Here is a 210,118-nt window from a genome sequence, read left to right as displayed (position 1 = left end):
ATGGATCGACTGAAATATATCCTTCTGTGCAAGGATGGTTGTGCACGGTTTTGATAGAGGTAACTTTCAGCCCACTATTTACTGCCCGGACCCAAAATCCAGATTGACAATGGCAATATTTCGACCTGAAGGATAAATTCATTTGAAGCAAGGCATACGTAGATGACCGACGTCGTCTCCTTTGCCTAGGTTGTGTTGGCGAGTAAGAAGTTGTACGCTCTTCAGAAGAATGATGATTACTATCATCATCTATATCCTGAACGCAAGCATCTGACTCTGACGAACTGCGTTTACGTCCATATGTACAGACATATCTTACGAAAAAGTACTTTAGAGTTGGATCATCACTGTTCTTTTTGCATACTGAGATAACATACTTGGTATGCGTATACTAAAAAAATAATTATTAACCACAGAAGTCATATAACCTTATGTACTTCTTTCAAATTTGAAAGAGACCTTTTAACAGGTCTCAAAATTGTGTCAACTTGTAAATCTTCGAGATAACATAACATCCTTGAAGATTCGTCCTACATCATACATCATCACGATGGCATCGACTTTGTTAGTTGAAGAATGAACGTTATCAGACATGGTGTGGCTGAACTGAATTCAAACCTAATAGTGTCTTGATTTGACCGCTTCTGAAACTTTTCACGAATTGTCGATGTGACGCACCAATTATCCTGAGATAGTTTGACCTTCAAGTGCTCGTAACCTACATCAGTGGACGATACCCCAGGAGCGTTGCTCTTATGAGCGAGTCCAAATGCTACTGTTCTTTAAGGTAGCTTGCTTATTCGAGATTCACTGGGGTTTCGGTCGCGCTAAAATCCAGCTTTTGATCCCCTTTCAGAAGACTCCCTTAAGAAAAATGACTGACCCCTCGGTGATATTCGTTTCAACGAGCCATGAGGTTTTGTTTCATAAACCCTTCTAATTCCCGTAGTCCGATTTCACGTCACAAGTAAATGGCTCACATTGTTTACCTAACTTTCTAGATGCTACCATAAGCCAGTCATTGAGCCCATTTCGTTTCTTGCTCAATTAATTCAAACCCCTTAGACTTTGCTTCTCCATGGCCTGTTTTGCTTTGATACGTTTGTTCAAAACTTAAAACACCGAATCACATATCTCACAGCTTCCTATAATTTGCTTATTTTCAGCGTGCTTTTTCTTCCTTTCTGTAACCATGCGAGTCTACCTTGATGGCTTCATTCAAACCTAAAGCAGGACTAATGAGAAGGCTTGCCACTTCTTCGAAAGCTAAAAGGTGCTGATCAGTTGCTGTCTGTTTGCCTGAGGGCATCTTTGTAGCTATGTTCGCCTCAAGAATCTGCAGAGACTTTGTAGAGAAGCATGATTTTCACAGCCAATCTGGTAGTGGCTTGCTTAACTTTTTATGTGAAGCCGGTGTGAACCCGGTACGCACGTTGTGATACCATGTGCGTTCATACAGAGATGTTTTTTAACTTCATTAAAATTGTCAAGTGGGCTTGCAGAGAGAACAACACAAACGATTTCTCCAGGCATGAGGAAAAATAAGCAAAAGACAGTTTTCTGGAAAAATTATTTATAAGCCACTTAAAGCGACAGATAATAAACGCAAAAGGCCGAGGCTTTTATGTTACTGTAACTGAAAATCTAACCTAAATAAATTTAAAAAAGCTTTTACATTTTATGACACAATCTAAAGCAAAAGATTTACTCGGTGAAGAATAGTACCACTGCCCCCTCAATATGCAATATGTAATGTCTTTCTCATGAGCTTGTATGAAGCAGTTAATTTATTTGCACTCCTACAGTCCGGGGTATTGAAATCAACTGCATCGTGAAGCGTGGGCAACCCAGCCTTTCGGTTGCATTAAGCCTAGTGGAAGTAGTAGTTTTTCCACATGCGCTGTTAAGAGGACAGTGGTATTTTGGATCTAACAGTAAATATTTTCACGAGTTTCTGGTAATCAGACCACTTTTGCAACCTTTCATTTCTACTTCACTTGAAAACGTCATATTAATGACTGTATGTTGTGAAAAAGTGATTACTAATGTCCAGACTGCCGATACCTCAGGAAAAGTGGCCCGAATGAGAATGAGTGCTAAAGATATTAACGTTCTCACCAGTATTACACTTGAGGACCTCAAGCGTTCCACCAGAAAAAGATGCGAGTGGTTATAGCAGCGGGGTCTCAAGCCACTTGCTATTCGAAGCCGTTGCCATAGTAAACGCTATTATAAGGTGTATAAGCAAGCGTAATCGAGATTGATCAAACGCTCTGTCGATTAACAAGTCGGTGTGAAATTATCTCAAATAAGCTCGGAATTGATTGGTTTACACAGACTGAAGGATGAAGGACCGACAATTAGCCCACAATATAAAAGGACATGTGAGTCTGCACCTTAAACTTTGTCTTTCCTCCCACTGGTTGTTAATACAGAAAATCAGTAACTCAACCACAGTTGATTAGCACTCATAAAATACACATTGATTTCTCGACTTTTTACTCTCACCTTCTAATGTGCTCATCTTTTCAGCAAGCACTACTTGCAATCCTACAAAACTGGAACTGTAAGCTCTATCACTGCATTTCCAATGCTGACATCCAGACACCTATCAAAAATTGATTTTATACCCTCCAACATCAAGCAGGCCATAGCTGCCCTGAAAAAGTCTTATGATGGTGGACCTGACGAGATCCGTTCATCATTTGTGAAATATGGTAGTAGAAAATTTTCACTATTTTGTTTGAAACTTCTCAACCTATCTATGGAATATGGGATCTATCCATCTGTATGGAAAACATCTCTTCTTACCCTAGACTTTTAACGATAGGCCAATTAATTTGACATCGTGCTATCAAGAACCATGGAAAAAATCATCCACAAAGAGCTATTAACATTTTTACTTTCGGCTAATCAGATTCGCCCATCCCAACACAGGTTTATGACTAAACGCTCATACATGACATCGCACCTGGAATTTTTTGACCAAATTACCCAGGGGAGAGATGTTGGTCAGTCAGTGATAATTCTTTACTTCGATTTTAGTAAGGCTTTCGACAGTGTCTCACACAGACGTCTTCTTCTGAAACTCTCTTCATTCAGAATACAGAATCCCCTTTTATCTTGGCTCAAATATTTTTCGGAAGAACGTAGCCAAATCGTTCCCTTTGGATCTTGCTACTCTAAACCTGTGAATGTAACCTGTGGAGTTATACAAGGAAGTGTGGTTGGTCCATTACTCTTTCTTTTTTCTATCAATGACGTGTGTTTCCTCTTTCAGCATGGTAAACCTTTCCTTTTTGCCAATGACCTGAAATTAGTTTATTCATTCTCTTCTCCCACCAAAGAAAGCTATATTTCAGCGTTAATACAAGAATAAATAAACAGATTATACGAATAGACTGTTTCATGGATTTTACCACTTAATGTTGACAAAAGTGGTTTATTCACATTGCCCGCTGCATTAACTTAAGTCTGACTATACACAAACATACACTGAAACCTCTCAACACTGTTCGTGACTTCGGTTCAAGATATAGCAACAGTCTGAACTTTTCTGAGCACATCGCACCTCAAGCAACCGAAGCTAGAAAGCTCATCGGATTCATAATGATGAACTTCAATAATATCGAATCGAGAATATTATTACACAGAAAATGTATCTCATCCATTCTTCAATATGGTATTTTAATTTACAGTAATTGCAGGCATAATGAACTGGTTGAAATTGAAGGTGTTCAAAGAAGGATCACCAAAGCTGTTTTGAGGTATTCCGACAACAAAGACTATCACCAAAGATGTCAATAACTCAAATTAGAACCTCTCTGGATCAGACGTATCAAATTAAATCTTGTCTTTATCTACCGGCTTATTAACGGTATTTTCTACTCTTCAGTATCCACCCCTTCATACTCTATGATATCATCCCACAATCTACGCAATAAGGAAAATATTCTAGTGATTCCAAGAACCCAAACAAACTTACGCCGTAATTTTTTCGTTATTCGCTACTCAACCATGTGGAACAGACTGCCAGTGAACCTCCGTCGCAGTGAAACTGCAACCCGGTTCAGAAGTCTTCTTGATGATTTTCCTTCCGAAAGTGGATTGTGTCACCTACTGAATATCAATGTATTTAATAATGATTTATACAAACAAGGTCCATCATCCATCTAATTGACTGAAAAGAAAAATGTAACCTTTGATACTTTATTTTCTTTCTGTTCATCTTAATATATGAAGTCTGCTTATGTTCGTATCTATAATTATTGCTGTTATTATTATCATTATTGGTCCCTCGACACACAAGATATACTTCTCATTTCTTCTTATCCTTCTAAACATATATTATTCCTAAATATCCAAAGTCTATAACTAAAAACAAATAATCTCACGGTACACTCAAATAGATTAACTCAGATTCATTTTATCTTCACCATATATACATGTATATAACACATAGAAATTTGTATTTGATTATCCTTTGCAATTATTTGTGACTTTCATAGCATCATTCTTAATTATTATTGCATAAATGTTTATATTAATATCCAATTTCACTCTGTATACTATTACATGAATCTACATGTATTCATCCGAGTGCACTAAAGGATTTTTATCTTATTTTCTTAAATTGTTGGTTTACTTTGGAGGTCGATATTCATTACACAATTATTATTATTATTATTATTATCATGGTTTAACCCTTTCACTAGGTGTTCAGTTCTTTTCTCTCTCTTTTTCCTATCTAAATAAACATTATTCTCAAGATTACGAAGTTTGTAATTAAGACAATAACTTGTATTACACGTAAATTGACTTCTCAGACTCGTTTTTATCTTCACAAACACTCAATATACCAACAATCTCGTAATCTCTAGGACTTACATCAGTACGCCTAAGGATCCGAGTAGATACCTACCATCTACAGCTTCAAGAAGACATAGTTTTCGAATATCTCTCACTAGGATCCCCTTTCTTGTCCTCAGTTCTACCTGTCTCACTAATCTATCGTTAATTGGTATCACTCTCTGTACTAGACCTAAGGGCAACTTGTTTCTCTCGGAGAAGTCAGAACATATCATTACTAAGTCACTCTTCCGTATGTTCCTCTCTAGTTGGGTCCACTTGTATCTACGCTGCAACAGCGAAACATGTTCCTTAGACCAACATTTCCAAAATACTTGTGCCAAGTAATTTGCTTGCTTCCATCTCTTAGAATACCTGTCATAAGATAGAGTATTAGTGAATTCTGCAACGTTCTCTCTCAATAGTAACAGTTTTGCTGGTGTTATTGCATTGAGATCATTCAAGTCGTCTGTAACGGGAATCAAAGGTCGATTGTTAATTATACACTCAGCCTCTATCATGAAAGTTTCAAGGCATTCATCTGTTAAAGATTGTTCATTTACAAGAGCACCCAATACCCTACGTACAGAGCGAATCATGCGCTCCCATACTCCTCCCCAATGACCAGCATCCGGAGGATTGAAATGCCAGCCAATCCCTTTTCTTAATAATAATATTCTCTTATCCATACTGTCGAATACCTTCTCATAATCAGGGAAGTTGATGTTTAGTGACGAATTCCATTCAACTAATTGTTCAACGATGAATAATAAAGTTAAGAAAATATACAAATCATCTAATGCCTGTCAGGTTATCTACATGTCCGGCTAATCAACCAATCAATCATTATTTCCTTTGCCTACATATAAAAAATAATCTATTACTTATGACTAACAAACTATTCCAAATCAAAATGAGACGGTTAGTTATCAAGTAGTTACATTGATTTCAGTAAGCTCCTTGAATTGATTTTCAAACTGAACATAATTTTACAAATTAAATAACCGAATACTATGAAAGGTTAACTAACTGTATACAAACAGATATAAATATTCCATGATATTTTACCTACTGACACAATGAAATAAGTAGTTTAGTCTTTAACCATTATAAACTGGAAAAAGGATGAATATCATTTTATTTACTTAGTTCTAATGCCATATAAAGTGATGAAGTTCATTCTATGATTATAGAGCCTGTCAAAGTGTTTTTAAAAAAACCACAATTATAAATCAAATCCTTATCAAATAAACATCTTTGCCTATCCACCAACAACTGAAGTTATATGATGGTCATTAGGGAGGTTTAAAGTATTCCAGGGAACATTCTAAAGGGACACTGTAAAGGCTGGGAAACATTTTATCCAGTCAGTGTTGAATAGAAGTTCCTCAGAAACATCTAGAAAGTGAAGAGTCGTGGGTTGTGTTTCTGATTGGATAATTGTCTACGCTGGTACTATGTTTCCAGAATCTTCCAGTAGCATAAGGCCGTCTGGAATACTATAAATGCCAATCAACCCTAGAGTAAAGCTTGTAATAGTACTAAAAATGTTTACGTGTAATGTTATCAATGTGAATCCGTTTTTTTATTGCAGGGCAAAAAAAGATAAATGTACTGAAAGCAGAAGAAAAAACCTTGAGTAAACTGGATATGCAAAATGATATGAGACTATTTTGTAAGCAAACTTTCTCTTTTTGGTAGCATAACTGCGTTGTTCGATTTTTGAAATGCATATATTGTTGCTGACCATTCGTGTTCTTCCTCCTCAAACACTCACTGACTCTGGATTGTATGCTGTTGTTTTTAGATCTCTCCTACCTTCAAATAAACTCCGATAGCACGTTTTACGGGAGTTCTTTTCACACTTCGCAACTTTTCTCTTGTGCTCAAATTGCCTCATAGATTTAACCCAGGGTCATTAGAAGCGTCTGGAAATCCGATTCTATCGTTCAGTTAGAAGACTTATCAGCGGTGACGAACAAGACTACAATGAACATTTCTTTTGAATAATTAGAAGCCGACACGTAACGTCAAGATAAACAGTTTGAGGAGTCTCAAATACGTATCTTGGATGCCCTTATTTAGATGTGTCTGTCCCCCAAAAAACCTCACTTCTGCTGAACTACAAGTAACATATACCGATTCAGTTATTGGTGTCATCCATGAACTTCACTTTGATTGTCTAACTGGGGTTATTTTTGACTCATGGTTTAATAAATAGGATCTGTTTCATATTGATTTCTGCGGTTTGGATGACGCTTCAAAAGTCAGAATACTTTTAAGAAAACGTAGAACCACAGACCATGAATGCTATATTACCTTTATTCTTCCAAAGAACCCAAGGGACTTTGTTTTCGATGAAACAATTAAAACCCTCTCTCAAATTTTTGGAGAACAGTCGCCCCTTTTTAATATACGTTACCAATGCTTAAAGATAAGGAAAGAACCAAGAAATGGCTGCGTGAAACGTGCAGAAATTGTGAATCGAGAATGTGAGAGTTTCAAGTTGTCTTCCGTGACAGAAGACCAGCATAAATGCCTTGCATTTGTCTGTACCCTGGATTCATCTGATATCCGAATAAAAATCCGTAGCAAATTTGACCATTGCCTTAGCGTCACTTTATAGAAAGTAACTAACGAATGCTGAAGTTTGGCGAGTTTGGAACATGATACCTCGATGGCAGAGAACAGTAGCTGGTTTCAACACGTCAATAAAATCGAGTGAAAGGACTCACTAGATTTCACCACACAGAACTAACTCAATAACAGGGAAACCATCATCCCCATGCTAATTGTGGCAGTTAGCATTTCAAAAGGTTTTGTCCGTTTGAACATTATCGTTGTGCTACATATTCCAGAAAAAGACGTGCAAAATATCATTGTCAAACCAAAGAACGCTGTTAACAACTGAAAGTATATTCCAAAAGATTAAAACCATAATTTAGCTTGGCGTTATTAAAAGCGTCTAGGAATCCGATTCGAGAGTTCATTTAGACTTATCAGTGATATAATCATACAGTAGTTTGTTTAAACATAATTTCGTTTGATACTACATGATTGAATATAACCATGAAGTTATCTTAGCTGATGTAAAATTTTCGATTATAAACACTTCTCAGTAAGTGTTATAATTCTCTCTTATTAAAACTCAGCTATTTCTATCGCTTAGTATTCTTGGACACTAAATCACTCGACAAAATACCCAAATCAGAACACGACTCAACAGGAAAGAGATTCTATTCCAAATAACAAGGTTAGATGGAAGTAGGAAACACAATAGGAAAAATGTTAGTATATTTATAGTTTTTACATGAGAAGATTTTAGAATATTCTTCAAGTACCGACTAGCGCTGATTGGATAAGAATTAGCCAATCTTTGGAGCTAGATGGTTTAGTCGTGGAGTTTTTCTTCTTCTTCTTCTACATGAAGTCTATGCTGATGATGTTTTTTCAGAAAAATGAAACCTCTACGACTAAACCATCTAGCTCATAGAAAAAAAACACTCCACCTAAATCACTCATTTTTGTTGTATTGGCAAACTGACAACTCTCATAAATTGTCTTTATCAGTAGTAAACTAACCTGATTACCGTAATTTATGGCCCTGAAATTATAAGTCACGTGAGTTTGTTTTTATTTTACAAAATCAATTATTGGTTTATATTACATACTCATGTGAACAAAAATGCCTAGAATTATTGATTGTATTCAAACGTCAATTAATAAGGAATAACTAATGATAAATCAATGAAAAAATTTGTTTATGTTTTTTTTGTTATTACTGACCATGTCGATAGTTTCCCGATTCCCAAGATTTGAATCCAGCATTCCCATTGTAAGTGTATGCGTAATGGTGACTAGTGTTGGAGATGGTTGGAAGAATGTTAGAGGTGGTCAAACCAAAACGTGGCATCAGTGCTTGAAGTCACTAATTTCTAGTCTTAGCCATGTTGGTAGATGCAGACTACTTGGTTGGGGTCCATGTGACTATCGTAACCAATAGTTGGAGACTGTGTGACATGACTCAGAATCGATCACAATGGCGTCGGTGCATACACTCCCTGTCTTCCCTTAAACTAAGAGATTAAAATCACTTCATATCTTTCTTTCTACGAACTAATTCTTTCTTCCTATACTATATCCTTACATATGTGTAGGTGTATACACTTTGTCTTCCTTTAAACTATGAGATTAAAATCGCTTCATATCTTACTTTCTACGAATTAATTTTTAATTTATGACAAACTCTTACCTAACTGATTATTGTTTTCATCAAAGGTTATTATTAAATAAAAAGATGACAGAGGCAATTTTAACAGGAATCATTATTGATTTATGCAAATATTATACACAAATAAAGTTAAACCAGTTCAATGAACACTAGATAGAGTACATATTACAGTTAGAGTAAGTGATGTAATGAGTGAACGTATACAACTGAATAGTTCATAACTTAAAATACTCAATAATCATTACATTAAAGATTATTTATTTAATGATAAATGTTGATGTATATAGCATATAAAATATGAATTTTGAAATGAAGTCAGCTGACAATCATCAGAGCAACAATTAATGAGTGTAACTACTCAAGATTCTAATCTAATAACTCTGATGAATATTAAAAAAAACTGTCTAATTTCCAAAGTAATCACGTAGGGTTATCGAAACTCTTATCAGATTAGAAATGATCTATTAATACCAGAAATAAGTTGAGACACTTTTCTCTCTCTGTATAGTATGTAATCAAACAAGTTTGGGTTTTACGGATATTCTTTTACATAATTTACTTGTGTTCTTTCATAACTAACAGCTAGATGACAGAAATGATTTGAAACTTATCCTAACACACTGGTAATCGTTTGAAGATCCCCGTCATATTAGTCTTTTAATTTGAAGACAGTTATAATCACAGACTGATATCAACTGAAGGACCATTGTAAACCAGTGAACACTTAACAGTTGATTCATTTAATTTGAGAGTTTTTAGTAAGCTGCACACATTATCTGACATATGATTGAATCCAAACGTACTCAATATTACTGACGAATACTTAATAATGAAGTAGATGTTTAGGAACCCAATAGGTAAAATTTTTAAATCCAATCAATTTACGATATATGGTTCTAAATCACAGCTTTTGACTAAATACACAATGCAAATGAATCTCAAATAATAACAAAACAACTGTTTAGTTGACTATGGTTTATGATAGTTATTCAGCAAGTCACAACAGTTCTTGATGTAAACAAACATCTCTATGTGACTAACACAGTAATACTGAATTTCTCATAAGCGATGAGAGTCCGAACGTATTAATTTTATTTGTATGACACCATGATCTGAAGGGTAGTTCACTTCATTAAAGGTGCATTAGCTTATTAGTGATATTACATCAAAATCGTGTTATATGACTAAAAGATTGAGTTCAAAACTTAGATTATTAGATGACTTGGCTAACCAACGATGTATCTTGTTTGTAAAAGATCAGTTAATCTTGAGTTTTATCTTACAGGATGTCGCAGATATGAAATATTGAGGTGGTCTGGTCTAGAACTTTGCGTTCAGTCATTTTTAATAGATTTCCAAATGACTTCAGTCTATAATGAACATGATGTTCAAAATAACTTAATCTCTGATGATAATTAGTTTAAATATTTAGTTTGTTCTAACTACTTTGCGGTACTCTTGACGATAAAAATGATGAGTCCACTTTATGTTCATTTCTTTTTATTTCCGCTAAACTCTGCCTTTCTATATTGATATATATATATATATATAAACAAAAACCATTTAATGAAGAAAATGTTTCTTCGATGGTATCATGTGCTGAAGTTGAGTAGTTGTATTTATGGCAAATTACAAGATGCTGAAAAATAATAATGAATTACATCATAAAATACCTGGAAAAATCAAGTATTAAAAAGTATTGCACAAGAAACAACAAATCAATCATCACTTGTGGTCTTCTCAAATACCTTAGACCATCTGGATCTGTTACACCAAAACCAAACAATCTCTCAAGATAAAATAAGAAGGATATCCTTTTGTATCCCATGAATAATTCCACCATAACGGCTGAAATGCTCAATAAACATAACACCTGTAATTTAGTTGAGTTTGCTATTTTGCAATTATTCGTCAGTATAACCTCAAAAGGAATGATGTCATTAGATGCCGTTCCACTCTTTAAGGTGAAATTTCGCTACATAATTTGATTTACAACGATGTAAGCAACTAAGCAGCCTTTTTTCTAAAAGTAATACCATCATGTTTCTCATGGCTTAGATATGTAGACGATACATTTGTTGTTATAAAAAAGACTCATCTAAGATCTTTTTCAAAACGAATAAATACACTTTCATCGCACATCAAATTCACGAATGAAAATGTACATGGTGAGCTACCATTCTTGGATTGCTTAGTAAAAAGAAATCCAAATGAAAGTCTAAACCTATCCATTTATCGAAAACCGACACATTCAAATCGTTATATTGACTTCCATTCAGCACATCCTTTCAGTGCAAAGATCTCGCTAGCCTTAAATCTATTTAGAAGAGCTAACAAGATCATCACATCAGAGGAAGACAAACAAAAAGAACAAATGAATATAGTCAGCATCTTACAATTTAATAATTTTCCTATGAAGATTATTAGAAGCATATTAAAACAAAACAGTTTATTACATTATAATAATGATTCGAATGAAATGCCATGGACTGGTACTGTAGTTCTGCCATACCGTCATGGCACAACAGAAGAAATCCAAAGAATCTTAAAACATCACAGAATCAAAGTGTATTACAAAACAACGGACACACTACGTAATACTTTAGTTCGCCTGAAAGACAAAATCCCTTTCATGTCCACACAGAACTGCGTCTACAAATTAGGTTGTATTGATTGTGATGCCTATTATATTGGAGAGTCATCCCGCGAAATCGTGACTAGAGCCAAAGAACATATTAGGTACACAAAGAAACCTCCTAACAATCCTGTAGAATTGAACCAACTTCAAATTAAATCGGCAATAGCAGTTCATGCCATTTTCAACAACCACCAAATCGATTTTAAAAATATCAAAATATTGCAAAAAAGCTTTTCCAACTACAAAGAAAGGAGGGTAGCTGAGGCGTTCCATATAATGCTTAATCCTACGTCTCTCAATAGAAAGGAAGGTCTTACTATACATCCTACTTGGACCATCTATCCTAGCCATTCAGTCTGATCGTATTTACAATTTCACACTATCATATTATAAATTTAAACTCTATCCTTTCTTACCATAAAGGTCACACAAGTTCTCATTCTTAAACAATGCACACATAAATACACACACAAATTTACATACATATCACTTATGAATCACCTTGACAGAAATGACATGACATCAACTTGTTCATACCTGTTTTTTGATTGATCAAATATTATTCTTGCATTGTTCCGTTGTACTATTTAAACTTGGATTAATTTTAATTTGGTTATTTATTCTCTGAAGAAGTGACTTACACCAAGTCACGAAACGTCAGAAAATCCAATTTTTCTATTCATTGGGATATTACAAATATATTATTTATTTATTTATAACAATCAACCCAATGCTCAATTTATTCGAAATTATCAAGTCAAACCTTGGTAATTAAATTATAAGTTGAAAAAATGAGATTATCTTTTATTCACATGTAATTGTTATAAATAAACTAATTATACATAGAAACTATACCGTTAGTTGTCGAGTTTGACTTTAATTCGGAAATAATCCTTTTTTCCAAGAAGTTTTTTTTATTAATTTGATAGATTTATTTTTATTGATTGATTATTGTTAATTTCACAAGTCTTATTAATATATCACTACTATTTTTAGATTGTAACTTGACTGGTTAAAAGAATATATGTGAATCAATACTTACATAACTTATAGGTTGATCACATAACTAATCAGACCATAGTGATTAGTAGATTTACCTTTAAAATAATAATAATACTGGTCAATTATTATTAATTTAGTGTAATCAGTTTTTTTATAGTTTATTTGCGCTATGTGGAGATTATCATATGGTCACTAATGACTAATTTTAAAAGGTAATTTGCGAATTCATAGTGAGAAACTGTTAATCAGTGGAGTCTGTCAGATATAAGGCAGTTACTGAAGATAATGGAAGTTTGGTTGGATATCAGCCCAGTGGTCTAAAGGTTAAGCACTCGCTGTGAAATCTAAAGGTCCAACGTCCGACTCCTGGTGAAATTGTGGATGTGCAGTACGTTTGAAGAGTTTAGATAGTGGTTGGAGATAGTCGACAGGAAACCCTGGATCCGGGTTTCGTGCTACTCGGCACTCGTCATCAAGGTGTACCTGTAATCTTGAGCGAACTGATGCTCCCTCCAACCACCATCTAATCTCAACATAGTGCACGCAGTGTCGAGTCACCTAGACTGCTGATCACATTGCAACCTGGTCGATAGCACTCGATCTGCATTAATAAGGACTTGACACATGACATTGATCACCACCCAGTGATATGCTGTAACAGGAAACGTTCATTTACAATATATACAAAAAGACTGTTTTACCTATATGTGAATAACCGATGGACAATATTCAGAATCACGCTCCGCAGAACTCCATGAATAAAATTAATATGCCCAAGTAATTTTAAAATCCTCAGAGTACAAAATAATTAATAATTGTAAAGAGGAAGAATGTACTTGAATGAACTTGAAGTAAATCCAATATTTCACTTGGCAATCTGGTTCACGTTTTTTCAATGAAATAACTGATATACCTCTCCAGTATAATTAGACCATATGATTGATTAACACTTCATTTATTAGGCAATGTTAACCTGAATTGACCAAACTCATTAGCTTATATGTATATGAAGAGAAAACAATGAATTACAAAGAGTTAAAAGTATCCAGCTAATATTTTCCTTCTTGCTTTGTTTCAATAAAACAGTAGCTTGTCGAATATACTCAGTTGCTCATCAGTTAAGTAAATTTATTATTCCAGAAAAGAGGAACCAAAACTCATGAATGCAATACTATGTAACTCTCGTTATATGCTGAGGACAATATGTAAAAGAATTTTAGTATACAAGGGCAAAAACAAACAACTTGAATATAATTAGCCGTAACACCTACTATTACTACTACTACTCAAAGGGAATCACAGGAAGGAGATCATGTTGCTAACTAGTATTTAGTAGTAATTGTCAGTCTTAGTTTATACGTTAAGATCTGCATTCGTGATGTGGCTATTCTCTTAGCAATAACAAATGTCTGAGAAGTCAAGGGCTATGCCATTGATTAGAAAGTACTAATGTTAATCAACACTGTCACGAGGTACCACACTAGTTCCCAATTTTAAGGGTTGGTCTTTATAACATTTCCAACGTGCGTATAAGTAGGAGTTATGTTTCCCAATAATTCAGAAGGGATCATATGATCGACCAACTATTCGACCCTTTAAATGTTATATAAAGGAACGTAGACTGATCATTGTGTTGTACCGGAGAACAGTGCACTTGACATATTTGAAACCCAACAAACAGTAGAATGGAATGTAACTGAAGTTCACGTGTCACGACAAATCTATTAAAGACATAATTTACACATTCATTGTTAAACTGGATTTTGTCCATTTAATGGAAATAAAGAACAAATATAGTAACATTAAAGCTGATTGGTGAGGAAACAATACTGGTTAGTGGATTTCGCTAATACAATAATGAGGACTGAAAGTCAAACTTGAAAGGGTGCAGGAATATTTCTACCAACCTTAATTATCGACATGTCCAGTCAGATTGATTTATTTTGGGACAGTGTAATCAGATAAATGTTAAACTCCTTTACGGATTGTTTAGAGAAGCGAGGAATCGAAATAAACCTTAGATAAAGTAAAAAAGATATTGAAATTGTCAACAAAACATATAATAAGCTAATTAGTTTTATATATACTCAAGTTTTCTTCATATGACATAGGTACTGAACTGAAATTTCAATAATACTTATCTGTATATCTATACGGAATAGTAAGTAACTGATAGTGATAAAATAATGAAGCGAGAATTCGAATAACGGACGGAATAAACAATTAGACTGAACCAAAGGGAATATCGTTTCGCCATTTTGTTTTTATTGATTGATAATTAATTGACAATTGCTACAATACAAGTAGAGAAGTATGAAAAACCCTCTTCTGAGTATTCACTTTATTTCTGCAAAAAGGTGGAGTGGGATGAGAAAGCAAGTAGTAGTCTTATCACGAAGCTAGTGAATACAAGAACAATAATAATAGTGATAAACAAAGTAAGATGGACGCATTTAATAGTCAGTGTGAAATTAATTGGGTAAGATAATGTAACAATCTTGGTAAAAAAAAATCTTGATAGAAAAGTTGGATTTCAGAAGAAACAGGGAAAAATTGTCAAACACAAATTAACACAGGGCTGGTTGGGTTCATCATACATACACAAGGAAAAAATATGCTACACAATGGGAAGAGACAGAAAAAAAAGAGAAAATGATGAAACTATACAGCATCTCGCTGACACACTTCGATAACTATATATATTAGCTGGATTGTTTTTGAAGTGTTTGTGTGAAAATAGACAAATTTAATGAATATAATTTGCGGTTTTATATTTTTTTTTAGAAAAATCGAAAGAATAATGAAGACTAGGAATTGGAAGAGCTTGAACCATTACTATTTCCTGTTAAGTTTGGAGGTGGATCTTCGTATCGTGAAGTATCACGTCCGGATAAATCCTTTCGACAAACTGGACAAGTTCCATGCTAAAAAGTCAGAAATTGAAAAGTACGAATTTTTTGTTATTGTTTTGCAACAAAAGCAATGTGATGAATAGGGGGAAAAATATTTTCTTTCCATTAGTCTCTAATATATATATGACATAATAAGTTTCACTCATGATTATAAAAATATCGAATGACTAAGAAGTTGGAAGGAACAGGGAAAAACAACCATAATGATCAAAGTATTTACTTGTAGAAATTTGAAACATGAAGTTCAATGGTCAACGGGTTACATAACACCTGATAAGAAAATTAGCAAAAATATCTTGATAACAAATTAGTTTAGTAATGGTTATGTAAGAATTAAAGAGACGAATGTCAAGATTACGTCTTAATAAAAAGTGGAATTTAGAACAACTGAGAAAAGTGAAGGGAATCCAAGTTTCTTTTCAACCTGCTTTGTTATGACTTTTGTCGATCGCCAAATTAGGGAGGATTGTGCAAACATTTTTTGAACACAAAAGTTAGCGAATAAAATCAGTATGCAAAGTAAGAACCGTAAATCATGCGGTAAATATGATGGAATATGGTGAATAACACGAAGAGTTGTATTTGAATAAGCATGCTGCTGTCAACCAAGTGAGCGAAAATTGGATCTTGTTTTTCTTTTAACCCATGTCAGATAATGTTCAGCGATACAATGATGAATTTGCTGAATTTTGTTTTCTGTATAACTGGCTTCACAACCAGAAATGATACACACACATGGACGCAGCAAATTTAGACATTTCTTATTAGTGATTGTTTGATTATTGTTAACAGTCTTCCTCAACTTTCGTGTTAATATATTACAGGCAACGTTTTGAACTGTGATTTTAACAAAGTAACATCTCGCACATCATTGTTACCTAGTTTAGGTGTGGACGAATTTGAGATAATATCCAAACTTACTAAGAATGGCTACAGATGTTACTTAAATAATCTTTGACGGTATCAATAGGAACAAGTTACTACAGCACATTGAGTGAGGATACCCTTGTACTTAAATAATAAAAAATATCGAACAGAATGTATTGTTCAATCGATGATTCTATACGCAAACAACCATTCTTAAAATTTCATCTAATCTTGTTAGTAATGCATACAAAAATGAGATGCTATTAACTCAGTTCTTTTTCTACAACAAATGTAATTGAATGTTTTTAAAAATGTTAAGCAAATTGTCTTTTTTCAGCACCATGAAAGTACTTTGGCGACCTGTTTGAATATCTGGGCTACCTGTTTCTGACATCAACATATCTGAACAAGTTACCTATATTTTGTTTGTCTTAACACATCATTATGGCTCTTAATCGCATAACCTATTTAGACGCGTTTATGGGAAGTTTACAATCTTTCACCGTACAACTTACAAAAAAGTACAATCAGAGACATTGTGTTGGATGTCAGTACGCATTGAAAAGAATGACCATTGTTCAGATTTCGATTCCTGAACTGCTAACATCATCTAACTGGTGATAACTCAATATTTATCGTTAGGATAGATGAAGAAATAAGGAAAGGAAACTTGTCGAAATACTTTGTGCTGAGAATTCTATATTGTATCAAAAATATAATATCGAATAAAGTGATTAATAATAGTTATGGTTATTTATATGGGGAACAGGAAAATTCTAGTTGATTGCTTAAGTTTTTGAGCGGTCTATTCTCCAGCTTTACAATAATAAAGGACGGAAAGAAGATCTATTATTGATCACACGACTGCATGATCTAACTGTCATTAGTACGTACTCATTGTTGGATTAGAAGTTGGCATTTATCATGAACCTGAGTATCAACTGTTTTATTACAAAAACAAAAATTACAATATCTATACATCTCCTTATAAGTTCACTGAAAATAAAATCGAGTGTTTGTAGTGGAGTATTAATCAATACAGATGATATATCCAATGATGTCATGAGGCTACTCTTGACTATCAAATTTATCTTGTTATAACGAGAAAATATTGAAGAGGTTGGAACTATCGGGTTATGATTATTATCTACAATTTGCTGTATAATCGGCAGATAAATTTATTGCTGAATTTCTATATTCCCCTCATTCTATGCCTTTAGTGGACCTATTAACTGTTGCTAAACGTCCTACTATACCTTAGTTATTGCTGATTAACTTTACACTATCCGGTTCACCCGCTGCCATTTATGGTATGATTGTGTCTTAAGTATACTTTCTTATTTGGTGTGCTGTGACGTCAGTCATTTCAAGTATATATTGTAGTATGAATTTTGAGTTATCAACTGAACGAAGTACAACAGAGGATTAATCTGCATACATTGATTGGCTACCGGAATATGAAGGGTTTCGGGACCAGTAAGCGTTAAGGCCTTGATTGTAGTTCATTGGTCCGTGAGTATATTTGTGAAATAAACAATCACCCGTAACATGTATTCCTTTTCTTCTATCCACAACCGAATCCCGTAGTTTAAAAAGTTATTAGCAACAAACTTCTATAAATACAGTCTCAACATTACAAGAGAACAAAAACAATTTTGTTAGATAAATGTATTCCATGAATTCATCATTTTATTGAGAAATAATGGTATGATTTGAGATGATTGGTTGTCTTTCCGTCATATTTTTACCTATAAGTAGTCATTATTTTTGGTAATTACTCGAATGCGCAACCTTGGTTGCATATTTCGTAACCGAACAGTTCTAATTCCTTCATAATCGATTGAGTTATTTCCCCAGTCATGATCGATTATAATTCTAGGGTAGATTGAGCGGGTAAGTTATCAGTTCAAACATATTGGTCATTTCACTGATCTCACCAGACCGCTGATTAAGGTTCAGGATATTAACTGAGGTGCAGTAGGAATTTTTCAACTTAAATGGTTGAGGTATCTGCAAGCAAGTACAATGGACATAAAGAATTGCTTTCGTTATTGTCACAGAATTTAGGACATTAGATCCAAGTTGTCACATTTCGAATTAATACAGTAAGTTGAGAAAAGTGAAAGTGAAGTGACAATCAACTATCGTTATTTCTCAATAGACAAGTCAGTATTTTGTATTCACGTATTTTTATAAATACAATTCGGAGAAAAAATATATAAAAAGTGATAATTTAGATGTAGATACGATTCAATGTCAAAATGAATAATGAACGTAAATGCCAAGATAGATAAGGCTGCCCCATTAAAACTGTATATGTAACCAACACAGAAAACGAAATTCAGATTGACTTTATTCGACACTAATCCTATAGAATAAATCTTGGCAGCATATTCATGTAGTTGAACATATTATGTGAAGGAAAACGAGGCTTTCACTGAACTATTCTGATAACAGAGAACAAATTTGAACCAATAATCTAAAGACTCTAAATTCAATAATAAATAGCCAGGTAGGTGTTCAATCGCTTTAGTTTCAGTGAAGATTCATGAGTAGCGTTACACAAGAACGTACTTGGAAGGTCAACTTAGTGAAAGTAAAAAGCAGTATGATTTACATGGGATCAATTAAAGTCACAATAAAGGCTATAATTAAATTGACTAGATTACAAATTATATGTTTAGCTTGAAATGAAAGTGAGAATTAGCAAACACATGTATATTTACACACCAGACCATAGACTATACGAGTAAGACGTCAAAGGTCTCACTCTGTTGCTCACTATTTGTTAGGTAGAAAACAAAGTTCAAACCTGTGACCAGAGTCGATTCAACCGAGTTCAGCATATTCAAAATAGATCAAAAATTAGGTTTTTCTTTTACTGTTACAAAAAAATAAAGTATATACAGAATACTAACCTGTTTTAACCATGTTGTAACACAAGTTTGATGGTAGGTGTGAGCACATGGTAATCTGATTACTGATTCGGATTCTTTGAAATCATCAAAGCATATTGAACAAATACCCAACTTTAATGCTTGTTCTTCAGTCAAAACATTTGTAGGTAAGTCTGCAATGGCTGATTCTGGGGCAGGTGGTGGACCCACTTGTAACTCATTCATTATCACAGTGATAAACTGATCAAGCATAGCTTAAAAAACGAAAATGGCCAATTATGCATATGGAGACATGTTTTTATTAGTTATACAGTAACTTCGTTACTTCAAGCTGTGTTAAATTAGATAACAATGAGATGTTTAATAACATTCTGTTTTGTCTCAGTCACTTCAGCCGATAGTTACAACTACATCAACTATTTTCGTATAAGTACCTAATACCCGACACTTAGTATCACCTCCGCTCACTCGGCAGTCCGCCGAGATGCGAATGATGATTCAAAGTCAGATACTGCCAAGCAAACCCCCCGGTCAAAGTATCCAAATGTCACCTTCATTTCCTGAAATGCGATTAGGGATGGCAATGGGTACGTGTTGCATAACTTAACCAATGGTAATGTCTGATTGACACATCCACATTCATACGAACCCAACCTGGTTTTTGGAGTATGCTCTTCTTGAGTTCCAAATAAGTGACGGATGACTATTGAGGCTAATATTTTAGACAGCATATTAGCCATAGCCATTCTTGTGTTTTTTACGGGGGGATTTTAAACCCTCCCTATAAACTGGGACGATTATCAATAAAGATCAGGCAGATGGTAGTACATCTGACTCCCAAACTTTCCCAGTCAACTTAACTATCAAAGATAGACCACCATCCTAGTAGACCTCTGAAGTGAACCCAACAGGTACTGCTGCATTTCCTTCCTAAGAGTTGATGGAAATCCCTAGATAGGTTTCAGAGCAGCTACCAATTTAGTAGGTTTACGAAACCCATTGACCTTTTTTAACTTTTCGACTAAAACTACTAACATAACATGGTTTTTTAAACAGATCTATCGGTAACACTCCAAGCTTTTTCGGGATGATTTTCATGATCGGGTGAGTTCCTAGCTAATTTTCTCATGAACGCATTCTTAACTTTTCACTATTCGAAGTATGAACAGGTGGTAGGCGAGTCAAATGAATAGGGAAGATAGCAAAAAGAGCATCTAAAAGATGATTACCTATCAATACCTCAAAAAGAGGACGTGATAACCACACTATTATGGTTAACAGCTGTCAAGAAGACAGCCTGAGCAGTTAAAACTTCTTAAGTAGGTAATCTATTCTCCAACTACTGGCCTTTTAATACACTAAAGGAAAAAGCTGAATTTGTACGAATCAGTAACAAATGATTTCACAGAGTAATCTTTTGGTTTAGTTTGGCAACCACTGAGTTTTTCCCTACTGCACTTATACTTTAAAAAACACCGTAGCCACGACAAAAAAAACAGTAAATGACTAGAAAGTATTCTCATAACTTAGAATTTCAATTAACTATAGAAGTTTGAACGGGAGAGAGTCGGTTTAGTAGCTGGGGTACATTACTTTAGCCTGAAAGTCACAGGTTCGGAACATATATTCAGGCAGTCATGTAGTAACGCCACAAAAAAGTAGCTTAGGATTAAACACATTAGCCGATAACTAATTTAATACCTAATTGACAATCACAAAGAACAGTGGTTTGCATCACAGACCGACCTTGGACAATAATCTTTTGTCTGAGGTCAGTCTACGGTGTAAACTGCAAAGTTTGACAGCTTCCGTAAACACTCTATACTAATATAGTCCAGTCCAGGTACAGAGTATAAAATCAGTTCTATTGATAGCCAGATGTCTAAAAGTTGAGATGAGTGGATCAACTTCTATCGAAACACTTAGCATAAACTAGCACTTTTAGTGACTTTCTTAGTAAAGTCAGCCGTTATATTGAACCAAAAGTAGTGCACCCACTACCAAAAATAGTTGCCAGATAAATATCTCAATCTTTATACATTAGTTGCCCTAAGAAAATCTTAGACGAATATGATGACAGTATAGTAAGCAGTGAAACTAATTTATTTAATATACATTCGAGAAACATACTCACCTCTATTAAAAACAAAATTTTGCACATCTCCATCAGATGAGGCAAAGTTTGATAAGAATGGCAATCTGAATGGATGATCCACACTTGATAACTGGATGCGAGTAGAAAAAGCATGACGACCATCCGGAACACGAGTATACACACGTTCTCGTGTCGACCTATTGTTTGAACTTCTTGTCGATCGTCGCGACCTTCTAGCTAAATTTTCCCTTTCTAATGACTCATCATCTGTTGAACTAAGGTCATCCCTAGGTGCTGCAAAATAGCGAACAATATTGTCGCTAAGAGAACCTCCAAATAGCTGACCTATCATCTGCATTGCATCTAACTGTCATAAATAAAGGTTAGAATGACAGATATATACTTCTGTTTGATTCGATGATAAACCACTTCTGAAAACAATAGGAAAGGAGCAGAAAGTAAATTACCCTGGGCTGATTGCTTCAATGAAACCTGAGTGGCACGCCGAGCATGTAAAGTCCTGAACAATAATTAACGAATGTTATTTTAAAATAACCTGCAAGTTTGGGACGACCTCAGCCTCGCAAGAGTGGCAATAGTAGCTATCACCCGAACTGCCAGTTGCCATTACTTTGGCGCAACTTAAATACTGCGCGGTCGGACTTTTTCAGTCTTCTCAAACTCACTGCAACAATCAAGAATAACGATAACTTACTAGTATCTACTACACATATTAGGAGTTTCATGCATGATCTGGCTTTAACTTCACCAAAATCCAGTCAAGAACGAAATCAATCTCGGTATTTAGTAGCTTAGGTTATTATAACTCGTCGATAGTATTTCATACCAATATGCTGATGTTTATGTAACGGCAAATAAATCCCCAAAATCGATAGCTCTGAAAGTCCTCGACCATATTAGTTTTAATGGACTCACCTAACTGAAGGCGATCAGACATGCGTCCGCTCCAGATCACGAGTGGGGACGCCGTGCTCAACTTCTCCTGCAACAGTCTAGACCAGTTGTTTCTCTATATATTGATAGTCTACCAGAAATATCTTTGAACTTCATCGCTTCTGGCTTTTGATCTCACTGAGTGGGGACGATTCATTTATGGGTGTTACTGGATGAAGTGTTGTCAAACTAAAAATACCTATGGCGCCCTCATTTGCTTCTGCTTTTTTGTTTAACCATATCCAAACTTAGAGGACTCGGTGATCCACTGCTTCTAGACACAGAAGGTCGTTATTAGAGGGCGTCTTCTATTCCATCTGGAACTATTCGAACCAATAGATCTCTCTGAGCATTAAGCCATTTCCACCGATCATAAATTCGTACTGTAGTAAAGTTCCCAACAATGTTCATGTTACCTATTTCTGTTAATCATTCTTAAAAACAAACATATATGTAGTCACTCAACATTTACAGCGACCTTGTTAGTTTTAAATGGTACTGCTAGATGAAGATACCTGTCGCTGTATGTCTCTATTTTCTCACAGTGACGATGTCCACTTCCTCCCTCTCTTCAATTTAAATGTGCAAAATCAATGAACTGTTTGTCCCACGCTATTCTGGGCTGGAACGTAGGAGAGGGGTTATAAATATTGAGAAACATAATTCTTGTTATTTTCCTTTCTAGCACGAAGAGTTAAATCGTCGGTTGATATACAGAAAAGGTGTTGAGGTAGGACCACCTATCGTAGTCCATTTCAGTATATAAAGAATTAAAGTAATCTTTAAGCCTTCTTTAAGGAGATTCACTAGAACTGTCATTATTGTCCTTTCTCGTAAGTTGTTTCGGCACGTAGCAGTTATAACCGTGAAAACGCTTGCATAAATTTTTATTTAAGCTCTCCGTATTAGCATAAATGGATATCCTTATAGGTGCAGTTAACTGCTGAAACGCGTAAGTGATATACTGGGGTAAAGTTTAAGGCCAATGTGATTCACCATTATGAGATCCTACCCTCCAACTAATCTTTTGTGCTCATGTTGCACAATTAAAGCCTTCATTCATGCTTTTTTCAGAGCACGTTTCAAGGGGATGAGATGTTTCTTCATGTAAGGGTCCATAATATTGGGGTTTATTAACTAAATCTTAAGTAAACACTAGAAACGACTTTAAATAGTTCTGGAAGAAATTTTAAGACAAAGTAGCTTTTTCGGCAGCAGAATAACTATGAGCGGATGTTCCTCAAGCATCACGTAAGCTACCGCTCTGATTTTCTGAAGTTAAGGTGTACAATACTAGAGACACTTAGAAAGTACGAGGTTGGTATGATACTAATGTTTATCATAGGGAGAGCAAAGGATCCCAAGTTTAGGTCCACATATGGATTAAGACAAGAGGCGGCATGGGCTTGAAGACGTACACTCATTTTATGTGTAATTAGGTTGCAAAGACTACATTCTATCCATAACTGATTTAAGTTACTAATCATATAAACGTTTTTCAGCACGATTAGTACAACATAAATAAAAATATTACGAGAAAGTGACATTACGACTCTTTTGCTTCAGTCGCTAGAGATGTCATTTTCTTTAACCCAACTGATCATACCAACAAATTCGGGTGACTATAGAATAATAAAAACTTTAAGATAGTGGAGAGGATTTTTAGCTCCACCTAAATAACAACTTCATTTGCGATTTTTCCACTATCTCAGCTGGAATATTTCAAAAATAATATGTAGTACGTACGATTTTCTTATGGATTCGTCAAAGGCTGAAATTCCTGCTGTACTGTGTACTGTACCCACTCCGTGTTTCGAGGGCATTTTTCAGGAAGGCACGTTAGGTTTGCAAAGTGGTCGAAGTACTTCATGCAGGAAAACGATCCCAAATGGTTGGAGAAGCCATTGAAACTCAGGCGATCTGATATATAAGCTTTGCTCTCCACAATCGAGATCAGTCGGGTTCTCTAGTCGTCCTTATCTTCAAAGATCACACACAACGGTGTATCTCGGTCCAAAACTACTGTTACTGCTGTATGGGAGAGTCGGAAAGCTCTCAAATAAAGTTGGTAATATTTGATAACACAAATTTTCCATGACAAAATGATAACAGTTGTTATGAACTGAATGTTACTTGATATACGATTTATATTGTAACTATAATTTGTTACATTTTGCTTTACTCATAGAAAGGCATTTAGGTTTGTAGTGTTAGCTCTTTTTTGGTATATTATTGGTAGTTTGCACATTGTTAAATCGTGAATAAGCTCTTTTGCTGGGATCCACCACAAATCTGGTGAGCCTGCACATTCATTTTTCGAAATTGTAATTTTGAGTTCACTCACAAACAGTACAGCGTTAATTTTCCTCTTGGTAGTGATTATTTTTTGTATATTTGTAATGTATTTATCTGAATTTGAAGGCATTAACCAGGATACCGTTTCAACAGAGTTCTACGCTCTAAACTTGATAAATGTACCTCCAATCAGTAGAAAAAGCACACATATTTGGTTTGCACAGTTGGAAGTACAGTTTCGGCATCGTAACATACATTCACAGGCATCAAAATACTCTTTTGTGCTTCGAATCATGCCGAGTGAAGTAGCATTTGAGGTATCGGATCTTACAGTTAGTGGCCCTGCATTTAATGCCTATAATCAATTGAAACAGGCTATTATTCAACATACCTTCGTAAATGATGAAAAGAAGTAGCAACAGTTGCTGCACGAGTGCAAGTTAGGTGAAAAATCACCCTTCCAACTATTACGTCAGACGAAGCAGTTTGTTAAGCTTTATAAGGTTGCTGATGGTTTTCTGAAAGAAATTTGACTGCAACGTTTACCAACGGTAGTCAGGCAAATTCTCTGTAATTCTAGCAAACCTTTAGATTTAGAGATTCTAGCCGGCATGGCTGACAATATTTTAGAAGTAACGCCTGGCACAACACCTTACGTGTAGACGATATCAGAAACTTCGAGTGACACGCAAACCCCGACCATAGTATCGTTAACAGCTGAATAAAAAGACCTACGTACACACCACGCAGGTACTGTTTCTAGTTTTGAAAACAAACTAAATGAATCACGATCATTAAGTCCCAACCTCATGTCTCGAAGGTCTCGCTCCTGTTCCCGAGGGAGTGAGAACCCGGTCACCACAAGAACAAACAAATATGGCGACCACATTTGCTGGTACCATAGATAGTATGGCGACATAGCTAAGAAGTATGTTACGTTCTGAAAATTTTGGGAGTAATCTTCTTTGCCAAAACGTATCACCAGACAGTAGTAACGACAAATGTTACTGGAAATGCCCCTAGTCTCATCTTTCACGTCCTCGACAAGAGTTTCGGCTACAAATTCTTAGTAGACACTGGAGCCGAAGTCAGTGTTATTCCAGTTACCTTAATCAAAAGACCTATTGTTAAAAGTGGGAAATACTACTCACGAGCGACCAATAAAACTGAGATAATGACATTTGGGGAACAAATCATGACACTAGACTTAAGAATTAGACGTCGTCTAACCTGGTTGTTATCGCCGATGTCCGTTACCCACATCAGGTGCAGACTTCCTAAGCTCCTATAACTTATTAGTTGATGTTAAAAAAAGAAAACTTATCGACTCTTGCACAGAACTTCAAGTTCTGGAAATTCAGGCGAACTGTCACATATGTGGTACTAAAATCAACACCCCATTAAACGACATATTCGCTAATATTTTATCTAAATTTTCCAAGATAACGAAATCAGACTACATGGAAAACATGATCCAACATTCCGTAGTACGTTGAATCACCACAATAAGCCAACCAGTTTCGGCACGTCCACACCGATCACCTCTGGACAAGCTTAATGTTGTTAAAGCCGAATTTTAGCACATGATGCAACTTGGAATAATACGTCCGTCAAGTAGCCCCTGGGCATCCTCACTTCACATGCTACCTAAGCCAGACCGGGATTGGTAACCTTGCTGCGATTATCGGTCATCGAATAACCTGCCGTTACCTGATCGTTACTCCATTTGAACGATTTTCCGCTTACGTTACGTGAACAACGTTTTGCTAAACTCGATCTTTTGTGAGCGTATCGTCAGACTCCAATAGCATCCGAGGATATAGCATAACTGCCATCATTACTCCTTTTGATTTATTTGAATTTCTGAGAATACAATTTGGGTTAAAGAACGCTGCACAGACATTTCAACGATTTACGGATGAGGTTACTAAAGTCCTAGATTTTGTTTTTGTAAATATTGACGATGTATTAATAGCTAGAAGTTCGTTCCACGAACATACTAATCATCTACATCATCTATTCGAGAGAGTTCAGAGATTTGGTATAGTTTTTAATCCATCTAAATGCATTTTTGGAATCGACAGCTTGGAGTTTTTAGGTCAATCGATTGACAAACGTGGTATCACACCGCTAGACACAAAAATTGCAGTCATCAAAAATTTTCCAGAACCAGATTCATTGAATAAACTCCAACGTCCCTTGGAGATGATTAATTTTTACCGTCGGCTTATTCCACACTGCTTAGGCATTTTATAACCTTTAACGGAGGCGTTTAAAGGCAAAGTCAAAAAATTCATATTATCCTCCGAAGCGAAAGATGCTTTTTCTTCAGCTAAAACAGCAGTTGCTTCTACTATCATGCTAACCTACCTAAGTTCTGACCCGAAAGCAACACTAATTTTGTGTACAGAAGCGTCTCAGGCAGCAGTAGGTACGGTACTACAACAGAGAGTAAATAATGAAATCAAACCACTTGCTTTATTTCCAAAAGACCTAGAACCAGCTCAGACGGAATACAGAACTTTTGGTAGAGAATTATTGGCTATTAACATAGCAGTTAAACATTTTAAACACTTACTTCATGGTAGAGATTCCGTGATATTCACTGATCCCAAACCTTTGGCTTACGCCTTTAGTGCCAAAAGCGATCGTTATTCTGCTAGAGAATTTCGACAACTAGTTACATTTCTGAAATCTCGAACAACATACAGTTTATAAAAGACGAGTCAAGTGTTGTGGCAGATACTTTATCACGTTTCGACGTCCATCCTATTTGCTTCACCAAAGGGACTGATTTATTAGACATTGCACGTTTACAGGCGGATGATTCTGATCTTGCTGCTTGTAAGCGAAATTCGAGTCTAGTGTTAAAACGTGTTCCAATATAACATTCTGACTACTATAATTTGTGATACTTTGACTGCAGCACACAGACCATTTGTGCCAACAGCATAAAAAAACGTCTTTTTGTTGTCTTCACGCATAATCTCATCCAGGAACCCGTGTCAGTGTAAGACTGGTCGTGGAAAGATTTGTTTGGCCAAAAATGAAATGAAATATAAGCAATGAACCACAAAATGTTCACAATACCAGGACCGCAAAGTTCACATACACTTACAACACCGTTGACATTCAGTCTACCCGACCATAGTTTTCGACATATTTATGTTCATTTAGTTGGTCCTTTGGCCCCATCTCACGGATTTACTTACATCTTTACTGCAGTAAACCGTTTTACCAGATGGCTGATTGGATGCCCAATAAAAGACATCTCAGCAGAAAATGTTGATGCCGCGTTCCTTGACAGATGTATATCCAATTTTATCAGAATGGGTTTTGTGGAGATTTTAGAAATTTTACTGGTTGAAATCATAAGCCAATTGAAGCTAGACCATCATGGAAAACCTGGGAGCACTGGACGGCCGTTTCGTCCTGCTATGGGACTCCTTAGCAGTGCTCATCTACGATTCCGCCCCCCGCGAGCTTCAAACCCAGGACCTATCAGTCTCGCGTCAGGCGCTTAACAAACTAGACCACTGAGCCGGTATCCAACGTTGTTAATGTTTACCTTCAACCAATCTACGAAGTTGCGCTACCGTACACCATTGTCTTCACTGAGTTCCTATCTCACAACAGACCTGGTTGAACTCCACTGGTGTACTTTATAGTTACTCCCGACAGAGTTTCGAAGTTTTAAACTAACCTCTTCGATAAATTTACACACTTTTTGGGAACCCATCTCATCAGTAAAACAGCATACCATCCAGCAGCAAATAGACTAGTGGAACGACTTCACAGACAACTGAAAAACTCACTGATAGTACAATCTGGTGTAACCAGATGGAGTGAATTCCTACCTCTGATCTTATTGAGAATACGCTCTACAAATAAGGAAGACATCCAATGCACACCTGAACAGCTCGTTTACGAAACTAATTTGATCTTACCGGGTCAACTAGTAATGCATACGGGCAGATCTCTATGTACGAATCCCTCTTCCTTTTGCGAAAGACTAATGAGTCACATGAATAACGTTAAGACTGTCGCGCCTTGACCAGTTTTCTTAAAAGAAACAATTAGCAAACATCTAGATACATGTATTTTGTATTTGTTCATGTTGACTCCGTAAGACATTCTTTACAACACTCTATAAGTAGTGGAGAGATAAGAAAAATATTTCACAATCAAGAAGAATGGAAAAAAGAGAGAGCTCCAGTTGTCATGATAAAACCTGCATTCTCAGAATCTGAAACTCATGACAGCCGAAAGATGTCTAAGGACAATGAAGATGTGACACAGGTATTCAGTGTTTGACAACGCTTCTACCAGTAACACCTTCTAATATATTTCGTTCCCACCCAGAGAAATCAAAAGACAGAGTCGAGGAGATCGGAAGAGTATATTTGGCGATGACCAATATATCGGAATTCTCTGATCTAATCTGGCTAGCGATTGCGGTAGGTGTTGAGCACAGCGTTACCACACGTGATCTGGTGCGGATGCATGACCGAGCGCCTTCAGCTAGATGAGTCCACTAAAACATATGGTCAGCATCCAATGTCGAAAACTTACAGAGCTATTTATTTTGGGGATTTATTTACCGCTACAGATCACCCCCCCCTAGTGGGGTAGTGACCACCCTAAGACGTGGCCAGCCAGAAGTTTAAACCCAACGAGCTTGTCGTTGGTAAACACTCTTCTGATAGCTTGCTAGGTTTAGCAGCATCTGGTCGTCTTTCCTTACCATATGGGACCGTGGTACAACATAGTAAAAACGAAAATTTCGACTCCTCGTAAACTGCATCGTTCTTTTCCAGCCGTCCTGGAAAAGAAAAAAGAAAATGTAAGTGCATGTCGAAATACGCTCGTATGTGCGTAAAAAACACAATGTCGGCGAAAAAAGGAAGACAAACTCAAGCACACGTAATGGCGTTAAAAAAAAATAATTTTTTTGTTTTTTTTAAATGAAAATATAAATATATAGGCATATTAAAATTGTTTTTTTTTAAATATTATATATCGTAAAAAGAAAGATCGAGATAATATAAAATGTCGAGTAGTGCCTTACGTGCAGTAGTCGTTTAAATGTTCTGGAAATCTTACTCTTCTTCCAGAACGCGTCGTTTTAGGTATATTTTCAGATACATTCGGAGTATCATCGCTGGTGTTGGTTGTCGGTTCAGGAATTATGAGTGGAGTCGTGTCGTTCGATTGTACCGAAGGAAAATCCACGTAGATAGGATTTCCTTTAAGCGATCGATGCTGATGCTATCGTTTGTTCCGTTCTTATCGACTATATAGTACTTAGATTTACGTTGAAGAACTTTGAAAGGTCCTTCATACGTTGATTCGAATGGTCGTCGATGCGAGTCTCGACGAATGAAAACGTGTGTACTATATCGTAAGTCAGGTTGAACGAAAACATCGGTTGATTGAGGTCGAGTGGAAGCAGGTTTAACTGAACGCATTGCGTTTGTAAGCCTGTTCGTGTAGGAGGTTAGATCCATGTTCATTGAAGGGGACGAAGGATCCACGAATTCTCCTGGAAGTCAAAGTGTCGTTCCATAAACGAGTTGAGCCGCAGTGTATCCAATGTCAGCTTTCACTGCATTGAGGATACCTAGTAAGACGAGTGGAAGAGCATCGGTCCACTGTGAAACGTTTGCAGCTGATAGTGAAGCTTTTAGTTGTCGGTGAAAGCGTTCTACCAACCCGTTTGCTTGTGGGTGGTAGGCAGTCGTTCGGAAGCGAGTGGTTCCTAAAAGTGTGGTCAGACAACGGAAAAGTTCAGATTCGAACTGACGTCCGCGGTCTGTAGTGATGGTTAAAGGGCAGCCGAAGTTTGCTACCCATCGTTCGACGAAGGCGCGAGCCACTGTTTCAGCAGTGATGTCCTTGATAGGTACTGCTTCTGGCCATTGAGTGAAACGGTCTACGCAGGTTAAGAGGTAAGAGTATCCATTTGAATCTGGTAAAGGTCCTACCAAATCCAGATGAACATGGTCGAAACGAGCATCGGGAGTTTTAAATGAGCCTAAGGGACATTTATTGTGTCTGATAACCTTAGATTTTTGGCAGCTTACACAGGAGCGTGCCCACTCCCTCACATCTTTATTCATGTCAGGCCAGCAAAACCGTTCTGCTATAAGCTTGATGGTTGCACGAACACCTGGATGAGAAAGTTTGTGCAGTGTATTGAAGACATTGCGTCGATAAATTTTCGGCACGACTGGGCGATCCCTACCTGTAGATTTGTCACATAGTAAGGTTTCCTTACCTGTTCCCATCTGTTTGATTCGTAGTTTAAGGGTTGTAGACGATAACTCGTGCTGAAGATCAGTGTCTTCTTTTTGAAACTGGGCGAGTTTCAGAAGGCCGATTCCTTGGAAACTGTTCAAGGAAGTTATGCGAAATAAGGCGTCTGCAACTACATTGTTTGCTCCAGAAATATGTTGAATATCTGAAGTAAACTGCGAAATGTAGTCCAGTTGTCTAGACTCACGTGGAGAGTACTTGTCTGAAGGAGAGCTTAGAGAGGTGAGTGGTTTATGGTCAGTGAAAAGAGTGAATTCACGACCTTCGATATAGTGTTGGAAATGTCGTACAGCACAATAAGTAGCTAGGAGTTCCCTACCGAATGTGCTGTACCTCGATTCGGTGTCTAGCAACCTTCTAGAGAAAAATGCTAAGGGTTGCTTGGAGTTGTTAACCCATTGTTGTAAGACTCCTCCGATTGCTGAGTCGGATGCGTCTACTGCGATGCTAATGGGTGCTCGGGTGTCCTGGTGTGCAAGCATTGTTGCTTTAGCGATCAGTTCCTTAACTGTGGAGAATGCTTTTCGTGCGGTGTCGTCTAAATTAATGGATTTCGCATTTCCACGAAGTTGGTCGGTCAGAGGTTTCATAAGTAATGCGCATTTCGGTATGAAACGTCTATAGAAACTTACCAGGCCGTTAAACGTGCGTAATTGCTTGACGGTGGTCGGTTCTGGGTAATCCAGAATGGCCGCCACTTTGGTCCTAAGGGGTCGGATACCTTGAGCATCTATAGTGTGTCCCAGAAAGTCTAACGAGTCGGTTCCGAATTGGCATTTCTGAACGTTTACAGTAATGCCATGTTTTTGTAATCGTTCGAAAACAAGATCCAGATGCTTGAGATGTGTTTCTCTGTCCGGACTTGCGATTAGACAGTCATCAACATACGCGTGTACGAAGTTGAGACCTCGAATAACGTCGTCTATGAATCTTTGGAATGTTTGAGCAGCATTTCTTAGACCGAAAGGCATTCGCAAAAATTCATAGAGTCCGAAGGGAGTTATGATAACTGTTTTCGGTATGTCGTCAGTAGCCATAGGGATTTGGTTATACGCTTTAACCAAGTCGATTTTCGAAAAGACAGTTGTACCTTTCAAGGTAGCTGTCAAATCGTGAATGTGAGGCAACGGGTAATGATCGGGAATGGTTTTCGCATTCAATCGCCGATAGTCACCAGTTGGACGCCAATCGTTGCTGTCCTTTTTAGGGACCATGTGCAACGGAGATGCATATGGGCTACTTGACGGTCGTATGATTCCTAAGTCCATCATGTGATCGAACTCGTTTTTCGCTAACCTTAGCTTTTCGGGAGCTAGTCGTCGTGCTTTAGAAAATACAGGTGGTCCTGTAGTCGTGATGTGATGTGTAACATTGCTGGTTACACACGGTAGTTTCGGTTGAGTTTGTTGTATCCCAGGGTACTTATCGAGTAGTGGTTGATAGAGTGGGTCTATCATATGTTTAACTGTGACTGGGGATACTCTACAACCAGTAAAAGAAGTTACGCAAACGGACAAATTAGTGTTTCCGTCTACTAGCCTCCGTTTGCGCGTGTCGATGATCAGATTATGGTGTTGTAGAAGATCCATACCAATGATTGGCATAGAAACATCAGCAACAACGAAGATCCAGTGAATGGGTTTGCGTAAACCCACGTTAAGGTAAACGTACCTTTTGCCATACGTAGCGATCGGTTTTCCGTTTGCCGCCTGTAAGTTTAGAGTCAATTCGTGAAGTCGGTCGTTGGAATTCGCTGGGAGGACGCTAAGTTCTGCGCCAGTGTCGACGAGGTAGCGAACTCTCGTTGTCACATCTGTGACGTATAACAGACGGCTATGTTCGCCGGCTACGGTTGCCGTTAACGCGTGCCGGCTTGGAAGTTTCCCGACTTGTTTTTCGAGTCACTCGGTTTCGTGTTGGGAAAATTGCAGGGTTTTCTGCAATTTCTGGAAGACTTTCAATACTGGTTATGATACCAGCAACAGTCGGGGTTATCCGTCTTACGTGGTCTAGAGACAGATCGCCTACGTGAAATGCCTCTACGGGGGGTGCGCGATCTCTTACGGTCGGTACGAAGATTGAGATAACGCGTGAGTTTATGACATAACTCGGTTATGTCATTTTGAGTCGCTTGAGACTTTTTTTGACTGAAAAACCTCTGTAGTAGAAGATTTCGTAATTTCTAAAATGTGGTCGGCAGATGCAGCTAGCTCGTCTAATGCGTTGTTCTGAAACGAGACAAGCACAGTTTGCACCTGTTGAGGAAGTCTAGACAAGAAAAGTTGTTTGAATAGACCTTCGTCGAAAGTTCTTGGACCTATTACCTCTCTCATCCGTTGCAACATGTCCGTCGCAGAACCGTGTTGCAGGTCGATGTTATTGAAGAGTTGATCTAACCTTTGTCGACCGGTTAGGTCTCCTCGTTTAAGAATCGAACGTTTCAAGATTTCGTAAGGTTCGGAAACATCACTAGTAAACATACTAGGTGTTACGTACCTGCTGAATTCGCGCGGTAGTGCCTTGGCTACTGCGAGGAATTATGCACGTGTATCGATCACGCCGTGCTCCTGGAAGTCGGCTTCTGCGTAGCAAAACCAGGCTTCGATGTTGTCGGGCCAGAAAGGCATCAGTTAAAACGAAGGTGGGGACAAAGTTTTAGGATTGAGTACTTTGGGTGTCTGTTCAGTCATGATGAAATATGAAGTACGATAATGAACGAGGGGAAAATATATATATATCCAAGAAAAAACACGAAAAAAATCACAATGTTTAAAAAATAAGGCAATGATATATAAAAATCCCAAAAAGGAACAGACTCACAGTTGCAATTAGGTGTACTAGATCACGTCGGTCTCACCAATGGTGATGTCACAGGTATTCAGTGTTTGACAACGCTTCTACCAGTAACACCTTCTAATATATTTCGTTCCCACCCAGAGAAATCAAAAGACAGAGTCGAGGAGATCGGAAGAGTATATTTGGCGATGACCAATATATCGGAATTCTCTGATCTAATCTGGCTAGCGATTGCGGTAGGTGTTGAGCACAGCGTTACCACACGTGATCTGGTGCGGATGCATGACCGAGCGCCTTCAGCTAGATGAGTCCACTAAAACATATGGTCAGCATCCAATGTCGAAAACTTACAGAGCTATTTATTTTGGGGATTTATTTACCGCTACAACAACAACCATTGCACAACACAGCTTCTGTGTTTCCAGCTAATTCTTCACCTACTGCTGCGACATCAACACCTCTTACAATGGAAGATACTAAAGTTATAGCTCCCACAAAATTTAGTTCCTAATTCCACCACTTCACCTACTTTGAAGAAAACTCGTGCAGGAAGACAGGTATATATTCCCAAACGTTGTCTTGAATTCACCATTTAATCTTCTCTCATATTCTGTGATGAGAGTAAATACCATGTTGGCAGCCCGCTTGAATATCTGGGCTACCTGTTCCTGCCATCTAATTATTTCAACAGGTTATATGCTTCTTCGTTTTGTCCTAACGTCTCGTTATGTTCATTAATCGCATAACCTATGCAGGCGGGTTTATGAAAAGCCTACAACCTTTCGCTGCACAAGTTACAAAAAAGTACTATAAAAGAAACCGCGGTGGTTGGCAATATGCATTAAAGAGAATAAACTTTAATCATATGTCGATTCCCGAGCTTCTAAATTCTAACTGCCGATCACTAATCAACAAGTGGACGATCTGCGATTCCTACTAAGTGAAAATATGTATCGTAATTGTGGTGTCACCACAATTCAAGAATCCTGGTTAAATGATCTACAGGACGACTGCCTAGTTTCACTACGTGATTTCAAAATTTATCGTCAGGATCAATCAAGCAATAAAAATGGTGTGGCGGCGGTGTAGCTACGTTTGTAAACGTGAACTGGTGTCGATCTTCGTTTGCGTGTTTCAAGTTTCAAAATGACTTTATCGACTGTCTAACTCTAAGATGTCGTCCAAAACATCTGAATGAATACAAACATGTTTATGTTACCAATGTCTACGTGACTCCAGACTGCACATCATCTGCGCTATCTGTTTTCGCCGATCAATTCACTGAGTTCGCTGTTACTGCTTTCAGTGATTCACTTTCAGTTGTATGTGGTGATTTCAATTCATATGAATGTAGCTTCCTTACGTCACTAGGTCACCAGAATGTAGTAGATTTTCCTACTCGTTTGGATGCTCATTTAGACTTTGTTTTCATTAATGATGTGGGTATATATGTGCTCAATTGTCTAGCTCGGATCACTGTAAAATTCGTGTTCTACCTAAAGTATATGGAAAGCATGGAAAGAGTACACTCTTGCATCAAACCAGGAAAGTCGAATATAGGAATTAACCAGAAGAAAATATCCGGAATCGGAAAAATATGTTTCATACGACTAACTGGGAATTATTTACAGATGACTCACTGAAAATCACTACCGATGTTGTCACTTGTTACCTTAAATTCTGTTTTGATACTTTTCGCCCCACTGAAACCATTTTTGTAAGTTTTGATCGACTTACATCTTGACAACTAAAACGACTACGGAGGATGAAAGAAAAAATGTACAAGGGGAAAAACTCTAATGAAGTTCGTAAGCTAAATGGTCTGATAAACCTAGAGATTAGACGTCTCAACTGTATGTTTATTCAAAAACTCTTGTCTTGCAAAAGCTCTCCAAGTATGTGAAAACTCTTTAAAGAACTTACAAGTGACAGACAGATTAGGAGCAATAACCAGCTGAATGTTTGTGACTTAAATAAGTCTTTTTTTTACGTCAGTCATCTGATGTGATGCCCCCTTCATCCACAGGTTTAAAGAATAGCTGGGTTTCTAATTTCACTGAAACTGATGTCCGAAGATATCTCCAATCGCTTAATTCATCCCAATGTTTAGGACCTGATGGTATCCCAAACCTTTTTAAAAAATGTGCTGACGTCCTATGTTATCCCTTCACGACTATGTTTAACAGATCCTTCTCATCTAATCTCACAGCAAAAATGTGAAGAAAGATGAAGATAATCCCTGTACCCAAGAAAGTATCTGGCGATAAGAATGTGAAATTTAGACCTATTGCAATAACTTCACCCTTCCTCAAAACAATGGAAAAATTATTAATACTTACAATTCAGCCTGCGATAAAAGAGCATATTGATCCATATCAGTTTGTTTACAGATGCAAAAGAATCACCTTAGATGATGTTGCTATTCTGCATCACAATATAGTGTTCAACTTAGAAAAGGATAAGAAGTATGTTCGATGTGCTTTTCTGGACTATACTTCAGCTTTTGATTTTATACCAAGACAACGTTTAATTAACAAGTTAATCAGCATCAACACTGACAGCTGGATAACCAACTGGCTATGTTCCTACCTCTCTGGAAGAGAACAGTACACTGTATTTAGAGGAATGTGTTCAGAGTCTCTACTGTCTCATGAAGGTGTACCACAAGGAGCTGTTCTTTCACCCTTTCTTTTCTCTTTTTTTCTGCATGATCTGTCATCTTCCACAGAAAACACTTGTAAAATATGCGGATGATCTCACTGTATGTATGTCTATCTCTTCCTCTTTACATCCCATAGAAATGAATGAGTCTTTGTCTCGTATTGATTGTTGGTCTGTTGGTAATGGTCTCATACTTAATCCGTCTAAATGTCAAGCTGTTAACTTTAGCATGAGACATGAACGGCATCTAAACAGCATTTTGAGATCCCATAATGCTTGTGCCATCGGAGACTCTTTGACAAACACAATGTCGAAGGCCAATTATCTTGGTGTTACCTTTCCCTCTGATTTCTCTTGGTCTTCTCACGTTTTATTGTTATCGAAGAAGGTTTTCCGTCTGACTCACTACATAAAGAGATTGCATGCTCTTGGGATTACTCGTCATTTACTCTTACAATTTGTCAATTCTTACATATTACCTATTATTCTTTACTGTTCTCCATTATTCTTTCCCGGGCTTTTGAGAAAAGACTTTGCTGTATTGCGAAGAGTGCTGAAGGCAGTTAGCAAGATGTGTGGTGAATCTTTCGAGGTCATAATTAATATGGTTGTGGATAGACATCTAAAGTCATGCAAACTCCTGGCAGGTGTTATTTTATCAGATACTAACCTTCCACTTCACTCTTGTCTTTCTCCTTGTATATCTTCTGGTAGAACGAGACGTAATTACATTAAAATCCATGCACTCAAGCAAAAGTATAAAAGTTCTATAATACCTTACCTAGCAAATATACTCTGTGACGAACAGGTTGTTAGAGTTAACCTAGTCAATAACCTGCATTCTTAACATGACTTTAATTTGAAAAGTTTTACAGTTTTTTCAGATTTTTTTAAACCTTTTCCCTTTCTTTTTTTTTTGTTGTTGAAATACTTTGTACCAAAATATAATATTGAGTAGAGCCATTATTATTATTATTATTATTATTATTATTATTATTATTATTATTATTATTATTATTATTATTATTATTATTATTATTATTATTATTATGGAATTGAATATTAAGTTCAGTGAAAGTTGATTCAAACTTTATAAGGAAAAGAATATCAATGGAAGTGTTAAGCTTATGAGTTCATCATAATCATGTATAGTTTTGTAAAGTACTTAAAATATTGATAGAATTAACAAAATTAATTTCATAGATCAAAAGACAACATAATGCTACATAATTCAAATTAATAATAATCATCAAAGATCATGAATCAATTGAAACTAGACCACCATGACAAACCTGAAAACACTGGACTCATGAACTCAAGTATTAAATTACTATAATATCCACAAAAATCCCTTCTGATATTAATCAATATATGCTCACTAGTGACTGACTTCAAGAGGTATTTCATGGAGTTCTAGTGAGAAACAGTGACCAATGGATTTCAACTGGGTCTGTTATGGCATAGTAACTCACTGAAGACAGTAGTGGATGTGTCGCTGAATTTCTTTGATTACTTGAAGTTAGACATTAACACCGTCGGATATTGGCTCATTGGTCTAGAGCTTAAGCGCTTGTGCACGAGACTAATGGGTTCCGGGTTCGAATCCTGCGGAGCGCAATTATGGCTTCGGACATCAGTGTATTATCCACGATCCGATGGCGATCATGCTTCAATTGTCTCATGATTTCAACTATTGAGATTAACATAATATCCACCATAATATCAATGTACAGAATACTAATAAAACGCAATAACACCTTAAGATCTCATATCTTAGCCACAAAATCTCACCACTAACTCATGAAAATAAATTGATACAAACGAGTTATCCATCAAATAACTTGGTGATTATGAAAACATGAAATAAACTATTGAATTAGCATATCACGCAATGTGTTCGCCAATCAAAGTACGACTTATTCACTCTTATACTGTACTAAACCAATGACGTTCGACCGGTCTGATCAGCCTAGCGTCCTATTGGCTCGTTGCTCGCCTAGCCCATCCAACTGAGTCCAGAAGGCCAATAACATCTTCCGCTATTACTTACTTATGCCTGTTACTCCCAGTGGAGCATAGGCCGCCAACCAGCATTCTACAACCCACTCTGTCCTGGGCCTTCTTTTCTAGTTCCATCCAATTCTTCTTCATTTTTCTCATGTCTATCTCCATTTCCCGGTGTAATGTGTTCTTTAGTTTTTCTCTTCTTCTTTGGCCTTGAGGATTCCATGTGAGGACTTGTCTTATGATGCAGTTGGATGCTTTCCGCAATGTGTGTCCTGTCCACTTCCATCACTTCTTCCTGACTTCTTCCTCCATTGGGATCTGATTTGTTCTCTCCCACAATAGGTGGTTGCTGGTCGTGTCTGACCAACGGATTCGAAATACTTTGCGTAGACAACTGTTAATAAGCACCTGTATCTTCTGGGTGATGGTTTTCACAGTCCTCCGAGTTTCCACCCCATACAGCAGAACTGTCTTGACATTTGTATTGAAAATCCTGACCTTGGTGTTGGTTGACAGTTGCTTTGAGTTCCAGATATTCTTTAGTTTAAGATGTGCTGTTCTTGCTTTGCCTATCCGCGCTTTCACATCTGCATCAGACCCACCGTATTCATCAATGATGCTACCCATATATGTAAAGGATTTTACATCTTCCAAATCTTCTCCGTCAATTTTGATTGGATTGTTGCATGCTGTGTTGTATCGGAGAATCTTGCTTTTCGCTTTGTGTATATTGAGACTTACTGCTGCTGAGGCTGCTGCCACACTGTTCGTCTTCTCCTGCATCTGTTGTTGCGTTTGGGATAGAAGGGCCAGATCATCTGAGAAGTCTAGATCATCCAACTGCATCTTAGATGTCCATTGTATCCCGCGCTTCCCTTCAGACGTTGACGTCTTTATGATCCAGTCGATCACCAGGAGAAAGAGAAAGGGTGAGAGTAAGCAACCTTGCCTAACACCGGTCTTCACTTCGAACGACTTTGTCAACTGTCCTCCATGCACGATTTTGCAGTGTAATCCATCATATGAGTTCTGTATGATATTGACTATCTTCTGAGGCACGCCGTAGTATCGAAGAAGCTACCATAGTGTTGTTCTGTTCACACTATCAAATGCCTTTTCGTAGTCAATGAAGTTGATGTAGAGTGATGAATTCCATTCAATTGATTGTTCCACAATGATCCGTAGAGTTGCGATTTGGCCTGTACACGATCTATCCTTACGGAATCCTGCCTGTTGGTCTCGAAGTCGGGCGTCTACGGAGTCCTTCATCCTGTTTAACAATACCCTGTTGAAGACTTTTCCCGGTATTGAGGGAAGAGTGATGCCCCTGTAGTTATCACAGTTGCTGAGATCACCTTTCTTCGTTATTTTGATCAGAAGTCCTTATTTCCAGTCTGTTGGTACTTGTTCCTCATCCCAAATCTTATTGAAGAGAATGTGGAGTATCCTTGCAGTTGCCGTTACGTCTGCTTTCAGTACCTCTGCTGGGATGTTGTCCGGTCCTGCTGCTTTGCCACTCTTGATTTGTCTGATGGCCATGTTGATTTCCTCAATTGTTGGTGGGCCAACATTGATTGGGAGGTCCGTGGTTGCTTCTTCGATGTTGGGTGGGTTCAGTGGAGCCGGTCGATTCAAGAGTTCTTTGAAGTGTTCTAACCACCTGTTTCGTTGTTCTTCAATATTGGTGATTACCTTGCCGTCCTTGCTTTTTACTGGTCGCTCCGGTTTACGGTGATTTCCAGAGAGTTTCTTTGTCGTGTCATACAGTTGTCTCATGTTTCCTTCTCTTGCAGCCTTTTCCGCCGTCGTTGCTAAATCTTCCACATATTTACGTTTGTCGGTTCTGATGCTCCTCTTCACTTGTTTGTTTATTTCCGTGTATTCAGCTTGTGCCTTGACTTTTTCTGCTCTTGTTCGGCTGGTATTGATTGCTGCTTTCTTGTTCCTCCTTTCTTGAATCTTATCCAGTGTATCAACAGTGATCCATTCCTTGTGATGGTGCTTCTTGTGGCCCAGGACCTCATGACATGTTGAAGTGATTGCTTCTTTGATCCCCTTCCAGTTGCTCTCCATAGTAGTTCCTTCTCCATTGAGTAGATCATGAAAGGCTTGTGACTTATTGCTGAGGACTATCTAGAGTTTGTTGAGTTTGTCAGTATCCTGAAGAAAGGCCGTATTGAACTTTTGTGATGTTGTCCGCCTCGTTGTGCAGTGCTTCTTGAGTTTCAATTTCATCTTGGCGACCAGCAAGTGATGATCTGATGCTATATCAGCTCCTCTCTTGGTTCTCACGTCTTCCATCGTCCTCCTGAACTTTTTGTTGATGCAGATATGGTCGATTTGGTTTTGTGTAGTGTGATCCGGAATAAACAGATGTTGCTCTTTACTTATCACCAACTACTTGGAAGACACCATTCTCATTGTATAGCCCTGAAGTTTTAAGTTAACTCTCCGAAAAGGGTTTAAACATGGAGACTGACAAAAAATCTGAAAATAAAATAACCACTTTTTCACATCTTAATTTTTAAAAATTGTTGCCAGAACAATTTCCAAATAAATCAAACTTTACTATCAATTAAACACTGATGTCAATAGATTGAGTACTTGCCTTTTATATCTTTAATCCTAAAGCTTTTGTAGTAAATTAGATGTGATTATTAGTGTGTCAAAAGAAATTGTCATTATAATACTTTTACGGATTAGATTCATCTTTCCCACAGACTTGGAACTAGATTATCATCTTTTATTTAGTTACTACACCATATTTATCCTCACACATAAAGACAAACACTACTTTCAAAAGTGATGTTGATTATAATATTCTTTTTGTATTGTCTAGATAAGCAAAATGTACATTTCTTTTACTTTTTAAATTTGTTGTAATAATGAAATAGAAAGAAAAAATGAAAAAAAGGCAATTTGTTTGAACTTGATAACTAGGCATGCATTTATCATTTGTGGACAATGAAAAAAATGGATGGAATATATTGATCATTTGTTCTCTGAAGAAGTGGCTTACACTGGGTCGTAAAACGTCAAAAAATCTGATTTTCTCATTAGGATATTACAAATATACGCTTGTTTTTATTAATTTTGACCATATTCACTTGTTCGTAAAAGTCAACAGCGCTATGCATTAATGAATTTTCGTCCTCCCTATTTCATGTCTAAATCAAAGTGTTTCTACTGTGCTTTGTCCTTAAAAAAATACTTTGTTCACATGAAGTGAACCACCAACTGTCACAAATATATCTTATTGGTGTTGGATTATATTTTTAGCCTGGTGTTTAACAGAAGATACTTGTTTCAATCTTAGGGTTCCTATTTTAAAATACTCTTGACCGATAGATCTGTTGTTTTCACCGTCCTGAATTCGCTTAAGTTTATTTCTGAAATTGTTTACTGTTAAACGAACATTTTCACAGGTAAGTGCTCGTACTCGGTACTCGGTGTTAATTGTCCAATTCCGACCATTCTTTAATAAAACTAAATCTAGCTTTTATGCATAGATTTTTTTATTCTAGGAGGTCATTATGTATTGATGACTATGTTTCGATCATCATTTCGCACATCTTCATATGTAGTCATATCTACGATGTAATAAAATCATCTTAAGTTTGTTTATTATTTATCTATTCCTATTAAATCAATAAAAATAATAAGACAACCACTTTTCAAAGGTGTTCTTTTCTAATCTTTCTCGTTTCTATTCACTCATCATTAAAAAAGTAATCAAACTTTAACGGTAGTGATTTATACATGTTCATTCAATCAGGGTAATATTGAAAATTTAATCCAGTGCAGCTTATAAAGCCAAGTTTCTAATGTTCGATCACATCAATAAGAATAATAATTGGAAAAAGGTATAATAGGAATCACACTGGAAGAAAGTAGGGAATGACCAATTCGAAATTCTCACAGACATCGATGCTATTACTCCTGGAAATCTGTGTAATTAATGAAGAGGAACTTCAATGAAGGTGTGCTGAGCAACATTAATATATAAAACAATTTTAGGTCAACTAGACTAGAAATGGAGAATAAGAGGAGACAAGGATAATAATAATAAGAGTAATAAAAATAATGTGCAAACAAGTTGAAACCTTGTCACTCTGGATAATAAGTTAATATTACCAGGGTAGGTTTAAGTTGAGAACAAACTGTTTTTGAATACACAAATGGGGTTTGAATTTTTGTATATCTAAGGCTTCAGTAAACCTTAGTATATTCCCTTTTGCACTTTTGTACAACACTACAAAAGCCGAGTTAAAATTGATCTTATGGCCTATATTTACCAGTTTAAATGTGTGTGGTCACACATACAAAGGGAGGAGTAATCGTGATCTCAAAATTAGGGTGTGTGAACATGTACCTAGATGGCTGCAGAAACAAATACAATCAAATGACCTGATAAGATTAAGGGATAAACATCTATCATCCTCTATTGCCAAACACAATTGAAACAGGTGATAAGACCTTAACTATAATAACTAAGGTATTGACCTGTCCATGTTAGTTTTGTAAAACTGGATCGTTTGATTGAGCCATCTACTCGTCTACTCAGAAGCATATCTGGAAAGGGAAGCTAATCGTTCTTCTCCTGTGGTAATATTAGCTTATTATCCAGAGTGATGAGGTTTCAAATTGTTTGCACATTATTATTATTATTCCTATTATTATCATTGTTTCCTCTTATCCTCCATTTCTAGTCTACTTGACCTTTCATTGTTTTATATATTAATGTTCTTAACCAGTATATTGTATGTGATCAGATTGTTCAAAATGTATTGGGCTATGATATATCATCACATAATTCTGATCATCTTCATCTTCTATATGACACTATCGAAATTTATCAAATGGGATTAATTACTTTAAATTTCTTAAAATAAGACCCCATGCAAATACTATTAAAAGGTCAGATGAATATGTCAACCATAAATGTAAATTTGATTTGATATGACAAACAACAATCGTTGATTCATATGTTACTGATGATGACACAGGTATTCAGTGTTTGACAACTCTTCTACCAGTAACACCTTCTAATATAATTCGTTCCCACCCAGAGAAATCAAAAGACAGAGTCGAGGAGATCGGAAGAGTATATTTGGCGATGACCAATATATCGGAATTCTCTGATCTAATCTGGCTAGCGATTGCGGTAGGTGTTGAGCACAGCGTTACCACACATGATCTGGTGCGGATGCATGACCGAGCGCCTTCAGCTAGATGAGTCCACTAAAACATATGATCAGCATCCAATGTCGAAAACTTAGAGCTATTTATTTTGGGGATTTATTTACCGCTACATTACAATTATAAGTGATGTAGTCTGCCTTAAACTTGACCAGATTTTATGGATGATTCATTTGAATATGAGATAATTGTAGAGTACCTGATGAGAAATTCATTGTAAAGAATATTTTTCGTACATATTAATTGTGTTTTTAAGATGATAAATAAATTTCAAACTGAACAATCTACACATGTTCATTATCAAATAAGACAATGTTAAGTAGTTTATCTTTTTACAATGACATTGAATCATTTTCAAATGGTTTAATTTAGACATGTGGGCAGGTTACTATCTGTACAGATGAGCAATGATGATCAGAAAGTAGAAGTTGAATAGGATGTAACAAAGAACTATTATCAAATAACTACCAGTTACCTTATCAATTACTCTCAGTCAAAGATCTGAAAGTAATAATATGTTTATAAAAATAGACGTGTTATGATGACTGAAAACATGCGGGAAACATATGATAAACTAGATCATACTGATAGAAATTGTGTTTTAATGAATATCATGTTCAGTACACTAGATTCCTGAGATACTTACTTCATTTGAGATCTATAGACTACCACAATCTCCAACACTTGAACATGGGTGAAATCAGTAAGAAAAATTGGTCTGTTTACAAAAAATCAAGGGATTTTTATATTGTTATCAGTAACTTGAATTTTGTTAGCTTTCTGAAAAGGTACTATTATTAATAAGATTTCAGGTAGTTGACCAGTCAGATTAAGGTTGAGTATGAATGAGATGACCTCTAAATTATTCGTGAGTTTCCTCAAGTTCCTGATTGAATAAAAGTAATTTAGATGTTCTCCAGCATTTGTTTGTATTTTCGACGAGACTATAATTTATGGACGAACCAATCGGATATAAGATAACAGGTCTTGAATTCTGGCACGAAATTCGTTCACCCATTTGGCTACATAGCTTTTTGGCATTTTAGTTGATGTCAGTTCGTGATGAAAACCCTAAATCTAATTCCTAACACTAACCATCAACCATGAATCATATTACAATTCTTCACACTGCTTTATAACCCTCATTTAATCCTAGTCAGTAGGTAAACATTTTCATGGTCACTTAAGCGTCGTTCCATAAATTATAGTCTCACCGCTAAATTAATCTCATTCTTATATTAAGTTGATGTCTTAACATTCATGAAACTTTAGAAAATGGATTTATAAAACTTTGTATTCCATACTACTGATAAGTAGCTACTATTTTGCCACACATTTTCCACTATCCATTTCTGATTAGTTATTTTAAAACCCACTCTAAATACATTCGTCAATGTAATTAATCTTCGTTTGGTCAATGTCCTCGAACAACTGGTTGGGTATACGATTCAGGTATACTCCGTTTGGCCCTATAGTCATTACTTTAGTCATAATTTGTTCATCGAAACAAACTACACATGTGAGAGTGATTATCATCAACAATTAGTCAAAACAAGGAGTACTAGACGGTTATTTAGCTGTAATTAAGATCTCCTATTCGGTATACGCTTCTGATACCAGAAACGATGGGACACTACATCTCCGATTTCCAGAAAGAGTACTAAACAACTGAATTTATTTCCAATCCGATGGCTTTACATTTTCGACCATTCATCAATTATCAAACCCAGAACAGTACATGTATTTGTTGTGAGAAACCAATGAAAACTGTCTGAATTCGTCTGACCTCAAGTATATTTTTGGTCCAAGTGAAACTCATAAGCACATCAGTATCCAGATTATGGTACAACGAAATCTCTGAAAAACGAATAACATTTTCTAATTGGATATTCCTAGAAAAGTAATGGAATTTATTAAACTGATTTCCTATTCTATTATTTAAGTCAACAAATTCACATTCACATTAATCAATTGACGGACACTTCGTGAGTTCTATTTCTCAATCAAACTAATGTCAGAACAAGACAGGGTAGTTCAGTGAAGAGCTCTCTTTTTATCGAATTCATTCCTAAAGCTGTACAATGACAAATAATATACTGAATTTCCCACAAATGCAATCAATGATGCATCTGTTTATATGATGATAATGATTTACTGAACATTATAACACAGTAGTAAAGTGTAAACGAGATCATAAGATAGGATCAGCATTAAAAATATGAAAATGTAATGGTTAAGGGATTTAACTGATGGTAAATACTTAATACGTGAATGTTACTCTTTCCGTGTACTGATAGTTCAAACATAGTGTATTGTTCCACGTTAGAGAATAACGGAATGAAATATGTCAAACACGAGGATGAATTTTGAGTGTGTATGTTTCATACACTCATTGGTCCTGAGAGACAATCAGAGAAACGAAGTGGAATGGAGAAGGCGAGTGAGCCAACTCGTTTTGATCAAATGTGACTTTATTTATAGTCAAACCAAAAATAAGTTACAGAGGTATAATAAATAGGGTGAGCAACCAGCGCACATACGATCCATGTAAAAAGAGTCAGGGCTAATAAGCGAACAATTGACAAGGTCGCATTGTAAATACATTTAGGAATATGTATTAGTATCTATACCGCAAGTGAATGCAGTCTATAGTCTATAAAATTTCTACAAAGAAAAAAACAAATAGGGAAATGTTCACCAATAAATTCATTTCGGTTTCAGTGATTTAAAATTATATTACAATCAGATGGGTTTCTGATGGTATCCAATCGGAACCTATTTCCATTCCCCAAAGAATGGATGAAAATGTGCTCTGCCATTGAATAAACGTCTTTGTTTTCATTTACGCAACTCCGCCTGTAGCTCTTCTAGGAATACCGACTGTCACAAGCCCGGGTAAAGTAGGGGGGTTGAGCATGAGGTCGGCAACAACAAACCGCAGAAAGCAACCTTCCCAAACAACGCTAACCAGAATAAACAAATTAAACTCTACTCTCACAGTCGAACGAACAATTATGACACTTCATGATAAAAGCTGAAATTCTTTGAAAGTCATGAGGCTGATGGCACTTCTAACAATTGGAGCAACAATTTTTATAGGTATATGGAATGTCCGGACAATGTGGGAGACCAGGAGGACCAGTCAAATAACTACGGAAATGATGAAATACAACTGGGTTGTACTCGCGATCAGCGAAACTCATTAGACCCAAACTGGACAGCAAAGATTGGATACGGGCGAGATGCTGCTGTACTCCAGTCACGAAAAGGAAAATGTTACACACACTTAGGCAGTTGCTCTGACACTTTACAATGAAGCGCGAAATTCACTTGTAAGGTGGTAAATACTTAATACGTGAGTGCTACTCTTTCCGTGTACTGATAGTTCAAATATAATGTTCCATTGATTTGACGTGATACAAGTGGAGCATTTTTAACGTATGTGACATATGATGAATGTGATTAACCCTTTGAAATCTGTACAAAACAGAATATTTAAGGAGTTTTTATTTGAACACCTAATACTATTTATAATAAATAGGGTACTAACGAAAAGTCGTACAATTCATCTGTTCTAAGTAATCCGATTATGAGTAAATATCCGTTAACCGTTGACCAACATTCTTTCTGAATATTCTCTACAACACTTGGTCTCTAACAAAATTCACAAACTCATACTTCTGATTCAATGAAGATTATTACTTAAACTATACGGAAACAGTTTGATCTTCAATGAAGAAATTACTTTTGCTCAATCAGTCTATTCTCGGAACCATGAAGTCATCTGATATTATACACTGTCTCTACAACTAAGTTCGTTGATATGCTCGGCAGTGACCAGTACAACTTATTCAGTGTGGTAGTAACAGGATTAAATAAACAAACTAAAATTAGATCTTTGATTGTTATTTAGATTCTGACTGTTCAAAGGCTGAATAAACATCAAGATTGTCATACGAACTAAGTCAAGATTGATGGGTATGAAGTAAAGACTACATGAGCTGACAAAATGAATTTGAAAGTGAAATGTAATTGAAGAGAAGTAAGTTGCAATGGGAATAATTCGAAAGAAGTCTATTGGTTTGTTAAAAAGAATGAAGACGCTTCAAAAAGAGAAGTTTATTCTCGACGATTTCAATGGCTTTCCGCCCATGTTCATTGATAACGATCTAGAACGGAAACACCAAGCTGAAAGTACTGCCACAGTTTTGAAGAAAGTTTTATTATTCCAGAATATTGAATTCAAAGGAGATATGGTAGCTGAGATATTGAAGAGTAGACTATCTAGACCCCTGATAATGACCTTTTATTCAACAGAGCTTCGAATTGTTTTCTCCACCAAGAAACTCATTTAGGAAGAGCCAAGAATAAACTGCCACTTTGGACCACCTCAATGTGAATTCATCTGCTTACTTGATCTCATGGAGCAGGTTACATTAACTACACAATGCGTGTCCTTGGAAAACGAATACCTGAGCACTAACCTGTATGGCTATCCGAAGGGAAACTCAAATAGACCGATATCTCTATCTTTGAACACGGTCCACTCGCCTCTCACTATTTAGTGGCCCGGCATCTGACTCCAATTAGATCATGTGGTCATCATTCTCGATATATACATGCTACTAACCCTCGTATATTTTTATCAACTTAATTCACGTTACAGGATAACGGAATGAAATACGTCAAACACGAGGATGAATTTTGAGTGTGTATGTTTCATACACTCATTGGTCCTGAGAGACAATCAGAGAAACGAAGTGGAATGGAGAAGGCGAGTGAGCCAACTCGTTTTGATCAAATGTGACTTTATTTATAGTCAAACCAAAAATAAGTTACAGAGGTATAATAAATAGGGTGAGCAACCAGCGCACATACGATCCATGTAAAAAGAGTCAGGGCTAATAAGCGAACAATTGACAAGGTCGCATTGTAAATACATTTAGGAATATGTATTAGTATCTATACCGCAAGTGAATGCAGTCTATAGTCTATAAAATTTCTACAAAGAAAAAAACAAATAGGGAAATGTTCACCAATAAATTCATTTCGGTTTCAGTGATTTAAAATTATATTACAATCAGATGGGTTTCTGATGGTATCCAATCGGAACCTATTTCCATTCCCCAAAGAATGGATGAAAATGTGCTCTGCCATTGAATAAACGTCTTTGTTTTCATTTACGCAACTCCGCCTGTAGCTCTTCTAGGAATACCGACTGTCACAAGCCCGGGTAAAGTAGGGGGTTGAGCATGAGGTCGGCAACAACAAACCGCAGAAAGCAACCTTCCCAAACAACGCTAACCAGAATAAACAAATTAAACTCTACTCTCACAGTCGAACGAACAATTATGACACTTCATGATAAAAGCTGAAATTCTTTGAAAGTCATGAGGCTGATGGCACTTCTAACAATTGGAGCAACAATTTTTATAGGTATATGGAATGTCCGGACAATGTGGGAGACCAGGAGGACCAGTCAAATAACTACGGAAATGATGAAATACAACTGGGTTGTACTCGCGATCAGCGAAACTCATTAGACCCAAACTGGACAGCAAAGATTGGATACGGGCGAGATGCTGCTGTACTCCAGTCACGAAAAGGAAAATGTTACACACACTTAGGCAGTTGCTCTGACACTTTACAATGAAGCGCGAAATTCACTTGTAAGGTGGTAAATACTTAATACGTGAGTGCTACTCTTTCCGTGTACTGATAGTTCAAATATAATGTTCCATTGATTTGACGTGATACAAGTGGAGCATTTTTAACGTATGTGACATATGATGAATGTGATTAACCCTTTGAAATCTGTACAAAACAGAATATTTAAGGAGTTTTTATTTGAACACCTAATACTATTTATAATAAATAGGGTACTAACGAAAAGTCGTACAATTCATCTGTTCTAAGTAATCCGATTATGAGTAAATATCCGTTAACCGTTGACCAACATTCTTTCTGAATATTCTCTACAACACTTGGTCTCTAACAAAATTCACAAACTCATACTTCTGATTCAATGAAGATTATTACTTAAACTATACGGAAACAGTTTGATCTTCAATGAAGAAATTACTTTTGCTCAATCAGTCTATTCTCGGAACCATGAAGTCATCTGATATTATACACTGTCTCTACAACTAAGTTCGTTGATATGCTCGGCAGTGACCAGTACAACTTATTCAGTGTGGTAGTAACAGGATTAAATAAACAAACTAAAATTAGATCTTTGATTGTTATTTAGATTCTGACTGTTCAAAGGCTGAATAAACATCAAGATTGTCATACGAACTAAGTCAAGATTGATGGGTATGAAGTAAAGACTACATGAGCTGACAAAATGAATTTGAAAGTGAAATGTAATTGAAGAGAAGTAAGTTGCAATGGGAATAATTCGAAAGAAGTCTATTGGTTTGTTAAAAAGAATGAAGACGCTTCAAAAAAGAGAAGTTTATTCTCGACGATTTCAATGGCTTTCCGCCCATGTTCATTGATAACGATCTAGAACGGAAACACCAAGCTGAAAGTACTGCCACAGTTTTGAAGAAAGTTTTATTATTCCAGAATATTGAATTCAAAGGAGATATGGTAGCTGAGATATTGAAGAGTAGACTATCTAGACCCCTGATAATGACCTTTTATTCAACAGAGCTTCGAATTGTTTTCTCCACCAAGAAACTCATTTAGGAAGAGCCAAGAATAAACTGCCACTTTGGACCACCTCAATGTGAATTCATCTGCTTACTTGATCTCATGGAGCAGGTTACATTAACTACACAATGCGTGTCCTTGGAAAACGAATACCTGAGCACTAACCTGTATGGCTATCCGAAGGGAAACTCAAATAGACCGATATCTCTATCTTTGAACACGGTCCACTCGCCTCTCACTATTTAGTGGCCCGGCATCTGACTCCAATTAGATCATGTGGTCATCATTCTCGATATATACATGCTACTAACCCTCGTATATTTTTATCAACTTAATTCACGTTACAGGATAACGGAATGAAATACGTCAAACACGAGGATGAATTTTGAGTGTGTATGTTTCATACACTCATTGGTCCTGAGAGACAATCAGAGAAACGAAGTGGAATGGAGAAGGCGAGTGAGCCAACTCGTTTTGATCAAATGTGACTTTATTTATAGTCAAACCAAAAATAAGTTACAGAGGTATAATAAATAGGGTGAGCAACCAGCGCACATACGATCCATGTAAAAAGAGTCAGGGCTAATAAGCGAACAATTGACAAGGTCGCATTGTAAATACATTTAGGAATATGTATTAGTATCTATACCGCAAGTGAATGCAGTCTATAGTCTATAAAATTTCTACAAAGAAAAAAACAAATAGGGAAATGTTCACCAATAAATTCATTTCGGTTTCAGTGATTTAAAATTATATTACAATCAGATGGGTTTCTGATGGTATCCAATCGGAACCTATTTCCATTCCCCAAAGAATGGATGAAAATGTGCTCTGCCATTGAATAAACGTCTTTGTTTTCATTTACGCAACTCCGCCTGTAGCTCTTCTAGGAATACCGACTGTCACAAGCCCGGGTAAAGTAGGGGGGGTTGAGCATGAGGTCGGCAACAACAAACCGCAGAAAGCAACCTTCCCAAACAACGCTAACCAGAATAAACAAATTAAACTCTACTCTCACAGTCGAACGAACAATTATGACACTTCATGATAAAAGCTGAAATTCTTTGAAAGTCATGAGGCTGATGGCACTTCTAACAATTGGAGCAACAATTTTTATAGGTATATGGAATGTCCGGACAATGTGGGAGACCAGGAGGACCAGTCAAATAACTACGGAAATGATGAAATACAACTGGGTTGTACTCGCGATCAGCGAAACTCATTAGACCCAAACTGGACAGCAAAGATTGGATACGGGCGAGATGCTGCTGTACTCCAGTCACGAAAAGGAAAATGTTACACACACTTAGGCAGTTGCTCTGACACTTTACAATGAAGCGCGAAATTCACTTGTAAGGTGGTAAATACTTAATACGTGAGTGCTACTCTTTCCGTGTACTGATAGTTCAAATATAATGTTCCATTGATTTGACGTGATACAAGTGGAGCATTTTTAACGTATGTGACATATGATGAATGTGATTAACCCTTTGAAATCTGTACAAAACAGAATATTTAAGGAGTTTTTATTTGAACACCTAATACTATTTATAATAAATAGGGTACTAACGAAAAGTCGTACAATTCATCTGTTCTAAGTAATCCGATTATGAGTAAATATCCGTTAACCGTTGACCAACATTCTTTCTGAATATTCTCTACAACACTTGGTCTCTAACAAAATTCACAAACTCATACTTCTGATTCAATGAAGATTATTACTTAAACTATACGGAAACAGTTTGATCTTCAATGAAGAAATTACTTTTGCTCAATCAGTCTATTCTCGGAACCATGAAGTCATCTGATATTATACACTGTCTCTACAACTAAGTTCGTTGATATGCTCGGCAGTGACCAGTACAACTTATTCAGTGTGGTAGTAACAGGATTAAATAAACAAACTAAAATTAGATCTTTGATTGTTATTTAGATTCTGACTGTTCAAAGGCTGAATAAACATCAAGATTGTCATACGAACTAAGTCAAGATTGATGGGTATGAAGTAAAGACTACATGAGCTGACAAAATGAATTTGAAAGTGAAATGTAATTGAAGAGAAGTAAGTTGCAATGGGAATAATTCGAAAGAAGTCTATTGGTTTGTTAAAAAGAATGAAGACGCTTCAAAAAGAGAAGTTTATTCTCGACGATTTCAATGGCTTTCCGCCCATGTTCATTGATAACGATCTAGAACGGAAACACCAAGCTGAAAGTACTGCCACAGTTTTGAAGAAAGTTTTATTATTCCAGAATATTGAATTCAAAGGAGATATGGTAGCTGAGATATTGAAGAGTAGACTATCTAGACCCCTGATAATGACCTTTTATTCAACAGAGCTTCGAATTGTTTTCTCCACCAAGAAACTCATTTAGGAAGAGCCAAGAATAAACTGCCACTTTGGACCACCTCAATGTGAATTCATCTGCTTACTTGATCTCATGGAGCAGGTTACATTAACTACACAATGCGTGTCCTTGGAAAACGAATACCTGAGCACTAACCTGTATGGCTATCCGAAGGAAACTCAAATAGACCGATATCTCTATCTTTGAACACGGTCCACTCGCCTCTCACTATTTAGTGGCCCGGCATCTGACTCCAATTAGATCATGTGGTCATCATTCTCGATATATACATGCTACTAACCCTCGTATATTTTTATCAACTTAATTCACGTTACAGGATAACGGAATGAAATACGTCAAACACGAGGATGAATTTTGAGTGTGTATGTTTCATACACTCATTGGTCCTGAGAGACAATCAGAGAAACGAAGTGGAATGGAGAAGGCGAGTGAGCCAACTCGTTTTGATCAAATGTGACTTTATTTATAGTCAAACCAAAAATAAGTTACAGAGGTATAATAAATAGGGTGAGCAACCAGCGCACATACGATCCATGTAAAAAGAGTCAGGGCTAATAAGCGAACAATTGACAAGGTCGCATTGTAAATACATTTAGGAATATGTATTAGTATCTATACCGCAAGTGAATGCAGTCTATAGTCTATAAAATTTCTACAAAGAAAAAAACAAATAGGGAAATGTTCACCAATAAATTCATTTCGGTTTCAGTGATTTAAAATTATATTACAATCAGATGGGTTTCTGATGGTATCCAATCGGAACCTATTTCCATTCCCCAAAGAATGGATGAAAATGTGCTCTGCCATTGAATAAACGTCTTTGTTTTCATTTACGCAACTCCGCCTGTAGCTCTTCTAGGAATACCGACTGTCACAAGCCCGGGTAAAGTAGGGGGGTTGAGCATGAGGTCGGCAACAACAAACCGCAGAAAGCAACCTTCCCAAACAACGCTAACCAGAATAAACAAATTAAACTCTACTCTCACAGTCGAACGAACAATTATGACACTTCATGATAAAAGCTGAAATTCTTTGAAAGTCATGAGGCTGATGGCACTTCTAACAATTGGAGCAACAATTTTTATAGGTATATGGAATGTCCGGACAATGTGGGAGACCAGGAGGACCAGTCAAATAACTACGGAAATGATGAAATACAACTGGGTTGTACTCGCGATCAGCGAAACTCATTAGACCCAAACTGGACAGCAAAGATTGGATACGGGCGAGATGCTGCTGTACTCCAGTCACGAAAAGGAAAATGTTACACACACTTAGGCAGTTGCTCTGACACTTTACAATGAAGCGCGAAATTCACTTGTAAGATAGGAATCTCATGGATCCAGGATCATCAAAACATCCTTTATACAAAGAAGTAGGGAACCACAATAAATACTATCCTGTTTTACACACCCACTAATGATAGCAACGACGACGACAGAGATTAGTTCTACGAGAGACTGCAATCGATAATAGCGAAGTGCCTAGGAAAGCACCTGACAATCCTGATGCGAGATCTAAACGCCGAAGTCGGAATGGACAACAACGGTTATGAAGAAAGTACTGTGGAGGACAATTGGAAGGGGATCAAAGAAACACTAACTTCATAAGAAGGACTACACAGCAAAGTGGTGCATGGAGGACAGCTGACATGTGCATTCCAAGTGAGGACCGGAGTCAGGCGACACTTCATACTATCCCCCATCACCTTTTTTCTGGTGGCCGGCTGAATTATGAAGACCTCGACTTCTGAGAAGAAACATGGAATACAATGGACAGTTCGGAACCAGTTAGAATACTCGGACTTCGCAGATTATCTGGCATTCCCATCCCATACACATCAACACATACAGGTGAAGACAAACAGTGAAGCAGCAACCTCTGCATCAGTAGACCTCAACATACACAAGAGCACAAGCAAGATCGTCAAATGCAACACGGAGAACACCAACCAAATCTCATTTGATGGCGAATCTCTGGAAGATGTGGAATCTTTCACGTATCTGAGTTGTATCATCGATGAACAAGGAGGATCTGATGCATACCTAAAGGCGAGAATCGGCAACGCAAGGACAGCATTCCTACAATTGAATAACATATAGAACTCAAAACAATTGTCAACCAATATCAAAGTCAGACTATTCAATATGATCGTCAAGACAGTTCTGTTGAAATATGAAGAACTACCACAATAATCATCAAGAAGTACAAGTGTCTCTAAACGATTATCTACGCAGTATACTCAATATCCGTTGGTCGAATATCATCAGCATCATCCTACTGTGGGAGAAAACAAACCAGCTTCCAGATGAATAGGAAATCAGGAAAAGAAATTGGAGGTGGATAGGACACACATTACGAATATCATCAAGCTGCATCACTAGACAAGCGCCAACTTGGAATGTTGAGGGAAAAAGAAAAAGCGGAGGACTAAAGAACACACTACATCGGGAATTGGAAGCAGACATGAAGAGGATAAATAGGAACTGGAAAGGATTGTCCAGGACAGAGTTGAATGGAGAATGCTAGTGTGTGGCATATGCTCCTTCATGAGGATTACTAGGCTTAAGCAACTAAATAAACATTGATCTACGCACTTATGAAACAATAAACGAAATATTCATCTAAATCAAAGCATCTGAACACAAGAAGATGAGTAAATTGAAGCATATGTGGTAAGAAGATAAATAGATCGTGAATAATATTATCACCAATGTCAATATACTACTTAAATAAATAAGGGTGTAAATAAATGCGAAACGCTCAAGTTACTGTAGGAAAAGAACAAACGGCATGCACAAGTAAATGAGAATTTAGGATGTCGACGATTGATCGAAATCGAGATGGGAATAAGAATAAGTTGTGTGATGATGTGCAAATGAAGCCCTTCTAACGATTATCAACCAGTATATTTTAGGTAAGTAAATGCAACAGTGCTCAACTGTCGCGGACCGGTGGTTATTTCGGAGTTTGTTTAAGAGTGCGTGTATAACAAACAGTCACTCACTGACTCTGGGAGAACTCCCCGGGCACTAGACAGAGAGTGTTGTCCGCCAAGTGCGGGTTTCCCACCCAGTCTCCACGTCGTAACTGCGGAGAAGTACTGCACATAGCCCTATGGCTGTATGTGGTGCTGAGCAGATGGCTTGGTTGGATGGGCGCTAGCCTCAGGTGTACGGTTATTGACCACATCTCACAATGGGGGTCACGGGACGCGACGCCACACATTTTACCAACACAACACCTCAATATCCACACACATACCTACGTCTCTCTCTATCTGTTTACATCAACTACACTCTCTACCACAGGTACCACATTCTCACTCCACATACACAACACTGACCATTCGACAGACTATCAACAGACGCTCATGATGCAGATTCACTCAGTTCTATTCTTTATGTAATTAGGTCGTCACTTCTCAAACCGAATTACAAATCATTCAATAAGACACATTAGCTAATGCCAATCACTTCGGTTATTCTCCACACGCTATCGATTCACATCAATATCAGTTCGATTGAGTCGAATCCACTGTGTTGATTAATAAACACCACAACCCTGAGCATCAGGAAGAAGCGCTGGAAGTGGATAGGATACACATTGAGGGAAGCACCCAACTACGTCACAAGACAGGCCCTCACATGGAATCCTCAAGGCCAAAGGAAAAGAGGAAGACCAAAGAACACATTACGCCGGGAAATGGAGATAGACATGAGAAAAATGAACAAGAATTGGATGGGATTAGAAAAGAAGGCCCAGAACAGAGTGGGTTGTAGAATGCTGGTCGAAGTAACAGGCGTAAGTAAGTAAGTACAACACTGTATTTAACATACCACTGCACAAGAGGACATCAAGTTCATTCACCTCTCTCATATATTAACCTCAAGTTAATTTCCTCACAGTTTGAATATTACAGCCCTTAATGATTGCAATGAATTAGTCGTGTAGATCACCAACGTAGATGATCTATGTCGAAATGATTGGAGGCCTACTCGAGTTAGACGTGAATAGTGTGACGAACCAACTAACGTCGAAGTCACACCTCGTGGTCAGCAACTTACGTGGACTACCCCCATTGACGTAACAAGGTACTATAGATGCTTTGAAGACTGTACAACACAAAGGACGTTATTACAGAAATATATTAGTTAAAGTAGATACAAGCCAAAGTAAGACCACTGCCGCATGGGCCAGTCCATGACATACAATTAACTAATGCGCGTCGGTTGTACATGACCTTGGCAGGGAGCGACGATCTGTTCGACATTCAGTGATCCAACTGCCGGATGATTTGGCTAGGGCTCAGTGACATTTCACTGGCCCTACAGTCGCATTTTACTATATGTGTAATGAACAAATACTTAGAGTAAACTAATTTCTTCCATTTAGCAACATCACACATTGCAATTGTAAAATATGAAACTAATACATTGAATTCATTACTTGTGTATCTTCCTTGAATAGTCTCTTACAAGCTTCATCCTTCTTTCATTCCTGTTGCAACTTATCTTCTCTTTATGTTCCTCTACCGTCAGCAATAATCATGCTTCACAATCTGGATATATATTACTTATATCTGTCTGAATAAGTAGCACACCATACATGTGCATTCTGACACTATCCTCTCCATATTTCAAACAAGCCATAAGATTTTGAGTAACATTAAAAAAGTGGCTAGCAGTGAACGCGAGGATGTGAGTTTCATCCTATTTGTAGCCCACCAGTTGTATGTGCCTGGATCCCAATGTTTGTGTTCATAATTGGACTTGGATTCAGTATCTTCAACTTAGAATGCCTAGTACATTATCCCCTGAAATAATGGATGTTTTCATCTAGCTGATGAATCCTGAACGGAATGAAACGTGCATCTTGCATTCCACAGATTGTCATCATCCAACTCTAATTCTCATTTTCAAGGTTTAACTTTATATTTTTAAATAAATTAAGCGTAAGGTAGATTGTTAATAATAAAATACTAATTGTAAACAAAGGTAGATGGATTCAATGAAATAATACGAGCTGAACGAAAATACTATTTTATTTGTGATAACCCAAAGAATGGAAAAACTGTATTACTGACTTTTCTTGTCATGAGTCTGTACTACTGAGAATCTATAAAGCAGGATGAACCACGTCTAGGAGTCGTTCAATTTCAGTAATTTTCTATCTGTAATAATTCCATGATGTAAGTGAATTTCAACACAATTTTCTGGTCAACTTCGGGGCATGCTAGTTACTAATCAATTTTATAATATGGTGACGTAATTTGATTATTGTTCGTTTTTAAATGTTAAACTTATCCACACATATTATTATTATTACACTTGCTAACCGTTTTGAAAAATTTATTCAGCATTCAGCCCTATCTACTATATCTGACCTAATTCATATTCTTCTACATATTGTGTAATTTCTGATTTGTAATCACACTATTCTCCCTCTCACTCACCCCATGTTGACCATATTTATTCTGATCATTCATCGTACAATTTCATTTTACTTATAAACTGATTCAAGTTAACACTTTATATTAGTCAGCCCCAACATTAACGATTTGAAGTTAGACATTAACACAGTTGAATGCCGGCTTGGTGTTCTGGTGGCTAAGCGATCGCGCGCGAGACTGATAGGCCCTGTGTTCGAGTCCCGCAAGCGGGGTCGTCCAGTGCTTCCAGGCTTTCCAAGGTAGTCTAGCTTCAATTGACTCATGATCTCAACTATTGAAATTAACGATTTGATTTGGTTTGATTTTATATTTCGATAGTATAATTAGAAAACTCCGCCTGGAGTACCTCCGGCGGCTTTTTGCCGGTCCCAACCCCGGATAAAGGAGGAGGGTTGGTCATGGGGTTAGCGACCCCATCCCATAGAAAACTAACTCGCTAAAAAACGCTAACCAGAAAAAAATTATTCAAACCTTTTAAACTCTGCCCTGGGAGTCAGAAGGTCTTCATTTAGAAGAACTGTGATGCGTCATGATGAAAGCCGAGTTCGTTCGTAAGTCACGAGGCCGATACCCCTTCTGACAACCAGAGCAACCATTTATTCAGGTACATGGAATACTCGTACGATGTGGAAGACCGGGATAGTCTTCCAAATTGCCGCAGAAATGAGGAGATACAACCTAGAGGTGCGTGGGATCAATGAAACACATTGGACGCACTTTGGACAACAACGACTAACTACAGGAGAGCTCCTGTTATACTCCGGCCATGAAGAAGAAAATGCACCACATACACAAGGAGTTGCATTGATCCTGTCCAAACAAGCACAAAATGCACTTATAGGATAGGAATCTCATGGACCAAGGATCATCAAAGCCTCCTTCAAAACAAAGAAAGAGGGCACTACAATGAACGTCATCCAATGCTATGCACCTACCAACGACTACGATGAAGACGCTAAAGATCAATTCTACGATAGGCTGCAGTTAATCGTCGAGAAGTGCCCAACAAAGGACCTGACTATTCTGATGGGAGCTTTCAATGCCAAGGTTGGAATGGACAACATTGGATATGAAGACCTCATGGGACGACACGGACTGGGAGAAAGGAACGAAAATAGTGAGATATTTGCAAACCTATGTGCCTTCAATAAACTGGTCATAGGCGGAACTATATTCTCACATAAACGCATTCACAAAATCACATGGACTTCACCGGATCACACTACACAGAACCAAGTCGACCATATCTGCTTCAACAAAAAGTTCAGGAGGACGATGGAAGAATTGAGAACCAAGAGAAGAGCTGATATAGCATCGAACTATCACTTGCTGGTCGCCAAGATGAAATTGAAACTCAAGATGTACTGGACAGGATGGTGACAAACTCAACAAATTCAGGATAGTCCTCAGCAATAAGTTCCAGGCCTTTCATGATCTACTCAATGGAGAAGGAACTACTATGGAGAGCAACTGGAAGAGGATCAAAGAAGCAATCACTTCAACATGCCATGACGTTCTGGGCGACAAGAAGCACCAAGAGTGTTAACAGTAAAAACCCTAGGTGTCTGTCTGCGAGTAAAACCAAGGGTAACAAAATACAGTTAGGATACAAATGGTATATTCAACAAACAGATAATAACAGTTATTATGGAATGAATGTTACTTGTAAGCTGCCTCGTGAGATAACAACCACAAATTGAGTTCACTTGATTGACGAAGACTTTTTTGCAAGTGATTGCACCAACGGCGTAATGAGGAAGACAAAGTTCAATAGTATTATATAATAATAATCCGTGCCAAAAGTCCAACGTAGTGTCGGAAGGCCATGCAACAAATCACAAGAGTAAAACCGTGACGGTTTTTATTTTGTCTTCACAAAAATCGCTGAATATACGTCACCATAAGATTTATGATTATGTTATTGCTTTCATATTCATTATTGATAAGTCATTTTTCATATGGAATGTAATCAATCTAGAATAGAAGTACTTGTCATACGGAATGTTAATTTGAATAACTTTATAGTACAATCAGTGATGAATTGACTACAAAATAATGTAGAACATTGTAAATGGTAATATAAATATAAAAGTGTCTAATAATATAATACTTAAATTTAAAACAAATTAGATAAATGGATAAAATAGATCGATTATTTGTTTAACGGATACTTACAGTTAGTATCTCTTACTTGAGGTATGCAAATGGATCATAATCTATGGTTGAAAATCTTTTATACTATTTAATGCAAAGTTCTTTAAAGCTATAAATCTTTAAACAATTTCAGAGTTGGTGAAATAACGTAAAACCCTACACAACTTAGTTTTACATCGTGAACGTATTCCAAAATCATAAAACTAATTACTGGATGTTGAATTACTTATTGTGTTTCATTAGCTTTAATGATGGCTGATAATAAGTTGTCATTTTTGTGGAGTAGATTTCCTATTTGTAACAAATTGGTTTCCACTCGTATTGTGGTGTATACTACTTATACTGACATAAGTAGTATATGACGTTACTCGTGAACAGAATGTCTGGAAGCAGAGAGACAAGAGGATCGAACAGTAAATAATGGGAACAGAATGCAATTTGTGTGAAAAGGCAAGAACAATGAAGTCTGAGTCATTATGAGACAATTGATGGACATTTTGCAAATTACGTATTTACTATTTGACTGTTAGATTTTACTAACAAGTCCTGTTATTGTCGAGTAAAATGTGTTCGATTGTCCACACTGGTATTCTTGTTCACTACAGTATATGTGATCATGTTATTCCGATAAGATTGCATCTCTTTTTTAAGTGTACTTGGAAAGCATGGTAACCTGAAAACCAGATTAGGATAGACCACTATAGAAAGTGATCGAATGATGCGACTTAAATGTAAAACTACATAAGTTATATAGTTATACCATTTTAGTTAACTGATGAACTGAAGCTATTTATCGAATAATATCATTAGGCAAATCATATTGAATATATTCTTAATCTACACATTCTCTGAGTGGCTTCACATTTTTAAACATATTGATTTTCTTCAATGTTAGCACCACTAGTGTTACTCTTTTGTATTTTAACATCATGACAACACACTATGTAGTGATACTGTGGTGTGAGCTACTTATATCCACATAAGTAGTATATAACAATACTCAGTAATCGAATGTATTTCAGTAGAAGATCGAGAAGAAAAGAACGGAAACGGAAGGTAATTGGTATGAAAATGCAGGAATAATGAAATCTGAAATGATGGACTGATATTTACAAAAGAAACAGTCAAGTTTAAGACAATTAATTGATATTTTGCATGTTAACTATTTACGGTATAGTTCTCAGATTTTGGTAAGATGTTCTGTAATTTTGTGCATAAATACATTCAGTTGTTCACATTCGTATTCTTATTCACTACAATACTACTTACAAAAGTCTCTGGATTGAAATACTCCTATATAATCAATTGTTTTCTTTATGTTTTCGTAGGTAGTAATGAAGTGCTTATCTCAGATTCATATTACTTATACACTTAAATTTTGTCTAAAATTTGACATCGAACGTAGGTAAACTAATTTTTTTGTTTGAAAGAAAACTGTAAAGGGATATCAGATCGGAGAACCTTAACACATGATAAACAATTTTATCATGATAGGGAATATGGACTATATTCAATCTGAAATATTTTATGATCTATGTAAATAGACAATAAAATGTAATGTCACTTGGTATTGTTTTACTTGAATCTCCGCATTGATGTTTATGACTGCATAATTGATCAGTCACTTATTGGCATATGTGCATCCTGTGAGGATTGCCTCGATATTGCCGTAGTTCACAAGCATTCTAAACAAAGATGGATGGTGACTAGTAGTGGAATGAAGGATGAGCGTTTTGTTCCATTTGGGTGTCATTAGCTGGATGTACCTGTATCCTACAGTTGATATTCACTCCACCACTCGAACACAATACCGTTCGCTTCAAACGCCATTGTGTTATCTAATCAGATACTGAGTCTTGTTTTAATTTTGAAAAGAAATACGAGATCCATCCTAATTCATTGGCATGATCAGGTTGATACAGAAAGGAATGTGACATGTTACGAACAGAAATGTTTGTGATATAAGACAATATCTAGGCAATCCTCACAGGATGCACATATGCCAATAAGTGACTGATCAATTGTGCATTCCTAAACATTAATGCGGAAATTCGAACAAACAATACAAAGATGAATTAGAAACGGAAGGATAAATTGTTTAAAAAGATGTGATACACAAATTGTTTTGAAAGGAAATTTGTCACTAGAACTATAATCACACGGAGCATCAGTCAGAAACTAATGAATTAAAGTAGAAGGGCTAGGAAATCCTATTGAAGAATGAATAATGTAGAGAAGCGAGATTACAATGACATGATAGGATGATTTATTGACTTTCATCAGTAGCATTTCTGGATAACCAATACTCTATAGTTATATTCTATTGGACGCTGAATGTATCCGATAACATTCACAGTTGAGATTTTATTTGTAGAATTATGCATAAACAAGACAATTCACTTCATCACTTAGATGGAAGAAATGTTTCAAATGATGAAACCAGTATAGGTCATTGAAATACCGAAGGTGATATCAACAGTCTTATAGTCTACACATGTTTTCCTATGTAATTAGGTTCATCAATAACCTACAAATCAAGAGATGGCCATCATATTTATTGGATCGAATTAAAATATAAACCTCCAGTTAGATTGAAAATAGAAATAATCATTTTAGTTTCATAAAAAATGGTTCGCTATTGACTGATAAATTATGAAGTAGTCAGTAAAAAAATCTTAGAAACTAAATAAATTAGTCAGGGTTAATTGAGTTATTTCGTCCAATCATCGTTTACTTGTGAAGGTCACTTTTAGAAACTTCAACGAACAATATAGACAGTAAATTGAATAAGGAATAAATTAAAACTGATAATAAATACTTCTACTACTACTACTACTACTACTACTACGACGACGACGACGACGACGACGACCACTACATCTCTTTCAAGTAAGTTTTATATTCGAATAACAATAGATGTGTACAAGCAACTAGCCAATCATTTATTACAGGTTAGGTGTATAGATATCAACAAGACTTGTTTATATTTATATATACATACATAAAGTTTAACAATGGATTCGTTGAATTACATTAATTCAACTCTATATTATCATTGTAATGCTGCATATATTTGAATGGTCATCTATTATTAAAACAAAGTTGAAAATGCTTATGAAAATCAAAAATGTATGTAAGTAGACTTTAACATTATTGTCACTATGATTGTTCGCTTTCATTGAGATTAAAAAGAAAAATTGGATTTTATAATTGATATTTAATTTAATAGTTGAATTCGTGAGTTGATTAAAGCTGGACTACTATGGAAAACCTGGAAGTACTGGACGACCGATTCGTCTTAGTATGAGATTCGTCAGCAGTGCGTATCCATGATCCCGCACTTAGGATACGAACCTAGGACCTTCGGTTTCGTGTGCGATCGCTTGACCTCTAGACTACTGAGCCGGTGCGCGGAATCGTGGATGTGTACTACTGACGAGTCCCATACTAAGACGAAACGGCCGTGCAGTGCTTCCAGGTTTTCCATAGTAGTCTAGGTTTAATCGACTCATGAATTCAACTATAAAATTACTACAATCTCCACAAAACTCCCAGTTGATGATACTTAATTATTAAGAATATTAATAATCGACCTAAAATGAACCGATTTATCAAAACAAATGAAGCAGTTAGGTGTCTTACGATTATTCGGAATACTTGCTTTACTGGAAAAGTTAAAGAAACATAGTCTTCAACATCCGTACGTTATATTTAAGCTAACGAATTAAGATCAGTAAATAATGTAATTACCAGTTCATGTATATTACAAAATCGTTTCATGAGAACAACTGTATTTGAGATAAATCTAGTCATGTTCGATAAGTTAATTTGAATAACAAGACTGTGAATCACTCAATGGACTCTAACTAGGTTATCTATAGATTCCACCCCCATTATGATGCCTAAATTTACTTGATTCGCATTTCATGTAGAGTTGTGCTTATAAACTGATAGTGAATCATGCACAGGGAAAAAGCAACTATTCACCGACCTCTGACTTTCAAAATGATCATTCGAATTACACCAGTCCGTTATGAACATGTTTCTACTAATTACTTATGTAAGATGTTATAACGTTTAAAGTTGATGTAGACTAGCGATTTATTTTACATGGATTTATTTTCGATAGTTCTAATAAACATCATGATCAATGAGAACCAGTCAATAGTATAAACGTGTGTTTGCTAATTATCAAGAGATTTATTTACATACTCACGCCTGTTACTCCTCGTAGAGGAGCATAGGTCGCCCACCTCACTTTCCATCTAACCCTGTCCTGGGCAATCATTTCCAGATCTTTCCATTTGTTATTTATCCTTTTCATATCTGCTTCTATTTCCAGACGTAATGTGTTCTTTGGGCTTCCTCTTTTCTACTTCCCTTCACAATTCAATGTTAGAGTTTGCCTCGTAATACAGTTTGATGATTTCCAAAATGTATGTCCTATCCACTTCCAATATCTTTTCTTAATTTCCTCTTCATCTGGAAGCTGGTTTGTTCTCTCCTACATACGGCTGTTGGTGATGATAACCAGTTAACGAATATTGAGTATCTTGCGTAGTCAACTATTAATAAATATTTCTAACTTTTTAATGATGGCCGTAGTAGTTCTCCAAGGTTCAGCTTCGTATAGTAGAACTGTCTTGACGTTCGTATTGATGATTCTGACTTTGATATTGGTTGAGAGTTGTTTTAAGTTCCATATGTTCTTCATCATCAAAAAATACTGTCACTAAATCTAACTGGTCCACAAAACTAGAAGAAATCTCAACTGTTGATGTGAAATTCAAAGTGTATCAGTAGTAAATTGCCAGTTGACTCGAATGTTCAAACTTGAAAATAAATATTGAGATAGAATAATGTTTAAAGTTTCAGTTAAAGGTTTTCGTAGCGGAAATGTTTGTTCATCGCTGACTTTTAACTAACATATTTATAAACCAGTCATATACAATTATATAATTATATTCGTATTCTTGATACAACTATAATATATATAAGAAAGAAAGATTAGTTCAGCGAAGAGTTCTCTTTTCGGCGAATTCATTTTCAAAGCTGTACAATCGCAAATATATATACTTATTTTTTACAGGGTGATAATAATACTGATAATAAACTTCTGTTATACATGGTGACAGTGAGGGTAAATAAACAACGGTATTAGAAAAAAATTTTTTTAATAACAAGGAAAGTTTGATAGTTAATGGCTTAAGTATTCATCGGGTAAGGATGGCTCAGCATGATAAAATAACAGAGATGAAATGTAATCGGAATGATCGTGGAAATAAAAACAAACCGGTTGGGGGTAGAAGATTTGAAGGGAAGATGGAAGGTGAAGCAGGTTAGTTATTAACACCGTTGGATGCCGACTCAATGATTTAGAGGTTAAGATGTCAGCCGCAAAACCGAAAGTTTTGGGTTCGAATCCCGCACTCAAGATCGTGGATACTCACTACTGAGGAATCAATATACTGGGACGAAATGGCCTTCCAATGCTTCCAGGTTTTCCATGATAGTCTAGCTTCAATTGAATCATAAATTCATCTACTGAATTACTATAATATCCACAAAACCCTTTTCTGAAATTTATTGACTTAAAAAAACTACTTTCATCATGTAAAACTTCATTCAACTTTTGTTAATAAATTAAAATGTTTATAAATTTATGCATGGAAACATTATAATGGTATTACTGAATTCTATACATTAAATGGGATTTTATTATCATTTAAGTTTCCAGTAAATTTTATAAATTCTGTAATGGTAATATGATATAATCATAAGTTATGTCATGAAGTTTCAGCTTCAGTTTGGATACGACAGGAGGCTTGATGACCTGTGTTAGTCTTGAAGGGATACTGAATCCTATGTAAATAGTTATCCGTAATAATACTATTGAACTGTAAAAGTAGTTGGACATTGTGCTCTTTAATCGATTAGATTTTTCTAATTATTTCATAATGATATAAATCTTGAACTATCACATTTATAACTAGTAGATTTATAGTAGCCCCATCTTATATATCCTTGGAAGTTTTATTGAACTATTAACTGGCGAGAAGTCATGTTTTATACCAAGCATCGTTACATTTAGCTTTGAACACTTGATTGAGTAGTTGAATATTGTACTGTGTTTCTTTATGTCATTCTGAATAAATATGTACACATATTCTGTCGGTTTCGAATAGTCTGATGTTGTGTTCTCTTTGCTGTTATCTTTTCAGCTTCTATTGTTTTCTGAAATAAACGTTTCTATAATCTCCTACAAGTGAAACACGATTTTACAATGTTTAATTCAGAGTAAAAGGAGTATTTGGGTAGTTAAACATCGCGAGATGACATAGAACGACAGCTTTGAATTAGACAAAAATTTAAATGTTCATTTCAACACGTATAATTAGGAAAATATTACTCGGTAAATTTCAGCTAGCGGAAATCATTTGTCTTCTATCCAAATTGTAACTAAATATACTGATGAAATAGGTTTGTGGCCGAAAGCTTGTTGGTATCGTAGTCGTACGACAAAAATTCAACCAAACTTTATAAGAGATTCGGTCTTAGCAGCAAAGTTAACATTACTGGCCGAATTTTTAAATCATATTTTGTTAATGTGGAATTACACCTCAATAAATACATGCACAAGTGTCCTGAAAAAAGCAGTATACGAGATTTATAGAGATTGTTATGCTTCATAATTTGCATCACTAACTCTCCTAAGTTAGACGACTACATAATGTCACGAATGGATTGAAGTTGTACACTGCAGAGCGCTGGATGTCAATTTAGTGGTTCAAGGGTTAACAACCTGCCGCCAAACCTGAATATCATAGATTTGGTCTCTAGTGGGATCGTTAGTACTCAATGGTGAGGGGTCTTATAGTGACTAAAAACTATCCATAGCTTCCTGGTTTTTGATAGTTGCATTGTTACGGCTCTGTCATATATCACGTGACAAAACACCTTGTCCCTGGTCTAAACCAGTGAAGCATTAGCTAGCACGAGCAGTCTTGAGTCAACTGTGAGTCCTTATTGGAATCCATTATAGTTACTTCCCGTCTAATCCAGCCCCTTCAGTCCAGTACATAAATATGAGCCTCAACTGTGTGAATCGTATATTTCAGACATACGTGGTTTATATACATGCAGACCAAACCGCATCACACAATAAAATGAAAAACAATAATTATACAAGATCAGGCCAAAAGTGGCTATGGGTGCAGGAGATTGTAACAAATGGACTGGGAATAAATTAAGAATAGTAAATCATACAACAATAGTCAATAGGTCAAATGAAAGCTTATGATGGCAGGAATATAAATACATATATATACATATAATCTAGTTACGGAGTGAGAATATACGTAATAATAGTCCACAAAAAATCCTTAGCAGTTATCATTCATTTGTCATTCGACCTGATATAACATGGATAGCTAATGACAGTTTGTCATTTAAACTATAAAAGTTAGTATGGTGGCAGATATAATTTTTTAACTTCATATACTGCTCGTCCTGAAAACCGTTACTAGATAAAATCAATGGGACGATTCAAATAAGCAATACAAAACGAATTTAAGCTTCACCATATTACACAATCTAGTGGTTATAAGAATTCACTAACTGAGTGGATAACACGATAGCGTTTGAAGCGCATAATATTGGGTTTGAGTCCCAGAGTGAACATAAACTCTGAAATGTAGATACATCCAGCTGATGAATTCCAAATAGAACAAAACACGCATCCTTCATTCCACTACTAACCATTATCCTTCCCTACTTATAAAATTGAAAAATGTTTATGATTTCATAATCATTTTTTTCTTTATTTTTAACTATACTATTCATACTAAATAAAATGACATTTGAAATTTTGATTTAATTTACATGGAATACAACTTGATTAACATTCTAAACATAAATGAGAGATTTTTCACAGTGAAGCATTTGATTACTTTAATTCATTTAGACTGATAGGTCCTGGGTTCGAATCTCACTGGAGGGGCAGGATCGTGGTTGCGCACTGATGAGGAATCCCGTAGTAGGACGAAACAGCCGTCCAGTTCTTCCAGGTTTTCCACGATGGTTTAGCTTCAATTGACTCATGATTTCAACTACTGAAATTACTAAAATCTCCACAAAACCCCTTCTGACAAAAATTATAAATTCAATATCTAGAAATTAGATTAAATTCACTCCATGTTTCATTCATTCTATACAATTTACTAATTTAAGAACGTATAAAATATAATTCAGTTGTATACATTTAATCATAATGTAAACAATTTCATATAAATCACTATCACATTTTAATTGTTTATAAATTAGAATAATTTTTAGATTCTCTTAATAGATAAACCCTTTTCACCTTAATAATTATCTTTGTTGTGTATGATGATAATCAGTGTAATCTGTCCCGACGTGCGATGTTTTATGGTGTAGGAGTAGGTTAGAAGAAAGCTAGGAGTAGTCAGACCAAAACATAGGACAAATCCATAAAGTCACTGACAAGTAGACTGTGCAATGTTGGTAGGTGTAGACTACCTGGTTGGGATCCGCAAGATGATAGCAACCGATGGTTAGAGGCCTTGAATGACATGACTCAAAATCGTTTGCAATGGCTCAGGTGCATCCACTCTTTGTGTTCTCCCAAATTCTAATCTTCTGAATTCTTCATGTCCCTTTCTTTTTTCTCTTTCCAAATTTATTTCCCTATATTATACTCCTTGAATAACATCTTCAAACCCTAATCATTCCGATTACTGCTTATAGTTTTACTAACTCTGCCACTATGGGATTTGAATCGACAATTGTATCGGTGTGCTAATGTGGTGTGGAAACTAGTATGTACGAAGTTCTACGTTGTTACTGACTGACTGACTGACTGATTGAGTGTAATTTGTCAATAAATTGCATAATAAATTTATATGTAATATATTACAAAGTGATTGAATAATATGACACATGATATTATTAAAACTAATGACTAACCCTTAAAATTGGGAACTAATGTGGTACCTCATGACAGTGTTGATCAACATTAGTACTTCCTAATCAATAGCATAGTCCTTGACTTCTTAGACACTTGTTATTGCTAAGAGAATAGCCACATCACGAATGCAGATCTTAACCTATAAACTAAGACTGACAATTACTACTAAATACTAGTTAGCAACATGATCTCCTTCCTGTGATTCCCTTTGAGTAGTAGTAGTAATAGTAGGTGTTACGGCTAATTATATTCAAGTTGTTTGATTTTACCCTTGTATACTAAAATTTTTCTATATATTGTCTTTAGCATATAACGAGAGTTATGTAGCATTGCATTCATGAATTTTGGTTCCTCTTTTCAGGAATAATTTCACGTGTTACTTAGGTGATGGTTTTTTAAATTATACAGCGGGAATAATAAGTTTACTTAACTGATGAGCAACTGAGTATATTCGACAAGTTACTGTTTTATTGAAACAAAGTCAGAAGGAAAATATTAGCTGAATACTTTTAATTCGTTGTAATTCATTGTTTTCTCTTCATATACATATAAGCTAATGAGTTTGGTCAATTCAGGTTAACATTGCCTAATAAATGAAGTGTTAATCAATCATATGGTCTAACTATACTGGAGAGGTATACCAGTTATTTCATTGAAAACGCTTGGACCAGATTGCCAGGTGAAATATTGGATTCACTCCGAATTCATTCGCTGAAACTTTACAAATATATTCTTCCCCTTTAATGTCTAACGATTATAACTTTAAGATGGTGGTTAGAGGTAGCCAGAGGTAGTCACCCTGGACCCGGGTTTCGTGCTACTTGGAACTCGTCAGCAAGGTGTACCTGTAATCTTGAGGGAACTGGTGCTCCCTGACGGGTTCGATTCTGTGTCACCTAGCTTCAGAATCAGAGACGTTACCACTGGGCCATCCGGTCCGCGACCGACCTCCTGTAGGACTGAAATGTAGTCACAATTGATTGATCACTGGGTGATGATCAATGCCATGTGTGTCAAGTCCTTCTTAGTACAGATCGACTACCTCCAACCACCATCTTATCTCAACATAATGCACGCGAATTCGAGTCACCTAGACTAGTTGCCACATTGCAGCTTGGTCGATAGCATTCGATCTACACTGAGAAGGACTTGACACACATGATATTGATCACCACCCAGTGATCAATCAATTGTGATTGTTAACTTTGAATAAATACTAACCATTAAACCATCACACATTATTAATTCTAATTTCATCATCAGTATAAATTGATATAAAGCTAGATACATCAAAATGATTGGAATACAAGTGAGCATATTAAGGTAATTCACAATTGATGTTTGTTTATGCATAATTAATCTTGTATTTCATGAATTATTTGAACTATTTATGAATTATACAATCGTGGATCGCGGATATGCACTGCCACTAAGGAGTCCCACAATAGGACGAAACATCCGTCTAGTGCTTCTAAGTTTTCCATGATGGTCTAGCGTCAATTGACTAATGATTTCAACTATTAAAATATATAATCCTTGTCAATAATTGGTAAAGTTGAATGTTTGTTCATAACTTCAACTGGTATGTTAACAAGATATATGCGAAAAGAAATCAGTTAAAATTGGTTATAGTGATCTCTAATATAAAAGTATCATAAATTTTCAAATACTTTGACTAAAGAAAACTAAGTCTGTCAACTAGAATATGTGATATCAAGCTAATTACATCGTTCAGTGGCACACGTGACTGGTTAATAATACTTTCATATTTAGAGATTACGAATGCGGATGCTGACTGTATACTTTCAAGTGAAAAAGTGGTTGCTTTCATGGTTAGATGTATAACATATTTACTCAAATATAAGAAATAGAATCAAGTTATGTATGATCTATGAATGGATTAAAGTCAGTTCACTATGAGAAATCTTTACAATTCACCGAGCTAAACAAAACTGTTCTTTGACTAATATGTAAATTAAGAAAAGATCTCTGAATGATAAATAAGAACTTTCATCTAAATTTGATCGAATAGTTTCACAGTATTTGGGTGCCGAGTTAATGTGAGACATTAAAGAAGAAAAGCTTGGATCAAATTGTCAGGTGAAACGTTGGATTTACTTCAAATTCTTTCGCTGAGAATTTACAAATACATTCTTCTTCTTTAAGATCTCTGGATGTTTTAATGGGAATCTGCAAACTATATAATGCAGTAAGTTTGGAATGAGATAGTTTTCATTGACAATGATTGCGCTGTATTGGATATACGATGTAAATCATCTAATGGTTAGAAGTAATCGATGAGAAATCTTACTTGACCTTGGTTCGTTACAAAGGTACACCTCAAATTTCAAGAGAAACGATAACTCCTGGAGGGGGGTTCGGACCCCAGACACACAGCTTTACACTCTGAGATGTTATTAGTGAGTTATTTGGGCTGCAACTGACCTCTTGTTGGACTACGATATCTATAGTTTTTTTTGGTTGATGAAACTGAAAGTGAGTTTTACTGTCAGGTGCTAAATGGCATGAGACGTAGATTCAGGGTTTTATATCGACTACCTCCAACCATTTAACATCTAAACACGGCACATATGGTATCAAGTCACTTAGACGAATGACCTCATTACAGCTTGATTGCTAGAATTCAACCAACACTAGAAGGCTAAAGTAACTCTGACTTTGGATAGAATTCAGTAATCACCCAACTGTGCATGCTGTGCAAATTGTCTCAATACTGCCACTAAGTCACAATCATTATAAGCAGAGATGGATGGTGGCTAGCAGTGGAATCCATGACGCCAGTTTCGTCCTATTCGGGATTCTTCAGCTGGATATACCCGTACCCCAGAGTTGATATTGACTCTGGGACTCGAACCCAGCAAATAAACAAAGCTTTCACAAAAAATCTTTTTTATTACAACTCACTTTAACTCAACCACTTTCGTTCTAGATCCATAGATATTTTGCTGATATTTATACTATGTAATATAATAAAATTCTTCCAGAGTGGTCTACCTTTAATCAATTCATGAACCCAACTATTAAGAATTACTGCGATATCCACAAAAACCCTCTTCTGATAATTAACATCATGTGCTCATTATTGCTGGCTTCATGGAGTATTTCCTAAAGTTCTAGTGAAAAGCCGTACACAGTGGAGTTCAACTGTGTCTGCTGTGGAGGCAATTACTCATTGAAAACATTAGTAGACGGTCACGCAATATCGTAGATTGGTTGTAGTTAGACAATAACACCATTTGATGCCGACCGGCTCAGTGATCTAGAAGCCAAGTGTTCGCCCACATGACCGAAGGTTCTTGGTTTGAGTCCCGTGTGTGGGATCGTGTATGCACACTACTAAAGAGTCACACACTGGGACGAAACGGCCGTCCAGTATTTCCAGGTTTTTCATGATGATCTAGCCTTAATCGATTCATGAATTCAACTACCAAAAATTATTACAATCTCCACAATCACCCCCCTTTCTGATAATCATATAATTTTATTAAATACACTAATTTAAATCCATTTTTTTATTTTTATTTTTCAGTTCAATCAGTGATTTTTTTTTCATTCATGTCATTTCATAAAATTATTATCATTTTTGGTATCATAAATACATTTATGTTACTATGGCTACTATATAAACATGATGTATATAATAATTGGACGGTAACAACACAAGTGAATAATGATGATATATTAAACAATACAAAATTGTTAACATTTAATCAAGTAACCAATTTACATGTTTATATAGTGGAAGAACATCATGAAGGTAAGATTTATATTGTTGTTACCGAATAATACTTTAAATAGATTATTACATTTGATTTCATGTACAAGAATTATGTCATCATGAATGGTTGTCATAAGAAATGATTCATTTTTTTGAAATTAGTCAAATAGTTGCTATTATCAGCTTACTTATATTGTATCGGTAAATTAGTAACTAAATTAACGTATTACGTAAAGTATAGTTAAGATATCTATAGTATAGCTATTATGGTTAGCAGTGGAAATGGGGATATATATATATATATATATCTTACGCCTGTTACTCGCAGTGGAGCATAAGCTGCCAACCAGCATCCTTCAACCCACTCTGTGCTAGGCCTTCCTTTCTAGTTCTATCCAATTGTTGCTCATTCTTCTCATGTCTGTCTCAATTTCTCGGTGTAATGTGTTCTTTGGTCTTCCTCTTCTCCTTTATTTGACCTTGAGGATTTCAAGTGAGGACTTGCCTTATGATTCAGTTGGATGCTTTCCTCAATATATGTCCTATCCACTTTCATCACTTCTTCCTGATTCGTTCTCTCCCACAATAGGTGGTTGCTGGTTGTGTCTGACCAACGGATTCGAAATACTTTGCGTAGACAACTGTTAATAAACACTTGTATCTTCTGGATGATGGGTTTCGTAGTTATCAGAGTTTCCACCCCATACAGTACAACTGTCTTGACATTTGTATCAAAAATTCTGACTTTGCTGTTGGTTGACAGTTATTTTGAGTTCCAGATATTCTTTAGTTGTAAATATGTTGTTCTTGCTTTGCTGATCCTCGCTTTCACATCTGCATCAGATCCACCGTATTCATCAATGATGCTACCCATATATGTAAAGGTTTTTACATCTTCCAAATTTTTTCCGTCAATTGTGATTGGATTGTTGCATGCTGTGTTGTATCGGAGAATCTTGCTTTTGACTTTGTGTATATTGAGACCTATTGCTGCCACACTGGTCATCTTCTCTTGCATTTGTTGCTGCGTGTGCGACAGAATAGGTAGATAATCTGCAAAGTCTAGATCGTCCAGCTTCAGCCTAGCTGTCCAATATATATATAAATGAACATCTGAATAATGTATATTCTTTTCGCTGCATATTGCCAGCGACCACAATGTCTCTTATTGGGCTTTTTGTAACTTTGACAACGAAAAGTTGTACACTTTTCAGAAACGCACTTGTTGAAATATCTAGATGGAAGGAACAGGTAGCCCAGATGCTCAAGCAAGCCACTGTCTGTTTTTCTGCTTTTAGTAACAGAGGTTGATTAATTGTACTTCTTAATATCCTTCATAACAAATTAACTATCATCAAAAGTAGAATTGTTAATAGTTGACCTTTCTTAAAGTAATTTGTTTTTCAGCACTCATTTTTTCTTTGTTTTTCCCGACCTAATTGGTACTTATTTGAATTATGTTTATTTGATATATTTATAGTCATTCCTTACTGGTTTGATGCTGCCAAATCATTTAATAATAAGAAAGCTGTTTTGGTAAGTGTGTGTATTAATTTCTGAGAGAATATTGTGATAATTATCTGTATAGAATCCAAGTGAGTGGATTATTATTATTATTATTATTATTATTAGTAGTAGTAGTAGTAGTAGTAGTAGTAGTGTTAGTAGCTTTATTCCATATGGTATTTTTGGTACAATATAGAATTCTCAGCACAAAGTATTTCAACAAGTTTCCGTTTCTTATTTCTTGATCGATCCTGACAATAAATATTGAGTGATCGCCAGTTAGATGTTAGCAGTTTCAGGAATCAACATCTGAATAATGTACATTCTTTTCGATGTATATTGCCAGCAACCACAATGTCTCTCATTGTGCTCTTTCCTAACTTGTATAGCGAAAGGTTATGAACTTTTCACAAACTCACATGAATATGTTGTACAATTAATTTACATAATGATCTGCTGAAACAAACAAGAAAACAGATAACTTGTTGAAGTATCTAGATGGCAGGAACAGCTAGCCCAGATTTTCAAGTAGACCATCTTCACTTTTTAATTATACAAGGACGATATTTCACATTAGGACATTTCATGGAATGAATAAATAGGAAATTGAGACATCTCTTTGATGAATTGTTCTTATGATTATACGAATAAGATTTGTTTATCATGAAAATTTGAATAGTGTAATAACAAAATGAAGATTATGAGAACTATATGCTATTATTAGAGCAATACATTTCGGACAATCTGATCACATATACACGAGTAACATTTTTTAATTGGAGATAATTTTTTAAGGGTATGAGATTTATTTAGAAACTCCCCATCTCTCATTAATCAGCTGTACCGTTTTCCCACTAATCAAAATCGTCATTTTAGCCGGCCAATGAAATGACGATTACCGGACCCATGAAAGTTGTGAATTTGGTTCGGCAATATCAGTCTTAGTTAACTTTGTTGTCAGCCATGTCTATTTCAAGTGGTGAGATTGATTTGATTTTCAGAGAAATGTTCGTTGGTATAGGATTTCTAACGGAAGCTGAACTCATGAGAGACTATTAGAATGTGACTTTCTGACATTTCATAACGCGATACACTTATGGAAATACAAATGATTTTCACATAAAATTTGTATGCAGAAGGAAGTGTCACGCTCAGTGATCAATAATGAGGGTTTGTTTGGAAGTAAATTCTTTATCCATATGTCCAGAAAAACTGTTGGTAGTGGTCGTAAATCTTATGTATGTGTTCGGCTGACAGAAGGCTTTTGCGCAGTCTCAAGATGGTCAGTGAGTCATAATTACAAGTTGCTGAGTGTCAGTTGTGAGAAAGACCCTAGCTTTCATCGTTTGACAGTCGAGTAGAAGAATACGACTCGTTCTTTATTGATATCGGGAGCCGCAGTTTTTGTTGTCACCAATTTTGTGTGTGAAAATTACAGAAAGAAAATAATCTCCCAAGATATTTATGACTTGCTGTTTTGACGAATCATATTAATGACTTACGAAAAAAATAAGGAGGTTAGAAATTTATGGATGTCATTTCTCACTACTTCACTCCGTACGAAACATGTCAGCCGGTTGGATGTTATAGTCTAAAAGATTTATATCTAGTTTCAGAACTAGTTTACAATCGTTGGAGGTAGTGAGGTCAAAATTAAGGTCTCTGACAGTGAGTGACGGAATTTAAAGTCATACAAAATGCATCAGTTTCCTTAAAATTTTAAATACGCTCCCTGTCTTCCCTTAAACTATAATATTAAAATTGCTTCATATCTTTCTTTCTACGAACTAATTCTTTCTTCATGTACTATATCCTTATATGCAATCTTTCTTTTATATATTACCACCGTTGAATTAACTACTTCTATGAATTCGGCGTTCATCTTGCTGTGTTAATGAGGTATGGCAAATTGGACCGATGCACATATGTGCCTGGTCCTACGTTGTAGCTGACTGACTGACTAACTGATTATTAAGTGTCAGGGTTTCAGAGTTTCATACTGATTTGGTTCAACCACCACTTACCATTAAATATAGTGGATCATAATATAGGGTCATTCATACTAGTGACTGAACGCCAGTTTTATTGGTGAGGTTTAGTCAACCTAAAGAAAATCTATACAAGGGTTTATTGACCACTATTCAGTGTACCTTAAAACGATAAAAACATACCAATCCATTAATGAGTATGAAAAAGATAAGTTGACTAATATGACACTGTGTAATACTGTAAAGCTAATGAAATTAGAGAAGACTAATAATAGAACATTCAGAATAGTATTAGACGAAAACTAGTCCAGATAAGAACTACAATTAGTAAAAAGTGAACAATTTGGGAAAAAAACAGAGTAATGACTAGAATAAATTGTGTTGAACAGCTAATGCAAGTAACCTGCACTTCAAATGTAAATAATAAAAAAATTACACAACAATGACAATTTCCTCTTAGATGATATCACTCATTAAAGATGTAAGATCATATGTATACTCAGTCCGTTAGAAAAGCAAGTGAGTGGGGATCAGAAAGTATTGGTTAAAGTTAGACATTAAGACCGTTGGATGCCGGCCAGCTCAATAGCCTAGTGGTTAAGCGTTCACAAGCAAATTTGATAGATCCTGGGTTGGAATCTCACGAGGTGGTATCGTGGATGTGCACTGGTGAGTAGTCCAACAATAGGACGAATCGGCCGTCCAGTGTTTCCAGGTTTTCCATGGTGGTCTAGCTTCAAATGACTCATGATCATAATTATCGAAATTACATTTATAATGTTTGTTAAATACGTTTACTTACTTACAAGTAATATAAAATTCTATTCAAATATTTTGACAAGAGAGAGCATTTTGGTTATTGAAACTCGAAAGAATTGAAGTCCTATTTAACAATTATAGACTAGTTTTCATATCAAATTGAGTTCAGTCAATTCCAGGTTGCCCGCGTTTCTTAGAGTTATCATATAGACTTTTAGAAGTCAAATAAGGATCCGATAATTTATTTTTCTCAAGCTCTTTAGATTGGCAATAAAACTTGAAATTCAATCAGTGTTAACAGTGAACATCTAATACAGTACTAGTTTGACTAACTGTGTGGGTAAAGGCTTTCAACTAGTAAGTGATTATGTCTCTCTGGGAGAGAGTTGATCATTAATACACAGTAATTTGTTAATAAATCAAACAATTTTTCAAAGCTAAATTTACGATATTTCAATTTTAGTCGTATTACCATATTAAGTGTATGTATGAAGCTGGGATTGGTCATTTTACACATGGAAACTTGACCTTCTGTGTATTCACCAACAGAAGAAAGTCTTCATGATTAAAAATCTTTTGATTATGAATATTGCACCACTTATCCATTAAAGATCTCTTTCAGATTGTTCGATAATGGAAAAAAGTGATAATCAGAACAGTGTTCAGAATGAACAATAGTTAGTACCAAAAAATACCCTTTCGATTTATTTGACCATCAGCATTGGTGTGAAGGGTTTGTGTAGATAGTCGCATTACAATAATATTAATAATCAGATGTCAGTTAGCGACTAATCTCTAGAGAAAGTTCAAACAGTTCTAGTGAGAAATCATGATTAGTGAACTTACTACTTACTTACTTTCGCCTGTTACTCCCAGTGGAGCATAGGCCGCCAACCAGCATTCTACAACCCACTCTGTCCTGCGCCTTCTTTTCTAATTCCATCCAATTCTTCTTCATTTTTCTCATGTCTATCTCCATTTCCCGGTGTAATGTGTTCTATGGTCTTCCTCTTTTCCTTTGGCCTTGAGGATTCCATATGAGGGCTTGTCTTATGATGCAGTTGGATGCTTTCCTCAATGTGTGTCCTGTCCACTTCCATCACTTCTTCCTGACTTCTTCCTCCATTGGGATCTGATTCGTTCTCTCCCACAATAGGTGGTTGCTGGTTGTGTCTGACCAACGGATTCGAAATACTTTGCGTAGACAACTGTTAATAAACACTTGTATCTTCTGGATGATGGGTTTCGTAGTTATCAGAGTTTCCACCCCATACAGTACAACTGTCTTGACATTTGTATCAAAAATTCTGACTTTGCTGTTGGTTGACAGTTATTTTGAGTTCCAGATATTCTTTAGTTGTAAATATGTTGTTCTTGCTTTGCTGATCCTCGCTTTCACATCTGCATCAGATCCACCGTATTCATCAATGATGCTACCCATATATGTAAAGGTTTTTACATCTTCCAAATCTTCTCCGTCAATTGTGATTGGATTGGTGCATGCTGTGTTGTATCGGAGAATCTTGCTTTTCGCTTTGTGTATATTGAGACTTACTGCTGCTGAGGCTGCTGCCACACTGTTCGTCTTCTCCTGCATCTGTTGTTGCGTTTGGGATAGAAGGGCCAGATCATCTGAGAAGTCTAGATCATCCAACTGCATCTTAGATGTCCATTGTATCCCGCGCTTCCCTTCAGACGTTGACGTCTTTATGATCCAGTCGATCACCAGGAGAAAGAGAAAGGGTGAGAGTAAGCAACCTTGCCTAACACCGGTCTTCACTTCGAACGACTTTGTCAACTGTCCTCCATGCACGATTTTGCAGTGTAATCCATCATATGAGTTCTGTATGATATTGACTATCTTCTGAGGCACGCCGTAGTATCGAAGAAGCTACCATAGTGTTGTTCTGTTCACACTATCAAATGCCTTTTCGTAGTCAATGAAGTTGATGTAGAGTGATGAATTCCATTCAATTGATTGTTCCACAATGATCCGTAGAGTTGCGATTTGGCCTGTACACGATCTATCCTTACGGAATCCTGCCTGTTGGTCTCGAAGTCGGGCGTCTACGGAGTCCTTCATCCTGTTTAACAATACCCTGTTGAAGACTTTTCCCGGTATTGAGGGAAGAGTGATGCCCCTGTAGTTATCACAGTTGCTGAGATCACCTTTCTTCGTTATTTTGATCAGAAGTCCTTATTTCCAGTCTGTTGGTACTTGTTCCTCATCCCAAATCTTATTGCAGAGAATGTGGAGTATCCTTGCAGTTGCCGCTACGTCTGCTGTCAGTACCTCTGCTGGAATGTTGTCCGGTCCTGCTGCTTTGCCACTCTTGATTTGTCTGATGGCCATGTTGATTTCTTCAATTGTTGGTGGGCCAACATTGATTGGGAGGTCCGTGGTTGCTTCTTCGATGTTGGGTGGGTTCAGTGGGGCTGGTCGATTCAAGAGTTCTTTGAAGTGTTCTAACCACCTGTTTCGTTGTTCTTCAATGTTGGTGATTACTGAAGTTCAACAATATTGCATGTTAGCCAATTATTCTCTAATCCCAATGAAAAATGCTTGCAAAATATCGTGAACTGATTGAAATCGTAAATGTAAACCACTTGACAGTGAATCCGTAGTTCATGGGTTGAACATTCTCTTTCAGATGTGAAAATCCCACTTTCAATACCTGAAAAGTCGCATACTACAACGAAAAAGTTGTTCTGTATTTCCCGTTTTTCAATGGTTGTTTAATTAAGATCAAGTCATGATGTAAACTAGATAAAAAAGAATGTACTCGGTTGCTATGATTTCCTACTTTATGGAACTAAAGAACACAAGAGTAGCATTAAAACTTAATTAAACATATCACTGTGGTCAATATTATATTCATTCTCTGACTAACTTGAATAACAAAATCTGAAAATTTTCTTGTTCAATATCTTTAAACAACATTCATTTCTGATAGATGGACAAAGCTGGTTACTTCAAATGACTGTATATAGTTTTATCTCTCGTTCAGATACAGTCTTCTTCATTTATTAAGCTTTGATGCAATATTGAACAAAACCTATCTAAATCATTAGCTAAGGTTAGTCTATAATGTAAACTATACATTCACACTGTTAAGAAATTTGAACTTGTCTCCATTTTTGAAATAATACGATCTTATGAATTTAACTAAACTATTTGACGTTCTAAAACAAAAGCATCATTTATGGCTAATTAATGGAAATTTCAATAAATTTTGTTATAAGATGACATATTTATTTAATATCAGAAGGGGTTTTGTGGGGATTGTAGTAATTTCAATAGTTGATATCATGAGTCAATTAAAGCTAGACCACCATGGAAAACCTGAAAACACTGGACGGCCGTTTCGTCCTATCGCTGGACTCTTCAGCAGTGTATATCCACGACCCCGCCCCGCGGGGTTTAAGACTATTTAATATTTACATGTATTCTGTCGAATGAAACGTTAGATTTCGTTTGTGCGTAGAATAAAAAGCTGATAAATGTAACGTTTGATCAATTATGTAACTATGAATTACTTAAAATAATACTAAATAACATAATAAGCAAAGATGGATAGTAGCTAGTAGTGTGGAAGCCAGGATGCGCGTTTTTTTCCTATTTGGGACTCGTCAGCTGAATGTACCTGCATTTTAGAGTTATTGTTCGGCACATAAAAAATAATAGATTGATTATAAATCTTTTGGTATATTTACAAGATTTTAAATATATACTTTTATAGTTGAGTTCATGAGTCAATTAAAGCTAGATCACCATGGAAAACCTGGAAGCACTGGACGGACGTTTCGTTCTAGTATGTGACTTCTCAGCAGTGCGCATCCACGACCCCGCCTGTGGGATTTGAACCCAGAACCCTCGCTCTTGCGTGCGAGCACTCAATCTCCGGACCACTAAGCTGGCCGGCATCCAACGTAACTAATGTCTAACTTCAACCAATTGACGAAATTGCGTGGCCATCCACCATTGTCTTCAGTGAATTACTATCTCACAACAGACCCGGTTTTTAAAAAATATAATACCATCAATTTATAATACCGTAAATGGATAAATAACTAATTTACTAAAGATGTCTGTCAGTTACTGTATTACTGTAGCCTAATGATCGTTACATATATCGTGATGTACAGAATTAGTTAGAATATATTCAGTTCTTGTTATTAATTACTCTGGAAATTCGCTTGATTTGTTCATATTCATAACAATTCGCTTATGATTACATCAGTGAAATGAAAGCTTTGAACTTATTAAAACATTTTTGTAAACATTTACCATACATAATGGTAAAGATAATGGCATGCAATAGGGTCATTTCCTCATATACGAATGAAAGATAATGAAGAATGACTATGATATAATGAACTCAGCAATGATTCTCAGAATACAGTTTAGGATATACACCTTTTATTTCCTGACATTTGTTGAGAAGAAGAAAACTTACTTACTAACGCCTGTTACTCGCAGTGGAGCATAAGCTGCCAACCAGCATTCTACAATCCAATCTGTCTTGAGCCCTCCTTTCTAGTTCTATCCAGTTCTTGTTCATTCTTCTCATATCTTTCTCCATTTCCCGGTGTAATGTGTTCTTTGGTCTTCCTCTTTTCCTTTGGCCTTGAGGATTTCAAGTGAGGACTTGCCTTATGATGCAGTTGGATGCTTTCCTCAATGTGTGTCCTATCTACTTCCATCACTTCTTCCTGATTTCTTCCTCCGTTGTGATCTAGTTTGTTCTCTCCCAGCGTACGAAGATTTTGAGGAAAATGGCGTTTAATCTTTGATGCTTATTTTCTTTGATTTGTGTAAATGTTTTGTGTTATGTTTTTTCCATTATTTATTTAAACGTTCAAAACTAAATATTTTATAGCATTTTACCATCAAACTCCAATATCACTGTCTCTAATAATCAACAATATGGTTGATAGTTTTTTCCCCGCTTATACATTTCTAATTTTATTGTATAGCTAATAAAGCCTAAATTCCAACGTATAACTCCCTTGATAGAACCTCAGCAGATATCCCAGTTACATTTGTATAGTGACATGTCCAAAATGAACAAGAATCTTTCCTCAGTTTCCTCGATTTAAACATTCGTCACATGAAAAAAAATTGTGTTTCAGAGCTTATCTAAAAAAATCTGTAGTAGATTATTGAATTACTGAACATTGTCCAATTAAGGTAATTTTAGAAGATGAACTACATAAAACTTTAACATGATTAATATTAAATATTTGTTCAAAATTACTATGATGTATGCTACTGATATCGATAGCTATAAGTAGTATGTATCATCAATCGAAAATGAAATGCCTAACAGTAGAAAGTTAATAAGATTCAATAAAAGAGAATGAGAACAAATAATGATTGGTATGAAAACAAAAGAACAATGAAGTCTGAGACAATTGACTGACATTTCGTAAATGAAGTATTTATTGTATGGTTTCTTTAGATTCTACTAAGATGTTCTGTAGTTTATGTTTAAATATATTCGATTGTCCCCACTTGTGTTCTCATTCACTGTAGTAGGTGTATGATTTCTGGTCAGAAATGTATATGCTCATTTTATTAACTATTATAAATGAAAATAAACAATCTTAATGATTTTGTTATTATTTGTTATTGTTTTAGCTTCATATTGATGCTCATAGTGATATGGATTATCCAGAATTAGTAGATGAATTTCCAGTTGGTCATTTTCCTCACTCAACTAATGAAATGAAAACATTAATGCAAGCCAATGATGAATTTATTCAGGTATGTAAAAGAAAGTTATTTTGTTATATTAAACTAGAAAAATACAAAAATTATGATAGTTTCTTTAAGATGTATATGACAGTAATATATTATATTTGAAAGATTTCAATTATGATATACTTTGACGCATTCATGAACAAGAACATGAACTCTATTGTACATCTACTGATTCTACATATATGATATATTTTTAAAGATGAATTTCAACATGAAAGGATCAGATCATCTAAGAAGTAGACATAATACATACAAATTGTTGAATGTGTTTTGAATGTTACATTGTTAATTGACACTTTTAAAGTTTATTATTGTCTAGTTTTTTTTTCAATAACATCATGAATTAAACAGTGAAATTGTAAGAAAAATCAATTTTTACAATGAGATCTTGTTCTATTGATCAGATTCTAATAGCTTTATCAGTTTAGTGGTTGTGGAGATTGTTAAGTTTTTGATTGAGATCATGAACCGATTGATGTTGAGACTAGACGTTAACACCATTAGATGCAGGCTCAGTGGTTCAGTAAGTTAAGCGTCTGAGCGCGAGACTGAAGGCCCTGGGTTCGAATCCCGCGAGCGGGACCGTGGATGCGCACTACTGAGGGGTCCCACAATAGGACAAAACGGCCGTCCAATGCTTCCGGGTTTCCAATGGTGACCTAACATCAATCGGTTCATGATCTCAATCTAATAATTTATTTTAGTTAGTTCAATGTTCATTATTTTAAAACTTTTGTAAATTGTCATTATTTGAATATACATTTAATATACATGGTAATGAAAGGCAAAGAAGATTTGCAAATGATGTATTTAGTGTATAAATTTTACCATAATTTTGATTTCCCCACCTGAGTTGTCATTCACTATACATACTTCTGATGAATGTCAGTAGCCATCAGAGCGTTGACATTTGATGTAAAATCGATATTCAACAGAGTTAGAGAAAGTACAAAAGAGAACTCTTTTTATGAATAACGAATTTAAAGGAGTTATGGTTGTTGAATAAAACTTTCTACTCAGCTGAGCTCCGAATTGTTTTCTTAAACCGGCCTACCATCTATGGATGTGTTAAGGATAAACTTCCACTTTGGGCCATATCAATGTGCATCTATAAGTTTACTTGCTCATGTGGAGCAGGTTAAATTGACCACATAAGGTGATCACTTTCCAAGTGCATCTCAGAACACTACCCGGAATGGCTTTTAAAAGGAGAATGCAAAAAAATTACTAGTTCATTACAGCAGCATCTAATCAACTCTGAACACATAGCTCCAAAGGAGTCTTCTTTTAAAAGGAACTGGATTGAAGGGATGTCGAATCAAAAACTTATGAACTACTGAGGCATCGGCGATTCATCAATTCAGACTCGAACTCTGCGTGCGAAAACGATAAGTCCAACTTCTTATTCTTCCTTGATCCTAATTCCCCTCTGTAGTGTGTTTCTTTTTTAAATGAATGTTTTGTAGTTTTAAACCGTGATCAGTTATTATTATTCTTTAATAGTTTTTCATGATTATTATTCCGTTGTTATTATTGTGACCTTTACGTTTCTCGTTTTTCCTCAGTTCTGTCAATTGGACAATTATCTTTCATAATTCAGACCCGTAAATTATTTTTATCCTTAGATTCTTTTCTTACCCCTTGATTATTGCGTAACCTCGTTTGATAATAAGATTCTCAAATCAATTTATGATGCAATCTTCTCTATCCTTCTATAGACATATTTTCCGTATAAGTATAAATACGAATGTACAGCTTAAGTAAATGATTTCGTCGAAAAGGAAATTTTCTTCTCGGAATTCACTTTATTTTTATTCAAATATATTAGTATTTTTACATTACAACAACGATAGTTAAGCAATTAAACCTTTTGGCTGAGAACTCAATAACATTGGAAGCATTTCCCCCAAAAGCATGTCTTTCGGATTTCGACATGCCTCAATGATAAATAAATATCATATAAGAACCAGAAGTAACATAGATTGTTCGTGGATGAAATAAATACACTAACGGTATAACGTTTATCCTCGTTAGCGTTTAAATAAATGTTATAAAATCAGTGTATTTACTTCATCCACGAACAATCTGTTACTTCTGGTTCCTATGTGATATGAGATAAACAAACTGGATTCTGTAAAGATCGGTCGTGCACAGATCAAATCTCGGCGCTACGGATCATCGTTGAACAATTAATTAAATGGAACTCGTCACTATATATCAACTTCCTTGATTAAGAGGAAGAATTTGACAGCGTGAATAGGAGAACATTTAGGAACCTTCTTCGACATTATGGTGTACCTGGGAAAATCCTCAAAATCACCCAGAATTCATACGACGGACTACACTACAAAATGATGCATGGAGGACAGCTGACAGACGCACTGCAAGTGAGGACTGGGGTCAGATAACGATGCTTACTCTCAACCTTTCTTTTTCATCTGGTGGTTGACTGGATTATGGTGACCTTCACATATGAGGGGAAGCATGAAAATCAATGGACAGTTTGCACGGAACTAAACGATTCGGACTTCTCAGATGATCTGAGTCTTCTATCTAATAAATACCAACAAATGCAGGTAAAGACAACCAGTGTAGCAGAAGCTTCTGCATCAATAGGTCTCAACATACACGATGGAAGAAGAAAGATCTGCAAATACAACACGGAGAACACCAACCCAATCATACTTGATGGATAAATTCTAGAAGAGGTGGAATCTTTCACGTATTTGGGAAACATCAATGAACAAGGAGGATCTGATACACACGTAAAGGCAAGGATTGGCAAATCAAAAACATCATTCATACAATCCAAGAACATATCGAACTCAAAATAACTGTCAAATAATATCAAAGTCACAATCTCCAATACCAACATCAAGACAGTGAGTTCTGTTATATGGAGTTGAAATTTCCAGAACTACCACAATCATCATCAAAAAGCCACAGGTATTTATAAATAGTTGTCCACGCAAAATACTCAATATCTGTTTACCGGATACCATCAACAACAACCTGCTGTGGCAGATAACAAACCAGTTTGCAGATGAGGGGGAAATTAGTTAAAGATGTTGGAAGTGAATAGGACACACACTGAGGAAATCATCAAACTGAATCATGAGGCAAGCCTCAACATGGAGTGGAAACGAGTAAGGCTTAATAACACACTGTATCGAGAATTGGAAGTAGACATGAGAAGGATGAATAGGAAGTGGAAAGAATTGGAAAGGATTGCCTAGGAGAGTATGGAATGGATAATGCTGGTGTGTGGCCTATGCTCCTTGACGAAGAGTTTCAGGCGTAAGTTATAACGTTTGTCAATTTTACTTATGTTACTTTGAAAATATCTTCCTTAACAAATTAATTCACATCAGAATTTGATGTCTGATATAGAAACGACACTTAAGTAAGATTTTAGTCTGGACAGTAATTCATCGTAGAAAAAAATACATTTCATTTTGAAATATGATCTGATTACTGAAAGATTTCTCTTCTCTATGATAGAACTAAGTGAGAAGTATTTTGATCTAATCGAGTTGGATCAACTATATACACATTGAGAATACCTTACACTAGATTATAGACCAGAATTAATGATCGCGTAAGACAGTATTGTATTATTTGGCAAAGTCCTATATATCCGTTTTCTCTTATTGGCCAATCACGACCTAATATCAGGTGACATATCGTTTTATTTCAAGATGCATGAAATCAATTCTAGGCACATAGATACTGAAAAATATAAAAAAAATTTATCAGTATTGACATTTTTCGAAGCAATAAATGTTTAAATGTCACCGAGTTCCGACTACATGTATTAAAAAAAGAACGATAATCGACCAAAATAAGGTAAAGAAAACAAGAAATCAACTTTATTGGTGAAATCCACTTAAGAAGTGAATGTCTGTATGTGTTTGTTTATGTATTGAATTGTAATATAGAGAGGTTGAGCTAGCATTTTCCTACACTTTAGACAAGTTATGAAACAACAGAAACTTAACACATTTTCTTTTTACTTAAGAAAAAACAAACAAACGAGAAATCATATTCCGAACATTCTTTTCTAGTCTCTTTACAAACTGTAGAAGGTGTATAGAATTGTTGTTGTAGATTTCACAAAAAATGGTATATATCACTTCACCTCTAGTATATATATATATATATATATATATATATATATATATATATATATATATATATATATATATATATATTCAACTATGTAATAAATCAAATTTCCCCCTTTTGCTTATTTAGATTTTTTGGGATAAATGAAGTAAGGATATTAATGGCTAAAAGATAAGTCAGTTTCTAGAAATCAATTCTAATTTAAAACTATTCTTACCGTGGATTATTTTTGTTGAATTTCATTTTGTATTGACTGAATGGTTGATATAAAGTCAATAATACACAGATTCCTTGTGAGAATCTATTACAGTTGTCTTAAAGTAAAATCTTAATGTATTAGTTAGTTGTAGGAGATCTGTATGAAATATCAAGTTTCGAGTTACTCAGATACCTAGGTGAATCGTAATGTGATCAATAGAATTCGAGCGAATTCATGCAGGACTATATATCATGAAATTAGTTGGGAATTAATAATCGATGAATGTGATATTTCATTCATTTTAAAACTGACTAGTTTGATGTAAACATTTCAACTAATGTTGGTGCCCAACCCCACGACATGACTCCATAAAGAATGATAATGGAGCCATGAACATAAATTCTCCGATTGATTTGGTATATTCCACTTAGAATAACGCCGTTTGAGCTACCACAGTAATAAGAAGTTAAATACCAATTAGGTTAAATGAATTTATTTCAGGCATACTTTTTTTCAGACAGACGTTATGATTTAATTAAAACGTAAGTCAACATCTATAGGAACCATAAAACACATATGTACGATTATACACACATGCTTAAAGTCACATCTAAATGACTAAATGAATGGGAAGATTAGATTAATTCATCCGTCCAAAAGTAAGGATAAATCATGTCAACGTATAAGAACGCTAGTTGCTGCAAATGTTTTATTTGAAGTACCCCTGTAAAGCTGGGACACCCAAATCATCAACTGTGAGACCTCTATACAATAAAATGATTATAGTGAATAACCAGTCTCTTGTCCATCATTATGTTGGATTTCAATTTCAGTATCGATCCATTCATAGTTGATAGAAAGTTTTTTCACTGGTAGTTATAGTTAAAGTACTTTTCTTAATATGATATACTATTCTATACTGTATTATTTCAGTTGCAAAAGTAAACGAAGTTAAGACTTCAATGATAGGAAATGAGATAGGATACATTTCTGTACATGTGCAACTCATCTTTTTCTCAATCCGTTCAATAAGTATATAGCATCAAGTATTTTCAGGGAATTTCCTGTTAATTTACTGATTGAGTACTGCATTTGTGAGCAAAATGCCAACCAAGGATTCCATTTCAAGTTCTACCTTTCACTTTACCTGCTTTTTCATCCCTCAAACTGGGATACGCTAGAGCGGAATGTTCATAAACAACAAGCAGATAGCATTAGATTATTGGAATGAAATCTCCAGTGAAAATTAACCTCCCACGTACAAAACTTACTCATTAAATACATGAAAAAATCCTTGAAAATTCTTGATACTGTACACTTGTTGAACACTCAAGAAAGGATGGTTATTGTCACACTGAAAAGGTACTGACCTCAAACATTCACAGAGTCTTTATCCTCATTCATTTAACAGTATTTTTATTTAACGATAACGGAAATGACTTGTTTGCATTACTCTAAAGTGCTTTAATTGATTTATAATGTTACCTTATTAATAAGTTGTTTATCTAGTGATTAATAACGAGTGATAGATTTTCAAATTCATGCAGAAACCTCAAAGCTCTATCGTGAATAGTTCAACTTGTGATATTGTTGAATTCTACTGTCTAGTTCTTCTATATCATATAGTTACTGTGGTATATCAAGCCCATTATGTAAATAAAAAGACTAAAGTGAATGTGAAGATTTAATTTGCAAACCCAGTTACCATGCTCATCTATCATAGGTATACATGTGATTGAACTTCCAACCCAAACAAATGACATATACTGTGACCCTGAATTAATGTATGATCGACTTCCTCGAATAACCTGTCTTTTTTCAAATATCTCATCTACCGTTTGATATTGAAATGGTGCATAAGTACAGGCATGTGCTTGCCCAATCTATTACAGAGATGGACGATCATGGTTAGACTAATGAATAAAATATTTTTTCTGTATTTAAGAGGTTTAGATGCCTCATAATGAAGCTTTTGATTACTGGTCGCTAGGTTCGTCTCAACAAGACAAAGCTTTTTATAACTCATCATGCTTCAAATATTTTTCGTGGCGTATCTGTAATTACTAATATCTAATATATCTAAGAGTTTTCGTGACTTAACTCTTCGTCATGGTTAGTCATCTTTACAGAAGTATGTTATCTGCGTAGTAACGTCATATAAGAAGGTAAAAGCTGTTGAAAACAGAAATACTTAACCTGAAACTGGATATACGATGGATTCGCTCTTTTCCGATTGCAAAGTCCTTAGGTTAGAATGATGTTTGGTTTAATGTTGTCTTTGAGTTTTTCTTTAAAATGTATTCCTTGTAACAGAGGGATTTATAACTCTCTTGTGAGTGACAGTTTCTTAGCTAGTCAAATGCATTTTTTTATTGACTTTTCAAAATTTGGTTGTATTGCAATGGATTATGTAAAACGTTTTCAATCCATGTAATAGAACTGTTGCTGTTTATCTTCTGTCCTAGATTTCTTTAAATACTTGTTTCTATATTTTTCTTAATGTGTTATTCTAATAAGGAATTTCATTTTCTCTTACCCGTTCAACACTGTTGAACAATTAATTGATAAATTTCTCAAATAATTCCAGTTTTGCAATGTATATATATATATTACTGTGTTTTTTGATGTCAAAATACATTTTATGATGAAGTTATTGATGTTTTTGATTGTCATAACTGAATATCCATAGATCCTGGGACATATTTGCAACGGTCACTACAATGAGATGGAATTATCAAGACAAATTTCAAAGTATTTGGAGTATTAACAATATCGGTGAAAGTGTGATAAATTAATAGCATAGACGATATGATTTGAAAAGAAATAATGAACTCCTGAAACATAAAAAATATAATATTATACTCAAACTCATAATCTAAGGAAAGACAAGGACTAGATTAATCAACGTCACAAACGAATGATTATGATATCACGTTGACTTCAATCAGGTACTCTGTATCTATTTTAGTGGTTCAATCTAACAGTATTCGACTTAATGGAGTGATGAAACATCTTGATTTGCCTTTTAGCTTATTACCGACTTATGTATGAAATTTTGATGACAGTTAGTATTGCCTGAAGTTAAGGTTATAAAAAGTATGACTATTTATCACGTTTATCCAGATAAAAAGATTCCGTTTACGAATATTCTAGTGTTTACTTACTTAATTACGCCTGTAACCCCTCTTCTAAGAGCATAGACCACACACCAGCATTATCCTTCCGACCCTCTCCTGGGCAATCCTTCCCAATTCTTTCCACTTCCTATTCATCCTTCTCATGTCTACTTCCAATTCTCGATACAGTGTGTTATTAAGCCTTACTCGTTTCCACTCCATGTTGAGGCTTGCCTCATGATTCAGTTTGATGATTTCCTCAGTGTGTGTCCTATTCACTTCCAACATCTTTAACTAATTTCCCCCTCATCTGCAAACTGGTTTGTTATCTGCCACAGCAGGTTGTTGTTGATGGTATCCGGTAAACAGATATTGAGTATTTTGCGTGGACAACTATTTATAAATACCTGTGGCTTTTTGATGATGATTGTGGTAGTTCTGGAAATTTCAACTCCATATAACAGAACTCACTGTCTTGATGTTGGTATTGGAGATTGTGACTTTGATATTATTTGACAGTTATTTTGAGTTCGATATGTTCTTGGATTGTATGAATGATGTTTTTGATTTGCCAATCCTGCATCTATATCCTCCTTATTCATTGATGACGCTACCTAGGTACTTGAAGTTTTCCACATATTCTAGATTTTCTTCACCAAGTGTGACTATGTTAATGATTCTACTGTTTAACCATATAATATTACTAATAAATATAATTTAATTTGAATATAAATTTTTAATCACATTTTTTTAAGAATCACTTTTTAGTTTACATTCTTTTTTGTTGTTGTTCAATTTCAGAGTGCAATTATTACGAATCTTATTCAAACTGTATATATTATATATCCATATTGGACATTTAATACAAGTTATGCATATACATCTAGTTTAGGTATAACAACAATTAATAATACAAAACAAATTTGTATGTGTCTTAATATTAATACTACTGTTAATAATACTGATAATGATGTTGATAATCTTGATGATGAAGAAGAAGATCATTGTAAAACTCGTAATCAAGTTAATCCTTTAAATGATTTTATATTATCATCAAATCAATGTCCTAAAACATGGTTATATCATTATATTGAATTAAATTCATTAACAGCATCAAATATTTTACGTTATTCAAATTATTGGTCATTAAATAAACTATTAAATTTAAATTTAATAAATCATTCTAAATCAATGACATTTGATCACCAAGGAAATCAACCAAATCCTCCTCATCATCATCATCATCATCATCATCGTCATGATGAGTATTTACCATTAATACTTGATATTGATGAAGATTTTTTTGGTGTACATCTAGTTACACATAATTTATTAAAATCTGGTTTAAATATAAATTTTATTCATACAATGAATTCAATTATTTCATTAATATTTTGTCCAATTCATTATATTAATGAAATACATATTGATCAAATTTATCGTTGGTTACTTGAATACATTTATATCAATAAACATTTAAGAAATAATTATAAATCAATAATCGATCATAATCAATTAATGATGATCTTAAAGAAAATCAATAAAACTCTTCAAATCACTGATATATTCTGTTATAATTATACATTATATTTAATGAAATTAAATGAATTATTTATAAATACTACAATTACATATCATCAAATTGATGTATTAAAATATGTTGGTGTTTGTTTTACTAATTCATTAATAACTTATCAATATATACCAGAAATACATTTATGTTTAGGACATAATTTACCTAATCAATCATTAGTAGATGAATTTTTACCAATATCAAATGATTTATTAAAATTAGCTATACATTTTACACAAATTTTATTAACAATCCCATATCAACCAAATATAATTACTATAGCTCGGTCATCACGTGATGGTTATACACCTAGATGGTTACAATATGATATTGAATTGATGATATTAAATATATTAAAAAAAGTATTTCATTTAACTGAAAAGAATATAATTTATACAAATCATTTAGCTGGTGATAAATATTATGGTTGGTATCATCGATTTACATAGAAACATGAAAATCAATAAAATACATATGCTAATAACAGACTGATCAATTTCAGTCTTAAACCTCAATGGGAAGATACAACTCAAACAATACCAAGTGAATACATATTATGTAATTTTTAAGAAAAAAAAGAAAGGAAAAGAAAAAAAATATAACAATAGACGATTTATAAACATGTAAATACATCGTAATTGAATAATGATTTCGTCAGAAATTTCCAATGGTTTAGAAATCTTTTAAAAAATAGTATTAGATGGGTTTTATGGAGATTTTAGTAGTTTCAATGGTTAAGAGCATAAGACAGTTGAAGGTAGACCACCATGGTAAACCTGGAAACACTGGACGGCCGTTGAGTCCTATTGTGGGACATAGTAGAAGGGGTTTTGTGGAGATTTCGGTAATTTTTATAAGTTGAATTTATAAATCAACTGAAGCTAGATCAATATGGATAACCTGGAAGCACTGGACGGCCGTTTTGTTGTAGTATGCAATTCCTCAACAGTGCATATCCACGATCTCACCCCGCGAGATTCTAATCCAGAATCTATCAGTCTAGTGTGTGAACGCTTAACCTCTAGACCCCTGAGTCGGCCGGAATCCAATGGTGTTGAGGTGTTCCATACTAGGACGAAACGGTCATCCAGTGCTTCCAGGTGTTCCATAGTAGTCTAGCTTCAATTAACTCATGAATTCAACTTTGTGACTTTCCGGTATAAAACATTGATAAATATTCGTACAATCGAATAGGAGAACTATAGGTAAACATTATACCATTTGGTCAAAAAATTTGAGTTTACTGACTTAAATTTTGAGTCATATTACTTTCATAATCTATAGTAATCGTCACTTAATGTTATCAGTGAATTCTCTCACTCCAGACATGGTTATAACTTAGAAGTTTATGAATAATTGTATTGAAACAAGTCAATAAATGATAATTATAAGGATGATTTGTATAATGACTATTGTATAATTTGATGTTGATTTGTAATATTAACTGATATCAGCCGTTTTCAATGACTGTTAATTTGAGCTCAGGTGACTGACTAAGATTACCATCAAGTTATTTTTGTTATTAGAAAATAAAGGTTTAAGTTTTGTAGTAATTTTTAGTCGTTTAAACGTTTTGTTTTGTACCGTCTATAATTCTTTGAATGAAATTAAAACAACTGTGGTTTAAATTTATTATTTACACCAGCCCATACAATAATGACCAATTTTTTACACCATCCGCCGCTGTACTCCTCAAACCTGTCACCCGACATTATTCATAATTTTAAAAAATGGATATAAAAGCCAATAATTTGTTCAGTAGTTATCTTTTAATCAACAATAAGCTCTGGTAATCATGTTGTCACTAATTTAGATTCAAGTTCGAACTTTTTTTCAAAATCTAACTTTAGGGATAAAGAAAAATCCAATCGTTTTAATGTCAGTCTGATTCTTCAATAAATATCGTCTTTAAAATTAAGGAAACTAAATTTCCTTTGTCCGTCAGAACCACAATTAATGTAATACAATGGAAATCAAGAAATATATTTCACATGTTTGAACACTTAGTGCATTTGTATCTGCATTGATCTTCTTAAAGAAATATGCATTCAGCACAATTAAACAGCGATATTAATAAGACGACTGAAAATGTTCCAGGTTTTGTACTACCAAGATTCTACTAGAATAAATTATACAAAGGTGTATAAAACTTCCATGTGAATTGAACTTAAACATAAACGCTATGTTTACAATTATATCGCATTCCTCAGTCATCCGATTCATAGAGAATTATGTATGGTTCATAGAAGTTTGACTAACTTATTACACGAATGAGAAGACTTAGAATGACTAGGAAGTTTTGGCCGACAAACCGAGAAAAATGTACACAAATCGTGGGTATACATATATTCGCCATTTTGACTAAGCGTATGATCGGCCTCAGCCAGCCACTTGATTTTAAGATGGTAAGTGGCCACAGTTTGGACTCGTTCAGTCTATGTAGAAAACAAACAGTATCCCTATTACTGAATGTTGAAAAAAATGAAATAGTTGATAATATGTGAATCTACCTATTCACTAAAAAGTGAGCTTTATTCAGTCGCCAGTTTTTTTGGTTCTTAAATTCTAATCTACCTAAATAGCTACTACCAAATTCTATTTATCGCTGAGCCTGTATCCAATGGTGTTAATATCTAGCTTCAAAAGTGTTTATAAGTTATCAGTGGTGTTTTAACTTAGATACGTTTTTGATTTCAATGAAATTCAACAATATCAACAACCCAAATATTGATAAACATCATGTGCTCACTAGTGACTGGATTCAGAGTTCTAGTCAAAAGCCGTAACCAGTAGAGAATCAAACCGTGTCAATTATGAGGCAGTTATCCACTGAAGACAATCAATGATTGTCAAGAAGCGTCATGGATTGATTAAAATTAGACATCAACACTGACTTAGTGGTTTATAGGTTAAAAATTCACGTGCAATACTACAAGTCCTGTATTCGATTCCAATGTACGGAATCGTGAATATACACTACTGAGTAATCCCATACTCGAATAAAACGACCGTTTACTTCCTCCAGGTTTTTAATATTGGTCTAACTTAGATCGGTTTATGATTTCAATTGAATTTATTCTTTGTCTTAATGGTTGTTATTGAAAGCTTGATTCATTGTTAAATATGTTCTTTCTTTAATTTAAACAGACATTAGTATTTGCTACCGATTTCTTTTTTGGAATAAATTTAATCCTTTAAATAAACAAAAAAGTAGTATTTTACCCAAGTAAATAAATATTTCACTTACTTTATCCTGTATAAATAATTCATCAAGAAATCAGTTAATATCATAAGTATATACTAATAATTACTGTTTTTTATTACTTATTTTATTTAAACACATAAACATTGGTACAAGGAGGCACCAAATAGATATGCGCCACATAAATCATTCGATTTGTGTGAGAGCTGGGATACTGCCCGGGTGCCCAGACCGAAGCAGGTGGTTATCTTAGGAAGCCACACCCCGAGCCTTGGGCCTAAAGGTCTGACCCACAAGGCAGTGGAACATTGTAAGGAGATGCAGTCCCATGGTAGCCGGTGACCAACGATTGGTTCATACGCCATTTGTTCCCGCAGGATACTGGAGCCCATGTGCACCATTGGTTTGGAATCTGGTTAAAGCGCCGGACATTCGCTTTTCGTCTCCTCAATTTCATAAACAACACCCCCGCCACGAGAAGGCAGTGAGTAGAACTTCCCTGGCAGAGGCTGTATACGCGTGGCTATGTGAGAGCATTTCGAGAGGGAGGGCTGGCCCATCCCACTCTCGGCCATACCAGGGCATTTGGGGGCAATTACTATGTAAGAAGGCATTAATTTAAAATTAGGACTTTTCAAAAACGAATTCACTTTCAGTGGTTTTATTGACATTCATAGCATAATCTGAACAGAAAAGGAAGTAAATGCAGACGCACACACACACAAACACAAACAAATATACATACATATGAAACTTGTATTATTGAAATCCAGTTGAAAATGTAAAAATTTGATAAAACTTTGAGAACTGAAAGAAAACAACAAAAAAAGAGACACCAATAAATAGTTAATTGACAATAAGAATCAAAGAGATAGCAACATCATTGTTAAGAGATATGATTAGGTCAGGTAAACAATTAGTAATAATAACAATAATAATAATAGTCATGTTAAATATCACAATAAAATATGCAGAGGAGTTTCACAGTTGACAATTGTAAATTAGAGTTTATTCAATTGAATGAATAACATCAAGATGACTTGTAAATATAAAAAAAACATAATTCTATATAAAATAATAATAATGTACAACATAAGCCTTCAAGTGTATTTTTCTAAGGAATGAAATATTTAAGACACTACTCTCTCTCTCTCTCTCTATTTATTGCACAATTATAATGAAATGATTAAAAGATGAAAGTAGTTTAAATATACAGATAAACAATCATTAATCCATTTAAATAAATGCAATAATCATAGTGATTAAACGTTGTCAATAATGAATGAATGAAACAATAATAATAATAAACAATAATTGTTTATTTATTTTTTAGAACCATAATTGAACTAACCTCATTTTCTGATCAAATCCCACCAATATTAATCTGTTATACATGCATATATATATATATATATATATATATATATATATATATTCATATTTCCTCATAATTTTATTATTACTATGATACACATATTTTATTAATATTTGAATGAAAACGTAATGTATTTCAATGGACAGATAACATTCCATTAAGATATAAATAGAGTTAAAGAGAAGTAATTCTTCAATTGAAACTATAATTTGTTAAGTTCATGATCATGATATGCAGTTGTAGACATTTCAGAATTATAAATCATACTTTTGTTAGATTAAGTTTGTTCGTTTGTTTTTCATTCCAAATGACCACTGAATTCTAATGGTTAATGAATTCAAAAAGTAAAAATATAAGTGGATTGTAAAGAAAAAAAGAACTAATTACATGGAAATAATAAATAAAATGAAAAGATTTATAGGCCAACGAATACTTATAATCATTCTAGAAGATATGTGGAAGTGTTTCGATTTTATAATGAACAGGTGTTTTCCACAGTGTGGGACTACTTAGCGGTGACCATCGACAATCTTAGCATTAAGAGTAGAACTTAAGATCTTTGCTTTCACGCCTGAACGCTTAACCTTTCGATCACTGAGCTGGCATCCTATGGTTTATATATTTAACTTCCATCAATTTATAATGTTGCGCAACTGTCTGCCAATGTACTTGGACACAGTTGAACTCCATTTTTCATTAGAACTTTGGAATTACTTCTCGAAATTAGTCAGCAGTGAGCATATGATTAATTACTATACGGGGCATTTTCTGAATGTTTACTGTTCAAGAATTTTATAACAGAACGAAACATTTGTTCAATACATTCAGAGTTACAATGGTAACAATGGTATTAACTATGAAATAAATAACTATCAGCTACTACATACAATGAATTTCGTATAGAGAAATAAGTTTAAACTTGGAGATTAAACAAACTATTGAACCTTATCAACAACAACAAATAAGTCAATAAATATTCCCAAAATTTAAGCTTGATCTAAATCTGTAATTTCATGTTGAGTAAATTCTATAGATTAGTCCAAAAACAAAAGAATTGAAATTAAAACAACCGATATATACAATGACATAGAATGAAATTTTATTTCTTAAAGATTAAATTTAGATTATTTACAAATATTCATAATATTTTTTTCTCTAAAGACATTCTTTAAATCAGTTTATGTCAACCATGAATTAATTACTTTCATCAATGGAAGCATGAATTAATTTAAACCTGGGAAGCATCATTGATAAACAAGGAGGATCTGATGCAGACGTGAAGGCTAGGATTGGCAAAGCAAGGACCGCATTCCTACAATTGAAGAACATATGGAACTCGAAACAGCTATCAACCAATATCAAAGTCTGAATCTTCAATATGAACGTCAAGACAGTTCTACTGTACGGAGCTGAAACTTGGAGAACTACTACAACCATCATCAAGAAGGTACAAGTATTTATAAATAGTTGTCTACTCAAGATACTCAGTGTCTCTCGGTCTACTGTGGGAGAGGACAAACCAGCTTCCAGCTTAACAGGAAATTAGGGAATAACGGTGAAAATGGATAAGACACACTGAGGAAATCATCAAACTGTATCACGAGGCAAGCCCTGACTTTGAATCCTGAAGGGAAACGGAAAAGAGGAAGGCCAAATCCTATAAAATAAAATTATTACAAAAATCACTCTCAATTAATTGAATCTTAGAATTCAAATATATAAGAATTATGTTTTACAAATCATATTTCAATTCCAGTAGATCAATAAAACTATAACTAGTTCCATGCTTTATCGAACTTCTGCTCAACAAATAGTTATCGGGTAAAAGTAATCAACTGAAGAACTTTTGAAGATTACATTGAATTATAGATAGAATTTCTCCCAAATTGGCTCGGTTACTTAAGAGTATACAATTGCTTTTTGCCTAGTATAAGATTCCCAAGTATTGATTTCTCATGGCCATACCAGAGACTAAATACAGTATCATCAATTTTTGAGGCTAATACCTTACCTTTTGGTTATACAGTTAGAGTTTAGTTCTCTCTTAATTTAAGAATACAGCACGACAATCATCCATCTAATAGCTGGGAGGCGAAATAACACACTGCATCGAGAATTGGAAGCAGATATGAAAAGGATGAATAACAACTAGAAAGATCTGGAAATGATTGCCCGGGACAGAGTTGGATGAAGAGTGCTGATGGGCAATCTATGCTCCTCCACGAGGAGTAACAGGTCTAAGTAGGTAAGTAAGTGAATCTTATTTAATTATTGTGGTAAACAATAAAAACTCTTATATGACATGAAACATTATATATTCATTTGATCTAATTGTTAACATTGAACTTCCTCTAATTACTCTATACTATTCGGATTACAAACGTATTATTTCAAGTGAAAATGAATTAGTATCAGAAGGAGATTTTTGTGGACATTACAGTAATTTCAATAGCTGAGATCATGAGCCAATTAAAGCTAAACCAACATGGAAAACCTGGAAGCACTGTTCGAATCTCACGAGGGAAGATCGTGGATGAGCACTAATGAGGAGCCCCACAATAGGACGAAACGGCCGTCCACTGCTTCCAGGTTTTCCATGGTGGTCTAGTTCCAATCGACTCATGATCTCAACTGTTGAAATGAAAATGAATTAATTGACCAAATTAATCGGTCAAAGTATTTTAATAAAATTCATATTATTAATAGTAAGGATTTGAATTATCCCATCGTTCATAATGAAGATCAAATTTTGATCAGTTTTTGTTTGGATATCTGCATTCTTTTCGGATTGACCCGATATAATCATTTGATTACACTTTTTAAATTGAAAGGTACTGAGTTCAAGTCTCGATATGGACACTAGAATGCCGGCACGTCAGACTGATACGTCCCATATAGAATAAAGCATACATCTTAGATCCACTCTTAGTAATAAACCATCAATTTTATTATAAAGACATAATATCAGTAAAAATAAATGGAGCTTACTTTTTCTTCCACGTACAGTATATATTTATAACATTAAGCAATTGTTTGATGATTACTCCTTATTTTAATTCGTTTATCTTCATCGTTATTTCCAGTATCAGAATCCCAAAAATAATCATCATCAGCATTTAAGTCATGTTCATTTGATAATTTTTGTACATTGACCACCATAGCATCAACTTCAGCATCTATTGAATCTTGAATTAAACTGGAATTTGAATAACCACCGGTCACTTGATTATTTATGTTGGCTTTTGTTAAATAATGATTATTATTGTTATCATTGCCATGATTATCCGTAGTAGCAGCAGTAGTAGTAGTATTAGCGGTATGTTTATCCTTCATATGATTAATTTTTTGATTACATAAACGTATATAAGGTATCGGTCCACGAGTATGCAAATTATATGATGAATTGGATGATGTTGATGATATGGTTATAGATGCAGGATTAATTACTTTCATCATTTCAACTTGATCTCCATCTACATCTATGTCTAGTAGACGTGAACGACCGAATGAAGCTACAGTCTCCGTTGTATCATTACTTAGCCCATAACGAATTCTTTGTCGACGACAATAACGGAAAAATGCAAATACTATGACTAAACTTAATAATTCAAGTGAAACACCAAGTAAAGGCCACCAAACAGATGACCAAACTGTTAAAAATAAAATAATTTTGAATAATACTGATTATCATCAACTAAAGGAAATAATAACTTATGTTGATTATTATCGAATAACAAAAATTTGCTAGAAAGAAATTCTCAGTCACTAAGCACTGCTGGAGAATCCCGTAGTAAGACGAAACCGTCTTTCAGTGCTTCCAAGTTCCCATCGGTGATTTGACTTATCGGTTCATGATTCCAACGAAATTCAATAATCCCCACAACTCCTTACTTACTGTTTTAGAAGACGGTTACACTTCACCACTGATGGTGACAGAAGTTGAATAAAAGCTAGGGACAATCAAAACAAGATATGACATGTTAGTGGGTGTGAACTATATGGTTAGGGTCCGCGTGATAACTGCGATTAGTGGTTGAACAGTTTCGGTGATAAGTGGCTAATAATTGGTTATAGTGATGCAGACGAACTTACTCTTTACCTTCCCTTTTGATCTATAGAACCAGTATCCATTCTGAATTACCCGTTCACTTTATTTATTTGAATGATATTCTTAAAGTTTAGTCTTCCTAATTTTCACTGCTTATATATATATATATATATATATATATACGAGAATGGAAGGAGGTAGGTTTAAGTCCCAGTGTGAATATCACCAAGGGTCCAGACACATTTAGTTGACGAATTTCAAATAGGACGAAACACATGTTCTGAATTCTACTGCTCATCACCGTCCAGTTTTATTAAAATTTATATTAAGCGGCATTATCGATACCATCAGCTCATAATGCTTATGCGCCAATAGAGACTGATCAAATGCTATCCTTAATATTGACTGTCAGGAAACTCAAAATCATCATGTATATATATTGATATTCACACTGGGACTTGGACCTCTTATTTTTTATTTCAATCACTATTTATATCACCCACTAAACGGTTGAAAGATAGCAAAGTTTTATTTATATTTAAGAACATAAACGTCGGTAAATAGGTAACAAAATATATATTTGCCACACAAAGTTGTTAACATTAAAGTTGTACGTGGGCTCGGATACCATCCGGGTTCCCAAATTGAAAGAGGTGGTTTTCTTAGGGGGCCACTTCCCTGACCTTCGGTTAACAGATCTGATCCACAAAGCAGTTGAGCAACGCTAGGAAGTATGGTCCGATGATAACCTGCGAACAAGAACAAGTTCATGCACCGTTTGTTCCATCAGGATCCTGGAGCTCATGTGGACTGTTGGTTGAGTTCCCCAAATCCTTCAAGTAGATTTCCGGTACCCACTAAGCCTGTTTAAGCGCCGGACATTCGCTTTATATCCTCTCGATTTCGTAAATAACACTTCACGAGAGGGAAATGAGTAGAAATCCCTGACAGCAACTATATACGCGTGGCCACATGAGATTATTTCGAGAGGAAAAGCGGACTATCCTTACCTTCGACAGTACCAGGGCATTTGGGGAAGATGAACAACTTTACTCAATATCATCTGCTGTATTATGATTATACAATTATGGAAAAAGTCATATTTTCGGATTAAGGGCAGCCAATAATAATCTTCCTGTTTGTTTGCTTCTACTGAATTCCATTATTGTCAGTATTAAGATTCAGATCGCTTAGTTAAGTAGTCTAAACCACTTAGGTTTTGAATTGAACGTAATCCCATATAACTGAAACTAAAAGTGCCTGATCACTACTCACTCTTATCCCCATGTAAATGCTTATTTAGTTCATATGAATACAGTCACTCGTTTGATTAGGCGTATATACGTAAATACCAATCTAATATATTCACAATCAATTTCTTTACTACCAATTAGTGCTTACTAGTGATAAGTAATACTATCTACGGCTTTTGCAAAAATGAGTTTTCTAACCAAACTAAGATAGCCGCCTTGATTGGTAAGCCAATTCTTTTTATACAAAGATGATTATTTAATTTGGGAAATTGGTAGAAATATAAGCTTTGAAACAGCACTGTCAATGTAACTGCTGTGTCCTACGTTCTGATTCAGTTACGATAAACAATTCCTATGATATACCTAGCCCATTGTAGAAACGAGACGACCGAAAAGAGTAGGAGAAGCTAATTTCCAAGCAGAATTCAAGTATAAACAAATCATAGATGTATCTACATTTGTCCTTCTGATCAACTCCCTCCAGTAGTGTGTTTCAAAAATCGGTTCATTCTAATGTTATCTGAACTAGAAAACTTATCGCTCACCAGGCTTCAGTTTTACTTAGTATCAAATGTTGTAACTGACTACTGTATCGATAAATGATATACAACTGTCAATACTCCAGCATAGTAGCTACACAACTAGGTCTAGAGATACCAAGGTAATAATTCTATGGTTGACCGATGTAGTATAAATTTATTGTGATATACAACGCAGCAGTTTTCTATTTTGACAAACTACTTAGGAATTACACATTAAACTTAGTGCAGAAAATTTTAAACTCAATCTAGTCTAAAGGAAAAATAACTTTTCTTATTTTCGTAATGAGTAATTTATGAAATTACATCGTAATTTGTGAATATAACGCTTAAAAAATGCTCTGAAACCATCTTGAACGAAACGTTAAACATAGTGAAAATTTATAAACTAGCATTGAAAAAGCCCAGATGAGGAAGTCAATTACATATACATAACCATTATTTATTGGATACAGATTGAATTCTCATCTATAAATACCCTTACTTATAAATTTTTATTAGCAAATAAGGTTTAGTACATGTTAGCTATTGCATTCCTTCACACCGATTTGATTAAAATGCTGCTTATTGAGAGAACTTAAGATAAATGTTAGAATTCTTAGGATGAACAATGTTGGATAGTTGTCTAAATCTACATGAGAACAGCTTTCTCTCCTCACAGTTATGATGTAAACAGGATTATTATGCTGTGAGGCAGAAACAGTTTCTTTTCTAATCATGCTTTAATTTTAGAGAGATACATAGAAGTGACTAACATTATCTTTGTTAAGTATCAAATCCAGCGTACTATGAATATATGTATATTAGGAATGTATTGCTGGAAACGTTTAATTATTAAACTGCTATTAGTTTTTATTAGATCTATGAGAATAGTTAGTTTAAATGATAATTATAGTAATTTCAAAGGTTAAGATCTTAAGTCAGTTGAAGCTAGACCACCATGGGAAACCTGGAAGCACTGGACGGCCGTTTAGTCCTATTGTGGCACTCCTCAGCGGTGCGCATCCACGACCTCACCCCCTGCGAGATTCGAACACAGGACCTACTGATTTCGCGCGCGAGCACTTAACCACTAGACCACTGAGTCGGCATCCAACGGTGTTAATGTCTAACTTCAACTAATCCACGAAGTTGAGTGACACATCCACCATTGTCTTCAGTGAGTTACTATCTCACAACTGACTCATGATCTTAACCATTGAAATCACTATAATATCCACAAAACCCATCTGATATTAATCAATATATGCTCACTAGTGACTGGTTTCAAGAGGTATATCCTGGAGTTCTAGTGAGAAGTAGTGACCAATGAAGTTCAACCAGGTCTGTTGTCAGATAGTAACTCACTGAAGACAATAGTGGATGTGTCACTCAATTTCGTGGATTAGTTGAAGTTAGACATTAACACCGTTGGATGCCGACTCAGTGGTCTAGTGGTTAAGTGCTCGCGCGCGAAATCAGTAGGTCCTGTGTTCGAATCTCGCAGGGGGTGAGGTCGTGGATGCGCACCGCTGAGGAGTGCCACAATAGGACTAAACGGCCGTCCAGTGCTTCCAGGTTTCCCATGGTGGTCTAGCTTCAACTGACTCAAGATCTTAACCATTGAAATTACCATAATATCCACAAAACCCATCAGATAATTATTAATTAAAACAAATTACGTATTACATAGAATATAATTTACGTCATTCTTCTGAATACCTACTTGAATATCCATAATTTTCAACAGGACCAGGCCACCATGTTGTTGTCTCTCCAATGTCATTTTTAGCCCAACACCAAAACAGAATGGGGCCAGATTTAGCTAGATCAGAATTCTTCACTTCATTATTAATAGTAGTTAATCTACGCCTACGCTCTAATACTTGCCATGGTCCATATCCATCTGTTTCACCATCGTTTAATAACACTGAAAACTCAGAAAGTACATTTGCTTTGCCCACTTCTTGCACCCGTCTTATAATGTAACCTGCCCATTGTGGTTGTGTCCATGCCCAAGCAAAATTTTTAGGTTTTACTGGTGGATAAGCTACAACAATTTCACAAGCATTTGTCCAATTTGAATTATTTTCATTAACTGATAATTGACATGGACTACTCACACACGTATAACGACCAGATGAATTAGACGGAGGTAACGGTGGGGGGTCATAAATCAGACGTAAAATAGGAGGTACTAAGATTGAAAAAAAGTTAAAAAACAACAATTAGTAGTATAGAATATAGTGAAAATACATGGAAGAGTTGTTTATCGTAAGAGGAGAAAAGAGTGAAACCATTTGGCTACTGCCAAATTATTATTTATGAATTATGGTTCTTCTAATAAAAATATCATCAATAAGCGTATCTCATATTGAATAAACAAGAGGTCTTGGCATTAACTGACTTTTGCACCTATTAATAAACTTTAGTGGGTAACCATTTGCTGTTAATGTGTCACAGTAACTTTTCATCTTTTCCAACCGTTTCAGCAGTGCGAATTCTCAGAGTCTTCTTAAAGAGACAACTGATCAAGCCTCATTGTATTACAGTGGACAGAAATTATGGAAATTTAAGTATTGTGTCGTCCAAGTTGGTTTCCTATACACCGACCGTCTAATAGTACCATCATCCCTTCGACTTAAAATTATGTTTAAAAAGGCCAACTGGCCGTTATTTTCTGCTTCTTAAGTCAACACGATATCGTTTTGAACCCCATTGAGTTTATCTAGTAACCGAGAGACTTCATAAGCTTTTTCACATATAATTAGTATATCATCCATATATCTTCTATATAAAGTTGCCTCGCTAATAAGCTCACTCGTCATATTTTCCACATATGACATAAATACATCGGCTAAGAGAGACCCCAAAGAGCTACCCATAGGTACACCATCAACTTGTCGAAAATATCCCCCATCAAACGTGAACTGAACATTGGCAGTGCATAATAAAAGTCAGTTAATGAATACAGTGTAACTGTGGCACACCAATACTATGAACTCAAGTTCATAATCCTTTAATTTTCATTAGCAATTTATATTTTAAACTTAAAAGTTATCGTTCTACCACTTAGAGGTAATCACTAATTCCCTTTAAGTAACTTAGACATAAAACTGTTGTAAATACCAATATTCAGTGGCAATATTTTTAAATGTTTCGATAGTGTAATAAGAAAATGAAGATTATCAAAATTATGTGATGATGTATATTAGCGCAATACATTACGAACAATCTGATCACACATATACATGTTAAGAACATTTATATATAAAAATAAACGGTCAACTAGACTAGAAATGGAGGATAAGAGGAGACAAAGATAATAAAGAAGTAATGTGAGAACAATTTGAAACCTCATCACTCTGGATAATAAGTTAATATTACCGGGGTAGGTTTAAGGTGAGAATTAACTGTTTTTGAATACACAAGGGGGATAATATTGACTTATTATCCAGAGTGATTAGGTTTCAAATTATGTTCACATTATTATTATTACTCTTATTATTATCTTTGTCTCCTCCTCCCCTCCATTTCTATTCTAGTTGACCGTTTATTTTTTTATATATAAGTGTTCTTAACAAGTATATATGTGATCAGATTGTTCGTAATATATAGCGCTAATATGTCATCACATAGTTCTGATAATTTTCGTTTTCTTATTACACCATCGAAATTTATCATAGGGACTAATTGCTTTAAATTTTTAAATGTGGTTATGAAGAGTCCCAGATAGATTCAATTTAACAGCTTCACTCCTACTTAGTTCCAATAAATTTACTATCACTGTTCACAATCAGAATATTATTCAACATTATCCACAGACTATATTTAGTGCTGATAACTAGAGCACAAGGCCAATACGTCTATTTTGGTCTAATAATGTTATCGAATAGTAGACCGATCGCTAGTAAAAAATTTCAATAATTGAGAATAATGGGTATCCCCATTTTTGTTTTCATTTCAATGATACTAGAGATAGACTGTTTAACGGAGATTCAGCAATATTCTTTGATGTATTATGAAAAATACCGAGACTGGACTATGTGTTATTTCAAGTAATAATGCATTGGAAGTTCAACTATGTTATTTCAAATCATTCAGGGTGAGACGAAAATCATTTTTACCAAAGGGAATTCGAGGAGATTGTTTTATCAGAGACTGATCTTAGTTGAATAATCATTGACAACCATCCTGGTGTAGGAATTCTTCAGAAATTCTCACTCATGACTCTGCTGGAGATCGAATCTATGACATTCAGATCTCACTGTGAGAGCTTAGTCTTTAAACCGCTAAATCCTAAGGAAATTATATACACTTAAATCTTCAACTAATTTCCAATATTAATTAATCATCTCCTAATATTATTGGAGGGTAACTCCCTAATATCAGATACATTTGAATAGCATTCATTACATTCACTTGGTGTTGTTTTATTTGTATCTTTCCATTGTTATCAATTGCAATCCTAAATAACAATCGGAAGATACGAGTAAAATAACATCAAGTGAATTTAAACTTCACCCCATTGCACAAGCAGGTGGCTATCAGGACTCACTAGCTAAGTGGAGGACGCGATGGAGTTTAAAGCGAACGGTCCTGGGTTCGAGTCCCAGAGTGGAAATCACCTCTTGGATGCAGGTACATCCAGCTGACGTGTCCCAAATAGGACGAAACGCGCATCCTGAATTCTACTGTTAGTCACTATTTATTTTTGCTTAACAAGCACTCGTTATAGTCTTTTTAATAAAACTTTCAGAATTATCTCCAAAAATTATTGTTAGTATGAGGGATTTGTAAAAACATTCAGTTAAGCTGTTGTGTTTTCCTTTTTTACATATAATGAAACTGAATATTCAGTTAATCATATAAAAATAAATGATTTAAACAACTATTCGCAGATATTGTATGAAAATTTCACACATATTTACTTAATAAATGTAATAAATGTAATTATATCTGAAGAAAAAGAACATATTTACATGGTGATCAACTTAATGCAATGATGATTACCATTTAAATGAACTGTTGCTACAGCATATTCTGACTTTGAAAAACTAAATAAACACTGATACTGACCAAATATTCGTTGATCAAGGACTGAAATGTTGATAAATAAAAACATTTAAAAAATATTGTTAATCTTCAAAGAAGTGCACTTTTGAAATATTATTACTATCAATTTCCAAAGATAAACTAGTTATTATTATCATTTTAACCAGTACTAAGTAAGGATTTAAACTTTCATCAATCAAAAAATTAATTTTTCTCAGTTTAACTAAATTGAGAAACAATATGCATTTCACCAAAGTGATGGTACTCTAAAGCTCCTTGAATGTAAAGCTGATTTAGCTTAAGGTTACTGAAGGTATATAAATATATATGCAACTGCAGGTAGTTTGATAAACACCTGAGTAAACAACTTTATAAATACCTCACTCGCACAAGTTAGCTGTAGTCTGAATTGCTCATTGGTTACTTTTTGAACTGTGAAGTTGAGTGATCCGGGTTAGAAACCTCCAGAAAGCATCAATTACTACAAGATAGCAAATATGCCTTGGTGACTAATGCCGATCAGAGCAAAAACTAAGTTCACAGTTCCCCACCAACTAACTTAAATCAAAGTAAACTTTCATAGATGATCTATGAGAGGTAATATTTAGTTGACTGATGATTTATCTAGTGTAAAGTATCATCCAATGAGATCATAATGGTTCGTTTTCGAATTAATACAGCCTGTATAAATACATAATGAATAAGTTTATGTGTCCTGTCAAAGTGAGCTGTCGTTGAATCCACTTAGGTCTTCTCTGCACTATTTGTGAGGAAATTCAGATAATTTTCGATAACTGGTATTTATGTAAAGTTTTTCAGTTAAATCCGTGAATCATGATTTAAGGTGTATGATTGAAAGGCCGCAAAAGCATCAACTCTTTAATGTTTATATTATACTAAAGTTGATAAGTGAACTTTTTCTACCACTCTAATAATTATAAAACCCGATCGTGAAGCAATAATACATTCTTAGTTTGTAACTAATGCTGCATAAATCCTCAAAACTGCCTACCAATTAACTTACAGTAAGTTTCATATGTCGACCGACCCCTGTTGAATCGATGTGTAAAGTATAATCAGACAAAGTATTGGTGTGGACAAATTGTGTGCCCAAATACAACTATGTAACGAAAATATGTCGTTTATGACTCGAAGTGGGTCAAAGATTGTTTCCAAAGCAATACAGTCTACTCTCTTATCTTCTAACGATTCGCAAAATACTGCTCCCTATTGTCATGTTTTAAAAGACGTAAGGTTAAATAGAAAACCTAACTACCTGTGTTCCCTGTTGTAGTAGTAAATTATCTGTTTACCGAAAATAAAGTCCAAACAACAAACGCATTTGAACTGTATTTGATTATTATTACTAAAATCAACACAAATGGAGTTTATTTGCTGACTAGACGTTCTAAAACATAAAATAATGACTACTCTATATCTACTAATAAGTTGCCATATGACAAAGCATTTTTTAGGCTTTTATGCTGACCTTTCTGTAAATGAATTTGAACTTACGCGGCAAATTAAGTCGAAGACGGGCACTAATGGCTCTAATTGATGGGTCTCTTGTTGTTATCCGGGAATAAACTTGGTTTATTTGGCTATGGTTAACTGACCAATCACCAAAAAGGCCTCCTTTCCAAGTGACAGTGACAATATCTAATAACTTTACACTCCCAACAACACATGTACATGACATCCAATTGCGATCCATATCTAGAAATGTATTATCATCCAGCTGTCTTCTTGTGAAGTTAAAGTTTCCTATTTTATCTAGATATTCTATTGTTGGCACAGTGACATCATTTGTCCCAATAACTAAAATTGAAGAAAGGAGACATTATTTGACAAGTGTAATAATCTTGTTCAGGTGTGTGTATACTTTTACAACCGATGGATTCATCTAGAAATCGGAAGGCAAGAGAATTATGATTGCACTGACAAATAAATAAAAAAACATGACTTTATCTCCCAATATTCAAATACTTGGCGTGCGGACAGTTCGGTGTTTGGTTATTATAAAACAGACGATCTAGAAAGTGTGGGGTAATTTCAAAACCACATTTGGAAATGTTGTGAACCCCTTTAAACTATAACTAATCGCAAGTAGGCCATAGAATCACACTTCATGGATGTATAGACGATTCCAACGACTTGTCAAGCGTAGAAAACACTTTCAGAACCTTTTGTTAAAAAGTAATCATAAAGCTTTCAACGGAATGTGGCGGTAAGTCAGAAATAGATATGAAACCGCCACTGTACGGTCTAGCGTTACCTACAACAGGCAGTCAGTACAAATTTAGATTTGAATCCACAGCATCACTACACGTAGATCTTCCAAAGTTAAGCCATGGATGACAGAAAAGCTTCCCACACGTTAAATAAAACCTGAAACTCATTCATCTCCATTTGCTCTAAAAAGCTTTGATTCAGTTTTAGCAAGACTGGGAGCTCATACAAAGCATTGATAGTAAATCCTAGATTATTTTCTGAAGATATACTAGACCAGGATTTCTAAAACAGCCTCGGAAGGTTGTTTTCCTACTTAAATAGAATAAATCAAAGGACTCATAAAATTTCACCACTTCTTCAGGAAGACTCGCTGGTGATAGTAAGTGAAGATTGAAAAATCGTAATTTCTGTCAAAGTGTTTCCGTAAAGTGTTTCCTATTGGTGGTAGTAAAACACCAACCATTAGAAAACTGTTGTTGAATGTTTCGCTTACTAAGAAAAAATATGAAAAGAGACTACTTTAACATCTCAAACCAAACAAGTCTAGTGAGCCTGATAATATCTACCCCCAAATTATGGGAGCTCTGATAGATATAGTTAAGAAAACACCGGTTATGTTATTTGATACGCCACTGAGTCCGTTGAAGCTACCGAGAGATTCAAATGATTAAACAATTAATATAGTTTATAAAGTTATAAATAAACACTTGATAATGACTAACTCCCTGTCAGTTCTACTAGTATTGCAGCAAAGTTAATCAAAAAGATTAGTCAAATTGTTACCATACTCTGTGGCAAGAGAAAAAACTTTTTGGTGCAGATTATTCATGTTTAACCAATCGTATTTTAAGAGAATTTCGTACTGCAGCAATAGATTACGATATTTTATTAGACCCATGATAAAGTTCCTCGAATGGATCCTACAGAGACGTTTTGGTATGAGTTGCACACTCAAAGATTGAATTAATGACTTTTTCAGTGACAGTAGGTAACGCGTGAGAGTAAACGGCACATTATTCTCATAAGATGCCTTGAAGATTAGGGTTTCTCGAGAGTTAATCCTGAGCATATTTCTCCTTACACTTTGAGTAAATGACCTTATGAAAATAAAGAGGTCATACGTCATATTGTTATAAACCACAGTAAAGTATTAGGTTACATGCTTACAACAGTTAATAAAACCCTACTACAGGAAGACTTGTGAGCTCATTTGAGTGAACAAACAGAGTCCTAACGAAATCATAGGATCTTAAAAGTCAAGCTAAACGACCATAAGGCAATTGTCGTTACGGGCTTCTGAATTCTTCAGGTAATTTGTAAGGCATTTTGCCACACATGAAAATATGTTCAAGATAGTATATCTAACGTATACGAGGTCTCAGATAAAATATAGGATTCGATTGCATAGTTTCTTGTTTATATATGAGGGAGATACGCAAGAACTGGGTTCACTGGCAATGGGATAAAACAAAGAAGAGTTTTTCTGATTGGCTTTGAGAGAACAAACTGAGACTCATCAACTAATTCCCACCATCTTACCATAGGTTAAGGGGTGATTTGTTAGTATTTTACCGTTAAACAACAGAAGATATTTGTGTTGATATGCTGTGTCTTCTTTTTGGGATAGATTGTGTTAGAGAACACCCTTAAAGGGTTGAAAGTTTAAGATCAGATTGTTTACACACAAAGTTTCATTTCTCGCACGAAGTCATGAAACACTGAGATTCCCCAGTATGTCAACTATTATGAGCATATTTTACCGGCGCGCTCACAAAAAGACTGGATCCTCACAGCATTAAAAATCACCTGATATCCTATCTTGACCTTCGAGGACTGAAAACTACTTCGATGAATGCTACTTCGTTGACTATTGTTAATAAATCGCTGCAACCAAAGACTTGAAATCCAACGTCAGTTTATAGATCACCACAATAAATCATCTGCACTTGGTCCTTCAAATTTTGGAAAGCTAATATATATATATATATATATATATATATATATATATATATAACGTCTGTTCTTAAGTAACTAAGAAAGACGAATGCGTCAAAAATTTGGATTGTGCTTTCCAATAAATCTATTTTGATATACCAAGACCAAAACAAAAATAAATTGGGCGTACTTGAATATATATACACTGTGAGTATATTTGAGATCCCTCTAGAGATACATTCATAAACACCAGATTCAGAGAACCCAGTTTCACCGATTTCCCACTGAACTTCGCTCCCGAATTTTGTTACCAGTTGTGTCGTTACATTTCTGTCATACTCCTTGCGGCTGATAGTTATATTATCCGGACTGGTAGCTGAACATCGCAGCTTTAAAGGTCGTCCAAGATAAATAGTTTTTGAACTTGTAAAAATCCATGAGTCGCCATCCAAGATTGATAACGAAGTACTGAAGTCTGATTAAAAAATTGGTTCGATACCTATATTCCAACTTACCTAAAGACGATGAGGATAAAAATCTAACGAAAACTAATAAAGCCAGTAAAAACATCACACACAAACTGCGCGCTTAAAAGTGCACATAAATATAAATTTCAGTAGTTGGTGCAAACAGCTACGTTTTTTCCCAATACACACTATCAAAGTAAAATCCGTGTTTACATTTCACCACAGCTTTTTATAACTGGTTTAAAGGTTCAAATATTTAACAGTGAAAACATACCTCAGCTGAAGTAACTATATATAACTTTCAACTCTGATAATGGAATTAGAAAATCAACTATTCCTTAGGATCTGCATCTGGGTTTTCAAATGAATCTGCTGGTTAGGAAGAGTTATGATTCTGTGTATATTGGTTTTATAAGCGGGAGCGGGAACAATTTAGCTAATAATGGAAATGATTGAGTAGTAACAGAGTAATCCTTCTCATAAATTACTAGACTACTGTGATTTTCAGGCGATCTTTTGATAGGTTTAGTCGAGCGCAAAATCGCTTTGACTCGTGATATTGAGTATCATAACTTACTGATTCAAAAAGTGGCAATTCCGAAACGGAATTTTTATGAACTCTTTCGTGTTGTCTTAAGTGCATATTATTTTTTTGTGTGATTTGTCAAAAAATGTATCAGTCTTCTCTAAGGTTTGGAAGAACTATGCGCGAGATGACTCATTGTGATCGTATCCCTCACAGTCCTTTTTACCACACAGGTTACATGCTTAAAGATTCCAAGTCAACCGGATAAGATATATTTTTTGGTCATAGAACCTTTTTAATTTCCCTTCTTTGGATATGTTCCAACAGAAGTTTCAAGATGTTCATCACGTCAGGTTTATTGTCTAGGTTAGTGCCAATCGCATTTATCTTGCTACTAATATAGTAGATTTAATCCCAAATGTATAGATTTGCCAGGATATGGCTAATCTATAAGATTCTATGTTCAAGTCAGATCAATCTATTCTGACTTGTCCCGTCATAATAGTCAGGAATATGCTGTTTCTGACTTCTGAGGATCACATTACGGCTGAAGACAGAATTATATATTTGTTATGAAAAGATAGAAGCTACATAGTGACCACACCTTCATGATCGAGGAATCTAGGGTCCCCGCGTTATCCGCCTCTGATTATCTCTGAGTGTTGAGTGCTGAATGCAACTCTTTTCAATTCTCGTATTTAGATCTAGGGATCGTGTGACTGAGAACCAATACCACCACAGAAACTGAATCAACGAGTGACTTCTCAAATGAGGTCTAAAGCAAACACTGAAAACCGTTCGGAGAGTATTGCAAAAGTCAATGTATAGGCCTTTCTCAGTGATAGAAGTGTAAGAAGCGATTTCCTACGGACGTAATTCTAAACTAATCAACCGACTATCAAACTACGATAGTTAGAAACATTCGAATCTATGAACTAAGAATTTCCGAAATAGTGCAATTTAAGGCAGGTAGAACTAAATAAGCACAAATTAACGTATCATATCTTGTATTCGTAACAAGCGGACAATCAAGCACAAAGAAATCATCAGTTATTACAAATACCACAACCGCTACAGCTTCAATGGGAATCAAGATTTCTGTAATCTGTCTTACGTCTTCTTTATAGCCCGTGTGTGTAATGGGTATAATCATTGTATGATTTAGAATATACTCATTAGTATTAGAATGTAAAATGGGAATTGGATCGGACTCACCTAAGTCCTTGTATTATATACGATTTTTGTGACTGGCTTAGACATGGGCCTTGGATTTACGGACTATCTCTGGTAGACCTTTCGTAGATGGTAGGAAATCAGTTCATTGACAAAGATTTTTGTGGTTTAACAATTTTCATCATTCTTATTTTTGCGTGCGGTCCGTTAACTTTGCACTGAAAGATATTATCTACTCTCCTCAACGGGTCATTTAATTTTGAAGCAGTAATTGCTGTTTATTTTCAAGTTCATGAAATTTCTTGCTTGCACATTAGAATGAGAGAGCTTTAAAATGGTGTGTAACTCTTCGCACTTTGATCCCGTAGTTAGCGTGTTACCAAGCAGTTCAATAGAACCGTCTCCAGTGATCAAGAAGGAGAGCCGGCCTTGAGGCATTCCTAAATTTTCTAGACTCAGGATAGATTGTATGCAATCAGTGATAAGGAATTCTCAATAAAGGACTGAAGGTTTATTGCCTCTAATCAGCAAATTATAGCACCTAAGCGTAGGAAGTTTGTGACCAGTAATACCTGAAGTAAAAACTTTGTTGGGTTTAGTCACAGCACTGCGATGTAGTGACTTCGGCTTTCCGACTGAAATGATAAACTTGATATTGTCAGTGTAAACAATAAATTCGCGAAGAGCAACACTGGACATACATTACCATTTTGGGTAGGAAGTGAATTACTCAAAGTTGTAAATAAGTATAGCACATGACTATTAATCAATGAAATCAATAGGATCCAAAATACAAAGTCTAGTATTGCTTGCGGCAAAATGAACAGTAGTTTCACAAACCGACTGGATGCCTGCCACTTTGCTACACCTGGAGGATTTAACATGACCAAAGACACATGAATTGCGTAAGTGAAATTTCTTACAAATAAGCATTCACCAAACCTGTGCTCACCTCTGTAAGCTGTTTTTCTACTCAACCAATTTGTATCCATGTTTTTGCAAGAATGAAAGTTACCGTTAGTTAAACGCCTGCTTGCATGACTTTGTGCAGTAATCGGATTAAATTAACTAGGCAACGCAATAGAAATCTTGATGTCCTGGAGGTCAATTTCATGCACTGTTTCATAGTAAATACACACAGTTATAGCATGTTGGATAAAAACTTTGACATTTGTATTATCTGTCTTTCCAGATTTGGTATGTCAATCCCTGCAATCAACCGCTCTCACAGCTACATATGGAAATCGAAATTAGTACATGTTACATGATTTGGTAGTAGTTCTTCGAAAGTTGCGTCGTGAATTGAAATAGGCTTACTTAGGAATGCCAAAGTTTTTAGTAGGCTATAAGCATCCTTTCATACGAATGTAGGAAAATGAACCTCGATTTTATTATCTTGAACAACTTCTCTGGTCACACACCATATTTCAAACCTTTCTATATAATCCTCGCAAGCTTTAGGATTTCATTGTACATCCAACAGTTCAATCACAGGCTCCAACGCGACGCCATTGTGACGATTAGGAATATTCGAATTATTGTACTAACTAAGGAATTCCCCATTTAGTGCAATTTACATCAAATAGAACAAGGTGAGCACAAATGAATTAATTATATTTGGAATTCACAATCACCACACAAATAAGTGAATAGGAATCATTAGATCGTACAAATACGAACATTAAGTCTTAGGTTAGTCAAAGTCCGGACAATTGACATAAATTTACAACATCAGTATGCAAAAAACAACCAATACAGTTTACTTGACATAGTAAAAGAATGAATTACTTAATATGCCGAGCAATAACTAGAGTATAGTAAAAATTTGTCAACAAAGCTCAATACAATTAATGTCAAGCACGAGACATTATAATTAACCAATAGGTCACCAGCTTACCAAACACATTATGGAAGCTGTCTACATATAGTGATTAATACAGACCTTTTAAATTCATACAACTGCATAACAATTTTGGAATACGATATCTGACTATGTGATGTATGCTACTTATTTTTGTCAACATCAGTAGTATATAACACCAATCAGAAGTGGAATATCTGGTAGCGTAAGGTTGGGAAGTTCGAATCGAGGAGAACGATGACAGAAAAATTGTGTTAGCAGTGAAAGAAAGGTGACGCTCGAGACATTTGATAGAGGATTTGCAAATGAAGTATTGAATGCATGGTTTTCACATTCCAAGAAAGAACTCGGTAATTTTGTACTAAACATAAAATTTATTGTCCCCACCTTAGTTCTCGTTCACTGCAAGTATATGACCGTCTAGTGCATAAAATGAACTTTACTGGTTAATTTGTGTAGAGCTCTCTGAATAATTCAAGTGCCTTTTGTTCGAATCTTCCTAACACTACATTTTTCGACTGCCTGTCTTTGTACTTATCTGTTAATCATATTTCATCATCACGCTGAAGTATAAATACCTAGAATGTGCTGACTGATTAACGCTGAACAGTTTGGATTTATTTCAATACTACGCATATTAGATCAGTTTCATGTAATCCTTGATACGTTTGTTGGCGATCCTAGGGCCAGTGGTGATAAAAATCTAATCTAATTACGAAAGGGCCTAATTTCGGTGTTAATCCAATTCTGTTATAATTTTATCCCTGCTGTGTTTATTTAATTCCATTACAAGTGATTGTTCATTACTACTGTATATGCTATTAGATCTAATCATCTAACTATAAAAATTAAAGAACATTTATACTTCAGTTCTTACTGAACTTACTAGTCAGCATTTTTGAAGTTAAAGATGACAAGATGACTAAGGATAATTAATGGGTCCGAATCCCAGGTATTCAAAGTAGAGTATGCCTCCTATTCCATGAAGTTGTATAGAAACTTATGTTTACTTTTCGCGGACCTTACTAGATAAAATCTATAAGTTATGTGATCACTTTTTCCTTTCTGGGTAAATATATTGAGTAATGTTTCGTAGTATGTCAATCACCTGCATCATTTAAGTGACACCAAATGTTACAGACAATGTGCTTAATCCAGATTAGTTTTCAAGTAGCAGACCTTTTTCAGGAGTGATCGAAGGAGTTTGGTGCACAATTGGTAGATAACGATGTGACGAACATTGTATTGGAAGAGATTGCATTTTAAATCTCAGGAATTCAAAGCACTTGTGGTGGTCCCCAACAGAAGGAGCTTATAAACGGTATATCGATATACTAGTATAATAATAATATACCAAAAAACGTTAATAGTAAAAAAAAACCAAGGTGTCTGTCTGTGAGTAAAAACCAAGGGTAACAAAATATAGTTACAATACAAATGGTATATTATACAAACAGACAATAACAGTTACTATAGAATAAATTTTACTTGTGTGCTGCTTCGCGAGAACAACAACCACAAATAAGTTCACTCGATTAACGAAGGTTCCTCTGCAAGTAATTGCACCAACGGCGTATTGAGAGAGATTGCGTCCAATAGTATTATAATATAATAATCCGTGCCAGAATTCCAACGTGGTGTTCGGAAAGGCTAAAGGAATGTTATAACACCATTATAGTCTTCAATCAAAAACCGTGGTCAATAAAGCAGAAGAAAAACGGTGTAGATAGCGGTTTTTATTTTCAAACCTCGCGGTAGTAAAAACGTATATTATTCATCGAAACAATTATCATCGTTATTAACAAGTAATACAGAAAAACAACAGATATTGGATAAAAATGTGGTTACATATAAAGTGTGACAAACTAGAGAGAAATTACGGTTTTTATTTTGTCTTTACAAAAATCATTGAATATACGTCACCATACACTTCAATAAACCGATTTAGAAGGATTAATGTATTGTTTAAGAAGCGCCTACCGATATTACTTGACGTCTATTATATTCAGTTTAACCACTTACACAGCCATAGTGAATTTATTCAGGAGCTTTATTTGTGATCAAAAGAGGAATTTGAAAATGATGTTATTGAGATATTAGTTGCTCAAACAGTACACATTCATTTCACAATATTCGCTGAGATATTTCGTGAAATATAGTCACTAAAATCACTAAATACCTGTTGATCAAGAGCCGGCTTATAGCTTCTGCTTAGTTGATGTGGCAGCTAGTCAGAAACTGGACATAAATTTCAAAATATAAGTTAACTTTCTCTCTTTTTTTCGAAAAATACCTATAACACAATCAACTGGCAAAACATTTCAGAGCACAGTTACCTGGCTTAAATATGCAAGCACACTTAAATATTTGTAATATGTTACGTAGTTGTGATAATTATTAGCATTTGAATTGTTACTGTCCAATTCGTACTTCAGTAGTCTCGAATGGACCAATACTCAAGTCAGAGAGAAAGTACTGAATACACTCGAAGGTGTTGTGTTTACGATCCGAATCAGGCTCAGGATAATCCAGAAATCATCATTACATACAAACACTCACCACTTTATATTTACACAACGAAGTGAAACCACGCTTGAATCTCGAAAATAACAAATTTCAGCTCAAGTGAGTAGGTCAGAATTCCACTAATTCAGTTTTTAGTTATTTATTTACCAATTATCACAAAGTTTACCCGTTTTCAGATAACCTCAAGGTAACTAGGCTCCCAACGAACGTATTTAGTGCCTCATTATAATTTTCCCGATATTCATACCAGTATGTTGCTACGAATTTACTGTTGAGTGTGAAATGATCACAACAATCATTCATCTCATTATCACTTTGAGGCTAAAGTGATGCCAGAAGAATTCATCAGAAGTTACTGTGATGTATTCTCCACCTTTACAGCTGTACTTTTGTATCAGAATTCTTTATCGTTTCACACCTTAATAAACAGAAATCTAACATTCATTTAAATACGTCTTTAAAACTCAAACGTGTAGCTTCACCATCTTAAAACTCAACCTGCATATAAATATGTTGAGTAGGATGTTACATCTAACTCATTTACCGAAAACGTTTGTTTCAATCTTCTAATAGCCTTATTCGTTATGAAAGATTCACTAAACGTAGGCCATGGTGCATTGCTGCGAAGTCACATCAGTGGCAGCAATTCCATAAAATAATCTACTGCGACGTAGTCAAAATGCAAAAACATATGATAGAACTTTGAAACACTTTCTGGGATGAATTCATAAATTTCCGGATTTGTTTAAAACACACTCTGAGTGCTAAGAGTGGTTCTGCTTTAGATGACAGTAGATGGAGGTGCACTTTTTGAAAATTACTGTACATTTAGGTTCGAATAAAGTATGTAGTAATATACAAAGCAATTATCACTTCATAAAAATATCACACTATCACTTTATATATTTGAATGAATAGAATGTGCTTATGACATCACCAGTCTATTGAAGTGTTCATTTAAATCAAGATAAATACTCTTCAATAAGAAAGCAAATCTGAGATGAATTTCTCAATCTGATTCAGTTACCCATCAGGTTTGAAAGTTATAGATAGTTTGTGAGGATCGCCACCTAGATAAACCATTAACTTTCACTTAAATCATGGACTGATTAATCTTAGACCATCATTGAAAACCTGCAAGCACTGGATGGTCGTTTCATTTCAGTATGCCACTACATAGTGGTGCGCACGCACGATTACGCACGCAGGAATGAAATGCAGAACATTCAATATGATGTGCAGAGGCTTGACCTCTAGCCCACTCATATTTCAAGTGCATGGAATAATGTTGTTTTGTTATAACAGACTAAAATGCATCATAAAATACTTGATTTTACAATAGATGTGATAGTTATGCACTATAGTTGCTTAGATGAGATTTGATTTACATGAATTTAACGCATTAATTAGACTGAGCCAGAGACATGTCATATGAAATTTTAAGCCTACTTGAAACTATAGTACTACTATTCATAATGTCTTCAGACTGATTCCCACTGCTCTGACAGTGAAGCTCTTGTTTCCCTAATACAGTCTATAAGCAAAAACTTAACAAGTAAATGCCACATATACTTGAACAAAAGAAATACAGAGCAATTCGGATACATCTCCTTTTGCTCGTTGTCAATCAACCGTCTGCTCATCGTGCACTTTGATCAAGACAATGTACCTAAGGTTCTTAGCACCTTAGACATGGAAAAGTCAACAGGATCGGATGAACTAAACCCTGAAAACCTGAGACGAATTGCTCAATATATTGTAGCCTCTCTGTGATATTTAATTATGTCACTTGACTAAAGTGTGTTACCTACAGATTGGAGGGATGCGATCGCCACTCCAATATATAAAACAGGACCAAGACAACTTCCATCGAACTACAGACTTGTCAACATCACCAGTGTCGTAGTTAAAATGCTGGAAAGAATAATCAAAAAGACCATAATGACATTTGTAGAAACCAACAACTTGTTAAACAGCGAACCCGCTTATAGCAAGTGAGAAATTGATCAAGGCTCTAGATAATGGAAAATCAGTGGATTTTGTTTTCACAGACTTCAGCAAAGCATTTGACAAGGTGCCAACAAATAGGCTGCTATTGAAGCTGGAAAATCTTGGCACTGCCGGATCTCTCCTAAAATGGCTTAAGGATTTCCTATTAGGTTGTAGAAAGAAAGTAAGAGTAAATTTGAAGTGCTCTACATCGAGACCAGTACTTAGTGGAGTACTGCAAGGTTCTGTACTAGGTTCTTTACTTTTCATACTGTATGTAAATAATCTCTTAAGTATAGTTGAGTCCCCAATATTATTATACTCAGATGATGTAAAAGTTTGGCAAGAAATAATGGAAGACACAAGTGCATGCGCACTTCGGGAAGACTTAAGTATTGTGATTGGCTAGTCTAAAGAGTGGTTAATGCGGCAAAGTGTGTCTATTTACACCTTGGAGATACAAAGGTAAGTAGGTACTCATGGTCCGGTCTCACAAGGATCTTGGAGTGACAGCGAGTCACGATCTTAAAACCACTGCCCACTGCGGGCAGCTAAGAGGTCTAGAAGCATATGAGATTCAGGACGGAAATTTACCAAGTTAAATACTATCATGTTCACTATAGTCTACACAGCCTTAGTGAGAACTAAGCTTGAAAACTGCGTTCAGGCTGCAAGCCCCATTGAAAAGGCGACTCGGATATCATGGAAAAAGTACAGACGACATCTACCCGTGCAACTCCAAAACTCCGGGGTTTACCTAACAAAGAGCAACCTGAAAGGCTAGACCTCTTCACTCTGTCCTATCGCAGATCAAGAGGTGATCTGATTTTGATTTATAGAATACTAAGAAATGATTTGGGACCTAAGATATCCTCTCTTTTTCTTATCACTAGATTGGGACATCTCAGAAGAAATAACAGGCGAATCGAAAAGCCAAGAACGAATAAAATACCTGTGGCATACAGGTTTTCGCACAGTCAGCAATTCTTGTGACTTGTTACCTGGAGCAGTGGTGTTCTCACCTTCAATTGACTCTTTCAAGAGAAGACTAGACAATCACAGAAACCTACTAGAAAAGGAATAACATAAACCGTAGGCCTTCTCTCCTTACTACACAAATCTGAATCTGAACTGGACTAACCCAGACACAGGTGCAACAAAAATATTATTACGTTCCTTTCCGATATTTGAGATAAAGTCTTCAAACTGTAGAGAAATCCTGAAAATTGCAGTGTATTTAGCTACGTCACTTATTCATCGTCACCAACCCCTTAATTAAGTTGATCACAATCCAAACAATCTAACTCATCAAATAGTTTATAACATCCACTAGCAGAAGTAGTAGTGCTACTTCACTTATATTTCTGTATCTAGTACAGGTCTTTTTTCAAAATAATAAGCTTTTCTCACATTATCAACTCTATCTGGAATCTTAGCCGTTATCTTACAATGAAATCCATTTATTTTGAACAATTCAACTTTTATGCTTATATCCTAATGTTTTTCTTCAAACTATATTTATTCTGACACGTCATTCAGTAAAAAAATGTTTTTTTTTTCCACTGGAGCGGTTGAATTATAATCAGATTCACTATCATAACAATATGAAAAACCGATTTGACTACCTTCACAAAGATCCTAATTTTGGAGCCAAATATATGAAAGTTCACCTAAAAGGTCTTGTCATAGATCTAGAAGTACACCTGCCCTCGCTTCTACATAATCTCATGCAGAAAACGATTCAACAAACCAAGGTTTACCTCAGTAATATCATCCCCTCTATGCAGTCAAAAGTTACTCTGGTTACCCAGAATAACTGACTATACAACAACAACAAAATGGTTAAAAACTACAACTTTTAAGTATTTGAGAATAAACAAGAATATTCCCAACAAAAGTGGATCAAATTTCTACTTGCAAGTATCAAATAGAATAATAAATTATGACAACAGAGTGTCTAAGACTAGCAATAATCAGTCACGACATACCTTAACCTTGAGTTCAGTCAAACACGGACTTGTTTTTAGTGTTTCAAAATCACACAACAACAAAATGAAATCATAAAGGCAAATTTTAACCAGAGTCAAATGATAAAGACTTGGTCAAAGAAGATTAAGAATTATGAAAATGTAGTTACACAAGTCCTGGATAAAAGTTAATTTATACAAAACAGATGGAAAAATTCAAGAAATGAAAGGAATATAATTACTTCAGATACTGTGGGAAGCGTGCAGAACAGTGTGAGTAAAGAAATTTGGAAAGGAAAAGTACAGTAGAAAAAGTGAGGCAAAGACTCAGTGAGAGCATTAGAATACATTTACATTTAATGATAAAAGCAATCAATGGCAATGAGTAATAACAAAAGTTTCAGATTCAGACAACCTGATAATCAAAACTAGAAGTTGATAGAGTAAGGTTTTAAATTTGTTACACTTAATTGCCTTTATCATTTGTATTAACTATATCCATGATTCATTTCCTTCGCAACCTGAAATAAGAAATATTGTAAATATGTAGAACAAATTACGAGAATATAGAGGTAACAGTGTAAACCCTTATGGTAAAAATGATCTTACAAAAATTCTAAACATGATACTGGATTATATTGTAGAAATTACTAGAGAAACAGGAGAGAAGATAGTTTCCACAAAAACGATTAAACTAAACTATAGAAGTAAGAATAAGTGGATCGTTAGGTCATCTTGACAATTCTTAACACTTCAACCAAACACTGCTGAGGAGTCTCACAATAGGACGAAACGGCCGTCCAGTGCTTCCAGGTTTTCCATGGTGGTCTAGCTATAATTGACTCATGATCTCAACTATTAAACAGAAAATAGCAAAGATAGGCAAATAATACCTAATACTAGGACTAACATTGAAGCTTTAAGATTTAGAATTAGGATTTAGCTTTAGGGTTTCACAATCTGATAATGCTTTACAGTTATTCTCTATGTATCTTAATCCTAACTCTAACCCTAAATCATAGTCCTAGCAATCCACATCCTTTTAAATGGCTTAGGATATTTTCACCAGTGAAATTATTCAGAATACAATCTATAGGCAACAGATTGTTTTGATACATACACCGTAATCTTGAAACAACTTAGCCATTTCAGATTGATCCACCTTTATAGTTCAGCGTTAAATATATTCGACAATATCAAGACCAAGAGAGTAATAAGGCGTAAAAAACACCCGCAACACAAATACAAATTAAAACAAATATATATTTCACTTAGAATCCGAAGACTGAATAAACCAGCACTATGAAAATCTTCCGTTTTGACTCTTCATACTAGGAAATTTCCAAAGTAATCAACAAAGTTCGGTAACACTATAATTTATGGACGCTAAAGTGACCTTAAGGTAACTCTCTTACTTATTAGGGTCCAAAGAGGGTTATAAATGAGTATGAGAAATTAAGATTTAGAGTTTAAATTTTAGGTTATGAATTAAAGTAACGGTTTTCATCACTAACTGACACTGGCCATAATGGCAAAATGCTGTTCAACTATGTAGATTAATGAAATTCGTGCCAACGTCCAATATTTTGTCGTCTCCATATTCTCAATCAAAAACTTTATCAATGATGACAAAACCGTATGAGGGTAGATGGAATAAAATTTCGCGATCGATATGTTGTTTTCACTGTCTTAAATCTGATTAATTTCTAAATCTGTAGCAGACTCCTATGATGGTCAAATCATGATATTACATATATGCATACACACCGAGGTTTAATAATTTTGTTGCTACGTTCCTTTGACAAGTAATGTCATACAATAATACATGCATATTTATAAAACTTTGTGAAATAAGATTGATAGATTCCTATCAGGGATGTATTTGTGTTAGTGTTTCTAGCTGATCTGACAAAACTAACCAATGACCCTCAAATTGATTGTATAAAACCTAATCCAATAGATAATCGATTACATTTATGAAAAAGATTGTATTTGTAAGCGTAGGTGGTAGTGGGGTTAGATCGTTAGGGGAGAGAATGATAATCAAACTACTAAATGACAATTAATCAACCAATCAAAAACAGTTCTATTTATGAACTTGATTACGATAGTTTCCCTTAGAAAAATTTGTCTGATTTGCCTACATACACACATATCAACAAAGTGAAGGCAAGCATACCTAACGTGTAAATAACCTTGGCAAACGAGGTAATAGGAAAATGAATAATAATAAATATCATTATCATAAATTTATGAGCTCGTTAGTTGGTGAGCAAGTGTGGAACTGAAAATCGACAAAATTATACGCCGCAAATCGATCCACGACGTGATGCTAAGTTTGGGAAATTAATGAAGAGAATCATATTGATGATTACTATTAATGATAAAATAACAATTAATATGATGGATCTGTATCGATAATTCTTAGTCGAATAGAATAGATGAAGTTATCAGTGTTATTTTCCCATTCTATCTGTTCATATCTGTCATTTTTGTTTTCTGGATCAAACACTGAATATTCTTCTCAAAAGGATATACATTCTCATCTTATACACTTTTGATTTAATGTTATCAGTACATTATGAATGGATTAAAGAATATTATGTTAAAAAAGTAGATTGTATTAAAGAAGTATGTTGGACTGAATCAAAATCTCAATCGAACCAACCATATTTTTATTATTGAAGAGTGAGTTGACAATAAAATAACCACTTTTTATTGATTTGGTTGTTACATTAAATCTTGTGCAATAAAGTTTACAAGGAAAGTAAATAGATGATAATTGGTTTACAACGTATTTGCTCTATAATAACTCATTCAGTAATGGGACAGTTTTATTAGTACGATCAATATTTGGCTTTTTAGATTATTTTTTATCTATTTGTTAACTCATTTACCAGGTACAGATTCGTGTGCTTGGTTTCGAGCTGCACTTTAAATTTAAGGGCTAATGATGCTATCTGGCCGAGCAAACTGACTACATAAGTATGATGCTAGCTTAGAATAGATGAGGCCCAACGGTTACATGTTTATATGGTTGGTTGATTGCATATGGTCTTCGTTATAACAAGCTATCTGATTGGGGTCCACGTGATTAACGTAACGAGTGGTTGGGAATGTTGGGTCATAATAGCTCTGATGCATTCATTCAATTTTTTCCGTTAATTACAGATCTTAGGATCCGCCTAACCTTTCCTACTAATACTATTGGTATTACTGATATTGTTACCATTTCTATCACTCTGACACCTCACCGTACTGATTTGATGTGACAACTGAAACTAATGCATAGATATCCCAGGTCCAACGTCCCGTATAACTGACTGACATCATTATCATTCATAACTATGAACTTTATTTATCTGGAAATTAGCTCACAGTTACATCATTTCCAACCAAGATTTTATGATACGAACAAGATTGTTTTGTTTGAATTGTACTTCAATAAATTGACTAATATCAGATGGGCTTTTGTGGATGTTATAGTAATTTCAATGGTTAAGATCATGAGTGGTCTAATGGTTAAGCGCTCGCGCGCGAGACTGGTAGGTCCTGGGTTCGAATTTCGTGGGGGGCGAGGTCGTAGATGCGCACTGATGAGGAGTCCCGCAATAGGACGAAACGGCCGTCCAGTGCTTCCAGGTTCTCCATGGTGGTCTAGCTTCAACTGACTCATGATCTTAACCATTGAAATTGACTAATGTTTAGACATTTCTTAAATTCCAGTCAATTGATAGCCAACTCTAAAACACTAATTATATTATATTTCACTTCGAAGTTGCAGTTTTAGCAAAGACTCCAAATCACTTGAGTTTGGCTAGCTTATTTTCTAAAAGGCATTAAATCATGCTTAGATTCCCCGAAAACACTGCATTGTTCATAAACTACAATGCACATTTAAATTCAATACAACCAAATCGTTTAATTCAACTTAGATCAGGCGGAAATAGGTACAATTGTGAAATTATCTCATGCTATAAAATCAAACAAATCAAAATGTGATGCCTTATAGGTTTTGCAACAAAATTCCAAGATTTGTTCTGTCTATTTCCAAAAAAGCACCATTACAGAAGTATGATGGAACAAATTGATTGTGCTTTAGTTGGACAGAAATGGTGCTGTATTAATGCCAATACTTGTGACATTATCACTGAGTAGTGACCAATTCATTTTTGTCTAGTCCTTAGTGTAGATTGAAACACCGTTGAATGCTGATTCGGTAGTCTAGAGGTTAAGCGTTCGCTCTAGATTGAGCGTACTGAGTTCGAGTCCCACGTGTGGGATCGTGGATACGCACTACCAAGCAGTCCCACACGAAACGGCCGTCCAATGATTCCAGGTTTTCGATAGTGGTCTAAGATCTCGATAGACTGAAATCTACTAGTTAAGTCGTAATCTGAATCAAATCAGTACGGATCAGTTTCTTTCATGTAAACTGTTGTACAAAAACAAACATGTGAACGGGCATTTTTATAGATTAATCGTTTTTCTCAGTAGTTCACATGAACAACATGAAAATTATGTTGAGCTATTTAAAAATATTTCCATCCTATCAAATATTCAGCAGGAAACTGATGTGAAGTCATGTGTTGGTCCAATGTTTCAAGCTCTCATTGTTTCTTTAAGTGACTCCAGTTCGTAATGAATACTGCATTTAAATGACACGAAGTACTTACTAAACTACTCATATAAGATTTTTTTATAGACATATGAAATAGTAATCTGTAGTTTAGATCTTTACTTGATTGGTAGGTGAAAATCTATAAAATGAACTGTATTCTTGAATTCTTTTATCTATTGTTAAGTTGGTTCATCTACAAATACCTTTAAACAAGTTAGTAGCTATTAGGAATCGAAGGCGAAAGGAACTGGATTTGAGCCATAATGTAAAAATCAACAGTTAGATGGAAGTAACTTCATCTGATAAGTTTCGAACAGGATAAAATCTGGGTCCAAGATTCTATTACTAGTTACAATACAATCTATCATATATAACATTTGATAAGAGGTTTGGACAAATACTTCAGTTTTGACACCTAAGTATTATGACAGTAAATCAAGCACTTTTAACTGTCAAATTCAATAAATATCATTAGAAATACACAAATTTCTAGTGGTTTCTTATTGTATTGAATTTTATACATTTTTATCACCATCTTGATAGATTAGAACAATGAACAAACAACACTGCTCCCCTACCTAATGTCCGTAGTGATAACAATAATCATAATTAGTACATGCAATTATGAAATAATGACAATGATAGTGTAGTGAACGAGAACACAAATAGGACAGCATATTTACAGAATATCTTGGTAAAATCTGATAACCATATAGTAAATACTTCACTAGCAAAATATCCATCAATTGTCTCAGACTTCGTTGTTCTTTCGTTTCCATATCGGTCACTCTTTGTTCTCGTTCTCTGCTTTTCGATTTTCTCAACCTTCTGCCTCCACTCATTCCACTTTGGATTGGTGGTACATATTACTTATGTCTGTCGACATCAGTAGCGTGAACCAAAATAGTAATAATAATAATTCTTATTATTTTTTGAATTTATTAATAGTGAGACGATTAGTGAAACGATCTTCCATAATTGATTAGCTTGCTGAATAATATCATATGACATGTGGAACATTTTTATACTTAAACTAATATTAAATATAATATTATGGTAAACACAAAAATATTGACATACCATATGTTTCCACTGATAACTTATTTCGTTACTTCCGAATACCTAGATCCATACATGATACATTTTATTTTATAAATATGAAATGGTGTTTTTTTCTATCTTTGACGTTTAAAAAATTGATCAGTCAAATTTATACCGTTATTTACTGAGAATTTTACACTATTCTCAGGTAAATTTAATCATGGACTGACGTTATATGTAGCATCGTTTCAGATTAAGAACCATTGAACTAATGCTTTATCCCGTTTTGTGATGTCTCAGTCTGGTTAGTTTGCGCATCGTAGAACTTGCCAAATATTGACATCACTTCAAATATGTATTATTTAGACTGAATCATCAGTTAAATGGATGCTCGGTATTAGATGGTGTAGGGTTAGGTTGGACCAACCAAACCAAAATGCGACCTCGGTCCATAAAGTTATCGACATTTATACATTACCCGTGCTAGTAGGCGTAGACTACCTAGTTCAGGTTCGGCTGTTGAAGATGTTGAGTTACATAAACCAGAATCGACCAAAATGGCTCAGGCGCTTTCCCTTAGATCCTAAGTCTTAAAATTATCTTAAACTTTTTTATCCCAGCAATTCACTCTTCCTTCTCGAATCCTATCTACTATCACTGGTATTGTTACAACTTCTAACCTGGCGTTTCGCTATGCTAAATTGATGTGGCAACTTGAAGTGGAGCACATGGCTGACCGAGTAAATATAAGCAATGAAAGTTATATTAAAACCCCTAATGATTAACGAAAAACGACATATTTTTCTTTGGTCATAGAAACTACACTACCCTGTTATCGCAGATTCTTACTGACGGAAACTACCATAAATCAAATGATAAACGCAACATATTATTAAGGACACCGTTGAATCCCAGCTCAGTGGTCTAGAAGTTTGTTGGGGAGATTTAGAAAACTCACCGAAAAAAGCCAACGAAGGCTCTGAAAACAATGAGAAGCATCATATGCAATCAGCATTCAATAGAAGTCTTGCCAGAAACATCTAGAAAGTTAAGGGTCATATGTCGAGTTTCTGATTGGATGATTACCTATACTGTTAAAATGTCTAGTAGCGTTCCTGAATTTTCCGGAAACCCAAGGCCATCTAAAAAACTATAAAAAAACCCAGAATTTCTGTACATAAACGAACCTTTTGAGTAAAGCGTTTCTTCTATATTTTGTACCTTCTCTCGCGTGTTCAAGTTGCTGTGTAGATCTAGCCTGGTGGTTACCAGCAAGAGCTTAGGAATCGAATCTAGCGTTCACTTAGAAGGCTTATCAAGGTTAAGCGTTCACATACGCGATTGGAGGACCTGGGCTCAGTTCTCATATGCAGCGTCGTGAATGCACACTGTTTCGCAGTTCCATGCTAGGACGAAAAGGCCTTTCCGTGCTTCTAAGTTATCAGTGGTAGTCTGGCTTATACCAGTTCGTGATTTTAATGAAATTTAACATTCTCGACAACCTCATACTGACAGTCAAGGATAGTTTTTGTTGATGTGTAATGATCTTACCATTTCTCACACGAACTCGTGTTCAGTTCTCATATTGTACAATATAATTAACCTTAATAAATGAACTGTTCACATTACTAATAACTAAGTTGTCTGACAGTAATTAATCAGCATATTCAATACTTAATTATTAGAAAATCAAATTATCTGCACATCACCAAAATGTTGATTCATATGCAGTATTGCTTAACAATTGATAATGTTTGAGGAGACTAACTTTTGTATCATTAATGGGAAACAACTCAAATGATATAAGATTGAATGTACTCTTATTGATATATTATTTATCTACCATATAATCTAAGTTTAATTTAACTGAACAAAATAATTGATTATTTTTAATGCATTGATAGCTCTATGCATTACACTTCTTTACAACAACTTAGATTGTAGTAATTACGGTAAAAGTACAGTTTATTGATGAACCAATCAGATTCTAGAGAGAGCCAAGTGGAGTTTTGCGCGTAATTCAAAACCCAATAACAGATGGCATATTACCATACTACGTAATAAGTCAAAAAAAAGTATAAACTACCGTTATTTAACCACTAAGACACTTCAGATTGATAAATGTGATAAGACTACCAGTAACGACTTTAAGTGACTAGAAATAACGATTAGAAAGTAATTAGGTTTTTTTAATGAAAAAAAGACAAATTCTGTATAACATTTGAATATGGATAATGAAACTTTGCCAGTAACTTAAAGGTTTACAATAATTAAACTGAACTAGATTCATAAATGTTTATACATAAGAATACGTTAGCATTTTTCAACTCTAATCTTAAGTTGATAACTAGCTCCTATCCCTAAGTCTAAACTTCTTATTTCAAAACCTATATCTTAATCCAATCTTTACACTAGTTCTTAATCATAGAAAATTCTGACCTTAGCTCTAAATCCTAGTCTGGAACCAAGTAGTTCACTCTTTTCAGAATGACCCATACAGAACAATCACTTGATATGTTAGATGGTTGGAGCTAGTCAGCAGAATGCCCTGTTTGACCAAGGTTTCGTGGTCACTCACCAGCAAGACGAACATGTAATTATGTGGGGTCTGATAGTGCCTATGAACTAGAACCTAGGCCACCTAGCTTCACAGTCTGAGAGATTACCACCGAGCTATTTGGGTTTTGAATGACTTCCCACGGACTACCTTCAATCATTTGACATCTTGACATAGTGCAGATCGTATTGAGTCATTCAGACTAGTGGTCGGATTGTAATATGAAAGACGATGTGATCACATCTCAGTGATTAGTCAATCGTCAATACATCCATTCAACTGATAATCAGATCCTAACAGTTTGCCAAAAAAATATGTCACATACTTGGTCTGTCTACCCAACAATATGCAGGAGAGAACTTGTCTCGATCTAGGTTAAGGTTAACTGGTTTAGCCTTGAGGCTGGAAATGTGTGAGATCGAATTGAGACTTACGGCCTTGAACAGAGAGACGAAAGCCATCCTATCACCTCATTGGTTGAAAAGCGAGAGAGTAGATGAGTCAACTGGAACACTACTCGACCTATTTCCGATTCCCAATTCTGATGCAAATTAGTATCGAAGGATACACCAATACAACACACAATCACTTAAACTACAATTATGTACAAACTGAACATTGTGCTAGAAAAATAGAGTACCAAAGGTTACGTTTGATTCACAATAGCTTTGAAGCAGAAAATGTTATGTCAATCATTTATATATCAAAAGAAAGCATATGGTTTATAGAATAAACTATGGAAAAAAGAACCAAATTTTAGTGTTTTACAAACTTTGAATTAAGTGAAATAACGTCCTCCGAAAATAGCTTTCGCTGTTTGTCATGGTTTCTTTATTTGTCTGTTCACACCAATATCAACTGATTTTCAACAAAAGTTTAGCTATTCAACATGTGACATTTTGATAAATGATATGAAATGTAAACGCCTTTATAAATTGAAAAGAATTGATCTGAACTCTCAACTCGGTGTAACAGTCTAGTAACACTCTTGTACTTCAATCGACTTAACCATCAATCACTTACTTCGCTTGAAAACAGAGAACTTTGAGTATTTTATACTTCATGAGTCGATGTACGCTAGACTACCATTGAAAACCTGGAAGCATTAGACGGCCATTTCGTCCTAGTATGGGACTCCTCAGAATTGCACCTCCACGATCCCCCGTGCGGGACTCGAAACCAGGACCTCCGGTCCCGCACGCGAATGCTTAAACTCTAGACCAGTGAGTTTAACTTCAATCGATCCATGATCTTGCGCAACCATTCATTCATTGCCTGAGGTAGATAACTGTCTCTACCCGATACAGCTTGAACTCCTCTGGTCTATCCTACTTCGGCTCCTGAATAATTCAACTACAATCTCCCCAAACTCCCATTCTAATATATTATGATTGTTTTCCTAAGTGTTCATTAATTGTTTTTCACTTATGTAAAACATAACAGTTGTAAGCAAACTTTATCGGTTTACTTTATTCCAAAATCATTCTATTTGTATACCACTTATGATTACTTAATAGTTATGAGAGTTTATGGAATAAAATCAATAATTTTTTTTTCAATCCCTAATCTTACCGTTTCACAAATGGAAAATGTTTTCCATAATAAAGATTTTCTACTTGTCAGTATTCTAAATTATGTTGCTAACTATAAAACAGGGTATTATTTAGACAATAAAATTTTTTCAGTATTTCTCTGTTTTATCAATGACTATATTACATGAAAATGTGTCGATAAACGTACGCTTAGTGATAAAAAGTTCTTAGAAGCTGATGATGAAACAGTGAAAAACATAAATCATATTGTAGACTACGGATAACTTTTAATATGTTAATTAAAAGGAGTATATTTGTTTTATAGGTTGTATTTCTCACAAACTGATCATCTCTGAAGTACCATTGAAAATAAAGGGAGGAATAACTTGACAGCCATCTCATTCTAGTATAGAACTCTTCACTAGTGCTCAATCATGACTTCACTAGGAATCAAACTTAGAATCTTTAGATTTTAATCACTGGTTTCACTAGGTCAGCATCCAATGGTACAATCTAAATTTCATTTAATTCGCTATGTATCTGACTATAATCTGGTACCACTACTGATAGTTGTTTCATTGTTGATATGCCTGAATTCTCCCCAATCATGACTTCTCACTGGAATTTTACGAAAATCTTAATGAAAGTCATTAGTGAAGTGACTTATATGATTTTAGATAATGGGGTTTTTATGAAGATCAGATTAACCTACATGTTGCATTTGTCACAGATTAGTTTCAGTTGAACCTCCTGAAAGTTATGATTTCACCTCCAATATATGCTTCGTGTCCTTCGATCGATTGAAACATATATCACGTTTTCATTTATTTTCAGAATGACATTTGCCTGATATCAGCCAGTTCATGAATAAATGTTAACGTAACAATCAGTTGACTAAAAGTAGTTGTTTTCTCTCTATGTATAATTACTTATGCCTGTTACTCCTAATGGAGCATAGGCCACCTACCACCTACCAGCATTCTCCAGTCCACTCTGTCCTGGGTCTTCTTTTGTAGTCCTATCCAATTTTTGTTCATTCTTCATATGTCTGTCTCCATTTCTCGGTGTAATGTATTCTTTAGTCTTCCTGTCCTCCTTCCGTCTTGAGGATTCCAACTATATATAATAAACCAATGAAAATAATAATGGAACGGACTCTATGGATTCCACTGTTAGTTACAATCCATTCTTACTAAAATAACTATATGATTATTCAATGTTTAACTAAGAAATTTACCATTTCAATTTTATTAGAGATAAATAAAACTTCTAGCCAGTATATCAGTAATTTCTATTAAAATCAATACTGTTAAAGTGATCATATTTAAAATAGTGGATAGAGATTACTTTCAATTCCTTTGAGACCGAATAAATACTAATTAAATGTAAAACTAAATCAGATGTATATGTTTGCATTGTACAGGGGTTTTAAACACACACGCACGCACACCTAAAACGCTCAATTCACGACAAAACAATGACTACAGCAGTAACAGTAGACTAGATTCTTTTTTTGGTCGAGAAGTTTAGTATCATTTTTAAGTAAAAATGCTTAGTTTGATTTAGACGATTTTTTTTTACTGCATAAGTAATTCCCATGGTAGGTTCTTAGAGAAATAGATCAAATCATACTTTATAATTAGGTTTATGTCTTTACCATTTATCCTTGTTTTATAAAGAGATAAACTATTCTGACTTAATTATTCAATATTCATTATTAGTTAGAATCTTAAGTTTGTCTTTTTTAACATTCGATAATCATGCTTGATATTGGTTTGATCTTAAAATTTGAAGAATAGACTTGAGTATATCAGTAGTTAGTATATGACGACTATGTCATAGATACGCTTGAAGATTGCAATTGATGTTCAAAGAAAAGCGATATACAAATTTGAAACTGATCTTAGTTTCGGTTTCTATGGTGAACGTGAATGCACACATAACGATCATCTCACACTGACCAAATAACATGTGAATGTAACTTAATGGTTCAAGTAATCAAGTTTTATGCATGTTGAATCACAGGCTTCAAAGCTACCTCAATCGCTTTCAGTTTATCAGTTAAGTAGAACAATTAACCTTCAAATAATCAATGTTGTCTTGCAGTTTAGTACGTGAACTTCTATATGGTTGCTGAGTTATATAAATTATCTAGCTTCAGTTTCTAATTTTAGATGTCCGACTAACTACAGAAAAAAATCCGACAATTCTGTAAATTACTGACACCTAGAAGTTAGTGACTTATCAATAAAAAATATCATATTCGTCTCCTCAATTCGAAACTTTTATTTTACCCCTGCTATTGTTTAAATGATATTTTGACAAATATTTGGAACATTATATTCATCTCATCAGCTGATAAATATCGATTAGATGTTTAGAAGTTTCTTGTGTCTGATGTAAAAAAGAATGATTACAAGTTACCGATAGATGCTGATAACACATAACTAGTAGTTAAGCTGATGTTTTCTTAAAGTTATCAATATGCACTCAAATGTTCGTGAGTCCTACTACAAAAAGATAGGCAAATAGATATAATATACATCATGTTAGTCACTACCTCACTAGACTATGTAAGTCCAACGAGATAGATATTGCGAATAGTCAAATGTTTTCAACGAAAATGAAAGATCCTAGTTAAATTTCATGTAATTCTGATTGTGTTCATTATTGGGCACTGTTATAATTCTGAAAGAAGAAAAGAAAACACATTGCTATAATCGAAAAAGAATTGAATTGTCCACAATACTATTAGTATCAGACGCTTGATCGTGTAATACACTCTATTTAATTATCTGGCCGATCGATCGAGAATCACATACAAATCTTAATAAGAGTTTTATCAACATACAATACAAAATAGAAAGAAGTTGAAGAAAAAAAAAAGGGTCTAATTTTACAGAACAGGATAGTCTCATATATTTAGCGTAGCTGCAAGTGTCTGTCTTCATTTATTGACCAGTCAATAATTAGGCATAGCACATTCGTTTCCAATCATTTCCCAAATGATGCGATGTTAGTAAATTAAGTGACAACGGTTTTCTAACAATCTATTTTGGGGAATTAATGAATTTTTTATTAAGCTTAAAAGTGGTTTTCAACCTGGCATTTACTGGTAATCAATGTGAAGTCAGTCTGTAATACTTATCATGTATGCTCAACCACTGTCGACATCAACCTGCGATGTTTTGTATGTGTATGCGTGTGTGTCATCTCGTTGTGCTAATCTGATCTGGTAACTTTGGCTACTTCATACATGTATCAGGTTCTCTATTCATTATGACTGACTAAATCTACGATAAATATCATGTACAAATTAAACTTAACTCTACAAAATCTGTTCATAAATGTTCATTATTTAATTTGCATTTGGTTTAATTAATCACCCCATTTCACAGGACTCACTAACTAAGTGGATAACGTGATGGCGTTTGAAGCGAACGGTTCTAGTCCCAGAGTGAAAATCAACTCTGAGATATATATGTACATCCAGCTGACGTGTTCCAAATAGGACGAAACGCACCATCCATCTTTGCTTATAAAGCTTGTGACTTAAGGCTATATCTAGGCACTTCGCACAGAATACACATATACCAACATGAGACTGATAAATTGTGCAGTCCTAAATAACAATGAGAAGATACAAGTAAAACAACACTAGGTGAATATATTATTAGTTATTTTTTAACAACAGAAAATCTCATTTAAACAAAATCAATTTGAGCAATGAATAACAGTCATTAATTAATGTTTCTCACTTAAATATAAATGTAAATATAATTATCAATATGGTCTATCTATATTCAAATTTTGTCTCATTTTAAGTAGATAAATATAAATCATGATAAAACAATTTAAATCATGTTAGTTACCATGGTTTCAAATTTTTAAAAGTACCAAAAAAATGTAAATATTTTTTTCTTAGCATCAAATGCATATTTTTATTCAAATTTTTAATTTTTATTTTCTGTTCAATTTTTTTGTTGATTATTTTCCCATCAATGAAAACATACGACTTTTTGTTGAATGTTATCTTTCAATCTTTGACCTGGGATATCTTTCTTCTTTTTTTCCTGTATTTTTTTATTATCAAAAATAATCGATACATCTTTGACATTTATTTCTTTAAAAGACTAAATTCAAATCAATAATTCCAGCAGAGATATTATCTAATTGAACATGCTCATTGGTTACTAAAAATTAATCGATAAACTTGGGATATTTCAGTCTATTTTATAGAATGAAATCAATTTGTTTGTAAGAATTTGTATTTTTCTATTTTGTTAATGTTAAAGATGGTAGTTAATCGGTTTCGATTATCATATGTGTATCTATAAGCGAATTAACCTTGATATTGATAGCTATCAGTGGAATTTAAAACTTGTGTTTAGTCCTATGTAGGGATTGGTATTCTAATTCATTTATATCCTAGTGTTGATACTTACATTCAAACTTAAATGTACTAGTTTCCGTTTCAAGCATCAATTCGTTACTTATTGAGCCATTGAATTAAAAAAAAACTAGTTTGTACAATGGGTATGGAATTTATTCGTAGGAGTTTGTATTTTACCTTTTGTCCATCGAGTAAGTAACGCAGTTGTTAGGAAACGGGTACTAGGTAAGGATGGCAAATTAATTGATGAAGTAGTGAAACTTCATCAGTTGAGATGGCTGGGACACGTGTTACGTATGCCCAACCATCGACTGCCACGAGGTGTAGGAGTAGGATGGAAGCAATATAGGGGCGGCCAGACCAAATCATGGCACAAATCTATGAAGTCACTGACAAGTGGACTGAGCCATGTTGGTAGGTGTAGACTACCTGGTTGGGGACCGCGAGATGATAGCAACCGATGGTTAGAGACCTTGAATGATATGGCTCAAAATCTTTTGCAATGGCTCAGGTGCATCCACTCGTTGTGTTCTCCCAAATTCTAATCTTCTGAATTCTTCATGTCTCTTTTTTCTCTTTCCAAATTTATTTCACTGGGTTATACTCTTTAAATAAAACATCTTCAAACCCTAATCATTCCGATTACTGCTTATACTCTTACCGCCTCTACCACTACGGGGTTTGAATCGAAAAACGCATCTCTGTGCTAATGTGGTGTGGCAACTCAAACTGATGTACGTAAATACGAAGTTCTACAATGTTATGACTGAATTTTGTCCAGCTTTAAGAGTAATAAGTTGATTTAGTTTAACATAATAATTGTATGGGGAATTAGATTATTTCCTATGGTTGTTATAATTTGGCATTATGAGTATGGAAGTTAAAATTGGTATTTATCTCAGTAATAATTATCATCCATTGAACAATTACTGGCTACTGATATCCAGCGATTCAAAAGGTTATTCTTTTGCTTAAAAAAATGAATTTCTAATTTCGGAATGCTTAAATTTGGTTGGGTCGAGATAATTCAATCTCAGTCAGTCAGTTACAACGTAGGACCAGGCACATACTTGCATCGATCCAAGTTGCCACATCTCATTGGCACAGCAAGACGAATACCGGATTCATAGAAACAGTTAACTCAATGGTGTAGTATATAAAGCCCAACCGTAGCTGCTACCTTGACGCGGTGGTCGGTCTTGCCTATCGTGATGACCCAACAGAGCTATATTGGCTGTAACATATGTTCCTGTAGGTTCTACTATGCCAGGCAGGTCGATTGGAGAACGGTAAGACTAAAAGCAGCAACTCAAGGTCTGAGGGCGAAGTCGTACTGCTGACTGTAGAGGGGTTTGACTTCAGTAAGGTGTTTCCCTCGGACAACCAGCATTTGCAGCGCTGCTGCCTTCTCACAAGGAAGGAAGGGGTTAGGAAACGTCGACCCTAAAAATATCACACCTCACGGATTTCTGTCTCCAGCGGTAAGGCCCTTTGAATAACGGAGCTAACACGTCACAAACCTCCCACGAAAAGGCCGTGCGCGACCGGCCTCAAGCAGTTGTCCCTTGGGCTTGGCGGTTACGCTCCCAGGTCGTTAAGGCCAACATTAATCCAATTTCCTTTTCGGGTTTCTCAAGAAATACCCTTCCACGGTGTGAGCAGCCGGGAAGTGACGCCACCCCTCATACCCATAACAGCAGTAACAACATTATATAAAGGAAAGATTTTATGTAAGGATATAGTACAGAAAGAAGGAATTAGTTCGTAGAAAGAAAGATATAAAATAATTTTAATTTCATGGTTTAAGGGAAGACAAAGAGTGTATACACCTACGCCATTGTGATCGATTCTGGGCCATGTCACACAGAGTCTCCAGATAAAACGGGAAATGTCTCATCGACTTACTTACTTAAAAAAAAAACAGATTTAAGTAGAAATTTACGACAGAGAAGCTCTACTTAACTCATTTATAGTCAGAAACTGACCAATTTAGTTAATGTAAAGAAAATAGTTGTGTGTTCCAAGACTTATAACAAGTGACACACACGTTAAAGAAACGACATATTGTGATTTACGAAGAAAACTGATTAGGCATTGATATTGGTGGGGCTCGGTCTAAGCCTTAGTGAGAATACTAGTATTGATTGGAACTCAGGTAATTCCACTTGACGAAATCATCCTAATTTAATCACGGTCACTTTGATTTAACAATCTAACAGTCGGTATCAAAACATTTACCAAGGATAATATGCCCACTCTGTTTACAAGCAATTGTATATAAACTCAATTGTTAAGAGTCCTTCAATTTGATAAATTAATAATGTCTAATTATCTTCAACAGTACACAAGTATTTACAGATGAAGTAAAACTCATGAAAACAAATCTCAGTGTGATTATATCCTGTTATTTTTATAGTGGTTCAGTAAAATAAACTGCTGATGTGATGTTTATAATGACTAGTAGTTATGATGTATCTTTCGAAATATAATCGTTCTCTCTTTTATTTCTTCACAATATTCTGTAATTTCACCTAGTGTAGTGTATGACGAAAAAAGACGATTTGTAAACCTTACAAGATCACGATATTCAACCATGTGTGATACATTTACACCCAGTAATCCCACCGTTTGATAGAGAGGCAGATTAAATCAAAGCAAGAGTTTATTGACACATGTACAATTCAATTCATTAAATGGAATCAAAAGCGTAACACATTTTACAATTTGACGTAGTCTTTTGTATTTAGCATGGCTAGATATGTTTGTATTTATTGACCAATTAAGGGTCATTTTGTTTGGATAGTTTAAAATTTAATTTCGGCACTATACTATATAACCTTCTACCTCAGTTCAAAAGTCAAAATCAGTTAATGAATTCATAATTTCATACAGAACGTTCAAACAAATTATTACTGAATTATTTGATTGTAATGAATCATTTTTGGGAATGATAAACCATTATGACCATTTTATGTCTAATATGCATTATCTTCACATTATATCATAATACATTGTTAGTTCAAAACACTAAGTTGCATTAGGTTAATGAATGTCAAACGTTATTTAGCAAGTTAAAAAAGATCTTGAAATTTCTAGACATATTGTTTACTTATTGTAACTTCAAACATGTATCAGGAGATGTATCTGACAATAGTATTTGAGTTGCGATTCTCCATGAATTTCCTAGTGGTTCTTAATAAATTTTCATGCTTCATACACACTTTTCTCTGCCGAGTAATAGCAAAGTCATGCTGAAAAGCAAGAGTTTTGTATTCATTCTTGCAGTTTAGAAGTTTTATAAAATCACTACATAGTGGAAAATCTACTTGAGACCGATCATAAGGACTTCTAGCTCAAGCAAGGTAGTTCATACAGCTGACTAACTGCAGAACTGGATAAACCGGTAGTCAACCACTGGCCAATCATAGATCAATCTGTTTAAACACAAAAATATCCCAGTTTTATACCTCACTCATCCTGGCAGTGACATCCTATTTATTCAAACTTTGCCCCCAAATGCCCTGTTACGGCCGAGAGTGGGGAGAGTCAGCTCTCTCTCTCTCGAGATGCCCTCATATGACCATGTGCATACAACCGATATTAGGGCGGTCCTACTCACTGCCTTCTCATGGCATTACTGTTGTTTATGAAATTGAGAAGACGAAAAGCGAATGTCCGGTGGGGGCTTGGACTGTGTTGGTGGATACGGACAGTCCACCTAGGAGAGTTGGGAAACCCTGATTTTAAACCAATGGCGCACATGGACTCCAGGATCCTGAAGGAACAAATGGCGTATGAACCTATTGTTGGTCACCGACTACCATGGGACTGCCTCTCCTTACGTTGCTCCACTGCCTTGTGGATCAGATCTTTAGGTCGGAGGTTTCGGGTGTGGCCCCCTATGAAGACCACCTGTTTCGGTTCAGGCACCCGAGCAGTATCTCAGCCCTCACACAAATCGAATGATTTGTGTGGCGCATATGTATCTGGTGCCTTCTTGTACCAATGTTTATGTATTTAAATAAAATGGATAAATTTAGCAACCATAACTTCTCCTCTTGAGTGAATGTTTTAAAGAGAAAAGCCTGTTAACATCATACACCTAGGTAATAATTATTATTCACATTGTAAATTCTCCACCATTACTAACACTACTACTACTACTACTCTAGAATTTGGCTTGATGATTTTATTTTACTATGTTAATACGGTATAGTAATTTGAACCGATGCACACAAGCATCAGGTTCTGCGCTTTATATGACTGACTTACTAATGGCGTAATTCATGAACATCTTCCCGAATAGTTATTCTTACTGTCACTTCATGCAGGCAGAGTGAAGGGGTTTGAGAATATCTGAACAGCATAATTAATTGACTTTTGTTGGTTTCGATTCTGACACGGAAGAAACTCCTGTTTAAGAATTACGAAAATTTATGATAAATGAAACCTACTATATATGTACATAAAATTAATGATTGATTATTAACATGTTTCGTGCTATATATTCATTATTGCTAACTGAGTACCATCGATTATATATGTACTATGTTCACCTGAGTAATCATAGAGTTTGGAGAGAATACATGTTACGAAGCTTTAACTAAATTTCACGCATGTGATAATATAGAGGCTAGATATGAATCTGTTAGCATATATTAAAACAGCCATTGTTAATGAGTGTTTAGAAACACGAAGCTTAGATCTACAGTTACTTATCAACTTGGTAACTCAGTATGAATCGATCATAACAATCTTCACCAGATTAATTAAACAGTAGTTCTAGGTCTAGTTTTCTTTTAACAGGTAATTAGTGTGTGGAGATTTTCTGATTTATCCATATGTTTATTTTTATTGTATCATTTGTCAAAGACATTTGTTGTATATTTCATTTAGTATGCTAACATATCACTTCCTTATTTTTTTCTCCTTCCCAGTAAATATCTATTATTTTTGTGATTATGTCCAGTCAACGTTCTCAACTGCTTATCTCAAGTCAATCATTAACCACAATGGATACAAATACAAATGTGACTAACTCACCACTGGCTTCAGTTAATCCTACAGCAGTACCTTGTGGTCAATGTCTTATAACAAGTACACAAAATATTTTAAGTGGACAACAAAATCAATCAAGTGGACATAGACCACAATTAAGTCATAATATAGCAGGTATGCAAAAATCAATGCATACAGTTGTACACGCAGCTGGTGTACCGGCTGTTATGGAAACTTATGTACATGGTAATCGTGGACTGATCGCTCACTATCCATTAGGAACAAATACATTACATGAAATACAAACACTTCCACGAGTTGTCGAACAAGTTAATGCTACTACTGGTTCTGGTACTGTTCAACAATCACAATTTGGAGCTAATTATCGTCCTATATTGATTGCAAATACATCGATAAAGGGTCATAATGCACCTGGAAGTAATAGTTTACCAAATAATCAAACATATCAAATGATTGCTTATCCTCGTCAAGCTTTAAATATAGTACAAGCACATGGGAAAAATTCACATGCCGTACCTATTGGTACCATTAATACTACAACTGGTGCTACAAACAGTGGCAATGCTCATAATAATTTGATGTTAGCTAGTGTAATTACACCGGAATGCTTAACAACTGATTCTAGCAATAATGCAGCTCGTATTGCACAACTTTTAGCTCCTTCTGGAACACATCCTACTATGGCTAACGCAGCACATATTGGTGGTAATGCTCAATTTCTTGTCTATTATCCACAACAATCAAATACTGGCAGTAAGTGCTCACACTTCCATCTATTTACTCTAATAGTTAGCCTATCTTAGACTATTTAGAAATCATTAGCTACAAAAGCTCTGTGATTACACTTATTAAAATATAGATTTGCTGGTTCGGTAATATTATTTACCAGTATGGTTGTAATAAGTAAAGATCTCATTTCTCTTCGCTCATGAACCTTCGGGTGCTTGCCTGATTCATTAAAAGATCTCTTAACCCTAGTTCAAATAACTCTGTAATCCAAGTATTCAGTCTTTAAGGTTATTGCACCCTCATTAGATCTGATATGATCAGTCATTCAGATTTTGATTACTGGACGATCCATCATTCGAAAGTTACGTACCTTATAGTAAAAAAAAATGAGCAGAGACTAATATTTATTGATCATATGATATAACATTATCAGTAAAGGGAATGACTGGACTTCCTAATTCACCAACATTGGTGTCCAAAGTTTGATTGTCGTTACATTTTGTCTGTTTTGCATTTCCTTTCAAATGTTGATTAACAGCTCTGATTGTGTGACTGGATAACGTAAAATGAACTTCGTTAACGATCAGTAAAAATGGTGGTTTCCGTTACTACTCAAAAGGTTTTAGGATAATCTAAACTAATCATGTCACAGACAGTGATTATTCTTGTTTTACTAAGGTCAATGAAATGATTAGTGACTGGCTTCAAGAGGTATTTTCTGGAGTTCTAGTGAGAAGCAATGACCAAGTCCGTTGTGAGATAATAACTCACTGAACACAATGTTGGATATATCACTCAATTTTGTGGATTATTTAGACATTAAGACCGTTGGATCCCGGCCAGCCTGCTCAGTGGTCTATAGCTTAAGCGTTCGTGTGCGGGACCGTTAGGTCCTGGGTCGGAATCTTGAGAGGCGGGATCGTTGATGCGCACTGCTGAGGAGTCCCACAATAGGACAAAACGGCAGTCCAGTGCTTCCAGGTTTTCTATGGTGGTCTAACATCAATCGGTTCATGACCTCTTTATATTTTAGCATTTCAATTAGTTTAAATACAGTCAATTTGTTCTACTAAACTTTGATATTGTGATTCGAACATTGGAATTTATTGGCTTTACTATGTTCACCTCATCATACACATTGAATTCACAATAAAGATTAGTTGTCTCGCTTATTCTAACTATAAACTATCTTGTTACTTAGAGAATTTATATCAAACAAAATATCTTGGGAATTGAATTTTAAACAAACTTCTTGTAGTAGTACAGGCAGTCATTCAATTTCTATGTACATTTATCCTTTTAGGAGGAATATCATAGTACCATATGAACAGACTGGTGATAAGTATAGATATGAGCAGACAGATTCTTAGAAAGACATGTGTAATGTAGACATGTATGATCATACACATACATAAGCATAAAAATAAGACGACTCATAGGAAATAGGAAATATGTGTGTGTTTATTATAACAGCATAGTGATAAACGATACATTAATCACTAACTCACATTTACAAGGAAAAAAAATGCGTCAAACATCAAAGTGATAGTAAACGATAAATGAAAATTAAAGTGATAAAGTAATTTTATAAACCACAATAAACACACTCACATTGAGGAAATGTTAAATAATACGGTTATAGATTATTTTTTACCATTAAAAAAGAAAGAATCCAGTTTCACATCGATATTTTTATTATGATTATCAAACTCTGTAATTGATATTTTGGAGGTAGGAATGAATTTAAGTGAGAACATTTGGGTTTCGACTATGTATCGGACATAACTAACTATTCATCATATATCAGTTTATTTGGATTTTATTGAAAGGATTAACAAATAAATCAATTAGATTTTTCAACATTAAACTTCTATCAACTGAAATTAACAGGAAAGGAGCTTGTTTCAGACAGAAATACCACCATAAATAGATGAATACTTGTTTGTACTTCTGATGATTAAAAGGAAATGACTGTTAGGATGATTTTTCTTAGAAAAGTATCATTTCATTTGACCTCAGGAATCTGTATACTTGTCAAATATTAGGGTGGTATTAAGAATTTTAGATAATTTAAACATGATAATCTTGATACGGTAATATTGGTAACTAACACATGATCATTATTTTACCGAATTTCTTCATGATGACATTTACTAATTTTATGGTAGGAAGTCTGCGTGAAAGTTATTTTACATATAGTTTCCTATATACCGTGTATATTAGATTAGACCACATAGTAACGCCTAGTAGAGTGATTACTTAACTATGTTGAGATTAGATGGTGGTTGGAGGTAGTCGACAGGAAACCCTGGACCCGGGTTTCGTGCTACTTGGCACTCGTTAGCAAGGTGTACCTGTAATCTTGAAGGAACTGGTGCTCCCTGACGGATTCGATCCCGTGTCACCCAGCTTCACAGTCAGAGACGTTACCACCGATCTATCCTAGCCGCGACTGACCTCCTGAAGGACTGATTAAGGGTACACCTTGCTGACGAGTGCCAAGTAGCACGAAAACCGGGTCCAGGGTTTCTTGTCGACTACCTCCAACCACCATCTAACCTCAATATATAGTGCACGCAGTGTCGAGTCACCTAGACTGGTGGCCACATTACAACATGGTCGATAGCATTCGATCTGCACTAAATAAGGAGTTGACACACATGACATTGATCACCACTCAGTGATCAATCAATTATGACTTTACTATGTATATACTACTGAAATTCTATGTATTTCAACAATAATAGGGCTTAGATCTATTCATTTTCAATATTCTTTTAATGAAAACATTGAGGAATCATTTAATTTTTGTAAAAATCTAAAGTCATTTTGTTCTAATCAATCATCATCAGGTCTATTTTCTGAATTAAATTTTTTGTCTCACCCTATAAACGATTAAAGGGTTATACTCCAGAAATCACGAAATCATGTACAAACTTACATGAATCAGATTGATTTTTGTATTAAAAGGAAGTGAATTAATTGAATACCGGTTATAATTTGACCAATGTCATGTTTGTCGAATTCTTTGGTGCTGATTAAATTCTGTAAATCAATTTGTTATATGCTCACTAATCTAAGTAGCTCAACAACGCGTTTATTATAGTATACTCTGTGGTCAATGGTAGTCAGCAGAAAAACCTGTTTGACCTAGGTTTCATAATAGTTTACACTTGTCATCAAGGTGTACTTCCAGTCTTGAAGGCAACTGATGTTCTTTAAAGGATTCTAACCCGTACCAGGACGTCAGTTGCTGTCGAAAAAGGTCAGTAATAACGCCTTAAACTGTGAAGTTGGTTGGCGCGGGTTGGGATCCCATAAAGTGTATAGGTTCCTTCAGAATTGCAGGTATATCTTGGTGAGAACTGGAAACTTTTTAAAAAACTGGTAAGATTTTAAGACTTGTCATCAATAACTTTTAAAAGGTTTGTGAGTTTTACGCTCACATAAGTAACGATCAGTAACGGTTTTGTCATTAACACAGATAAATGAAACAAAGGATAAATAATCAGTTACTTGTAAAAATATATTTTAGATACTGTTTGCAATATTGAAGTAATTTTCATCATGAATCAACATCAGCTGGAGAACAATTGAAAATGACTGAGATCTGAACAACTGTTTTACCTCAGTCCGGGACTCCTCATCATTGAGAGCCTATACTCACTTTGGCGTCGAACCCAAGGCATTCAGATCCCCAGTTGAGCATAGATTAGTATAGATTAATAAGCAAATATGGTGAGTCAGCCGACGAATTTTCAATTACATATTATTCGGGATAGTTAAGGTGTGTTATACTTACGCTTGATCATGGCCTATTTCAATGTTCCGTGCTAACGGATGTAAGTATGTTTGAATAAGAACCAAATAACAGCCATATTAGAATTATGGTATTACTCCATAAGGAATATGACTATCATTTTCAACTACGTAACATATTATAATATTTTTACTTATACTCGTCGAGCTAAATGTAATCAACAATTAGAGACTTTAAATAATACTAGTCATAGTCATCTACATTGGAATAAGTGGATTCTTTCCTTTTAACAATTCTCTATTGTTAATTGTTTCCTTTATTTTTCTATGAAAGATTTTGCTACTACTAATATTATCGATCTAGATCCCTATGTTCAAGTATTTTTTCAATCGTATCAATAAAAACTAGGGTAACGTTGACAGTTGTGCATATGTGATAAATTCTACAACATTTCTGTTGCTTTGACCTACACTACCAGTTATATGTATCAGTATAATTTGAAATTGAAAACTCAAATGATTTCAGTGTATAAACCTTTATCAGAAATGAGTTTTGTGGATATTATAGTAATTTAATAGTTGAGTTCATGAGTCAATTGAAGCTAGACCATCATGGAAAACATGGAAGCACTTGACGTCCGTTTCATCCTAGTGTGAAAATCCTCAGCAGTGCGCATCAATAACATAATGTGGGAATATCCATTTCAATTATATCTAAATATTATATAATGAAGTCGATGAATTTCGTGGCATATTTTAGTTTGTGACGTTGATTAATAAACATAATATATTTGTAATATCCTAATGAGTAGAAAAATTATTTAATTTTTTTAACGTTTCGTGTAAACCACTACTTCAGAGAATAAATAAACAAATTAAATTAACCTAAGTTCGAATAGTACAAAGGAACAAAGCAAGAAGATTTGATGTATTTATGGCAGTGGTTATCACTGGGATCAGAATTTTACTATTAGCCCAATACAATTGAGTACTAGTCTTAGTGAGTAAAACGGCACTTAATAAGATAGTAGTACATTCATCAAACATGTCACAGTTTGATTCGACTGAAAACTATCCCTATAAGTAAACTAATTAAAACACTAGTAGCATCGTAACAACATAAAATCATCATATTCATTACTTGTACGGAAGTATCTAAGATGTAGTAATTAGAACTACATTCAATGATTGGTCAAATAGTAACTATATTATTTCAAGTCTTTGATATTATCTTAATAGTTCCCCTAGTAGCTATTGAGTTTGAGTTTCATTTACCGTAATTACAGAAATATTCAGTGAATGAATCTCAAGGAGAACAAAAATTATGTTATAAAGTCCATCGGTGACCATAACTAAATATTAACAATTGATTCACCGTCAATAATAAAGGCGATCACCTGTTTGTTATTCAAATAATGAACCTCTTATTTTATTATTAAATTGGTGGTGATGAATGATGCAGGTCTGCATTGTGCTATAAGTTAGATCCATACAGAGCCAGTAATATACAACGCAGAACCTGACACATATGTGCATTACTTCAAGTTATCATATTATATCTGCACGAGATAAAATTATTTCAAGACAAGTCCCAATATAGTAAGAGTAGTGCTAGTTCAGGTCTGGTAGAAAAGATTAGGTGTAAGCAAATAGAAAGTAGTTATTAAGAAGTAACATGTTACAGTAAGCCTTAAAATCCATGGATAACCTTTAAGCACCGTTAAAGTAACCTGGGGAATGTCCACCTACTTACTAGCGCTAAAATGAGGATTAAAAACCAGTGTAAGGAATTAAGAATATGATTTACAGTTGATAGTCAGGTTAAGGAATTAGATTTAGGGTCTTCGTCACGATACGACATAAACTGAACTGCCAAAATCACTATTTAGCCAAATTGATGAATGGATTTCGCGTCAAAATCCAAGACATGCTATCCTGAATCTAATTGGTTCATCCATAAATTATGGTCTAGCCCATGCTGGATGTTCAAAACCCACTAATGGATATTAACAACAAAACCAAAAGATCAAAGACACCAGTAAAAAAACCTGTTAAGCCCTTTCAAGACTAGACTGTACTGTGTCTCTGTATCAGATTCTGGAACCTTTACATAAAATGTTTGATGTCTTACATTCCGTTGCTTTGTTATACGTAAATATTAATGCCATTTTAAATAAAAAGCGTTAAAAGTATATGTGGCTAATCAATATCCCCTAATGACCTTGAATATGATTGGTTTCTTAGCTGTCTTCTATGTCAAGTTGTATGTTTAGCTATCATTAGTCCTGTGGTTTAACTCGTGTTAAATATTAGGAAATGGCGCATGGTTTTTTTTAAACAAAATCAAAATTGTTTCTCATATGGCTAGGTAAATACTTTTATCCTCTGAAAGAATTAAATAGGTTCTACACCATTTCTAGATCCAATGTATTCACTAGAAACCTGCTTAGTTTTGTTTGAATATCAAGTTTCATAGTTTTGTACTCAATGATAATAATATAAATAATCGATTGACTAAAAAATTTGTCCATATTGGTTCAGTCATTTTTAAGTTAAGGTCAATCATTAGAAGTTAAAATATTGGTGGAAAAACGGTGAGACGAACCCATCAGGTATAAGATAACAGATCTTGCATTTTGGCGCGGAATTCACTCATCCATTTGACTAGAAAGAGTTCTGGCATTATAGCTGATGTCAGTTCGTGATGAAAACCCTAAATCTAATTTTTAACCTTAACTGTCAACTGTAAATCATAATTATAATTCCTCATACAGGTTTATAATCCATATTTAGTCCTAGTTATGAAGTGAACACTCTCAAGGTCAGTCTGCTGTCGCTCAAAGGTCGTCTATAAATTATAGTCTCACTCAATTAATTACTAAAACATAACTGAAAGTGACCGAGTAGAATTATTACACTACCCATCAATTGAACATGAAACTACACGTTGATCCACTAAAGTTTTAATAACAATCGTAGGAAAAAATGTTTGTGATTTGAGCAAAGATGAATAGTGATTAGCAGTGGAATTCAGGACGCGCGTTTCGTCCTATTTGGGACTCGTCAGTTAGATGTACCTGCATCTCAGAGTTGATATCCACTCTTGGAGTCGAACCCAGTACCAGATGCAGGTACATTAAGCTGACGAGTCCCAATTAGGACGAAACGAGCGTCCTGAATTCCACTGCTAGCTAACATTCACCTCTGCTTATAATACATGGGAAGATAAATATATACGTTTTGGACCGTAATAATTCTATTTTAAATGTTATTACTAGAGGAACCTCTTATGTAAAAGTTTTCATATATCTTGTATCCATTGAAACTAAGTAATAGATAAGAGAACTCTACCAGTCCGTATAAATGTTTTTGTCACTATTGCTTTGAATAATTATACAATATGACAAGTTTGTAAATTTAGAAACTACTTAAAACCGATTAGGACATGACAACCTTCATGCTGGTTGCCAAAGTATATTTTCCTAAACACAATATACAGAATAAATAACAATAACAATAAATTATTGATTACAGCTCGAATTATAAATAAGGTATCATATTGTCTGAAATGTTACTAAGTCTACAATGATATAAGATAATGAATAGTATATATGTGATATACAACTGGTTAATGTTGATCTAATACTTCATTCTGTGTTTACTTATTCAATCCATAGGTGAATATAAGAGCACTAAATCAACAATATTTTAATAAGATTAAACGAAGACCAATAATACTGATATATATCAACATTCTCGATCAAAGTTTTTCATAGGCAGATATCTATCAGATTGTAATTCTCTTTTATTTATTGAATATTGTAAAACAATTCGAAATAACTCAATCATTTAGTGTTCAACTATAGGTATTCTCGCATATTACTTATAATGATTATAATGAACAATAATATACACAGAATAAAAGACCTTATTAGGCATAATATCTACAGAGTATCCTGTTACAAATTTACTGTATCCATTAATAAGTACATACAATTTGTAATGAAGTATATTTATTGAGTAATATACATAAATTTTCTAATGATTAAACCATATTTTCAACAGATTGATTTTTAATATCAGAAGTGGTTTTTTGTGGATATTATAGTAATTTTAATAATTGAGTTAATTGAAGGTAGACCACCATGGAAAATCTGGAAGCACTGGACAACCGCTTCGTCTTATTGCGGGGCTCCTCAGCAGTGAGCATTCACGATCCTGCTCGCGGGATTTGAACCTAGGGCCAATAGAGACAGGTATCTACCGCTGTACAATAGTCGCGAAATTTCGCAGATTGGTTGAAGTCAGACATTAATACTGTTGGATGCCGGCCAGTCGGCTCAGTGGTCTAGAGGTTAAGCGTTCGCGCGCGAGACTGGTAGGTCCTGGGTTGGAATCTTGTGAGGCGGGATAGTGAATGCTCACTGTTGAGGAGTCCTACAATAGGACAAAACGGTCGTTCAGTACTTCCAGGTTTTCTATGGTGGTCTAACATCAATCGGTTCATGATCTCAATCAAAAACTGATTAACTGTTTGATTGAGCTTATTAAATCATTACATAATGAATTTCTACAACTTTATGTCAAACCTTAAAGTGAACTTACTTCACTGACTGTAATTCGTTTCTGCTTAATAGATCAGTTATATGTATATCACAGTGAATCCTACTAAGAATAACATTTATCATTTGTATAAAAATACTTTACTTACAAATTTATTGTAAATATATTTCTCAACTAAATGTTGATATGACAATTTCAAGTCATCCCAAACTGATATCAGGCTTTTTAATAAACTTAATAGGCCAAGCCACTTTTGATGATAATCAGTAATAATGGTAAATTGTTTTCGTCATTCTATTAACTACAGGATATTCTAATGCTGATTTTGATGGAGTTTTGTCGACAAGATCCTATCAACATCGGGGTGTACAGGACAAGCTATGAAACACATACGGAGAAATCCGAACGCTTCACTTCTATCTGAATTTTGTGCCGATGATGTCGTTCAGAAGTAAGATGAAAGCTCCACGACCAAACCATCCAGGTGAGAGAACAAAACTCCATCAAAATCATCCACCTGAGCTACAAATCTTCTCTACCATTCTAATGTTGAGGAGTCCCATACTGGGACGAAACGGCCGTCCAGTACTTCCAGGTTTTCCATGGTGGTCTAGCTTCAATTGACTCATGATTTCAACTAGTGAAATGTCTAAAATCTCCACAAAACCCCTTCTGCTAATTTCTAAAGTTTATTTCTAGAAATTATGTAATCCTAAATTACTTCTGAAAAAATGTTGATTAATTACTGATGTTCATTTACACTTTAGTTATGAATGTTTCAGATATAATTTCCATTTTTTGATTTCAGTAATAGCTTCATGCAAAGATTAACATATACACCTTAGATTTTACTTATATCCTTGGAAAACATTGTAAAAATGAATAAATGCGATTTACAATTTGCTTTAGGGATAGTTATATTATTAACTAATTTAATTTATTAACTACTTCCAATACACAAAACGATATCGGTTCTAATGGAAAATTCAATTATTGTGTATTTAATTGATAGAACTTATTTGAATTGTTTCAATACATTCTTTTACTCATTCATCGACTGTTATACAGAAAAGAACCCAATGGTCTAGCAATAAAATGTATAGAAGTTGCTATAGGATATATCGATGGTTAAATTAGATATTCCGGAAAGAAAACCATTAATTTATGAGTTGATTATTACAAAAAAGGTAGCTCATTCACACATCACTGATATTTGATATTAAACTAAATATAATATTAACTAATGATTTCTGTCACCTTACATTTCATTTCACCTTACAAATGAACTATAGTAGGATTAATGATTATCGGCATGTATTTCTATCAATAACCTTCATGCCTGATCACGTGACTGAGGAATTAAGTTAATTCTGTATATATAATAGATTGACCTTAAATTAAACTGGATTTATGGACAGTTATTAGCGATGAAGGAGTATAAAGACAATGTCTACTTCCTTAATTAGTTACTTAGGTCTCTTGCGTATTAGAATTAGACAGTTATGCAAATATAACTTTACAACTGGACTAATGATGGTATAGAGCTTATGTGTTCAGTATCGTAATTAGATCCAATGTATGTAGATAATATTAAGCCTACCTCATACGAACATATTACATGATGTTAATTAAACTGGAGAGATTAGAGTTAGGACATTTTTACTACTCAACTGCATCATTTCATGATAAATTAATCCATATTTCAAATTAAACAGACCTTACTCCTATGTTCGTTTTAATTTTCAAGCCAAAATGAATTTTAGCATTTAATTTAAGAGTGATAATAAAATTATGTCAAAGGTTTTCCTAAGTCCATAATATGAACCATTTATTGGTAAGGACCTGGATTATCTTTTTATTAGTAAGACTGAAAATTAATTAGCCTTTATTGATATGTATGCATTGTGTACAGATAGCTTTCAAGTACTCATTTCCCTACACATTTTATATGTTAGATGGATTCTAATAGTGAAATTCAGAAGACTCGTGTAATCGTATATGGAACTCATCAGCTGATGGGTGTACCTGCATCCTAGTGTTGATGTTCAAGATCAAAACCTTTCGTTTAGAGAATCACAATACTTGATCGACTGAAGTGTAGATAGCTATTAACATCAATACTGAAATTCAAATATGTCCAGTCGATGAATCCCAAATTCAATAAAGTGCATTGTCCTGCATAGTTCATGTATAACATAAAACATATGGGCAATTTAGTTATGACTTAGCTGATTAAAAAGGTAATGTTTTCTTTAAGATATGAAATGATCAATTTTTGAATTCCTGTCAGGATGAAGAATGTTTACGGCTAAGGGACTCATATTAAGTCCTTGAATAATATCAAACATTCTTTAACCAATTCCCCTTTTTTTATACTTTTAATAATGATCATAATATCACATTGGTAATAAACCATACTTCCAAGACTATTGCGTAAACATTGGTAACATTAATATGCATTAAAAAAACATGTAATATTTTGAACAAAGACAAATCACGTGGTAGGTTAGTTATTTCTTAGATCACATGACACATGCTGTGCCATATCCATATGGAGTTCTCCAACTAATGGTTTATTGGGTTTTAATAAAGAAATATTGATTATTTGTTTTTATGTGCATTTTTTTAGGAAAAAACTTGGAAAGATTTTAAATCTAACTGAAGAAGGAAAAAATAAATTTATTTCCCGGAAAACATTAGGCTTTCAAAATTTTATCAAATGTTTGATGTATTTATTTATTTATTTATTGAAGAGAGAATGAGTACTACTAGTAGTGGAGGAATATTATAATTATCAAGGTCCAACTAATCAGGATATAAAACACCGAGGTAAAAAAAACACTTCTGAGGATCATAATTTACACCACGGACTGATCTTAGTAAGGGAATCATTGAAAACCAAGAAGCACTAGATAACTATTTCATCATAGTATGAGATGCTCTAGGATTAGGCAATCAGGAATCAAAGCTAGGAATTTCAGTTAAATATATACATTATTGAGTAAATGTTTCCAATAGTTGGCTATCCTTTATGAAATTTCAAAATCTAAGCTTCGGTATCTGAAGGGGTTGTTGGTACATATGGCGTAGTCTAGCGGTTAGGATTCCTGGCTCTCCGTCAGACGACCCGGTGTTCGACTCCTGGTGCGGCACAGTTACCCTCCTAAGATAACCACTTGCTTCGTTCTGGGAATCCGGGTAGTATCACAGCCTACACACAAATCAATTGACTTGTGTGGCGCATATGTATTCGGTGCCCTTTTGTACCAATATTTATGTGTTCAAATCTTACTTACTTACACCTGTTACTCCTCGTGAAGGAGCATAGGTCGCTCACCAGCATTCTCCATCCAACCCTGTCCTGGGCAATCCTTTCCAGCTCCTTCCAGTTGTAATTCATCCTTTTCATATCTGCTTCTATTATCCGACGTAACGTGTTCTTTGGCCTTCCTCTTTTCCGCTTCCCTTCAGGATTCCAAGTTAGAGCTTGCCTCGTGATGCAGTTTGACGATTTGCGTAATGTATGTCCTATCCATTTCCATCGTCTTTTCCTAATTTCCTCTTCAGCTGGAAGTTGGTTTGTTCTCTCCCACAGAAGGCTATTGCTGATGGTATCCGGCCAATGGATGTTGAGTATCTTGCGTAGACAGCTATTTATAAATACTTGTACTTTCTTGATTGTGGTTGTTGTAGTTCTCCAAGTTTCAGCTCCATACAGTAGAATTGCCTTGACGTTCGTATTGAAGATTCTCACTTTGATATTGGTTGAAAGTTGTTTTGAGTTCCATATGTTCTTCAATTGTAGGAATGCGGCCCTTGCTTTGCCAATCCTCGCCTTTACGTCTGCATCTGAACCTCCTTGTCTATCGACGATGCTTCCCAGATATGTGAAGGATTCTACATCTTCCAGAGTTTCGCCATCAAGGGTGATTGGATTGCTGTTCTCCGCTTTGAATTTGAGGACCTTTGTTTTCCCTTTGTGTATACTGAGGCCTACTGATGCAGAGACTGCTTCTACATTGGCTGTCTTTATCTGAATCTGTTCACGTGTACGTGATAGGAGGGCTAGGTCATCTGCGAAGTCCAGATCGTCTAATTGGTTCTGAGCTGTCCATTGTATTCCGTGTTTTCCTTCAGATGTCGAGGTCTTCATAATCCAGTCGACCACCAGAAGAAAGAGGAAGGGAGAGAGTAAACAGCCTTGTCTGACTCCGGTCCTTACTTGGAATGCATCTGTCAGCTGTCCTCCATGCACTACTTTGCACTGTAGTCCGTCGTATGAGTTCCGGATAATATTGACAATCTTCTCAGGAACTCCGTAGTGTCGAAGAAGTTTCCATAATGTCCTCCTATCTACACTGTCGAATGCCTTTTCATAATCAATGAAGTTGATGTATAGTGACGAGTTCCACTCAACTGATTGTTCGACGATGATCCGTAGTGTTGCAATTTGGTCTGTGCACGACCGATCCTTTCGGAATCCAGCTTGTTGATCTCGAAGTTGGGCATCTACTGCATCCTTCATCCGGTTCAGCAACACCCTGTTGAAGACTTTCCCTGGTATTGACAGTAGTGTAATGCCTCTGTAGTTTTCACATTTGCTCAGATCTCCTTTCTTTGGAATCTTGATGAGGTGTCCTTCTTTCCAGTCCATTGGCACTTGTTCCTCCTCCCAAATCTTTTTGAATAGAGGGTAAAGCATGCTTGTGGTTACTTCGACGTCTGATTTCAGTGCTTCAGCTGGTATGTTGTCGGGTCCTGCTGCTTTCCCGTTCTTGATTTGTCTGACGGCCATTCTAATTTCTTCCGTCGTTGGTGGGTTGACATCTATAGGAAGATCTGTGTGTGCTGCTTCGATGTTCGGTGGATTCATTGGAGCCGGCCTATTCAGGAGTTCCTCGAAGTATTCTACCCATCTGTTTCGCTGTTGTTGAATTTCAGTGATTGGCTTGCCTTCTTTGTCTTTGACCGGCCTCTCTGGTTTACTGTATTTCCCTGATAGTTTCTTCGTTGTATCGTAGAGCTGTTTCATATTTCCTTCTCTAGCAGCTTTTTCTGCTGTCGTTGCTAATTCTTCCACGTATTTCTTCCTGTCGGCTCTAATGCTCCTCTTCACTTGCTTGTTTGCTTCTATGTATTCAGCTTGTGCTTGGACTTTCTCTGCTCGTGTTCGGCTGTTGTTAATTGCTGTCTTCTTGTTCTTCCTTTCTTTGATCTTGTCCAGTGTTTCTATAGAGATCCATTCCTTATGATGGTGTTTCTTTAGGCCCAGAACCTCTTGACACGTTGAAGTCAGTGTTTCTTTGATGCCTTTCCAGTTGTCCTCCATGGTAGTTTCTTCTTCCTTCAGTAGATCTTGAAAGGCTTGGAATCTGTTGTTGAGAGCTATCTTGAATTCATTGAGTTTGTCAGTATCTCGAAGGAAGGCTGTATTGAACCTTTGTATTGCTGTTTGTCCACTTGTCCAGTTCTTTTTTAGCTTCAGTTTTAAATTGGCTACAACTAGGTGGTGATCTGAAGCTACGTCAGCTCCTCTCCTGGTTCTCACATCTTCCATTGTCCTTCGGAATTTTTTGTTGATGCAAATATGATCTATCTGGTTCTCTGTAGTGTGGTCCGGTGAGATCCATGTAGCCTTGTGTATACGTTTGTGTGGAAATATTGTGCCTCCTATGACTAATTTGTTGAATGCACACAAATTTGCAAATCTTTCTCCATTTTCGTTCCTCTCTCCCAGTCCATGTCGTCCCATAATATCTTCATATCCAGTGTTGTCTATTCTGACCTTGGCATTTAGATCTCCCATCAGAATGGTGAGGTCCTTTCTTGAGCATTTCTCTATGATTGACTGCAGCCGCTCGTAGAATTGATCTTTAATGTCGTCGTTGCTACCATTGGTGGGTGCATAACATTGGATAATATTCATTAAGATCCCCTCCTTCTTTGTTTTGAATGATGCTTTGATGATTCTGGATCCGTGGGATTCCCATCCTACAAGTGCATTTCGTGCTACTTTGGACAGCATTAGAGCAACTCCTGAGTGTGTGGAGCATTTTCCTCTTCGTGACCGGAGTATAGCAGCATCTCTCCCGTAGCTAGCCTTTTCTGTCCAGCTTGGGTCCAGTGGGTTTCGCTGATTCCCAGTACTGCTAAGTTGTATCTCCTCATTTCCGTTGCTATTTGACTGGTCTTCCCGGTTTCCCACATTGTTCTAACGTTCCATGTACCTATAAAAATTTTTGCTCTGGTTGTTAGAAGGGGCATCGGCCTCGTGGCTTCCGAACGAACTCGGCTTTCACCATGAAGCGTCATAATTCTTCTAAGTGAAGACCTTCTAACTCTCAGGGCAGAGTTAAAATGGTTTGAATTATTTTTTCTGGTAAGCGTTTTTTTAGCGAGTTAGTTTTCTACGGGATGGGGACGCTAACCCCATGCCCAACCCTCCTCCTTTACCCGGGCTTGGGACCGGCAGTAACTCTAGAAGAGCTACAGGCGGAGTATGTGTTCAAATAAATATATTAAATAATGTTGGTACACACCACTAAAACTAACCTGTTGTCCGTTGTTCCTGTTTCTTAATAATATCTTAAATATAAGCTGCAAATAAAAATGAATCAATTGATTTAATAACTTGAAAATTTAAAGTTTAATTCACTTTGGTGGTGTTGAATGAACCTTAGCGAGATTATAAAACGAATGACTAAATGATTGTCTAACAGTTCTTTAGACCATAATAATATCCAATAAATTATTTCGAAGTAAAAATTAATGAGGTGATTATCTTTTTTAAAGTCGAGTCAACAAAATTACTACTGATGATTATTTTCTGAGTTTCCTAGTTCGAATCTTAAGAACACTTATATTGTCTCGATAGAACAATGAGAAGACGGAGTTGATCTGAAAAATGCGTTGTATTTGCGCTATACATTTCGAATAATGTGTGTCCAATGATTTGATCAACGTGGGAGGTAGAAAACCAGGTTCATCGATAGTGAAACATAATTGAAACGGGGCACAAAATTGACATTAATACAGCTTTTAAAACGTTGTATAGAAATTGTCAAGGACGAATTCTTAAGTTTATTGAAACCTTGGCTATTCGTAAATTTAAACCCCCTTTATGTGTACAAAAACAGTTTGTCGTAACCTTGAATTTACCTTGGTAATCCTTAAGTCCTTCTATGGCCTAGGATAACTCGACAATTACTTACTCTTTCTATACGATGTAAAATTGTTTCTCTCCCCTCTGTTACTTTTTTACTTGAACTTTCATTTAATTGACCTTTATTGGTTGTCATATAAAATGCCCTGACAAGTATATGTGTGACCAGATCGTTCGAAATGTATCACGCAAGTACATTACATTTTTCAGATCAACTCCGTCTTCTCATTATTCTATCGAAATTTACCAAAGGGACTAATTGCTTTAAACTTATATTGTCACGTCTTAATCATAAATGTTAGACAATGCGTTGTGTACAAATATATCTTCAGTAAAATAGATCTTAATTCTATTCATTTAGTTACGTAACTAAATGATATGATTGATTTACTCATTATTGATTTTTGGTCAGCATTACTTCCGTTTTGATTCAACGTATTGATTACTCAATGTAGTATTTGTTTTGTTTTCCCAGTGTGATCTTTTATTCTGTATAACATACGGCATTCTTGTATTAAGTTAACATGGACTATACTCAGCGTATGATTTGTTATAACCCTAAGTATTTATCATATATGTGATTTCATCCTAATTATTATTCGAAAATGGGTGTATGAATCAATATATAAATGAGTGCGTTTCCGACTAGACTTGTCGTGGTTGTGTTTTTGGGATTAATAACTATTCACTTATACTTGTGAAGCGAGGAATCACTGCAATTCCCACAACGCGAAAATAAGAACACATAGACTGGTATAATTGATAATCGATTCCGATATAACAATCAGCAACGACCAGATATAACAAGTAGCGTTCAATCGACAAGACATTTCGCTAAACATGCACTGTAAACTAAAGTGATTAACTATTATTCTAGAGTGTTTTGTTAATCACAATGAGTCAGAAATTTCTACTTACAGAACACTTATTTGATTCACAATAACAAGTTTGTATAATTAAAGTTTACTGATTTGAAGTAAAAGAACTTATGTGGTTGATTTAATGGTTTATGACTAAAGTATTTCATTATGTAAGAATTATTCCACATGTCTTTCCATTAAAATTACTCGAACTACTTAAGTAGTACTTTTCACTTTAGATTATTTCTGTTAAGTTTCACGTCTAATGAATATTGTATTTATTTAAGAATATATATCTGTGACATAGAAACCAACTAATGTGATCAGTTTATCTTGAAAGGAACAATAGTGAACAAGATAAAACTAATTATTCAATGACAGGCTGTTCAATATTCAAATGAATTTAAAACTGGTCTGGTTGACGTTATAATAATCTTGTTGTGGATAATTTATTTGGACTATAGTTGTTTGTTCCTAGTACATTCCGTATTGCTGTCTAACAGAGTGTGATTGTAGGAACGATAATTAAAACAAATAAAATTTGGTCTCTAATATTTCATTTGTTTTAGAATTATAATTATTAAAAAATATGGATTAAATGCAATCACTGAAAACCTAATATGGGACTCCTCAGAAGTACGCATTCACGACGCTGCACGCGGGACTCGAACCTAGGACATTTGGCCTTGCACATCTACGCTAAAACTATAGACCTCTAAGCCGGCATCCAATGGTGTAAGTGTCTAACTTCAATCGATTCATGATCTCATGCAACCCTTCAATTGAAGTTAGACGCATACTTCTGAGGAGTCCCATACTAAGACGAAAGGAACGTTTACTGCTTGTAGATTTTCAATGACTGTCTAGCATAGATTGGTCCGTGAATTCGAATGTTAAAATATTACGATTTTCACAGATCCCCATATTGATACTAAATGCAATCAGTCAAAAACAGTGAATAAAGCACATATACTGTACAGTAACGCAAAGTGGAAACAGATAAATTATTAGGAAGAGTCGTACTTCCGTGGAGGGTGCAGTTTATATTGATTGGTAGCTGAATAAAGAATGACCTCAGCATCGTCTAACTTAGTCCCAGTGGTAGACTTTTAAAGTGAAATTTTATTGATCCCTATAGTTGTAATGATAACCACCATTGATCACCAACATAACAATTAAACATACACATTTCAGTTTAATCAATATTGACTTCATGTTTTAGTTAGGTGATTATCACCTGATCATGATCAAAACAATATCGTTTATCCCGATAGCAGACGTAGTAGAACGTGTCACAATTCGTAACATAGTCGTTATAGGTTGACAAATGGGGCAGTTGAAACTTCATCCCTCTTTAAAATTTAGTTGATAACTTCACTCCTATTTGAGAAATCCCGAACTTTCAGTGTTTATTCTTCATAGAAGTAATGATTAATCATTCATAAGTCTACATGACAGTAAACGCTTTATGCTTCTTATTTTTTTCCTTTAAACAATATTTCTAGTTAAAGTTCATGCAATTGGATCACCACTGACACTTCCAACGACGGCTACTCCAACAACAACCATTGTTCATTCAACACAAGTACCTTCAACAATTAATGTTGCCATTGGTTCAGTTACAAGCGGTATTTCCACTAGTGGGATTCACTATACATCTGTTTCTGGTAATCATGTAACATTAAATTCATCAAAGCTAAATTCATCAACAATTGTACAAAATGAAGATTCGACTAATATCACTGCTACTACTACTAATATTAGCAGCAGTACTAACCAACCACAACAACCGTATACAATTTATTATGCTTTACCAACAAATGATTTACTACGTCAACTTAAATTAAATCATCAAGCTATTCAAATTGATCCGAATATATCATCAAGACCACAACTTATTCAAACACCAGCTGGTTTAATGTTTGTTCAATATCCTTCACAATATCAACAATGTTCAACAGGTAGCTCATCACCAAGTAAACTCAATACTGGATCACAACAACAACAGCAACATCAACAAATACAAAATGATAATACATTACCACGTAATATAATGACATCAACTAAGCATAATATACAACAAATAGGTGTAGTTAATACTGGAGTACCTGTTAATGCTTCAATTGCTGGTACTCATGTTGATTCAAATACATTAACACGTCATACACGTGTTGAACATGTACAAGGTTCCGGATTAATTTGCACTTGTCCACCTGAAGTTCATCAAGGTAATATAATACAATTTATACATAATACCTGTCATGATTATTACCATTATTATTATTTGGAATATTATCAGTACAAGATCTCAATGAGTCTGGTGTACCTAAAGACTGAATTGTTTAAATAGATGAACAGGATTAGACCCATTTAATTATTAATTTGTAGATTAATCTTAATTGAAACTAATGAAGCCATTGTCCAGTATCTATTCTTCATTGATCGATAAATGGACATAAACACTTTTCTTATGCTTAGCTAAGACTTAATTCATTCAGTAAAACTTACATATTTCTTGTCGATAACTCGTATATCATTTACAATATTCAGTAGATAACAGCTTATGTTCTGAAACCTTTTTTATGACAATGGGATGAGATAAGCTAGATACAGTTACCTTTTATTTTAGTTTAAATAACTAACCCTCGTAAGATACCGTGCAATAGTATTGTTATCCATTAAGAACTCATTTATTGGTATTATATGGGGATCATAGGATATGGCGACTTGGTTGAATTCGACATTGTGAAACATTGGATTTCGGTTTAGTAGTCTGAAACGTCAGTGACAGTCAGACTCAAAGCTATCAGTTACGATACTGTGTGGCTATATTGGCGCAAACATGTTAAGAATTCTTAAACTAACACGGAATAGTTGTCCCATATTCTTTGGTTTTTTATTGACTCTACTTATAATGTCCTATTTTCGATATATTACTAGACCAACTTTTATATGGCCACTTAACAAGATCACTAAATCATACAGTCAATTAATGATAGATTCTCAAACGACAAATAATACTAGTAACCTTTTCACATGTCGTGTTCAGTAAGTATACTGACGCTGATTGGCCGAAACAAATTACGTTCTGCCACTACCTACCTAATCGGAATGAGAAGACATCGGAAAATTTATTTCGTATTAGTAGAATTTAAAAGCTGACATGATAATATAGATCATTTATAGGATTACAACATATCATGAATAGGAAATCACCGTACATCACCAGGTCAAATGTAGTACAAAGCTGAGTAATAGGTGAATAGTTAGTTAATTGTAGTTCAGGAACAATAAGAGGCATATAATCAGTTAATGACTTACATAGAATTTTACAAATAGGACAATCAAAAAGCACCATCAACCAAATATTTGATAAATATAAAATAAAAAGTAGATGTAATCATTTACCGTAAAATAAGTAGTCTTCAGAAATCCACCCATTTCGACCTTTCCATCTGTATCCTTCAACACAATGTATATAAATCTTCACAAAACAGGAAATGATTATATTGTTATCAAACAAGAATACAGTAGTATTTATTACTGAAACAAGTTCACAATTATGCATTTCAGCCGCTTATATATATATATATCCATTCAGAGTCAAACTGAAGAGAGCAGGGCGAAAAAGAAACAAATAAAAAATGGTATTCTAACCTAGATATGTTCATGATTTCAATGAAATTCAACAATATCAACAACCCCAATACTATTAATTATCATATAATCACTAGAGATTAGATTCGAGAAGAAATTCCCACAGTTCTATTGATAAGCCGTGACCAGTGGAGTTTAACCCAGTCAGGTGTGATACAGTTACTTACCAAAGATAATGAAAGATGGTCACAAAATGTTGTGGACCGATTGAGATTAGACATAAACACTTCTGAGTGCCGACTCAATGGCTTGGAGTTTAAGTGTTCACGTGCTAAACCGGATGTTTTGAGTTCAATTGCTGTGTGGATGTGTACTCCTGAGCAGTTTTATAGTAGGATAAAATTACCATCCACTACTTGCACGTCTTCAATGCTGGTTTAACTTAGATTAATTTATAATTTTTGTGAAAGACAAATATTGAGTTTTACCCAAGTAGATAGAGTAACCAAATAAGTTAAGTAAAACTAAGACTATTAATTTGTTTTATTTGACTAACAAGTTGGTGGTCTATATTAGTTATTATAGTCATAAACATCGAGACGCCAAGATTGTTTACTGTGTATGCAAATTCCATTTGAAATTTATTCTTATTTTTAGAAATATCAATTTCCGCTTTTCAATCACTTAAGTTGAATTTAGCAATAAATATTAGTTAGGTTAATATCTCTAACTAATAGAAGTACTAATGCTCTTTGAAGAGACGACAAACTTGTTGGAATTTAACTATAGTAATATTTTGACTAGTGAAGATCGAACTCCCAAAGATTGAATAATAAAAAAGAATGAAAAAGCAAATCAGTTGTGTTCAAGTAAATTCAGTTAGTGGCTAGCACTTTAATCTAGGACTCACGTTTCGTTCCTTATCTGAATATATCTGAATTACAGTGTTGATATTTACACCGAGACTCAGAACTCTTTATCTTTCGTTTCAAATGCCTAAACCGTTATTCACTGAATTACTGAACCTCGATAGCCACTAGCTTATACAAATTAGTAAGTTTGTAAAAATAGAATATCAGAATTAGAATTGAATGAAGTATCACTAATAGTTTGGATGCTCCACTATAGAGAAAAATGTAAAAACCAATTGTACACAGAAGTTGAAACGAGTATCAAAATAGAAATTTGCTTGACAATCTAATATTTTGAAAGAATTATAGTTTATTTTATAAGGAAATAATTAACTTGATGTTAGTTGACATTAAGAACTGTTTGAAGCGATTGGAAAACTTTTAAAGACCCTATGGTTTTTTTATAACTAATTGTCTTGATGATCATATAAAGCCGAAATCCTAAGACCTTCATATTTTATCCCTACAGACACATAACCATCAATCTAATGATTTGCATTTCCATAGTTTTTCCTATTTAATTGCGACTGTCCTACATTGATATGTATCAAATAATGGATTTATAATCACTCTATTCATATTTTCCTTACCACGTTTACAATGAATATTCATATCGAATAAGGAAACTATAAGTATTGTAACTTTCAAGAGAAAACAGTTTAGAATGAAAGACTTGTTACACTATAATATATTATTAGTTCTATGTCACGTAGAACCAGTCATCTGTGTGTATCTATTCAAGTTTCGACATAACATTAGTACAGAGAAAAGAAATTATCAAGACAAATCTCAAATTAGTAGAAGTATTAACGTTATCAATAGTTGCAGAAAAGATTAGATATAGACAGTATAATTTGAGTAGAAATAATAAATTTATCAGATAGAAATAGTACAAGATAGTTTTGAAACTGAAGATTTAAGAGAAGACAAAGAGTAAATGCATCTACGCCACCGGGACAGATTCTGATCTGTGTCATTAAATGTCTCCAACGATTGGTTACGAAAATCACGTAGTTTGCTCCTTACAACACGACTCAGTCCAAATGTTAATGAATTCATGAAATAATGCCATGTTTTGGTTTGAAATTCTATAATCTTCTTTCAACCTACTCTGAAACCGGCTGTCGTCGCATATCAGGGCAAATAGTGGTCGAGCACAAATAATTTATATCCCAAACACTTCAGTCGATAGATATTCACTGCCTCATCAATCAAATTAGCATCCTTACATAATACTCTGTGCCTAATCTAGCATTTATCAGTCCATCTCCCCAATATATACGAGTAATACTTTGTAAGCACCTATAGTTAAATACTAGTGACCTATGAATATTTTCTGTTTTTAAAGGCGACATTTCACAAACATAAGGTAGTAAAGAGCAAACTGTTGTGCAGTGGACTCATCATTTTTTTTAGCAAACGTCTACCGTAGAACATTTTCAACAAACTTTTAATTTTTCTCTAAATTGTTGCAGTGTTATCCTAGGACTATTGATATAGATTTCACTTAAAATTATATCATATGTGAATGGGACCTGTTGAAATTGGTTTAATTTGTTGGTAGCATTTATTACAGATTAATCTCACTGGGAGCGATCTGATTAAGAAGTCTTATACTATAAAGAAAAAGTTATTCAGTACTTCTTGGCTTTCAGTAGCGCCTAAATGAGATAAACACGATACTAAGACAACTTAGAAATTAAACCAGCCACCATAAAACCCATTTAACTAAGATTATAACAGTCGCCTCACTTGTGACTCACTTTAAGATGTTCATGAAACTCTAATAATAAGTTGTGGATAGTGGAGTTTTACTATGTAAGAAGTGAAATACTTGTCAATAATAGCGTTATTGGATCATTGCATTCGTTTAAGTTATATTTGTACCATTTAACGCTGACCCAGTCGTTCGATTAGTCAAGCGTTCGTTGTGAAATCTGCAGGTCTTGGTTTCCATCTCTGGATCTCATGCCATAACGAAACAAGTGTCTAACTCTCTCCATTCTTTAATCCTATTCCAACTGAAATCATTCTGTGAGAGATACAACAAGCAAATTTATGTCTATTTTGCAAGTTGTCGCTGCATTAAAGCGAAGTTGCAACAACAATACTAGTGTACTGTTCTTTTAAATTAATAATAACAATAAACTTTGATTCGATGTTTTTGCTAAGAAAAATAATGTGTTTTAACTTTTTATCATATATAAACATAGCTATATTTGAACAACAAAAGAAACGTCAACAAAATCAACCATCAACAATAATACTGACTGGTTTATCACCGTTGAATAAAATCAGTACAATTGCAACAACCACTGGCACTATTACTTCAACAATGGCTAATAACAATAATGGCAATGTTAATAGTACAATATTTGAAGTTTCAGAAATGGTACCAGGTATTGTGACACGTAACTCGCCGAATGTAACACTTGCCAAAGAAAATGGTTTATTAACAAGGTAGGTATTTTTGATTAAATGAAAATTACACGTTTCTGATTACTTGATCAGACTAATCTTGCTTTTTTTCTCATTGTATATATTTTGTTTAATGTTCTGAGTAATTCATGGCTTCAAAATGGTTTTGACATGGTTGCAATTCATATATATATTAGTGAAACGCGTCCCCAAAATACTTAAGAATCAGTCAGCGTCACACGTCCTGGTAGAAACGAAGGAGGTGCAAAACCAAACTGTTCTAGTTTAAATGAACCACAGGAACGATATTATATACACTTTTGGAAACTTGATATAGAAATCATTAGGAACCTGCTTTTACGTTTATGGAATGCCTTGATCATTGGAAGATTCAAGGTTAATGTTATGTGTTTACAAAAACAAATTATAACCTTGAATCCTCCCCTGTTTAATAATCTTTAATTCATCTTAATGCCTAAACTAATGTACATTCTATATTTTGCATATTATTTAATATTTATCAAATCTTTTATTTAATAGACCTTCATTTATTTTCATCTATGAAAGCCTTGATAAGTGTGCGTGTGTGTGTCATCAGACTGTTTGGCGCGCATTGTACTGATACAGCATATATTTTAGATCAAATCTGTCGCACACATTAATTACATTGAGGGATGGTTTTGCATTATTGTGAATTGATTGAAGCTGGAAATGTAAGTGATTGAGTGGATGACTTAGTGGTCTAAAGGTTAAATGTTCGCCACAATGCATGGAGTTCCTAGGTTCTGCACCATCTTTTGGGTAGTGGTTGGGCACTGCTGAGGAGTCCCATATGAGGACATAACAGATGTTCAGTGCTTCCTGTTATTAAATGGTTGCCCAATTAAGATCCATTTGTGATGAAAGCGACATGGGTAAATTGAGGGGTATAAGGAATGATCTGTTTTATTTGAGTGAAAACATGGGTCGCTATATAGATTGCGGTCAGCAGTGAGATCTCATTTGTAAATCCTCAGATGGGCGTACTTTTTTTTTGAAAATATACATTTTGGTGAATTGATACTGAATCATTCTACTGCAAAAATCGATTTATGGGCTGTACTGTAATTAGTAAGCTTTTTAACCTAGAAAATGACATAACCGTATAAATGTTAGTTATCATAACGGATTGATGATTGGTTTCTTCGCCAACAGAGCTAATCAATAATGGCTTAGGTCTCTTATTTCTAAGTATTGCAATACGGATTTTTTTTATCAGTATCAAATTGAAATACTGCAACTAACCAGTACTGAATGCTAGTTTGTAGTGTTATCCTTAACGACTTTCTTTGTACCAATATTTTCCTCTAATTGATATGTTTTATCATTCTGAAGTATGTATTTTACCTTCATGAAAAAATTATTTAGGATACTGCGAAGCTAAGTGTTTTGAAAATGCTTTTACAGACTGAGATTATATACACTGAACCTTCTCAGACAGGGAAAAATTCAACAGTCTCGTCATTCTTTTTTGTGTCACCTTAGTAGTGACCATTTGTGATTCATTATGACATGGTAATCATAAAACTCATAATAAACACTTTGATATTTGATCACTGAATTTATAATACGATTCTCTTCGTTCTCCAACTACAAATGATTCATAGTAAAACGTGATTATAGTCAAGCATCATCAGCGCCATCTCAACTTCACTCCAGGTTGACCTTAATTGATCCTTAGGTTACAATATCTCCCAATGGGACTTCAATACAATGAAAAAAAAACTCATTTCGTAATTAGATTAAGTAATGGCATTTCCGAGATGAAAGTTTTCCTTTCCTTGATGTCATTAACTAGAGCCATACAGTTGTATTTATGGTTATTTTTTACATATGGTAGTCTATAATAAAATAGAAAATCGATGAGCCATTAGTAAATGATACCAAAAGTTAAATAAGATCTATTTCAATTGTCGAATCAAGTTTTGTATTAATCAAATCATAATAGAAATAACATAAATGAAAAGAGAGCGAAACATAACCATCCAGTTGACGAATATAAGATGAATGAGTGATCAAGATTGTGTTTAACACAACTTACGGAATAAAATGGCTGTTAAAATCATGATAAAATAACAGATCAGACTTATCACTTCTGAACACAAAGATCAAGCTCTACTATCAAACCATATTTATCTGATTATTTTTTGACCCAGTTCTTCTGACTTAGTGGATAGTTTTAGGTGAAGATTCTGGGGGCGATTGTTGACTGGATTTCATCAATATTTGATAATAGAACTATTGACAGATTTATAGTAACCTTTACACAAGCATACTGGACATTTTTGGAATATGCATTTGGAAAGAGTACGCTTTATATAGCTTATATAACACCCTCCACGAGAGCAGGTATACTAGCTGGTAAACACATACTGAATTAGTCTAAAGCAGTACTTCTTTGATCAGGTACCTACTAAATAATGAAATCTGTATTTCAAGTGACTAGAATCTCTATTCCAACAAATTTAACAATCGATTTTTCAAGATATCTGCAATAGTACCATTTTAGAGTTCAGTTTTCATAAACAGAATCTCTTTTTGCTACCGTAAGAGTTTTTAGCGTCTAGCATCTTGGTTTCAGTTTATTAGGAATGAACATAGGGGGGAAACTATTTTCTATAATTATTTACTTGTATCTATTCAATTCTTCACCAATCTTATCTTTTTGCCAGTATAAGGGTTATGGAGATTATTAAGTTTTTGATTGAGGTCATGAACCGATTGATGTTAGACCACCGTTGGAAACCTCGAAGCCGTGACCAGTGGAGCTAATCCGTGTCGGGTAGAGACAGATATCTACCTCAGTACAATGGAAGATGTTCGCGCAATTTCGTGGATTGGTTGATGTTAGACACTAAAGTCATTGGATGCCGGCTCAGTGGTCCAGTAGGTTAAGCATTCGTGCGCGAGACTGAAGGCCTTGGGTTCGAATCCCGCGAGCGGGGTCGTGGATGTGCATTGCTGAGGAGTCCCACAATAGGACGAAACGGCCGTCCTGTGCTTCCAGGTTTCCAACGGTGGTCTAACATCAATCGGTTCATGATCTCAATCAAAAACTTATCTTTTTACACAGATTCTACCAGTTATCGAAGGCTTTTTTTTGAAAAATTCATATTGCTTTCATTTCTTTGTTATTATTATTAATGGCTTTATTCAATATTATATTTTTGGTACATTATAGAATTCTCAACACAAAGTATTTCAAAAAGTTTCCTTTCCTTATTTCTTCATCTATCCTAACGATAAATATTGAGTTATCACCAGTTAGATGATGTTAGCAGTTCAGGAATCGAAATCTGAACAATGGTCATTCTTTTCAATGCGTACTGACATCCAACACAATGTCTCTGATTGTACTTTTTTGTAAGTTGTACGGTGAAAGATTGTAAACTTCCCATAAACGCGTCTAAATAGGTTATGCGATTAAGAGCCATAATGATGTGTTAAAACAAACAAAATATGGATAACTTGTTCAGATATGTTGATGTCAGAAACAGGTAGACCAGATAATCAAGCAGGCCGCCAAAAAATGGTAATGATGAGTGTGTTAGTTATTATACATGTTACTTGTATTAATCTGGCACAATTCAATCATATTTAATCAATAAAACAAATATCGATTCTGATATTTTGTTTTCTTTTGCCTATCACTACTTTAAATGTCAATATTAAAACACATAATAATTGGTTATATTTTCATAGAGAATAAGGGATAATGTTCTAATGTAGAGAGATAAATATCGTGATATTTTCTATTCATTATTAACGTTTTATTGAATTTTCCTATAGACTTGACCATTTAATTATTGAATAGGCTTATTTGGGTTGTAAAAAACTATGTACCAATGTATTGATTTCTATAGATTTTAATAATAAAACAAAGTTGTTTACTCGAATGTTTAGATAATCAGATTGTAGGTTGTATGTTTCGTCTCATTCTGTTAAATAAACATTTAACATTGAATGTTTCAATGAATAAATAACTGAACAAATGATATTTGAATGAATTTATGTTTCACAGATTGAAATCATGAGTCAATTGAAGCTAGACCACCATGGAAAGCCTGGAAGCACTGGACGGTCGTTTCGTCCTAGTATGGGATTCCTCATCAGTGCGCATCCACGATCCCACACCCCACGAGATTTGAACCCAGGACCTATCAGTCTCGCGCCAGGCGCTGAACCAACTAGACCACTGAGCCGGCTAGCATCCAATGCTGTTAATGTCTATCTTTAACCAACCCACGAAGTTGCGCCACCGTATACCATTGTTTTCAGTGAGCTGATATCTCACAACAGACCTGGTTGAACTCCACTGGTAACGTCTTCTCACTAGAACTCCAGGAGTATCTCTTGAAGCCTGTCACTAGTGAGCAGATGAATATTATCAGAATGGGTTTTGTGGAGATTCCGGCTCATTGGTCTAGTTGATTAAGCGCTTGGCGCGAGACTGATAGGTCCTGGGTTCAAATCTCGTGGGTGTGGGATCGTAGATGCGCACTGCTGAGGAGTCCCATACTAGGACGAAACGGCCGTCCAGTGCTTCCAGGTTTTCCATGGTGGTCTAGCTTCAATTAACTCAGAACTCTGTTTATCTTTTTATTTTTTGTTGAATGGTTTAGCACGTATATAAGTTCAACCGGGTATGTTGTGAGATAGTAACTCACTGAAGACAATATAGATGTGTCGCTCAATTTCGTGGACTATTTGAAGTAAGACTAGAGGTTAACCATGGAAAATGTGGAAGCACTACACGGTCGTTTTGTCTTATTATGGGACTCCTCAGCAATCCACATCCACTCATGAATTCAATTACAAAAATTAGTAAAATCTCCACAAAACCCTGTCTGGTAATAATCATCATATAAACACTAGTGACTGGCTGACTTGAAGAGGTATTTCCTGGAGTTCTAGTGAGAAGCAATGACCTGTGGAGTCCAGTTGTGTCTGTTGTGAGATAATAACTCACTGAAGACAATGATGGATGTGTTGCTTAATTTCGTGGATTGGCTGAAGTTAGATATTAAGACCCTTGGATATCGGTTGACCGGCCGACCGGGTCAATGATCTAGAGGTTAATCGTTCGTGCGCGAGACTGATAGTAGATGTGCACTGCTGAGGAGTCCTGTAGTGGAACGAAACGGCCGCCCAGTGCTTCCAGGTTTTCCATGGTGGTCTATCTTTTCTTGACTTATAATCTCAACTACTAAAATTACTTATATAAGTATTTGAATATTGTAGTCAAGCGTTTTTAGTGCAAAATAAATAGAATTTATTCATACGATGTAAGTAGATTTTAGAGAATTGAAAAGATTCTGTAATGTATCATTGATTGTATTTAAGGTGGTAATAAATAATCTGAGAGAAACTTTATTTATATTGTCGAATGGCATGGTAGAATCACATGAATTATGCTTTATTAATGAATAAAGTTAGCAGAATGGAAAATGTATGGAGAACGCAATTTTGCTTCTTGTTTTCTGTCTTTCTTTCTTTCTTTCTTTCAAATTCACTGGTATTCTAAATTTCTCATAAAAAGAGAACTAAGCTCTTTCATTTTACTTATCACTAATGCCGTTTAAACGAATACATGTGGTTTTTATGGTGAAATGATTTTAAGTGTAGAACCATTAAAGACTAAAAAAGTATTGAACATTATCTATTCCAAACTGGGTGCTCCTCATTAGTGTTTCCTCGTGATCATAAACAGGTTATTCGATAAACCGGTGTAAACCAAGTGAATGAAATACACTTGGTCAGTTTTATTTAGAATACTTCTAAAGTGTACAGAGACGACAGCTAAGCGACTATCATTGTTTCGTTAATAAGAACTGAAAATTAAACTCGACGATACAATCGAATTCCATCAAATATAATTATTAAGTGATAAGTATTTCAGATCTTACATGTTATACCAAAGTTTAATGTACTCCAAATCAGTCTTATTATTTCTAAAAAAATCCACTGTTTATCTGTTTGTTTGGATATTACTGATTTACACCCCCATTGAACTGTTTTCTTTTAAAGTTTATTATGTGTACCAGATATTGGTTATTCTGTTAGCCTAATCATGTTACTTCATAATCTTCTTGTTATGAATCCAAAAAAAAGTCTTATTTTTACCAGCATGATCGGATTACGTGATTTTACAAGTTGTTGATTATAGTTTCTGCTAATGATACATTCACTTTATGCCTTTTGGACTAATGACACTCACTCGAGTAATATCATTGATCATTAATAATTATCAGAGAATCTTAATGCATTTTGGCCTATAAACTCCCTATGTACCCTCATTGTCTCAACAGAAAACAAAGATAACTAGTAGATTTCATCTCTAATCTTCTCTATTATTATAACTCAAATACTAATCGATCTATGGACATAGCCACAAAACATCGTAGATAATAAATACCAATATATACAACATCAAACCATAAATGATCCAAAACTGAACAAAAGATCGGTAAGTAATTAACAATAATTTATGAACGGTAAAGCATAGGACCACAGTTAACGAATATCAATTATACCTTACAGTAAGATCAGTAATAAAGTACCATGACACAGGCATTTAATAAACATACAACAAAAATCTGTATCATCGTTATTCACGGTATAGTCCTATAAGTTTCACTTCTCCCAAATATCCATTCCAATTGGTAACAAGTTTGGAAAATTCGTCTCTCTATTCAGTCATTATATTTTATCTAAAATCATGAACCGATCTAAGTTAGACCAGCATTGAAAACCTGCAAGCAGTGGAAGGTAGTTTTATCCTACTATAAAACTGCTCAGGAGTACACATCCACACAACAGTCGAACTCAAAACATCCGGTCTAGCACATGAACACTCAAACTCTAAGCCATTGGGTCGGCATTCAGAAGTGTTATGTCTAATCTCAATCAGTCCACAACATTTTGTGACCATCTTTCATTATCTTTGGTAAGAAACCGTCTTACATCTTACTAAATTTGACTCCACTGGTCACGGCTTATCAATAGAACTGTGGGAATTTCATCTCGAATCTAGTGTCTAGTGATTATATGATAATTAATAGTATTGGGTTTGTTGATATTGTTGAATTTCATTGAAATCATGAACCGATCTAACGTTGAGAATTGATTGAATTTAGACATCAACACCGTCCGATGCCAACTCAGTGGCTTAGAAGTTAAGTGTTTACACACCAGACCGAATGTCTCCAGATCGATTACCGCGTGGGAGTGGGTCGTGTACGTGCCCTAGTAAGTTGATTCACACTAAGACAGAACAACTATCCACTTCTCACAGGCTTTCAATGGTTATCTCACTAAGATCAGTTCATGATTTCAATCAAATTTAACAATCTTCACTACTCCATACTGACGATTATATTTTAGTTTGTTGTAACTTTATACATTCAATGTTTGTATGTATGCTTGTGTCTGTACGTGAAGGAAGTATAATATGTCATTTTATAGTCATTTAGTTCATCGACCATTCCTATCCATCTACTTCTTCATTCAACAATATATTACTTCTTCTGACTAATGTTTATCATATGAGTATACTTAGTTTTTACAATAGACATATCATAACATTAACAATTATTTTGCAGAAAATAAATTGGATATGAAAACTTGTTTTTATTTTTGTTTGTTTTTTTTCAATTTTTTTTGTATTTTTACCATAACTCGACTATGTTTCTATTTGTATTACCATTCTACCTTTTTTTCAACCTTATTAATGAACACTGACAAGAATTGGGTTTTTTTTAATTCCCTATTTTGTTTCAATGGAGCTCTAGACAGTTGAAAATAAATCATATTTTACATACTTGGATTATTATAACAATAATGTGTATATATGTATATAATATAAACCCATTATCCTCTTCTCTTTTTGTTATCTTTTTTATTAGTAAGGTGTTATGGAGATTGTTGAGCGTAGATTGATATCATGAATGAATCAATGTTAGACCATCATTGAAAATCTTGAAGCACTTGAAGGCCTCTGTGGAATACCATATTGGAATGAAACTACCGTCCAGTGCTTCCAGGTTTTCAGTGGTGGTGGTGGTAGTGGTAGTGATCTAACATTGATCCATTCATGATATCAATCTAAGCAATGTTATTTATTGGTTTGTCAACCATGGTTAACTCAATCATCATAAAACATTTTACACTCATTATTTGTATTCACCGAAAGTATATGTGATAATTATTTATTAAGACTAAATGTCAATAAAGCAGTGTGTGTGTGTGTGTGTTTACCATAACACTATCATTCTCTCTGTCTCACTTCCCACCGTTATAGAATATCATAATTAAACTGGACATTCATTTTTTAAAATTATCTTATTCAGTTAAACGTGTACGAATTATTTTAGCCGATTATCAATTGGTGTTTTACACATTCACACATCAATAGTAGTATAAAACTGTCACTTTTCTGTATGACTTGTATGATTGTGGTTATTTTGTTTGCAAAAAAATGATCCTCTGCATTTTCCCATCGGAATTATTAAAACCCCCTTTGTTTACACGTATATATATTTCACACTAAATCTCATGTAAAGAACATCAGTATAATATTGTCACTACGCCTTTATAGACAATCAATGGTTAAACAACATTACATCCATGTTTATACTTGTGTTCAGATACACCTGTATGTATGTATGTATGTATGTATGTATGTATGTATGTATGTATGTATGTATGTATGTATGTGTGTGTGTGTGTGTGAGTTTATGTCAGCTTATGTAATAACTTCTAATGATAATTTATTTGATCTATAATAAACTTTTTACGTATTAAGAAAAATAGTGTCTTTTTTTGTACCAACTCCATTCCTATCTCTATACATACCCGGTTAAAACACACATATAAAAAAAATGTATCAAAAAATGAAGAGAAAAGAAAGGTGTATTCAATATTTGAGATAACATACTGAGTTATTGATTTATTTTTTTAGAATAAAAATGCTGTAGGTTTTACAATATGATCATTGATTATCTTGTAATCGGGGGGGAGATATTGTGTAACAATGTAAAATCCAATTAGGAAAGGTTCTGATCAACTTAAAAATATAAAAAAAACATTAAATTTTTTGAATAAATTAAGTCAATATTCAATAAAATAATTAAATTATGAAGATGTACTAAAATGTATAGAGGATATTTGTTTGTCCAGAAAGAAATAGAATCTACATGGTTTAAAATCAGAGTTATAATACTTCTTCTATTCAATAATGAATATCTCCATCATCCTAAAATGTGATTGGTTGATAAGGGAAGATAGAAAATCCCATTATACTACTATATAAAGTAGCCTAGCTATTTAAAATAGAAGATCAAATTTTATGTTAATCCTATGGTAAAGGTGAATGCGGTTTTTAGTTGTTTTTTTTGTGCGAAATTCACATATCAAACATAGAGGTTAGTGAAAATATCATTATATACTTTCTAAAGCGTTTAAAATGTTGGCAAATGTTTACTGTTTGCCAGTATACAGTAAAATTGATTGCGTTAAATGTATTGGATTCTGAATTCTCTGTCTGTGGGCTAATCGATATTATCTGTAAATCTTAATCTTAAACTCTTAATCCTGAATTAAGCATTAAATTGTCAATATTATATTTTATGAACGAACTAATCTTTTTGCTTCTCTTGGGTTTATCCGCTAAATTTATTCATTCACATGACTACAGAGCATTTTTGCATTATAACTAATGCCAATGATGAAAATATTAAACCTCAACTCCTAATTCATATCCTAAATAAGTAAACTTAACTAAGAATAATGTAGGGACTCTTAAGCATCCTCTTCGATCCTTTAAAAGTTCTTAGAAGACGGATAACAGATATCCATAAGGACAAATTTATGTTTTGTCCTTTTTCTCAATTTACAGGTATAGTGATCTATAGAAAACTTTAATTAATTAATTATAAATATTTTATTTGTGATATTATTGTTTTCTTTGCGATAAATTATCCATTTACTAATACTGTTTTTGATGCCTAAGAGCAGCTAAGAGCAGACATAATCCGTTAGTCTAGTGTTTAGTCTTACTGATCTAATAATCCAATATTCTAATGTTGTGTGAAATCGCAAACATAAATCAATTGTTTATAGAATTGATTGATCACTGGGTAGTGATCCATGTCATGTATGCCAGGTCCCTCTTAGTGCAGATCGAATCCTGTCAACCAAGTTTTGATGTGGCCATCAGTCTAATTGACTCGACATTGCATGCTGAGTAACAGAGGATTGAATCCGTCAGGGAGTATCAGTTCCTTCAAGATTACAACTTTATACTAACCGGATGAAAATAATCTACTATATATTTGTTGACAAATTTGTTTAAGTTAATGATACGTACAATATTCAGTTTCAAAGCAGCAGCGATTGAACATTTCAATCATTAAGTTTAAAGCTGGTTTTTTCCCTCTGTTTCACATATGTATATATTCCTAAATTTGACTGTGAGTTTTATTACTGAGTTCAGGTTCAAAGTGTCAACCAATAAGCTTCGATCAATCAAACAGTTTCTGACTGGTGGTCAATATACATGTTATACATTATTAAGCACCTCATCTACAAATGCTAGTTAAATTGGGATAGTTTCATACTAAGAAAAAATAATGGTTTTCAAGCTAAGAGATGTAATTAATTCACAAAGTCCATCTGTATGCTACATAAATTTAATTCTTAAGATATCAGAGATCAGTAATTAGTGTTCATGGATATTACAGTAGGTGAGAACATTATCGGCGTGTTTCATAGTTTATATCTCGAACTGATCTTGGGTAGGTAACTATTGGAAGACAGGAATTAGTGTAGTAGTAGTAGTAGTAGTAGTAGTAGTAGTAGTAGTAGTAGTAGTAGTAGTAGTAGTAGTAGTAGTAGTAGTAGTAGTAGTAGTAGTAGTAGTAGTAGTAGTAGTAGTAGTAGTAGTAGTAGTAGTAGTAGTAGTAGTAGTAGTGTACATCCACGTTCCAGACGTTTATTGAACCCAGGACCTTTATATACCTTAGAAAGCACTTAACCTACCGATTACTGATTACACAATCAATGGTTTACTTTTTTATCTTCCTAATAATGTTGAACTATCTTCGAATGCCATTTATTGATTTGATTCTTGGCTCCATGTTCCTTTCACTATACTGTTGTATTTTTCGTAGACGCTTAGCACTGTCATTTAAAACAAAGTTTTTTCAGGGTTAATGTCTAAATATGATTAATTTCCTAAAATATATCATATTTTAACTAATAATTGTATCAGTAACTGCTGAAAACTCAAATATATTAGGCTTAATTGTGTACAAATGTACACGATTATAGTCTACTCATTTCATTTGCATTTATCTAATTACATATTTTTAGAAGTTGTACGGACAAATTCTCTGAAGATGAATTAAACAATCGAAAAAAGAATCTTCAACATTGTCATCTGACTAATTGTACATCTGGTACACCAAATACAACAACAGATACATTGAGAAAAACTATACAATCACAAACTGTTGATCATAATAGCACAATTAATCATCATTTGTCAGATGAATTAACTGAGAAAGAAGCTCATGTGAATTATCTAGTTACTTTATTTCAAGCATTAAAAAGTTCTGGTGTACAAGCGGATGCTTTTAGAGAAGCATTTGAACGTATTGATTTACCAGTAACTAATTCAAAATTATCTCCGAATACAATAAATCTAAGTAAGTTATTTAAGATGTTTTCTTACTTCATTTTTAACCATTTAATCTTTGGAAAAGGGGTTGAGACTTCGAGTTGCTTATATTTTGTAAATAATAAGAAAATTGTCAAGCGAATTGTCGGACATCCTTTTTGGAAGTCTCATATTTGTCTAGTATGATTGTACATATATGCACTTATGTTGATGGACTGTTAATATGCAGATGAATATCGATTGCCTGTGCTCATATGCTATCTCAAGATCAAATGGCAAGTGAGAAACTATAAACATGACATTCTATTAGAGGACGTTGATCAGGCACTTACTCAGGGTCTGTCTACTTGTCCATCCTGGTTACTTCAGTTTTCTCATTTTGGATAACGCGTTTGGTATGCTGCTGGAAGTGTGTGTCGTAACCTAGTTGGACCCCAGAACACAGCAATTCGTTTTCACATATGTGTTTTATTTAATGATTAGTAAGGTATTTAAAAGAATCCACAGAAATATAGAATAATATTCCGGAATCATGATAGACTATCTAAAACGTACTTACATAGCTACACTTCATTTAATGACATAATATTTATTATTCATTTGAACACATAAATATTGGTACTAAGGGGCATCGAATACATACAAGTCATTTGATTTGTGTGTGGGCTATGATACTGTCCGGGTTCCCAAACCGAAGCAGGTGGTTTTCTTAGTGAGCCACACTATGAAAAGCTTTTTAAACTTGACACCTCTTTCGCCCGGGCCCCCAAATGCTTTGGTACAGCCGAGGATGGGGAGAGTCCGCTCTCTGGAAATGCTCTCAACATGGCTCCCCATATACGGACACTCATAGGGAAGTCCCACTCACTGCCTTCTCGTGGTGGGGGTGTTGTTTACAAAATTGAGAGGATGGAATGCGAATAACCGGCGCTTTAACCGGGTTGGTAAATACAGAGGGTCCGCCTAAAAGAGTTGGAAAACCCTCATTTCAAACCAATGGTGCACATGGGCTGCAGTATCCTAGAGGAACAAATGACGTATGAACCAATCATTGGTCACCGGCTACCATGGGACTGTATCTCCTGACGTTGCTCCACCGCCTTGTGGATTAAACCTTTAGGTCGAAGGCTCGGGGTATGGCCGCCTAAGAAAACCACCCACTTCAGTTTGGGAACCCGGACAGTATCATAGCCCACACACAATTCAAGTGACTTGTGTGGCGCATATGTATTCGGTGCCCCTTTGTATCAATATATTTATATGTTCAAATAAAATGAAAAATAATGTTTCGTTCTAGTGTTAGCCTATTCTATAGCAATCATCTACGACTCTTCTCGAAATCGAACTCCAACTGCGATAAATTTATAACGATTACAGTATAAAATTTGAAACATTATCTCACAACAGATCTGGTTAAACTACACTGGTAACGGCTTCTCACTAGAACCCCAGGAAATGCCTCTTGAAGTCAGTCATTAGTGAGCAGATGATTATTATCAGAATGGGTTTTGTGGAGATTTTAGAAATTTCACTAGTTGAAATCATCATGAGTCAATTGAAGCTAGACCACCATGGAAAACCATGATGGTCTGTTGTGAGATATGAACTCATTGAAGACAGGGGTGTACGGTTGCTCAATTTCGTGGGTTGGTTAAAGATAGACATTAACAGCATTGGATGCTGGCCGGCTCAGTGGTCTAGTTGGTTAAGCGCCTGGCACGAGACTGATAGGTCCTGGATTCGAATCTCGCGGGGTGTGGGATCGTGGATGCGCACTGCTGAGGAGTCCCATACTAGGACAAAACGGCCATCCAATGCTTCCAGGCTTTCCATGGTGGTCTAGCTTCAACTGACTCAGAATTTCAATCTGTGAAATAATAATAATAATAATAATAATAATAATAATAATGAAATACAAAATATGACAGTTTTCAAAATTTCTGTTCATTTTTTGTTTTGTTTATATTTATACAGAAAAAAAAATTAAATATATTACTATTTCATGATTCTATTCCCTATTTAAAACTAAGTCAGTTACCATAATAGAACATATTGTGTATCACAATAAAAATATATTTCGTTTTCGACATTGTCACAAACTGTTCTATGGTTTAATGCAAAATAGTATATGTTCGTTATTCTAAAAAAGAACAAAACAAACAAAATCAGTCAAAAACTGATCTAGTAAAGTGTAATATATTTTCATAAGTAATGTAATAAAATGGTAAAGAAAGAAAGATCAATATAGGGTTTTGGAGATTATTAAGTTTTTGATTGAAATCATGAACCGATTGATATTGGACCACCATTGAAAACCTAGAAACACTGGACGAATGTTTCGTTTTATTGTTGAACTCTGTCAGCAGTGCGCATTCACTATCCCGATTGCGGGATTCAAATCAAGGGCCGGTAGAGACAGCTATCTACCTCAGTACAATAAAAGATGATAAAGCAATTTCGCGGATTGGTTGAGGTTAGACATTAAGACCGTTGAATGCCGACTCAGTGGTCTAGAGGTTAAACGTTTGCGTGTGAGACTGAAGGCCCTGGGTTCGTGGATGCGCACTGCTGAAGAGTACTACGATAGGACGAACCGGTCGTCCAGTGGCTCCAGGTTTCCAATGGTGGTCTCACATCAATCGGTTCATAATCTCAAGGTAAAAAAAAGAATCAGCCGATTTCAGATAAATAACTACTGTGAAAGCCAATTTATAGAAATCATCTATTCATCAAAGAGACAGTTTTGACCACAAAGTGAAGTTTAAATTCACTTGATATTGTTTGCTTTTATCTTCCCATTGTTGTTTAGAACTGCAATTGATCAGTCTCTTATTGATATATGAGCATCCTGTACGGATTGCCTCGTTTTAGCCTTATTCACAAGCATTATAAGCAAAGATAATGGCTAGCAGGTAGTTATTAGGATTCAGTAACTAAGTTGATAACGTGATTATGTTTGAAGCGAACGGTACTGGGTCCGAGTCCCATAGTGCTCAACAACTGTGGAATGCGGGTATATTCAGCTGACGAGTCCCAAATAGAATGAAACACGCCTACTGGATTCCACCGCTAAGAACCATGCATCTTTGCTTATAACCTGTATTACGGTTGATAAGCCCGTAAAACTTAGTTGATTATTTTTTTCCTTCGATTGACTTAATCGTGTAAATTGACTTTTTTGTTAAAATTTATGTAAACAGTGTTTACTTGAAAGTGTTTATCCTTGCTAAGGTTTTTACTCAAAAGATTTAGCAGTTATTTTGAGAAAATTGTCTTTATCCTGCCTTCAATATAGAGTATCTGTAATGTTCTATGAATGTATTTGGTTGTTTAGAATCCATGTGAACACTGTGATCCTAAGCACCGTTAATAGTATGGGGGGCGATTGTCACTTTTTAGCTGTTTACACCATGAATGGTTCATTCTTTTCAAGGTATCTTAAAAAGAAATTAGGTTATGGGCGGTCTCGATGACTATTGATGTTTGACCACATAGCACAAGGGACAACTACTTGAGGCTGGTCACACACGATCTGCCTGTGAATAGTTCTCGATGGGTTATCTCGGAACTTTTAAGGTTTTATAGTAAACAATCGGAATCCGTGGGGTCGGGCCAAGCATTTTTGATTTTTACGCATGTACTTTCTTTGCAAAAGGGCAGCATCGCCGCAAATAAGGGTTATCTGAGGATAACTCTGTACGGCATTGACTTCAGATTGTGAGTTTACTGCTTTTAACCTTAATGCCTTCAAACCAACCTGCTTGACATGTATAGAACCTGTAGGAACTGGTTTTTTAGCCAGTCCTAGTTGATTAAATCATCACAACGTCAAGGTGGCAGCTACAATCATGTTTGATATCTATAAATTACATTAAATCTACTTATATATTGCTATTCAGACTCAGCTTCTAATATCTTCAGTACATTTTAATATGCATAGATCAATATATTTATCACAGTAACTTAGTTTCATATTCTTGTTATCTTGTTACTTACTTCCTAAAAATTCATTGCGGTGTATTCATTTGTATGCACTAGATCTCTTCAATATTATTCGAACTCATTTCTTCTTTCTTTTTTCTCTCTCTCACATTCTTGATACTTTTGCGTTTCAGTTTTTTAATTGACTTAATTTAATACGTCGTTTATACTTCATCTCTTTTTCTATTTCTCTATTTATCGCTGAAATTAATTAGGCATTAACTAGCATATTGTTTTCGAAATCCTTTTTAGTCATATTTTTTATTCATTGTAATTGCTAATTTGAATATCTTTCAAAAATAGATAAGTCTGTTCATGTGCATATATATGTAGTGATCTTGAAAGCTCTTAGAGGCATCAGTGCTTGAAGTCACTAAGTTCTAGTCTGAGCCATGTTGGTAGATGCAGACTACTTGGTTGGGTTCCGCGTGACTATCATAACCAATGGTTGGAGACTCTGGGTGACAAGGCTCAGAATCGATCACAATGGCGTAGGTGTATACACTCCATGTCTTCCCTTAAACTATGAGATTAAAATCGCTTTATATCTTTCTACAAACTAATTCTTTCTTCCTGTACTATATCCTTATATGTAAACTTTCTTTTATATATTACCACCATTGAATTAACTACTATGAATCTGGTGTTTATTATTATTATTATTGTTATTGTCATTAACTTTATTCAGTATTCTATTCTTGGTACAATATAGGATTCTCAGCACAAGCTATTTCAACAAGTTTCTTTTACAACAAAAAACAAAAAGAAGGACAAAAAAGAAAGGAAAAAGCGTTTTAAAAAAATCTAAAAAACTGTACAACTTTCCAAACTAAAGACATGTTAGAAATGCAAGTTATTGACTAGGTTAACTCTAACAACCTGTTCGTGGTAATGAGATGTATCAGCTTTGATCGATGCATATGTGTGCCTGGTCCTGCGTTGTAACTGACTGACATATATATATCAATTAATGAAGTAGTGAGACTTCATCATTTGAGATGGCTGGGACATGTGTTAAGTATACCCAACCACCAACTTCCCCGACGTGCGATGTTTTATGGTGTGGGAGTAGGTTGGAAGGAAGCTAGGGGCAGCCAGACTAAAACATGGCACAAAACCATGAAGTCACTGACAAGTGGACTGAGCCATGTTGGTAGATGTAAACTACCTGGTTGGGATCAGCGAGATTATAGCAACTGATGGTTAGAGGCCGTGAATGACATGACTCAAAATCGTTTGTAATGACGCAGGTCCATTCACCCTTTATGTTCTCTCAAATTCTAATCTTTTGAACTCTTCACATCCTTTTTTTCTCTCTAAGTTTATTTCACTGGATTATACTCCTTGAATAACATCTTCAAACCCTAATCTTTCTGATTACCGCTTAAAGGTTTACTAACTCTACCACAATGGGATTCGAATCGACAATTGTATCGGTGTGCTAATGTGGTACGGCAACTCGAACTGATATACATGCGTACGAATCTATTCATTATACATTGATCAATGATATATTCTTTTGATTACTCCTCTTTGTTTTTTTTCTTTAAATTAACGTCTTTCTTCTGTTTCTCTGTTTGTTTTTCATCAAATTATGAATAATAGGTGATAAAAAACTAAGTTCATTAAAGACAAAACTTTATCAAATTGAAGAAATGCGCAAATCAATAAAATCGTTTTATCAAATATTCAATGAATTCAATCGAAAATTTACATTGGATTTGAATAATTGTAATAAAATTGTTACAGTAAGTTTTATGATGATTATTAATAATGATTGATTTATTGATTGATCGGTTGATTGATTGACTGATTGATTGTTGGAAAGCGAATAAATATGGTTGATTTTTTGTATAAGATTTTCATAATGATAATAACAGTTTCCTTGATCATAATTGTGAATAATGAACTTCTTTGATGTAAACTATTTAATTATTAGATATTTATTAAATAAGTCACTGAAATGGTCTTTGAATTGCTATGCTTGAACCTATAAATAACTTGATATATTAACTCTTATTGGCGCGTATACAAAGCCTATCTACAAACGTCTGTCAGGATATCAGAATAAAGAATTCAATATAAACTATATCTATCTGACTCGAAAACTCACATGATTATGTACGTGAATTACAGAATCCCAATGGTCCGTAAATAAAAAAATTACAGCATTTGCCTAACCAGCATATTTAAAGTGTAAAATTTGATTAACAGGTTTATAATTAGTATACAGTTATAGTTCACGCTAACCATAACCATTTCAGTATATCAAAATCTGTAGATTCATCAACCGGTTTGTTGGTAGTTTCAACTACAGTACTCTTGATATTGACATAAGAATAGCCACATCTTTCACTTTTGAACAACTTCGTTTTTTTCCAAGCTTGGTAGTTGTGGTGTATGCTACTTATGTCAACATATGTAGTAGATAATGCCGATCACATGTGGAATTCTTGGCGGCAGAAGGTTGGGAAGATCGCATAGAAGAGAACGGCAACAGAGAGTAATTGTTGTGGCAACGAAGGAACATTAAAGTTTGAGGCGATTGATCGAGGATTTGCAGATGAAGTATTGAACGTATGATTTACATATTTTACCAAAGAACTCGGTAATTTCGTATTAGTTTGCATACGTTGTTCCCACCTATGTTCTCGTTCACAACACTGTGACATATTTATTATATGCAGGTAGAAAACTATACAGAAATAATACTATGATAATTTTTCAATCTTGAAACCTTTTTATTGCTTAAAACGTGAACAAGCTTATGTGTGGACATGCATCTGTAGGTGTTTTTCAAAATTCATCTTTAAATTAAGTTAAATCTAACTACTGAAAGTTTAATCGATTTGTAAGCAAAAAGTTAATCTCTTAAAAACTACTTCATTATTTATTTGGACTCAGTAATAAGTGGATAACGCGTTGAGCATTTTAAACGAAAGTACTGTGTTAGAGTCCCGATGTAAATATCAATATCAGGGTGCAGGTACATCCAGCTGAAGAGTCCTAAATAGAGTGAGATGCTCTCCATAGATGTCACTGGTAACCACTATCCAACGTTGATTGATATGCTTGTGAATTCACGGCAATATCTCGTTGGGATATTCAGAAAAATAAACCAATAATTATCCTGTTAAGTCTAATGATGTCCTTGGACTTTAAAAGGACATTTCCTACTGGTTAGTGTTTATTTCACTTGTCAAATATTGTACAAATGTTGTTTTCTATTTTATGGTACGATGAGGTCTGGTTGATTGGTATATAAACGGAGTATGCTTGAAATATAATGATTCATATCTCAGAGGCTGGGGCTTGCGTTCTGACTCAACTGGCTGGGCTAGACAGGGAAGCGGGACCACTCAGGCTCTAGGTCGTTCTTACGTGTCTTACGCGTCTTGGGATCGATCGATAATTCGCTAACCTCCAATCCGCAGCATCTCACTTTACAACAATCTAAGCAATGTACACAAGATATACATATCTCAAGAAACTGATCAATCACAGTCCTTAGCGCTAACGTGAATATTCAAATAACTCTATGAAATGAATTTCTTTATTATGACCACAACAATATTCGGTTTCTTATCTTAAGCTTCAGAAATTACTTTTTGCTGCCACGTGCCGAACACTTGAGCACTATACTTCTGATTATTCATGAAGATGTTTAGTTTAATGACCAAACATTTGTTATAATTTCTAAGAATCCATAAAATCATAAATAACTCTTACCTCATGATAATATATTACGCGAATAGTAGGTTAGTGAACAAGGGCTGATATTCATTCATTTCATTGTTTATTATTTATTTATTTAAACACATAAATAGTACAAGATATGCGCCACATAAATCATTCGGTTTATGTGAGGGCTGGGATACTTCCCGGGTGCCCAAACCGAAGCAGATGGTTTTCATAGGAGGCCACACCTAAAGCCTTTGACCTAAGGGTCTAGTCCATAAGGCAGTGGAGCAACGTCGTGAGAGGCAGATCCGTGGTAGCCGGTGACTATCAATGGGTTCATACGCCATTTGTTCCTTCAGGATCCTGGAGTATTGGTTTGGAACCAGGGTTTTCCGACTCCCCTAGGTGGGTCCTCCGTATCCACCAACCCGGTCCAAGCCCCCACTGGACATTCGCTTTTCGTCCTCAATTTTGTAAACAACAGTAATGACGCGAGAAAGCAGTGAGTAGAACTTCCCTGCCAATGGTTGTATACACGTGGCCATATGAGAGTATTTCGATAAACAGAGCTGACTTTTTTCACTCTCGACCGTACTAGGGCATTTGGCGGCAAGAATTTCTGAAAAAGAAGACATTCTGCTCTATACTTTTTCATCTGTTCTTATTTAAATGAAGAATGGTTTTTTTTCTCTAAAATTTATTCACTTCTCAATTTCTTCTATACACAGAAGTTATCCAATCAACAAACATCAGTCTATCATACTATTCTTGATCCACAATTAGAAATTATTCAAAATGAACGAAGAAATTTAGATAGATCATTACAAGAAATGTATAAAATTAATACTATTTTAAGTGAACAATTACATGATCTTGAATGTGTTATTGAACAAACTGGTAATGATGTATTACAACATCGTTGTCGTATTAATTTACCATATGTACAAACATTAGAGAATAGATTGGATTCAATTAATTCAACTGTTAGTTTGGCATGTGGTAAGTAGTTGAATTCTTATTGTATATATATATATATATATATATATATATATATATATATATATATATATGGTTGTGTTATTCACTGATTATATCTTGAAGTGATTCTTTGATTGTTATTTGTAATTTGAACATTCTGTTTTCAAGTTACTAAGTGATGACTTTTATTAATTTTGATGTTCAGTAACGCAAGATCAACACTTAAAAGTTAGCTCATTATCATAGATTGATGTTGATAATACATGTTAACAGATACAAGAATATCGTATCATACTTATAGTTATGCACTAATTGGTCCTAAAATGAACCCTTTGAACTTACAGCGATTACAATTATGAGATTATGCATTTGATAGTTAATTTGTATGCGTTATATTTGATGTAATTGGCTGATACGATATTAACGAATGGATTGGAATGAACAACGTAAATCTATAGCGATTGTGAATGCATCTCTCACTCATTGATTCATGTTTCAATGATCCATAGGAATACTACAAGACAATATCTGATTTGTAACTCCAAGATTTTTATTTAATGAAATCAATCTATACTTTTAATCAACTTTAGTTATATTCTGTAACTAGTCTTCATTAACATTTTATAAGAAATTTATCTAGATCAATTGTATCATTAAATTAATTATTGGATGATTTTGGAAGCTCGACTTTAAGACAATATGTTAGATAAATTGATTACTTTTTGGTTATTTCAAGAGAGCTTATGTACCGTTCTATAGACTGGGACGTTAAGAGATAGAGATCGATCGTAAAGGATTGTTTCTTGACTCAGGTTGTATTTAATATCTCAGTCAGTGTCTATAATAAATTAAGATTACTAACCATGGAGATCTACGTAGTTAACCCGTCAAGTTATGGTGGTTTCTTTCATTTGACGTTACTTATTGCCTTTCCAATCTCTCTAGTGGTGAAACGTCTTTTTGCAGTTTCACATTCATGAAGTTTACAAATTTTAGGCAACTGAAGAGAGGAGTTGGAGACCAGTTGTACTATTACTCAATATTTTTTATCAACTGTTTAAGTAACCTGGCTTTGAGAGGGCATCAAGGTTCTGTTATTTTCCTAAATAATCCCACTTACGGCTAAATAATGCACTAAGTAATTTTCCATATCTGACCTGATAGGTAGTGTGAATCTTCCACTTGGAGTGATCGAACTTGTTTATAATGCAACAATAAAAACGATTATCACCCTTGAAAAAGCTCCATTGTTACTCTTATTATAAAAAATAATAATTGGATAATGATTGTATTTGATGGTTTTGAAATAGATGATATTAATATCTTACCCGTATATCAATATACCTGTGCGTATCCTCACCATTTCAATTCTATTATAAACTGTCTGCAAAGATCGAATTTATGGGTTAACAGTTTCAAACCATAAAACTATAGGGTCTTTTAATTAAAATGAATTACAATAGATGTGAATGATAGATCACAAATAGACAAACACACCAGTTATATATTTTTAAAATTATTTGTTAAATATTATCAGTAGGGGTTTTGTGGAGATTTTAGTAATTTTTATAGTTGAGATCATGAGTCAATTGAAGCTAGACCACCATGGAAAACCTGGAAGCACTGAACGGACACTTCGTCTTAGTATTGGACTCTTCAGCAGTGCGCATCCGCGATCCCATCTCGCGAGATCCCAACACAGGAACTATCAATCTCGCGAACGAACGATTAACCTCTAGATCACTGAGCCGGTCGGCATCCAACGGTCTTAATGTCCAACTTCAACTAATCCACCAAAATCCGCGACACATCCACCATTGTCTTCAGTCAGTTACTATCTCACAACAGACCCAGTTGAACTCCACTGGTCACTGCTTCTCACTAGAACTCCAGGAAATACCTCTTCAAGTCAGCCAGTCACTAATGCGTATAGGATGATTATTATTATGAGAAGGGGTTTTGTGGAGATTTTAGTAATTTTTATAATTGAATTCATGAGTGGATGTGGATTGCTGAGAATTCCCATACTGGTACAAAACGACCGTGTAGTGTTTCCAGATTTTCCATGGTAGTCTAGCTTCAATTGATTCATAAATTGAACTATAAAATTTTAGAATATTAGTTTGTAGCTGTAGTGTATTATTGAATATGAACGAGAAAATTCAGATTTTACCAGGATATTTTTTTCCTTATAAATATATTTCATGCATTATACATTTATCTTAAACTTACAATCTGTGTTCGCCTAGATACTTTCGAAGAATCATATTAATAATAAATGTAGAACGTCAATTTTCCGAATCTTCACTTTTCTACTGAAATATTTATATACATTTATGGTTAATTAATTATGATTAAGGTCATGAACCGTTTGATGTTAGACCACCATTGAAAACGTAGAAGCACTGGACGGACGTTTGGTTCTATTGTAGGACTCCTCAACAGTGCGCATCCACGATCTTACTCGCGGGGTTCAAACCTAGGGCCTTCAGTCTCGCGCAAGAACGCTTAACCTCTAGACCACCGAGTTGGCATTCAACGGTCTTAATGTCTGATCTCGATCAATCAGCGAAATTGCTTTATCATCTTTTATTGTACTGAGGTAGATACCTGTCTCTACCGGCCCTTGACTTGAATCCCGCAACCGAGATCATAAATGAGCACTGCTGGCAGAGTTCAACACTAGAACAAAACATTCGTCCAGTGTTTCCAGGTTTTCAATGGTGGTCCAATATCAATCGGTTCATGATCTCGATCAAAAACTTAATGATCCTCACAACCCCCATATTGATCATTAATTAATTAAATGTTATTCTAAAGGCAATAAAAATTTGACCTTATGGTTAAATTACTTTGTATTTTTTCTCAATGATGCTGTTGTTAATAAGAATTGTATTGTGCATATTTTATCTATGGAATAATAGGTCATTACCCAGAAATTCAACAAATATTGAATAATCGTGAAGAAATGGAAGTAAAAGCTATTGAAATTCAGAAAAGGTAAATACCATTATTCATTTATAATTGATTAGTCGAGTAGTGACCAATATATATTTTCTTAGTTCTTTTGTACTGATAGAATCCTTTCGATCAAATTACAATGTGGTTACTAGTTTGAGCGATTCGAAATGGCGTGCACTATGCTGAGATGTTAGGTGGTTGTAGGTAGTCAGCAAGAAATCTCACCTGACATACGTTTTGTTCTAATTTGCACTTGTCCACAAGTTTTACAATCTTGAGAGAATCTATCTAACCCATTAAAGTTCAAACTATGTCACTTGGCTTCATTATCGAGGATGTTCATTCTCATTTATTCTGTCTGTTTATTCAAGAAATACCAGAAATTGTACCTACTCATTAACTTCTTATTAAAAATAATACTCATCTTTTATTCAATATATAAATAAAATAAACTATAATTCAAATCTTCGAATAGATTTAGATCTTGCTGTAAACTCATTACAATCGAGTCACTGAGTCGGAATTAGCTGATTGATTCGATGACATAGCGCTTTCATCGGATCTCATCAACGAATTACCGTCTTGCTTTTATCTTGATATACTGTTCAGACAACGACTTGATGTTAGAACTTTTGAAAATTCCTTTCAAAGTTAATTACAAATAAAATGATTGCTGTTAGGTATATATATATATATATATATATATATATATATATAACGAAGGAGCTTTTGCGTGTTCTTTGATTTCCATTGTTTTTCCAATCATGACAGGTTTTGATGGAAATTCTTCCTAAGATATTCAAGAGTCCACATCAAGTTACCCTAACTTAAAGTATTCAAAACACTAGTTATGAACAAGATGACTTACTATTCTTTTTGGAATTCATTATTATCCACTACGAAATAACATCTTAAGATATTTCTTAGTATCCGGGGGAATGTATAGCGAAATGACTTATCAGTACTAGAAATCAAACTATATTACTCTCTCTCTCTTGCAAAAGTTAAATAAAGTTCACTTTCATTAAAAATTATCCGAATGCATAATAGTAGATATATAGCCAAAGAGACTAGTCGATTTCATTTCTGAACATCAACAACGGGAAATCATAAACACCTAATAATACCTTCTATCCACTAAACAAGTTAGTGGCTATTTGAACTGAATAGCTTATAGTGAACAAGTCATTGGTGTTTGAAACGAAAGATACTCGACTAAATTCTGAACACTAGGATGCAGGTACATTTATCTTACGAGTTACCAATCGGACGAAATACGAGTTCTGGATTCACCTACTAGGGATAGACGAAATTTACTAAAACTTATGACATTACTTTCTATCGAGGCAGTCCACTTAGGATAAACGTATGGTAATAGCGATTGACCAATCACAGTCTTAGATAATAATAATAATAATGAGGAATCACAACCCCATAAATGTAGACATTTTTAGCTATTCAATTGTTAAAATCTTTAGATATAGACGTGTTATAACTTGTGAACCTGTGTGCCTTGTTTATTGTATAACGCAACGATACCGCCAATCAGAGAGTAGCGAACTATCGACCGAACCAGTGACGCATAAAACCCATGCGAGCAGTCCAGAGCCCTTAAGTCAAGAACACCAATCCGAGCCTCTGCAATATGAATCATTTATTTCAAGTATACTGGGTATATATACGAACCAAACAGACCACATCGTACCATAAAATGGAAAATGACATTTGTACAATTTTTAGCCAAATGTGGCTGTGAATGTGAGAGGTAGTAATAAATAGACAGGGCATAATTCAAGAGCGGTAAATCGTATAATAATAGTCCATAGGTCAAAATAAAGCTTATGATAAGAGGGAAATGAATATAAACAATTTAGTTACATAACAATTATACGATAAAAAATGTACTCATAGTATTGATCCATAAATAGATCCCAACAGTTACCATTCGTTATTCTTATCGGGGTATAACACAACATAATACTCACTGTGCTGTTTATTCACAGCTAGTTATACTGACTTATTTAGCTCATAATTTATTGGTTGCTTCTTTACGATACTTTTTTTATTGTTTGCAGTGTCCTTGATGACCAGTTATATCAATTGAAGGATGTCAACGAAAAATGTAAACGTATTAAAGGCACAATATTAACTTTAAAACGGTAATAAATAATATTATATTTTTGTTTTATTAATTTTAATTGTAATGAAATAAATTCTGTATATTTCTTTCTATATTCTACCGATTTTTGATGTATATTTTAACGTCCTCCTCCACAAATATTGTAGAACTATCTGTATGATCAAAAATGCTTCCATATAACTTTAGAGTTGTGTGATCAAATGACATGCTTGTATTCAATTGTCCTTTCAACAACGGCTAAGAGCTAGACAATGACCAGGAAAGGAGTAGATTGTGATAAAGTATGAAAGGGATATATATATATATATATATATATATATATATATATATATATATATAATGATACAGATGATGAACGATAACAGATCTGTCTATCGACACTCACTGACCAATGAAAACGTACTTCCACCAACTATTACCGGAAAGATTAACTTTCAGTAATAAAATACATAGTATTATTAGTGTTCGGTAAATGGACATCTTTATTTCATATACGTCTAGTTTTCACAAAATAGAAAACGCAATTATTGTTACTGTCATTATTATTACTTGACAGATTTTATTCTCTTTGTACTTGAAAAGATTGAACTTCTATTATTTTGGACAGACCTATTTGTTGTTAGATTATTAACCATACATTTTTTTCACTGTTGAATAAACGTGCGATGATATCAAGCGTTTTCAAGTATTTTTCCTTTCATTCATTGGATGAGCGCTAAATATTAGTGTGATTTTTCTATTTTTAGACTTTCGTTTTATTAATCTAAGGCTATCTAGATATATCTCCTATGAACATACTGCTACTGTAGAGCATCTTAACCTGACAGATAAAAAGTAACTAAATAAATTGAAAGTTGGAACTTGAAATGAAGTCCTCAATGAAAATCATACTCTCTCTCATTCAAGACTCATTCACTAAATAGAGGGAAAAAAACACCGGAAAGTTCTTGATACTTCATTAATAAAAATTTTCCATTCTATTCTCTCTTACAAATTTCAACATTGAATTATAAATTAATTTTGTTTCCATTTTTTTGTATGATGAATATAGTTGACAAAAATTAGACTACTGTACGTAAGACTCCTTCAATCAATCAATATCATTGTGTCGCTAAGATTATCTATATATTCAAAAAGACGTCATTTTTCAAAACAAAAAAATTTCGAATAAATTAATATTCATATCAGAAAGGGTTTTTGTGGTGATTGTAGTAACTTCAATAGTTAAGATCATGAGTCAGTTGAAGCTAGACCACCATGGAAAATCTGGAAACACTACACGGTCGTTTTGTACCAGTATGGGAATTCTCAGCAATCCACATCCACTCATGAATTCAATTATAAAAATTACTAAAATCTCCACAAAACCCCTTCTCATAATAATAATCATCCTATACGCATTAGTGACTGGCTGACTTGAAGAGGTATTTCCTGGAGTTCTAGTGAGAAGCAGTGACCAGTGGAGTTCAACTGGGTCTGTTGTGAGATAGTAACTGACTGAAGACAATGGTGGATGTGTCGCGGATTTTGGTGGATTAGTTGAAGTTGGACATTAAGACCGTTGGATGCCGACCGGCTCAATGATCTAGAGGTTAATCGTTCGTTCGCGAGATTGATAGTTCCTGTGTTGGGATCTCGCGAGATGGGATCGCGGATGCGCACTGCTGAAGAGTCCAATACTAAGACGAAGTGGCCGTCCAGTGCCTCCAGGTTTTCAATGGTGGTCTAACATCAATTGGTTTATGATCTCAATCAATATTTGTCTAACTAATTTCAGTGTTTAGTTCGGACCATTTCTATGTTAGCATTATTTTTTTCTAAAGAGATGGCAATTAAAAGTTTTATAAATTTATTCAATCTGTTCGAAATTCTATTTTATTTTTTCTTCCCCTCCAAAATAAAAGTCCCATTAAAAATGTTCTAAGTGAATTTTTATTGTGTATAGAAAATTTCATTTAATTTCATTCGATGACAAAATGTAATTTAAATAAAGGTTGATTAAATTGACAGAATGATATTGAAAATGAGAAGAATATTTTTTTGCATATAAGTAGATTGTAAGTAGTTTTTACAAGTGTTTATTTAAACATTTTGATACTGTGATATATACTCGCTAATTCCACTGATTATAGTATATTTAACAAATGAAAGTAGTTCTAACCAAAAGATATATATTAGTTTATTTAGTATATGACTAATAGTGGAATTAAGGACCTACGTTTCGTCCTATTTGGATCTCATCACATGAATATCTCTACATCACAGTATTGATGTTTACAACGAGACTCGAATGTAATATCTTCCTCTTCAAATACCAATAGATTGATCATTGAGTAACTGAGTTCAGATAGTTACCAATTATCTCATTTGATTTAAGGTTATTAGGAAGGGTTATAAACATATCTAGCTGTTGAGTCCCAAACAAAATGAATGTTTGTAGTAGGCACCCACAATCCTGCACACTGGACTCAAACTCAGGACTCTGGGTCTTGCGTGAACGCGCTTAACCTGTAGACCACTGATTTTACATCAATCAGTCTAGAATAGAAACCAATCATATTTCCAAAACATGAGAAAATTTTAAGTAGCATGCATTTATCTTTTAGCTGTCATATAACAATAATAATAAACTCATATCATACATACATTTTAAATTTTTTTAATATCCATATTTTAAAGGCTTGCAATTGTAAATATACAAAATCGACAACGCTCGAATTCCCCCAGACGTTTTACTCATCTTGGTGGTTTTGTCAATCGAGCGGCTGCTGATCGAGGAAGTATTGAACGCAGTCGGTTATATGCTGCTGTACAAAATATTCAACCAGATTCAGAGAAACGACTACAAGCAATCAGAGTAATATATACATATATGACATATCTTTAATTTAAATATGAATTGCGTTAGATTTGTTAACGCTGAGTTGGTCAATCCTATTTCTCTAAATTACTTAAATTCATTTTCGACATTATAAATAGAAAGATGTGAATATGGACTACTTCGTGACCACTATGTTATTCCATAATCCATCATATAAATCAGTCAGTTAGTCATTTTAGTCCTAAGCAACGTAGGACTTGACATGTATGTGCACTAGTTCAAGTTGTTACATCACTTTAGTACAACAAGATAAATAATTCAAGTGTAGTAGAAGTATTAACAGTATTAGTGGAAGTAGAAAACACTAGGTATAAATAATATGATTCTAAAATATATGGATTTGTGGAATAGAAAAGTACAAGATAATTTGATTTGGTTGCCCCCAGTTCTCTTCAAACGCACTCCTATATCATCCGAGATTGTCTGTCAAAATAAGCTGTTGCTGGGCATGTGTAACACATATCTTACCCACCTCAACCTGGGAAGATTCCCTCATTCATAGATCAACTCATCTTGAACATACTCGAACAAATCTAATCACACGTTTAGTGATGAAAAAATAATAGTTTCGGTAAATTATTTTGTAAAACAGCGAGAATTTTTAGCGTCTAATATTTTCAGCGATTTCTATTTCCTGAAATCCGGTCGACTGAAATTTTGTCTATCGACCTCATGATTAGGATCTTAATTAAGATGCCTTAGTCATTCCGGTACTTATTCAGTCATATTACTTGGCGCTTGTCAGAGGGGCGTATCTGCATCTTCGAGGAAACTGTTGCACTCCATGGGATTCAAACTCGTATTATCCAATGAGATAACCTTAGATATTATCAATAGGCTATTCTAGTCGCAAACTGATCTTCTTTAGGATTGAGATATTTATGCAACTTGATCACTGGTAGTTAACGAGGTTTGTAAATCTAGACATCGGTGCCAATCAGAAACCATCGGGCAAGTTGCACTGTGGTCAGTAGACTAAATAACATGACATCGTGATATACTATATCTGATGTTAAATAGTTGTAGAAACAGAATGTTCTAAAATTTGATTGGTGTCAATTCATATCAAATGTGTTTTGGTAACAGTATTGATCGATAAATCCTAAAATGACTGATAATAGAACAATCGATTAAGATGTCAGTATAAATAATTTACTTACTGATCTATGCCTTCAATCACAACTAAATATTTATCAGGAGTTAAAGTACCTAGTCAACTAATTTAGTTCATATTATGGAATGAAAGCTATCGTCCGTGTACAGAATATTCAATCAAGATATTATTAAAACGTCTTCATTATTGGGTTATTATTAATTTCCGAAAGGGGTTTTTGTGGATATTATAGTAGTTTAATAGTTGAGATCATTAGTCATCGGTGGATGCGCACTTTTGAGGAGTCCCACAATAGGACGAAACTGTCATCCAGTACTTCAAAACTATTTTTATGATACCTTTGGATATTTTTAAGGGAATTACATTTTATTAGCCTCAAAATCATTGTAAACATCTATATTGTATATAAACTCAAACTTATTTGAAGATGTTCATGGTGATTCTTAGAAAGTTTACGGTTTATGTATAAAATAATTCGTTGTAAAAAAACAACAATGAACTTACAAATCGATCATCTTTTAATAAACATACAAAGGACTTTTTAAGCTTTACTATACACTTATTTGACAGTTTTTTTAAAGTTAGATACTTGTCCTAGACCATTCAATCGGAATGAATATATTTCTATCAAGAAATATACCCCATGTTTTAAACAACCTGACCTAACAATAAACATTTAATCGATACACTTTGAACCAAAGTAGTTATATGATTGTCTTATTGAAATTTTCATTTTTCTTATCTTCATTGAAGGAACAATAAATGTAAAAGTTATCTATTGCAAGAGAGATATAAAAATCTCCTGGACGAATGATTGACATTAATTTCACTATTTAAAACATCAAATGACAAATATCATTAAAACAATCATTAACAGATATTTTTCTACAATTCTGAAAGTTTTATACTAGTTTTATTCTTATATTATTCTCACCACGTTATAAGGTATAACTCAAATGTTTTATTTGGGATTACATGGATAAATTCATGTTTTACTTGATGATAGACAAATAGAATGTTATGAGAAAAGTGGATCGTTTTTTTTTCGTTATAACTTGTGCCCTGTGTTCTATTAATGTATAACGTAATGACACTACCGCCAATTAGAGAACTGTGAATTATCAACCGGACCAATGATGCATACAACCTGTACGAGCAGTCTAGAGTCATTTTCGGTCATAATTCCTACCTAGCCCTACCTGTTAAGTCCAGAACACCAATCTCAGCCTCCGCGATATGAATCATTTATTTCAAACATACTGGGTTTATATACCAAACAATCAGACTAGATCGTACCATAAGATAGAAAGTAACATTTATACAAGATTTAGCCAAAAGGGGCTATGAATATGGGAGATAGTAATTGATAGACAGGACATAACTCAAGAATGGCAAATGGTATAATAATAGTTCATAGGTCAAAATGAAGCTTAGAATAAGAAGAACACAAATATGAATAGTTTAGTTATTTAACACTCATACAATAAGAAATATACGTATAGTATTGATTTATAAATGGATCCCAACAGTTACCATTCATTATTCTCATCGGGATATAACATTTTCCATCTGACATTTTTCCTTCTGATATGGGCTTAATTAGATACGTTACATTTGACCATCATTCGCATTCATAACTTGTTACATTCTTCATGTTTCATATAAATAGAATATTTCTTAACAATAATCTAACTTCAATAGTTGAAATCATGATTCATTTGAAGTTAGACCACCGTAGAAAACCTGGAAGCACTGAACGGCCGTTCCGTCCTAGTATGGGACTCCTCAGCAGTGAGCATCCACGATCCCGCCCCCCTGGGAGATTTGGTTCCAGGACCTAAGGAGTCCCATACTCGGAAGAAACGGCCGTCCAGTTCTTCCAGGTTTTCCATGGTGGCCTAGCTTCAATTGACTCATGATCTCAACTATTGACATTTCTAAAATCTCGACACAACTCCTGATAATAATCTAACTATTAAATAAATTATATTTCCCATTTAAGAATCTACTGAAATTTTCTACAGTATTAGGTAATAATCTATGTAATATTTTTGTATTTTAGAAGCAAGAAATGCTGGCTATTCAAAAAAGACGAGTTTTCTCAAATGATAATCTTCCCACGAATATGATGGTATTTACAGCGCTTGAAGGACAAAAATCTTCACAAAATAAAAATATTATACCACCAGTTTTAGAATCAGATAAAAGTTCAATACCACAAAAAGAATTTAAAACATCATCAATGATAACTACATCCACTGTTACAATTGATAATAAAGATGAAAAACGTGCACCATTAGCTGCTTACTCAGATGATTCAATTAGTTCTACAAATACTACAAGTACAATAGATTCATCAAATAATGAATTGATTAAAATACATCAATCATCTAAAGGTTTTAATCCGGATACAATTACTTCAATGATGGATGAAAGTAGTGATAGTACATTAGAAAATGTTCAATCAACTATAATGCCAACAAGTATTCTTAAAAGTTCTACTTCTAATCCATTGCCTAATTCAAATTCTCCAAAACAGCGTAATCGTTTAAGTAGTCGTGGATCACGTGGTGTTATGTTTAACACAACAGTTACTGTAGATGATGGTTCTGAAGTGGTCCGTTTAAATTGTACATTAGATGATTCTGAATTGAGTAAAAATAAAGTACCACCAACTGATCGATCGAATTCATCACCATTAAGTAGACTTGGTGGAATGTCAGAAAGATTTTCTCGTTCAAAATCACCACATGTTAGTAAAATTGCTACACCTAAGTCGGGACTATCAACAGCCACTGTAAAAGGTTCTACAACATCAAGTAATAATTCATCGGAACCAATGTTTACTTCACAAGTTAAAGGTAATCCTATTAAATCTCTTAATTTTCTAAATTAAATTACAGGAGAAACAAAGTCAGACACAAGTTTGAGCAGTTTGGATTTCCCACAAACAAGTGAATTTGGTTATAATGCACCTACACCACCACCCAGACGAAGCAGTCAGGTTACGACTACAACAGCAAATACAGATGAAGACAGTACATTGAAATCTACAACTTATTCCAGTAGACAAGAAAGCGATAAGATTGAAACAGTCGTAAGTTTTACTTATGGAATTTAGGTAGGTTTAATTAAAATATTCTGAACTTGACGGGCTAGGTCTGGAAGTATATATATATATAATTCCTCAGAAATAAGGAGGGAGGAAAATACGATAAGTCATTAATTGCGTAATGTTCAGTCTTTGATAGGCTTAAGTCCAACCTAGATGTACTTTATATGTTTGGAGGGAATAGTTAACAAATCCACGTGTACGAGTGAATCTAAAAGTGAACCAGTAACTTAATAAACAATATGAGATTCACTTATATTTAACAATAGAAGCGTTGAACATCAATAACCAATTGCACCAACATCACATTAAGACAAAATCTGATAATTAAAATTTACATTTGATAAAGTCTTTAAGTATACTTTGTTGACTTACTTACTTACTCCTGTAACTCCTCGTGGAGGAGCGTAGGCCACCCACCAGCACTCTCCATCCAGCCCTGTCCTGGGAAATCCTTTCCGGCTCTTTCCAGTTGTTATTCATTCTTTTCATATCTGCTTCTATTTCCCGACGTAATGTGTTCTTTGGCCTTCCTTTTTTCCGCTCCCCTTCAGGATTCCAAATTAGGGCTTTCCTCGTAATGCAGTTTGATGATTTGCGTAATGTATGTCCTATTCATTTCCATCGCCAACCAGAAAAAATGTTTTGTTTACAATTTGTTTTTTCGATCGTATGATTATTATCAACATTAGTCAATATTTGATTCAAATACCAAGAATGTAGTTCATATGATTGTCTTTGGACCTTTAAAATTTACACAACAGAGCACTTTCTTCTATGTAGCCTATAACGCTCAACACTTGTTCGGCTAACTATAAAATCTAAAAGAGGTTTTAAGTGATTGAAAGATTCAATTACAGTTTTTTCACATCTTCCATCTTCATAGAATACATTTCTTTCAGATTTAAAAAAATACTTCAAAGTACAAGAAAGATTGATTACCATAGATAGATGTGCATACTTCATCAATACAACGGTTATAGATGAATATATCTTCATTTCTCGATAGATCCAATAATTGGAATTTATGTTCTTTAGAATGTAGCCAACAACTAAACGACTACTTCTTTGAAGCTATGAATAACTACCGAACTAAATCATACGACTCATCTCATTGAAGTAATTTTTGATTAAGTCATAAGCTTAAACCCTACATAGTAATCTGATTTTTTCGATCGATTCAATTTTCGTATATTGTAATTTTATTCAAAATTTATTTGTTTGATGAACAAATTACCTTTTTATTGGGATCATGAACCGGTTGGTATTAGACCACCATTGAAAACCTGTAAGCACTGGACGGTCGTTTCGTCCTATTGTGAGACTCCCCAGTGGTACGCATCCACGATCCCGCTCACGGGATTCGAACCTAGGGCTTTCAGCCTCGCGCGTGAACGCGTAACCTTTAGACCATTGAGCAGGCATCCAACGGTGTTGATGTCTAACCTTAACCAATTCACAAAATTGCGCGACCATGATCTCAATCAAAAACCTAATAATCTTCACAACCCCATACTAATAATTACCATGCGCTCACTAGTGACTAGCTTCGTGAGGGAATTCTCGGAACTCTAGTGAGATGCCGTGACCAGTGGACTTAATCCATGTCAAGTAGAGACAGGTATCTACCTCAGACAATTGAAGATTGTCACGCAATTTCATGGATTGATTGAAGTTAGACATGAACACGGCTGGATGCCGGTTCAATTTTTAGGAGGTCAAGGATTCAATTGTGGAACCGAAGGCTCTAGGTTCGAATCCCGCGAACGGGGTCGTGGATACGCACTACTGACAGAGTTCAACAATAGGACAAAACGGTCGTTCAGTGCTTCCAGGTTTACAATCAATCCATGATCTCAATCCAAAACATAATAATCTCCACAATCCCATACTGATAAATCTTTTTAAAATTATTTCTTAGTGTTCATATTTCTCGTTAAATTATCAATATGGAATTGAAATTCTTTTAAACTAATTTTTTTTGTTATAGTCTTCAATTTCCAATAAACGACTACTTCCACTTCCTACAAATGTTGAAGTTAATGAAAATGTAATAAGTCCATGTGAATGACAGATATTCTTACATAATCATAGTTTATTGTTCTTTCTTTTCTTTTTTTTTAAATCAATGATTATCTTCGTGATCGAATCAAGTAATCAATCCATCTAAAATGATAAATACGGAGCTTTTTGTGTTTCGAGCCAACTATTGATAAATCAATGCTCAATAATTATTTCATTACACATTATGTACAACTAACATTTGAAAAGAAAAGTTTCTATCTTGTTTCCTTCTTTTTAGTGATTGTTCAGTACAGTTTTTTTGGTGTCTTTTTTTTTTTAATAATTTTTATTCATTCTCATCATTTTATTTCCCGATTCCTCTCTGTCTGTCTGTTTCTCTCTTTGAACTTAACTTTTTACTTGTACTCCTACCTCGCAAAGTGAATACTGTGCAAAATGAACAGCAACACACACACACACACAAAAAAAGACGAAACACCATCAAGACTGATGTGAAATAGGAGTTGTGATATAAGTATATTATTAAAGTATCAGTATAACTGTTTAATTTCAAATGAACTATACTTCATAATATGATCTTTAAAGTATTCTTACTACAGAATACATATTATTCATTATGAAATAAAGATCTCAATATAAGTTATACTAGTCTCGGTTTATTGTTTCTTATGTTTTCTCATTGTGTTTGCTTCTCTATCTGTTTATTTGTTTTGTTTTTATCATGAATCAATTCAGATGTTCCTTTTTTGGTTGGTTGGTTGTTTGTCTAATCCATTTCTATTACAATTTTTATACATTTACTGCTGATTTCTTATTAACATTTTCTTTAAAAAATCGCCCCACCCCCCTTGTTTCTTATTATGAGGATAATGATTAACTAATAATCTTATGTGATCATATGTTTGGATTGATTTTCTAAATGTATAACCGAATATGTATCTATGGGGTGGATGGAATTGATTAAATAACAAACTGTTCCATCATTTTTTCTCTCCATTACTTTAAATGAGTATTGTAAGATTTCAGTAAGTATTTTTGTCCAATTTCTTCTGTTTGTTTGATGTATTTGGTTTGTTTGTTTTTCTTTTGATTATTCTAGTGTATTTATTTCGTGTACATGTCAATAATTATGATGATAGGATAAAATTAAGATTTTGGAAACTAAACTTGATTTATTGTATTGAACATGAATGTTAGGAGGTTTAATGGTCACTTCTTACATAAGAGACACAATTATTAAAATACACATTGGAGGGAGGTATTATAGAATTAACACCGCTAAATCACAATTGATTGATCACTGGGTGGTGATCAATATCATGTATGTCAAGTCCTTCTTAGTATAGATCAAATTCTATCGACCAAGTTGCAATGTGGTCTTTAGTCTAGGTGACTCGAGATTGCGTGCACTATGTTGAGATAAGATGGAGTGATTGGAGGTAGTCAACAGGAAACCATGGACCCGTGTTTCGTGCTATTTTGGCATTCGCCAACAAGGTGTAGCTGTAATCTTGAGGGAACTGGTGCTCCCTGATGGATTCGATCCTGTGTCACCCAGCTTCACAATCAGAGACGTTACCACTGAGCTATCCGGTCCGCGATCGACCTCCTGTAGGACTGAGGTGTAATCACAATTGATCGATCACTGGGTGGTGATCAATGTCATGTGTGTCAAGTCCTTCTAATTATTACTAATTCTTTATCTTAAAAATAAGTTTACGATGTCTATCTAGGTATCAATCAAAAAGATGACATTAACTTGACACAAGTGTCATCTTAACACTAAAAGTATTATGTTATAAATGGTTGGCTGGATCGAATATCCTAATTAATATCTTATTTTCGGAGTTACAGAAAATGTAACAAATTTGATCACATTAAATAATAATTTTACTTTGGCTATATTTTCATATTTCAGAAGATTCAATGGTCAGTTTTGAAATTCGCTATCTGGTGAAGCTTATCAAAAAATATCAGTTAAACTCACTGATAAAAATGAGATCCAGTGTTGAAACCAACAAATGGATCGTCCCATTATAAATAACGAAAATATCGGAAATCACAACAAGATTATCGAGGCTGTTTTGAATAGGTTGTTAAGCTGTAACCCTGACAAATTTCTTCAAATAGTCACACGGAAACCGAAATATAAAATGAAACAAGAGAAGAAATTAAATATCACCTAAAAAATAAACTGCTCCATCTGTAATAAGCATTATTCTGGACTAAGTCATTGTCCTCTATTTCTTGTCTGGAGGAACATCAACTACTTGTCAAATGCCGTCATGGATTTTCGTTTATATCAATCCACGTGGATAATTCTAGACATGTTTAGCTTTAAAAAAAGATGAAGATTTCAGGCAGAAGGAATATGAATAGGACCAGAGATTTTCGAGGCTTGGAGCTCAGGTTAATCAGTAATCAACAAACACACCAAAACCGATCCGATTTCTCAACTAATTAGGAAAGTCATGGACAAATATCGAATCCAGTATTTGACCAAAGAGGGAGATTGTCAACGTGAATATCTTGACGAGGATATGACAAAGTAAATAACAACTAATTAAGATTGACAAGAAAAGCAGTCATAAATATACGGAAAAATCCGAATAGATGACTTCAGTTTGAAGGATAGTGGAAGCTTCACAGTTGAACCATCTAGCCAAGTGGTCTAGACATTGTTGAAGTCATTCAAACGAACTACAAATTTTCATAGCAGCTGATGCATAGCGGTTTGTTATGATCTCAACACCTTTATTTTCGTTCAAGGTAACGGTTATGAGAGATACAGCCCGAGCACACACAACAACGAAATTACCGGCTGTTATATATAAACCAGCTGTTGTTAAAAGCAATGAATGGTGAGTAGACGTTAGAAGGGAAAATGGCGATAACATATCTCACAAAACGCAAAAAATCGCGTAAGAAGTTGCTGGACAAAACTTCATGATTCTGTTGAACGTTTTAGGGCGAGAGAGTGGCTTCCTAGAGATGAGGGAAGCTTTTAATATAGAATATTGGAACAAATAGTGTGCACTGTTTGGAGTGAGTACCACCTAAGCAACACTGTGCCGCCTGTATAATGGCTAAAAAGTAGAGAAAGATGAATCCTCTCCGTTAAGAGTAACGCTAGTTGCAGCACAAATTACAGGACCAATCTTACTGGTGTCTAGCGGACCATCAGTTGAACGGTTTTCTCAAATACGAGTTGGACACGACTAACCATTAGCAGTAGGAGATACCTCTGGGAGGTCATATGAAACGCTTTGAAGGCAGAAAGTACCTGAGCTCATAGGTATTGGTTCTATGGAAGACATCACTGAGAAAATTAGCGATTACCTCATTGGTTGGTTACCTCATTCGACTGTTAAGCCTCAGCGTCTGATAGCTTTGAAATCCAGAGGCCGAGAGACCCAATTGAGATTTTTTTCTCGTAGCATAGCTTGAGAAGTGACCTCTACATTCATACCACATGTTGCGAGATCCGATGCAGATCGGCAAGACGACGACAGAAAAGCCATCTAAAACGCGCCTCAGTGTCAGTTGACCTTATTCAACAACCCACCACACACAACACAGAGACCTCGTTACAGCTAATAGGAGGCCCTACACAGGTAAACATCTGAAGAGGCCAGTCTTCATAGAACTGGACAATTCACTTTAAACAACAATCTGCTTAAAAACCAGAAGATGCTATCATAGAGGAACACCAAGTAGTGGGACAAAACATAAAATCCCTGCACAACAACGTAAGGAGACTATGAGGTAAACTACGAGAGATCAGAAACGTGTGTTTTCATTTGGAACTATAGATTACAGTCCTGGCGGAAACATGGCTGTCTCTTGACGTCATGGGCGACCAAGAGACCTAGTAAGGCATGGCACATGGTGCATAGAGCAGGGGGAGTGGCGATATATATCAACACCCACTTCAAAACTGTAATGCCTTACAGTACAGAATTAACGGAGATGGCAGAATCATTCTGGTTTCACTCCAATGAGCTTGACACAAAGTACTTGACTGGAAGGATATGTAAGTTCTCCTCTCAGGTACCAAAGCCAAAAAGGTTCGAATGATCCAGATGCTGGTGGAACATGCTATGTCGTTTGATCAAATACTACGAACTTGAGACTTCAGTACTCCTTCCCTAAGTTTCGGCAAACAGAAAACAACCTCTGCAGCATGGTTCCTTAAACGGCTTAATCGGCCATTAGAAGTTCAAATCGTAAGACAGTTAGTTAATCTGCACGAACTTGAAGGTATCGGTCCATTTAATATTTGCCAACTTCACGTAGGCTTTTGGCACGGTGCCGCACAGACTTCTTGTAGAGAAGGTTGCAAAGACAGGTTTCACTGATAATTTTATCTTGGCTTTGAAACTACCTAGAGAAGAGGAGAAAACTTGGTGCAGCCATCCTAGAATTGTTCGTGACACAGTTTATAACGTGCCCGCATCACCAACTTGAGGTACACAACGTTATTGAGCTTCCTTTATCCAAAAGAGTTGTAACTATCTTAGACTAAGTACAGAGACGAGAAGCTGAGTGGATGATAGAGCTAAGGAATACATCTTACGAAGACAGGTTCAGACACTTGGAGGTTTTAGGAGAATAAAATGTATATTTGATAATGGCATAAAACATATTCAGTACGCCAAGTTACCTCAACATGAACACATAGAACATCACGTTAACACTCCTCGAGTCAAACATAAAGAAAACGACGTGAAAAAACAGTCCACTCAATGAATAGTTTCGAGTGGAGAGTTAAGATACCCACACTCACCAATATATATTCATATTTCGCTGGTACTGGGTGTACCTGATCCATGTCTAGTAACTTACCCATTGCTCATATGATTAGATATTAGTGACCTACCCCTTAGCAGGCTTTTTATCATATCCGTTTTTATTTTTTAAGATTTACACTTCAGTCTTCTCACATTGTGTGACTTACTAATTGACTAACTGACAAACTGACTAGAATTAGTGCAGTCGAGCGGCCTGACTTACACCTCATCGGACATTGCAGTATACCTGAAATCATACCGAAACAACACGAAGAGAACGCAAAGAAATCCACAGATTAGTACAAAGTCGTATGAAAACAGTACGTTCTGAAATTTCAACTATCCCAGACTAACTATATCGATGAGAGCTTCACCTGCAACCCAAAAGCGAGCATGAGCACTGACTTGGTGCATTAGAAATTGAAGCGCTTAAACAAGGGCACTTCTCCTGTTCCAGATATAGTCCATTTTTCTATACTAAGGGAAGCAGCTATAATTTTGGCAAAAGCGCTTAGCGTGATGTTCTTACATTTTCTCAGCTGGAGCACGGTACCAGAACATTGGAAGCTGGTCCATACTACACCGGTTTCCAAAGGAGGTCAATGCATTGAACCTTAAAGCTATCGATCTGCAGCACTTCTTTCAATACCCTCAAAAATTATGATGTCCCTGATTTACGACGGTCCACACCACTACTTACTATCGATAAACTACTTTTCACCTCAACTACAGGGTTTCAGGGTCATTTTCGTTTAACCAACCTGCTGACTGCGGTGGACAGATGGATGACCATCCTTGACCGCAAAGGGAAAGTTGACATCATTTACCTAGACCTCTCGAAAGCTTTTTGTAGGGTCAGTTATATTTGTCATGTCAACGAGCTCAAATGCTTAGGTATTAAGTCACCGGTAACTGATCGACTTACTTCATATCTAAATAATCGGCTTTTTAAGGTAAAGGTTAATTTGACATTTTCTCGGGCTATGGAATGTCCCAGTAGGTTCCCCCAGGGTTCAGTATTAGTGAAGTGAACGAGAACACAATTGGGGACAATCAAATGTATTCGAATAAGAAAAACTACAGGACGTCTTAGTAAAATATGAGGACCATACAGTAATACTTCATTTGCAAAATATCTATCAATTGTCTCAGACTCTGTTGCTCCTTCGTCTCCACACCAATCATTCTCTGTTCTCGTTCTCTTCGATTTTTACAACCTTCTGCTTCCAGGCATTTCATTTTCGATTGGTGGTACATGCGACTTGTATCTGTCGACATCAGTAGCACACATCATATTAGGATCTCTTCCTTCCTTAATTAATACAAATGACCCTCCTTAGTAGGTATCATTTGACTTACTACTTTACGTTGATGATTTAATACACTTTAGGAGGATCTGACTAGAATTAAAAGTTGGACAGACAATAACACTTCAAAATGCAAATTATTTCGTCTGAGACATGTTGCAGACTTCAAATGACAGCTTCAGCAACTCCCTAATAGGGGTATTCAACATTGAATAAGATCAAGGAGTGTTGGTATCCTATAATCTGACTAACTGATACAAAAGTGCCTTCCGAGCAAACCTTGGACTGGTAATGTTGAAGTGCATCTTCGGTTAGTTCGGTGGCAGATCTTTCCATTTAATCTTAAATAGTTTTATTCAACCCCATTCAGAGTATAAAATACATTGGAATGTGTTCAACTGAGAGCGACGAAATCAGTTCGGCGACTCATATTCAAACCTTATGAAGAGTGCTTCAAATCACTAAACTTTCACCCATTAGAGTATACTCGTCTTAGAGGCGACCTTTTAGTGACTCACAACATCCTTAAAACTTTCAGGTATCCCCTCAAATACCTACTTAATCTCAGTCCCAACACAAACATTTAGAGTAACACCAAGATACTAGAGACACAACATAGAAGTACGGACTGTGGGCACACCTTCTACGCCTTATGAATGGTCAAATGCTGGAATATGTTGAAGAATGAGGTAGTCTTAGCGACGTCCCAGGAGCTCTTTAAGAGGGAACTTGACATATTCTTAAGGACTATGGACAGTATCTGATCGTAGTTTACTAACATTTTTTCTTTTATCGTTGGATATATCGAAGTTTCTCCCCAGCATAATCGATGATCCACTACTACTTGATACAGAAGCTTGTTAAGCAAAAGCTTCTTCTCTGTCCAAGACCATATGAAACCATCTGAACGGCACTAGATATATTGGATGTTGGATCAAGTTTAAGTGGCTTATTTGAACATGAGTTCACCAGCATGTTTTGGTCAGTGTTTTCTTCCATAAGATAATATTCTTTATTCTACAAATGGATATAAAACGTTCCTTATAGAAAACACAATCTCATGAAAAAAGGGGGTGCATCACCCTATTTGTTGGACATAAACCATTTTCCAGCGCTAAAATGTCTCGTTTCACGAAAAGGCTTGAAGTGTATGCTTTTATCTGCTGCTGTTGGTAGTGCAGTCATTAGTGTTTTGTACTATTGGTTCAAGTCCAGGAGCTCTTCGAAAGCTTCTACTCTTCATTCAGAGGTCGTTGGTGGTTTGGATGATCTCGATACACTTGATACAAATGTTGCCGATTACTACTCTCAAACAAAGCTATCAAGTATTCGAAGCGCGAGATCGGTTTTCTCTAGAACTTCAAATCTCAGTGAAAACCGCCTGACACTGTCAAGGTCTAGAAAGACTTCACTTCCATGTACGACAAACGATTCAGATGTAGATGGCTCGTGTTCGGGGTTAGATTATAGAAGATTAGGTCTCCATGCTTTAGCAGGAGTCGTCGAACATTTAGAATCTCTTATGTCCAAGGTTAAAATTCTCGAAGATAAAGGATTGTCGGCCCCAACATCAAACTCAGAGCATTTGATCAATGACCTGCGTATTCTTTTGGAACATGCTTATCGTTTGCGTGAACAATACAAGCAACAGTTGGTTCACGATGAAAGTTATCCACAAGAATCAGTGGGGTCTTCAACGACTTCCCAGGAAGACACCTCTTCGTTCTTTTCTGCTTCCGAACAACTAGACTTAACAGAGCTAGAACTTTTAATGCAGTTTAACGTCCGTAGGCCGCTTTATTATAATGCTTTGAAGTTGTTAAACGAAGGTGAAGTTCCATACCGGTGAGTTCTTGAGGTTTTATTATGTAGATATATTGGTTGCGCAAGAGTTGTTAGTCATTCATAAAAGTTCACCGTAGTCTTTTGTACGTCAATTAAAACTTCGGTTCTTCCTTAGATATGAATATATTTACTAGTGATTTTTAGTCTCCACAAATTTGCTGTTAAGTTAACAAATGAAGTTACCGACTAACAATCCAAGTCATGTAAATGAAATTACTGACATTTGCAAGCAATTTATACGAAACGACAGTGCACATAATTCATTGCGTTAGTGATGATATGATTTGGCAATCTTCGTTCGAAAAAGAGGAAAGTAACTAATTATTTAGCTTTATTTGAGATATAGTTCGCATTGGTATTGACCGTGTTATGTGGCTCTACTATCACACCGTATCGTTTTCGGCGTACAATTGTTCAAATACCATATTCCCATCATTACTTAAGTTTAAACTCGAAATGAAAGTATTTATTGCTATGCTATTTCTAAGTTGAGATTATTTGTGGTATAGCCCCACCGCCGTTTTATAAGTGTGAAAATCTCCGTATTTTGTTTTCGAATCCCTAATCAGCGGTACACAAAGAGTGTTTATCTTCGTGAACACGGTGCTTTCATATCTCTAGTGTCGTAAATAACCATCTGATTTCTCTGCACTAAATGTTTTTATCGGTTTGAACTAAGGGTTATTTACAACACTTCGTCCAGGTAAATGATGGATTTCAACTAGGTTCAACTGTGGGTCACTTTCTCAGATGAGCTGGTTACTGAACTCTCAACGACTGTAAGTTACGCATTAGTGCTCATACTGCTGGCTGCTCATGTATGTCTGCATTTAAACAAGTGGTTTATTTGAAGTTACTTTATTAACTCCCAATGCCATTTAGAGATATTTTTTCTTTTAATCTAAGTAAAATGTAGCTTCTAGATAAGTAGTGACTGGGTATCCGAGCAACTAATTCGACATAATTTGGTTGATATAAGTCCGCAACCTCTTCGCTTCCTTGATCGTACCTATGCTCCTGAAATCACCAACTCATTTGTCCTACTTCCGAGAGATTTTGCTGAAACATCCATGAATATTTTCATGATTTTCAGGTTTTTCAGCTTCATCTATCGCTTCTCTCAATGCCATTGTGTACCTTTTTGCGAGGTCTTGGTATTTGGTCGTTTCTGATATCAGTATTCAAGGTAAACTTCTTTTCAGACCTAACCGATCTCTTTCTGTTTTTGCTACAGATTCAGCTCTTATCTGCGGACTGGCACTAGTGTAATGACACAGATGAAATAATTTGTCAGATTGACCCATTTAATCTTCCTTACTCACACACTCATCATGTCCAAAAAAGATCTAAAAGATTAGGTTTTTGTGTGGCTTTTACTCAGAATATATTCTGTGTATTGTTTAGCTGAAACGGCTAGTGAGCTTCCTAAATCACTGAGACCAAATAGAAGCAATATCTAATGTGAAAACTCGGAATATTGTTTTGAAAGATATAGTTCAGATTAAAACAATATAGCATGTTGACAGTTTGATGGCGATCACAGAGCAATCATCATTATGATCAACAGTATGACTCCATCTTTCAGGCTTAGATTACAACAGCACCTATTCTCGAAACTAATTCAGATTCATGGAGTAGAATGTTGGTTTTCATATATTTCAACCTACAGTTCTGTTTATATGCTTAATTCTCATTAGGTGACTGAACATCAGAGATCTACGTGTCTTAGCTATTTACTCAATAGTATTCATTGGGGCTTAGCGATTAAATTGCCCGATCTTCAATAATTGTTTTTGGTCCAAACCCTACTCCATATTTTTCATTTTGGTAGGCCTTATAACGCTACTTGGACACCAAATTGAGTCAGAGACGGATACGTAAACATTTATTTGGTTAATGAATTTGATTAATTGATTTATTTCTCATTCAACTGGTTTTTGGCCCAATACAGCCTCAAGGTATTCTTCGAGTTCCTATCATGTTGGTGTTTTCCGTTAGTGTAACCTACTAGATTAACCAGGTAGGGGATTCAAGTTGATATATCAAAATAGTAGTTTCGAGTCTGACTGATTGTATTTACACTTTCGAATTTTAACTGTCACGTAGATAAGTATAGTTCAGTTCCTGGTTCAGTTTACTTGGTCACATGGATAGGTTACTCACAATAATTGTCAACCCACTAAACCCCATATCT

General features: G+C 34.9%; 6 protein-coding genes across 7 annotated transcripts; 4 read left to right on the top strand and 2 right to left on the bottom strand.

Moving 5' to 3' along the window:
* Positions 1 to 9,359: 9,359 nt before the first annotated feature.
* On the bottom strand, positions 9,360 to 22,167 carry MS3_00008038 (uncharacterized protein). Of its 2 annotated transcripts, XM_012941718.3 has the most exons (7): positions 22,047 to 22,167; positions 21,958 to 22,010; positions 21,894 to 21,921; positions 21,530 to 21,857; positions 19,417 to 19,649; positions 12,573 to 15,643; positions 9,360 to 10,718 (listed from the first exon to the last, which is right to left on the bottom strand). In XM_012941718.3, the coding sequence occupies exons 1-6, from the start codon at positions 22,116 to 22,118 to the stop codon at positions 15,527 to 15,529; spliced, it is 831 nt and encodes a 276-aa protein (XP_012797172.3). In that variant the 5' UTR covers positions 22,119 to 22,167; the 3' UTR covers positions 9,360 to 10,718; positions 12,573 to 15,526. The 2 variants fall into 2 exon arrangements, with proteins under 2 accessions (XP_012797172.3, XP_051066961.1); XM_051216374.1 differs by having other exon boundaries at positions 12,573 to 19,649; positions 21,530 to 22,167.
* A 12,419-nt stretch (positions 22,168 to 34,586) lies between these two features.
* Positions 34,587 to 37,473, top strand: MS3_00008037 (uncharacterized protein). Its single transcript, XM_051216373.1, has one exon. The coding sequence runs from the start codon at positions 36,077 to 36,079 to the stop codon at positions 36,602 to 36,604; it is 528 nt and encodes a 175-aa protein (XP_051066960.1). The 5' UTR covers positions 34,587 to 36,076; the 3' UTR covers positions 36,605 to 37,473.
* A 26,059-nt stretch (positions 37,474 to 63,532) lies between these two features.
* Positions 63,533 to 95,233, top strand: MS3_00008035 (uncharacterized protein). The gene is made up of 7 exons (XM_051216372.1): positions 63,533 to 65,687; positions 65,729 to 71,544; positions 72,886 to 73,113; positions 74,555 to 74,610; positions 80,282 to 80,404; positions 82,969 to 83,094; positions 91,333 to 95,233. Exons 6-7 carry the CDS (start codon positions 82,993 to 82,995, stop codon positions 92,551 to 92,553), a joined length of 1,323 nt encoding a protein of 440 aa, XP_051066959.1. The 5' UTR covers positions 63,533 to 65,687; positions 65,729 to 71,544; positions 72,886 to 73,113; positions 74,555 to 74,610; positions 80,282 to 80,404; positions 82,969 to 82,992; the 3' UTR covers positions 92,554 to 95,233.
* Positions 95,234 to 95,469: 236 nt separating this feature from the next.
* MS3_00008034 (uncharacterized protein) lies at positions 95,470 to 116,645 on the bottom strand (the record flags this gene model as incomplete). The annotated part of the gene is made up of 8 exons (XM_035732500.2): positions 95,470 to 97,002; positions 99,670 to 100,331; positions 104,227 to 104,697; positions 107,514 to 107,600; positions 109,071 to 109,373; positions 111,913 to 112,197; positions 112,238 to 112,309; positions 116,636 to 116,645. The coding sequence occupies 7 exons, from the start codon at positions 116,643 to 116,645 to the stop codon at positions 99,703 to 99,705; spliced, it is 1,857 nt and encodes a 618-aa protein (XP_035587188.1). The 3' UTR covers positions 95,470 to 97,002; positions 99,670 to 99,702.
* A 7,719-nt stretch (positions 116,646 to 124,364) lies between these two features.
* MS3_00008033 (uncharacterized protein) lies at positions 124,365 to 201,148 on the top strand. Its single transcript, XM_035732499.2, has 13 exons — positions 124,365 to 124,919; positions 141,313 to 142,147; positions 159,973 to 160,695; positions 165,189 to 165,435; positions 176,803 to 177,137; positions 182,696 to 182,838; positions 185,500 to 185,770; positions 188,674 to 188,749; positions 190,786 to 190,869; positions 193,530 to 193,707; positions 196,908 to 197,706; positions 197,749 to 197,942; positions 199,948 to 201,148. Exons 2-13 carry the CDS (start codon positions 141,337 to 141,339, stop codon positions 200,026 to 200,028), a joined length of 3,942 nt encoding a protein of 1,313 aa, XP_035587187.2. The 5' UTR covers positions 124,365 to 124,919; positions 141,313 to 141,336; the 3' UTR covers positions 200,029 to 201,148.
* A 5,914-nt stretch (positions 201,149 to 207,062) lies between these two features.
* On the top strand, positions 207,063 to 208,053 carry MS3_00008032 (uncharacterized protein). Its single transcript, XM_051216371.1, has one exon. The coding sequence runs from the start codon at positions 207,140 to 207,142 to the stop codon at positions 207,926 to 207,928; it is 789 nt and encodes a 262-aa protein (XP_051066958.1). The 5' UTR covers positions 207,063 to 207,139; the 3' UTR covers positions 207,929 to 208,053.
* The last annotated feature ends 2,065 nt before the right edge of the window (positions 208,054 to 210,118 follow it).

This window comes from Schistosoma haematobium, chromosome 4, assembly GCF_000699445.3.
Source record: "Schistosoma haematobium chromosome 4, whole genome shotgun sequence".
NCBI lineage: Eukaryota > Metazoa > Platyhelminthes > Trematoda > Strigeidida > Schistosomatidae > Schistosoma > Schistosoma haematobium.
The sequence above is the reverse complement of the archived record's forward strand: the minus strand, read 5'-3'. Positions and strand labels throughout refer to the sequence as shown.

What these genes read in the sequence shown, in the direction of transcription:
- MS3_00008038 (XM_012941718.3), bottom strand. Translation starts at nt 22,118, where the DNA reads ATGGCAACTGGCAGTTCGGGTGATAGCTACTATTGCCACTCTTGCGAG. An exon ending in AGGTCGTCCCAAACTTGCAG is followed by an intron (nt 22,011 to 22,046) that starts GTTATTTTAAAA and finishes ATTATTGTTCAG; the next exon opens with GACTTTACATGCTCGGCGTG. An exon ending in AAATTTTGTTTTTAATAGAG is followed by an intron (nt 19,650 to 21,529) that starts GTGAGTATGTTT and finishes TCGTTTTTTAAG; the next exon opens with CTATGCTTGATCAGTTTATC.
- MS3_00008037 (XM_051216373.1), top strand. Translation starts at nt 36,077, where the DNA reads ATGAAGATAATCCCTGTACCCAAGAAAGTATCTGGCGATAAGAATGTG.
- MS3_00008035 (XM_051216372.1), top strand. Translation starts at nt 82,993, where the DNA reads ATGGATTATCCAGAATTAGTAGATGAATTTCCAGTTGGTCATTTTCCT. An exon ending in CCAATGATGAATTTATTCAG is followed by an intron (nt 83,095 to 91,332) that starts GTATGTAAAAGA and finishes GTTCAATTTCAG; the next exon opens with AGTGCAATTATTACGAATCT.
- MS3_00008033 (XM_035732499.2), top strand. Translation starts at nt 141,337, where the DNA reads ATGTCCAGTCAACGTTCTCAACTGCTTATCTCAAGTCAATCATTAACC. An exon ending in TCCGAATACAATAAATCTAA is followed by an intron (nt 177,138 to 182,695) that starts GTAAGTTATTTA and finishes TATGAATAATAG; the next exon opens with GTGATAAAAAACTAAGTTCA. An exon ending in GCTATTGAAATTCAGAAAAG is followed by an intron (nt 188,750 to 190,785) that starts GTAAATACCATT and finishes TATTGTTTGCAG; the next exon opens with TGTCCTTGATGACCAGTTAT.
- MS3_00008032 (XM_051216371.1), top strand. Translation starts at nt 207,140, where the DNA reads ATGAAAAAAGGGGGTGCATCACCCTATTTGTTGGACATAAACCATTTT.